At 39.9% G+C, this 288,358-nt stretch overlaps 3 protein-coding genes and 2 long non-coding RNA genes across 11 annotated transcripts; 2 read left to right on the plus strand and 3 right to left on the minus strand.

Annotated features, from left to right (window-relative positions):
* Positions 1 to 30,266: 30,266 nt before the first annotated feature.
* On the minus strand, positions 30,267 to 36,047 carry etaa1b (ETAA1 activator of ATR kinase b). The gene is made up of 6 exons (XM_085182480.1): positions 35,915 to 36,047; positions 34,981 to 35,109; positions 34,714 to 34,772; positions 34,192 to 34,301; positions 32,639 to 34,071; positions 30,267 to 31,461 (listed from the first exon to the last, which is right to left on the minus strand). Exons 1-6 carry the CDS (start codon positions 36,045 to 36,047, stop codon positions 31,349 to 31,351), a joined length of 1,977 nt encoding a protein of 658 aa, XP_085038606.1. The 3' UTR covers positions 30,267 to 31,348.
* A 146-nt stretch (positions 36,048 to 36,193) lies between these two features.
* Positions 36,194 to 133,421, plus strand: LOC146505699 (uncharacterized). Of its 2 annotated transcripts, XR_014877553.1 has the most exons (5): positions 36,194 to 36,310; positions 36,932 to 37,120; positions 70,030 to 70,090; positions 72,622 to 72,697; positions 113,507 to 133,421. It is a non-coding gene; the product is annotated as an uncharacterized LOC146505699 (long non-coding RNA). The 2 variants fall into 2 exon arrangements; XR_014877552.1 differs by lacking the exon at positions 36,194 to 36,310 and having other exon boundaries at positions 36,319 to 37,120.
* A 2,883-nt stretch (positions 133,422 to 136,304) lies between these two features.
* LOC146505700 (uncharacterized) lies at positions 136,305 to 149,862 on the minus strand. 5 transcript variants are annotated; one of them, XM_085182485.1, is made up of 4 exons: positions 147,871 to 149,862; positions 139,792 to 147,368; positions 138,131 to 138,247; positions 137,981 to 138,014 (listed from the first exon to the last, which is right to left on the minus strand). In XM_085182485.1, exons 2-3 carry the CDS (start codon positions 146,554 to 146,556, stop codon positions 138,242 to 138,244), a joined length of 6,771 nt encoding a protein of 2,256 aa, XP_085038611.1. In that variant the 5' UTR covers positions 146,557 to 147,368; positions 147,871 to 149,862; the 3' UTR covers positions 137,981 to 138,014; positions 138,131 to 138,241. The 5 variants fall into 5 exon arrangements, 4 of the variants coding, with proteins under 4 accessions (XP_085038611.1, XP_085038610.1, XP_085038607.1 ...); XM_085182484.1 differs by having other exon boundaries at positions 139,492 to 147,368; XM_085182481.1 differs by having other exon boundaries at positions 138,418 to 147,368; positions 147,871 to 149,861.
* A 27,068-nt stretch (positions 149,863 to 176,930) lies between these two features.
* Positions 176,931 to 255,054, minus strand: meis1b (Meis homeobox 1 b). 2 transcript variants are annotated; one of them, XM_085182318.1, is made up of 13 exons: positions 254,375 to 255,053; positions 252,431 to 252,651; positions 251,204 to 251,345; positions 250,839 to 250,889; positions 250,222 to 250,272; positions 248,933 to 249,076; positions 239,951 to 240,062; positions 219,469 to 219,614; positions 201,551 to 201,627; positions 186,372 to 186,430; positions 184,496 to 184,585; positions 183,762 to 183,859; positions 176,931 to 178,883 (listed from the first exon to the last, which is right to left on the minus strand). In XM_085182318.1, the coding sequence occupies exons 1-12, from the start codon at positions 254,384 to 254,386 to the stop codon at positions 183,801 to 183,803; spliced, it is 1,164 nt and encodes a 387-aa protein (XP_085038444.1). In that variant the 5' UTR covers positions 254,387 to 255,053; the 3' UTR covers positions 176,931 to 178,883; positions 183,762 to 183,800. The 2 variants fall into 2 exon arrangements, with proteins under 2 accessions (XP_085038444.1, XP_085038445.1); XM_085182319.1 differs by lacking the exon at positions 183,762 to 183,859 and having other exon boundaries at positions 254,375 to 255,054.
* Positions 255,055 to 255,095: 41 nt separating this feature from the next.
* Positions 255,096 to 269,023, plus strand: LOC146505702 (uncharacterized). The gene is made up of 3 exons (XR_014877513.1): positions 255,096 to 255,404; positions 256,962 to 257,255; positions 260,007 to 269,023. It is a non-coding gene; the product is annotated as an uncharacterized LOC146505702 (long non-coding RNA).
* Positions 269,024 to 288,358: the final 19,335 nt, after the last annotated feature.

Here is a 288,358-nt window from a genome sequence, read left to right on the forward strand (position 1 = left end):
CTTTTGTGCACCGAATGGCGATTATTGTAAAATAGGCCTCATCGCTGAAAGCCTACACATGGCGCTCTCACTCTTTGCATTCCCTTATCCCTGTTCACCCAGGGCACATAAAGCACAATCAGAAATTTTCATTCCTGTTTAGGTGATGCTTCTATTCGAGGTGATTTGCTGTAACAGTCACAGTGGATTAAAGCCTATCTACAAGCAGAAAATTTTACGACCACCGCCTGCTGTGGTTTACTATTCCTGTCGTTCTGCTGCCGAACAGATAAAATGTCCTAATTCAGTAAATTCAGCCTCAGTCCACACATACTAAACCTTACAGATCCTGATTAACTTTCTATATCTGCGGCTGTCTCGCTCTCCTTTTACTCTTTTTTATACCCTCTTCATCTTCTTTCGTCTAATTCTACTTTTCCCTGCTTATAGCCCTCCTCTCCTCTCTTTTATCCTCCTCTTTCTCCTCCTCATCCTCTCCTTCTTCTCCGGATATAAGTACAGCCAGATCTATTACCAAGCCCTGCGGATATACTGAGACAAAATGAGAGACTTTGATTTTCTAATACCATTAGACTATATATAAGTGAGTGTGCGTGTGTGTGTGTGTGTGTGTGTGTTTGGGTGGGGGAGTGTGGAGAGCCGATGGAGGACTCAATAAGAGAAGAAGAGCTGAGATTTATTAGTGGGACACAAGTCCAAAATCAATCAGGTGATTGAATCAGGATATTATTGGTCGTAAATTAGAGTTGTTTATGTCAGAAAGGGGAAGGAGGAGAGTGGAGGAAGAGGCTGAGTGCGGAACAAGCAACAGCAAGGTAAGCTAGTTGGTGAGCTTATCTGATTCTTTATGTCATGACCAATACATGGCCTCAGTCGTTAGCCTCGCTGGAATGCCTTTTTCAGCAATACGGTCTTTTATAGTCTATGAGAAGTATAGTGCGTACTTTCTTATCCTGGTTCATTTTATTTTCAATGTTAACATTAATCCTTGTCTAAATACGTAATGAAAAAATTAAATAAAAAAATAAATAAATGTGAACTAAACTCAGTATATGGAAATGATACAGAGACTAAATGAGCAAAATATAATTGAAAAAACAACATTTCAAGTACAACAGCTGGTTTTACCTTTTTTTTTAGAACACAAACACCATTCTTGGAAATTAATAGCATCTCTGGCTAATAATACAATCAATATTAAAACATATCAATATTCTTATTATGCTATAAACCATGTTTCACCCAGCTTAAAGATTTACAGATCAATAAAACACATTTTCAGCTATCTAAATTATACAATCATAGCATTTCAAGACTACAGATAGTTAAAAAGATATATCTGGTTTGTTCAACTCAGATCACTTAAAGCCTCTATGCAAGTCAAAATTCTATTGGAAGGTATTTTGTGATATGGTACAATGTCAACATGGCTAAAACACAGAGTGCAATGAGTTGAGAGCGTTGGTTCTGGTGAACACAAATTGAAGCACGTGAAGTGTACACATAATATACTCTATAAGGAGCTTGCCTATAGCTTTGAAGTTTTGTTAGTCAAGTGAGACTATGTTCCCATGAAAAAGAGAAATGCCCAGGACTCCCAACACAGTTCACAGTTGAAACAACATCTAATAAAAAAGAAGAGGGGTGATATAAAGATAAGGCCTCGTAAATATAAACGGGCCAAGAGGCTGATAAAGACAGAGAGAGAGAGAGAGAGAGAGAGATGGAGGCTGAACCTGAGAGGAGCACATAATAACATGGGGACCCTGCAGAAGAGATGAATGTCCAAACAGGAAAGCTGGATCAACATGAATCCAGATTGTGTCTGGATCTGATGTACTTTAGGTAGAATATATTTAAACCTGGCTTTTTAACATATACACTAACACATGATTTTGTTTCCCTCACCAAAACACATATTATACGATCACTTCCCCACACAATATTAAAACTACATGCTTTCTGACTGAATAATTGTGATACATAATCATGTAAACATGTTTCCCCACAGCTGGAACAAACTGATCCACATGTACACAAATTGTATTCGTTTTAAGCGAGCATATCTGTTTGGATTATCGTTTGTGTATTTGTATCTACTCATGATCACAATTCAGTGATCTTTTACTCATTTGACTCTGTAAAAGACACACAACAACAAAAAATCACATGGTCGTTTTGTACTCAAGGGAGCCTAAACACATCGGTTTAGAATAAGCCTAAATTTATCCAGTTTATTTACTTTTTCCAAATGTTTGCTTCAGTGTGCGGTGATGTTAAGTCTAACTTGTTACCGCTATTAGCACTATTATAAAACAAAGCACAAACAAGTAGAGCTGTGTTAATAAGTGAAGGTGTCAGCTTGAGTGGGAACTCACCTCAAAAACAGATATGCTTGTTCAAATAAGAGTTGGTCGCACTGCGGTCGTATTACAGAAATCCAAACCAGTAAAAATCTGGCTGTCATTATTTTACCTGTTCATATCCAAAGTTGCCTTCTGTGCTTCATATACATTTTTAATCTCTAAACTTTCTGACACTTTTTTAGTGAATTTACTTGCAAACCCTGCCATCTGGTACTCACATATAACATCCACAGTGTTTGCAAATAGTCCTTGAACCAGCTCTGGGTCTCATTTAGAAATTCCCATGTCAGCATCTCCCAGATGTTGGGAAAAAAATCATCTTTCTCTTCATCATTACAGAAAAACATTTCTTCAATAGCTTTTCAACCCTTGTATGCTTTTCCATTTTTCCTAATCCACTTTCTCTGTCCTTTCCCGGACTTCCTGTTAAGTCTTTACTTTTTCTAATGTTTCCTTGTTTTCCTCTACCACATCATCATGTTTTTCAGCATTGAAATCCACCATTTCTACTCCCCCGCAGTTCCTGTTTTTGTAAGCACGCCTGGTCATTTGATGGCCAGATGTTTCAATAAAAATATCATGTCAGATTTTCAAAAACAAGCAGGTTAGAAATGAAAGTAGATTTTTGGTCTCTGGGATGTTATATGTGCTAGGACTTAACTTCACATTTTACAGATCAACACTTCACATACATTTTAGGACAGAATAGAATAGAATAGAATAGAATAGAATGACACTTAACTGTCACTGTATACGCATAATGAAATTATGCACACAAACTGTGTAGGAATAAAATATAAATAATAAGACAGCCACATATATCAGCCACAACATTAAATGCACTGACAGGTGAAATGATTTACACTAATTATACAGTCACACTGCACCTGTGAGGAGGTGGGATATATTAATCAGCAAATCAAATGTTTTGGAAGTATGAAAAGAAGTAAACATAATGATCAAAGCAATTTTGGAAATGATAAAACTGGGATAGCTTTAACTCTTAATTAGAACAACTCCAAGTTCAACATTTAATCTCAAAGTTCAGTCAGGTTTAAATCCATATTTGATGGCTAACAGTTATTCCACCTGTTACTGAATTTCACTGAATTTCAGTAGTCTTTCTAATGTGGACCTCACAGAGCAGCTTCTGTAGCACAAGGTCCTTAACACCTTAGTGTGGGCAGTTAATGTGTCTTATTGCACGTGGGGATGAAAAGCTATCAAGCAGTCTGAGTATCTGTGCCAACCACAGACCATTGTTTAAAAAAAATGAAGAGAAATGAAGGACAATGGAGTTTTCTGTGTGTCTTTTACCTCGTGTGGTCAGCCAAGGTGCGTGTGTGTGTGTGTGTGTGTGTGTGTGTGTGTGTGTGTTGTTACCTGGGGAATAGATAGCGGGATGCACTTTGAAAGAAGACAAGCTGACAGAGGCAGCGTGATGCTCTGAGTGATGTTCTGCTAGAAGACATAAGGTCATTACTCTCTTGTCATTCTTACTTTATTGTTCCTAATGACACACACTGCTTCATTGTAATCATATTAATTGAATCCTTCAAAAAAAAGGAAAGACTGCACACTACAGCACTCCAAAAGTTTTTCTGAAATAGTTTGAGAAGCATGAAAACAAAGTTTACAGTGTTTAACTGTCTTCCAGATCCTCCAGATCTCAATCTAATTGAACATTTGTGTAAATATTCATGATAAGCAGCCAATTTTCATCCTCAAGGCATGAACTGTATTTTAGTGTGTAAGCCTTTATAAGTATGTTTTGGTGTCTAAACTTACTCAGCAAGTGAAAGCTAGACAAATCAGTCAATGAAACCAAAGAATAGTACCAAACACTGAGCTTTGTACATGAACCACAGTCTCTTGGCTGACAAATTCATGTGTTATTTATAAGAAATGATCTGACATTTTTTTTAAGTTTTAGATGGCTTAATAATATGTTACTGAAAAGTTCTGACATTCCTTTTTTTCCCTCTTTCTTCTTCCTTCTCCATAGCCTCATCTCACCCCGGGTCCTTAGTGCCTTCCATTCTCCCACAGTCTCTCCTCCCCCCTCATATCCCCCTCTGTCTCTTCTTTACTCTTTTCTTTCCTTGTCTGTTTTTGTGATCCACTTCTTTTCCCCTCCCTTCTTCATTTCCCTGCTCCCTTTTTTTTACCCTCCCTCTTTCTCCATCTGTAACCAGGCTTTATCAGTCACAGTAGGGTTATTTGTCTATCAGTTACAAGAGTGAGTCTTTGCCAAGAATGAGATAACAGTGGATGAAACCATGTGGCGGTCCTCTTTCCCTCTGACTCTCTCATCTTCCACTCTGCTTTGTCTGTTCTCTCTCCTTTAGCCTTCCTTATCTGGCCCCATTTCCTCTGTCTTCATCTTTGCTCCCTTTCCCCCTGTTTGCAACATTACACGCACATGCACACACACACACACACACACACACACACACACACACATATTCTCTTCCCTCCTTCTCCCCTCTGTCTTCTGTTTGTGTTCATTAGCCCAGTGCAGCAGGCATGGATCTGGTTGAGGCCTGAACAGGAGAACACTGCTCTGGCATAGAGCCTGGCATTGACTGTGATCCTCTGTTACGCACATACAAGCGCACAAAAAAATGTGCACATATACTTGAGACATGCACGTGCACGTTTTGAAGCTACAGACACGGAAAAGAAACTCAGCCAGAAACACAAACATGCATGTAAGTACAGACACGTATGTGCAGACTTAAAACCTCCTTCGAAACCCACATGCACACACACATACACACTTACACACATGCAGGCCTCTCATCCATCCATCTTAGCCCCTTGATTAGATTAGGCATTATTAATGGAGGGCCTGTGAGCCGAGCAGACAGCGGGGTCACACTGAGTTTAATTCCATTCTCAGATAACTTCATTTGGCCTGATGCGATTGTTATTGCCCCGGTGCTAGATGTTTATAGGAAACAATAGCCCCCATAACACATCCAGACATCCTATTTAAAAAGGGTCAGCCAGGGGCACTGGATACAGCAGCTCTTCTTCCTGCCACGCTGAGTCCGGTGTTGTGGCTGATTTAAGGGGTTGGCCATTTCCCATGCCAAGGAAAAAGAGGATTAAAAGGCATATTGAAATATATTACCTTTGCCGCGTAAGCATGAGCACCATAAATGCGCGCTTCTATGGCGTATGGATAGGCAAGCGAAAGAAAGGGAAGCGGTGCTGGAATTTTGCGATAATCCTCGGTATGGCTTTCAGCAGGCAGTAAATCTAGTTTTTATTGGTTTGTCACGGGGAGTTCTCTTACAAAGAATAAACATTAAGCATAGATGGCACAAATTTATTATGTGCGGTCGTCGACAGGGCGAATAAAGCTGTCGAAGGGGAGGCGACAGAGAGAAAAAGGGGAGATTGATACGCATGCTGCATCAGAGCAGAGAATGCAATTAAACTGGAAGTGTCGGATTTTCGTTCTGAACAGCACATACGTGGATAGAAGCATGCTCATCCAAGTGTGGGAAAAGATGATAGAACATACTCACTCTTTAGAAATCTAGTATTAGCAACCACACCGCTTGACCGCGGTTTTGAAGGGAGACGTACGGTGCCCTCAAAAACATCCAAAGGCAAAACCGACTTGTCTAGCTTACTGCTGGAAATTCACTTCCCCCCATTTAAGGCGAATGAGGGAAAGAGGTGGACATCAAATGAGCAGCTCTCTTTATTTCAAAACACAGACCACATTAATGGGAGCCGGGTTTCATGTTGAAACATTACAGCCTGCGGAGCGCCATTCGTTGGTTTTCATTTAGAAATTTTTACACCACGTCACGTTAATGTTACGGCCACTGACTTTTCAGTCATCACCTCATCGCGGCTGAGGTAATGCCTTTTAGTATGAAACCAGGGGGTTGCAGAAAAAGAGCGAAAACAATGAAAAAAGACTGGAAGCTATCCAGGAGCTGTTTGAACAAAGCTTATCGTGTATCATATTGCTGCTCCATATTCCTGTTAGTGTTAGCATGCTGCTGATGGACTGTCCTGTGCGGGTAGGTTGGTCAGTGCTGCAGCCAGAATGGAGGCCCCCGCAGATCCAGTTTCCCTGTGATGGATGGCTTTGGCTGGGAACTCGGTGGAGCTATGACCCTGTTGATTGCATGCATGTTTCATGGGGTGATGCCGTGGATTGTGGCTACAGCTCCCCTCTCACCCAAACCTACAGTGTCTACACTGGGCTTCCTCTTATTCCTTGATACTATCACGACTGCCTTAGCGGCCAAGTGTGAGAAATCTGCAGCAATTCCTACTAACCTTCACAGCACAAACTGACATAATACCTTAATTATCATAATTTTGTTAAATTGTTTGCTTGATTAAGAAGGACTAAACAAGATGAGGTTCTATTGTTTGATATGTAAGTATATGTAAGGTTTTGCACTTTTAGATTAGACTTGGATAATTAGCATGTTTTTGTACAAACTAACGGAAAAGAAAAACCTGTTTTCCTTTCTCTGATATCAAGACTGCATTACAAGTCACCAAGGAATGCAATTATCAAAACCACAGATCCCTTCAGAGGATCACATTTCCTTTATTTCATTAATGGCCATGTTTGACTGACTTTTTAAATAGACTTAAATTGCACAATAAGAAGGCTACGAGGGTAGAGGCTAGAATGGTGTGTTGTTCTTCAATATCCTGAACAGGTGCAAGTAAATAAGCCCACTTTAGCTCGTTCTGCATTTGTACATGATTAAAATAAACTGATTCTGGCTCTGAGATCCATGTGGTGGTACAGAAGGGAGAAAGGGAGTTCTAGTTTCTCCTCACACCTGGTGCTAGCTAGCAGCAGTGCCCAACCCTTCAAGCACTGCAGGAAAGCCGACTCACCGTGGACCGTACAAGCTGTTGGAAAACCCTAGGTGGCTATAATGAGAACGCAGTGTAATGTATCACACTGCTGGTGCTATTGGAACTGGAGGCGTGCTGGGCTTGCGGCAGACGGGAAGAAAGTTAATCACTGACTTAAGGGCTATTCTCAAAAGTTTTTTGTCCAATTTAAAAATGGAGGAAAACTTAACGGGGCAAAACATTCTTTCCACTGTGGCTTGAAAGGTTTTCCGTTCAATTATTATCAGAATCAAAATTTAAATGAGCAGATGAATCTTTAAAATTCAACTATTTTGTGCACTGAAGGTTCATCCTTTAGCTTGATGTAAAACAAATATTTCCTATGTACTTTTATGTCACTTAATGTGCATTTTAACATTATATCAGTATAGTAAGTCCAGTAGTAGTCAACTTACAATTTTATTTTCAAGAGAAAAACAAAACTAGGTCTGTCCATCAATTCATTTTCCCAGTTCAGGGTCATTGGCAGGCTGGAGCCTATACTGGAGCACGCCCCTTGACAGGTCTATCACTCGACTAAGCGCATAAACAAAAGTTAGATTGTTTGCATACTTTATAACATTAGAGTTCGTGTGGTGTAAGATCACTCACAGGCTAGTCTGCATTGTTGTTTGATACTGTCTACTTTCTACGTGCAGTGTGCCGTAATTGATGGTTGTATTCCAATCACGGGCCGTAAAGCTGTCATCATCAGTCTGGGCTGCCAGAGGTCGCTTCCTCACTTCTCCCTCTGTACTGCCTGTGGTTTGTGTGCAAAACAAACAGCCGATAACAACTAACCTTTGATAAAGGAGTGGTATTTTAAACTGAGAGGGAAGTCGATAATGACTCTTTCTAGGTTTATGGAATGATAGGTTACAGTGTGTGTACACTGTGGGGAGTGGGAGATGATCTCAACATGGCACTGATTATCAGTAGAGAAAGAGGACCCTGTTTGATTAGTGTGTGTGTGAGAACAGAGAGAGAAATGTCTTCATGTTCAAGGTAAGGCTTTTATTCAGTGACTACACAGCACTGTGGAGACAGGTCTGGCTGTGTAAGGCTATTCAGCCTCTAAATCACTTGGCAAGCGTGCATGTCTTGTGAGTGTGCATGCCTGTGTTGTATTTATATTCCATATTTGTATTTATGTGCTATATAAATGTGAATAAAGTTTATAATGTGCATGCTGTAGTGCATGCCTGTGTCTGTGTGCATGAACTGTATATAGCTGTGCATGTTTGTGTGTATACGTGTTAGAGTGAGAAGCCTAATGCCTCTGTATTCATGGAGCTGAGGAGGAGCATCAGCCTAAGTGGCAGGAATGGTACATAATGGAGTGGCCATGCTGAGGTGAATAATTCATACCTGGATGGGAGCTAAGACGAGGATATCAAACATATTTATATATTCACATATTGCATGGCAGATGAAGGCTAAAATATGCTAGAGTGCTTTATTAGCTGCAAATCTATGTCACTAAAAGGCCTTTGTTTGAGTGAGATTAAAGGAGAGTTTGGTAGGATACTAAATACTTCTTTTCATCTTTTTTTTTAAATCTTATACAGCTATGCACGACCACTTGACCATATAACATATGATGCTTCTCAATTAGAAATAGGATTTAGACATTTTTTAAACTTAAAATAATTACTTTTGCCATTCCAGAAATATGACCTCGGTCTGTTGCTGAATGGCAGCTTTGGTCAGCATGTTATGTTATGCAGTTTTACAGATAGGTTTCCAAAATCTCCATGTGTTCATGCAACGCTTTAGTCATTAGTTATTATTAATCTCTGGCTCTCTTCCACAGCTTGCCTTTTGTCCCGTTTCCCTCCTCTCATGCTGAACCAGTCTCCGTAGATGACTGCCCCTCTCTGATCATGGTTCTACTGCAGGTTTCGTCCCGTTAAAAGGGTGCTGTTTCCTCCCCCTGTCGCCTAGTGCTTGTTTCCAGGCTGTAATCTGGTTGTTGGCATTTTCTGTTAAAGTAGGGTCTTTACCTCAAAATATAAAGTGGCTTCAGGCGACGTTGTGATAAATAAAACTGAATAGTCACACAAATGTACAAATTTATACAAAACTTATTGGATTAAAAAGGTTCCTGTTTGTTATATGAAATTCTACAATTTAAAATCTAAAAATGTTGCTGCTATTCGTATTGATTTGAGTGGTACGGAAACTTGTTAGCAAATATACATTTTGAGATAATGACCTTAAATTTTGTTTTGTTTTTTGGTGGCAGAAACAATTTTTTTATTATAGACAAACTGCTGAGGCAGACATAATGACATTACAGTGAAAAACACAGAAGACCCTTGCTGTCCACAGTTTGTGGACTTTCAATGCCTTTCTGATTCTGCCATTATCGTACTCTAGTAGTTTTTATTGCTTAACTTAAACTGACCAGCGAGCACTTAGAAAGGACGTTTTTAAAGTTGATTTTCAGATTGTCCATCTCTGTGCTTTGTCCTTGGATAAGACATCTAAACACTTAACTTGCTCTTTGCAGCTCTGACCCCTCCAATTTAATGTGTTTATGTCTATCTGATGGGTATGTGGACAAACAAATTCCTAATTACCCACTGTGGAATAAGGTGATCAAGTGCTCTAAGAAAATCTTCACGTACACTTTAAGAATCTTTATAGGGACATGTAATGTGCAAATCCATTGCTTTGGAATGGAGGAAAAACAGCATTAGCCCAGAATGAGAAGGCATGAATATTGCATCAGAGCTTTGTTATGCTCAGCCTCTCGACTCGCTTAATGGTGCACTTTACCAACTAGCTTATATCCATTAAATGAGTGCGCTTAATGTGAGCGTGTGTGTATGTGTGTGCTCAGGGAAAATGTGTGTGTATGTGCATGTGTGTTGGGACCCTTTACTTATAAGTAATGTGGCATTTGCTTTCGCACTGCTTCAGTTTTATGAACACATTTGTGTACTTGGCTTGTGTGAAACCGATGCAATCTGTCCAAAAATGATGTAATAGCAAATTTTTAAACCTTAAACAAATTATCTTAAAACTTTATGGTTTCTATTGAATTCAGCAAAACTGCAAATGCACCAAAAAAAAACAAAAAAAAACAGAGAACCTGAGAAGGAAATGTTACATTTCAAGTCACCTGTGTGAAACGACACACAGTGAGCATCGACTGGACCTGCGAACGATCAATAAGATAATTCCCACCGCTTATCTTCTGAGATAACGGTGATGGCTGTTTGTTTAACTTCTACAGTGACCTCTCCGATGTTGCTTCTCCTTTTTTTTCCCCTTAAACTCTTTCCGTGTGATCAAGGTTGGGAAACTCAATACCCCCGGTGCACTCTGTTTTCACCTGGTCGTCACGGTAACCCAAAAACACAAGGCGGCCATGAATGAAATTCCTGTGTGTCATCAATCACTGGCCAACAAAGACAGGATTGTTGTGGTCTTTGAGTGACGCGGGGGGAATGTGCTGGCTGAGGTGAGGCTGGAGGCTTTGTGCAGTCTGGACCGGCGGGCTCTGAGCTGAGACCTGGATGTTTACACTGCTCCCCTGATCTTGGCATCGATTCAGGTTCACTTGAGAACGAGAGAGACTGTAGACGAGAAAGACCCCAAGCTTTTGACATGAAATGACCGATGTTAATAATGCTGGGCATTAAGTAGTGATAAACCTTCAAGGAAACTGTGTGTTTTATGTTTAACATTGTCAGAACAAAGTTCCTTTGGTCTGCAGAAACCTCTGGCTTCCACTGCAACATTCTGGCCTGTCTTCATGTTCTGCCACACCTATGAACGGCTCTTTGAAGCTAAAGACTTGGTTTTTGGGTTTGGATTCAGAGTGGGTGGCCAAAGTTTACCTCTAATGTCTAAGTTTAGAACAATGTCCTGGGGATTTCATTTAAAGTAAATGTCCTCATGAATGTGGATATACCAGAAAGTCTACTCTATGTGTGTGTACTTAAACACCTGCAAATCCATAGGAACTGGAATGCGGTACGATAACATGCTTCAACATTATGACATGCAGGTAACGTAACACCCAAAAGCAACTGTGTATGTAGACATTTCCACAACATTTCTGTTTTTTTCTTTCTTTCTTTGTTTTCTTTAAGGTCTGTTTACCAGCAGGCAACCAAAGCCTATTCAACAGTTCAACAATGACTGACCCATAGGACTCGGGTAACACACGTTCTGCACGTTCAGCTGCAGATATCTGCTAATAAAGATTGTAAAACATCGAATCTTCTTTGTCGCAGACTGATAGCTGCTGTAAATGCAATGCAAATGTTTGTGTTTTGAATGGAAATCTTTTCATTCATCCCACCACAGAAAGATGCTACACAGCAGGTGAAAAGTGACCCCAAAGGTGTACCCAGTGTGTTTAAATGTGACTTAACCAAACCTCAGTACATTCTAAGGTGAGAATGTGGTGTATCGGCAGGTGTGATCGTTTGCCTAAAATAAAACTGTAAGCCCATAAGCTTCATCTTTACTTCAGACAACTTCCAATCTCTAAATCTCCTCCCTCAGTCTCATTACAGTGTCAACACTCAGGCTGCCCGTCTTTGCCTAATCGTGCATCCATCCTAAACCCAGTCATTAGCATGTATGAATGATAAAAAGGCTATCAGGAAGAACGACCATGCGCCATAATCCCCCTCAGCATCCTTGCTCTGTAACACTGGGAATCTGGTTGACATTTCTGCTGCTCATTGATCCATCTTGGCACATTTGGGTTCTGGCATGTCTTTTATCAAAAGAACAGTTTTTCTGGTTTAACAGTGACAACAGCAAAGAGTTTCTACTTTTATTATGTCAGTTTGTCCATTCACTACACATAACATGGTGGTAAAGATGAAGTGACGCCTCACAACAAGAAGGTTCCTCGTTTGAGTCCCGACTGTGTGTGGAGTTTGGATGTTCTCCTTATGCCTCCACGGGTTTCCTCTTGGTACTCCTGCTTCTTCCCACAATCCAAAGATATTTATGTTTGGTTAATTGGTGATTCTAAATTAGCCATTAATGTTAGGTAGATAAAGTGCTTTATGAGTGTATGGTTAAAATGTGACTTGTAGTCTAAAGCACTTTGAGTAGTCAGTAAGACTAGAAAAGTGCTATGTAAATTACATTACATCATCTGCCATGCTGATCAATACATTTATCTATTATATCTTTCACCTGCCTGTAACTTGGATATTGCTTTTTATCTACTTACCTCCGGTACTACCTGATATTTATTGTCTTTTTATTGATTATACACTATTTTGTCTGTTTGTAATTTAGTTTAAAGTTTACCAGGAAACTCTTACAGCTGAGTTTGAGGATTAAACAAAAATGCTTTCATTAGTGAGCTTTAGATGAGCTTAAGGGTGGATTTTGGAAGTTTGGTCAGCGCCGGTTGGCTCAGACTTAATCCTAAGCTAAGCTAATCATCCCCTTGATCTAACTCCAAAATTAACATACAGACTTCAAAATCAAATTTAACTTCTTATATAACTTATATAACAAGAAAAACGAACACCACCCAGTGCACATTTCTTCAAATGTTGAAATGTTGCTTTAACTGAAAATTGGGTAACAATGACAAGGAATCTGACGGTGTCAACAACCCACATGTGGATCATTTTCAACCTGCTCTGTCACTCAGAGCTAATTACAAATACAACACAGAACCAGCTATCCCTGCTATTTACAGTACAATGTAAAACACACATTCACAGGGGCAGTATTAACATCACTGCAGTGTTGTCTTACAATAACAGTGACCTTTCCCCTTACAGTGGGTTGTTTTTCTAAAGCTTGTGGTCAATTTAAAGGCCCCATTTCCTCCATTTCCTTCATAATATCATGGCAAAGAATAGGGGTCAACGCCTCCACTGTTTTTCTGCAATACCTGCTTAGCTGAACTTTGACACAAATGCCACACAATGCAGACGCAGATTCCCACACTGATACATAAACACAGAGACTTTTCCCCTATACTAAAACTTCGTATAGTCAGGAGGAGCAGTGGCAAAATCCAGGAGCTCTTCTCCTTTCCTTCTGATTTACAGGAGCCAATATGTTCAAGTTTCCTTGTTTTCTCCACCGGGACGTCTAGCCCTGACAGTAAATCTCTCTCACCAATACTCCTCCATATGGCTGCATGAAAATTTCATTGTGGAGAGTCTGAGGCTAAAGGGCCTCACTGGTGGAGAACAAGCATGTGTGTGAGAAAGAGAGAGGGGTTTCTGAGATGTGGTGATTCGGTCTTGGGTGGCATTTGTACTGGTGGGAGTTTGTTGTCATGTGGCTGCTGTCAGTATGTCTGAGTACTGTGATTGTGTTTACACCTGAACACAAGGTTTATAATTTATTGCAGTGCAATTTGTTGCCTTAAGGAACATTCGGTTTGCAAGATTTACTCTGAATTCTGCCCATCAAACATGAAGTGATTTTTAGGGGATCACACATCACTTTTTATATTACACACTACAGGGTTAGGCTGTGTGATTGTGTGCGTGTGTGTGTGTGTGTGTGTACTGCTTGACATTTTAATTTTCCAGATTTTTGGGGAACACTTCGTCATCTGTTTTGAGTTAAAAGAGAACATAAGATTGCAATCTACGTAGCATTCAGTCGCTAAGTAATTGCTGCGTTGTAGTTTGCGGGAGTAATTAGCCCTCATGCAGTAACAAATTCAATTTACTGCGCAAAAGCTCTTCAGATGATGGCGGATAAAGTTTCAGCCACACAAAATTCAGCTGTATTTTTTTTATTATGCTCCAAAAATTATCTAAACTTCCCGGTATTTGTTGCAAGTGTTGAACTCCATCCATCTGGTTTTGCAAGCTGAGTAAAACAAACATTATTTGGAAATTCTACTCAGACTGTTGGGCTGCAACAGAATCACCTGGAGCTACTGCAAAAGGCAACGAGTTTAAACACGCTGCTAAACCGTGGCTCAAACGATGCAATGTGGGCTAAAATCAAGAGTAAAATTTCATACATGGACGTACACGTTACTTGTGCAATCATCTCTGCCGCTGCAGACTTACTCTCAGGTCTTCAGGGAAACAACCACACTAGAGGTCACTGTTGTAATTCCAAAGGAAAAGAGGATCAATAGCAAAAAATCAAAAGAGAAAAAAAAAAATGGAATAAAAATGACATTATTCCTAATGAGGTTTTAATTCTTGAGTTGCTTACTTATTTAAATTAGTTGAATGTTACTGAATACACTATATGAGACTATATGAGTCACAGTACATGTGACTGTTATTTTTCTTTTGATTTTATAACTATTACTCCCACAAAGAGAATTTTACTGTTGAGTAAACTTGTTAGCAGAACTTGTTTTGTGTGTTCATATTTTTTTAATCTGTTTGAAAAAATATATATAAATTATTATTAAATTCATTTAAAATAGGTGCTATCTTCACTCTAAAAAACTTGTGCTCTTGTTTTGAGTCAGCTGAGTTAGTTTAAGTCAGTCAGAGAGGGGAGAGAAAGCTCTTCAATATTTTAATGAATGTGGGCTAAATGTGATGCCACATGGCCTCATAAATATGCAATGCACTTTTTCGTCACACTGTGTGCTGATATGAGAGTGTGCCCATATGTCTGTGTCTATGGATGTTTTGTGTTTTTATTCAACAGTACTGTTCCACTTTGTTTGGATAGCCATGCTGGCAAAAAAATGCCCTAATTTTGCTTCCAAAATTTTTTTACACTTTAAGAAACCACTGACAAGAAGTATTACACATCTTGAAATTGCAACTGGTTGTCTTTGAACTTTAAAGACATCAACTGTGACTATTTAAGCACTCATTTAACAGCATATCTAAGTCTCATAATAAATTGGAAAACATGCACTTTGTCTTAAATCCCATATTTCTATACTTAAAGGGGATCATCACTTCACAACACTTTGTAGGTAGCAGACGTTGTAGACTCCAGTTGTTAGTTCGCCAGTAGGAATGTCACCAGAATAATAAGTATGGTACGTTTGGATTATAAAATTCTGAAAACACTACATTGCTCATTTTTCTCAGTACTGTAAGTATTGTAGGCAGTGTATATACCAAGTATGATTGTCAAAAAATGTATACATGATTACTAATTGATACTAAAAATTACTATCAGACTGGAAACTTATTTGCAATAGTATTGATGCCAACAGTGCCACAGAGTTTCCCCACAGTGTAGCATTGCATAATTGATTTGGCTATTATGCTATTTTTTGCTTCCTGGCACAACCACAAATGGGATTTGTATCTTCAGCTGGAACTGAACCAGCGATCTTTCCCACTTTGCATCACTACTGGTTCTTTTGTCTGTCGTCACTTGAAGTCACTGAGTGTCATTTGGGGCTGTCTTTTCACCAAGTGTGGATGCCCCTGTACCCTCTATTATGTTAATAACTGTGGAACAGTGTATACTTAATGCCTTATAATCATACCAACAATATCTAACTACTTAAACCTTATTTTTTAAGCATTTTAGGTAAATCCACACATAAATTTTTTGTTAATATATATGCTAAATTATCTGTGTGGACAGAAGCATGGCTAGTTGAAAATGTCCAGAAAAGACAGAAGCTAGCATGACAACACAGCCAAACACTGAGAAACATCATTCTCAGTAAGTGCACAAATCATGTGCAGGTTGTGCAGATTGAGACACCACTACACTGTCAAAATTTATGTACTACACAAGTAAGTATGTAGTGTAGGAGTCTACTGCATGAAAGCATACTAGCCAAGCATCTGAACCAAGGCATGCTGAGGGGCTTAAGCAAGCACAGTTTACATAAGGATCTTACAGGATGAAATTAGTGCATTTTAGTGGCAAATAAAAAAACAGAAAAGGGCACAATTGAGATTCAGTTAATAATCTCACTAAGTGCACCTGATCTTCCCAACTTTCTCTACAGTTGAGCAGCATCCCTTCATACTGAATGCACTACATAAACTTTAAAATATTTTTGAATGTAGAGTGTACTAATGTAGCACAGAGTGAAACATTGTGGGTTAACATTACATTAGCAAATGCTATGAGCCCAGTTTTTGAGAAACACAACAGGATGAGAGAAAATGTCCCATTCGCAAGTATATTGTTTAGCTGTGCAATATATGTATGAGGTTGGACTTGTAAAAGCGAAATATTAGACACTTTCTTTCTTCAGTGTTATTTCATTGTCATCAGTACCTGCTGCCATTACTTAAGTTTGTTTGACTGGCAAAGTTCACGCAGGGGGCATCTCCAAGTAAACAGTGTCAGGTTACGTTACTGTTACGTCTCGACAGAACTGTCTGCTACCTCTAGCTAGTACTAGGTGTAGTTTGAGCGATGATCTGTTATATTTATGTGTGGTAACACGGTAATGTGGTAACATGTAGTTAGCCTCACTTAAGGTAAAATATGTTCCATCTACTTTCATTGCAAGAATCTCGGCACATGTATATGGCTATATATTGCTGACCACACTCAGGGTATACACCTTATGGGTAAATATAAGCAAAGCATTCTTTGAAACACTTTTAAAAATGACGGAAAATTGTGGAATAATGTTAAATGGAAGGAAAAGGTGAGGATTGTCATGCATTTATCTACAACTACAGGTATGAAAAATATACAGTACAACTACAGCAAAGCGGCTTTCTACTTCCAGTAGGGGGGCCTTTGCGCCAAATGAGTTGCTGCTTCTAGATAAATGACAATTCAGTTATTGTGAAAAAAGAAACGTCAATGGGATCAAATACTTTAGTTTATTGCACTTGATTGGATGTAATGGTTAAGGCGATTTATGTTAATGCTACAAAATTGCTCTTTTCTGTTTTTTATACTGTTCAGTACACGTACATTTAAGGCAGACTGTTGTATCTTGTGTCTTTACAGCTTTGGTTTCCTGAGGACAATCCCTCAGTAATGGACCACCAATGCTTCCAAGATATTTTTCATGACAACCATGGTCAGGATTGGTTTTGCTCTTAGTATCATATGCCTCTTATTGTTGTGGTCTGATTTTGGTTTAAGAGGAAATGTTGGCAAACAGCTAAAGAAGTAAAAAATGATGTGGTGGTATCCCCGAGGATCATTTTGAAACTTAATAGATAAGAGTAATAATTTTAAGCAATGGAAATCTGTCATTATGTTTTAGCAAAAAAAGGAAAAAAAATCTATTGCTTTTGGCTGCTATGTTCAATTATTTCTTTAACAATGGTGACAATTTCCTTGCTGACCCAACAATGTTGAATGAAAGAATATGAGAAAAATCAGAGTGCAGATCTCATGGAAACACACATGCCTTCATGCACACATAAAAGTGCACAAAGAAGCATGCACGGGCAAGCTTGCACACATTCAAATGTAGCTGCTGTGTGCACGCGCACATACACACTGAGCTCAAGTTCTGTGCTTGATTGTCTTACCATCAGTCATTCTACCAAGTGGTAATTGAAAACATCTCCCCCAGCCCCTGGCACCCATTACAAATAAGACACACTGGGGCTTTCTCCACACAACACAAAGCATAATAACAAATAGAGGGAGAGCGACTAACAGAGAAAGAGAAGCATGCTGTAGTTTTTGGCACAACATGAAGAGAACACACTCCCAGTGATTGGTGGTGGGCCAAATCCATTTTTCCAAAAAGGGAAAAGAAGAAATATATGTTTCCCTGACAAACAGACGAAGCACTTGTCCCTGGCCGATTCATAAATCGTTATATTCTGAGCTCAAGTCTTTGGAAAGTCTATTAGTTCCGGATGTCTTCTTATCCTCCGGTTTCTCTGAAATTTGAACATGAAGCGCACAGAAAAGTCAACCAACAAAGAGATGGACAAATGAAAAGAAACAGCCATAAAGCAAATAACTGATCTATAAATGCCTTCATAATCAGGCTCCTCATATGCCCAGTAACCTTGTTGTTATAGTTAGAATTTGGGTTTTTTTAACACATGTAGGATCCAAAAGGAAATTAAGGTGTCCTTACATTATTCTTCATTTGGACCAACAGCTTTTTTGTTTGTTTAGTTTTAGCTTTCAACATGCAGAATTCCTAACCTGCAGAATTCACACTGAATAATAGCTAGGATCATTTTATCCTCAAAAATAAAAGAACTTTAAATTAACAAATTATATTTTGTACCGTCTTTTGGTAATTTTTTATTCAGGTTTATGTTTTTTATAAGCCCATGAATGCTGTGGTGTCTTCATGCAACATATTTGTTCCTCTACAAATAAACTAAAAAAAAATATATTGTACAGTTCTTATATATGCTTCAATACAAGGCCATTCCAAGCACAGAAAAAAAGCATAGTTTCTGTCATTTACCTTTAAATATCTTTTTAATCAAGCTGAATCAGGGCTTTTTTTTCATAATGTGTCTTGTGAAAAGAGATGATAAGTCAGAGACCCATGATTGACAGTTTTAGATTAAAATCAGTGCAGTAGAACAGACATATCTGATTCTACGGCTTACATCAGCTGTCCTTATTGTGCTGCACACAGCTCTTTCTTGTCAAAACCTGCATCTCGACCGTTTGCAGCACAGTCAGAGAAGAAAAGGAAAAAATAAATTACGGTATTCTTCCATATAAAATAATATCAAATCAAGAATGCATGGTTTACAACAAATGGCATGTGTATGTGGAAATGTACCTCCTGGAAAGATGTAATAAATACAGAATTATTAAATCACCCCCACGCTGGGAATAAAATTCCTCTTAGGGAATTTAAAGACTGTATCACTCATGTGATTTATAAGTTATCATGTCCCTGTGGCCTACTCTACATTGGGCAAAGCAAGCAACCTCTCAAACAGCAGATATGTGAGTATAAAATAAAATCTGCAAAGACATATCCTGCAAAGATCAGTTCAGTTTCAGTTTTATTTGTCATATGCAAGTTACCACAGGGTCAACATTGCAATGAAATGTGTTTGACGAGCAGCAGTCACTCAGCAGCATGATACAGTAGGAGAAAATATAATAAAATATAATAAAATAAAATAAAATATAAAAATAGTAAGGAGCTAAATATTAGAGAGACATGGTGAAAGAGAAAAAATGACTAAATATATATGTATCTATAAATATAAATATATGTACACTAGTGATTAAATAAGAAAATCTTGAAAAGAAATATGACAGGAGGGCAGATGGGATATTGCACAGGAATGAGCAGCAGAAAATTACAGTATTGCACTTTAAATATAAATATCAATGACAATAAAGTGAAGTGACCAGTGCAGATTAAACAGAGTACTTGTGAAGCTGCAGGGTAGCTTCTGAGTGCTGTGTTGTGTGTGTTTAAGTGTTGTGGTTGAGGTGTCGTATGGCTTGGTGGTAAAAACTGTTTTTAAGATTGAAAGCTGGTGGTGTTTGTTAAGTTACAGCAAAGAGAGAAACGCTTTGGATGCGCACACTTCACACCACATGGAGACAGTGATGATTTCAGTGGGAAATTCTTTTGGAATTCTTCAATGGATGAATGCGTCTGGAGATAATGTTTGTGATCGTTGTGCAGTAAAGAGGAACCAGGTTTTAATATGTCCCTTTTTAGACAGCTGAGTGCAATCTTAATGGTGCATTGATGGGAACCAATAAAAAAAGTCAAATGTGATTAAGTTTGTAACATGCCACCTTTTTGCAATTTGTTAAAATTTAAATAAAATTCTTTCTGAAGACCGGATTTCATAACAGACCTCTAATGACTTTCATATTTGCTTGAAATTCTTGCGTTCACAAACACAGTGCAAATGAACTCAACACAGAGGAACAGAAATGCATAGATGCGCGACTCCTACGCATACACGTAAACTTTAATGGACTCACAATGCTAATGTCTATCACATGTCAGACATATTAAAATGCATGGTGTTTGTCATGACCCGGAGGTACAAAAGTAGACGACACAAGATTTAATTGGCATCTGAGAATAATAACACCTGGAAGCTGCCCACGTCTTGTCCGTGTGGCCAGACTGCATTCCCCACATACACACCAGCACCACCATTCAAAACAAAGGCTGATCAGTGAAGCAGAAAAAAAGCGAGAGGAGGTGGGGGCAGAGTGGGGTGAAGAAAAAAGGCGAGGCTGACAAGCAATGATTGATGTTCGCCCATCACGCGAGGCCTGACACTCATCCCTCTCCCTCCCTCCATCTTGCAACAAAGTCACCAGTATGTGTGTACGTGGATGGATGGATGTTTTCCAGTGTGTGTGTTCCAAACTAAAACCCATTCAATCAATAAAGCAAGGCTCTCTGAGTCGCGGGGCAATAGCCAGATTGCTGACTAGACAGAAGAAGAGGCGTAGGAGAGCACATTTCACATGTAGATTAAAATCCCAGCATGGTAACCTTTAGCGTGGGTTGCATGTGGGCGGTTGAGTGGCGGTGTAGTGAGGGGGGTTTGCAGCATGTAAACAGGCCTTATATGTCAAGGTGGCATGTGTGACACAGAACAGGCTTGTTTTGATAGTATTGATGGAGAAAACCGCGGTTGAGGTGATTCGTTGGGGGTACTCTGCTCGGTGTAGATGCAAGTAAACTGGCACGTATAACCAAATAAAAACTACACTTAATTTAACTCAAAGAATGAAAAACTACAAATCAGTTATGGCTGTACGAGTGATTCTTATATTTCAGATGATGCAAGCTGTTCTGAGATTTCCCACATCCACCAAAGCAAGTCCTCGTTTGCTTTGACTGCATTTGTTTCCTGCAAACAGAAGCTGAAAATGTGAATCAAAGAGCTGGTTTTGTTATCCATGCACAGCTACAGCACACACAGCACAGAAGATCCAGGTCATGAAAGCCTTTGCGTGTGTTTCACCAAACATTCAGTTTGAGGTCTGTTGTGGAAAAATGTGTCGGGCACACATGGAACGTGGCCTCCTGTAGCGGGAATAGCAGTTTGTTTGGGGTAAACAAAGGTGGAAGGTTGGTATTTGCAACAGTTCTCAGTGTTGAATCAGCATTTAATTCGCCAGCCTAATGTCCTGGGCAGAAACACCATAGGTCTGATGATTACCAGCAGGGATGCAGCCAAAATAAAAATACACAAAAACCTGATGGATCATTTTGAAAACACACAAAAAAAGTGGCATTTCTTGTATGTTTGTAGTCTTTTAGGGCCTCATAATTTTTCTTTCTGCACACTTTTTCCATAAACATGACCAAACCATGACTTTTGTTTTTCCAAACGTAACCTGCTAATTTTAGTGTCTAAACCTAACAAAGAAATATAAGACTAGTCTAGTGTGGGATTCAAACTCTAGTCTCTCATGTGAACCTCCTGTGATTGCACCTGCATTATCTCTTGCTTCCCAATGGGTATTTTCCAGTTTGTGTCCATGAGCACAAATCAAAAATGTCATGACTATTTCACAGACTGCCATCAGGCTGTAGTGCAGCTGTTTTCTGTGTCCATATTGACTAAAAATGTGGAATTTGTGTCATTGAACAAGATTTAATAGATTATGTTTTGTATTTCAGCAAGTGTAGTGAAACTGAACCTTTACGTAGCATGTTGGGGAGTAACGGAATACATGTACCGCCGTTACGTATTTAAAATACAAAATATGAGTAACTGTATTCCGTTACAGTTACCGTTTAAAAAAGTGGTATTTAGAATACAGTTACTTTGTTGAAATAAATGGATCACTCGGCGGTACTTCCCTGTTTCATATTGTCACGGGTCAGGCCTGTTTGGGTTTTGTTTGACAGCTACGTTCTGTTGTTCCAGGCGGCAGCGTTACGGTTGCCATGGTTACAGGGTGACGCTGTCTCTCTGCGTGTTTCCTGGGTGAGAGAGCGGCTTTTTGTTGTTGTGCTAAGCTAATAGGCAGAATGCTACAGGCATAGCTCTAAAGGATGTAGCATCATAGGCAGTGTAGTCCGTGCTGCAGGGAGAATGAACTGCCATACCCGTTATGTGTCTGTGAGCGCGAGGAGGGAGAAAAAGGAAAAGTACAAGTTGTCATCGAGCAAAAACAGGAGCTGGAAGCATGTAAATGTAATAATAACCACTGCAGCCAAGAAGAGTGCCTGACGAGCCCAGTTGTAAGTAAGCTATTAAGACTCGACTGTACACTGTGTTCGTGTTTTCCTCCGAAACAATAAGTTCCGTTGGAGCAGCCTTTCAACGCCTCTCTGTCTCTTGCTAGCAAAGTTGACCCAGACAACAAAGTAAAGCTAGTTTTTGGCTACGAGCCCGACACAGAACCCACCGTATTAGCCAGAGTAGGGCTGGGCGATATATCGAGTTTTTTAAAAATATCGATTTATTTTTATACGAGATATAAGATGTGACAATATCTTTTATATCGATATAGTCTATGTTACGTTATAATTATAGTTGTGGAGCCACAAGTTTGCCTCTCTTTTGTCCACTTTTGTCTTTACCCAACGTTACTCGGCCTCGCCTCTCCTTCACTGAACACAACTCCCCCTCCTCCCCCATCACTTCACCTGCAGGAAGCGACAAGATGGACACGGCAAATCTCCGTTAACGAGTTACTGCGCATCGCCCCGTGCGTGGGGCTGGACGGCGTCAACGTGCTAACGAGCTAACCACGCTAACGAGCTAACCGCGCTAACGAGCTAACGAGCTAACCACGCTAACGAGCTAACCACGCTAACGAGCTAACCGCGCTAACGAGCTAACCACGCTAACGCCATACACGGCCTGAAGTCCTTTCATTTTCTCAAAAACCGACAGCGCGCCTTATGTATGAATTCTGGTTGTGCTTGATGACCGCGAACCGATTTAATGTGGTACACCACGCTCAGCAATCTGTCAAAAATGTTTTAGTACAGTTTGCTAAGCTACGGAGCTGCACCGCTTGATGGATTGTCGGAGCATTACGGCTACCGAGGAGCCTCGCGGAGTGATACGTACTGTGCTTCAACATAATATTACCGTATTGTGTGTGTATAAGGACCATAAATGGCACCTGTAAGACACACGGTTATGAAGCGGATTTCAAACTCCAGGCTGTCAGTCACGAACTTGGAAAGAGAGCAGCTGTAAAATCTGTCTTTGTTATTAAGCTCAGCGTCTTTTAGTTTACATTTTGACTGCACAATTGTGAGCTCTTTGTTATGCACAAAAACAACATAGTTTTCTTTTATTTATGGAGCAATATTATTTAATAAATGCTCATAATTTATTTTTGAGTAGTTTTTTTCATGTACATCTGCGCTGTATGTTAATAAAAGTGCCCATGTGACATCTGGGACACAGCTTTAAATAAGAACTCTCTTTTTGTTCTTACCTTATGGCTTTATAAAAAAATATCGAGATATATATCTTATATCGCCATTCAGCTAAAAAATATCGAGATATGAATTTTGGGTCATATCGCCCAGCCCTAAGCCAGAGGTCCCTTTACTACGTAACAGTAATAAATCACAGCAATAGTACATTCACGTAGTTGTAAACAGCATGATAATATATTAAGTAATCCAAAGTATTCAGAATACGTTACTCTCATTGAGTAACGTAACGGAATACGTTACAGAATACATTTTGGGGCATGTATTCTGTAATGGAATACATTTTAAAAGTAACCTTCCCAACACTGTACGTAGCCCATTGAAAATGTGAGAACAGACCAAACCTCGAGATCTGTGCCTAATCTATCTTTTATGTGTCTCTCTTTGTAAGTGTACAAGACTAGAACACACACAAATACAAATCCCAGTATAGAGCAGAAAGTTGTCCAAATCCAGAGCCTACTGTTTTCTTTCTTCTCTCTGATAAAGTATAACACATAGAAGAGGCTCATATGTATCGCAGATCGAGGCTCTCGCCCAGTTGTAAGACTTAGGTTATGTTTAGTAATGTACTCACTTTTTCTAGCTCACACTCCCAAACACACTAAAAACCAAACAGCAAGGAAAAGAAAGAAATGCCAACATGCAGCAATGTTTGTAGAACAGACTTCTCCTCAAAGGCAAATTGGGGGTCCCCAGTCAAATTACTCAAGCTGTTTCCAAATGCAAATATGTGTTACCAAATCAACAAAGCAACTAAAGATGCAAATCGAGAGAGTGCTGTGCTGCTCGTTTAGCATCTGTTGGGAGGCAAAAGAAATGAAACATTTCCATCAAGACTTTGCCCTGTGTTTTCTCCGTTGAGAGCAAGACGCAGATTTGTATGTTTTTGTTTGAGGATTCAGTTTTGCGTGTCTTCACAAGGAGTCGGGGCCTTGCTTGGCAGCGTACACCAATCGGGTAGTAACTGAAACTACCTTGTTTTTGTAGGGCTAGTTAGCTGCCAAGTTTGCAGTATGTAAAGAGGGTTGGGAAACAGGGGAGACATCTGAGCCGAGATGAGGAGTACGCCCCTGCAGCTAATATGCTCTACCCCAGAAGGGAGGTTGGAGTTAAATGTCCAGGGCGAGTAAGCCTGAGACTTGGTGTTTGGCATTTGTTCAAGGAATTTATCATTTCATGTTCTGTTTCCTTTTCTACATACAAAAAGAGGTTATCTATTTTGATATTTTTAATTTGTTTAATTCAAATGAGAAACAAGGGTAAATAATCTGCCCGCTCAAAATACAAATGATCATTGTGAGTGATAGTGTTATGTTGGAAGGTCAGTTGCCACTTTAAGGGTTGAGATTAGAGTTAGTTTCAGGAGTGGAGTTGAGTAAAGGCTACTGTTGCAGTACAGTCAGCAGCAGTACTTCAGTTTAAAAGTAGTTTGGGATTTTTTTTAAGGCAAAATATAAGAAAAATACAGTGAAGACAGCATGTAGGAAGAACAGAATGTTTTTGAATCATTTACATTTGTTTTGGCTTTTTTACAATACAAGAAACACATCCATACTCTGAGTACACTATAATGAACTTCTTTCCCTCCTTTGAAACAAGTCTTAAATGAGAGCCAGATGATATAGCAGTGCAGAGACGAATATCATTAGCTAGTCACCATCAGCTTGCAGGCACAGGCAGGGCCCAGCATGACCCTGAAAAGGTCACAACAACAGCTCGTGTGCGTGCGTGGGTGCAGTGGGTGGGAGGCTCTGGAGCAGTGGGGAAGCCTGGGACCTCTATCCCACAGGAGAGGTCAGCTGGCAGGTGCTTGTGCACTCCCGTGTGTGTGTGTGTGTGTGGTTGATCTGCTTTGCACATTGCATAGGGAACCCCTTGGCCCCAGCAGTCTTGCTTTCCGTTGCATTTTCCATGGTGTGTTTCTGCATTGCATTTGTGTGCATGTGTGTATTAGTTTGGCAGCTGGAGTTCCACTCAGCTGGCCTCTCTTTATGCAGTCCTGCTTCAAATAATGAACTGTGTCTCTGCACAGTGGGGGCCATTTTTACTCAGGAGCACACAACTCACAGAAGCTAGCGCCACTTAACATTTTAGCACCCAGCTTATATATTGGGTCACTTACTGAACAACAAAGCAAAAACTAAGCCTCCAATTACCTCCAGATCCTTAAGGCCCCAATGTAGAAAGGATCTGCTGCCTCATTCTCTCCAGACTTTTTAATATCAATCTGCCTATAACTAAGTGGTCGAAAGCTAATAGCTAGCTTCAATGCTTCTGCTGCTCTTTTTTGTCCTCGGGGGAAGATTTGGCACCTCACTGTAAAGCCCAGCAACAAAATTACCTCAGCCTAAACCTGTCAACAGACCATTACAGCCCACGTTGACTATTATGGGCTGGGGAGAAAAGGGCCAAAGCCATTGTAGCGCAAAGGTGTTGGCAGATATAGGCTTGAGGAATGTGGCAGCGGGGATATTTGTTGGCTGTGTGCAAGAAAGTCTCGCTTCTCAAAACACAGTAAAGTCTGCAGCCCCTTATGAGCATGCTTAATAGAGCATGAGATCTATTTGGATGAAGATTAAAAAAACAAAAAACAAAACAAACAACAACAACCAAAAAAAAAACAACAGTGATAATCCACCTTGAAAAGTTTAGGGTTTAGGAATCTAAGAAAGTTGAGTTGACTGCAGAGCTTTCAGTGAGATAATAAATCCTTCACAAATAGTGTTTTTTCTATTCCTCTGTTCCATTCCAAAGCAATGATTTAGATTATAATAACAAGACGGTTCGGTAGACAGCTTCATCCTCCTTATCGCTCTTAAGTTTGAGTGCCATTGACCTTTACATGACTTTTAAGCCAACAAAATATATCATAGTGATTAACTACTTGCAAATTAGTCAGACAGCAGAGTTAAATAAACAACATACTGTATAAGTTCTGCCTGAGGAGGTCGAAAAGTGGTGAACAGTAATATCACTGCAAGGGATGTATGTTTGTCTTCACGCCAAAGCTTCCAATATCTTAACAAGACGCAAATACACTGTTAAAATGCTTTTACGCAAATGTGACTCCATCTTTAATGCCGTACAATCCATCTTCTTTCAGTGAATTTCCAAAGAAATGCAGTTACCAGGTAAAATACCGAGCAATGATTAAAATAAGTGTCCCAGCAAAACGGCACAAATAAGTCTAAACAAGTTTTGAAAAACATGACACCTCTTTCTCAAAGCATGTTCGACACTTAAATACTGCCCCATGATGCTCACTGGCTTTCCATCACTGTCCGGTGTGGATGGAGTACTGGAATTTGGCAACTACCCTTTGAATCCCCCTGTGGGGAGGGCAGTCATACCTGGGGGCCCATGAATGGAGCCTTCAGGTAAAGCACTGTTGAAACAAATCTTAAGCTGCCTAATGACACGCACCGTGAAACTCTTCACAGGTCATTTACGCTGCTGACAGGCTGCTGCCAGAGAACTGCACTACACCTCCTCCTCCATCTGTGTGTGTGTGTGTGTGATAGAAACAGACATGACACAGATATACAGACTGATAAGAGAGAAACAGCCAGAGATAGAGTGTAAGAAAAGGTGAAAAAAAACCTGATGTATGTGTGATATGTATTAGTCATACTCTGGGAGGTAATCTGGGAGCTATGAAAACACTGTTTAGCCTTTCTGCAGCATGGCCTCACAGCATGGGAAAATGATTAGAGATGCTATCTCCACTGGCCGCTCAGCACTTGGTTGAGGGAGGCAATAGCTACCTCAGGTCATATTTCTAAAGATGTTTAATTTATGTTTGCTGTTCTTGGAGTCTGTTTTGCGGCACAGTGAATGCACTTAGAAAACCTGGCTTCATATTAATCTGCTGCAAGTGTATTGGTAATCCAGCACACTAGTATGCCCCCAGGTCTCATTACTCACTTCCGCAATATGAACCCCCTGCTGGGAGAAGTGCAGCAATAAGAAGAAAAGAAAGGAAGGGATGAAGCTAGTGTTCGAGCTTGAGTTTCCTTAAGCAGTAATAGCAAACCAACTATTTAGACAGAGTCTTCTGTACAAGCCATAAGTGAGATGAGTGTGTTGCATCAGTCGGTAGTGGAAAATCACCAGTTATCCCAGCTGTGAGTGGGTTTTTTCTGGGTCATTTTTGCTTGGTTCTAATTAGATAGTCATTAAAATTAATCTAATAACAATAGAATGTTTCTGTTTTGCATTGGGGTCAGCCCACATCAATGCAGTATGAGTCATGTGAGCTAATGCGAGAAGGGCTTTAACAAGGTTAAAATAAAATAATAATAATTAAAAAAATAAATAATATATATATATATATATATATATATATATATATATATATATATATATATATATATAAATGCCTTACCAGAAATGTTAAAATGTGAAAGTTACCATAAAAGTTAAAAGTCGTGCTGACAAGAATGGGGAAACAAACAGATCAACAAGAACATCTGTGGTCTGAAACATCAGCCTGTCGACTAGTGTCTAAACTTGCAAACATCCCTTAGACATGTAAAAAGAGAGGAGTGGTCATTCAGATCAAATGGGGCAAAACCCCACCTGTTGAAACATAGTGTGGTTTTGCTTCATGTGAGTGTAGATCTACATTCAAAGGGCTGGAAAACTATAGTACAAATATAGAATATAGAAAATTTAGATAATCAGAGAGAAGCAGAGATATGAAAAACATGAAAAACCCTAAGGAAAGACACTTTTGATAATTAGGGTGTGCACACAGCAATTGTTGTAGTCTAAATAGTTTAAACTGTGGGGTCAACAGAAGACATCTGTATAAGGAAGTGACATCAAACCGAAAGCTGCAATACTTTCTGTTGCCGTCATCATTTATTTTCAAATAAAATGCCCGCAAAGATAAGGAATCTCTGTTTCACAGATCAAAAAGCCAGCACAGACACACAAACACACACAAAAGCTCCTTCACGGCAGTTTTTGAGGGCACAATCGTTGACTTTACCAGCACAGAGGAAATCCGAGATGATTCCTTTTTTTCATATCTTTCATCAGTGCAGAGCTCAGGAGTACTGTGATGAATGACAGTTTTGATCTACTTCATATAAATGCTCACACATCAGTGGCGTATGGTTGTATTGAGCCAAGAATAGCAGCCTTTCAGCTGTCATGCCATGAGCATTGCATTCCTAGTTATCGTTGCTGATTTTTTATCTCAAGAGTAAAGTAAAAGTATCAAAGCTTAAAGTAGTCCTTTACATTTTGTCTACCACTGTTTTTTTAGAGTGCTTAAACATGCAGCTGTGAATATCCAAACGATCTCAACTTGCCTTTTCAGTCGTTTTTAAAGTACAGTATATTTATTCTACTTGCTGAATAGACTTCTTTCTTCTTGCTTGTTTAAGAAACGACTGTTTTCCTAATAGATCAGATGACACAACACAAATCTGTCCGTCATGCACTCTCCCTTTCTCCTAAATTGCTACCACACCATCCTGCACCCTTCTCCATCTTTAATTAGCGTCTTCACACATCACTTTCAAGCTGCAAACTCTCTCCTCTTCCAAAAATGAAAACATTCACATAAGAATAGACAGTTTAAACAGGTGCTATGGTAACATAATCGTCACTGGGGCAATTACTGCCTTATGCCTGACTAACAGCCATAAATCATTTTCCCTCTACAAAGAGAACGTTGTGGCTCTCCACTCCCATCCAATAATCAGAAATTGCTCCATGTATGGCATGACGAGCGGGTGCTGAAACAGCCCATTCTTCTGCTTGGCGGACAATATTTTGCTCTCTATGGCGACATTACTGGGATCCTTCAGCGAGCTTGATATTGTACCTGCTCTACACCTGTTAGCTTTAGCCAAGGGTTTCATCAGATAGTTGAAATAAATACTAGTCATCATCATAACCATAATCATAGTCATAAAAACCAGAGGCCTTTATGCTGTTGCCAAATTGCCCTGCCATCTGATTTACAGTCAAACTGGGCGGGGAGGGGAAAGAGATAGGGCAGGGAGGTGGATGGCGCCTCTGAATGGAATAAATACTCAAATACACACACCTGCAGACCACCCGTCTCTCTCACACACATATACACACACACACACCTGGGAACTCTCACAGGCATGTAATGGGTGGGAATGGTCTTGAAGGAGGAACGCTGAGGAATTCTCTCGGGATTACAAAGGCGAACATTGTACTACCCTCACGCACAATATAGCAGCTGTGTAGAATGATAAGGAGTCAGAAGACGAATTAGCTTTCATATTAAAATAATCCCTCATGTCTAATAACAACAATATTCTTCATAGCGAGGCTACTGCATGCTCACAATGGTTCTTCTTTCTGGGCAGCAACTTGTTGAAAACAAATTTGAGTATTTGTGAAATGGGCCCATCATATCTGCTTGACCTGTCAACAGCCCTGAAATACATAGAGGTTACAGTAATGGACGCCAATAACTCCAGTGAGGAGGCCGTCTGTGTAAACTCAAAATCCTGAGCAGCTGTTCAATACTACAGGGGTGTCGTTGATGTTGCAAAAAAAAAAAAAAGCCTGAAAATGTGAACGAAATTAAATGAAACTGCTACAGACCATTAGCAGCCAACTGTATTCTGATTTATCACAAGACATGAACATAACGAAATTACTGGGGGAATGAATACAGCTACGTTTATCATGCTGTTTTTAAGCAACAGGTACTGGAGTCAAAAGTATTAGGATATATTGAAGCAATTAAGTAGAAACAAAGAAGTCTATTTGAAAGTTTTATTTGAATTTGTCACCTGTATGTCACAGGTCTGCCCTTTACAGCACAAATGATGAAAATATGATAGGAAAATGTAGTGTGAGTTTCTCATCTTTCTCATTTTCATCCTGTCTGGATATAAAAACAATTTCAAGCCTTGTTTATTTTTACTCCTGTTAAACTTTTTTGAAAGGTGCATAGCATAGCTATTACAGTACACTTTGCCAGCGGAGGCCACAACGCTGTCTTTACAGTACAACTGTTGATGCTGACCTGTGCAAAACTGAAAGGAGAAACACTGACGTGAGCAAAGAAAGCACAGAGGAAACACAAATAAGAATCATCTATTAAATGTTCAGCTTGGCCTCAAAGCAAAGATTTGGTGCTAGGTTGTGTTGATATCCTTTCATTTCTATTTCTAATAAAGTAAGGCTTTTTTCATTGCCGTTATGAAGACGAATGAATATTTCAAGTATGCTTTAAAAGAATTGTCAGGCACTTAAGCAGTCTTAGCAGACCCATAAAGCAGAGAACACAGCAGTTAATGCTAATGTTCGCTTTAAAGCGAAGGCATCCATTTCTTATGGATAGCTTCAAAAATACACTGTTTTATGCGTCAGCCTTTGATGCTACAATTGAAAAGTGACACAGAGATTAAGCTAATTACTTTTTAACAAAAGCAAAAAGCACCAGATAAAAATGTTCTATCCAAAACTGGCTTAAATATCAGAAAGCAACAAACAGAGCATTTGGATTTTTTTTTCCAAGCTCGGTGGATGTAAACTATATTTCAAAGTAGTGAAGAAGTTTTTCTTTACATTGTCACAGATATGAGATTCTGTAGCAAAATGTTCCTAAAAAATGCTTACCATGAAACACATTACATTAGCAGCAAAAACAGCCAGTAGTAGGTTCTATATGTGCGGAAAGTTAAGTACATATCCCGGGATCAGGTCATGCACTGAACTATCAACAATCCTTCATCTTGGATACAATGATCAAAAAACAAGAAATTCTGAAAAAGGGCTGAACCACTTGTATGAAATGTAGAGTGCATTAAGTTGCAAAAAATACTGGCAGGACGAAGTCGCTCTATGGCTTTGTGGCAGTCTGCATTCGCAGTCGCCTCCTGGCCAAAGCTTCCTGTTTTTTCCTCTCAATCTCTGCAGCAGAGCACTTTCCTGTCATCTGGCTTGTGACAAAAACTGGAAAGAGGGAAGAAAAGTGAGAAAACTGAATGAAAAAGACACAATTTCAGCTTGGTTGTTGCATGACCTCGAGCAAGTTTTCATTTCTAAACATTAAACATTTGGAAGAACAAAAGAACCCCAAAACATCCAAGTCCAAAGACAAATAAATAAATAAATAAAATCTGTCCACAAATTCATTGGCAATGATGCTTGCTGAGGTTTGGACCCTTGACAAGATCACAAATTAAAGCCACAGTGCGCAGTTTACTTGCTCGGGGGGAAATGGTTAATGTGCACATGCACCGAACTGTCAGTGATTATTAGAACAACATGTGGCATCTGTTTTACTTGTGAATTGTCAGTTAAATATCCATTCTTAAAGCAAATTTGATGGAATAGCCATGGCAGACAAATGCATAGAATTAAACAAAACAACTAATGGAGGTGTATTCAGTTACTGGACATTTGACTGAGTCTATCAAAGCAAAGCTATTCTATCTAGTTTTAGATTTATTTGTGTTGTTTTTAAGAAAAAGTATCTGTACATAACACTCTTGGTGGCTTTTTCATTGACAAACATAAAATCCTGTCTTGTTCAACCTATTGAAATTTTTATTCCTATTATCTTTGAATACACAGTTTAGCACAACAATTTTACACATTTCAGATGTTTAGATTATTATCATGACACAGTAATATCAGAGCCTGACTGGTGAAAAATTAATTCTTAAGCATAACAACAAGTCCAGCCATACAGCCAGAGTCATAAAGAACTGTCTTTTTGGCAGAAAGAAAACACATTTATTTAATATGTTTTTCAAGGGAGACCTGGACAGGACAAGGACTCCAGCAGCAGATGTTATGGCCCCCACACAGCACTGATCTCAGCAATAAAGAAGTCAATGTAGGATTGCTTGAAGAGACATGAGACACTGAGACAACTTAAATCCATAGAGGAATTGTGGCAAGGTCTCCAAGATCTTTGGAACAGCCGATCTGTCAACTACCTTGGAAAAACTGCATGCAAGTGTGAGAACTGATGCTGTTCTGGTTCAGTTTAAAAAAATTATTATTATTTATGAATTATTTTGGAAAGCATGCCCACTATAAATACCCTAGCCTTTTATAAAGTCGCATACATAATATACTTTGATACAATTCGGTGGTAATTATCAAAACTTAGACATCATACCTTTGGTACTTATGGCTGCTGAGTCAGATAGATTTCTTTTGAAAGCTGTGTGATGGCTCTTGGCGTTGTGTACTGCTCTGGCCATCACTGGATGTTGCTTCATATCCACATTAGCATTTCCAGCCTGGAAAGTTCCAGATGAATCCCCGCACTGACTTAATGTACCCAAATTTGTGTGGCTCCCTGGGAAGCTTTGAGACATCTGTGATTTTTTGTTGGCACCCTTCATGGGAACGTTCCATCCTTGGAAGTTCACAGTTTCATAACTAGCCCTTGGTAATGAGTTAGAACGAACAAAAGCACAAGGTGATTGTCTGTTAGTGCTGGCATCGACGTTCCCAGACCGAGTCATGTTGATGGGCTGCGGCCCTGTGGTTTTCCGTTGTCTGTCTACATCAATATCTTGTTTTTCTTGGCAGTTACCGGAGCTCGCTTGGAGCGACTGACTGTTGGCGATCTTCTCCACGCTGTCACATACCTGGTAGAGCAGTGCGTCATCATCCCTATCATCCCACAAGCTGTCTGAAATATCTTTAACAGAGTGTTTTCCTAAAGAAGCCCCTCTGTGATCATTAGTGACCCTGTCAGGTTGAGGTGTAGTGGATGTCTTTGCAGTTGCAGATTTCTGGTCAAACATCTGTGGCTTAGGTTGTATAACGGTGAAGTTGGACTTAGTGGAAACCTCTTTGGCCATCTGTGACCGCAAGTTGGGGTTTGGCTCTAATTTGAAAGTGTTTCGGTTGGTAGTCTTCAGTTTGGGACAGAGTTCCTGGAGTGTCAGTTTTGTTTCAGAACTTTTCACACTGCACCTAGGCTTGCAGTTTAGGTTTGAAGGCTTCTGTGCAGGGATTGCAATGGGTTTACGAACAGGGGTAGAGTGAGTAGTGTTTGTCTTAGTCTCAGACTGAAAGGTGGTGTTAGGATTGGTGTCATGTTGCTCATTGGGCTTATGGGTCATCGCCAGCAAAAAAGGGTCATTAAGTAATTCATCATTCTCCCAGTCATCATCAAAGTCATCACAGTTATTTGCACTACAGCTATTAGTTCCCTTTTCTTCAGCAGGATGTGCAGCTGTGCCAGACTTTTCAGCTGATTTGAGCTCTGATTGTTGGTCTTCGGATAAAGCTGCATTCACAGGTTGGCCTCTTATTTCCTGTGAACAGGTGGATACTGCAGAGCCACGGCTTAGCCATGCACTCTGAGTGGAGCAGTCAAACAGAGCATGCAGCTCTGCCTCTATCTGGTCTGGTGCCGATGGGTACTTTAGGTCCTTCAAGCTATCATGGAGTGACGATGGTTTCAGTTTTGTTTCGGAAGTGTTCAGACATTCATTAAGATTGTTGATCACAAGGCTTTCTGAAGTTTCCTTATCTTGCTGCATGCTCTCATCAAACTGCCTGGCGAGTTTCATGAGGTCCTCCACACTGCTTTGCCTATGTAGACAAAAGGAAAAAGGAAGACAGACACTTATGAGGACCCATACAGGCTGCATATGGTGGTACATAATAACAATCTATAGGGACAGTATTTTGGTCAATATATTGATTATTCACCTAGAGGATTTCTTCCTGAGTCTTGGCTTTTGAATCTCTGGTGTGGCGGGCATGGCACTGTCACCGATCCACTGCAGCAAAGAGGAGTCAGTCCTTTCTGGTTTTACATCCTACAAAAGAAACAAGCATAAGGTTGAAGTGTGTTTACAGATATGTGCTAGAAAAGACTGAAAGTCTACCTGTAACAAATACAAATAAATAATAATTTTTAAAAAATACTTTAATCTTAATAACTGTACAGTACTCTGTTTTTGTAACTATTGTCCATGATGTAAATATTTTTTTTCTGTAAAAATTGTGTGTGTTTCTGTTCTGTTTGTATATGTGCTTTTCTTCTGCTGCTGTTACAACCACATTTCCCCTTGTGGGACAATTAAAGGATTATTCTATTTTATTCTAAATGAAAATTATTATTTTTTCTTATTTAGTTTGTGATTAATTATATTTACCATGGCATTTAGAAATAACCTTTTTTGCCAAATATCAATATGAAAATAATAAAAAGCTGAAAAAACAACAGACCTTTGGAGCAATGCGGTTCACAATATCAGATATTTCCACAGCTCTAGTGTTCCTGAGTCCTGAACCCAAAAAACGTGACAATAACACACATGATAGAAATTAGCAAAGTGGTAGAGTCATGATGACTGAAATGAAAAGCACAAGCTTACAATTGCAATTAATTTACTATAAAAAAAAACGATTCAGAAATCGTTTATGTTGCCATTCATTTAGAACCTGCTGATGAGATGTGCCAGCAAGTGTGAGCTGAGTGTCGGTGTTGTTTACCAGTATGAATCTGAGTGGGAGATGTGGAATCCCAGATGATATCTTGTGAAGGTTCCACATCTCCTGGAGAATCTCCATTAGCCAAGCCGGGGTATCTGCTGCAACCTCGATGCTGGGGACTTTGAAAATCTGTGCACAGAGATATCAAGTGCCACATCAAATGAGCTAAAAATAAATCATATTCAACTTGGTAACGTTACATTTACTTACATGTATTTATTTAGCACCGAGTCTTTTGTTTCTTTAAACTTCATGTTAGACATATCAGTAAAGACAAACAGGAGAACAATAAAAGATGTATCGTGATGACAGTTCACACATGAACGGATTCTCTTAGTGTAGTCACAGTTAAAGCCATAATAATATTTATATGATAATTTCCTGAAAAAAATACTTGCTGAACACAATATAAAAGCTGGGAAAATGTCTGGTCAAAAACTTGTGTTTTGAATCTTTCTATTTTAGCAGCTTGAGGAGGATACATAATGGTCATTTAAAGCCTTGTCTGATTTGAGTCACTGCAATATAGCATTACAAGAGGGCTGGCTGCATTAAAAGGATATATACCAGAATGCACACAACATGTGTTTGTCTAATTAAAACAATCAAGCTATGAGAAAACAATTATTTCGATGAGATAATGCATCATATCTTAAAAGATACTCGAACATGTGGCAACACTTTCTGTATATTCCGAATGCAGTTTTTCCTCCCTAGACAGTCTCAGTACTTTACAACTGGTTAGAGTGGAATTAGTGGTGTGTCCATGGTGAGATAACACAGCCAGCTGGCATGTTGTCACTGTCAGTCGCTCGTTTTGATCACCTCATGGCCGCCTTTACTCTTCAGTGTATACAAACACTTGTTATGGTCTGTAGTTAAGCTCGCGTTGAGCCGCAGATCGTCGCCTATATTAACAGACACACAGCCTCACCTTTAGAGACGGGCGTCGTTGTCGTGTCAGGCATCTGTTTTGCTGCTTTCGTGTCTTGTGTTTTTTTGTAGCTGAATTTGGAGACAGTCCTCCACAGTTCAGTGAACTCAGCATGCGTCCTCGCCTCTGACATGGCTGCACAAAACAGCGGCGGCAGCAGCAGCAAAGCCAACTCTGCTTTACATCGTTTTTTCAGCACTTTCCTTTGTGGCTTTAAACATTGCGGCTAACAATTTGCCTTCGAGAGATTCAATGTTTCTTTGCAGAGTCTTGTTGTGTTTGCTCGCTCACTCAAAGCTAGCCGCCATGTTTGCTTGTGACGTCACCAAACCTACGGCTGCCGGGTAGTTTTGTCGCAGCTCGTTTGACTTCTGGCAAAGCTAAAGCCTGTAACAGGTATGTACGAAATTATTTCTCTTTGTCCTGAAATATTCCTAATAAGTTATATCTCAGCTCTGTAGATATATATATATATATATATATATATTTAAAAATCTACTGTATAAATATGAGTAGGTTTACTGGCTAAAGTTCACCACTTCATTCTCCAATTTTAAATTCAAAATCTAGGCGAAGGCCTTCTCTTAATTCCACTATATTTAAGTGTCATATTCAGTTTACTATTTTAGCATATAAAATACAATTAAGACTACATTAAAAGAGTATAATTGTGTGTCGCAAAGCGCAGATGGGCAAAATTAGTTCATCTTCTCACAGTGAAAAAGATTATTGAAATACACTGAGATGCTACAACATTAAAACCACCATTGACAGAAAAAACTACCCCTGAAAGCACACTAAACAATTCACAGCAGCCATTTTTATATGAATTTCAAGGCAAACGTGAGTGGTACTAATCACATTAATAATTACATTGAAAACATTGCTGTCTTTTCCACAAAATCAAGTTTAGAAAAAAACATTTGCCCTGTAGCAAAACCTTCTAACCTTCTACCATCTCTACTGTAAAATAATTCATGCCATTTATGTCATAATGTCTCTGTCCAAACTCCCCAGATCATGTTCTACTGAACTCCCTCAGGATGCATGGGAACAAGCCAAATCCACAGAGGCTTCACTCTGCAACCTGCAGGATCGCCAGGATTTGCTTCTCATTTTTCTGGTGCCAGAAACCGCAGGGCACCATCACAGGTCCATGCCCTGACAGGTCAAAGCTGTTTTGGTGGCAAACACGATACTGGATAGGTAGGTGGATTAATGTAGTTATTGTTGTTAATTGGTGTATTCCTTGTGGTAATGCACCAGAAATAATAATTCAATACTTTTGCCTCCTTGGGATGTACTTTTACAAAAATGTAATTTGTACTCTGTCTTGTATACTATAAAATGGTATGCCCCAATGAACAAACAAAAGGGGAAAAAAAGTCATGTTTTACTTCCTGGCAACATTATTCAAGGCATTGTGTTCACTTTTAGAGAGTCTTGAATAATGTTGCTCAATGTTACCATTGGTCAGAAACAGTTATTACAAACAACTTGTTTATTTCAAAGGTAGTGATAGCCCAGAAAGGGATCCTTAAATCTAAGTTTGGAAAGGCTGGTTTAAAGCAGTACAGTAAATAAATCAGACAGCTGATTAGTTGTAATCCAAATGTTTTTTCCAGAAATGTAATTAAGCTTTTTTGGGCGTGTTTGGAACACTTTTACACTTTACACCTGTCTTTAGTCAAAAAAGACCATATTACATGGAGTTTGAATTGAAAATAATACACATAGTTATATTTCTAGACCTTAAGATCGAGAGTCAGGGAAACTATTAAATACAGTTTTTATTCTGGGCACAGGGCCATGCTTCTTTTGAGCCAAGGTGGCTGGTGGGTCAGGGGCTTATCTTTTGTTTTAGTTTGTTAGGGAGTCAAAATCTGAGTCCAAGATTTATTCTCAGATGAATTTGAACTTCTAATTAAAACACATTAGTCAAATGTGACATGAACACTTGAGCTATCCAAACATGGACACTGCCTTCACACAGCTTTTCTGACCTTTTAGCGTTGTCCCAGGCTGTTTTTAATTCAACTTTTTCTTGATTTTGGCTGCTTTTAAGGGGTAGCTTAAAAATTCCAAACACACATTTTGCCTTGATTATCATGTATTTGTTATTAGTGAGGGATTTCTGGACTTGGAGGACTTGTTAAATATTCAAGACTTTCATTCAGGGCGGTTCTACATAGTTTTTACAGTTATTGTTACCTATTACGGTATTCAATCCGAATGAAATGAGTCAGGTCTTGGAATTTGTTTGGGACTCAGCTAGGCCTTAGTCATATCCTTTCTAACTATATTTGGCTTTTTACTGAGTGAACATCAGAAATGTTGGCTTTTTGTATGCATACGTCATGGTTGAATGAATAATTACTTCAGTGGTAGCAGGTTACTGACGTACAAGTTGATGACTCCTGATTATTCATTATGTTTCTGAAACTGCTCCATGTTTCCACCATCATCATCTTCTTATCTCTGAAAGCTGAGAAAAGGAACTACGTGATGAATGGTGCTGTGTTTATTTAACCATGTCATGCGTGACAGAGTTTCCACTGAAAATGCTGCATGACTCCATTGATGAAAAATTAAATGTGTGGTTTAAAACAAACACACACACACAAAAACTGGAAACTCCCCTGTTCTTATTTCTGAAAGGAAATTAAACTTCTGACTATAGACTGGTGGAAATTTTATTTTTTAGTCAATCACAGTTGATGCTTCTTCTTGTGAAAAACATCTATTTCACCAAAGTTGTCAGAGGTTCTGCTAGTGAGGATATGAACTGTCATCAATCAGTTTGTTTAACTCTTTTCTATATACTTGCAGGTTTGCAGAATGTGATTAGTTCAATCTTGATTTGATCTTATTCCTATTCTGTAATCCAAAAGCTGTCTTTCTGCTCCTAATTTTAAAATGTTCATGCAACTGAACAAATATTTTACATAGAAAATAAATGTGGATTTTTTTTTTTACACATTTTGTAAAATTCTGCATAGCAATTTCCAAAATAAAGCACTAGATGGTGCTTGTATACCTCCTTGGTATTTCGTGTGTGTGCGTGTGTGTGTGTCTGTGAGGAGTAGAGGGTTGTGAGGGGATACAGTAACTAAAGTCAATATAAACTGAATGCAGATTTTGTAGAAAATATACACTGAGTTGCTGTGGTGCTGGAATATTATTTAGTTAAAACACACACACACACACACACACACACACGCTGCAGTGAATCACAATGCTTGATTATGCTTGATTCTGCTTTGATTGTTTTCATTTGGAAGCAGTTCATCAGCATAGGGAAGCCAATCAACTGTGTTTCTTTGATTTAAAGCCAGAAACTGTTATGAACAGACGACCTGTAGTCCTGTCTTCGACTTTCCCTGTTAAAACATAATTCTTGTTCCATCAAAACATCAGCAGATATTCAGCCACCGCTAACGATAAGATGCATGTTAGATGAGAGCAGCTGCAGCATATGTCATCTTTGGGGCTCGCTCATTTTATTTAGCGATTTTAAAGTGCCAAGTATTTGTTGTCAACAAATGTGAAAGTTTAAAACATTCTTGTGGCCCAGATTGGTCAGCTTTGTAAAAATGTTTTTTTACTCATTATTAAAAAGGCAAAGCCTACAGTATGCTGCACAGGCAGTCAAAACGTGGATTGCAAGTGGATTTCTTCAATGCAGCTGTATTTAAAATATTACACATTGTTAAAGCTGTGTAAGAAGTCTGATTTTTTTGTGTGTGTTTGGTCAAAAAACACCTAAAAGAAATTTTAGAAAACCTTTGATTATAAATTTCTGTTGTGTAAATTGTGAAAAATAGTACTTTCTCAAATCTAGAGAGCAGAATGTAAGTAATATTTGCATTTCCTCAATGAATGTCTGAAATAACATTTTCTTCTGTTACCTAATCCATTTGAGCACCCTTATCTAAAAAGAAAAAAACTGTCTGTTGCGATGCCACACACTGCACACAGCATACAGCACATTTCTGCCTGTAGGCCATTGTCATGTTAGTGGCGTAGCTGCTGTCAGTGTTAAAGAGGTTAACTGGAACCGCCAGTATGGATGTAACAGTGATTTAATCAACAGTTAGCTACGTTTCATGCCTCTCTTTAATGCATTCAGCTAATCTTGGGGGTATCCCCATTGCTCTGTGAAGCGAGCTGTGTCATATCACGCTGCCACGAAAATCCACACCCGGGGGGCGCCGTCTCCTGCCCATCTAAAAGTCACTGTAACACCCTCTGTCACACTGAATACTAGCATTTCTCAGAAGTGATAGTTAGACTGGGGAATAAAGGGCATGGACGTGTCAGCTTGAATTTGAATATGAGGCATCAGCTTGCCTTGTGTTCTTTACCCATTCTGTCATCTCTCCTCCCCCTGCAAGCGTTTTCAAGTCGTGTAACAGCAAGAAAAAAATAATTGCCAAAGCCCGCTAAAGGAGACGAGAGGAAGAACATTTTAGTGTGGATTCTATAAGCCTTGTCTCATTCTTTCCCAGAAGTCTGTCTCCTCAGCTAACTACCTACCGCCTTCTATTTATTGGTTACGCCTGGGTTGTTTAGAAGCAATTAAGGAGCTAATTGTTGAGATTTCTGAGCACTGGGTATTATAGTAAAAAGTAAAGAGCTAATGGCTAATTGCCCAAGCAGCTGCTAGTGTTTATGAAGGAGGAGCAAACATGCCAGGGGATCTACCAGGCGTAGACAGCAATGAGGACAAGGAAGGGCTTGTGTGTGTGTGCGCATGTGTGTGTGTGTGGGGAGGGGGGTGATCATCATTGCTGTGGATCCCAGGGATGGCTCACACTGGGCAGCTGCCAGTTGAGTGAGAGACGGAGGAGAATAAAAAGCTCAACTTAGAAAAGTGTCTGCATAAATAATAATCACCTCTTATGGCCTCTGGTTCTGCATCTCCAAGGAGTCCATTGTGTCTTCTGTGTTTGTATGTAAAGGGTATATCACAATGTTTATGCCACCCCCTTCATCCACCCACACCCTCCAACTTTTCTGCCAGACCCCCCTCCCTGTGGGCTAGCAGTGCCTCATGGATGACAGTTAGCATGTGGCAGGGCTCTCTGAAGTGGAAGGGATCCAGGATGCTGGCTTTCTGTGCCAGCTTCACCAAGCTGGGATTTCACCCATTTCACAGTGTCTGCCAATGGCAGGGACTGTGAATGAAAGCATTTGAAACAATGCCTGGTTCTGCAGCGTCAGATCAGTGGGCTTCAGCAATGGTTAGATGCAGCCTAAGGTGGCTTGGCTTCTAACTGAAAGAATCCCAGCAGCCCTTTTGGTCACATGAGGCGAAAAGGAAGTGCTAAAGGGCATCCAACTGCACTCTACTCCAGCGGTAGATTGTTGAGATGAAGAGGAGGAAGAGTCGAAATGATCATCAAAGCGGGGCAGGCATGGTTGCATTTTGATTTGGCTTTCTTGCTCTGTTTATTTCAGAGACTGGTATTATTTCAGGACTCGGAATAAGTTAAACATTTACTTAGCAGGCTTCCAGTTCCTGTCGGGAGCAGGAAAAGCAACAAGGTTAAAAAAAAAAAAAAAAAGGCTCATTGCTAAAACTATAAAGTGAGGTCTTCAGGATGGCCTGCTCTTTGAAAAAACATTTCAACAGTCAGTCCAATGACAAAGACATCATCAGTATCACCCAACTATCTGATTGACAGGCAATCTTTAGAGTGGCATGGAGAAGGCAGGGTTATCTCAGCAATACATTTATTTAAAAATTTATTATTTCTTTCTTCCTTTTTATTAGGCTAACCTCCAAAACTTAATATCTGTAATGAAATAACATAATTTTAGTATATCCAATTAACCTCTGTCTCGACCCCCTTAGGGCTTCACTTAACATAGATTCAGCTAAGGTTGTCTCGACTGCAGCTTTGCTCTAGGTGTTACAGTTTAGGTGCAAGACCTTTCTATCCTCATCTCTGTATTCACCATTTATAGGAAATATATTGCATTGTGGTAAACTTATCCATATGTGCTCGGTCATGTAACATATCAAGGCAACATCAAAGCGGCACCCATTAAGACAGAGCAGCAGTTGTGGAGGAAGGCTAAAGCGAGAGAGTACAGAGGGGCGGTGTGTCTGCGTACAGCACGCTGTAGCCTACTTTGACTGCTCATTTATTCTGTTTATAATAGCAAAGGCGATGATAAATGTCCCGCAGAGTGCACATGTGCTAAAATATTCATCAATTGGAGCCCCCCTAATTTGTGGAGGAGGAAAACCAATAAATTCAAATGTGAGCGGCAGTCATATTATATTTATATGAATATGCAAGACCACGGGTAGGACATTAAGATTGATCTGATATGTATGTGCTTTTTAACCAATTCTAATATAATGCCTTGTGTGAGATGGACATGTGTGAGAGGAAGGTGGGAAACAAAGTGGGCTATGCTTTCATGAACTGCTGTGATGGAAATTCAACCACATCCTTAATGATGTTTCTGAAATTTCAGGGTTAAATCTTGAACAATTGTCACTGATTAAAGGAAAAGTGGGAGACTCTTTTCTTTTCATTTTGATTTTCAAACATATATAACAGCAGAAAAGCTGCCCCACTGGTAAAACTTAATTTGTCATTATTATGGCATCAGACATTAAACCACATGGCTTTGAAATGCTACTTGATTAGTCACTTTTCTCCAGAGCTGCACAGAATTTTTCTGACCATGCAGCCTGCGTAGGTTTTTGAATTTTTTGTTTCTCCTGCTGTATCTGCTGATATTGTTCTTTTTTGCCTTGTTCTTTGTCTTGTCTGCTCTCTTTTCTTCTCCCTCTGTTTTTCTCCCTGTGTGTGTGTGTTTTTTTTCTCACCCTTTCTGCTCAGGTGTGTGTGGGCCTGGAGGAGGATGAGGGGGAGGAGGGAAGGGGGGGGTTCTCTATGCTTGTACCCTGCAGAGCCACTCTCTCCTGGGGTAAGGATGACAGGAAGTCAGCCAGATGGCGCGGAGCAGGTCTGCAGCATGTGACCTCCTCTCTGGAGAGGCAGGAAACGAGGAGGAGAATAGGGCGGAGTGAAGAGGAGGTGGAGGAGGCAGCATAAGATTAAGAAAAGGAGGTGAGGAGATGTAACAAAGATGCTGTGCCAAATCATCCTCTCATATATATCAGTGTTAGCATTTGAGCATAGTAGCATCAGGAGCTTGTGAGTTGCACAATATATAATATTGTAATATAGAAATCAATAATATTTTAATAGATTTAGGCTGTTTTTTTATTACTGAATGATGCTGCAGTTTTATTCAGCACAGAGCCAGTTCTCTTAAGCATAAAATAAACAAGTTCATACTAGTTGTAAATGCTTTGTAGCCAAAGCCTTGCATCACCTATTCTTCTGTACACTATGGCAAAATGTATAAGTTAAGTTTGATTCTCCAGAATCAACATTACAAAGTCATTTTTCATTTTGACTTTTATTATTGTTATAAGTATCTATGAGGACATTTTGACAAGTCAAAATTACAGTTAACAATTATATGTAATTCAGTTTTGACCAGTCACAATTATAGCTACAGATATCTCAATCTTCATTCATGAGTAACCAAAATTCTTGTGCTTGAGGCTGCTCCTGCAATGCTTCCCATTGGAAACGGTGGCGGTTGCTGCTCCAGATAAGATAGCTGTTAATAAGATAGTTAGAAAATGCCATGAGATAGACAAAGCCTTATCATCTAGGAATTTGTGGGAAGTGAGAACTTCATCCATTAGATAGTTGTGGTAGACGTTTGCAGCATAGTGCACATACTTTATCTCCAGAAACACTTGAGAACTTAATATGAAGTCTGGATGATTTCCAAACTGATCACTCATTCTGGAGTAAAGAAACATGTGCCAGCAGCAACAGAAATGCTCAAACTTTTGAGAATGTTGAATGTTTAAACAGATTCTCCTCAGTTTGTGTCTCCCATCTCTCATTTTCTGCAGCTTACAATGTTACAATGTTACCCTGAAATGGTCGTTACCATTTTTGAGTCATGTTGCGTTGCTGTTGTACGCTTCACAGACCAAATTGTGTGCAAGTTACATAAAGGCTTAAGCTAATTAATTGTAACTAATATTATACCGAGTAGAGACCGTTTGTAAGGTCATGCTATTGTTACTACTGAATTTGTGGTATTTTGAAATCCCTAGTGGTCATTGTTATTTTAAACTGTCATTCTTATCTTCATACCCAAAATTAAACATATTCAGTTTTAATATTTAACAGCACAGTTTGACTTATAGAACTCTATAAAGGTCCCAGAACTATTTTAAAACAATTGTTGCAGTAGATTCTATATGTGCTAATAAGTCCCATGAAAATGGGCACTGTGTCTGTGAAGGTTCTCAGTCATCCAGGTCATTGTAGTCAAAGGAGCTTGCAAAGAAAAGCGTCTGGACTTCTTTAAGTCAACTCTGGTTTATTACAGCTAACGTACCATCTGCTTCCCAGGGTGGCTCCTCCTTACAGTGGGCACTGTAATTATTTTAGTCAGTTGTTCATCTTTCATCATTATCTTGGTATCATAAACAGTCATTAACGCAGTAAATATTTATTAATATACATAATCAAATGGTCTCAAAATGCACAAGTAAATAACTAAGAATTGATTAAAACTATAGATGTTTGCAGAAAGTATATAAAATATGTGAATCTCTGTGTATGTAAGCTGAAATAGTACTTTTATAAGTACTCTAAACTTTTCATTTGAAAACACAGTGTATCGCCTTGAGGTAACTATTGTTGTGATATTTATTTTAAGTGTTGCACAGGAATTTAGAATCTGTGAGCTCAAAATCTATGAATTTGATTGCAAATTGTATATGTGACTGCACATACAGATAACAGAAACAATACTGGAACTTTTATTATTGCTTTTTTAAAAAAAAAAAAAGGGAAATAATGCTGTTTTTGCTACATCAACTTACACAGAAATGTAAAAATCCTCGGTGCTGTTCGCACAGGGGAAAAATTTAGGAAACAAATATACTATAACTCAAACATCAAAAGCTAATTTGCATCTGCTGTGCAGTTTTCTAAATTCAATCCTTTCCAGAGTCTGTACGGCAAAAACTGCCAGTTTGGTGACCTGAAAAAGACACAACTTAATTTCACCCAGCTGGAAGTCACATCACAAGTTAACAGCTCCAATTTGGTATTGATATCCGGAGTGTAAAAGGAAAAATAAATTGACAAATTTCTCCACTTATTATTATTAACATTCCCATGCACTCACAGATTTGCTCATCACATTGCACAAACTTCCATTTCATGCACAACTCCCAGTCTGCCCCAAACCAACCCCGCCCCCCTCCCTGTGTTCCCCTCCTGCTTGGGGTTGCCTTTGATCTAAATTTGGCCTCAGCAGAAGATGTACACAGTCATTTTCATATGGAGGCTTTGAACACACTGATGGAGGGCCCGTTGCCGCTGCGTTCACTTTTATCCTCCGAGCCTTTTTCCCTCGGAACCCTGTGAGCATATGGCGAACACCCCTCACCGGAGTTTCTTACAACAGGAGGGGCCGCCCACTCTTAGCATCTCCTATTCCCCGGGTCCTTCCATCACCCTGGGTTTAGAGATGTTGGGAATTAGTTACACTAGTAGAGCTTTAGCAGACGACGCTTACGAGGCAAAGTTAACAGACACAAGAGGCTTTTAAAAATCCAAATGTCAGTGAACCTGAGAAATGAGCAACATAAAGATAAATGTGGTAAATTGATATCTTGATCTCACCCACCTGCTCCTCTTTCCTCTGAATGAGTTTCTGTGTAGGCGGCCATCCAAGCGAACCAACAGATGATGCATAAGTTACAATATTAAATATCTTCAATATAAGATTGGAAAACTAGATTTGCCTATCACATTTTTCATTTCTGTAAATGTGTTCTGGGACATGAAGATCACCTTTCTCACTCTGTTCTTTCACTTTGCTGAAACAGAAACCTGCCCATTGTTTGCTGACACAGAGCTCCAGTCTTTTGGTCTACTCGTCTCGAACCGAGTAGCCGTCATTTGCTGCCAAAATGTCCGTCAAGAGACAACGACCAAAGCAGATCTGCTGTATCACAGGCTTGTCGTCAAAAGCTCGGGCTGAATGAATAGCTTTTGAAAAACGATGTTCCCTTGATGCTCTCGGAGAGCTCAGTCAAAGATTTGTTTCTCCGACGAGGGCATGTGTGGTAGGACAAAGATTTTATTGTCACCACAAAGCACTAATGAAAATTTGGGGTTTAATTGGGAGAAAGAAAGAGAGCAGCGCATTCCTACGAAAATAGTCAGAGAAATTAAATGATTACTTTATAGCTCTTTAAGGGTTTCTTGGTGAGATTTTTATCAATGCTGCAGGCACTTTATGGTGTTTTTGGACTGAAATTCACAAATATTAACAGATTAAACAATAAAATAGCAATTGCATTTGTAATTACAATTAAAATGTAATTAGCACTGCCTAGACAGTCATTTTATATACTTGGTTTCTGGGGACAATGATTTTCATCTTTCAATTGTTGCATCCAGTCCTTGCGAGAGCTGTTACACTCAAAGTCTGCGAATAAAAATACATGTGTTCTCCGGAAGGGATACTGCATTTATCTCATTACCATTTCTTAAATGTTTACAGCCATTGTCTTCCTTTACAGTGCAAACACCATGCTGCCGGGGTTGTTTTCCTGCTTTTATCTTAAATACATTCTTTCCAGATTGTTCAGCCCTAGAAACCGGTAATTACCATATATTATCACCTCCACAAGCTCCACCACTAGGGTTGCCATGTTTGAGGTAATTATATCACTCCCAAGTTGTCTGTATAATCACTTAACAGAAGAAGCAGCCCTGTATTTGTGAGAGCTTTGACACAAACATGGAAATGTTTAAAAAATGTTCCTTAAGCCTTAGGGGGTGCACAGAATATCTGAATATTTGAAATTCGTCCGGGCATCATTGCACTGATTCCTGTTCTCAGTTTGTCCTGAGGACATTAACAACGTGCTCAGTGGAGAAAAAAAGTCCTTGACCAGAACAAAAGGATTGTATTGAGGAGATATACAGACACGGGCAATAATATGAGCAACTGAGATTAGCTGGGAGGATAGGTTTATTTACTTTAACACAATTTAGTTTCAATTTAGAACTTATGTTTAGTTACAAATTCTAAATAGAAAATTTTGCCTTATTACAAAATCTTTGGGGCAAATGAGCTGTCAAATGTAATGACACTAGAATTGGAAGATAAATTGCTTAATCAACTAAAGAGCAGCTTGGGAGTTTAAAGGTTTAGTTCACCTACATGAATTATGTCTGTTCTTTTGAACAGTTTGTACCCACTGACACCACTGTTTCATTGAGGTGGAAGTAGAATTTTGGGAGGCAGATACTTCACAATGTGACCAAATAAAAAACAAAAGTCTTGTGGGTCAGGACATGTTTTATACTTAGATGGTTCTTAGTTTAAAAGAATGACTTTTAATTTGACTTGAAATTCTGATGCATTTTCTTGGTTATCTTTTTTCATTTGCATCACTGGAAGGCTTCTATACTTTTACATGCAAGATGTGATGTTCAGCAGCAAATGTTTTTCAAACACAGTCTTGGACTGAAGCTCTAGCGTCTCTCTATATATCTATACTTATAACTTAACCTCACTCCTACCCCAGGCCCATTTGAGGGTTGGAGATTGTAAACAGCACACCCATGTTGAGACACATCAGACGTTTTCTGTGCACCACAGACATCATTATCATTCCGGCGCTTATTTCAGCTGACTGTGATATTGTGCTGCGTTTCCGTGTTTGGTGTTGTCTGTTTCCATCGCGCCAGCTGTTGGGTTATTTATAACTGTGGTTGCTGATCTAAATGAGATAGTAATTAGGTAGCAATGCTTTTGAGGAGACATCCATGCCTTCTCATCCATCCCTCCTTCCCTCCCTCCTTTCCTTCCACCCACCCTCCTCTCCATTCCTCTGTTTTGCCCTCACTCTTACTCTCTCCCTGCTGTCCCCAAGCATTCCAGGAGACAAGCGGGAGATAAAGGGGAGACTTGACTTCACTGAATAATTGAAGGGGTTTTTACAAGTGTAACAGCTCACTGTCTGACCCCATAAAGGCACCGCACAGGGCCTTATCAGAGCTTAACAGAAATGCTCACATGCACATCCACACAAATACACATTTGATGTCACAAGGCCACAGGCAGAGCCAAAAAAAAGAACCATTTTTGACTGGCTGTAGCAAGCAGCATCATACTGTTAACATGCCACTGACATGCTAAAACATCACCTTATACCTCTCCAAAGAGAAGAATAGACATGAGCTACTCTTGTGGTTTCAACAGACATCAGACCATCCCATCCCCCAATCTCCCTGTCATTACAAAAGAAGGCAGAAACATGCCTGTAAGCTGCATTCCCCCTACCCTTCCCAAGTGAGCGCCCCTTTACCTCATGCTAATTTACAACTTTCAAAGCTTGTAAACTTTATCTAATTATACACAAGTCGATAGACTCCCTCACCCAGCTTTTTGGCAGGTTGCAGTGTTAATTTATGAAAAACAAATCTGAAATATGCAGATGTCTTTTGTTTGAAGCAGCTGTTTGGTCCTGTTGCCAGGTTTCAATCAGGTCGTCTCTAGGGATCCCTGCGTTGTGCGATCTGTGGCCAAGGCCCCCGTTTGATGTCTGACAGGGACGGAGAGATGAGGCATAAGTGCGTGTGCTCACCCGCATCTACAATAACTGTACATGGTGTCCACACACTTAAACAGCATGCCATAATAAAATATTATAGCATATTTCTGGTCTTTTATGAAATAAAGTGTGGGACTAAATCAAAAATACGTCTTTCTTGAAACAGTTTTGTGATGAAAGGAAACTGCTACAAACATCAAGTGGCTGCAATGAAACACGTCTTTGTAAGTGTTTTTTTTATAATTCACGTTCAAACTGCTATCATGCAAGTTGAGGTGTCTTTTTTGACTCTCGCCTGTATCTTCAGCGGACCCAGCAAAGTAGAATGTTTTCATTTTTACTTCAAAGTATGAAAAGTCCCGTTTGTTTTCTAATCTGAATTAGAGGATGTGTTTCAAAGCTGAAGAAACAGAGAGATGCAAAAGATGCTAAATTTTAACCATCGGGATGCCATGGGACATTTACATCGACCGTGTTCTGACAAACGCTGTCAGACGAATTCATTGCTAATTTATGGCGCTCATTAAGTGACGCGGAACACACACAAAAAAAAAAATCGGCGCAATTATCATTTATCTTGATATATTATTTACTAGGGATCATTTTCCTGCTTGGTTGGGGACTCGGGTGAGAGAGATAGAGGGGAGGAGGAATGAGAGGAAGGGGGCGAGGGAGGGAGGACCACAGGGGTTTGGAGACAGCTGGCATGAGACAGGCAGAGAGAAATATGGAAGACAAGAAAGACAGTGTGATGAGGGTGTTTGATGTGATTAAATGTTATTCAAGGTTTTTTATATAAAAATTTTATAAAAAACCTGAATTTGATGTGTGCCTCACTCTCTTACCACTGAGTCCATACGTGCAAATAAAATGCTTTGTTAGCACACAATCTGATGCCTAAATATGGGCTTGTGTTGCATATGATCATCATTCACTTGTTTTAGGTGCATTGTCCAATGCAGCTCATACAGCAGCGATCACACAATGCAACAAAATGTCCTGAATATGAATTAGGCCGATATGATTGGTACTATGTTTAATAGTTTAATCTGAATTATTTATTACTGCATTCATTTTGACACAGTTTTAATTACTAGGTACAGCCAATATTGGCAGCCTAATGGGAGTTTGATGTGGAAGCACATCAGCTGACTTGCTTTACAACTAGCCCTTTCTACTAAACAGAGCTAAAGGTTTTGGTGTCTCATTTAAGTATAATCCGACAAACAGTTAGAACCACATTTTGGATATCATAGGTAATAACAACTGTGTGGCTTACATCTTTCTGTAGATGTAGATATTTTCATTTGTAAAGATGCATGCCACAAACAAGTAAAAATTGTGAACTGAGATAAAAACGTAGATTTTTTTTCCCATGTCAGCACTCATTCGAAACAATGCTTTCTGTTAAACTCTTGTCAATTCTTTGTTTACTTTTTTTGGTTTCTCTTAATTTCAGTGAAGATATTTTAAAGACAAAGATAATGTAAAAGATCCCCCACAAATGATAAATGGTCCGCACTCATGTGGCATCTTATAAATTTTGCAGTACTATAAACTGCTTCATGCTGTTGCCATTTACTTATTTACCCAGATTTTAGTAATAGAATACAGTAAACAGTCACAGTAAATGGTAACATGTACATCAGTTAATTGCCTCTGAAAATGACCAGTGCAGATGAGAAAGTGGCTGTCTTTTAAAGTTTAAGTTGTGTTTCACAGGACTGTGAAAACCTAACTACACCCTGTGATTCAATAGGTTTTATAACCACTTGTAGCAGATTAACTGGATTATATGTATGACTATCAGTTTCTGACATTACTTCAGTCCTCTGAGGTTTACGGTTTATATTTTGTTGCTTAGTTGCTGGTGTGCTTGGGAACATTGACGTCTGGCATGACCCAATTTCAGCCACTTTAGCTGTTGGACGAACATCGTCACATTTGCCTGTTGAATATTTGTATACTGTGGAGTTCACGGTTGACTCAATGACTGCAAGTTGTCCAGGACCCGTGAAAGAAAAGCAAGCCCAAATCACCATTGCACCACCATTGTGCTTGGTATGAGGTGTCTGTGTTAAGATGTTAAGATGTGTTTGTTTTTCATGCTGAGCATTATGGCCAAATATCTCCATGTTTCTGGGAGATGTCCACTACTGGGAAGACTGGTATTTTGTTAACACACAACGTTATGCTCCAGACCAGCAAAACTGCTAAAACGTATGCTTTTATATAGGTGGGCACCAATGACAGTCATCGGTGGTCATGCCTGTTATTGATTAGGTAACCAAGTGAATTTGAGCAGTGTGTAATTTCTGCAGTGTGTAATAGCTGTAGATTGTGATGGGCATCACTGTCATATACTACAATTTAGTGTAATCTGCTATTGGAGTAGCATGTAGTTTCATACTTTAGTGCAAATGAGAATGATCAAATCTTCATACAACAGTTGAGAAATTGTCCCAATTTTTCTTTGATGCAACGACGTCAGAGCTGGTTGTTAGTCATATAAATGCCGCTCAATTCTCACTATAATTAAGTTAATGAATGTTGTGCATCCCCGCCTTGTTTTCTTTCTCCACCATTTTACATTCTTCGCTTCCTCTCTAATGCCATGTTTTTTTCCATCTGTGTTTCTGCATATTATCCAGCTTGCCTCCTCTAAGTCAGTCTTGACTGCTGTTCTTTTCCATCCCTTTTTTCTGGAGGTCTGTTCAGTTATTGTCTGCAACTTTTTTCTATACTTCCTTTTGATTTCTGTTCCACCCTTTTCCTCTTTCTGCATCTCCCAAGTTTTTACCCCCTTTGTGTCTTGGTGACAGATGCCTAATTGAATGATGAATGTCCTTTTATTATGCTCTAATTGAACTGCTGTGTTTTTTTTTCGTTGTTGTTTTTTGGATTGGCTAGTACTCATGCAGCTGGGCTTGTCTGATTGGACAAGCACATCGTTGCGAGGGTTCGGGGGCATGGTGTTGGTTGGGTTTCCACTACTGCCGGTGAGTGGTGGCTGGTGGGAGGGGCAGTGTTACTCTCCATCTGTCTCCTCACACACACTTACACAAACACACACTAATAATAGTGATGAGCAACCTACACACACCCTCACTTCATCCTGCATTCTCACCTCTCACACAAGGGAATGATGTGGGTGTGACAGACTGCACACACTCCTTTGAATCTTAATAAATTATGCAAATGCCCACTGTTCAAGGGCCAAATATTAATTATGAGCATTTTTCTGTATTTTACTGTCTCCACTATGCCCTTGTGATCTTGTCTTTGTACTTTTGTTTAGGTTGATGTTACTCAGCACAACCCCCAATTCAAACAGCACCCCCTAATGCTTCACCTCTTCTACCCAGGCAATGTCACACATGCACTCAAACACAGACATGTATCTGATGTCACACACCAGCAAGGACACATACGTAGATTTACGCACATGTGACCAATGTCCAAACACGCATAGACATGCATTAAAAAGCACCAACATGCATACACACTGGTGGGTGTCCTGGACTGGCCCTGACCTGACAAGCAGGCGATGAAGATTAATGCGTCCTCTCTGAGTGACAGGCTGGGGAATTGAAGGGCAGAGGGCCTCGTTAATCAAAAGCCTGTCAGGTGCCATTCAGACCCTCTGAACAACCGCAGCTCCTCTAACACACATGCACACACACACCTAAAAGCCCCCACAAACATAAAGCTTCACAGAAGCAAACCTACACACATTCCTTGCCATTACAAACTTAGCTCTCTTACCTCCTTTCCCTACCGCATCCACTTTTCCACTCGACCAAGCCTGCGTTAAGCACAAGCAGACTTAATCATGCATTGCCAGAATTAAAACTCATTCCTCAGAGCCAAGCTGCCAGCATGAAAATAAGAAAATCAATCGGGCGCTTGGCAGGCCTGCCATGCTCAAAGACTACAGGTCTTTTCCGTATTCATTTGCAGAGGCCTCCAAGCTTAAGGGACTTGAGCAAGGCCGGGCTTTATGATCATTCATTATAAATTACCAATAACGCCAAGGACCAGAATCATTACTGACCAACCATTAATGATTAATATCTTAATTCTCCCAGAATTTCTTGTATTTAGAGCTGAGAAAAAATTCTTGGGAGGGGAGGACGTATCTGTATTATCTTTGGTTAAATGAGCCGACTTAATACAGATATTGTTTAAGTAGAAAATGGGAAACGTTGCAATGGTTTTTCAGTGTGGTTAAAAGCTTACGTCTAAATACTATGGTTTCTCTTACATTTCACCTATTAAATCCAACTCGGTAAATAAGGATAAGCTTCGAGACGGAATTTCACAGTAAATACAAATAGGAAAAAAACAATAGAAAATGAGCCTAAACAGAGACATAGTAACTGATGCATCTCCCTGGGACCATGTTTGCATAGTGAGGATGCAAGCTTGAAAAGTATTCCTCACGAAATCCAGGAGTTCAGAGAGGAAACAGTAGACTGGATGAAGCGAAGGGGAAAATTTATGAAACGGAAGCTGTATTCCAGGTAACATCAGAGATAGTCAAGCGGCTAATGTCTGTGAAGGTTCTCAGTCATCCAGGTCATCGTAGTCCAAGGAGCTTGGACAGAAAAGCGTCTGAACTTCTTTAAGTCAACTCTGGTTTATTACAGCTAACGTACCATCTGCTTCCCAGGGTGGCTCCTCATTAAATATGGAGGAAATAAATAACATATCTTAATAAAGTATCTCACTTCTGAAGTGCTGAACCTTAATGTGACCAGTCCTAGTAGAGGGGAGGACTAACACAAGTTTGACAGCTCTTTTTTAAGTTGCTTGAAGACGTTTCACCTCTCATCCGAGAAGCTTCTTCAGTTCTAAGGTCAAAAGGTGGAGAGTCCCAGATTTAAACCCAGTGGGAGTTTCCCCCCAAAGAGGGACAAAGGACCCCCTGATGATCCTCTACCTAATCACACGAGCCAAGGTGTGAAAATGGGTGTGGGTCACAATCAGCCAGGGTTTCAGGGAAGCTCATTGTGAAACCTGGCCCCACCCAATCATGTGATTTCCTGAGGTCAGATGGCCCAGGATGTGAGTGGGCGTTAAGGCGTCTGGGAAGGGATCTCAAAACTGGATTATAGATGGCAGAGAGTTGGTGTCGTAAACCACCACCTCTGTTCAAAGATGGTCGCTCACAGTGGACATAAATGGCTTATTTTACTCCTCTTTCAAACCATTGTCCTCTCTGTCCAAAATGTGAACATTGGCATCCTCGAAAGAGTGACCTTTGTTCTTTAGACCAGCGGTCCCCAACCTTTTTTGCGCCACGGACCGGTTTATGCCTGACAATATTTTCACGGACCGGCCTTTAAGGTGTTGCGGATAAATACAACAAAATAAAACTAGTACCAGTACCGAAAAAAGAAGACTTATTCATAACACACGCGAAAAGACCCAGGAAAACCGAGTTAACGATAAAAACGATAACAAAATAATGCTGAAAATGGATAAAAACCCTGAAAACCTCACGCCTGAGCCTCAACTCTCACGGCCCGGTACCAAACGACTCGCGGCCCGGTACCGGTCCGAGGCCCAGGGGTTGGGGGCCGCTGCTTTAGACCTTTGTCAAGCGGCTAATGCAGCATCAAGCTAATCTGGAGGTCATGCTGACTGATTAAGAAAGTTGATCATAAAGCGATAACTTGAGAGTCTATGGAATACCCAAATACAGACATTACGTTTACTTTTTTGGGGGTTGAGGGGACACAACTTGTTGAAAAACGCACTTGACCCTTCCCATGATAAAAAAAAAACCTGGAATTAAGTGGGCACTTGACCACTTGATTGTGGTCAAGTTCAGGAGCTACCAGGTGAAAGAGGAAGTGTTCTGGAGAGATGGCAGAAAAAAGTGCTTTGTAATGACGTTTGGTTCTATGTTGGCCATAAACCCGTTCTGAGGAAATGCAGTGAGCACTGATAGAAAAACAACAAAAGTTCCACAGCTCGTATCCTGCAAAGAATTGGGTCTTCTAGAAGTGCAAGTCTTCTATAGTCAGCTAGCTATGACAGAACCAAAATACTGCAGAGGCGACAACGGTCATGGCTTCTTAAGGGTCTTAAGTTGATGTGGTGAGGATGCTCTCTGCCTCAAAATATGAGGAGATCCAGCTCCTGCCCATTTGGCAGGTGACAGGGAGAAAGCGCAAGTGGCAGACCAAGAATCTGATGCAGCAGGCAATTCCAAAGTCTAAGAATCGTTACTGCTCACAATAAGCTTCAGGGATTCAAAAGGCAATCTTCCATTGCTGATGGGTTACAGTTGAATCCCAAATGCAGATAAGTTTTGTTTGATTACTGAGTGGCACACATCATCTTAGGTATCTCTCCACAAGGGTACCGTGAAGCTTTATAATTGTGTGTGGAAACTGCTGACTGGCAAGGTTCCCCAGGCACATTTTAAACCAGCCATGGGAATAAATCTGAACACTGAAAATGAATCTTTTACACCGAGATGTTCTGTCCAAAATTGTACCCTTTTCTATGTTTGAAATCCTTCCATTGAACACTGAAGCTTTAGTGGTAACCAATTTAGGAATCTATGAACAACAACTTAATACTGATCTACTCTTCCAATTTTCCATTTTATTCTAAGGAAATGTTGAGGGCAATATACTTTGATGAATACATGTTCAGTGGCCCTGATATCTGCTTGTAATATCCCACTGATTGGACATGTTGCTTCCTGAACACCGCCACAATTTCCGAGTGAATAGATGTAGCAAATAGTATCAATACTATGGAAAGGTTTTGTGGAGATGCGAAGTGAATGACAGTGGGATTTTATTTCTTTCTTTTTACTTTTCCCCTTTCTTCTCTTTAAACACCCACTCATGAACTTATTACCCTTTCTGTACATTTTATCTCTTCCAAAATGTACAAAGTTCCCATGTTTTGAACTGTCTATGGAGGACAGAGAATATGACACTATACTTGGTTCTGTTAATTTTCCTTGTAAACATAAACTGCTGTGTTAAAGTAAAGAACTAAGAAGAAAGTATAATGCGGCAGCAGTATGTAATTGTGCTCCAACAAATGTACCTATGCAGTCCTTACGATAAAACATTATATTCCTCAACATATTTATCTTTTTGTAAAAACCAAGCATTACATCCGTTCGTTCTTAGTCTTGACAAATGTTAAACAGTAATAAAGAAGAGGACTTTTCATCATTTTTCTTCCAGCAGTAAAACTAGGACCTTATTCTGTATCTCTTTACCTATTTCTGAATCATTCAGTGAGACTGCATTCGTTTTTGTAGCCTGCTTTTATTAGCTAATGGAACTTAATATTTCATTAGCTATAAATGGAAATCCAGCTTGTAATTAGTACTGTGTCAAAGATATATGGGCATTTATTTTCATTAGCCATCAGAGCAAGTCTTTTCATCTTCATTACAACCTCTTTGCATCGTTTTTCACTCTCTTATTATGCCTTTGTGTTTGTCATTCACTTGCTTGTTATGCATTGTGATGGGGATCCACAGTTTTGGGGCAGACAAACAAGCATGGCCACCTTCTACAGATCTTGACTGGTCCTAGAATAACACACTGGATTTATTCGAATCTCTGAAAGCACTGTTTCTAAAGGGCTCCTCCTTTTCAGCTTGTTTGATTCAGGGAAGGCAGTTGGTGGCTTCTCAGATTATTAGTGTTTCATAAGGACTGATGAAACCTATTGCCTTTTCCATTCTCAGAGATGAGCGAGGCGTTAAGCAAATTGTGTTCTGATCCCTCAGCATATAAGCTCTCCATCTAAATGACAGTCGTTAACGACAGACCAAGATCATTGACCTTTGGACACTCTGCTTACTGTAATATTATTCCAAATGTCATGCCCCCTTGTAACATAGTAGTTATGCCTGTAGATGGTGTTTTGACAAGAAAAATTACTAGACTGAATATTGGAAGTTTGAAGGCTTTTATATATGTATTTAAACTGATGCATGGTAACTGTTCTAATCTTTGTTACAAATATTCCATCAGTATAGTAGGTCTGTACAAGGTAAGCTTGTGCTATAACTTGTCCAGACAGTCTTCCATATTTTCAAAATGTCCTTTTTTACTTTCAAACTGTCGTGTGATTGTCAGGAGTTTATTGCCACTCATATCTGGAGGAACAGCGATGACAGTTTCCAGCCAAAGGCCTCAAGAGCGGGCATCATTGTAAGGCAGCCATTGCTCTTTACCATGGCAATTCATGGGGCCGCTATTTCCAGTTGTATTATCTTAATTGTCCTGGCAAGTATGTTCAGTGGTTATATTATCAATTTATGGCCCCTCTTGCCACCCCATTAATCCAGCCGTTAAAACACTGTAACCAGTGGTTCAAACTCTGTGAGAGGAACATAAACCTGTCCCAGGATTGCCTGTGGCACTGGAAGCGAGATAGTGATCCGACAGGAGGGAGGGGTACGATTTTTCTTAAACATTTTTCTTTAGATATCTTGTCATAGCTGGAGAAATTGGTCGGCATTAAATGATTGTATGTTGAAGTAGTGGCAATATAGGGAAGAATAATTTCTACATTTCAGTGTTGTCATTGCACTGGATAAGTTATCATTATTCATCATTCCTAATTAAGCAATGAGAATATATCTTTATGAGTTGTGAGACAAGGTTATGTAAGCACATTTTCTCTCTGAGCAAGTGATTTGCTCTAAAGCAAGTATGTCACAAACAGATTATTTGTCTTACTTTTGAGTGGCTCAAACAACAAAGCATTTTACCAGACAAAACAAATTATCTCTTGACTTATAACTTTGTATTTTCAGGACAGTAGTTTATTTACTTGCTTTATCAAACATTTAACTGTATATAAAGGAAGTTATTCCCATAAAACACCAGCAGTCATCCATTGAAATAAATAAAGTGTACTGTCTCTTTAGATAGCCACCTGTCTTGTCATGGTGAAAGTAATAGCTAAAGGCAAGGTGCATATTAGGCAACAATTAGAAGCTCCTAAAAAGACTGGTAAATTAAGGTTTAACCATTAAGATTTTACTGTTGTGATGGTAGAAGTAGATTCAGTTATATTACATTGACTGAATTTATATTATTTTATTTATTTTATATTCTTTACATATAGTACATCATTTTTTTTTCCATTTTCATACTTATCATTTATGCAGCCAATTTTGGGGCTCTTACTAAGAAATTTGACATTCAGCAGCATTGAACCATCGATCATTGATTCGTGAACAACCCACTCTACCTTCTGACCCCAAGAGTCTTGTGTATATTGAGATCATTGCTGATAGAAGTCATGGCTGCTGATGGTTAGAACTGTGAAAGAGACATACACTCTGCCTCTTGGTAATGTCATATGCCACGGGTTAAAGGTCCAATGCCTGATCCAATTATAGGCTTGTCATATACTGCACATGATCCAGACAGTTGTTCTCGCTCATACACTGCAAGTGAACTACAAGAAAAAAAACGATGCTTTAAAAAAACGGCAAGATAAGCGATTGCAGCACTCATTTTAGGCAGGGATTTTAATGTTCATATGCATTTATCTATTAGCATACGGGGCATTGTTGTGTTTAAGGTTATTTTTATGCTCTATTTTGTTATTTTTAATTTTTTGAAAGCTGTCTACCATGTGGTTAAAGAAATTGTTTTAATAAACTTTGGAGATACAAAGTTTTAGTGAAATGCACAAATTCTGAACATGTAGCCTTTATGGGAGCTGTTTGTGTGGGGGTGTGTGTGTCTGCATGTACTATCTATTTTGCTTCCATCTCGCTCCAACCTCTTCGCGTCTCCAGGCTGAAAACTGCACCAGCAGTAATTGCCTGACCTTTACGGCAGTGAGATAGTCTCATTAAGCCTGATGGATAATGATGGCGCCTCTCCATGCTACGTGAACTTCTGTGATAATGAAACAACAGAACAGCCCTGCTGCTCCACCCAGGGGGTCACGGGAGAAGGCTGATAACCCAGAGAGAGCAGCCCGTTGCTGGCTAACGACAAGACCCAGAACTCCCTGTAGTGTCACCCTTCTCCCGTGCGTCCACATGGGAGATGGTGGTGTCATGGTAATGTGCTGTTACTGTCTCTATTTTCACATTCCTTCCCTTTGATTTGAGACCTTGATATTCCTTGGTTGGTAAATCTTCCCAATGAGGAAGATAAGTCAGGGGGCAGTTAGGAACTAGGAGTTTATATGCAAATTAAAGAAGAAAACTGACATCACTTTGAACTGTAACATTTACCTGTGTCTAAGTATAGATGCAGTTTTACCAAATGGTGAGGTTAGCTTGTTGCCCTGGCCAGTCAAAATAATCCCAATTAAAAATATAAACTTGTTAAAGTAAGGTTTAAAAGGCCATCAAGGTATTTAGATGGCTTGAATAATTACATATAGGATTTAATTCATTGACGGGAAACAAAATATCACAGACATTGCTGTGTGATCGCTATGTGATGAAGAAGTAAGTCAGTGAGATGTCAAACACGGTGTGGCGGTGTATACAGTGGGACTCTTGAGAAGAGGTTTAGTATAAAGTGTAACTGAAAACATGGTGGTGTAAAAAGCTTTCGCTGTGATAGATGATCATCTATATTTGAAGTGTGTGAAGCTTGTTTTTCAATATTGGGCCTGTTGCACTCCACCGTCTGTACAAATCAGGGTTAAACTCTTGTTTGAGATTCATAATAAATTAGATAATTGTTTGTTCAAAAAATTATATGTAGTTTATTTGAATCAAGACTAATTTGAGTGATTTTAAACAACATAGCAGAGTTTTTGACCTTTAGTAAAGGAAATGGAAAAGAAACAGAAAACATGATTTGAAGTGGTTACTGCTGACACTAAATAACTATATCCTATTTCTCAAAAGCCATAAAGTATGTGTATGTCTTTTTTTGTCAGATGTCAGCAGGTGTCTTAGTGGAGACTTGAGTGTATAGTTCACTTTGGGGAAGGTTGATAGACTTTTTCTTTTTTTAGGCTTTGGTTTTGCAGTTGTGTCTGAAATGCATTATTGAAATATCAGAGCAAAACTATAATTGGCTTAATACTGCACATCAATCCTAACATATTTTTATATAAACCCAGCCCGGGGTGGCTGATTTTCATCAAATTAAAAACCGAGTCACAAATAGATCTGAAATAATACAATAATAGTTGTTTAGTATTCCAGTTTCATTCATTACTCCAGGCATGATATTTTTCATAAATTCATTCCTAAACTAATATCTCATTTATGAGTAACTCTAAAATGAAAGCTAGGATGTTACACTTTTATCTTGATAATGGTGTATAAAAACTCCATATCACAACTACCGCTCATTTTTATACTCTTAATTACCTTCACTACATTCTGTCCACCAATACACCAAAAGGCACCTCTGTAAATTTAATCTGAAGCTGCATTAATAGATAACTTATCTTAAGCATGACCTTAGCCAACTCATCAACTTGTTTTCTACTGCAAGGTCTTGCATTAGCACTTTTGTTATGGAAGCAGACACACAAACACTTGTTAAATATAGAGAAGCATAAATATTTTGTAAACTACTGTGCCCTGGTATTGATAAATACGATTTCGTCATCGAACAGGAGACCTTGGAAATGTAAAGTAAAATAAAATGGCAAAAAGGTGAAATTAAGAGAGAAACATGACTCTGTCATTCTGTTTGTACATAAATGGAGTCTAGTAAAAAGAATAGGCTTTTTTTAGACCGCACTGAGTGTTTTCAACAATTAATTTTCCCGGGAAAGTCTTAAGTTGCAATAAGGTGATGTTGTATCATATGGTAGGACAGGTCTTGAGAGATTTGGGTGACTGGGCTGGGGGTCGACCAGAGGGCAGAAGTCCCAGTCATGCAGCCAAAACCAGCAGGGGGTGCTGACACCCTGATAACCATGTGCTAACTCCTCTCCTTCTCTTCTCCTCTGAATGTGGTTGTTGTGCACAGTTTTTATCCAGAATGTGTGGATTTTGAAGCTTGGTGAACTTGGTGAGCATAAACTGCCTGCACTGTGTTTAGAAAGGACATGGGGCTCATTAATAAGTAGTTGGGGGCGGGGGGTGATAACTCAAAACATCAAGATGTGGAAAATATTAAAACAACACTTTACTTTACTACTTACTGGCAGATTCTCATTTTATTAGCTCACTGTGATTTTGATTCTTATTGATTTTCTTTTTCATTTTGTCTTATTGTGCGACAAAAAAGATACATTTATCTGTATCTGCTAAATGTTATGTGATACACATCTCTCAATAGTTGATTAATGAGATTAAAATAGAAATCAAGATATTCTGTACAAAATAATTATGTTAATAGGTTGAACAACCACATCGCATATCCACTTTTGAAATGTTTAATTACAAAATGATAATTATGAATCTGAAATGCCCTAATTATTAAAACGGTGTTGCCGTTCAACCAATAATCTTTTTAATTAATGTTGGAATTATTATACAGTTGAGGGTTCAGATAAGAAAACATGTCTGCAGTCTGAAGTATTTGAATCGAAGAGTTTTTTATAAATTTTAATAATGTATATTTTAATGATATATATATATAATTCAGCTCATCAAATGTATTACAGAAATAACTTGTACTGCTACATTTTTCTATCAAATTAAAATGACAAAAATACTGATAAGTTTGAATCTTTCTTGTGGTTTTGCCCTAAACTTTCTGCATTAAATATGTTGATTGAGTTGCACAGTAATGAATATTAAAACTCTTGGAAGTTTGCATTGACAAATAATAAAGCAAATTTATATTGTGCCATTATTCAAAATCAGACTTCCACGATAGTATAAATAAAAATGTGAAAATTACATTTTCAATCTCACTTTGTAATATTGAGCTTTGTCTAAACTCTTTTGAATTTGTAAAAAATAAATAAATGGTGCAATGTGGCAATATTCCATATGTAAGTAAACCCCTGAGTGAGGGCTCATTTAAACTGGAGATGATTTGTATTTATTATGCTAAATTCAATATTCTTAGTTAAATGTTAAGCTGTATGCATGTATGTAAACTCAACTGAGGCCTGTGAACCATGGCAGCTTCTGCATTAAGAGCTGTATTGAAAGACAAGTTGTGTTCATATTTAGCATAAAAAACCACATGAGCAATACAAATTAAGCTTACTAGCATTAAAATGAATAATAATCTATAGCAGATGAATAAAAAGATAGTTATCTTATATTTATTCTGCCAGTACTGCTTGCAAGAGATGCACTTGATTTCATTTTTGAGTTTTGTTCTCTACATTTTGTGATTGAATATATAAAACTATAAATCAAATTGATTGTGATAAACACCTCTGTTGTTGAAAGCACTTTCTCTACAATATTATCTAAAAAAAACAGTTTGACCTTTTTATTACATCAGATTTTTGTTTACACTACTATATTATGTTTTACTTTATTTAATCTGAAAATTAACAAATAATCTCAGTGAGATCCTCTCATGCCATTCACCCCGTTCTGTTCAAAAATATACTTTCATGTACTTACTAATTTTGAGGATCATATTAAATTTTCAGACGGAGATTTTCACAGCGGTGCTTTAACGCTGCATCATAGCATGAGCTCATGTAGTGCTGCTGTGAGGCACTGAGCTGTACAGTGAGTGCTGTGTGTTATGTGCCAGCTGTGGGAGTGGGTGGGCAGGCGGTGCTCGAGCCAAGCCAGGCAGGCTGGAGTGGATCAGCTTTGTGATACTGCAACCCCCCGGGCCTCACGCCCAAGGGAGGGGTCACAAGTTCAACTCCCCCGTCTGCTAGGAACACAGGAACCCTAGCCTCCCATTCATGTGTGTATGTGTTGGTAGTGTGTGTGTGTGACTAGGTAGCAATAAAGCCAAAATTAGTCTGACATATACAGTACCTGTGTATGGTATATTTGAATTCCACAACATTTTTTAACACATGATAAAAGGCAAAGACCTGTGATATACACTACTTTAATTATTTATTAAATACATTTCTGGCCTCGAGTCTCCAAGTCACTCGTCCTGTTTGTGTTTCACATCATCTCCAATCTGTTTCAACATGACCAGGGTGTGTACATCATCGCTCTGGTGAAATAGCTGTGTTACAAATGCCCCCTAGTTTCCCTCAGAGGACAGCATGTAAAACATTTCAGGACCTCTGTATATGTGTTCAGTCTCTCCTGAGGTGAAAGAAGTGGTGGAAATACTGTGAGACAGACTCTTTTCAAACTGTTGGATTTGACTCCCCGATGTGCGCTTATGGGTTCAAGGTTGTCATCTGTCATCTACGAACTGCCGCCATTTTGACTTTCACATGAGGTGCTAAAAGGAGATTTAGAGTGGGTAAGCCCTCTTTTGGACACATCCATTTGGGTAATCGTGATATTGTAACTTGAGAGAAACTCAAAGGGGAGTTGCATTACATGAGATACTGTGACAATGGAACAATGAAAGAGGTTATAAGCTAATCCATGTTGATCAACTGATAATGATTGCCTCCAACTTGTATGACTGCATCTTAGAATAATGGCAAGCCTGTGAAATTCACTGCTGGACAGAGTAGTTCAATGTGTCTCTTATGAAAAATTAGTTGGTTTTGTTTTTTTTTATCAGTGGTCTGGTTCATTTGTTCATTTGTTAGTTGAAGCAAGCTAATTTTTGTGGTTTCTGGCTTCATGGTCTGCCTGAGAACCTTTGATAAACTGCTCAGGTTCTCAACCCACAGCCTTTAAGTGAATGTATTTATAAGAAAATCATTATTACGTGCCGCTGTCACATGTGATTGGTAACTTGGTGTGATAAAAAATGTTGTCAATTTAATCATAGTCTAAAAACTTTACTGTTTGACCCACATTCGCCTTAGTATAGACATCTAGCATTAGTCAAATGTTGGGGTTTTTTTACCCTTGTGTCAGAATATGGATCTGACAGCTTCAACTATCCATTGCACACAACTCCTCCTCCTTTCAAAGGAAGCACCACGCTTAGCAGAGGCACCTCTGCAGTGATAGATATGCACAATACTTCACCAACCAGACCTTTGCAAATAGAATACCCTGCTGTGCTAAAGAAAACAATGTGTTTCTGAGGAGTAAAATACTATCCATCACCAAGTCCGTTAGGACTGCGAAAAGGGAGTGAAGGAGGAAAGACAGGAGGCTGGAGAGTGCTGTGGAGGGGTAAAGGGCTACCTGGTTTTCACATCAGAGGAGTTTAGGGGAAGGGGGATTGCGAGGCCTCAAAGGCTCACAAGCCATGAGTCTGGCATTAAAAGGACCTCACCATTCACACTGCTTCTCCTGTTGGTGAAACTCTAGCCTGGTTCAGGCACTGCCACAACAGAGCCAGCTTTAATCAATCATCAGCTGTGGCAGAGGTGACAGGAGGCATTCTAGGAGATTAATTGTAGTCTTTAATTCAAAGCCTGATGTAACCAAGGAATGGCTCTAGCGAGTGTGATTAGTATGTGGCACATGGGGGGTAGTAGTTTAAGGGTTAGAGAGCAGATAAGCTAATGGCCTGGAAACTTCTAATAAAATACAATTGCTTATTCAAGGGCTACATCAGTGGGTGATTTTTAAACCACGGCGTGTTTGGAATTAACATCTAGGTGATGTCGCTTTAACATCTCACCCTTCTTTATTCATTTGCAATTTATTAGATAAAAAGTTAATATATTAACTTGTTTCTGGATATGTATTCACATTGCAAATGATTTTTCATTTTGGTGCGCAGTGTGTCCAGGCTAAAGGCCAGCATTTGGGCAGAAGCCTCTATCTCTAATTCAGCTTAAATTCAGTATTGCCACACTTTGGTAAGCAAAGGGCTAAAGACATAGTAGAATAATTGCCAACTGGTTTGAATATCACGTTTGCAACTATTTTATCATAGCAGGTATGAGGCTGGGCTATTTGTACACTTGGACAAAACTATTGACTGACTTTTTTTTCTTTTTTATTAAACTTTCTTTAGCCTACTGTGCAGTCTTCTTCGTTCATTATTACCCACATCTAAAGACCTCTGTATGAATGACAGTACCTAGCCTTGTCTTCCTACGTTTGCCCTTAACGACCTCCCGTCTCATTTCCTGATGGACCGAACCACCCCCAAACCAAAAACATTACACTGAGGTGTTTTTTTTACACCGACCTGTGGGGACGGGCAAAGACACCTCAGTCATTACCCATGATAACTAATCTATTAATGTTGAATGATAGCCTCATTAAAAGGTTCAAATATAAGTCTAAGCTTATGTGTTAATGACATGTTAATGCTTCTGTCAATTATAAGCTGGGGTAATGACACCTGCAATGAGAAGATATCAGTGGTTGAAGTCAAACTTGTAATTCTATCCCTCGAGAGGTTAAGTGGAGCGTTGATCCCTCGGTGGCAAATGGAAGATGAATGTTTCACTATGGTTAAGAGTATTACACTCATCTAATAGTTGGGCAAAGTTAGAAGAAAATGAGAGTGAAGTTTCATGTAGTTGTTGGAATAGTTTCAAGAAAGAGAGCAGATTGGAGGTTTATGGAAATTAGGAATATGTCCTGATTTCATTGTTAAAAGATACAAAAGAGGCACTACTGAATTTGTTAAATTAGTTTTATAATGGTTCCTGTGTCGAGGGCAGCTTTGACAAATCACGAACCAGAGATGCTGGTTTAAAAGTTGTGGGCATTTAGCCTTTAAAAAAAGGGCAAAAGACTTTCTTGAGTTGCATTAAGGGAGATGTGGTCTTAGGGTGCAGTTCTTTTAGAGACTGCATACATTTTCTACTTTTTGTAGTTGCATATACATGCCCTGTGTAAAACAGTTGCCTAATTGACTCAGTTAAAGTAGAATAAAAATAGGGTGGCGACCTCCTTGTGAGTAGGCGAAACTGCTGGTTGCTCGGTGATTGCATTGTGATGAGCGTCTAACACCCTGAACCTCTGGGCGACCACTTTCAGTTGCAAACCTGTCTCCAAACAATTGAAGGCCAACTTGGACTGACCTCAGTCCTTTTCAGTCAGTTTGGTGAAAGTTTGACATCTAATTTAGACAGGCAGGCAGACGGCCAACCTGTTTCAGTCAGTCCAGTCTCATGAATGCAACTTTTCTGTAACAAGTCCCTTTGATTCGCAAGTGGCAAGTGGTGTATTTTTGTTAAATTCAACCAAATTCAGTTATATTATATTGAATTTCTGTATTTATTGTTGGTAACACATTTGCAATTTTCACCAGAATATCACAGTTAATCGCCATACTATCATAAAGAGATTGATGCAGTTGCCAGCTGGACCCCTTTCAGCCTCCAAGTGATTCAGAGAGATTTCATCTTATTGTAATTTTATCACCATCCTGATGCACCAGCTACTTTGAAGATGCCAGCTGACTGTGCGTGGTCGAAGACCTGATCCCGATCTTTGAGACGACCATTTTAAATGCATCAAATTCACTGCACATGTTTAAAATAATTTTAGTCACACTGCAGTCTTTAACCACTGTTTCCCTAGTTTGACAAACCAGATAACCTTACACTTTTTCTGTGTTTGTGCAGGTACAAAGCCAGTTCTGCCTAGGTGGCTTTTGAGAACCACTTAACATTTTGGCAGGTTAAAGAACTGATTGTTATGTAGTGGAAGTTGCAAGGAAATTATTCCAAACAGAATCTGGAATATGCATCTTTGAAATCATATTTTGGAGACCACATATTTGGTCTCCAATTTTGTGCCTAGTATTTTTCCGGCAAAGTGCTGTATCTAGCTTTTTGGCAACAACATCAGTCTTCTCTCAGTGGAAATTTATTGGACTCATTCTAGATTAAGCAACAGCAAGGTATCAGTAGAACAAAAAAAAAAGATACACGATTCAGCTACAGGTAAACTAGACATCCTAAGGGCAAAGCAAGCGAGTAAAGAAAAACTTTAGTCCACTGAACTTTCTGGGTGATATGCAAATTTTAATCACAAGATAATTGGATTTGGATTCAGATTTATGTAGGATGTTTAATCCTATCTGTAAAGGTATGACACCATCCTGGGCCTCCCTGATGCAGGCCTGTCTCCATGTCATATGGCGTTCATATCATCAGCCTGTGCCAGCTGTGCGATCAGTGGGATTGATCTGCTGGCAGCAGGACCATATTCATCAGTCTTCTCTCTTTCCTTCACTCTTTCTCTCTGACAGTCTTGCTCTTCTCTTATCCCTGTATCATTTAAGCCCCACCTCTCTGTCTCTATCCCTCTATCTTTCTCTCTACGTCTCTCATTGCTTTCTTTCTGGCCTGCAGACCATTTCAATGTGAAATCATGGTTAATGCTCCATGACAATCTGACACAACGCACAGTCCAGGCCCTACTCCATCTGGTTTCAATTTAATTTGGTCAGAGAAGTGGGGGTGTGTGGTGGTAGCGAAGGGATGGAGGGGTGAGATGAAGGGATGGAGTGCTGGGTACTGGTTGGAAGGGGGGGAGATGAAAGCTTGGCATGTTATTCTCCGCCGAATCGTCTCACCATCCTTCATTCTTCCCAAATTGCCCTCTCCCCTCCTCACATATAGTATTAACTCCCTCCCAAAAAGTTTAAAATGATAGCTGTTCGATCAAAGGTCTCCAAAAATATGTTAAAGATCTGTAAGGGGAAAGGGCCATGAGGTGGCTCATTAAAACCATTAGAAGAAGAGTGTATGTGTGTGTGTGTGTGAGATGGGGGTGTAGGGGTGGGTGGTGATGGATCAAACAGTGTTGAATGGACACAGAAGGGCTTTAGCCTTGGTGCAAAGAGTTAATGGGGACATCTTCTTGCAGTTTGGAAGATGGAAGAAATGAGACCATTACTAAACAGCGGACCTGTTAAGAGCAATTTTCCTAATTATAGGGAAGGATCCATGTGTCAGTTGCGACAGCAGACATGTCAACCTATCAGGTTGTGGAGACGGAAAGTGTTAACTCTTTAATGTGACTAACTAACAGCCTTTGCTTAGGCCAAGGCTTAATGACTTAATGGAAGTAATGATCTAAGGAAAGCCATATGCGTTAATGCTGAAGGGGCCACAGTAGTGGTGGCAGAGTTCAGTAGAACAGTGGATGATGGGTTCATTGTCTTTACAGAGCATGGCTGTGAAATCTAAATATTTTACCTTACTATAATTTGCTTAAACAGTTTATAGAACCCATGAAATTCTTCAACATAATTCCTGTTCAAGCAGGTTGTTGGACTGCAACATTAACAATGAAGGATAATAAAGTTTATACCAGTGTCTCAGTTGCACTATAAGGCAGTTTGACTTCACAGGCAGAAAAGCAGAATTGGACCAAAATTGTAACAACTTTCACGGCTGGTGGTTTAAATTTGTACCTTCAGTGGTAATGTTGCATAACCTTATGATTTTCACAGATTTGTTCTGATACTGAATTATTTTACATTTACAATGTGTGTACAATTTGGAGGTTCCATCTGAAGTTATGCTCACTAGTTAGTTTAGGTGATGGAAAACTAATTATTTATGTTTTGATACAAATGTGTGCTGTTGATTCATTTGTCATTTGGCAAACTCTAATTAATAATTCTCCAAAATAAATTGAATAAATATAAAGTACCTTTCTTTTGCACTTTCATTAATTCAAAGCAGCAGCAGTCTCCAGTATGGTCTGAGCTTAATATCAGAAACACCGTACCTACATTTTCTTTCTTAACCTACTGCATCTTTAATCAGGTTGCTAACCCCTATTTAATGAAACCTGTCAGTTAAAAACAGTGACAATATCATACAACATTATATAACTTTGCCACAGAGTAGTACATGTGATGATGTTGCATGTAGGCAAACTTCACACTAGACTTGATTTCTTTTTTCAAGATTTTTTGGCTTTTGACTTTCAAGTTAGTTTAAAATCTCTGTTTATATTTTCTTAACTATGATTGTGTAACTGAAACAAGGCTGTTTCAGTATTTAAAAATCTGAAAGTCTTTTGGTTTGTATCCTGTCATCGTGTTTGAGTGAACTTCAAACTCTTTTCTTTCTTTTCATTTTCTAATTTGAGTATTGCATGTGCTGAAATATGCCCTGTCCTTCAGTTCTTCATGTATACAGTCCATGAAAGGAAGCTGTTGCTCATTGGATTTGTTGGCCAAGACACAAACTCCCTAAACCTGCTACAGAGCAACGGCTGCTTCTGAAAGGCAAGCATGCAGCTGTGGCAACAGCACCTTGTTTCCTTATAGAGGTCAAGAATGCATGCATGTCTCTCCTTATCCCAGTGGAAAGAGATGGAATAGACCTCAGAGATCGAGGGTAACAGAGAAAGAAAGGGCAGGATTCCCACCTCATCCATCACTCTTCATGCAGGGTCTGCCTCTTCACCTCAGCCCAGATTTACACACCGCCTCTCATATATTGCTTTCTTTATGGACTGCTTTTCACAATAGTGAAGGGATCAGAGAACGCACCAGAAGAAATTAGTTCACGTCATCTCTCGTTTATGATGTGTTTAACTAGTAAGAGCTACTGAGAGGAGTCTGATTTGTGCAGCTCTATATTTCTACCCTGCCCATTTCTTCCACTTCAAGTCAAATACTCTCTGCCATTTTAATCTTAGGTTATCAGGTCAATAAAACACGGTGACCTCGGCTAATCATAAAGGAGTCGATGCAGGAGAGTAAGGATTGATTAAGTTTATAACTCGATTTGAACTGCATAGAGTCTCGACGATAAAAATTGGAATGAACACAAATCTAAAGCGAGGACTTAATCCAAAGAAAATCAAAATGTAAAGTAGACATTTTTAATAGCATCTGTTTTCATCATGAGAATGCGGTCTTTTGACTGGATGACTATTGATGTCTTTGATCCACAGCCTTGCATTTTCATGAGTTGTATGGTTGAAAGCACAAGTTGAAACTGGTGTTCAGCATCCTGTTAGGGCACATGACATTACCTCATCTTCTCCCCAGTTCTTATCAGATCCTTTTGGTATTGCTCTCCACTACAGTTAAATTAAACAAAGTTATCAGCTAGCTGATGTTCAGATAGAGTCCACCAAATTGAAGCCATACCTTGGCAGTGGATCCCCACTGTTAAAAGTAGTGTTGTGTTCCCTTTAAATTCGGAATTTCCAAGTTATCAGTAGTAATTTTCAACTGGAAAGCCGCTACGGGTCAGACATTCAACTCAGAAAGTTAGAGCACCACCATGAACCCTGACTTTACAATCCAAGATGGCGGCAGTGCATGCAAATAGTAGCAAAACTGTAACACTTGTAATCTGCGCAGCCACTGTTGTGTATTTGTGCAGTCTAAATAACCATACAGAGAACAAGCAGCAGTGTTGTTTTTAAGCATATGAAAGCAAGGATTGTGCTGTATTGCTGGTGACACATGAATAGCTCTGCCTTGCTAACAAGCAAAACAAATCCTGTTTTTCCTTGTTTTTCCGACTTTAGCACTGGAATGCGCTCAACTTGGAGGTGACATCACTCCCTGCTCTGACATCCAGCTTCTGAAGTAAGCTGCTTACAGATACTTGTGAAAAAATACACTGGTTAACATTAAAGTAGTGTTTCAACTTCACTAAAGTCAAAGTGAAAAGTATAAGCTCTGAAATGCCCTCAACATATTAAAAATAAAGTAGCTCTTTGGAGGACATTTCTATTAACCATTTTTGTGCAAAGCTAACTGGACTTCATGTTATATTAATATTATTTAATAACAGGGTCCTGTTCTTTCTTTCTTACTTCTTTCTCCATCTCTGAGGATAAACTTGGTGCACTTTAACTTTCTTTTCTCTCACTAAGAACTGTATCTTCATCTTGCAGACACATTTTGTGTGTTTTCTGAAATTTGCTTACTTATTGTTTTGTCTCTTTCTTAGTCATCACCAATGATGAATACACCAGTGGGTTGGCTTTTATATGTTATTGTCATCCCGATTTAGGTTCAATTGGGATTGATATTGGCAAGGCACACACAGTAACAAAAATAATAAATGATTTCCCTCAATTGCATCAAACAAGCGTTAAACAAGCAATATGAAAAGGTAGAGATATTAAAATGTAGGGAATAAAAGTGAAATATTCTCAGAAAAATAAATACTCAAGTAAAAGACAGATGCATAAATATTCTACTTAAGTATAATAACAAAGTATTTGTACTTAATTAGAACTTTTTTACTTTTCATCTCTCTTTTTTAATCATTATGAAGTCCCAAAGAGCCTGCCAAACACTTACTATATTCTGTGTTCAAAGATTCACTTTGTTTGATAAGCAACAGTACATTCAGATCAGTAATCACATTTACTCAATAAATCGACTATTTTAGTCTCTTTACAATCATCCACTTTACTTTCTTCCGTCACTTCTTCTCTTTTCCAAAACAAAAAACTAAAAATAAAATTAGCTTTTTTTTCCGTTGTTTTTAACAAATTATTTGCAAAAATGCAGGACACTGAAGCTAAATCCAGCTGACCTTATTATAGCACATTTGATGGGGCACCATGGTGGCCTTGTACCCATATACCCACACTGATGCTGCCCATCATCCAACCTGGCAGATGGCTGGTAGCTTGAACAGCTTTCTGGTGTTTAATTATGATCGTAATCAAGGGAAATAAAGATCAATTAAAGCACAAGTGAAACTAATGAAACGCGAGCGCCATGAGCGGGCGGACAGTTGTCCAAAATGTTTCTCATAATAAATGCCAACTGAGTCCTAAGAAAGGATTAGTGTGAAGTGCTGCCTCAAACATAAAACACTGGTGATGATGGCCTTTGTAGAGGAGTCCTGTTTGATATAAATGCCATTGTGTTCATATTATAGTCATAATCTCAAACATTTGCCCGTAAGTAATGTCCATTTTAGTCCTCTCCAAAGCTGATATAATCAAGCATTACTTTCATAAATGACTTTAGAGCTCAAGCAGTTACTTGTAGAATGAGACAGAACTGTGAAGGATGAACAGTAATGGTACTGGAGAGAAAAACAATACTGTCTTGTGTTTAAAAAGTGCAAAAAAAAAATGCCGATGAGTTTTAAGATTCTCATTTGCCCTGACTTTGAAGGAAGTTAGCACATATTTTGCAATTTCAGTTCATTTACTTTTCAAAGATAGAAATAGCCAGAACAGCATGGGGCTTCTGGCAACGGTTCAACTGCTTTTCACCAAGCTGTGCGTCATACTACGAGGCTGCACAGTCCATCTGAGCAAGATGGAGAGGGAGGAAAAGAAAGGACAGGAGTGGGGGATGAGACGAGAGGGAGAGGTAGAGGAAAGGGGGAGGCCTAAGTCGGCAGATGCCACCACTGTGGTCGTGGCATTGTGTGATATTAATAGTCCAGAGCCACATTGTGCCAACTTTATTGGAAATGTGAGGGATGCCTTGCTGTGCCACCATCACACGCTAGCATCAAAATGAAATGAGAGGGGTGTGAAAAATCTCCCAGAAACAGTGGAGATTTCAGGGAGAGTAAATGCTGCAAGGTACTGCAATAATTTAAAGCCATTTTAAAAACCAATACGAAAAAAAAAGTACTTGATGTATTATTTAAGTGTGTCTCCCCTGTCAAACTGACTTTCCTTTGTTGTCAGATGTTGTCTGGAATTTATATTTTGCAACTCCATTTTAAAAGAATAGTTATCTTAGGTCTGCCAAGAAAATGTTATGTAATGTTGAAATAGTTGGCTCCATGTTTAAACAGCTGACAGTACATTTTCTGATATATTGATATGCTCTTTTTTTTTTTCAGGATTGTTGTGTTTTATACTACTGATTGTTGAATAAAGCGTCAGTGTAAGGAATATGACAGGAGCCAAAATATCATGTATATGAAGTATATTGCCAGGAGGCGAAAGACATGCCTATTCATAATTCTTCAGCTGGAGCAGAACCCCTTGCAATGATGAATGACTTAACAATATTATCCTAAACAAAAGCGGGGTAATTAGTGACATTTCCTTTAAAGCTCAGTGTGGCTCTACAGTTTTTCAAGAGCACAGTGCTGCAGTTCAGAACAGTAATGGCATAATTTATCTTTTCAGAGACGGCAGACATGTTGCAGCTGATTGAATCATGCTGGAGTGAAACCAAGTCTTCTGTGATACAAGATCAGAGGAGGTATGTATAATTGTTATAGCCATTAAGCTCTAAGGCTGTATAGGCTGAGCATACAAAATGCGCTCACATATGGCAGACACTGTAGGTTTTGTACCATGACCAAAGCCATATGCTGCCACCCCAGCTAACCTACCTCAAAGTACCTTTTGTCTCCTAGTCATAACAAAGAGCTAACAAAGGTTAGCTTAAACAATAACACAATAATAATAATAATAAGAAAAACTAATTATATCTAGTCATAAAATATGCCAAGAAACTAGTTTGCAGGTGCTATTTTTGTCACTTAGCAAGCAGATTCATCAGGGCAAGCATTTGTTTTTGGATTTTAACTTTCCCAAGAGAATTTATGTGATTAATAGCATGCATGACTGTTATGTTATGAGAAAACTTGTGTAGAAAAGTTACACTTTGGCCTGAAGATAAAGAGAGAGGCAAGTGTTTGAAATGTATTGGGTTTGTCCTCATGAGAGCACAAATGCACACACTAAACTTTATGACTCTTTGGCTATTTAAATAGTTCTGTGTGTACGTGTGGAAATGTATGTCATTTGAGAACCTTGAAGCTTCATTTGCAATCACGCCAATAAATATTTAACCCCGCTGTCTAAGGATTCAGCAAATTGTGAAAAAGTATCAGCAATTGTGTTACCTTTTGAACATTCATTAACCTCTTATATATTTCAAAAACTTAACCTGGTTCAGTTAGGAATAAAGAAGTCCAGTTCCAGCTTTTGGGTAAATAGAGACGTAGTTAGCCATGGAGTCCAGTTCAGCTGCATTTGCCAGCTGATGCCCTACTATGCATTTCATATATTTAAGTTGCTTTAAGTTGCTTACAGCTCCTGCAAGCCACTTTGAAACTCACTTTTATCCATCTTTTCTGGTGTCTAACTTTATCAGTCGCTGATCTGATGTGTTCCTGCTGTTTTTCCCACTTTATTCATTCTGTGTATGCCTGTAGAAGAACAAGGAGTTCCCAGAACAGAGCCATAGTATCAAATATAAATTACTGCACACGGATATAACAATTTTCTTTGGACTATATTAGTCGCCACTAAAGTCATATTCATTAAAGATCAGTCACTAGAAGCTAAGTCTCCCAAACTAGCTTAATCCTGCAAGTAAAACTTTTTGGGTTGTTTTTTTTTTCAGTGAAGATAAAGTCCTTTAGTTTTGTACTGACAAAATCAGTTTACATGAACAACAGTCCTCTGATGTCTCTCACAGGATCCCCTTACATCTGTGCAGTATAAGACATCAGCCCTACAACCATTATCCCTGAATACTATCCCTGAATAATTCAGCCATGCACTACTGCCCCTTGCACTCTGTTTGGAAAATGCAGTAATGAGAAAAGCTATATAATGCCTCGGTGATCTTTGGTGCTGAAAAAACAAAAGATCTATTCTTAAGTAAGAGACACCATAGACGACAGCTTACTGGGTGTGTTTTCCCACACATTTGATGTTAATAGCTGAGAGCCCTAAAACCAAAAAATGGGGTTAAAAAAAGAATTCAAAAGAATGACTTACATATTTTTAGTCAATTAGATATTTCTAATGTTACTTTTGACGTACAATTCTCAGCCGAGCGTCCTCTGTCAGAACAAAGGAAGGGAATGCATCAGAGTCTCTTCCCTCTTGATCATGCAGCGATTTTCAAGGTGTAAACACAAAGCTGCTCTGGGAGAACATTTCTAGACGGGGGAAACGTTGGCAGGAGTTCAGAGGAGGCTTTGTAAAGTAAACCAGATTTGTTCAGGGGTCTGTGATCAGTTTATTTTCCCAGTCCCCCAGCCTTTATGCTAGGCCTTCTTGTAATTGTCCTCATGTTTCAGCTAATTTCACATTTCCAGAGAGAATAAGGGAGGGATAATGGGAAAGAGGAAAGAAATCTGGCAGCTTGAAGGAGTAACACCCTTAGATTTTTTTTGTTGATGTCACTTGAAATGGATTTGGGAGTGTTTAGAGTCCATTGCACCACAAAACCTCTGGAGCTTTAAATACTTTCTAGCATTTCTTTCTGTTATTGTGGAAATTACTCCCAGGTCTACATCCAGAAATGTAAAACAGTCATCACTTTTAAGGAAGTTTTCTCAGATATGAAATGCTTCTCGTTGCTAGCCCATACAGCTCCTCTGAAAAAACAAACAACCAACAACAACCACCAAGCAGCAAAGTTATCAACACCTTCTCTCAGAAATGTGTCTGTCTGCACTTTGAAACCATTTCAAGAGAACCAGCTCATAAAAAAGTCGCAAAACTTTTCAAGGTCTTCCGTCTAAGGTTTCCTTTGTAGTTCTCTGGACAGATTAGAGTACATAATGTGAAATTCAATGAGGCATGCATACACATCCCATGCACATACAGGCCAACCTAAAACAGCCACTTAGTCCACAGAGATGATGTCACCGCTGTTTATGCTTAACTCTTCCTGAGTGTAGATGACGTGTAGTCTTTCATGTTTAAAAATCATTGCTATCTGTTTGTTTTTTACTTTTATATATTAGGCTTCTAATAACTTTTCACAAGTACAGTATAGTCTTTATAAAATATGTATATGTATTATTTTGCTGCCTGCCAGAAAACATATATGCCCACAGCACAAACACAAAAAAAAGTCAGGATCAAAGTGTAGATAGGATGTTCTTATCCAGGTAGTAATAAAGTATTTTTATTTTTAATAAATGGAAATCCATATTGTTAAGGCGTGGTTATAATGCTGAAACACATGGTTAAGGTTTGGGAAGAGTTTTAATTATAGTTTATGGAAACCCAAATGTTAACTGCCTGTTTGTGACAGAATGGTAACCCATTCTTCAGGAGAAAATTGTGAGGTTGGGTAATTGTCAAATGTGTTTGTAATTTGTAGGACATTGGGCTGTTTCAAGAGGGCTGGTGCTGAATAATATGACAGTGGGTTATCTTGAAACAGTGACCCTCATCTTGATCCTGACAGTTCTAACAGTGGGTGTTTTTTTATAAACATCACAGACTGCTGGTGGGTGTTGCCCTTGAGATGCTTATAAACAGAAACCTTTGACTTCTTTGAGATACGGTACTGTGCAAAATTCTTGAGCTATCTCATGTCTTTATATATGTTGCTAGGAAAATGACAAATAGGTGCAGTAATTTATCAAAATGTGCATGCATAAATAGAAATGCAGGGTATAAGTCAAAAACTGAATTTGTACTTTTTTAACAAGCTGGTATTGCACGGTGGATCAAAATATGACGGCCCTGTTCTGTGTTCATAATTCTGTTAATTTTCAAAAGATCTCCAACACCACTGGCTAACATGCAGCACTGTGTGTTACAGATGGCTGTGGACACTAGCTTTTGTACCTTTCTCCTTTCCTGCTCTGCATGTATTGATGACCATTCAAACTAACTTGCTCAGATTTCAATTCGACCTACTGCTGCTGACTTTCAGTCAGTTTTGCCTGTTTCTCTTCCTAGCCAGTCAGTTTTGGCACTATAACCTATAAACACAGAGTTAATGAAACAGAAACTGGTCTGTGGCCTAACACAAAATGCAAAGCTCCTAGAGAGAACACCAACCGTAGTCCTGAGAATTGAATCTTGTGTGTATTTTGTGACACCAGTGGCTCAAAGAAAGCAGTCTTTAAATTATTTTATTGTTAAATCATCATCCAATAAACTGGCAAATTGATACAGTTAGTTGATCAGGGCTTTAAATCAACAACCTTGTCAGTCCCATAAAAACTATATTGTGCTGCAGGGTTTTTCAATGCTAGCATTTCACCCATGTGTAATAAAGATATTTCACAGACTTTTCCATATATAGGTTTACCAAATAGGAATCACATTTAGGTCCTACTAAGGTAATGTCTACGTAACCTGCTTAATTTAATTAGAAGCATTTAATTGACTATATTTTTCACAAATCAAAGCACTTCCTTTAGGGCTTGGATCAATATGAATAAATGCCATATAAATGCCAACGCTCGTCCATATCAGTTAAATCGTCGACGGTGGTGATCTCAGCTCATACACCATGGTTGTAGGGGAAGGAGGCAGGAGGGAGAATGCCTTGAAACAGAGGGGAGCTTCTCTGAACCATTACCCATCAGCCCCTCCTCTCTCACAGGGCAAATCCCACGGGGAGAGAGGGTGTCCGCGGAGGATACGTTGTCTTGTGTGCGTTAATAGGGGATTACACATGTTAACATCTATCTCACAGTACACTTGGCCAAAGGGGTTCTGCTATAGGGGTTAGCATATGAATAAGGAATAAGGGGTTGATTGAATAGCGGCTAGGGTGAGTGAGAGCTGCCACTCGAGGTGGAGCGACGGGGTAGACTGACTAGGATGAGACACAAAGACCTAAATCACTTTTAGAGATGGAAGAGGAAAGATCACACTCCACGGAAGGATTTGTCTCTGCCGCCATTACAGGAGTGGATTTTTAAATTGTTCATTAAAAGGTGAATTTTAAACTAGACAATTTGGTATTTTGGTGCATGTTCACTGTCAGGATGTTCTCTTTAACTTCTTGGTTTGAATTAAAATGACAAAAAAGGTCATTTTTGACTGGGAGACCGTTTTTGTTTCCAGTTTGCTTCTCATCAGTTCAGGTCAGAAGTGCTCCTATACTTCTAAAAATGATTTGTAGTGGTTTGTAATAGAAGGTGCTTGTAAATCATGTCAACGAGAATATTATTGTGGGATTTAAATGGGAGGACTTGGTGGTGAAAATATTACACTAGACCTTGTCAAAACAGTCCACAGGTTTAACATGCGCTCTCTAAAGCATTGGAATAGTTGTAGTTCTAACAGAGTAGTTTAGATGGAAGAGTTTGTTTTCCCCAAATTGTATTCATCTTAGTGCTGTCCTGAGACCTAGTGATGAAATTGACATGCAGCACAGACATCAGCAGAGCTCTCTGGGGGAGCAAGGTGTTTATTTCCTGAAGGTCAGGCCTTTTGTGTGGAGAAACTTCTTGCCAGATGAGATAGGGAGTAAATTGCAGATCTATCATTCACTCCCTCCCTCCTTCTCTCCCTCCTCTTCCTTGTATTCTCTACCTTCCACCCAGTTTCTCATTCTTGGCATTCTCTTCTCATTTTGCTTTCTAATGTGGTCTCTCTCTACTTTTCCTCATATTTTCATCTTCATCCTTGGCCATCTATCACCAAAGATTATTTGGAATCACCTTCTCCATACTCTTTGCACTTGATTCTTCTCCTTTCTTTGCCTCTCACACATTCTGTCTCTGCTTCTGTGAAATCAGTGGAGGAACCCTTGGCACGATCTGTGATTTATAGCTCACTCTGAGCACACCCTTATCAGGTGCAGGCAAGGCTCGCTGTGCTGCTGCCTGCATCTGAATGACAGCGGAGAACCAGTCGCATTATGCTTTGCAGCCTCGCCTCTTGCATTCTGGACACTGCAGATTACATCTAGCTCCTTGATTTATGGACGCCATTTTGGCTCCTGAGAGGGACATGAAGGGGAGTTTAGAGGTTGGGGGTAGAGGATGGTGGATGTGGTTTCCAAGGCCAGCGTCTTGGCCAAAGATAATTTTGAAGGGAACCTCCTGGAGGTGTATTTCATATGCATATGTGTGGATAAAAAAAACACGATGTGTGTTTGTGCATTGTATTCATGTGCATGAATCTGTAGGAAGGTGTGATTTATCATTTTGTCAGGAGGTTTTCTGCTCAGGTATTGACAGTGCCTATTGTTAGAAGCAGAATGGAGGCACACTGACATTAAAAGTTCAGCATAAGATCAAATAAATATACCTTTTATTGACCGTTGATGGTATAAAAGGTTTATCGCAGACACTAAATCCTTTTTTTTCTCCATCTTTCTGTGTAATTGAATCATTGCCATGTGCATCTCTGGAGATAAGATGTTATTTGAGAGAATTATTTAAATTTAAAAAAAAGTGTTAGCTAATGTAATTAACAAGGAATTATCACAGCTGCAGTTCTTTGTAGGAAAGAAGTAATTATGTAATCTAACACATTAAATGAGGAAAATGAGCATCACATCTAAGACTTAAACACAGCAGGCATTTTGCATCGACTCTGCTTAGTGAGCTGTTTTCTTTTTTTCTTTTCCTTTTTTTGGTTACTGTTGTATGTTAAGAAAATTCAGTGAAATGACACTTAAGAGCAGAAGCTTCAGTGATTAAAAAAACAACAACCCACAAAATAAAACCAATCTCTCTGTCCATCTGAGGCTGCTTCATCCCATCATTTCTTTATTTATGTCCTATATGAAATGACACATTAAAGTTAAGTGAAATAATTACTTGGGTCATAAAAATTCTACTTTTGGTTTAGTTGACAGTTAGATTTCAGAACTGGTTATGTCTCTTTTCCTCTTATTGTGGCAAAGCACCACTTTATTGTTTGCTTTGAAAAACATTGTGCACATGACCAAATTCCTCAGCCTATGACTAAGTTTAGAATTCAGAAAATGAGACTCGCCAAGCAATTCCACTCAAATAACTTACTTGTCTTTGCTACCGCCATTATCTTTATAATATACACAAATAAATATAATTCAATTATGTGAAGGATTACATTAGAAGATGCCAAATATAAAAGATAAAACATTTGTGAATTGTAGGCGATGGTAATGCGCAGAACTAATAAAGGCTTAATGCATACACCAGGCTGTGACCTTTCTAGTCTTCCCGCTCTCTCGCTTGGGGCTGCTTCCATTCTGCAACAGCTGTGAATAAATGTAAATATACATGTAAATGTCATTCTCTTGCAGTGAAGTTCCCCTTTCCTGTGTTCCCTGACCAGACCTGTAAAATGGCCGCCAATGCAGTCTCCAGTGGCACGCAGCTTACTGATAAATGTCTTTGAATACATTTCTACAGCAATGAAAACCGAAGGCTTTTAGAGGAGGATGTCTTGGTACAACCAAAATAGAAGGAAGGTCTAGAAACCCATAGGAATGTTGCCTCGTGTTCCAAAGGCAGCAAAAAAGCTATGGCTTAAAGTGGGTTTCATAAGGACTTGTTGTTATGGTTCTTGCAATTGCCAAGTGGCGAGACCTAAGTGGAGATAATGTCCTTGTAGCTCATCAGACTGTAGAAAAGCAATGTGGGCAGCAATCTTAGTGGACAGATGGCTAAGATGACTAAAAGTCACGCCACAAAGCACAGATCCACATCCTTGTGTTTTTATGAACATATTGCCTCATGTAAATAGAGATGTAGATAATAAAATATATATGTGTATATGTACAAACGGATACCTGGCCAAGAGGCCAATAGAAATTACAAAGTATAACAAATAATAATATATCAAGTAAAGAACAAGAGTTTCTGCTCTAAGGTGTCATTTATAAGATCATATTGTGTTGACACTCTACAGTCTGTTTATATCTCTCTCTCTGTATGAAAGAAACATACAAAAACTAAAAAAAGGTCATGGACAACAGCCCAGTAAGTGTATTGTATCATGTTCACAATCATTCAAATTCATGAGCGTCAAATGTGAAGTATCAGACCTGAAAATAATGATTGTTTTAAACATTTGATTAAATGTGCTGTGGAAATGTCAGTGTGTGCCAAAACCTCAAACCCCTGATAGCTAACCATAGTTAATATTTTTTTCATATACATGAAAAAAATATTAACTAGGCCTGCATTTACCACTGATACTTGCCCCATGTGGCATATTCTGTACTTTGCTTTCAAATACACATAGCCACACACATCTTGATAATACGTAGACACAAGACACCTTGAAATAGATAGACAGCATGAGACCAGTCACAAACTATACTACTCACTACTCTCTCTCTCTCTCTTACACATTCACATGCACAAATACACACACAAAGTGGTACCAGGCAAGACTTGGAAGGGGTCCTGGACACTGTCATGGGTCCACACGTCAAATGAGCCAGGGAGCTGAACAACAACAATAACAACAGGAGTTAGAGCATATGGGGCTTGGTACCAGCTGAGAAAGGCCACAGAGGTCTGTTGTGTGTGTGTATATATATGTGGGTGTGTGTAAGAGAGAGGAACAAAGAGTGAATTAGCGATAATAACTGAATTCAAGTGCCTAGAAAGTAGTATAAAATATATTTGGGAGAGTGGGGGCAAACAAGACAAGACTACTTGTTTTCTCTAAGGTGTTTGCCGAGGAGGCAATAGTAATATAAACGTGTGTATTTTGTGTCAGTATAAAAGCATCTAAGAATAGGAAATGTTTGGGTTCCCTGAATCATTTGCTAACATTTTCACACAATTCATTTTATGTGAAAAGGTTGGTTAAATAATCAATTGGTGGACTGACAAGTAGCATTTTATAAACTGACTTGATCAAAGATGTCAATTGGCACATTATTATGGTGGAGGGTTACATGGCTTACATAGCTCCTGAGTGATCCCAGGAGCTATGTCATTTGGGGTAATGGTGGAGTCCTAAAAAATACTGGCTTAAGGGGCCAGAGCGAGTGCAATTCAAAGCAGTCTGAAGAAAACATCTACAGCCACCAACCTCACCTGAAACAGTGTTCCCAGGGCCCTGCCCTGAAGCAAGGCTTGCAGGAGAGCCTTGCTGGGATATGCCTGTGGCCAGGCGCTACTTCATGGGCAGCAAACAAGCCACATGGGTCAACCCATCACCTGCAGATTCAGAGCTTTGTGGATTAGGTGGTCCAGTCCCAGGGTGCCTGAACTGGCCCTAGGAGAACATGAATCCTCAGTTGTGAGGATACCTACTTTAAATCTTAGAGATTTAAAGGAGGTATAGTCAAGCTTCCCTCAATGTACAGGATGGGTCTCAAACAAATCTCCTGTGTAGGGGCTGGACTTTAAGCTGGGGGTGGATATACTCCTGGAGACGAGGTCTATAGAGGAGGAGAGGAGAAGGTTGTCTCTTTAGAGGGGAGAACAGCCTCTGTCATTACCATACCTAAGTTCCCAGCCTTCCACAGGACTGGTGCTGGAAGGTCCCCCATCTGATGACTGCATTTTCCTACTAGGGATTTCAACATATAATGTTCTTGGACTTGCGGTCTACTTACACTAACACCATGTTCCAGCATAAGGATGTAAAAAAAAAAGACTCAACACCACTCTGAAAGATTTTGGGTAAATTAAGCTCAGATACGCCTTGGGCCATAGTTCCAATGCTGAGTACTGAGAACTTAGGCCTAGAGCACAGCTCCAGGCCTAAGTTTATTGCACCTATCTGGGAACCCCTGAACCAGATGGTGGACACCAGACGTAAAAAGAGCCATCAAGCTGAAATCTAATGTGGTTAAGTTCTGAGACTTTGGAAACAGTCCCAGTAACTGCTTTGGCAGTAGCTGAAGCAACAGTTTGTGTTTGCAGGAGTTTGCATGGGTAAGAGGAGGACAACTTGCCCATCAGCAGAACGAAGGTTACTGGGTTAATCAATACAGTCTTTGATGGCTGTGCCCTAGGATTGGATGAGTTTCACTCCGAGTTCTGCAAGCCGGTCGTGTTGTCAGAACATGCTGGACAGAGCTGACATTCACTGGCACCGGTGTCTCTTGAGCTAGTTTGAAGATCTAATGCATTTTTATCATGTACATCTTCAAATTGAAGCTTTAGTTTTTCAAAATGGTGGATAATATAATTTAATAGTTAATCAGAATACCCAATCAAGAAATCAACCTCTAAAAATAAGTTCTTGATCTCAAATAGTAGCTTGGTGATATTTGCAATGAAAGTGCAGATCTCGATTCATTATTTAGACCAGAATGCATATTTTTAATGAAACTATTTCTGTGATTTTTTTTTTTTTGTACTTTCTCCCTTGAAGAACTTTGAAATAATGTGTATTAGTCTATGTATATATCATTTTAAACATGCAGTACAGTTTACAATGGCATATACCACCACAGAATGACCAAATGAGAGCAATGGGTATATTCTGAGTGTTTTAATATAAGTCTCATAAGAAGGAACTGACTTTCATCAGTCATGAAGATTTTGTTCCATGACATTCTGCCTACAAGCAGAAATACATTTCAGCTACAAGCCATCAGATATTTGTTAGACTGGAGAGTAGAAATCAAAACTGGACTTCAAGTACATAGCCTGAGCAATAAAGTAAAAGTCAGAGAAATTGTGAACTGCAGAGGGCAAACACTTTAAGGCAGCAGATTAAGGAGCTGCAGAGCAGAGATTACCCACCATGAATAAAATAGCACCTGCTGGGCTGGTGTTTATCTGCCTCCCTGCTCTGTATACACACTCTACCACATAGCACTCACAATAAATACATGTCTATGGCAAAGTCAGGCAGACTGAAGCAGCGTACATGTACACAAAGAATTACACCGAGAATGGAAACACGTATTCAGATAGACTGAGTAAGTTCAGGTGGACATTGAGTACTTTGTTCTGTAATTTTGTGCTGGAATTATGATTGCATGCACACTGTTCTCCTTTCTTGTAATTTGAATCTTTTGGATGGTTTCCAAACGATTTGTGAGATTCTCTTTATGTTTTCTATAAAACGTGATATCATTGCAAGTGGATCCGTTGTCACTAAGTGAAAGGTTTTCTATTTCTTTCATTCTGTCATCATGTCATTAATGCACATTTATAAAATGTTGCTTTAATTAATATATTTTCAACACTACACCTGCAGAAAGTAGTAGTGCTTAAAGTGGGCATACATTCACCCAGAGTTAAGTAGGGTTAACCAAACATGAGCCAAAACACTAGTATACTGTACACACTTGGCCTGTGATTTCATCTGAAAGGCCCACTTGTAATGCTATCACGCTCAAAGTCAATTTTTGCACTTTTGCTCTTATAATCCCAATTACAGAGCTCATTCAAAGTGATGGATAATGCTTCTCGTAGTGCCTAGCGAAAACAATTTGGCCGCTGTACTTGGGGAAACCTAAGAGGCTAGTCACGCCGCACACATCATTTTTCAGCTTACATTTACAGGGCTCGTAAGAGCACGGGTTGTAAAGTGACTTCTCAGTGAGTTGATTTTGGCCAAAATGGGCACTATGGTCAACACATACACACATACACAAGCAGAGAGTGAAAAGAAAAAAGTGGAGAGAGAAGGGAAATAAATAAATTATTGAAGAGAGAATACAAGACACTCAGAACATTTAGGGGTGGAAAAAAAAGGCAAGATCATGAAACGTAGAGTAAGGATACAGAAAATAAGAAAGGAAAACCAAACAACAGACCAATGAGAGAAAGTAAAGGTTGATGTACCACAATTGCAGGCTCCAGGCATCGTAGCTTAGATTGAACCTTTCAGCAAGAGGCTGGTGTGGTATAAGGTAAAAAATGGGCTAGTTACACCAGGTTCCTGATGACATGAGTCCTGGGAGTGTGTGAAGTAATTCCTGGAGCTATGGTTAGCTACCAGGGGTTTGAGGTTTGGCACACATTGACGTTTCCACAGCACAAGCATGTTTTCATGTGATATACTTCTGCTCACTATGTGAGTTTGTCCGACATCTAAAAATTCCCATCTAATTGTCAAATTAATATTTTCTAACTTTTCAAATCGTTCAGTTAGTAAAATTCTGTCAGCTGAGTTGGAATAAATACATTTAATTAAATTAGACTACACCCAGAGGAAAGAAATGATTTTAAAAAAGAAAATTAAATCAAATTAGACAGAAACACATCAACAAGAAAAGTGGGAAAAAATTGTCTAAATGTTGCTTATTACTGAAAAGAATATTACTGGTCATTTAGGACTCGTTTGCACTGAGACAGAGGAAAAGTGGTTCCATAAGAGTAGGGCACAACATGCATGACATAAATTATAAGTACGATTGATTTAATTATACGACTAACAAATGACCCCTCTGGATCAAATAATTATAGATAAACAATTAAAGGAATTTTCTTGATTGAACAGTTTTGTATCAATCACTGCAAAAATCCTACATGTCAGGCCACTATGACACTGAAAGGATAATGCAGCTCTTCAGTAATAAGATACCACAGCATGTGGATCATCCAGGTTCAGCGTTCATTGCCAAAGTACTTTTTGCCTAACCACAACTTACCACAACCTCCCACAGATTATGCAGATCTTGTTAATAGAGTCTCACTCGGGTGGTGGTGTTGAAACTACAGAATATCTATTGTTATTGACAACACAATTAGCTGATAATGTGGTTATCAGGAGTTAATAGCAAGAGTTAATGTGCTACACCTAGCCTAATGGTGTGAAATATTATAATTATTATTTTTTTCTTTTATTTCTTCTATCGATAATCTTTTTTTTTTATCAGTCTCTTACTTCTGCCATCATTTACAGATTCTTGCTCTCTCATGAAATTGAATCGTTTTCTTTCCCCTTACATCTCATTGTGTATCATTGTGGCAGTTCTCTCGAGCCTTGAGTTCCGTTTTTTTTCCACCGCTGCCTTTCTTTAAGCCTCTCTTCCTATTGTCTTCAATTGACTTGAGTTGTTTGTCTCCCTATCTGTCCCATTTTTAGCCCTTCACCAAATCACCCTCCGCTCCTTATCTCGTCTCCTAATTTCCCTTCACCTATAATTTTATGTTTTAACACTCTCTACTTGTTTCCTCTTCCTCCATGTTCCGTCCCCTTTAAAATCGCCATGACCTTATTTTGACTGATACAAGTCTTTTATTAAGCCCCTTATCGTTCCCCTTTTATTGTCACTGTTATTTTTAATTATAATGATTACTTAACCAGGTAGGCCTGATTGAGATCAGAATTTTCGTCTTTTGCAGTGACCTGAACAAGAGAGCAGCAAAACATACTCCCACAAACTGTACTCCCTTATCTCCTCTTGGTTCTTCATCTTACTGTATTTCCCACATCCCTTCTACTCGTCTTTTTACTCTTTCCTTCCAACTCTCCCAGATTTCAAACCCCTCCTCCTCTCCACGTCCCTGTGGCCGTTCCCCAGGCTGTTGGGTGTGGAGGGCGCTGGCTGGCGGCGTGATGGATGACCATTAAGGCAGCTTATTGGAAACAGTCTGATTTATGGGCAAGTGCTGCCTCGGCCTAATGGCTTCATTTCTTTCTGCCGCCACATGATGTCACAGCCAAGGTCACCGCGGCAACGGCCCCCCTTTGTTGTGGCTTCTCTCGCTGATGACCTGAGAGGGATAGAGGGATGGAGAGGAGAGAGAGCGAGAGATGAAGGAGGGGAGAGAAAAGGGGGTTTGAGGTTTGTTTGCGAAAGCAGGGATGTGATGTATGAGTGTGTGTAGGTGAAACGGGTTGCGTTTGCAGAAATGCTTTAGAATGAATTCTGTTTGGTATGGAAAATGAGTTTTTACTGCTTATCCTTCACCCTCTTCTCTAAATTGTCCCTTTTTCTTGCTTTACCTTGGTTGCACTTCCTCTCCATTTTCCTCATGCTCTCTTGTGCTCAGTAAATTGAAAACTCTTTCTCCCCCCTCTCTTCCTTCGTCGCTTTCTCTTTCTTCTTTTCCCTTTCTTCCATACCCCAATGACAGAATACGATAAAACACAGACACACACACACACACACACACACACATACACTCTCACACAGCTTTACGGCCTTCCCTCAGACAGCTATTACTCACTTCTACTTTAAATGAGTGCCGTCAAATATATGGGCCCGCCATTAAGAAGCCGATCAATAAAAATGCCATTAGGGGTGGAGTAAAAATGCTGATATTAGTGAAGCTCAAAACAAAATATTTGATTTTCTGTCTGATAGTTAGTGAGATGGGGCTCTTTGAAGAAGCTTTGAGCAGAGATTGGGTCAAGGGGATGTGGGTTTGCATGGTTTTGGAGGTGTACCGTGTCTTGCAGTCAGTTCTTTACCTAGGGATGTTTACTTGAATGTCTATATCATATTCCCATCTTCTAGCCAAAATCTCTCACCAGGTTAGTCTGAGCAGGTGGCACTCTCCACTCTGCTTGAAAGTTGTGGACCATTTTACCAGCCCATTATGTTTTTATTGATAGATCTAATTAGCTTATACAGTACAAGTCTAGGATATAACTTATTGGATATGACTTAATGTATCAAAAATACTGTAAGAAATGATCTTTGGTTATGTTTAAGTTTATACTCTATGTAATTTCATATTTACCAGTGATCTGTAGTCTAGTAGTCTAATAGCTGTTTTATCTTAGAACTTTTATATTTAGATGTTAAAGTTGTAACAAACCCGATGTTTTCTTCACTATAACTGTGACGAAAAAGGAAATTTGTGGTTTTTAAAGGGTTCTATTTGATTAGTTTCTTTTTGTGAGTGTTTATACTCTGTAGCTTGCTCTAAATGCCTGCGCATGTGTGTGTTTTCTAAAATTAGATCAGCGTTTGTCATGTATAGCATATAAGAACATATATGTGTGTGGGTGTGTGTGTGTGGGGACGACTTTGTACTCATTTGTTTTGTTTAGGTTCGTTTTATGCGCTCCGGCTCGTGAGTTTTAATCACTGTGTAAATACAGAAGTCTGACTTCATTGGTGATTTATTTATTGACTGCAGACGTGGAGGGTAGACCACTGAGTTCTGGGAACCAGTGATTCTCGACCTCTACAGGGCTCATGCACAATGTGTGTCACTGTGTTTTACTTTAAATGGCTGTTGAGACACAGATTATGCCACACAAACTATTTTGTGTTGCTTATTAATTGCAGAAGAGTTCAACAGTGTGCAAAACTTCAGTATGTAAGTTTTGTGTGGTCATAATGGTCGTAACATTGTAATTCTGTATTTATATCGTTAACTTTTTTGTCTCAAAACATTTTGTCAAACCTGGTCAACATGCACATGTGCAATAAACTACGTAAGATGTTAATCATTTAAATATTGAACACCACACCTTGACAGAGATATTTTCTTTGATTTTATATTCCAATCTTTCCCACGACAGTTGCAGAGAGCACACAGAGAGACATATACAGCCTGAAGTGCTCATTTTAGCCCAGTATTCACCTGATTTTACATGTGGGCAACACACACACATTACATCACATTAGTAATCCCTGTTTTTGCCCATGTGCTGTTAATTTAACCTGCTGCTGTTTGTTTAGCTGTCATGACTGATGTGGTCTTCCTCTCCTGATGTTTTTGGTCACTTGTCTGTTAGCTTTACTTTTTTTATTTGGAAAGGTGTGTCTGGTCTACAAAGCAGCTTCTAGACATGAAAAACTGTTCAGAATTGCTCTAGTATGGCAAAAAAACACAAGTATGTAACACAGATGTGAAAAGGATGTGACTGTATTTGAATTTGAACACGATTCTGTGGCGTACGCTCAAATATGGTTTCTTAGACTTTAGAAAACAATGTTATATATAAATGCTATTATTACATTCGTACCAAACTTAGAGCTGATATAGAACTTGTTGTGTGGACAGTTATAACAACATGAAATAGTATTTAAGTTGGCATTTGGTGAATCAGACACACACATACTCACACAGAAATAAAAAAAAACGGTCCATGCTCATGTTTAAAATTCATTTACCATTCTGTCTGACACATTAGCAAAATTTTTTCAGAGATGACAAATTATTAAAATAATATTTTCAAGAATATCTATGTAAACCGCTGTGTTTAGAAAAGAGCACCACGGAAAACAAAGGTAAGAATAAAGAGTTGCAGGCTAGTATATGTTGAAAATAACATGTGAGTAGGTGGTAAAGGTGTGACTGCAGACGGGAGCAACAACACTCCTAAATCTCAGGCTGCTGCCCACCACGCAATTCTCTTGATAGGCAGCACAGTATTCTTGTGATTTATGATGAAACCTTCTCTCAATTTATCACGGGTGGCAGGAATGTATAATTCAAAACATTTTCTGTTTTGCTGCATGTGTTGGTTCCCTCCCTCTCACCACACCTAACACCTTTCCATCATCACTACACACCAAACGTGCTCTTCCCTTTTTTTTTCTTTTCTTTATTTTTTTAATTTGCTGAATGAACACACAGGTATTTTAAATCACGTGTGGCACATGAGTCATTGTATGTTTCCGACTGAAGACACCTGGTGCGGGAAGATGGCACTAAAACACGATCAAATGTTCCAAAAACATGACAACACTTCCCTCCCTCTGTGTTTGATGTTCATTTGACTGTTGCTCTAATGTTTCTGTGTAGGTGAGTATGTGTGAATGATCCGCGTGGATGAGCATCTGTGTTTTTCTTGTTTCATACATTCACTTCATGTTTTTCCATCAATTGCTAGCCTTTTGTGGTAGAGATGTTTGTGTGCTTCAGTGGTTCCAGGAGCTATTTTATCAAGGGCAAAATAATGCAGAGCAAAATAATCCTGGTTGAAAAGAACAGACAAAGTGCAATTAAAACACTCCTGTGAAGACAGCATCCAGGCACCCAGCAACCTCACCTGCACAATACTTGGAGCCCACCTTAAAGCTGGGTTTTGTGGATGACCGAACAGAACACCCCCCCAGCTGGCTTTTAGGGGTGTTGATGTCATTTATCTGGTGAAGAAGGTGACTGAATTTGCGTTTGCTTTATATCAACCCCTCCAATACCAAAGTCTGCTGATAGCAGCAGCCAGGCCTTATCTCAGGCAAAGTAAAGATTGATGCTGCTCATCTGTGGGAATGGGGGTTTAAAAGAAATCTACCCTCCGCTCCTTCCCTACTCTTTCACTGCTGATTCCTTCTGCCTTCTTCAACCATGATATTCACACAGATCCAGCCAGCGAGCCACTCCAATAGCTCTAAAAGCTCTAGTAAAACAGGACTCAATACCTGACTTACATTAGACAGCTCATAAAGATAATTCCCTATAAATAGCTTTACATACCTTGAGACAGTAAAGGAAAATATTTACTGTAATTTTCAAATTTTCTGTTGTTACATTAATAACAGATAGTACCTTAAATGTTTAACTATCTGGAATGTCCTCTGAAAAACAATGACATAAACTATATGAACAGCTTTCTTTTCTGTTCTGTCCGGTTTTATAAACATTTGACCGAGTATTTTGGTGATAAACACTTCTGAGCTGACCTGGACTCACCCTCAAGAACTTGAATATCTCTTGCAGTATTCGTTCACATTCTTCCTGCGAGGATTTTCTTTGGAATTCATAACTGCCATTCCAAGAATATCTGGAATTTTATACAAGAAAGTATTCCTGTAGCTGCTAATTTAGAGAGGGAAACAATTATGGAAGCATGGCTGATCAGAACAAATGCTGACTCAAGAAGCTTGTGTATGCCCAGCAGATATTTGCTGACGTTATACTTCAGAAGTGTGTCACAGTGTGGTCATCAGTGCTTATTGAATTGCTAATTAGTGCCCAATTCCAAATCCCTGTGTAGATTATTAGTTCACCGCACTGAAAGAATGGCCATTTATTGTAAAATACAAACCCAAACCCAAAGTTTTATGAGATTGTTGAATGTAAATGATTGCCATTAAACATATTCAATATAGCCAACATCCCCTCTGGTTGTATGGCAGCACCATGTGGATGGCTTACGGTCTACTATGAAAACTATGTTGTGGAGCATGTGATGGATATCCAGTGATATGTGTTTCAATTGCATGCCCCATCCACTTATTTCCCATGGTGCCCTTGGAAGGTCAGTCAGCAATGGTGCTCCAAGCACATTCACACTCACAGACTAATTTTGCATCCTTTAATATTGCATGGAGCTCATTTAGAGGATGTGGGGATGGGGTACAATACACACGCAGACATGTATGCTAGCATGCAAACACATCTATTGCTTTGTAATTTTCTTTCTCGGCAGCTCTCGGGGGTACGTTTTAGGATGCTGCAAAGGGTTTTGGATTTATCTGATTACACATGGCAATTGGTGTCTTTGCATTTATTTGTGTGTGTTTATAAATAATTGTTTTTGTGTCATCTCCATGTATATACATGTGCAAATTATGTATGTATGTTTGTGTATATGCATATCCCCTTGTTCTGCAAAAAAGTAATGCAAAAACCTCTTCTGCTGTTCTCTTAGTCATCAATCAACCTGCCACTTTAATTTATGTGGCACTTCTGGCTGCATCATCGTTTATTTTGGGGGAGAAGAATATCACTGTTGCACAGCTCTGGGGAGAAGTGGCTTTGGTTTTGCAGCATACATATTGCTTTTTAACCCTTTATGGGCTCAAAGAGATTTCCTGTATTTTCTCAAAAGTAAAGCCACATTATTCTGTAGATATGCTTATGAGTTCACACTTATTTTTGATAAATGTCAAAAGTTAGTGCCTAAAGCTAGGCGCCTTCTCAGAAAAAGTTTTAAAAAGTAAATAAATAAAAATAAAGGTTTTCTTGCTGGCTCAAGTATAGATCTGGTATAAAGTAAAATATCTAGTGTAGAATCAAGTAATTTGGTTGTATGTGATACCTAAGGTTGGCAACTTAGCAGCTTAACATGAAAAATTTGATCCGGCCAACCTGAAGATAAATACAGCAAGAATATTTGACCCACTTCTGTTTATGTATTGTGGAATCAGTCAACAAAGGTCACAGGTTATAAGTTGAGGGGTCAAGGAAGTCATGGCTAGATGAGGTCAGCATGAGGTTACTTCCGTTTGGGGATTCCAGACTATTCCTGTCCATCATATAAGGCAATCCAGAAGACCTCTTCCACCCGGAGCCTCTGCTCAAGTCCCTCCTGTCAGAGTGATGTACAGCAGAAGGCAATAGATGCTGAGAGTGCAAGAGATTGAAGGCAGTCTGTTGGGAGAAAATGTGCACACACACAAAAACGCACATACTCAGTCTCTCACTCGCACACAGACACACACACATACCAGACATTGAGTGCAAGGTTATTTGCAAAATGTATGTCAGTAGCTGCAAAATTATATTATTCATATGTGATAAAGCACTAGAAAAGTTGATTCAAGCAATTTTCTTCAAAAAGCATTTTTTATTTATCCGCTCATGATAATGTAGCTGGTATTTAAAAGTTAGTAATAGACTGTTGCAAAACTTGGTAGCACTTTATAATCATGTCACACTATTAACAATTATTAATGTATAAGTAATTCATCATTAATATAGGATTATTCCTCCTTTGTATGCCATTTATATGATTATGATTATTACTAGCAGTGATGTAGTGGTAGTGATAGCTATATGCACTTACACGTACATGGTGTTATAGTAACAGATGGATAAATATATCTGTATATATAAATGACATATCAAGGAGCGGTAATGATATATAAATGATGAATTAAGCACTCGGTAATACCTTAATAATACCTGCCTGATGCCTAATAAAGTGACATTATTATAAAGTGCTACCTAAAATGTAAAATTATTGGTAGTTATTAAAAAAAATGATGCTAGGGACCTTCAGCTTTACTACTTTTTCTATCAGCCAATTGTTTTTTTGTTGTTGTTGTTTTTATCCTTGGGATGGGGGCTTTTTTGTTGTTGTTGTTCTTTGAAATATTCAAATAATATAAATCTGTCAGATTTCATCACACATGCACTTAGCTGTTATAGCCTGGAAGGCAATCTTCACTTGTGTTATGCTGTAACAGCTTAATGTATGTGAAGAAGGTGATGCAGCGAGCCTCCCCGTTTTATTGACTGCGTGAATCACAGTGTTCACTGTTGCTACCAGCTAAATGCTACATGCTACGTGCTAATCTCCAGAGTATAACTTGATACAGGCAGAGCAGATCTCTCCACCCTGCTCCAGGGATCTTTATCTTTGCAACGGGATTGAATTATTTCTTCTTGCTTAGCTGGAGGAATCGAGTTACAGTGACCATAATGCACAACAACATACTGCTTTTGTCATAGACATGTGTTAGATTAGCAGGGCACACAGCAAGATGCTAATTTAGCAACAAGTCACATGCTACACTTACTATTGGAGCTATTAGAGGGAAATCACAGTGGCACAGAAAACCAAGCTCAGAAGAAGAAAAATATTTCCCATATTCTTTCGACAAAGACATTTTCACAATGGCTTCTAAACTTAAGAGTACTGTGTGCAGCTTTATTGATTTTTTTTTCCTTTTTTTTTTTTTTTTTTTAGCAGTGTCCGGGAGATGGCGCCGAGAAAATGAGGTCTGGCTTGAAGGTTTATGTCCTGCCACAGTTAGAAGGAAATGTGAGCTGAGGATTCAGCTGGCCTTTTATTGTAAATGCGCTCCCTCTAGATGGGCTTAAAGTGTCTGTTTTCCTGGCTATAGGAGGGGAATTAAATATGAAGGGTATCAGTAAATGAGCAGGAAGACTCCAAACGAGTGCTTAGGGACAGTTTTCCATTATTGTCATCTATTATCCTGGACAGATAGCGATATCGGCCTTTGAGTCGTCGATTTGCAATCCACTGCACGTTGGTGGCAGGCTGACACGTTATGGGTTATGTGAAAACAAAATAGCACAGTTAACTCTAGGGATAATTTGGGCTATTTTAATCCAGTCAAATACAAAGCATTTACAACTAATGCACATCGTGAAACAGTACTCCAAAGCGGCACAACAAGGCTTCCAGTTCATGATTAAATAACCATCTGGTGTTGAACTGTTGAATGTGTACTGCTATACAGTTCTCCATATTCTCAGCTATTCTAATCTCTCTCTATGGCAGAACATGCTGGGCATATTTGGTAATATTCAAGCAAGTCGAAAACATAAAATGGTGTGAAATCTGATAGATTAACCTATGTTTAATGGCATTAGATTAGATATTCGTAAGATTAAGTAAAGCTTTGACCAGATAATCTTGCCAAGCATTCACCACCTTAACGTCACGTTACTCTAAGTATTCTCACTTTCCTGTGTCAGATACTAGCTTCGTTTTGAGCTCACCGCTGCGTGGCCGCTGTAAAGCATTGGTCTGTACACAGACAGTCACTCTGAATAATAGGCCTGCAAGCCATAAATGTCAGCCCTTTAAATCACACATGGGCCAGCACTGTGTCTCAGAGAGAGAATCCTTCATCACTGCTTAAACTACAGCTGCCCATTTATTTATTATGTGTATGTTTATAAATCACTAAGGAGACCCCGCATTCCTGAAGCCTGTAAAAGTGAGTGAAAGAAAGAATAAGGTGTACATTGGAAAGAGAGGTTTAAAAAAATAAGCAGGGTAAAATGAAAATGTGTGAAGAGTGGTACAAATCAACATAATATTTTATTGTTTATATTTTCAGAAATGACGAGAAATATTTTCTAAAAACTTGTTGTTTCTTTACACGTCGCATGGAATTCTTATTTTAATGTTTTTGATTTTTATTTAATAAATTTTAATTCAGTTCATAAGAATCTGCTGTCTACCTGAGGAGTTTGTTGATGAGGAAAATGTTTTCACTTTCCAACCACATTTGGGGATTTTTTTTTTTAAAGGGATTTCTTTTTCTAGATGTTTTTTGTAACAACCTGAGAATTCTACTTTAAACTTTTCAGTCTATTTTCAGTGTTGTTTAGACATCTGGAAGGGAGATCAGTTTCTTACTCAGGTATATTAACAGTAAGTTTTTATAGTAAAACTATGTTGGATACTATTAAGATGTAAGAGGATAATAAAAAATGTTTTTAAAAATGATATTTTCCATACATTTGCTGTATGTGTTTAAGGTAAATTCTAATCTCAAATAGGTTTTTTTTGTATGATTTTAATTTCTCTTCATCTGCCCAGATGTTCCAGTTAGGTAAAGCCAAGAAAATAAACTGACCCGTGGGGCTTTGCTGTGAAACCGTTATTCCACTGTTTCATCAACGTCTTAGTAAATACATGCCATTTGCAGTTACTTTTACCTATTCATTATGCTTTTTGAGTAACATAATCTGTAATATAGAGAACTAAAAATCACTTAGTTTCTCAGTGGTTGCAGTCAGGTATTTATCTAAAGCATTATGGTCCACTGATCATTGAGGGGGCTTGATGGTCCTCGTTTACAGTGTTCCATGAAGTGCCTTTAATCATAGTAGTACAATAGAAAAATGTTGAAGTGCACAGTATTATGAAGTTTGTTTTTGCACAGCTGCGTCAGTGCCAAAAATCCATTCAATCCATGTAAGTATAAATGAACTCAAAAGTTATGCACATAACCTACATAGTCTAAGTGAAAGACATAACACATATCTTACTGTGAAAGCTATAATCATAGACTCCATACACTGCTTCACCAGTGATATCATACCGGTGTCTATGAAGTGTTTAGCTACACCACCATTCCCCTGAGACTAGCACACTTTTTATGGACAATTAATATTAACACAGAAATGACAGTGAATTCCCCGGCTTCACCCAGGAGTGTCTCTCCACAGGCAAAAAAAAAAAAAAAAACTCCACTAAGACTACTCATCTGAAGATCAGTCAAAATAAGCCAAATGGATCTTTCATCCTTTGCTTTTACAGTCTTGGAGATTTATGATGTACAGCAGTGAGATGTACAATTGCCCAGTATATGTATATGCATGCTTTTAGTCTTTCATTCCCCCTCATAAAAGACGACACATTCCAAGATCTTACTCAACCGTTGGTTCCTTTACGTTTTCCTTGAGGGTTTGAGACGGCATTTCGTGTCTTTGTTCCTTTTAAGCAAATACTTACTTCTGTCTCTAAGTAAGACACAAAAAATCACAGCCATTTAAGATGCAGGGATTTGCGATGTTTTGACCAAATGTTTGAACTACATAAAGGAAATGATCCTTGTGCTACAGGGAACAAATATGGCAATGCATTTAGAAACAAAGACAAAAAAAATCTTTAAAACATATCTGTACACTCTCTCTCTCTCTCTCACTCACACTCACACATGCACACACACACACACACATGCAGACAGAACAGCATTCATTCTCACTGGGAAGTGTATACTTCCATTAAATACACAATCCCTAGTCCACTTTCTCTTTTCCCAGGCTGCTTTATTTTCCCTCAGGTCCTGCAGGGAGTTTGATTTTAGACTCAAGAAACCACATCTCATCAGCTCCTTAGAACCTGTGAGCTTTTAGTTGTGAACCCCCTCAAATTTCAGATTTGGCATTAGTGTATTTTTGTCTGGAAGTTGTGGCCTTAACCCTTGAACTCTTTACCACTGGGTACCACTGGGACTGTTCCCTCAAGTGCAAATAGAAAGTAAAGTAGAAATAGTATTAAAATTGTATGTTTGGTTATAGCCACAAACCCTCAACTTCAGTTTAGCTTGAAGTTAGGTTTTGAGCACATGTGTTTCTATCATAGTTGCTGATGCTGATAAAGCAATGCATCAGTCACTTTGATTAGAAGTCATTTAGAGTTGGAGCACAACTGCAATTCATTGGCTTAGTCACACTAGAGTAAAAGATCAGGTTATCACCCTCCTTGTTCTTTGGTAGCCATCAAAAACATTGGTGGCTTCCAAGTGATTGCATTGCGCTTTTGTTTTTTTGCATTCGGTAAAACCCTTAACCACTAATAGCAAGGTGATTACGCAGGTCATCTTGGTGTGAGTCTACCTGTCTGCAAACAATCAGTCTCAGAGAGATTGGTGAAGGTTTCAAAACAATTGTCATCTAATTTATTAACGCTGACTGATTGATTGTGACGTGTTGACATCCTGAGTCAGTCTGCAGTGTGTCTTTTTGCAATAGGTGATTTGATTCAGCTGGTTGCCAACTGGTTGTATTCTGGCTATATTCCTATATAAAAGCAAGGTTGCTGTTCTAAATCACCATCCTGCAACAACTATGTCACTATTTGTGGATGAATTTCTGAATTTCTCTTTTAAATCTATGTTGGGACTCTGAATATAAGTAGTTAATGTAAATCACTGAGTTTAGATATAACAGATTTGCACAGCAAAGCAAAGTTGCTTTGAAGATGGCAAATCACAGCAAGTGGTCGCAGACCTGGTCCCGTCTTTGAAGCAACTATTTCAAGAGCAGTTCATTGCACACAGTTTTCTCTAGTATGACTATTGCATGAACTTGCAAAGTGTTCAAGTGTAAGGAATTCAGCATATGTAGAAATCTGCCTTCTGCATTAAAACTTCATTCTTGAACTACTTAGTACTTGAACTGTTTTCCTCAAGGCTACTTGACCAGTACATATGTATGTCAATACATACCCTGGCCTTTTCTTAATTGAGACATATCTGTATTGAGCAGACAAATCTACAAGTCACTCACTGAATATGAAAAATGGAGCATGGGAAGGAGGGGAGAGGGTGGGAAAAGAGATCAATGATATGGATCTGCATGTACAGACTAAACCTAAGCCTCCATCCTGTGTGTGTATGTGCTTGTGTCTGCATGTGTGTATGTTGCAGGTTCTGCAGCCTTATTGGACATCGGAATGAGTAATGGCGTCGTCTCAGACTGGGCAATTACCACCAGTGCTCGTTTATTAAAAAGGGGTTGGAGAGATGGAGAAAGGAGGATGGTGCTCTGGTGCTGAGGGAATGTGGGATGAATAGATAAAAAAACTGGAAATTTTAAAATTATTTTATATATAATTCATTTTAATGTCCATCAAATCTACATTTAAGCCCTTTCAGTACAAAGATTTAATGCTTCATTTAGGTCCTCTGTTTGGGGCTTTAGTGGTTATGCATAACTAAAGATTACCTTTCTATATTGCCCTTGTTAAAGAACAGTTTATCTTAACTACCACCACCTTACATGTTATTGATTTTAAGTTCATATTATTTCATCTTGCTAAAGAAAAACTATCCATCACTAGGGTTGGGACTTGATACGAATTTAGAAATACCAATTCCATTATCGATATCATTTATTGATTCAATTCCTTATCCGTTTTCTTGTCTATTGTCATTGGGTTCTCGTTGGCTCCGTTTTGAGAGTGACCACCATTGCTAAGCACCAATAAAGAAATGACATTTATGCTAATGAATTGCATACCGTGGTTCAAATGTTTGTGCATGTTCGTTAAGGTTTTTCACCTCTTTGTTGTGGTCAGTTGTTCGTTATACTAGTTACATTTCTACTAGTACTGTAACTACTCGTTACATTACTTTTATGTTACTCTGTGAAACAGCTTTAACAAACTGTCTCATAATCACAATTTAACAATATAAATCTAAGGCTACAACCCCTCCGAACAACACAAATCCCTAATGAGGACACATCTCTCTAAGGTTGCCACAGTGATTCTGTTTTAGAAATGTGAACAGGTAAAAATAGAGACTGCAGCCTGACTGCTCGTCTGCTTGTTACCTGTTGAAGTTCAGGGTTTGCCTACTGGGGTCAGCATTCACTCAGCTTTCATTTTGGGTTCTTGGCTAGCTTAGCGTTAGCATGCTATCTTGGCAGATGCTTGCAAAGAACCAAAGTTGTTCAGCAGCATAATGCAGTTGTTTCTGTCCTGGATGCAGTTTTCCACTTTACCATTTATCTTGTTGTTTTGTGTAATAAAAATAAATATCCATATCCGTGCCATGTTTTCTACAAGAACCAGTTCTCGATTATCATCCCTATCCACCGCTTCCTCACCGACAGCTGATTTGCACAGAAGCTAACAGTGCTCACCAAACTAATTTTATGATTTTAGGAGTCTCATTATCAGCAAAGTTATTTAAATTAAGCTCCCAGCTTGTTAACCAGAAAGTGGAGTTGACTAGCTGGAGTTTGAAAATAACAGTTTTCAAGAGAATGTTTAGTTTGGAAACGTCCATGTTCTTAAAGAGTATCATTTTTATGTACTGTGCTTTTATGGGCTGTTTAGTACTGAGACCGAATGTGAAAGCTTACAACATGGACTAGCAACAAACTGAATGTGAGACTGACCCAAAGAGAGACACAATCAAAGCTCAACACTGAGTAATGTGAAAATTTACATTTAAAGATTCTGAGTGTTGAGTGTGATGCCACTTTCCATAATTTCTATTTCTATTTCTGAGGTTGTGAACTCTGGATCAAGTACCGAATCATAAAACACTATCTAGCTTAATTCTGAATTTAACTAACTACAGAAACAAATAATATTCCTCCTGCACGCTATTTCTCTGCTTTTTCCTTTCCGTTTGGCATTCTTCTTCCCATTTCTCCCTACCTCTCTTTTCTCACCCTGTCTGTCTGCATGTCTAAAATGCTAAGAAAACATTGTGGCTATGTAGGCTATGCTGAGAATCAGTCAGCAGCTGCTTGGTGATCAATGGGAAAGAAAACAAGTCCTAGCTAAAGGAATTTGGGTTTTGAACTCTGTTCTAACTTAGAAACCATGCCAGGGAAGAAAACCATCTGACAAATGATTGAGATGGCTGTGCTCCTATCTATGCACCCATCAGTCCAACTATATAGTACTATATGTAAAAATGCAGATTTCTATTCATACATTTAGAGAGTGTTTATATTAGATAGAGAAAGAAATGGTAAAGAAGGCCTCGTTTGCCCTTGTCTATTTCAACATCCTGCCTCAAAATAACCCCCTACCCCACACTTCCATCACATGAGTAATCATACAGTAGCACATCCCTTCTCTTATGTATACACACATTCATAGTTTGGCAAGACATGCTTGACTCATGACTCAACCCCAGACGCCTGCCAATGCCACTGTGTTGGTCTAGTGGTGCCACAGCACTCAGAGAGTCCTCGCTCTGTCCCTGCCGTGTCACGAATCCACACAAAAGGCATATTGTTAATCATACTTGGGAAAGACCAGAGTTCAAGGACATTAATAGCTACGATGTGTAATTTCCCTCCCCTCCACATCCTACTCATTCAGCTTTTTGGGAAATTTGGGTTTAAGAAACAAGGATAATTCATCTGGGAAAGTACCATTGACAAAACCTGACTGTACTACTGGAAAGCAATTGTTAACTAGTGAATTATTAGAATGCCGTTGGTTTGTTTCTTTTTAACATCACCAGTTTAAAACCCATTACTAAAATGTGAAATGAATTGGGCCACAAGACTTAAAGTGAACACTTAGGATGAGTCTGAGGTGGGCGCCTTAAAATAGTGCATGTTTAAGTTTAGAGTAACAGATTAAATCTGTAAATAAGCCAGACTGGCGTGAAGCTAGCCTCGAATCAGATGTTTATCCTTTTTTTTGTTTGCTGAAATGTTCCCTTCCAAATTTCATAGACACCGGGAAAGTCAAATTTCCTATTTTGTTTGCCAAAAAGAAGAACTAGTTTGCTTGACTTTGCAGAGGCATATACATTTCATGTGAAGTAAACTCTTAAAGAATTAAGAGAATAGGTTCTTGCCCACAAAGAAGCATGCCTACACTAACATACATACTGCTATAAATATAAACACTCCATCGTCTCTGGTCTCTGATCACCTCACAACTGTTTAACCCTCCTTTTCCTTCAACACAAAGGGTACGCCACTGTGTGCCAGCATCTCATCTTACGTGCCACAGAGGAGCTTGAGACTATTAGCCTGAGCTTGTCTCTTTTGTGCTAATTGGCAAATCCAGCATCAACTTCGCTATTGTTTAATTAGTCTTAATTCGTCTTAACAACATAACTGAACACCATTAAACAACATTCAAGTGACCCCATCAAGGATTTAATAATTAAAGCAAAAAGAAAATCTTGTTCAAGACTTTTTTAAAGACTTTTCTCTAGTAGGAAAATGAGGTAACTTTTTAATGTTGTCGCCTGTGCACAGATCTCTGTTTTCAACTGTTGCAAAGTAACATAAAAGCAGAATTATGATAATTGCTTTGTTGTAAAAAAGTATGTTAGCTTAATGTCGATAATACTTTAAATCATATAGTGGGTGTAAAGAATAGAAAATATTAAACAGCCAGTAAAAAATATACTGTTTAGCATAAGCTTTTATATGGTACACAATACATAATGTAATGTTATCACTAAGTTTTATCTTCTAAAATGTACATTTGCCTTTATTTTCGCTTTGTATTTAAACAGTTCATCTTAAAATTGCAACACTATTGTCAAACACATCTTTTTATTTAATTTATAAGAGAGCAAGTTATTCACAGATACCAACTCAAGGTAAGGGGAGAAATGCACGTATCTACATGCATAAAAGTGCTTAACTCTCACATATAAAGACATATAAAGACAAGGCCATTATTTCATCAGAGGTGTCACACATCTGAATTGAAATCAGCATCCTTCTCCACTTCAGTCTTCAGGCCTTTACCGCCCCCTTCTTCTTTTATTTTTATGTAAAACACATTGTGAAAGGTCAGTGAAGAGAAGCAGCAGAGAAGAAACGAGAGCATGAGAGAGTCGAGTGTGCGTGCATGTGTGCATGCATGTATGTATATATATTTGTGCATGTGATTATGAGTGTAATTCCTTGCTGTGTGTATGTGTGTGTGTGTGCATGTGTGTTTTCAGAGGGGGTAAAACTCTGTCTCCTATGCATGCTGTGCTCATTGAGAAGTGGTGTCTTGTGCCTAGGGGGGCTGCCAGGGAGAGGGCAGGCGGGCGGCCAGGCGCCAAAGAAAGAGGTCACATCCATATTCATCGCATTGGACATGCACATGTAAACCACTTTTAATATGCCGTGACAGGGCAAAGTTGTGGTGAGGCGGAAGGACAGAGAGAAAGAGGGTGAGGGAAAAGCAGAAATGATGACAAATATGGAAGGAATAATTGTGAGAAAAGTCCACATGTGCATCTTCATCGCGGTCTAAGTGACTTCCTGGTGAATCTCAGTGACCTGCAAAATCCAATTATAGGCAGGCAGTGTAAAATAAGTCTTATTAGAAAGAAAGGAGAACCGTACGCTTGCACACACACGGTATAAGATATATGTAGCATTCAAAAATTTTAACACATTTAAATTGGCTTATGTACATAAATCTGATAGAAAGGATGAAAAAACTCTTTACTGGCTTGAAACACATATAACGATTGCTGAAGTGCTACACTGATATTTCCAGCTAATTAAAAAACTCAATCTGTATCAAAAGACTGGAAAACACAAAAGGAATGCCTGTTTTAATAGGGCACTTTGAGGTCAGTGGGGGCATATCATCTTCACATCATAACAGGAGGCCCAGGTAGGTAGTTATGACAATGTGGCATTATATGGCAGCTTTTGAAGTCTACCAGTGACAGCCCCTCAATGTAACCGTCTGTCACAAGTCACTGCTTTGAAGTTGGCAATGATGAAAAAGAACAAAAACCAGGCAAAAAAACAACAAAAAACAATCCATTAAGATTATGGAGTCATGTCAAAGCAGCATTTTAGAGATTTGGAGGAGTGTAGATGCTCTGTGTGGTGTATACAGTGGTATTTGGACTCTGAGACGGTATACTGTAGTGTTCTATATATAGACAGAAAGGAGCTGAGGATCTCTTTTGCGTTGGGAAGGCAGTTTAGATAGAAGTGGAATAATAGGACCTTTCTCCAGGACACTTAACCCCTGATATCCTGCTGGATTGCCCTTTTGATAATGGCACCACTTACTGTCTCTCTGTCATGAAGCACTCTCTTCAATCCTTACCTGTAGGGCCTACATTGGACCATCCCTGGGGTGGAAAATAGTCACAGTGGGGGTTTTACTCTAGGGATGGGGTTTTCTAGTAACCCTACTCTTAACTTTTCAGACAACGCCAGGGTCCCCTGGGCATCCCCCACCCTCTATGGGCTTTAATTCCAACCAAAGTTAAAGTTGCGACAGGAGCTTCCCTAAGCGGACAAATTATGCTATCGGTTTCCCTGCTGTTGTTGGTGTATAAAAGCACCTTGCTTCTGTTAAAAAAAAAAGAAGTGAAGTTCTCCATCTGGAAATCTGTTTGAAGTCAGTTAAAACAAAGCTGACCTAAATTTGTGCGCACATTTATTCTGTCAAGAGTTAAATTAGCATTGTTTAATGGAAGATAGTGAGTTTAATCCCGGTGCATAACGCAGCACTGCCATTGTTAATGGGGCAATCAAGGTGACAGGTTTATCCTGTCCAGCAGAGCACTGGGTAGTGAATCTTTCTGGGCCCTAACCTCCAGCTTGCCTCAAACAGTGGGGAATCCTCCTCAATCACTATGAGAGGGTCTTCTCAGCTTCACTCATATTTTAACCACCAGCCCCACACCATGGGGTGCTGTGTAACGGCTCGTCAGTGGCTGTAACCTAAGCACCAAAATGGCTTTTTGACAATGTATCTTGTGTTGTTTTAAGAACCCCCGTCTGTCTTGACCAGACCCCACCTCCACAAAATATGATTTAATCATTTCTCTCACTTACTTTTCTCAGCATGAGAGCAAAAAGGAAGACAGAAAAAGAAACTGAGAGGGGCTGGGGGGAGGCATTCCAAAGTGGTGAAGAAGGAGAGACATTACAGCAGTTATTTCCGCAGCAAAGAGAAGAAAACCTCTTACAAGGCACTTCTTAATAGGAGCTGGTTGCCAAGGCTAAAGCCAAGCTACTCCTCTTAAGAAATCCTCTGGGTGAAAATATGAGCAGGCTTTTAATCAAGAGGCAGTGGACGTTATACAAACAACAGTCTATGCTGATGTCATTCTGAAAAATCTCCCCTTTTAAAACTCAGACCTCTAGTCCATTATTTACATTCTTTTTTTTTCTTTTTTAAGTGTGTTTTGGGAAAAAAATTAAGATTGTATCTCATACAGATTGTAGCTTACAAAACTGTTGTGTCACTTGGTATTTTTCAAAACGTCCACATAACAACTAAAAAAAACAACTTGTAATGTCAGTCTTCTAAAATGCATTGAAATTGCCAACGTTGCACAAGAGATGATCTCATGTTTCTAGTCACATCTTGCTTGTTGCAAATTTCTGGGAGCAGGCCCTGATTCCTGTCTCTGCTCATCTCTTCTGATCCCACTTTGCTCCTCAGGAGTATATTGTTCCCCACCCTGCCTGCATCAGTGGTTGACACCCACTTAAGAGCTCTGAAGCACAGTGTACACATTACCAGAAGTGTTGTTACTGTTACCAGGGACTGTCTTACCCTCTGTAATGAGTTGCAAATCTGACAGAAGCCCAGTTTGTAATAATGTGTGGATGCTGTGGTACATCATCCTTATGACTGTCTGCCAATGTTGATATAAACTACTGTGTCGAAGGCGTGAACCCCTGATTTCTTTCTATTTTGTTTCCCAAATAAGACTTTGTTATCTTTTTAAAGTGGCTGTGAGCAACAATTCTCCAGGCTTTCTAAAGGTCTTCCAAAGATTTTCTTTCAACATTGGCTGCCTTTTCAATCATTAGTCCAGTCCATGACCATTTTCAGACGAATGCTTTGATTTGTTTGTTTTTTTTGGTTAAGCCACTAAACACTGATCAATGAATCCATAGAACAGCGTCATGTTTTCACATAACATTGAGCAAGGAACACATTTTAAATGTATTTGTTGGCACAAATAGAGCAGGTGGTAGATCACCTACCAATCGGAAGGTTGGTGGTTCGATGCCTGTCCGCACCAGTCTGCATGCCAAATATCCTTGGGCAAGATATTAACCCCAAGATGCTCTCTGATGGATCCATCGGAGTATGAATGTGTGTGAATGTATGATAGCAAGAACTTACATAGGAAGAGCCTAGAAAAAAGTGGTTATGTTAATGACTGAATGAGGCAAGATGTGTAAAGTGCTTTGACTGCTCAGATAAAGTAGAAACGTTCTATATAAAGAATCAGTCCATTTACCATGGACAGGCTGCTAGCAACAAAGTATTGTTGGTAGCAGCGTGTCGCAAAAACACATAATTTGTTTCCATCTGTTCTTTAGTTGAATGTATGAATGTGGAGTCCCAAAGATGACGCACTTTGAGAAGCATAGAATAGTGTTTTTGCACCAAGCAAAGTGATTCCCTGTTAGTTGACAACGTGCCCAACAAGTGTGCAGTGTGTCTTTTAAAAAACTGAGGAAACTGGACAAATAGAAGATGAAAGAAAAAGTGATAGTCCTCATAACTATCTAGAACATATGAACTGCATCTGAAGGTTACGTCCTCAAGAGGACGTAACCTTAGCCAGTAAATCACACAGAACCCGAGAGATGTATTTGGTCACAGTTGCTCTACAGTACTGTTCAATATAGCCTGATCACAAATGGTCCCACTGGAAGGGCGACTGTCAAAAAAGAAAGAAAGGAAATGGGGAGAAAACCTTTCCTCCGTTCCACCAATACTGTTTCTCTGTCCGGGCAGTCCGACTTGGATAGCACTAAGTAGCACAGACACTGAAACCTAGCATCAGTATAGCCTACTGTGGCTTGAGCAACGTCCTGCTGCTATCTATGCATTGTTCGTATCTGTTTAATACTGTTTGCATGTACTTAAAATGCATGTAATGTGAGGTCCTCCACAAGTGGTTCAATCTAAACTCATTTACCAGAAGATTGTATAAGCAGGGCTCGTAAAATTGTCCCGAGGCTAACGATTTTTCCAGTCGGGCTACCAAAATCTAACTCAGTCCTGGCCGTTGGGCTATCATAGGAAGGAAAAATATGTGTCAATGCTTTTGCATTCCTTCGCAAATGTCGCAAAGGGTAATTTTGTCATTGGCATCGATGAGGCACTGTCAATATGTGACATATTGAAATCGTGTTTGAATTTGCATTTGTGTTTTGCTTTCACTTTCGCTTTGCAATTGCGCTAACTGTGTATAGAGAGCCGCTGTAGTGATTGGTGAGTGACAGATTAATTGCACACCAATTCCTCTGACATCGTCTTATCACTCATTAGCTTACTATTCAAATGTGACAAGTGAAATCTCCCGCAGCAAGCTTAAACATGTGATAGAGGTTGATTGCGCAGAGAATCGCTGACCGTTATGTGTGTAAAAACAGATGGATTTACGCAGGTATTTTAGTTCTGCAGAACCAAATAAGACAGGTCAAGGTGAAGAAGGGGCAGCCAAAGAAAAGCCTACCACAAAATTTAAAAGTTATGACAAATCAGACTATGAGGCAAAAAAGAGTAGCTGTTTTGGTTTCATGGACAAAAGAATTTCTGTGGCTGGAATATGACAAGCTAAATAACATAATGTTCTGACGGGTGTGTCGTGAGTTTCCCTTGATTTCTGTGTCGACAAGCGCCTTTGTTACTGGGACCAGTCTTTTTAAGAAAGACCCCATCAGAATGCATGATTCAATCTGCAGTATCTTTCCCAGGACAAACACCAATTGCACAAAACATACTAAAAATAAACCAAGCACAACAAAAAGTCTTGAAAAATCAGTTTAGAACAGCGTACTATGTTGCAAAGAGTGAACTACCATTGGCAAAATTTAGCAGTCTTTGCAAACTTCGAAAAGTAAATGGCCTAGATCTTGGTTCCACTTACCTCTTACCTGTAACTTCAGTGGAAATTTCACATTCAGGATCTGACACAGACTGATTCATGTTCTACACAGTTCTGACAAGTTCATAGAAATTTCTGTTCAATTAGAACCAAATATTTGAGTTGATGATTGTAATTTGATGTTTTGTTTCCTTCACAATATTATACTTTAATGTATAATATTGTAAAGAAAAAAAAACATAAATCAAAAAATCCTTCTCTTTTTTATTCGGGCTACTTAAATTTATTTTGATCTACCAAAAACTGAAGCGTGCCTGCCCGAAGGGCTACCAGGGATTTTGAAATTTTGCCAGCCCTGATAAGATACAGTGTTGGGATCGTTACTCAAGAAAAGTGATGTATTACACATTACTCGTTATGGTTCTTCACGTGCCAATAACTGAAGGAACTATGTAACGTATGTAAAGACATAATTGTGACTGCAATGTAATGATTGAATTTAGTGATTGGTTACATTACTAAATTACTGAAAAATGTAACGTGAGTACAGTAACACGTTTCTGCCCACTTGATGAATGTAAGTTCACAACTCTCACTTTAGTACTGTATTGGACTTTGCCAAAAAATACTGAGCCACTCTTTTCCAATGCTTTAATGATGCCAAGCTTTTTTCCAACAGTGCAGCTTTGTCTGTCTGTGTATTCCCCCCACACTCATTCCCCACTGGAACTGCTTCCTGCAGGATTAATAGATGAGGTTAAAACACACAGTAAAATTGCAGACTGTAACACTAAATTAATAAGCTAAAAGAGTCTAAAAGTCTTCGTAGAGTTGCAGAGATGTGTGGTATTTCCTGCTAATTTGGCATGCAATCAAGCTTTTCATATCGGAGTTAAAAAGGTACAGGTTAATGCTGCTTCAGATTTTGCAGCATTAACTCTTTAATAAACAGTGTGTAGCGTCTATCGAGCCACCCAGTCTTTTGCTATGATTAATGAACAGCTAGTAAAGGTCAACACATAATAAACTGAACTGCCTTTACATTAGATTTTCCTGACATCAAATTTAGATAAATTTATTTTTCATTGATCTTAAACAATAGGTCACAGAGAGACAGTTTGCCTCAGCAGGTTCAGCTTTGTCCGAGGAACACAGTTTCACCATATTGTTTGGTTGTTCAAGGGCTGACACTTGATAATGCCAGTGCTCACTTCTTGGAAACCTACCACTCAAATTCTCATGGCACAGAAGAGACTTGTATCCTCAGCACTTTTGTGGGTCATCACAAGAAAAAACTGTCATCGATGCCAGTTTCCTTTCAGTGCGTCCTTGCCCCTTCACACTGCACAGCTCCTTTTTTCACCCCTCTAGTGCCTAACCAACCTGCGGTAATAATGACGAACATCATTTATGCAAATGTAATTAGTGCGAGAAACATGAGAGTGAAGCACAGGGCGCCAATGGAAATTTATCACTGAACACCCAGGCTCTAAACATTCAATTAAAATATTGAATTTCAGTGGATTTAATCTAAACGTAATAAATTAAGAAGTGGAAGAAGAGTTTGCAGCAGAGCAGGCTGACATTTGGCTGTCACTATCACACTTGGAGATGGTCACTGATTCCACGTCCTTACCTTAACCCTTCAAAATGCAGATGGTGGGCAGAAAGACAAGGAGAGAAGGTGATGTCTGGCTCTTATCTCTGTATTTGGGTCAGTGTTTTGTCGAAGCATGGAAGGGTGAGATTGGGCTACAGTGCTGAGACAAACTAGTGCTGCACACCACAGGCTTTAATGTTTGATCATTTGATATCAACCATGTATATGACGTGTTTAACTGCTGTTAAACATATCGTTGTAAGCCTTCGTGGCTTTGAAACTACAGTCTTTACCAGGGAGCGCAACAGGAGATTGGTAAAACAGGAAAGAGGGGAAGACACAGACACCGTCGTTGGAAGAGAAAGTCTGGATTTCAGGAAAGCATCCATCACCAGTCAGGAGCAGCGTCAGCTTGGATGACACAGAATCACATATGGAGTCCTTCTTCAGGGACAGACAAAAGTAATTAGCTGGGCTCAGATACTGACATTTTCTGTCCTCTAGAGCTGTTTTTCATATTCTTTATATTCTCAGCTCTATTAGATTTGCACCGATGATCTGCAGATGCAGTAAGTTCATCAGAACAAATTGTTTATACCAATGAGTTAAAAGGCCAGTTAGTTGGTAACATTTTATGCAACCAGAGAGTTTGTTGAGGTTAGAATTTATTTCATCCACAGTCCGTGTAACACTATGATATGAAAGCACAGAGATGAAATCACAGAAGCGTTTCTCTTCCATTTCAACTAATCTTTTTTCTCATCATCTCAGACGAAACCGTTCCAACACTGACAAATACATCTGGTGTTCGGTAGTGTCACCACACCTAACAATTTTGTGGAGTTCTTCTAAACATTTGACCATCGCTTAAATTAGGATAATGATTAGCTCTACTTCAATAAATATCACGATGATAATAGATGTTTGGTGAATTAAGTGCTTGCACTATAAGAGCTTGATAAAGTGGATATATTGAAAGTTGTGTGACCCTGTAATGCAAAACTGTATTTCTTTTTATCCTATTCGACTTTTTTAAGAGTTGAGACGCAGGCTAGGTGATAGACATGTTACATGTAGATGTGTTTTGAGGTAAAAGTAGTTATGCAAATCTCTTTGGAATTTTTATGCATAATTAGATACAAAATTTTAAATTAGCCCTAAATGAGAATTTTTTTTAAAAGACTAAATGCTAGTTGAGTAGTTTCAGGTGTATAAAAACAAAAATAGTCTATGTGCAGTTTTTATTTCTGGAGCTGACATTATACATGTTAACCAGATGGATGCCCTTGCCTCACTGTCTCTGCTTAATGTACCATGAGGCCTTCTTGAGAGTTGATCCTCACTCAAGACTAAAGCTGCAATTACAACCCCCGTTTGTACACACTTGCAAGCTGTGTCAATACTGATCCAAAACACTGCTGCACTCCTGAGAGCTGTACTCTCAGCGCTTGCTGTGACAAAGTCCAACTTAATGTTTTCTCCTCTGTTCATGTTTACATACAGAGGACATGGCAGCCTGCCTCCTTCAGCTTCATGGTAATAAGCTGCTGTCGCCCCAGTTTTCTTAATATCACATTAGAATTTCATCTCAAGGGGAGGATGCACTGAGAGTGTGAGAACGTTGTATGTTTAATGAATAAGACTGGGGAAAAGTGTCTTAATGGTTGCATTAATGCTCTTTTTCTGTCACCGTCCCTCTGTACATATTGTGCATAATATCAAACACGACCTGATTCTTGCTCTATTTCCATAACGCCCCTCTGGATCTTGGTGGTATTTTGTCTCATTTTGTGCTGCATCTGAAAGTAGAGGGCAAAATGAGGCCTGCCTATGAATCAGTGCTACAGATAACTGGTGATATTATACACTGACATCCTTTAAAGAAGACTTTAATGCAGGCACTCAATGCATGCCAATTTAAAAGGCATAAATAATGTAAATACATTTTAGATCTTTTGAAAATCTAAAGCTTCCATCCAAAAGCAATTTGCTATATTAACCCAGTCTAAATGATCTTTTTTTTCCTATCCTGAGCTATTTAAAATAATGTTAATAACAGTGGCAATATTCATGTTATCTATGCCAGCTTTTATAGTGTCTAACTTTAAATAGGCTACATGGCCAAACGTTAATGGCTCCCACTGTTAGAATCTGCCTGCAGTGATTTTCTTCCATTTAGCCATTATAGCACTACTGAGGTCATTGCTGTTGGATGATGAGGCCTGGCTCAGATGGCATATCAGTCACTCCCAGAGCTGTCATATGGCACCAATATCATGCCAATGAGTTTTTTGCACACCCTAATCAAGATATTTCTTTTTGTATCTTTGTTTACTTTGGTTTTTGGATTTAGTAGTGCACAAACAAAGTGTCACATAATTGCATTGCATTCAGTTTCACCTAACTGGAAGTAATGGGCCTTACTATAATCATGATCAAGTCAGTGTCAGCAAACTTTTTTTTAAACAGTCTGAACAGGGTACATGTAACTTTGACATGCTAACAAGCATTAACAAAGGCTAGACATGTAGCAGGATATCTATGACCACTAGAAGCAATGCTTTTAAAGTTTAATCCATTATTTACTTCAATCTGGACCTTACTGTGTCTTTGATCTACCATTCGACACCAAACACGAGCTCTACAGCCACAGATAGCTTGCCATGTTTTATTTATCTCTAATTAGCTCCTCATTCAAAATCATGAAACAATAGACCAGAATAGACATAACTGACTCCTGCATCTAGGCCAATGTTTAGTCTGGGATACCAAGGTTGATCTACCTCTCTGTATTTGATAGTGCCACGATCCATTATTCACTAAAGATCAAATTTTAAAGCAGGGATGCTGTTCAGTATTAGAGAACTAGGGAAGAAAAGATATCTTTCTTAGTTCTCACCTTCTTTTTGTCAGTGCTTTTAGTGCTCTTTCAGTTTCAGTCCAGGATGGGAAAGGATTTAAGGGAGTTTGGCATTTACATCTGTGAATGAACTTTCTTTTTTTAAATCTGTTTGATAATTGTCCCCCAACATTAATCCAACCCAATAATCTTAGGTGTAACATGTCCTCATATAGTCTTTGTAATGTGATTTATCCACTGCCTCCAGTGCACAGTATTGCTTATTCTCTCTTGTCTGCTCAGGTGACATCAAATCACTTACTTAAACAAACAAAAATGATGTGTTGGGAAAAATTGTTGGTAATTATTATTTACACTGTTCATGCTAAAAACATACAGATACAAATGTACAAAAATAGTATAATAATAATAGACAGTATAGTTTAGATGTTGAGTTAAGCCCTTTTTTAAAAAATAGTTACAGCATACCATCTATAATAGCATATCCTGCAACAGCAGTATTTTAATTGCCAAAATTTTACAGTGTCTAATACCCATGCAGCTGTTTTCCAGAACTAGACTTTATGAGTCACTATATAAATATTTTATCTGCACCATAAATATCGCCCTAGTCTATGATGTTAGCTTTGGTCAAGTGCTTATTTTGGACCATCAAGAGAGAGCTACAGAGACTGAATTGAGTTTTGGCTCATCTATCTTTTTCACTTTTCACGTCTCAGTCTGTGCTACTTTTCCTCAGCTAAATGAGACTGATGATACAACTGAACGGAAAAGGAAGCACTAACAGCAATGAGCAAAATTGTGAAACATATTATTAAATGCATTAAGATGTGTCCACAGCGCAAGAAATCATTAAATGTGTAATTCTGGGCAAGTCTTCGCTGTCTAGATTTGCTCTTTTTACCGCTAAAGCCAAATTAAATTGTGCAAACCTTGGACCCGTACTAACTTCTCTGACCCTGATGAATGATTTGTAAAATTCTAGATTCTCCACAGTGTTTACTTTGGATGACTGCAACTTACAAAGGTTTGATAGATGATAGTTAATTTTTCTTTTTTTTTTTTCACATTTTTGCTATTTTGGATCCCTCTCTGTGACTGAACTCAGACCTTCCTCATTGTGCACTTCTCTTTACAGTAATCCTTTGCAGCTATTTTTTACTGTGCATTCCTGTACAGACATGCACTAATTACAGTGGTATCTCATAATGGATGTCCTAATGTTTTATTTACCTTATGAGACTTTAATCAGCTCCCTGATTTCCTCTGTTGTTACACACCTTACCTTGAAACGTAGCCTGTCTATATCCTCTTATCTGGCAGTGCCCACTGTGCTCACCAGCCTGCTGCCAACAGGAGAGCTGGAGGTGGCAGACAGTGTTTGAGAGGATGTGTTACGTGTGTGTCTGTTTGTGTGTGTGTTTTGAATGTTGCCTTTGTACATTTACACATGCATGTCTTTGTGTGTTTGTACTGCATGTGTGAGTGTCAATGTGTGTGACAGGTGCCAACTCCTATGTCAGGGGTGAGGTCGCACCCTCCCTTCTCAGCCTAGGTGTCTGCAGAGGTTCGTATCCACTCAGCAAATAAAGGGTGAACACCTTTTACCCCTCCACACACACACTGATGTCTAGAGGCGAACACACCCAACCTGCTAGATGTCATTAGCCTTTACACTAACAGCGGTCCACAAGACAACTTGGGAAAATAGGCAGGCACATATTTTTAGCAGTGAATGCCAAAGTAAGTGTTGTGCATTTGCTGCTGGGATAGCTGTAGATGCCAACTGAGACGGCACCTATTGGCAAAGATTTTTTTACCGAGTGATATATTTAGGTGATGCGTATCAGCTGTTTAGAAAGAAATTTGTTGACACTTTAATTAATCTGCTCTGATAGCATCCAGAGGTGACATCACAACTTAAGTGTGTTTTTTGGGGTCTACTTGAGTGTTTGTGTAGTGTAGTAGAAAACTTTTGTTTTTTCACTCTTGCCTGTTTTAGAAATGCACTCCTTTCCATTCATCTGATGACATTTGAACATATCCTAGCACAAGTCTGAATGCATTTATTAACAGATAAGCACAAAATCATCACTGTACTTTTTAAACTGTTTTGCAGAGAAGTTAACTTGTACTGTTCCAGATTACAAAAGGCTTGTATTTTACTTTGTGCCTTTTTAGGGAATCATTATCTTACATCCTTTGTGGTTTTTTTCTGCCTCCTCAAACATGCAAGAGAATGGCCAAAAAAGGAAACTTCCCAAGCACATTTCACTTTTTGGCTCAGCTCTTAACATATTTAAGATCTAACCCAAAAATCTAAAGTATTTTCTTGTCAATAATATATCACCGTATTGCCTATTTGTTATTCTTTTCCTTTAATTTACATTTGCTTGATTGTATTTCTTTGTGCATCCACTCATTCTTAATTTTTCTACCACTTATCCTGTCTTGGGTTATGGAGGCTGGTCGTTGACAGAGATGCCTAGACCTTTCTTTCCCTTGCCTCTCTTGAGTTCTGGGCATTCACCAGGGTCTCCTCCAATTTAGTGCATGTCCAAAATAACAGCAACCTCCACAACTGACCAATACAGCATTTTCACACTTTTATACTTTATACTTTTATATTGTCATTGTGGAAATACAGACCCATGCCGTGTGGTATTTACTTGTGTAAACTTATACAGGGTTCCTTTTATCACTTTTAGCAGATTAAGCTGTAAACAATTTTCCTGAATGTCATTAAGTGTTCAAAGAAAACATGCAAAAATAATAATTCAGGCTGAAGAGCTTGTTGTTTGCTATGTATTCCAGTTATTTCCGGAAATGCGCTGAAGTAGGAACCTGGAAAAAAGTTGCTAATTTTGAAATGTGTGTTCTTTTTTGCATGCTGAGACTGGCTTAAAAACTATTTTATAAAAACATGCATATATGTGCAGATTTCTAGCATACTTAACATTTAACTGCATGTAAAATTGTGTGATCAATTGATGTCTTGACCTGATATGACTTGACAGTATGTGTTAATGAATGGCAGGAGTAGATTGAATTTGTTTCAAATATTTATATCTGGCACAAATTATGTGTAAAATCCATCATACAAATGTAACAGGTGTCTAAAATCATCAGCTTTCTCTCCAGCTGCCAAGATATATTCTTTTTATTCTCTTTATAACACCAGGGTCTCCTCTGAGAGTGGTGTCACTGTTAGACCCCATATATTTACATTATATTTCTCTCACACATTCCTTTTCAGTGAGCCAGGCCTTGAGCTGCCAATGGAGGATGTGAAGTCAAGCCAGGAAGCCAAGGCCACTGTCAGCTCTCTCAGTGGTTAGAATAACCCAATAAATTCTGCAGGGAACTGGGCTGGGACTGGACCAGTGCTGGCAAAGAGTGTCAGTGAGAGGTAAGAGGATAGATAAGGGAGTTTTTTTTTCTCAAGTGAAGATAAATATATCAAGAAAAGCAGATAAAGTGAAACCAGAGATGTTTTAATATTATGTAGTTAAAAAAGGTCATTGTTTTGTAGATTACCTACTTTATTTCCTGTGTACAAAACTGTTACCTAAGAATTAACTTTTTAACTTTATTATGAGTCTGTAATATGTAAGAAATACTCAATCAGCATTTTACTCTTTTCTTCTTTTGACAGTGTCCTTAAGGTTCATGCTTTATTTTTAGGCTCTCAGGCTTCTGAAAATAGAATCTGCGGCATTTCAAATTATATTGCATCCACAAGGCCACCACTGTTGCTGATGAAAAAATTAGTTTCATGATTCTAAGCCCTTGTGTTTGTATATATGTACAAACAAACACTTATACTGGAAGTGGCTCATTCATCCCATTTAAATTTTACAGGCACATTTTACAGATAACAATTAAAACCTTTTCATTTAGTTTTGTTCCAAAGCACCAGTCTTTTTTTTTAATGATATTGTGTGTAGTCATACATATCGGTTGGTTCTGCAGGACCGATCATAATTGACACCAATATGCCTTGCAGTGTTGGCTGGATCCAAGGTATTGCCATCTAAAGTAAATATTTTGTTAGACACTATATTGGTGAGATTTCTAGGACCAAGTACAGCTTTCGTCTGAATTTAGAAATTGGAAGTTAGAGGTCATCCAGGCCTTTAAGTCTTTAGACATGCCTGTAGTTTAACTAGATGATTTGTATCGTCTGGCTCAATGGACAAATGCAGCAGGATGTTTTTTGGATACTGATGAAAATATATACAGTTTTTCAACTAGTATTACCCAAGGGAAGCATGTATACTGTAAAAACTATTGGTCCCAGCACAGAACCCTGTGGAACTCCATGACTAACATAAGTGTGTGAGGAAGACTCCCTATTTACACGCACAGATTGGAATCTATGAGATAGATGTGGTTCAAACCACCGAAGCACATTTCCTTGAATAGCAACATGGTATTCTAATTACTGTAGTAAATATTGTGGTCAGTGGTACTGATAACGATACGTCCTGTTAAAATTCAATTGCACAGAGGTCTAACAGGACAAGCACAGCCAGAGGCTATAACACAGTGTACTTCCACTGAAACAGAAACAAACACTGAACAGAAGCTACATTTTAAAAGGAATAAGATGGCTACCAATACACTTCATCTTAAAATCTATCCATTTCTATTCATTATTCTTAGTCGCGCCTCCTCAGTGTGTGCCTTTGACACGTGTGGAAGAAGGACACAATATCAGCTTTTCTAATTACTTATTGGTCATGATCAATTAGTAACATTTTAAGGCACTAAGGTACCCTTGTATAAATACACTGGTGAAGTTCAACAGCCATCACGGTTGACAGTTAAATTGGCCTGTCACTGCCAGGCCCTTCATTAATCTCAACTTGTCATTCTTGTTTATGCTGGTTATAATGGCTCTGTTGGTGTGTGATAGAAGTCTGCGTGTGTGTGTGTGTGTGCGTGCGTGTGTGTGTGTGTGCGTGCGTGTGTGTGTGTGTGTGTGTGTGTGTGTGCAGCCACAGGGCAGCCAAATCAGATGTGTGATGTGTGAGAAGTTCGAAGATGTGTGTATATACATATGTGTCATATGCACATGTGTGTTTATTTGCATGAATTCATATATGTACATGTGCAGGAAGTGTATATTTTCTGAGTGCATAAGTGTGTTGTGTGGAAATCTTTTTAATCGCAACTGTCATGTTGAAGCCAGTTGGCACCCTCCAATGATTACCTCATGTGTCCTTGAGTATTTTCTAAATTGTTCCGAGTTGTTTAGAGCCGCTCCAAATGACTTTCATAATCATGTGGTAACGTGGCCATTTACACCATGTGAGAAAATTCCTACTCACTTAAACCTACCTTTACACTGATTGACTTAGACAGAAAGGCTATTGTATGTTGCATTTAGTCTGTAATCTGCAATCCTCTCGCCATTTCCCCTCAGATTTCCTTAAGTGTTTGCCTCAGTAAAACTTTAAGTTGGGGAATAACTATTTAATTTGCTTTTGATTATTAGTGATTTTATTGGTTAACTAAGCACAAATGGGTTCACTTAGTGAGTAATGTAAGCCCTAGGAAATAAAACGCACACACATATACACACACAATGAACAATAGTTAGAACGGCGTACACACAAACACGCTCTTGTACTGCTGACCTTTCACCTTCTTCACTGTCTTCTGACCACCGCCTACTGCGACCCCCTCCACCTTCTCTTGGCAAAAGGGTACTTTGGCACTGCCCCCTTTTCTCTTTCCCCTCAGCCTCTTTGTTTTTCAAAGGGTGTATCTGACTGCAGATGAACAAAGGATCATGTGGGTGCTTGCAGGCACAGGCTTGCCCTGGTTTGTATTTACATATAAATGTCAGCACCTATTTTGTAACTTGTCTCCTATGCGGAACTTTCATCACTGATATGATGAGTGTGTAGATTTATAAATGTCTGTGCAGTTATAGTGTGTGTGTGTGTGTTGCATGCTCATAAGTGCATAATGAACATTTGTGAGCTTTCTGTTATCATAAATATGCAGGGAAGTTATTAATTTTTTTCTTTTTCAGCCAATAGCGCTGATTAATATGTTATTGTAAAAATTTTGGATTCAGTAAATGCAAATTATTGGTGATTAAGAAGCTCATTTTTCCTCATTTACTGTGTTTTCTTTCTGTCATCTGGACACTCTGATGCCTTTAAAAGAGAATAGATGTGGCTATTGAGGTAATCAAGATGATAAGTTTATGATATCTTTGGTGTAGAGATCTGATTTCTCCAGGTTATTGCAGCAATCAGTAGTATTTACTAATCAAATATTGTTTTCATTTTGATTCTTCATTTGGAGCGCAGCAGGAAAGATTCAAAGAAATTCACTAAAATGTCTCTGAATGCATGTTTTAAAGTTTGACATATACAATTAATTGAATCAACTAATACAGACATTAGGCCCAAACACAATTCCATGTATAATACATTTCAATTCAGTCACCACATGATCATTGAGTTGTACATGCAATAATGGATGCATACCTAAATAGAGGCAACTGTTTGATAATATGTAAAAAACAAAAAAACATATTCACTTAAATGAATATGTAACATAATAGACAGTCTTTTTGATCCTGTTGTTCTTTGTTCAGAAAAGGATAATCAACTGAGAATATTTGCACATGGCCGTATTTTTTTTACTGTACTTGGCAGACTGTTGGTGTTAGCTATTAGGTCATTTACCTTGATTGGCGTGCACTCAAACACAAGCACACATGCACATTAATCCATCATTAGTAAGATGTCCATGCTTGAGTGATCGTTTGTTGAGCAGTTGAGTGGACAGTTAGGAGGAGGGCCATGTTAATGCAGACAGACTTGTCACAACTATGGGTGACTGCAATGGGGACGCAAAGGATGAAGGGACTTCTTACCAATTAAGAATCCCTAATATCAAGTGCTATATCTGAGTTTATACTTATGTCTGCGTCTGTGCTCTCTGTCTGTGAAATATATCTGTCATTGGTGCATTCTGAAATCATCTGTTATTTGTTTTTGTTTTGTTTTTAATTCTTAATAATGGCACAAAGCTATGAAAATATAAAAATGTCAGGCATATCTGACAACACGCAGGGACATCAGAGTCTGTTGATGGAAAGGTGATGTTCCTGACAATATTAACAGAAGAGTTTCTTTTTTATTCAGTCGATGAAAAAATTTGTGTCAGTGGAAGTCTGTTTTTATTCCTTCATTTATGTATTTATTTATTTATTTTTGACTGGATGCATTTATCCTTCTATAGCTTTGAAGCTGGAAATGTAATACTTTTCTTCCAAGTTTTTGTAAATCGTAAGAGGCTAACAGCAAAAGCCAATGCTTGACACATCTGAAAATCGACTCTTTTGTAGCTTCCGAAAATATTTCAACAGTATATTAAATGTGTGAATTTAGCGAGCTATCCAAAGGGGTACAGAAAATACCCTCAAATACCAAATTCAATAAATATTTTAATTTTGACTGAATTAAAATTCCTATGACTGAGAATATCATCAAAAAATGTGCACTTCACTGCAAATCACTGTCCTCAAATACAGAAACTATGTTACAGTTGCATTTTTGGAAAAAATACATATACATGTGTTTTTTAATTCAGGAAAATTCTCTTCAGGTTCACTGACTGGTAACTGGAAAGAGGTGTTTGTAATTAAAATCTACATTTAGCAACCCCCAACCCATCACGTAGCCCCATAACAGGCCAGCCGCTCTCTGTGCGTCTGGGAACGAGCTGGTGGTGTCCTGCATTGGTAAAGGGAGGGATTCATGAATGGTACTCACACATCAGTATGAACGCGCCGTAACATGTGCATATATACACACTAACCTTGCATATATCTTCACCCTGTGTCTTACTCCTCTCTCTTGTTCCAGCTGAGTAAGAGCAGGCCCGTGTCATTTCACCTCAAGGTGCCTGCTGGGGTCAGGGGTCATGTGTAATGGCCCAGTGCATCTCCTAGCACAGTAAGCCTACACCAGCAGCCGACACACTCCGCTATTCCCTTCTCCACCTCCCGGGCCTTTTATCAAAGCCAATACGAAAACAAGGAGTGTGTGTGTGTGTATGAGAGAGAGAGAGAGGGTTTGTCAAAGATCACATTCAGAGTTTCAAGTTGCTGAACCATAAAGTGAGAAAGAGCTAACTTTCAGCCTACAGCAGTATCTGCACTGTGATGGAAAACAGCCAACATTCAATTAGTCCTAATCGTTTAAAGTTTGCCTCAGTGCACGTCTTAAAGTAATAACATAGAAATGAACTTACACGGTATGGCAAAAAGAATTTTATTTCAAAAATCTACTTTTTGCCCATTTGAGTCTGTTGCATTGGGTCGAGAAGTCTTTTTAGTAGAATATTTCTCTGTAAAAATAACATCAATAATAACAAGATAGTACTGATTTCTGAGTTTAATCTTTTAGCTCTTTTAGCTTTAGATCATGACTGAAATAAACAGAAGTTTTAAAGCTTTTCAGTCTTTATAAGTTCAAAAAACATTGTAAAAAGTAAGGTCATATAGGTCTGTCATAAAGTTAAAGTTGTTTGTCAAAAAAAAAAATCTGGGCTGCTATTTTGTTTTTGTTTTTTAAGGCAGTTCATGCTGATTTCTATCCACCGGGCAGACCGTGAGATTTAGAGCAAGCTTAGTCGGAAACAAGTGATGGTTTGTATATTCTCTGTAGTATCTCTGCTTCTCCAGCAGTGACAAGACACATTTTCAGTGATAGTGGTGTAAAGTTCCCTGCTGCATTGTTTGATGGGATATTTGCATGTGCTTAGTAATTTATTACACTGTGTGCTTTTTATGAATGTGCATGTTATTACACTGTGGTTGATGGTGGCAGTTAAAGAGTAGGGAAAGTGTCAGTGTTAAGATGGAGAGGGGATGAATAATGACCTCTGTAAAAATTTGAATTATGGTTTGATACAACATTGGTTTAGCTTCCTCTTTATTTTTACACAAGGTCATGTCAGTATTATTTTAAATATATTGCAGTCCTAGAAATTTAACACTGTGGTCCTGATGGAGATTAAAAAAATATATATATAAATGCAGCATTTATTACGATCATGTTAACAAGTGTCCAGGGTCCATATTATCTTGCTGCTGCATCACACATTGTGCATCAAATTTTATTATTTTTATACTTATTATTATTAGCAATTATTTTTCAGTTATTACCATGGTACAAATCTGTTGCAAAGAAAAAGAGTACACGAGCAAAACAGCACTTAACTGTTTCAACAAATGAACACTAATTATTCATTTAATTAAGTATTGTCAGCTCATTTCAAATAACACAGCAATCATTAATCTTTTACACTTACTGTCAGGTTTGTTCCTGATAGAATGACTTAACTTGAACTTCCTGCCTCATTCTGCCTCCTCTCCTGTTCTCACCTGTCCTCACTTTATGAAAAGATGTTTTGCTAATTGCATCAGTAGTGTGGAAACCTATAAATGTACCTGGTACTTTTAACCAATAGGCGAAAGAATACTGAACTCCTGCTTAGTGATTATCACAAAGCCATTGTTATTTTATTAAATTATCGATACATTTTTTAAATATTTATTTATTTATGGGGTCGGCAGAGTGAAAGAAATGTTAAAAAACTATAATGTCCTTTGTCCGGGGCTGAGGGGGTTATACGCTGTTACTTTCAGTTCACTTGCTGTATAGCTTTTTGATATTTAATGTGTAGCTGCTCTGTGTAGCTTTGGTTTTGATTGAAAATTAAATTCTTTTGAGATTTAGGATAATTAAGGCAGGATAAAGCTTAAAATTGTTATATGGAGCATTATTTGAGTATTTGAATTCTTTCTATTTAAATTCAGTTAATAGTTGACAAAAAAGCTGGTTTAATAAGCCCAGTTTTAGTGATGCCAACAGAAATGTTATAGTTGTACAAAGTTTGTCTTTGTTGGGACAATACAAAAATAAATTTTCAAAGTAATAAACATGTATTCACGTACCGAAGAATAAAACTTTAACTTTCTTAATCTAATCTGTTACTGTGAGTATTTTACTACTTACTACTTACTTTACTTTTCTTAAAAGATGCTTTTAACAGCTGCTTTCTCTTTGTCTCAGCTGGCAAGTTTTTTTTAAACTATGAGTATGCAAATGTCACATTCCAGCTAAAATCAGCAGTTATCTACCCTCTTTTATAGAGTTTACCACAAGTTAATTGAGGGATTTTATAGAGTATATACAGACTTTCCATACATGAAATGTCTTTTTGATCTAATAGATTTTGGCATGTTGCGTATTATATTGTTTTTTTTTATTTTTTATGAAATTCGCTCAGAGAAAAGAAAGCTTACCTCTGGTTTCTTTAATGTATATCAAATGTTTTCCTCTTAAAAACCTCCAAAATAGTTTAAAGACATGTTCAGATTGCCATAACACCAATATGGTGACAAGGGTATTCCCTTTACCATACTTCCCTTGCTTTGTTCAATAATGGAAGTCAGTGGAGAAACAGTCAGCCAAATGGTCTTTGTAGGTCAAATGCTTAAGACTAGGGATTAGTGTGTGCGTGTGAGTTGTGTGTGTGTGAGGTAGCTATAGCTAGCTAAGTGACTCAGTGATGTCATGTTCTTGTGTTTTCACATGGGAACCCGATAGCTCTGAACAATCCAAGGCAAGCAATTTTTGGCTCAAGCATACTTGACATAACAGAGAGATAATTGTAGACTTTGTGTCCACGGACCCTCCAGAGATCCGGAGGATTCAAACCCCCTAGGATTTCAGACACTTTGATGATGTGTTAATGCCTGGACAAACATTTACCGCCTCAGAGATCACAGACAGAATGATGTAAATGTAGCACAGTTCAAGTTAACTGCCCCCTGATATCATGCGATGATGTAAAGTTTAGATTTTTGACATATTTTGTCCTAACTGTTGCCAGGGTGTTGAACAAAAAATGCGTTCATTTCATACTCTACTTTTACACCTTTGACCTACAGCATCACCATTATAGATGACATAATGAATGATTTTATTTTGTTTAATATAGTAATGGGAACTCCATGTAGTGACTGATCCTGATGAGGTCAAGTAGAACTCACTCGTTCTCATTAACGTCTGGATGACTGAGTCGATGATTTTCTGGATAGGAGTTGACACTAATTTAACTGTAATAGCAGATAATATCAGCTATGCTAGATCCTTAGATTTACTTAACTTTTATTTATTGGTTTAAAACGAAGTGGGAGAACACATGTTATTTTTCTGTAGTTGCATATATTGCTGGCTGGTTTCATTGAGGGATCAAAAGTTCTGCTCTGCTAAAACCAGCTACATTCAACTTTGTACCTTCAGATTAACTAGGAATTTAAAACCCAAGTCTTTTCCAAATTTACTCAGTAATAGTAGATCACAGTGAACAACGGTAGTTGTATTTATGGGGAAATATATCTTTAAAGTATTTGTTTCTTTTTTTTTATAAAGCATTCGCTGTTTTTCATGCTTCCTGTGCAGAGAAGAAACCTCAGTAGCTTCATATTGTTTTGCACATTGTGAATGTTCTGCTCTTAATTACAATGAAAACCACCAAACAGGTTTTAGAGTTTATTCAGTAAACTTTTATTGTCGATAATTATGACAAAGAATGCCTACCGTCTTAATGTTTCTAGCCTTTGAGAGAGGAAAAGGTGTTGGCTCAGTTTTTTTACAAGAAGTATGTTTTAAGAGGCCAGTTGCCTCGAAGCGGAGCTTGAATACCTTCTTGGTCATAAAACCTCTCTGAAATTTGGTAGACTGAAAGAAGTGCAATTTTAAAGCTCTGTTTAAAACTTAACAGTTATCTCACTTGACACCTGGCATTAATGACAAGCTTTGGCAAGTAACTTTTGCTTTACGACTTTGCATACACACGATCATCAGTATTCAGTTACTGTGGCTACCGCGCGTATTAATGTCATTGTAGACACCGAGTGTGTTTCGTATCTTTTGGGGTGAATATCCTCTCAATTTATTTGACCCCCCTTTAATGACCAGGAAAATATATTGACTCCAGGTCCAATATACAGGCAGTCTATCTTGGCACCAGTAAAGGCAGTTTTACTTTATTCTAACGACTTCAAAATACTCTCAACATACGTCTTGATGCATTCTCAATCATCCAGGAAAGGAAATCTCCAAAAGTTGATTCTGTTCATCTGGATGTAGCGTTTTGTGGGAGAAACGTTTCATCACTCATTCAAGTGACTTCTTCAGTCTCAGCTGACTGCAAGTTTCCCCAATCTTATAAACAGTACATTTGCATAATGACTGAAACCAGCCTGCTGAAGGAACAATGGGCTGGGAGGTCAGTTCTTTAATCTTAATTATGCAAATTCTCATGACCATTGATCATCAACCACTGTCCATGGAATGGCTGCAATCACAGCATTGTAAGATGGTGAAAGATGTACCACAGGCTATACCCAGGGGAGTCTACACCAAGTCTGTATGGTTTACCGAAAATACATAAACAGGGTGCACGTTTAAGACCGATTGTCTGCATGATCAACTCTGTCACCTGTAACATCTCCAAGTTTCTGGCTTCGATCCTCAACCCGCTGGTGGGCAGCTCTGAACACCACATCCACAACACCCTGGATTTTGTTGAGAAGGTGAGAGATGTCATTATGGAGGCAGATGAAACCATGGTCTCGTACAACGTCGGTGAAAATCAAATCTCAGGATGTACCACAATTCACGGATCACATTAATTCGGTGGACCGACACATCAAATTCACCAGGGAGGATATGAAAAGTGGCAGGTTAGCCTTCTTAGACTGTGAGATTTTCATCAGTAATGGGGGACATCTAAAAGCTGACGTGTACCGTAAACCTACACATACGGATCAGTATTTAAGTTTTGACTCTCATCATCCACTGGAGCACAAACTGGGTGTCATTAGGACGCTACAACACAGAGCCAACACCATCCCCACTGACACAGCGGCCAGGGAGGCAGAAGAACAGCACATCAAGAAGGCCCTGAGTAAATGTGGTTTTTCCAGCTGGACTTTTGTCAAAGCTGGAAAGGCACCTAAAGAAAGCTCCAGCCGATCCAGGAGAGAAGGATAACCTCTGCCCAAGCAAAAACCTGTGATCCCATATGTGTCGGAGCAGTTGAGACGCATTTTTTCTAAACACCGTGTTTCTGTGGCTTTTAAACCCCAAAACACACTGCGCCAAAAATTGGTCCACCCCAAGGATCGGGTCCCCCGACACAAACAGAGTAACATAGTGTACGCTGTTAAGTGCCAGGAGGATTGCCAGGATTAATACATTGGGGAAACCAAACAACCTCTGGCTAAGGGGATTGGCACAACACAGAAGAGCTACCTCGTCAGGCCAGGACTCTGCAGTCTATTTACACCTACAGGCCAGTGGACACTCTTTGAAGGATGAGGATGTACACATCCTGGACAGGGAGGAACGCTGATTTGAGCGTAAAGTCAAGGAGACCATTTACGTGAAAAGGGAAAGACCATCTCTGAATCGAGGAGGGGGCCTAAGGGTACATCTTTCGCCATCTTACAATGCTGTGATTGCAGGCATACCCCAACTCTCTGTGAATGGTACTCATGGCCATTGATCAGTGGTCTTTGATCAGTGAAACTTGCAGTCAGCTGAGACTGAAGAAGTCACTTGGATGAGTGACGAAACGTTTCTTCCACAAAACGCTACGTCCAGATGAACAGAATCACCTTTTGGAGACTCTCAACATACATTGCCATAGCATAAGTCAATATGCATTAGCCTATGGGTAATGATAATTATAAACAAAGCAGTAATTAAAATGAGCAAGTTCAGTCACAGAGCTGTCTTTCTGCATGAAAAGTAACTTTATAGAAAGATTCAACTTATTTCCTCCTCCACTGTGCTAATGAGTTTTGGCATGTGTGACTGCTATGCTGCATGATCTATAGTGATGCACTGTAGGTCAAGCAGCTTAGTCTGGAAATTATTTTAATTCATTGTTGGAGCCTTGACAAGTTCAAAACACAAGCAACAATGCCAGTAATCGTGTTATAAATAGAAGACACAATATCATTTTAATTAATAGACTCTGTAGCACAGTAGTGCAGGTGATGTATAAGCATTGGCACCAGTAAAACCTCTACCTTCATAGATTTTCCAATTTTGAATTTAGGAATATTTATTTTATGGTTTTGTTCTGATGTCTACAAAGCAGTCCATGGGTTGGTGTATTGTCCTGCATGAGAAAAGAAAAGAAAACTTCTTTACCAAGGGACAAAATGGCTACTCAGTGGTCACTTTTTCACCTGCAAGTATCCTTAAAAATCTGTCATCTTATCACTTTACAATATTCCAGATCATCACTCCACCAAATTCTTGTTGTTGTTGAAATCTGGTTGAAAATAGTGACCATGTAAGTAACTAAAACTCCATCCATTCGGACACATCCAGCGTAGGAGTGTATATCCATATGTGTCAAAAACACTTATATGGATGCAGTCCTTGGGATTACAGTGATATTAACAGTTCCAGATTTTCGTTCTTTATCTGTTTTGTGGACTTAAATGTGTATCTAGAATCCAGTTTATTTAAGTCCAATTAATTTATAAAAATATATATTTTTATAAAAACAAGCAAATTGTAGTTAATTAAATATATAAAAGTTTGCTTAATCACTATATAAATGGTATAGTTTGTAGCATTTACTGTATGGTAATATATAGTAATATTTGGTTTTAAAGATGGTGAATAGTTGCAGTTAAAATAGTACTATTGTACATTATATTACACTGTGTGATGATGTGTGTGGGTGTGATAGTAGTCAGTTTAATTGATATACTCTTTACTCCTATCTTACTGTAAGATGTGAATATGTGCTATTATTATTTATTAAAGCAGGCAGATCACGTCTGGCTCATGTTATCTGTCCGTGTAGGAGTTCAGGCTGTTCACTCTGATTTATGGCTGTGGGGTCTAACTATGTATATTTACAGTCTCATGACCTGAAAATGACACCCGCTGGGCTGAACAAGTAGGGGAGGAAAGGGCTTTGGAGGGTCACAGACCGTAGTGCACACAAATATATACAGACACACATTATGTGTTTTCATCCAATATGGTCACATAGGGGCATGCCTGCACTTTTTGGATCCCGTGTCTGCAGCACAGATTATTTATTTTAAAGTGTAGTTAACTTTTTGTTGCATTCTGACTAAAATCAAATGTTAATAATTCTATATGCTTTGACGTGCATGTAAAGTGAATGTATTTAGTGGTCAAGTTAGACAAAAAATTCGGTGAAATGGCTGTTGCTAATTAAAGTAACAAATAGGAGTGATCCTGGGAAAAGTGGCAACTAAGAAATGCAAATTACCGCACTTCAACACATCAACAGAATGACTCCTGGAGTCAGACTAGTGCAGATTGAGTGAAGTGGAGGGTAAGAAATTGCAGAGCGTTAAATAAGGTGACAGCTGCATGTTTACAGAACCCAAAGCCCAGGGGTGTGGGTGGCGTGGATTGACACTTCAGCTTCAGATTGTCACGGGCCCATTTCCAAAGAGGCAAATGGTCCTTGGCAATAAGTGGAGTTCACATGGGTTGGATTAAACTGCTGCTGATAGTTTGTACCTTTGCAGTGTGGTGATAAAAAGGTTGTGGCCATGCGTTTGTGTGATTTGCATGAGCTTGACAAAGTAAATGCCTTCAATTTCTCTCTTTTTTACATTTCATTTCTGCATTGTCAGAGCATTCTGTTGATAAATGTCTTTCTTTTACCTATAAATTTGCTCTTTCTGCTTCTTTCTCAACTACCTTTCCTGTGCCTCTCATCTGAGTCCATGTTTTTTTTGGAAAGTGCTGTCTTTTCGCATTCTCCCTCAGAGTAATATTAGAAGAATGCTGTCAATCTCCTGCATATGGTTTAGTTATGCAGCTCCAGCTCCATATAACAATCACAAAGTAATGAAGACTTAAAGTACACCGAATCAACTAGCCTGGCTCTGTTCTAGCTGTTCAAAAGCATGGCAGTCCAACACCTCTGAAGTTCACTAATTTAAGCCTCGTACCTTATTTGTTTAGCCACAACACAGTCTTTAATTTACTGTCCAAGCACCAAGTCTAACATTACGCTCTTTGACTCTTTTTGGCAACCCACCCTGTATCCCGATTTGCAGTCTCAAAATGTGTTTTGTTCTCTTCGGTAAATGTACAGGACAAGTGACATTTGTCTTAATTAGTCATGACTCTCGCTCGGAGAATTTAAACTGAAGTTTCAGAACTATTTATTTAACTCTACTCTTGTTTTCCTCTCTCGCCCTTTTTTGTGTTTGGAGATTCACAGATTCTGATTGGTTGTTCCAGGAGGAATAAACGATGTGAAGCTGGGCTCAGAGAAGGGGTCGCTGTGTTTTATGAGCCATTAAAGTTTTATTCATCCCTGTACCGAGGCAGCCTTCGGCCATGGGGTCACCATGCTTTAAATAAACTCCCATCATTCCTCTCCCCCCACCTCCCCAATATCTGCCTTCCCACCCCCTGCTCCCCCAACCCTTTCACCCACAGACTTAATGGACTGTTTATTGTTTGATGTTCAAGTCCGACTTCATCATTTTTTCCCTCTCTCGCGCTCTTTCTCTGTTTTCCGCTCTCCACTAGTGTTTAGCGGTATGGAGGTTTGACTGATGCGGTTTGTCCGTGTATTTGTGTTATATGTGTGGTTCATTTTGCGTGTGAGTGCGAGTCCTTGCATGTATGGGCTCCGCATACATGCAGAATGTCTATAAATTCCTTTGGTGTGCCATGGTTTCCTCTTCATCACATCTTCCCTCCACTCGTCTGTTTCATGAGTGGATGCAAGCTTTTACGGCGTATGACCGAATGTTTAGTTTTTAAAAACAAGGAAAGGAAAGCACATCAGTGAACCACACTGTTGCACTAGTGATGTGCAATGTCTTCGTTACTTGATCGTGAGCATGGCTACCAATAACCATTTTTAAGCAAAGGTAAATTAATCCATGCTCTACATTTTTAACATATATAATACTTGAGAAAAAGTTTGCTAGAAATCTGTATACATTCTGAAGTTGCACCCTCATAAATGTGGTTGGAGTTACATGGATAGGAAAGGAAAAAAGTACTGAAACAACAAATGTTTAAACTTGTGTGACCACTCTATTGATGCATTTTTGGTGTCAAAGCCCAGGTGTCCTGCGGGGGGGGGGGGGGGGGGGGGGGGGGATACATAGTTGTCTGGTGAGGAAATTAATCTCGAGTAGCACACATTCCTGCAAGATTCCTATTTAATGTGTGCACTGAATTTCTGCTTACCTCACGCTCATTTAAAAAATTGTCACTGCTATAATTTCCTACAGTTGTAAAATCTGTCCTCGTGGAGTTATAAACCAGAGTGCAGTTTTTTGGCATCTAATAAGCAACTTCTCTATTAGTCAAACTGGACATCTTGGATCTCACCTGCAGTGATATACCCCGCTCCTCCAGCTCCTTCCTGTTGTTTAGTCTTTTGAAAAAACGGAACAAATTCTAAATGCTCATCTTTTCATGGGCTTTCTTCACCATATGCTTATCGTTTTTACTTTAAAGATGCGGTAGTTCATCAACCTGGAGCTTGCAAAGCACTTTTTGGCCCGAGGGGGACAGAGTGATAGAAGAGATATTTGTGAGGGGGGGAGAGATGAAGAGTTTGCAGAGTTCCCTTACAAGCTGTGTTACAACTGACCCTATCCTCAACTTTGGCCCATGACCCTACCAGAGATCTGTCATGAGAGAGGGAGCTGCTTAACACAAAATGGAGCCTGGTGCAAGAGTCAGAAAGAGAGAGAGAAACACAGAGAGAGAGGGGAAGAGAGAGAGACAGAGAGAGAGAGGGGGTGAGAGAGCATTAGTGCACACAGAGGACTCATTTATCCGCTCTCTCACTTGACTTCAGTTTTTTCTTCCTCTCCTTTGCTTTCTCTTTTGTTTTCACTCCACAGACACTGTTGCCCTTTCTCCCAATACATCCCGTCTTTTTTCCCCCACCCCCCTCCCCTTCCCTCCCAATCTTCTCACCCTCATCTGGTTGATTTTGGACAACAGCATGCCATCATCAGCAGCCACCACCACCACAGGTACGGATTCATGGCGGCAAGGACCAGCAGGATTCTGGGAGGGAATTTGTGAGATGAAGCTTTAATGAGAGCGAGGCCTCGTCAGCCAGGAAGAAATGTATGCTAATGATATGCACACACCAAAAGGACCCTGGGTAGGCAAGGCAAGTGCTGGCCGAGCTCCCGCTGAGCTCTGAGGAAGATGAGCAGCTCAGGTCAGAAGAATAGCAACAAAAACGCCTCCTCCTCCTTTTCTTCTTTCCTTTTCTTCAATCCGCATCCACAAGGGCACAGAAAAACTGGTTAACTTAAACCCTTAGAAATGAGGTTGTGTTGCCACATGATGCTGCTGTTGATGTATTTTAGTTTCTGGATTTCTCATTTTTTCCTTTTCTTCATCTTTGCAAGCCCATTGACATTGTGGGTTGAATTAGCTGGAGATTAAACACATCTGTGGTTTACATCCAGACTTTCCAGAATTTTAACTGTCATAAATAATGACAGTTAAAAATGAAATTGTGCTCCAGAGAGATGCAATGTGTGTCCTCTAATTGTGCTCAAAGTTGTCTTTAATAATAGAAAATTTGATATTAATTTGTTTTGATACTTCATTTAGAAATTTAAACTCACCACACCCCGAGTTAATAATGGTGTATGTAATTGGGCAGTATTTAAATGAAATGACCTGTTTTCATTCAGGAATAAAGTGTATTTGTTATTAATTAAGGGAAGATGCTTGTTAATGGAAATAATGTTGCTAAATGCAATTTATATTTATTTCAGTGTTATCAAGTATGTTTCAGTTACTGATTCACATGCATTTTGTTTTTATTATATATTTTAGTGCCAAACTTTTAATTTATCCTGAAATTATGATTGAATTAATAAATAAGCCATGCATTTTGTAGTAGCCTTTATTAAATAAATTAATATTTTGGAATGCAATCAAATAATTTCTGATATTTCTGTTTATCTAATGATCAGATCTGTTTTCTGGGGAGACTTTTCAGTAACGTTATTTCCTTTTATCATAGATTTTATTTACAATTGTGCATTCATTTTATTATTATTATTATTATGTTAACGGAAAAATAAATTTAAAAAAATCACTCCGTTTAAAGCGTCATTTAGCGCTATATAAAATTATCTAATTTTCTTGTTACCAAACTAAATGAACATTTAAGTGTTGATTTAAAAAGAACTATGCAGAATTCACATCAGCATTAACGTTACGGTGCAGTCTCTGCTCTCCTCTCCTCTGTTTCTTTGCTCGGAGTATCGCTCCTGCAGGAATTACTGGCCTGTCTGATCTGATTGCCGCTTGAAAAAAAAAAGGAAGGAAGGAAAGAAAAACGAATAAAGGACGAAGCGAGACATCAGCGCGACGATCTCGACGGCGTTAACTAGTGATCGTAAAAAGCGCCAGAGTCCAGCCGCATCAGAAATGGAAACCTCTTTTTCCACCGTCGCCTTCGGGGATGAATAAACAAGAGGAAACGGGATGAGAAGTGGGGAAAAATCCATTGAGTCTTGGGAAGAAAATGAGAGTGGCACCTGATGATGTCGACTTTGACACGTGTTAATTGCTGCTCAGCTCTCCTCATCAGGGAGTCTCAAATTATTTTAGCGCTCCGGGCCACAGCGCCTTGTTTGCTTTGCTGAGGAAAGGAAGCAAGCTGGCCCAAACTTCAAATGGTAAGGCTCGAATCGCTTGGGTAGAATAATCTGATGCAATATATATATATGTGTGTGGAAAACAAGAGAGCATGCATAGAGGGAAAAAGGATATCTTAAAAAAACATTAATAAAAATTTTAAAGAGAATTTGCAACTGTATTAAATAAAGCTGGAAATATACTTTTTTGATAGAAGTATACTTTTTAAATTATCAAAACACAGCATCACTTATTTCTTAAATCAAATTGAGCTCATTAAAAATAAATTATAATGCCTCTGTTTGGGATTTGTTTGCTTGGTTGTCAATATGTAAGATGAGAAGATATTTTATTTGATGAATTAGATTTTCTTCTTTTCGCTCTGATAATCTGAGATTTACAGTGAAATATTGCCTCTATTGCTAAATCAATAATAAAGTCAATGCTATTCTCAGATAAAATGGCTTCATCGATAGGAAAATCAGACAAAACTGCTTCACTGCACTTCTGGCTACATTTAAACGTGTAAGTAAATAAATAAATCTGACTTGCACCTAATAAAATATATTCAAAATCTAAAATCCCTTTTCCTCGTGTGATTATATTTACATCTGTCTGCAGCTTTGATTTCAGTTTGTATCCTCAGTTTTTACCAGCAACGCTCCTCTCAACCAGCATACTCAAATACACAGTTTTACTTCAGTGCCTGAGAGCACCAATACTCATCTTCTCTACTTACCTGTTGACATGTATTTATAAGGCCTTGCATGGTGAATTATAAAGCCTTTGTTATTGCCTGGCTTGGGGTTGGCCACTTGTTTATGACACCAGCAATGGTGGTAATTGTTATTGTTGAGATTACCTGTCAAGAGGACCTGGACAGTGAGCTTGGAGAAAGCGTTGCTCTCTTGACAAGGGGTGACAGGGGTGTGGGGAAGAGGATGTGGGGGGAATGGGGGTTGGAGGCGAGGCTGGGATGCCCTGATGACTTCTCCGCTGATAATCAGCCACCGTGGCCTGTGGGATAATTCAGCTGTCAGTGCCACCTAACAGGGCCCAGCATCAGCCGGCCGACCCCAGCTGGCGTCATTCATTTGGACTGAAGATGGGGATGAAGGCCTGAGGAGGGGTGAAGGGATGCAGGAGCAGAGAAATAAGGACAGCGTCTACATATCTGATTGCCAGAGTTGGCCTTTGAATGCAGTAATTTAATTATCATCAAACATTTTTTTTATAGTTTTTGAAAAAAATATATTTTAAATTTTGCTCCTAAAAGTGCCTTTTTCAAATTAACAGCTGATTGAATGTTTAAACCTCGCTTTGGTGAAAAACTGAGGTATTAAATATGTTTTAAATTGTATTTTACACAAGGTCTTATTTTCTTTGTATAAAAAAACGGTTTCAGTTTTTTTGCAAAGGCACATTGTAAGTCCTCACAACACTGCACCCCGATTGGCTAACAACATATCATATGCTTTGTGAAGAATTTCTGCAACCAGGACTGAACAGGCAAATGCAGTAATTCTTGAGATGCTCACGTGCATCTTAAATCAACATGACGCTATAATAAGTGTATTTTCTTGAAAATGAAATTACTTTTAAATTGAGCCACTACAACAAATTCAAAGCTTAATAATATAAAGGTTAATTGCATGCAATATGTCATGTATAGAAATTGTTGAAAATGTGACTACCTATTTGCAACCTTTTAAGGTCCTTCCTAATTCCTTCTGTAAAAGCAGACTCGTTGTCTTCCTGGACACGTGTGCATCATAAAGAGGGCAGCAGCAGCTAAAATGGCAGGCAAATCACTTTTCGAATGGTTTTGGAGCAGCTATCAGTGTCATCCCTGAAAGGCTGTCTTTATCAATGATACTGGCTGATATGGTGGGGGTGTGGAGGTTGGTGGAGGGCGTGGGGCGGGGGTTCTATCTGTCTTTGGAATCTTTCACAGTTTAGGGCCGAGAGCTGCTAAGAAACTGTCAAAGATTTGGACAGCTAAAATCCCCCGGTAGCAAACGCTGAGCTGTTCTCTATCTGTATTCCACTGTGGCAGCACGCGGGGTTGTAACACTACGCCACTGCTATTCCAGTGGGATAATGTCACTGAGGAAATAGTGCCAGAAAAACATCTGCACAGTATTTTTGCTATAATACAGTATTCTTTTATTTTTTAATTTTATCATGCAAACATTTATGAAAATGAACACATTTTGTGAATTTGTGTCACTTTTTCAAATTGATTTTTTTTTGTGTGTGAACATTGTACTGTTTCTGATTCAGTTACAGTATATAACTCCTGTCTGCACCTAATTTAATCTCTATTCATGTTTGTAATTTTAATAAATGATACAGTATATTATATGATTTTGTCAAACTCTTTGCAGCGTGACTTTTGTGGTGATTTAAATGAGTTTGGATTGAGTGATGCTGAACTTTCGCCGTCCATTTACCCATCAGCACGTGTGATATTTCATCCAAACCGTTATTGTCATAACACCTCGTATGTAATTTTGACGACGTTTGAGGTAGGTTTGCTTTCCTTCGACCACTTTACAAGTGTGAAATGCACAGTGTATCCAAAGTTACGCAGAAATTTTGCTATGTGTCAGAGTGAAAAAATAAACACAACAAAAACTTTTGCACAAACATTAGTGCCCATGTGATGGAAGCTTTTTTTTAGTGGATTTACAGAATCCTGTTTTTCCACTTTGAGTAATGCTCATAGAGCATTTTACATGTTCGTTTTTTTGTAAATGTCTGGCTATTTTTCACTTCAGTGGATTTTTTTCTCTGCTTCTAACCCTTCCTGTTTATCTATCCTGTTGTCACAGGCCATAAATCAAAAGCAATTGCTTCATATCTTCATTTTGGATCTTTGCAGTTTTATTGCCATAGCTTAATCCTTTGGCTGGTTGACAATGGAACATCATGATCAACACCATCATCACAACTTTACCAAGAAATTTATATTAACGCAATCTCTCCTCGATATTGAAATAAAGCACAATCTCATTTCTTATTCAAATGATAGCATTAGGCGTGTATGCATTTATCACCAGATACAGGAGTGAGGTTATAAACAATGCCATTCATTATCTGGCCCAGATGCAGCGATTGTTGATTAAAGGGCTTTGAATATAACACGCACACACTTGTTCACTTACACACTTATGCACACACACACACACACACAGATGGGTGGACATTAGGAAAAGAGAGAGGCCATCTGAATAGGCTGGAGGGACATTAACGGCAACAATGATTGATATTTGCCGCACAGGCTTTTTAATGGTATTGTTATTCCTCAGAGTTATACCCCGTCCTCCCCACGTCTCGTCTCGCAGATAAATGGAGGTGTAATAATGAATAGAAATTATCCTGATTATTTTGGTGGAGGTGGTTTGAGAGCAAGTGGGGTGGGGGTGTGTTGGGGGGTGAGTCATAATCTAACATGAAGCTTAAAGCTTAGTCAAGAGTGTCTAGTGGATTTCCTTTAATGTTTGCTGAGTTACTTGTAGAGGAAAACAAGGTGCTGTGTAAAAAAAAAAGCTAAAAAGCATGATATCTGTCATACTGACATTGTGTAATTAAAGGTAAATAAAGACTAATAATACCCTAAAATAAAGAAATTATTGAGATGTGTGGTATAAACATTCATAATATAATTAATGAGAAAACTTCATGTACCCTCAACCTGGAACCTACTGTCTTTACAGACGTGTGGATATTAGTGGATACTTCCTAAAAATGTATAAACATACAATATATCCAGTATTTGTGTAATTTTCTTAAGTCTAAACAATATTGAATTACAGAATTGACACATTAGTTAGCAGGCGCTTTACTTTCCAGAACCCCAGATTCATAAATGAGCCATAACTAAACCAATACTAGTCCTTTATGCTTGGGTGAAAAACTGTAATATTAACTAGAAAGTGCATTTTCTGAAGAAACTGCAGTGTGAATGCTTGAATCTGAATGTATGCACTGAAATAAATTAATTGCTGAATTTTAAGTTAAAAATGTTGAATGAGATGAAAAATACAGAAATTTTCGCCTGAAAACAAAAGTGCTGAACTGCTAAAAGCTGACATCCACACAGAAGTAGTTGGAAAATAGCTGAAAATGTTTTAAATGTAAATTAGAAAAACCTAAGTAATGAGAAAAAAAATTTAGAGTCAGAAAACATCTGAATGAATATTAAAAGTTCATATTCTTTGAATCACTGAATGACTTAAATGTGATCCCTCCACTTGGATCCACACAGTTTAAAAAGTTTACATCTCTGAGCTTTCAAAGACACGGTGTTGGAAAGAGAAGAATGATGGCTACGTTTTGAGGGTAAAATGATGGCTGTAGAGCAAACACTGTGGACACAGAAGTCGTTCAAAGAGAAGTGTTTAAGATGAATCTTGGCAGAGTGAGACAGAGCTCGTTAGGCAGGCAGGTGTGAGCCTAGTTGCTGTAGTGACTTCACCCAATGGCTCCATACACAGGCATACAGACATGCACCTCACTTTTGATGCTTAAAATGAACAGAAAAGTCAGCCCCAAACAAATTCTTCCCAAATGAAAAGTACACGTTGTATCGACAAAATTCTTTCACCGTAAGCACCAGCAATGTCTAGTCTACATAATTCTCAGTTTTCATGGCTGTGGAGTTTATTATATGGACATGGTGACAGTGTAAAGACAGCCTGTACTTCTGATTTTCAAAAGAACTTTCTTAGCCATTTTAACATTAGAGTCTATGGAAGAGTTGGAGGGAGGAGGCTGTGCATCGGTGACATTTATGAAAGAACCATAACACCTATTACTATAATAAACACATTGGATGAAAGAGGACAGCGATGGCTACATTTTGAGGGTAAAATCATACCTGTAGAGCAAACGCTGTGGACACAGCAGCAGTTGAAAGAGAAGTGTTTAAGATGAATCTTGGCAGTGTGGCAGGCAGAGCTCGTTAGGCAGGCAGGTGTGACACGCACACAGACATGCCCCTCACTTCTGCTGCTTAAAATGAACAGAAAAGTCAGGCCGAAACAAATCGTTCCCGAATGAAAAGTACAGGTCGTATTGACAAAATTCTTTCACCGTGAGCACCAGCAATGTCTAGGTCTACCTGAATTCTCAGTTTTCATGCCTGTGGAGTTTATTATATGGACGTGGTGACAGTGGAAAGACACCATGCTCTTCTGATTTTCAAACGAACCTTCTGAGCCATTTTAACATTAGAGTCTATGGAAGAGTTGGAGGGAGGAGGCTGTGCATTGGTGACATTTATGAAAGAACCATAACACCTAGTACAATAGTAAACACATTGGATGAAAGAGGACAGCGATGGCTACGTTTTGAGGGTAAAATCATACCTGTAGAGCAAACGCTGCGGACACAGCAGCAGTTTTTAAAAAAGATTTTAAGATTAATTTTTTCGCTCCTCTCACTCTAGCAGTTGAGCTGTCTCACTCTAGCCCCAACATTCCGTCCCATACACACCCATTATAAACTCTGAAACGGGTGAAAAAACATCATGAAACTTAAACTGGAACTGAAGAAAAAGTATAATAGATATTGAAAACATAAATACAAGTTGAATAGTTGAATGTCTTGTCTTCGTTTTGAAGTTTGAATGGTGGCTCTATGTTAACGTATGTGGAAGTAGTAAGAGTTTAAAAATGAGTAATTTGAATGTGGATTTGAAGGGTCTCCCCATTGAAATACATGGGAAATTTTTGTTGAAAAAAGTTGAATAATTTTAAAAATATAAATGTTAAAAATAAGAAAAATACAAGCACACTTGTCCAAAAGAAGAGGAATCTAATGGTGTTTGAATGGTTTTTCTAAGTTGAACGGTTTTGAAGGAGTTAGATGCCAAAAAACGTACGGAACATGAAATAATAACTAGAAAGTGCATTTTCTGAAGAAACTGCAGTGTGAATGCTTGAATCTGAATGTATGCACTGAAATGAATTAATTGCTGAATTTTAAGTTAAAATAAAAAATTTTCATGAGCTGGAAAATACAGAATTTTTCACCTGAAAACAAAAGTGCTGAACTTTTGAAAGCTGATTTTCACACAGAAGAAGTTGGAAAATAGCTGAAAATGTTTAAAATGTAAATTAGAAAAAGATGAGTAATGACAAAAGAAACCCTCTGAATGAATAGCAAAAGTTCATATTATTCTAATCACTTAAAGAGTGGAATTATGTATTATAAATCTCTAATTCATAAAAAATATAATAATAAAAATAAATATAAAAACAAATTTGTTGAATTGAACTGAAAAGATGAACAAACATTCTGGAGAAAATACAAGCTTTAATATACAGCATAATGTTTTTCAGACATATACACATGTGTATATCATGTTTAATGATATTACATACATCAATTTGTTTTGCATGTCATAGAAAATAACATAAAAATCTTAAGTCATATTTTACAGCTTCTTTCTGAAAAGGACTTAAACTAATTCAACAAATGTTTTTTTTTTTTCAAAATAGAATAAAAATCATTTTAAAAAGAGACGTTTGCAATGTTCTAAGGTGTTAATAATCTGATCCTGTCATGTGTCTGTTCAACTTTAGTTTTTGGCGCAGACTCCATTCTTAAAGAACAAATTACAAAATAATAAACAAATACAATTGAAATTAAAGTAGCTTTTTTTGTTAAACACTAAATAAAAATAACTAAATTAAATAAGTAAATAACAATAATAAGCAACATATGAAATACATGAAAACAATCCTGAACCTTTAAACTGTGTTGGTTTCTTAGAACATGGCTGAACAGCTGTTTCTATCAGTCTACTTAATCTACTGATCTGTCTACACATCTTTTTATTACTCATTCTTTTTTATGTTTTAATGTAAACAGAGTCCACACAGTGGTAAAAGAGAACTGTATAGAGATTTTTGAGTAAACTCAAATGAAAGCCTAAGGTGGTGACACAGTTTAACACATGCAAATAATCAAATAAACACATTAGTCCTTTTTGTGAACATGGATAAATAAGTATCAATAGTTTACAGTATTGTTCAGCCATGCCACTAAATGCTTTTTTACACAGTGTTTTAACCTGGGCTTAGACACACAGTCCCAAATTTAGTTATCTCAGTAAGTCCTTGACTTTGAGTTGTGGTTATGACTAATTATTATACACAAGGCTTTATCTATCTGAACTCTAAGGACACAAATATGAAAAACCTATACTTACCAGCTGATACCCCACACTACACACTAGGTGTGCCATGTGACCTGAAACTTTGGTACAAACTCATCATAATCATTCTGTTAACACTGTTTTTTAACACTGTTTGTGTTGCTGTTCAGCAGTTCAAAATGTTTTAGATTGGATTACGTGGAATGAATTTGAGTTCTCTTGGGGTTTTTGTGTGTGTTTTGGTCTTAGCAGATTTTTTCTTCCATACTGTTAAATTCCAGTTACCACATTTCTGGTCATATGACATCCCAAGTCCCCAGTTAAAAAAATCCCCACAGTTAATTCAACATTAAAACAAAATAAAAATATGTTAAATAAATAAATAAAGGTTTGCTCTGTGTTGAAATAGTAAATAAGCATACACTGTACAGAGCACTAACAATGAAAACAATCCTTTAGCCTGTTGATCAGAGAGAGGCAGTCATTATGTCCATATAAAACCTGTAATCAAAGAGCACAACGTTTCTGTGAAACTATAAAGTCCCTTATGATCCTCATCATGTCCAGTGACTTCAGAGTGGATCCTCCCTGTCATCCAGCCAGTGTTTGATGTGTTGCAAGCAGCACAGAAGCAGGATAGCTGAGGACTTTAAACGAAGAGCAGAAAACAGGAACATATGTAGTTGTAAATGTAAATATCAGTGATAAAATAATAAAATAATGAAAATGTTAACTTACACACTCATTTAGGGAGGCTCTTGACACTGCACAGAGGAGGCACAGTCAGTCTGACAATGATGGTGATCTCCAGGGATGTTTTCCTGCAGCAACATTCCTGCCAACTGGCCATATGATCCAGAGTAGTTGGTTTGTAATGAACAGAAAGGTGTATATGTTAGGTAGTGTGCACTTAGAGCTGGTCTTAAGAAACAAACACATCCTGTAATAAACTGAATACCTGTAGTAGTGCTGCTGCAAATATGAAGCCCTTCTATCATGTGTGGTTTCAAAGAAGGTGTTTTGGAGGCTCAGTCACAGAAACTGTGCAGTCTGTTCAGTCCTGAGTGTCTCAGCTCTGAAAGGGATGGATCACAGAGGGAAACACCTGAGTACAGACATTACAATACACTCAAAATAACACTCCTAAGGTCAAGTGAAAACACAATTTAAACACTTTACAAATAATTAATACATGTTTTCATGGAAATAATGTCATTAACCCTTTTTGTTGTGAGTAAATCTCACCGACTGCTTGTGGGACAAGCTAGAAGGAAGACAGAATGTCTCCTGTGCTCCAGATGTGAAGTCTCACACTCTGGTCGTACGGCAATGAAGATGGTGATGATGAAGCCTCTCTGATCTGTGGCATTACAGTTTCTGGCTGCTATGTGCTTCACACTGTTGGATCTTACATGTGAAGCTTGGAGAAGACACAGGAGGACTGTGTCTCTCTTAACAAAAAAGAAAAAAGAAAAAAAAGAAACCTAACAACCTCCCACCGCACCCCATCCCCCCACTCAACTCCCACCTACCCACTCCACTCAACTCCCCAGCCTCACACCAACCAATGTCTATACAAATGTAGGGTATCAGCTGGTAACAAAAAGCAAGTGTTACATATGTAACACTGCTAAAACATTTCTGGCCAGAAATGTGCAGTTATGAACCCAGACCCACCCTGATAAATGCACTGGCTGAAACATGATAAAAGCTCATAAAAATGTATGTTTCATCGAAAGATTTGTCCAAAAATATAATTGTATACTTTTGAAAAAGTTTAAAGATTATAACCAACCGAAATCAATAACATTTTTGTAAATATTATTTCAAAATAGAGGCACACATAAACTGGCTTAACTGTCATTATTGCTGTAATTAGGTTTTTCTTTTTTCTTTTTCTTTTTCTTTTTTAAAAGCAACCGTTAGTCTGTGTTGTTCTCCAAGAAACAACGAAGAAGCTGTTGAACATTTATTTGTTGTGTGGGCAATCCTCTGGTCCACCCTCCCTCCCTCCCAGCCACAGTGAGACTGGGGCAGCCTGGCAGGATTTTGAAGCCTGGCTGCAGAGAGGATATGCCTACACTATTCGTTTTAAACTGGTATATTTGATTTTTCTGACATTCATAGATTACTGATTTTTAGATTTTCTGTAATAAATAAAATTGTTATATTTTACTGATATCGTTACTTAATTCATTTAATTGTATTTTATGTAAACAATTCAAACATTATACTGCAATGCAGGGCGTTTTTTCTTAAGTCAACCTTTAAATATCGCTCTACTTTCTTATGTCATTCAAAAATATAGAAATTACTTACTGTATTCAAAGATCTAGATCATGAATCATCACAGGACAATACACAGTATACAGGGTCATGGTAACTATGGTAGGTCTTCATGACTCCAGAATGGAGACATCGCTCTGGCTGAGAAATGAAAATTAGGTCAAGCAGTGTGTTCTTCTCTGTGGTAGGGGCAGTGATGACCTGTGCGTATCCCCTAGACTCAAACAGCTCCATGATTGGTTTATTTGCACTGGATAAAACATTCTCATTAAAATCACCACAAACTATGATGGGATGACAGTCCATGATCTCCAATGAGTCTAATAGGCTTACCAGGTTTTTCAGGAATGGCCTCAGAGTGTAGTCTGGAGGTCTGTACACAACTGCAATCAGTGCACTGACTGGTGCTTCAACCTTTAAAGCCAGAAATTCAAGGTCAGTTACATTATGGATGTACTGTTTTTCATGCACTTGAATGTCACTTTTCACATAAACAGCAACTCCACCACCACTTCTGTTTGCCATCTGGGGAAAGTTTGTGTAGGACAGGTGTCTGTTGCGTTTGAACAAATTGTAATTTTCCAAGTGGAGACACTCTGCGACAAAAGAGCCCCGCAGGTGTGTTTCTGTTAGGCACAAAACATCTGCTAGACACAATTCATGGTGACTCTTGATGTCATTAATGTGAGCTGGCAGTCCCTCTGTATTATGATGAACAATGGTGAAAACGTCTGACCTGCTCAGTGTTTGCCTCACGTGTAGAAGAGGCATCATGTCATCAAGGTTGGCTTGTCTCATGTTCTCAAGCGCTGCAGTGATTTCTGGGTTGGTGAATATTTTTTTCTCCTCCATATCAAGAAGATACAGTCCACTGAGAGACGTCACTCTACTGACAGCTACGTAGGCCATGCCGGGCTCAAAAATGCTCTTAAGAGAGACAACAGCTGATGTGGTTGTCATACCCTGTACCTTATGTATTGTACATGCAAAGGCCAGCTTCACTGGGAACTGTCTTCGTACCACTCCTTTCTGCTTCAGATTCTCTTCAGCTCTCTCAATGTACACCATGTCGTCTGCTGGTGTGCGGTTATTCTTTCCAGATGTCTCATTATCCATTTTAAGTCCAAGCTTGATGATGTGTTGGTCATTTTCAGAGTAAACTACTCTAAGTAGTATTCCAAATGCGCCATTAACCAAACCATTTTGTATGTCAATGTTTCTGGTGAGCATGACACGAGCTCCTTCTGCAACCTTCAGTGTGTCTGGTAACTCGTTTTTACCTCCTTTGAATGGTCTGTCTTGAAGTGCCATTCTGCCAGTTCTAGGATCTTTTCTATAATCATCTGCATGGATATCAATGACATGAGTATGGAGCAGAGCCAGTGTTGAAGAGTTGTGTGCATCCACTTCTTTATTAGTTGCAAAAATGTGCAACGCATCAGTCGGACAAAGGGCTGGTTCAGTTATGGCCTCTGACAACAAATCTCTATCTGCTTCGCAAAGCTCATCCAACTTTCCTTTCACACGAATTCTGTTCAACATCTCAGCAAAGACAACATCATCTTTCTGACGCATAATCTCAGTCAGAGTGATCATCTGAAAATGCTCCCGCCACAGGTCGATCTCGGCCGGGTCGTGCACACAGAGAGGTTTAGACTGTCGCACTGGGGGTAGCTGATAGAAGTCTCCAACAGCAATGACTGACATGCCTCCAAAGGGTCTCCGAGTCCCTTTGATCTGTTTGAGTCTTGCATCTACGTATGCAAAGAGATGTCTTGACACCATGGACACTTCGTCAATGACGATTATTTCAGCATTCAAAAGTTCTGATCTGACTTCATCCAGCTGATTGCCAAGTCCCTGAATGGGAGGTTTTAAGCTTCTAGGCAGCTTGAGTAGAGAATGCAGTGTTGTTCCAGAAATGTTAAATGCTGCAGTCCCAGTGAAAGCAGTTAACAGGACAGTGGGTTTTGATATGTCAACGTCGTCTGCATATCTGGGTACTTTGCTCAGTATCTTAGATGCTTCTGAGTAGATGCATTTGATAAGATGTGATTTTCCTGTTCCAGCACCACCATTAATATAAAAGAAGAACTGCTCTGGATTTAGAGCACAGACTCTTTTAATGCACCAGTCTCTAACTGCATAAAATATGCAGGCTTGCTTCTTGTTCAGATTCTGAAACATCTGACGTAACAATGTGGGATCAATAGCAGGGGGTTCCCTGATGGCTCTGACTTCTGTTGAAGCATCAGCCTGACGGCTGTAGTCGGGCACATCTTCCTGTTCATTTTCATTGTCTCGCTCTCTTTCTTGTTCAACAAGTGGCAACCTTACGAGATCTGATTCAGGTGCCAGATTACACCATTCGTCAGTCACACCTCTGTTCTGCTCATATTCCTCAACAGCGCTCTCGATCTCCTCACTGTTTTTCTCATATTTTTCTCTGTTTCTTTTGACAATGTGTTGCACGTACTCAAGATGGTCAGTACCTGGTAGCTGTACACAGCCAGCACCATAGAAAGCCTGATAGGTTGGCAAAGATGGCGTTTTCAGTTCGTGGTCTGAACGATGAGGAAGATACAGTTTAAGCAGTCTTCCGTAATATTGCTCTGGATGTTTTTCTTGTGAGCAGCGGTGAAATCTGATGATAGCAGGCTTATCGTTTTTGCGCCTTTGCACAAACCCCATCTCATTGAGAAGGGGCAAAACATCTTTACCTTTTGTCTGTTGGCCATAGACAATCCTGCAATTAGCAGCAAAGTCTGCCATGCACATCTCCTCAAACTCGGGTGTTTCAGGTCTGGCTTTGTATTTGTCATTCAAAGATGTCATCCAAACATTGGAAGACTCAGGTGTTGTGTTGTCCAGAACTGACAGGGGACGACTCATTTTCACAGGATTATCATCAGTTGGTATGAAGATTACAGCACGTGAACATTGCTTCATGTGAAGACCACATGCACGAGCAACACACTCCTGTGCACTGATCTCTCGCTTCTTTGAATATGCCTGCATGACGGCTCTCATTTCATCGCACTCATTTACACTGTCCTTATGGGAGTTCTCAATGACAGTTTTCAGGTACTCAGATAGCCCGCCCTCTTTTTTTGATATATATTTCATTAAATAATTTGCAGCGCCGAAAGCATCTAAAACAAAGCTTATGTCGATATTACTGTTCCAGGCTTCAAGCAGATGTGGATTATAGCCATTTATCCAAGAGTCTTTTGGATCACGCTTTAGTATGATCGTACTCCTTGTGTTCATTTTATTCAGGTATCTCTCATATTCTGCATGCGTCAACTTGCATCTTGCCAAGAGCTGCTCTAAACTCATGGAAGCAGTTTCAGGCTCATTCAGCAGCTGGTTCAGTGGTCTGAGCTTGTTCTTTGCTGTTTCTACTTCCAGTGCATCATCCTCACTGGGTCTTGTGATCATTGTCTCATTGCAGGGTGGTTTAGGAAAACCAAAACGGCACCCGGAGTTTAAACTCCTAAAGCACGTCTTTGTGTGGTTCTTACTATGTTTTTGCACTTCTGTTACTTTCTTGTACAATTCAGGTTGTTTATGTGGATCAGGCAGCTGAGCTGTGATGTATTTGTTTATAAAATCAACAACAGTTTGCTCATCATCCTCCTCAAACACAGGAGCACCTTCTACCCACAGGAGACAGTGTATGTGTGGGCTTCCTCTGTGCTGAAACTCAACTCTGTAAAAGTAGTCAATGACTTTGCCAAGTGGCTGTGCAGGAGATAAGAGTAAATCTCTGAATAAGGCTTCAACTCTCTTGTCAAACATGCGCATTGTTGTGACAGGATTGCTTCTCAGGATGTCACACTTTGCCGACCAGTCGAGTCCTTCAAAATTCACTTGTTCACCTTGCTGCCTTGTTATTGCCTCAATCACTTCAGGCCAGCGCATTTCAGCAGCTGAAAATGTGCAAAAGAACGTGGGAGTTCCCAACTGTCTGATCATGGCAAAAAGATCTCTTGTTGTTTTCTCCCAATAGGCTGGGGTTCCTCTCAGAGGCTGCATGAATCTCACTGCATCTTTATTTCGCACCAGTTTCTCCACCTCATGTTTATCTTGTAACATGCCTGAGGTTATTTTTCTCCCATCTCTGGTCAGAGGCTTTGCCTTCCTTAACTGTATTGTCATGCTGGAAGTAGCCAGGTGTATTTCAGTCACAAACTGTGCAAAGAACAAATAGTTTGTGTCTTTGGCAAAACGATCATCAATGCAGAAAAGTCTTGATTTGAAATACCCACTGGGGGATACTTTGATCAGCCTTCTTTCATCAAGTGTGTTTTGGCCTGTAGGAAACTGCACAGGGAAGGCCATGGCCTCAAGTTTAGGTGTTTTGAAAAAGCTTATTGGATTGTTTCTCTCTGCTGGAGCAACAGAGTAGATTCCTTCACTGAAACATAATATCTCCTCAGCCACATCAGGGGGCTGCAAACAAGACTCGAGTGCAAAACCACCATTAGTCAGTCCATCTGCTTGCTCTGAATCATCTCTCATCTGTTCACGTGGTTGTTCACCTTCACAGGGTAACATGTCAATATCCTGTTCATTTTTATTTTGTGCTTCACTCAGTGCATTTTTCTCACAGCTGTCAATTTCCATTAAATCAGCCTCATCATAATCGTCCTCATTCATGTTTTCATCATCATCATCATCCTCATCTTCATTAGGAAGTGTTGGATCACACAGCTCAGCATCATCTCTGATGCTCACATCCTTATACTGTGGATGAATCTGCTTGAGTTTATGCAGTGCTTGCACAAGTTTAGACCAGCTTACAGTCTGAAACAGCTGATGACCTTTGTAAGACAAGCGTCTCTTCAGTTTTACTCTCATCACCTGAGAATTAATTCTCAATCGAGGTAGTGCTTCAACAGTTTCCTGTACCTCTGATGGGACACAGACCACATTCCCTCTAATTGCTCTCTGTCTGCCTTTGGGAAGAGGAATGATCTTGGCAAATGGTATGCACTTGGCTATGAGATGTCTCTCCAGTATGTTGAGATCAGACAGTTCAGGTGGAATATCAGCAAGATCCAGTTTATTGGCAACAGCAAGTGCTGGCATAGATCCATTTTTAAGATGATTGTGGCAGGTGTGACAAATCCACTCTCTCTTTCTCTCATCAGGCACATTGCACTGCTCATTTCTGCAGTTTTCATCACAAACATGAACAAACCTTCCTGTCAAACATGTTGCAACCACATGTGGGTTTTTGACATACTTTGACCTTGTGCAGGGTCGCACTTGGTTTGGAAATGAAGCCTTGAAACACACAGTACATGGGTATGATGGTCCAACTTTGATTTGTGATTTGAACACAGATATGGCCTCTTTGATCACACTGTTGTCACTCTCTTGGGTTTGTCTGTTCACCCATCTGTATTTCCTTTTTATTTTCATTGCACATCTCATTTTGTGTATAATCCTGAATGCTTGATCACTTTGATACCTGTCTCGCATTAGTTGTTTCATTAGTTGTCTGTGTCTCACTCTGAATGCGTTATCACGTGCATAACGCTGAGTCACTCGAGATCTCTGTCTCTCTCTGAATTCTGGGCTCTCTTGATACCTTTTAGTGATGTAGTTTTTTTGTTTTTGTCTAAATTCAGCATCAGCACAATAGCGTCTTTTAATATATTGTTGACGTTTCTTTCTGAATTCGGCATTCTCACAATAACGTCTTTTCAGATATTGTTGATGTTTCTGTCTAACTTCAGGATCGATTTTATATGCCTTGCTTGTGCAAGATTTTTTCTTTTCTTTGTAATCTTTATTTGAAGCATATTTTTGTCGTTCTTTCCTTTTTTGGTTTTTCTTTCGCTGATTTCTGGATTTCTCTGATACCATCAATCTTCTTTTCATTTTTCTCCTTCGCTGTTTATTAATTTTTGTCAGTTTACAGATGTTTTGTAAAACTGTATCAGAAAGATCAAAGGCAGCACCATTTTTTATTGCAGCATTTGCAGAGGAATTTGCTTCATGTACAGTTGCATCAGAGTCAGTAGGTGCCACAGCAGTGGTAGCTGTTGGTCTGCAGACTGTGTCTGGGATAGTATCACTCAGGTTGACTGTGCTCATACTGTAGAACTGCACAGGCTTCAGTTCATAGGTACAAGAGGGTGATATCTCCATCTCTTCATAAGAATCTTGGAGCCTCTTAATCATGTCACTCAGGAGTGTAAATTTCAGCATCACAGCCGTACCACGATCACGTGACCATAGTGGTAGAGGAAGACCACTGGCTGTTCTGGAGTGTGGATCAAAGAAACCATATTTGCCTGATGTGGATCTGAACACTGCGATGCACAGTCCACTCATAATCAGTAAGGCATACTGCACATCTGACAGCAGGCAGCTCAGTCCTGCTTCTAAGCTGAGAAAGGTATCTACTGCCTCCTCTGGAGGTTCTTCAAATGTCCCATACCGGGAAGGCTGTGTCATGTCGACATGATACATAGACCTGCGAGCATAAACTTTGTCTGGCAACTCATCGGTTGCCAAATGAATACTCTTGGGGAATCTTTTCTTGGCCTCTTTGTACATCACATCACCTTTATCCAAGACCAGATTAAGGTCAGCTGTAGTCATGTTTTCATTCTCATGAAGGAAAGCAAGAAATGTGAGTGAGTTACATGTGCACTGACTGTTTCTGGAGTCTCCATATTTAGGATGTGTTTGGCTGTGAGATGCACAGACATGTATTACAGAGGGCTGGTTTTCAAAGTTTACTCTTTCTACATGAGATGGTCCTGCCACATCACTGTGACGGCCTCTTTTCACAATATCAGCATAACCCACCTGTGGGGCACTTGACACATGTTGTTCATTAAATTCATGCTGCAGTCCACTCTTTACAGCATCAGCATAAGATACCTTTTGTACATGTGCAGGAACATGTTGACCTGCTTGTTTAACATTATCAGTATTGGTCTTTGTAGACACACCGTCTTCTGCAGAGCTCTTAGGAAAATCACACTCAGCTTGTTCACATAGTGGTACACTATGAATCTCATGGAACTTCTTCCAGCGTTGTTTTGCAGCTTGTGACTTTTTCTGCTTCCTTGGCATTTTTACACAAGTGTTTCTCTTAGTCTTTAGAAAATATGTTCATAAAATAAGAGTGGCACACACCAGGAGATGTTTTTGTCTTTATATTTCACTTTTTATTTTTCTGAAACAGTTGTCTTTGTTTGACAGTTTGTTCTTCAGTCGAGAGAATAATATGCACTCTCTTTATTGGCTTGGCACAACTTAGCAGCAAGCCCAGAATGAAAAACAGGTAGAGAGAAAATTTAGAAGAGAGAACAGACAGAGCAGGAGAGACGCGGCTTGGAAATCACAATCTAACCGTGAATTCGAGTTTTCTTTGTTTGTTCAGTTTGTTCTCAGGGTAGAGGCAAAATATGCACTCTTTATTGTTTTATTGGCTTGGCGTTTTTCAGCAGCAAGCCAAGAGTGAAAAACAAGTAGAGAGAAAATTTAGAAGAGAGAACAGGCAGAGCAGGAGAGAGACGGCTTGGAAATCACACTCAAACCGTGAATTAGAGTTTTCTTTGTTTGTTCAGTTTGTTCTCAGGTTGAGGCAAAATATGCACTCTTTATTGCTTCAATGGCTTGGCGTTTTTCAGCAGCAAGCCAAGAGTGAAAAAAGGTAGAGAGAAAAATTAGCAGAGAGAACAGACAGAGCAGGAGAGACACGGCTTTAAATCAAACCGCAATAAGATTCTTGGTTTGGCACAATTCCGCACAAACCACAGAGTGAAATACAGATGGAAAGAAGGAAGAGACAACAGGTGGAGCAGGACAGAGGATAGAGGGGATGGGGGGTTGGGATGTGAGAGAGAAGACTGGAGGTCTGGTCCTTGTTCTTCTTCTGCACACTGTGAAAAAAATATGAAGAAAATACATTAATTGGACTAAAATAATATCACATGCCAATTGTATAAACCAAATATGTTTACAGCAACTGTGACTACTGAAACAAATATTCAAGCTAAAATTTTCTTGGATACCATGTGCAAAACGTTGGAAAATTGTGTATTTTTTAAAAGAATACATTATGAGATTGTCAGCACAAACTTAGAATTCAGCAGTTTGAATATAAATTTAATTAGATTCAACAATAACATTTTTTAAATTAGATTTAAATAATTTCTTCATTTTAATTACTCATTGTGCATGATTAAATTAATCATTAAATAACCACATACAGTGAGACTACAAACATGTAAAAAAATATTTTTTTAGCCCAAGTGTTAAACTGCACAATTGTGTATTTATTATAAAATTGTGTTTAAGGGGCCTAACACAGTTTGAACCCTTACTTTAGTCAGATTATGCTTTTATTTTGGTTGACTTCTCTTAAAGTGTGTGCACACCTACCAGGCAAAGCACTGATGTCAGTCAGGTTCCTGAAAGTGTAAGAGAAATAATATGTTAGTTTTCTGTACAATATTAGCAGACTAACAGAAATACAAAGCTCACTCGCCATGATACACTGAACTTACAGTCAGCAGGTTAATCATAGAGTAATATAGCACACCAACTGACACAGCAGCCATTTTATCATTCCAAAAATTAACTGAAGGATTTTCCGTTAGACTTCTGCTAGCCTTAGCATTGCTACTAGAGTTAATACTGCAGCTAGCGTTAGCATTGGTACTAGCATTAGCATTGCTGCTAGTGCTAGCCATCTTACTGTTAAAACTAAGCCACACTGGCAATAACAAAGCTCATTTGTTACTTTTGTCTTACTGACTGCCAATAACTATCATACGAATAGCACAGAAATACTTTTCTAGACAGTTAACAACTGCTAAGGCTAGCGTTAGCATTGTTGCTAGCATTAGCATTCGTAGTAGCATTAGAATTGCTGCTAGCGCTAGCCCTCTTACTGTTAAAACTGAGCTACACTGGCAATAACAAAGCTCATTTGTTACTTTTGTCTCACTGACTGCCAATGACTATCACATGAATAGCACAGAAATACTCTTCTAGACAGTTAACAACTGCTAAGGCTACCGTTAGCATTGTTGTTAGCGTTAGCATTGTTGCTAGCGTTAGCATTGTTGCTAGCGTTAGCATTGTTGCTAATAGTAAAACTTCATAAATCTTTATAAATAATAGCAAAGGTAGTTCTTTTCTTCTTCTTTTTTTTTTTTTTTTATCTCCGTTGAACTTTAAAAGCACTTGCCATGTCAGTTTAAATGTCAAAAATGTATTTTTACCATCACAAAAAAAAAAATACAGTGTAGCACTCAGTGTATTGTACTTACCACAGCAGAGAGCAAAGCAGAATGAGAAAGTTGGCTAGTGATGGGTTAAAAAAAGATGAGGCATTCAGGGGTTGCTTGGAAATTTGACTGTCACTTTCAACAGCAAGCTAAAATGACATCTGTGAGCATGAACGTGTCTATGTGATGGTCTGTGTGTTTGAGATAGAGAGAGAAAAATACACTAGACTCATCACCGTACAAGTAGGTACTTTTTTGTGTGTCAGTGAGTATCAGCAAATGATGACATACACAGAAAGAGGTGAACTGGCATCTGACCTATGGGCACAAATTGTGGTCATAAATATTTTGTACTTGTAAATCGGTTTTGTACTTGTAAATCAGGATTTGTATGTGTAAAAAGAATTTGTGTGTGTAAAAAAGATTTGTATGTGTAAAAAGAATTTGTGTGTGTGTAAAAAAGATTTGTATGTGTGAAAAGAATTTGTGTGTGCGTAAAAAAGATTTGTGTGTGGACTTACCCAAAAAAATAAAAAGTATGAAATTCTGCAAGTTACAAGTACGAATTTACGATGACCCTATTTTTCTTCCTTTCATCTGATTGGTCAATGTCATGTCAATCACAAATGTAACAATCCAGTCAGAGAACAGATGGGTTTGGCTGTCGGAGGGGCGCTTTTTTGAACTTGAGCTTGTTAGTGGGGAGATAAACTATACAGACTATAAAAAGAGACATTAAATGAGGTTAGATTAGTTGAACTGTGGGAAAATCCACTACAGGTAAATCGTTTCAGCTCTGATAATCCAGTGAAAAACAATTATTCCTAATGTCTGCCTCCAGCTACCCAGATCTGAACCACCAATCTGATAACGACAAAATCTAGAATATCTACTGTGTGAGTGTCTTTCTATCTGTGTGTGTCTGGCTCTCTTTTAGTACGTGTGTGTGTGTTATTTTGTCTGTCTGCATGTGTGTAAAATATTTGATGAAAAAATGTTGAATGAGCTGAAATATACCAAATCATTCACCTGAAAACAAAAGTGGAGAACTGTTGAAGTTCACACAGAAGAAGTTGGAAAATAGCTGAAATTTTTTAAAATGTAAATTAGAAAAACCTAAGAAATTAAAAAAGAAAATTTAGAGTCAGAAAACATCTGAATGAATATTAAAAGTTAATACTCTTTGAATCACTGAATGACTAAAATGTGATCCCTCCAATTGGATCCACACAGTTTAAAATTTTTAAATGTTTGAGCTTTGAAAGACACAGTGTTGGAAAGAGAACAACGATGGCGACGTTTTGAGGGTAAAATGATGGCTGTAGAGCAAACACTGTGGACACAGAAGTCGTTCAAAGAGAAGTGTTTAAGATGAATCTTGGCAGAGTGAGACAGAGCTCGTTAGGCAGGCAGGTGTGACAAGCACACAGACATGCGCCTCACTTTTGCTGCTTAAAATGAACAGAAAAGTCAGCCCCAAACAAATTCTTCCCAAATGAAAAGTACACGTTGTATCGACAAAATTCTTTCACCGTAAGCACCAGCAATGTCTAGTCTACATAATTCTCAGTTTTCATGCCTGTGGAGTTTATTATATGGACGTGGTGACAGTGTAAAGACAGCCTGTACTTCTGATTTTCAGACAAACTTTCTTAGCCATTTTAACATTAGAGTCTATGGAAGAGTTGGAGGGAGGAGGCTGTGCATTGGTGACATTTATGAAAGAACCATAACACCTATTACTATAATAAACACATTGGATGAAAGAGGACAGCGATGGCTACGTTTTGAGGGTAAAATCATACCTGTAGAGCAAACGCTGTGGACACAGCAGCAGTTGAAAGAGAAGTGTTTAAGATGAATCTTGGCATAGTGGCAGGCAGAGCTCGTTAGGCAGGCAGGTGTGACAAGTACACAGACATGCGCCTCACTTTTGATGCTTAAAATGAACAGAAAAGTCAGGCCGAAACAAATCGTTCCCAAATGAAAAGTACAGGTCGTATTGACAAAATTCTTTCACCGTGAGTGCCAGAAATGTCTGGTCTACTGAATTCTCAGTTTTCATGCCTGTGGAGTTTATTATATGGACGTGGTGACAGTGTAAAGACACCATGCTCTTCTGATTTTCAAATGAACCTTCTGAGCCATTTTAACATTAGAGTCTATGGAAGAGTTGGAGGGAGGAGGCTGTGCATTGGTGACATTTATGAAAGAACCATAACACCTATTACAATAATAAACACATTGGATGAAAGAGGACAGCGATGGCTACGTTTTGAGGGTAAAATCATACCTGTAGAGCAAATGCTGCGGACACAGCAGCAGTTTTTAAAAAAGATTTTAAGATTAATTTTTTCGCTCCTCTCACTCTAGCAGTTGAGCTGTCTCACTCTAGCGCCAACATTCCGTCCCATACACACCCATTATAAACTCTGAAACGTTTGAAAAAACATCATGAAACTTAAACTGGAACTGAAGAAAAAGTATAATAGATATTGAAAACATAAATACAAGTTGAATAGTTGAAAGTCTTGTCTTCGTTTTAACGTTTGAATGGTGGCTCTATGTCAATGTATGTGGAAGTAGTAAGAGTTTAAAAATGAGTAATTTGAATGTGGATTTGAAGGGTCTCCCCATTGAAATACATGGGAAATTTTTGTTGAAAAAAGTTGAATAAAATTAAAAATATAAATGTTAAAAATAAGAAAAATACAAGCACACTTGTCCAAAAGAAGAGGAATCTAATGGTGTTTGAATGGTTTTTCTAAGTTGAACGGTTTTGAAGGAGATAGATGCCAAAAAACGTACGGAACATGAAATAATAATAAATATGTAGAAGAACAATACTGTGAATGCTTTTACAAGCATTCACACTAATAAAGAAACAGAAGAACAATACTGTGAATGCTTTTACAAGCATTCACACTAATTACTTGTGTTGTCTTAAGAGCCTGCTGAGTGTTGATTGTGTGAACAGCTGAGGTGGACATCGCCAAAACACATTATTTGATGTGAGAGGCCAGCTTGTCCAAAGCAGTTGTGTTTATTACACACTCCTCTGGCACCTGCTGCATTGAGTCAGCCTGCCAGGACACACACACACACACACACACACACACACAGAGACAGTCTTCCAAAATCTCCTCTCCATTTAGCCTCTTTCCAACCAAATGACGGTCATTATCACTTTTCAATTACATTTGCAGGACTCAACTGCTCTATCAGTGGTGTTCTCTGGTATTTTAGGAAACTTAAAAATATTCAACCTGCCACTGTGAACACAATATTTAAACTCAAAGGATCACAAGTTCAATCTAAATGCATTTTACTACATAACAGCACTCTTTGTGTGTTTTTAACAGTCTTTGATGTGAGATTTTACAACTTTAGGTTTAAAGCATTCATGCAGGTAAAGCACCAAATTTCAACACAGTATAATATTCTTTATTGTATCTCCTCGGGGGCTGTATGTTGTGTATTCAATATTTACAATGAACACTTAGGGTGTTTGTTCTGCTTGGAGATTTCACTAAATTTTTCCTGACACTTGTTGACTGTGACTCTTACCTGTTGTTCTTTGTTCTCTGCAGTTTTCTCCTAATCTTTATTTCCATTACTTTGCTTTGTGCGTCTCCTTCTCACATTCATCTAAATGTGTCTTTTGACTGTGCTGATTTCTTTCTAGCTTTATAGTAACACTAAGAGCATGACATTATTTTGCATACATTGTTACTCCCTTAACAGCTTCCCTACCCCACAGTGTCACATTTTGTTATTTGGAGAGTGTGTATTTTTCCCCTCCCTCTTTAAATTTAGCTGCTTGCAACACAATGATATATATCTCATCTTTTGCACTTGATTTTTCTTGAACCTGAAAATTTTTTTTTTTTTTTTTTTTAAATTTAAAGCAACAATAAAATGTAATCATTCCTTCGGAAATTCTCTATTGCTCTTTTCCGTTTTCCTCTTCATCTACACACTACAAAGACCTCTCGTGTCGTTCTCGTTTTCCTCCTTCATACCAACGTGTTGTGCATCATCCGCTCACAACATACCTCCTTCCTCTCTTTCTTTCCTCATCCTAGGGTGCAATGTTGTGATGCCTTCCTCCAGTCTCTCCCCCGCTCCGCCTCGCCACCATTCCACTCTTTCGGTAATCAGGGCCAGATGGAGGCAGAGATGGAGTGATGCGGGGAGGGAGGATTGGGTTTGGTCCTAGCAGTGTCTTAGAACGTGGGGAGCTGTCAGCCCTGCAGGGAGAGAGGAATTCTCGAGCAATAAAATAGGGATTTATCACCACTCTACCACAGAGAGAGAGAGAGGAGAGATGTGGAGGGAAAGGGTGTGAGGCAGAGAAAGGGACGAAGAGATCAAGAAAGTCAGATAGAGAAGGGTGACGTGGGAGACAAATGAATAGACAGAGGGATGGAAGACTCTTCATCATTGTAAGGCTTCAGATGGATGAAGGAACAAGCATGTAGAATGATAGACTGTGTTTGCCACTGGAAAAGATCTGTAAGAAGGACGAAGCCAGAAGACAAGAGGGAAACAGAAATTGAGAAAGACAGTTGTGTGATAACACCCGCAGCTCATCTGCTCACTTACTTGCATCCTGACTTCTTCTCGGTTGCCATGTGTAGCAGTTAGACAGAGGCGTGTCTGTGCAGAAAGTAATGCCCAGTTGCGTTCGGCGGATGGTGCGTTAAGCAAAAAGAGTCGACCTCCCCTACTGGGCCAAATGAACCTGCTAAAATAACCTCTCTCCACAATCGGCTGTGTAATTGAAACCAGAATGTGCAGCATTTGATAAATTGCTTGACCCTGCAGGAATGTTAAGGTCATAAATTTTTAGTGCATTTTGGCGGTGCTGAGATGTGCAGAGGTGTATGTAGCATGTCCATTGGTGTGCCTGTGTGCCAGAGAAAGGATCTGTGTGTGTTATTATTTCAAAGCATAATAGTCTTCCAGAGGTTTTCTCAAGGAGGCAAGACCCAAATACTAGTGTACTTACATATATATGCATTCCCCCACAGCTGCACACATGTAGACAGGTGTACACAGACAAATGTACATCAGCTTTCAAGGACATTATGCTACATATTTTCTCCTCAACTACCAGACAGCCTATAAAGTCTGCTTCTCTGCGATATCTTTAATGCTTTACATCAAAAGAGTAAAACTAAAGACAAATGCAGAGCTGCTCAGTGAAAATCTAAAACGGGAGCACGTGCATACCTTTCATGAATTAAATATTCTGTTTAAAATGTCCAGTTTCAAATGTGAAGACACTCAAGACACATATGAGAACCCAGTGTCCACATGTGCCATCCTGTTCACAGTTGGGAATTAATTCAATGATGCAGTATTTTTTATAGAAGCTATATCATTTTCCTAGTGAGCTGTCTGCTATATGTAAATCAGGTATTTGTTTATGGAAATACTGGGTTCTTAACGACTATAGAGTGAAAGAGACTGAAGATTGAAGATTTTTTTCTTTCACTGGGGCAAGAAGTAGCCCATTACCACAGTGCTGCACAATAAAACGGTTCCTAGTTTCAGTTCAAAACATTGTCCTTGTGTCTCAAGCAAATGGTATTGAGCTTCTTTCACACGATTCTGTCTTTATGGTTGCTTACATGTAACGCCAACACATCTAAATGTGGTTGGCAGAAGTTTTTATACACTCAGTGTTCTTCTGTTCTCAAAGCTGTTTGGAATTACTTCTCAAAATGTATGTCAGACTAGGTAACTGACCCTGAAACACTGAAAATAATGACGTAACAGTCTGTAACTGTTCCTCAGATTTAGTTCTTGAACATCTGGCATAGGTGTAAATGAGGTAAAATTTAAAGGGCCCATGTTGTGCTTTTTGGGTTTTGCCTTTTTGTAAGTATGTTGTACTTACAAAACCCACAACAAAGAGTTTTTGTCTCCCACAACAAATGCTGCTCCTAAACTGTCTGCTTCTTTTGTCCTGGCTATTCAGACTCTTCTACATTACTATCAGCATTATCAGATTTAAAATGCTCAAGTGTTCATACAGAGGTTTAAAATGATCATAATTTGAACATAATAACTGTACACAAGTCATAACTAAAAGACAAATAGTAATAAATATGTAATTTTTAAAAACAACTTTGTTACACAAATCTGAAAGAGTGGAGCAGCCACCGATGTCCACTCCTAATTTACAGCAAGATTTTCAGGAGCTGGTGCAGGTTGTTATTTGAAGATTTGATGTAATACCTTTATTATCACAACAAGATATACAGCTTGAAAGACATGTGGCACGGGGTGCATAAACCCATACTTTGAATATTTTACTATCTTAAAATGAGTTGGCCTGGATAAGTACAACTCAAATTGGCCAGTGGGCCAAAATAGTATACTGACTACAACGGTGTATCACAAATTTTTCAATTTATTGTTCATTATAGCAGTTTTAGCTTTATTTGTTGTACATCGTAGAGGGGAAGATTGTTATACAAATACAATAATAACCACAGACTTTGCAACCTTGGTTACAATGTAAAGGATCTGCAATTACATGGCAGTCTGTCATTGTAAAATGAATGGCTTCATCACATTTTCATTTAAAAAGACACTTATAAGTATTGCCTGATGCTGTTTAACAATCCAACAATATTTTATCAAATATGTTTGAGTTATACAAGCTATTCAGTCTTCCTTCTCTGATCTCTTGAATTAATGGGGAAAGACAATCTGATCCTAAGACAATAACCGCCACACCCGACCAATTCCATCATCATCACCATATCAAAACATGCAACATTAAACTCAAGAGATGCTTAAACTCCTCCACTTGGGGCAGTAACTCGTCCATGAACTGGAGTGGGCACTCCACCCTTTTCCCACTGAGGACCATGGCCTCATTCCCGCCACTTCACACTCAGCTGCAAACCTGCTCTAGTGTGAGCTGGAGGCCATCGCCTGATGAAGCCGACAGAACCAAATCATTTGTGAAAAACAGAGATGAGATTCTGAGACCAACTAAGTGGAAGCCTTCCACCACTTGGTTAGAAATTCTGTCCTAGGCTAACAAAGCCTGATAGGACTTCTTTTTCAGCATGATGGTTCCCTTCACCTCTGATGTCCATCATCTGGTTCAGGAGTTACCACTACAACAGGCACCAACCACCTTGCAGCAGCAGCTCAGTGTTCAGCAGGTGCTGAACATGTCCAAATGGACTCAAAAGTGGAAGTTGAAGATCCTGCAGACAGGGGCCTCTGCCAGGCCTTCCCAGCACACCCTCGTTATACGTTTACGCGTCCTAGGTCTTCCCAGCATCATCCCCTACCACCTGATCTAATTCAACACCAGGTGGTGATCAGTTGACAGCTTGGCACCTCTCTTCACAGGAGTGTCCAGAACATACGGCTGCAGATCTGATGATACAATTACGAAATCAATCATCAACCTGCAGCCCAGGGTGTCCTGGTGTCACGTGGTTCTTATGGACACCCTTATGTCTGAACATAGGGTTTGTTATGAAAAAACTGTGGTTTGTACAGAAGTCCAGTAACAGAATACTAATCAGGTTCATATTGGCAGGCCATTCCTCCCAGTCACACTTCTCCAAGTCTCACTGTCATTGCCCACATGAGCATTGAAGTCTCCAGAAATATGACAGAGTCTGGAGGTGGTGCACCTACAAGCACTCCACCCAGGGACTTCAGGAAGACCAGGTACTCTAAACTGTCATTCAGCCCATAAGCAGAGATGACAGTCAGGACCTGTTCCCTGATCGGAAGGTGCATGGAACAAACCCTTTTGTCCACTGGGAACAATGCCAAAATAAAGGCAGCAAGTAAAGAGGATACTAAATGTTTGGTTATTGACCGAGAACAAGATAGAGATCACGGATACAGAAATGACATTTCTGGCAGAAATGAGATTTCTCCAAAGGGTGGCTGGCCTGTCACTTAGAGATAGGGTGAGGAGTTTGGCCATTCGCGAGGGACTCAGAGTAGAGCCACTACTCCTCCACATTGAAAGGAGCCAATTCGGATGGTTTGGACAACTGACAATGATGCCTCCTGAGGCAGGCCCAGGACACTCTGGAAAGAATATATCCCTCGGCTGGCCTGGGAACCCTTTGGTGTTCCCCTGGATAAGCTGGAGGAAGTGGCTGGGGAGAGGGATGCCTGGGATGTCTTCTCTGCTTAGGCTGCTGCCCCTTTGACCCGGCCCCGGATAAGTGGAAGAACGTGGATGGATGGCAACATTAAAAGAAACAAAAATGTCCAATGTCCTCAGATCTAGGAAAGTACCCTGGACAGCCTAGATCAGATCAAAACAAGACCACAAATGTAAAGAGGCCTCTATAGCTCTTATCACCATTAGTTAAGTTACTCAGTGCTGCAAGTGGGGCTAAATTTTGTACTAAACACAAGAATACCCCCACGTTTCTACTTTACTTATAACATTTTAATGACAAACCTCATGCATACACGTGTGTATACATTGGGTGAGAACAAGAGACTGATTGATTTATGTTTATTTTTTTCTTGTTGCACAAACCATACTGATATAACAGACTGTAGACCTTTGATTAGCATACAAGGCAGAAGCCAACAGCCAGCTAAACATCTGAATGTCATAACATCATAACATTTATATTCAATGCAGCTCACAGAAACATGTCGTAAAAGTCAGCATTGAGTAAGATTTCCTTCCCAGCGTCTTCCTTAGTTGGGCTCAAATACTATATATACTGTAGATATATATATATATATATTCCCTTGGTCAAAGTCTACTCTGCCCACTCAGTACTGTCAGTCATCATATTTTAGAGATGCGTATTCACATGTCATAAAATGCTGAAGGAGTGCTTGTGCCAGTTTTCCTGATCCCTATCATAAAACTAGTAGCATTAACTTTTGAGGACACTGCTTGGATTAGTTTTCTTTGCCTCTAATCAGTTATTATTCATCTCTACCTTTCTTCCACGTCTTTTTTTTTTAAAACCTGTTTCCCTCCCCTCACCCCAAACTTATCATGGCATGTCTGCCCCTCTGAGCCTGGTTCTGCTGAAGGCTTCTTCCTGTTGAAAGGGAGTTTTTCCTTCCCACAGTCCCCAAATATGCCGTATGAGTAATGACACGGTCTGATTATTGGGATTTATTCCATTTTATTGTATGGCGTTTACCTTAAATTATAAAGCTCTTTGAGTTGGGTGTTTTGATTTTGCGCTATATAAATTCAATTTAATCAATTTTAATTGAAAATGCAGTAATAATAATTATAATGATAATAATAATAATAATAAAAATTCTCTTTATTTGCTCTTAAAAGTTTATCCTGGAAAAATATTTCATAAAAGGTCATTTGGAAACAAAAAAAAAAACGAAGAGATTAATGTGAACTATTTTTTTTTTTTGCTTCTCTTAACTTAATTCAAAATTTCCTGATCTATTTTATTTGAATCTGTGTCAACTGAAGTTGCACAACATTTAAATAACCCATATGCAGACAGGTCATGAAAATAATAATAATAAAAAAGAACCTTTACATTTGCTGTATAAACTGTATGAACTAGGCACCATGTGTATGTATGTCAACAGAGTTGAGGACACGGAGAGCCCAGCCAGAACTAGAGGGCATGGAGAGGTCAGCACAATGTAAACAGAGGCTGCCACACGATTTACGATGTTTGCTGGCTGCTAAGATGAGGGGTCTGCACATTCTCACAATCATAATTGCTTTTTGCAGCTTTTCAATCAACCTGACTTGGTGGACATTGTTTTTGTATTTTTTTCACCTCTCATTTTTCCCTCTTGTCATCAGGGAGACTGCTCTGTGTGTCAGTAGCTTCCCCTGCATAGCTGTGACACAAGCTTAAACATAAGCAAAAGTCTAAAACTTCAAGATTCTTTAGTTTTTTCTTCTTCTTTTATAATTAGGAGCAGACTTTGTTTCTTTCTCTCCCTCCATTTTTCTTGCTCCCTTGAAATCTTGACACTGGCCACTCTGGCCCACTGAAAAGGGGAAGCCCAGTCACACATGTGGACATCTGGTTGGACATGGAGAGCATGCAGCCCCACTGAATTTTGACCCTCCCATGCCTGTTGACAGTCGTTACCTGTGCCCCGGCAGGCCCTCGCTGCCCCATGACAAAACGACTGCAGTCCAGAGCCAAGCGCATAAATATTTCTTTTTCTATTTTCCAAAATAGCTTTTAATTTTACAAGTTTTACGACCTTAATATTAAGTGCATATGTTTTACAAGACATCATGTCCTCTCCCTCACCCCTCGGGTTCACAGTTGAAAGGTTTTTTTCTTTTGTAGTCTTTTAAAAGAAGAAAGGAAGAAAAGTAAAAAGTATAAATGAGGGAGAAAGGTAAGCCAGGGAAGGCTTTCCTCCAAGGATCCACTTATTTCATCTGAATCCTATATAAATTATGTGTTTAAATAACATATCATTTATCATATCATCATGTCCAGATGCAGACATATTAGTAGGTGACATGCTCTTTTTTATGACAATGAAGTGTAATAAAAATAAGTTAAAATATACATTTATATTTATCTATTATCAAAAAAATGCAATCTGTTGGATCATAATTTGTGGCTGTTATTATTATGAGCCTGCTCAATAACATTTTGCATGTGTGTGTGTGTGTGTGTGTGTGTGTGTGTGTGTGTACTCTTAGCCTCCACATGACCTTTTTCTCTCTTTCTTCCTTTCCCCACCATCTCCTCAACATCATCCACATGTGCTTCACTGACCACTTACAGCATAAAACTCTGATTCATCTTTCATGCAAGAGATTTTTAGATTTCATCAGCATATGTGGCCAAACGGCACACACTCGAGCTTGCTTTACTTGAAAAGAGATCTGAGAAAATAACAAAATCGAAATGCACTGTTTAATGAAAGGCTTATTTATTGGTGTTATATAATGTAACCAAAACCTCCAAGTATAACATAAAGAAAACAATTTTCTGTCTCGCAGAAACAGTTGCAGAGAGCAAGTTATATGGAAGATAACCTCTAAAACATGTGCAGAGGGTATCCACTCAATTTAAAAAATAAACAACTGTTTCAGTTCATTTTGTTTTCATTTAACACTGTTTTTCATCTTTTATTCTTCTCTTATAAAATGTCCTCGTGAAGTATTCTCATCCCAAACTATCATATCCACTGTTCTTGCCTACTGCCTAAAACAATCTAGACAAACCTCCCTGGAATAATGGAGGAATTTTGGTTTTTAAGGAAGCTTGGAGACTGGAGTTCAAGTAAGTTTTGCTTTCAACCACTGGCCCCAAAAATATCACGTCACTTCACAATAATGACAGTTTGGCACAGTTTGTCTATAGTCAGGCATGGAAACTGCTTGGTTGAGGTTATAAAACGATCCTGGTCAGATCAAAGATTAGAATTCACTTTTAATATATTAAACCAAAGTTTAGAGTGTGTCCGAGTCTATCTTGTGGTGGATAACTAGCTAACTTTTACATGCATATAATAGAGGCTGTTCATCTTTAAAGCAAAGCTGTACTAGTAACAGATGACCTATAGCTACTTTTCTGCGGAGCAGTCTCTTTTTAATAAAGAGTCAATTTAGGTTATTAATTTAACCAAGACTTTTGATTTGGATGATAATTATCTTCTTTATAATAAACTGTATGTTATTGGTGTTTTTCAAAAGGCACCATTCTTTATTAATTTCCCCCAAATCTGTTTAACCTTTTTCAATCAGCGATCTTCTATTTCAGTTTTTCTTTTCAATGATTGTTGCATAGTCATATAACCTGATACACATATATCATTGTGATATACCTAAAGTTCATAGCGCTCCATCCATTTCTATTTATTCTGCTCATCCTAGTCAGCGTTGTAGTTTGACTGGAGCCTATCCCATCTGTCATGAGGCAAAAAGTGAGTTATGTCCTGGACATGTCTTCAGAGCTAAAAGACAGACAACCATTCACACCTACAGCCATTTTACAATCACCAGTTAATGTAATATGCTTGCCTTTGCACCATAGGAGGAAACCAGAGAACCTGGAAAGAGGCCACACAGGGACAGGTAGAACATGCACATTCCACAGGACCCTCAAATTTCACTTCAATTTTGTTTATATGGTGTGAATTTGCCAACGCCTCAAGGGTAAATACCCTTCAACATTAGAAAGCAAATCTCAACAGTTAGACTGTCCTAAATGACCAAGCACTTGGTGATGGTGGGAAGGAAGAACTCCCTTTTAACAGGAAGACACCTCTGGAGGGACAGGCTTGGGGACTGCCATTTGCCATGACCAGTTTGGTGCTGAGGGGAAATTGAGTGAAAATACGACTGCAAGTTCATTAAGTATAATCCAGAAATGTAGCATTTTACTATAATAAACTTTATTTATAAAGCACACTTAAAAACCAAGGGTATGCCAAGGTGCTTAACAAGTAAGATAGAGAATCGGAGGAGGATAATAGAAATAGGACCAAAGCAAGTACTAAGTATGCAAGCAGGTAGCTGTCACTGATACATAGGAAAGCAACAGGTACAGAGCAAACAAGAATTTAAATGAGCATAAAAGTGCATGATATAAAATCATAAAAGAAATATTAACTAGAGGGAAAGGCACGATTGAATAAGTGGGTTTTTAGTCGTGATTTGAACAGTGCAATGGAATCAGATGCGTGGAGGTCCAGAGGAAGGGTATTCCACAGTACCGGGGCAGCCAGAGCAAACGCACGGTCACCCCGGGACTTCAGCCGAGATCTGGGTTGGGTCAGAAGTAGTTGAGTGGCAGATCTGAGTGTTCTAGCAGGAGTATGTGATTTGAGAAGTTCACTAAGATAACTCGGTGCTAATTTATTAATAGTTTTGAATGTAAGGAGTAATATTTTAAATTGAATACGGTACTTTATGGGCAGCCAATGCAAGCTAGCTAGAACAGGAGTAATAAGGCAAAATGTCCTGGTACCAGTCAAGAGGCGGGCTGCTGCATTTTGGACTGTTTGCAGTCTAAGAAGAAGAGAAGAGGGAAGACCGTAGTACAAGGAGTTACAATAATCCAACCTGGAGGTCACAAAAGCGTGAATAAGCTTCTCCAGGTCCTCATGCGGAACATTGCCTAGCCTTAGAGATAAGGCGCAGTTGGTGGAAGCTAGATCTCACTACAGCAGACACTTGCTTATCGAGTTTGAGCGAGCTATCCAGCAGTACACCCAAGTTACTGACATAGTCACAAGAAAAGCTAGCAAAGGAAGCCAGGGCAGCACAGAGTTTGGCACGAGGGATTTTACTGTTGAACACCACAATCTCAGACTTCTTATCGTTTAAAACGGGGGAATTACTCATTACTCTATACTCTATACCTTGCCCTTACTGATTGTGATTGCAAGGCGCTATCCTTGACAGTGCTGTACACATGCCCCCCCTGCAAGACATCCCAGTTCAACAGGGCTTGCATTGCCTCAGATGAAATATATCACAATAAATCCCTTTGAGTACATCTCCAGCATGCTTGCATCCTGCTTTTCCCCTGTGCTCAGATTTAGCTCCTGTGGTGACATGAGTTATAGCGTTCTGTCTAAAAGCACCTTGTGAGAATTTATTACTTTGGCATACAAGTATGAATGGAAGAATATTTGGATGGAGGGAGAGAATTGAGGAGAAAAGGGGAAAGCAGGAAAACTGATCCAATTTGGTTTGGGTTAAGATGGAAGCATTTCAGTGAAGGACAGAGACGCGATCGTGGTGAAGAAATTGAAACATCCACAATTTGATGAAGCTGACACATATTACCAAACGATTGATACAAAAATGAAAACAAATCAATGGTATTATCTCACAAGATGAAAAATAACTGACTGACTCTGAGTGACAAAATGCTGAAAGCATCAAACCCCCATCTTTCTGAATTATATTGACCGATGAACTTTGGGATTTTTTCCGAAACAGATGTCTTTAAATGTTTTTTATAAATGGGAGCGTTTTAGGAGGGAAAAATGGAAAACCCATTGCTTTTGTCATTTCCATTTTATAGATAGTGGAGACAAAGAATGATAAAAGAAATGAGTCCGACAGAAAAAGTCCCGTCATCCTTTATATCTGTCTACTTTGCTACTTTCTACCACCAGCTAATACAAAACAACAGCAATTCAGCCAAATGGTTCATGTGGCTTTCTACATCTGTTGCTCCAACCACCAGATTCTTGGTATTTCTTTTCCAGGAAAGCATTTCTGGCAAACAGGAAGTGGAGCAATTTATATTTCTACAACCGTATATTATTTGGAATAAAATAAAAGAAGGCTGTGTATTTAGTTAGACCCACTAAGGCAAAAAACAAAACAAAACAAAATAAACACTACCTGAAGATAAATCATCAACTCAAAACTTTTGTGATGTTTCCAAAAGGCTTGATGCTCTGATTGTCAATTATGGGACAGGATTCTCCTACATGGTGTGTACAGAATTCATCCCCAGCAAGTTAGTTTCACCTAATCTTCACTGATGATAAAATAAAACACAAGAGCAACACAATAAATTCAAGAGCACAGACTGCATGTTTGCTGTATGGAAAATAGCTGTTGCTTCTTATTCTTTACCTAAGAAATCCTGATGTAATTCAAGAGTTTGACTCTTAGCCATATTAAAGCAATGATAGATACTTTTGCTATCCCCCCCCCCCCAACAGCAAAGGTTTGATTTATAACAAGTCTTATAAGTCTCAATCCTGTGACTTTTCATATTATGTTTATTTGATCTGTGCTTCATTGTAATACTATAAGGTAGTTAAAACCTTAAGAGGGACACTATTCATATAAACCAAGCTTAAAGTTTGGCTTTCTGTTTTTTCCACCCATATGGTAATTTTTAAGATGATGTTCACCTCTGGATATATTTGCAACTACCGTCACTGGACATACATGGCTATAGGCTATTTTTAAATGTAAAATGTGTTGTGTGCATTAAGTAAGCACAGTTGATGTCCAGACTACCTACAGCTGTGAGGTTCTCCTTCTTATTCAAATGTTTTGTCATTAATGAACTTCTTTATAACTGTATCTATTATCTCCTACCAGACTAGACAATTAAAAGAAGAAAAAAAAAAACAGTCTCATTTACAGCCACAGTGTGACAGATATGTTCCCAGAGGAGAGGGATACTGGCTCATTCAAAGCTGCTAAGTATAACCAAAGTCTTCTTCTTAGCACTCACAAGCAATTTGGGTTGTTAAGTAGTTCTGAAAGAAGAGAAAAAGTACAATTTTGGGTCTTACATCCAGATGTTCTGAGGGGGGGAATCGAGGGTAGAAGGACGTTTTGGCCAAGAGGCAGAGAGACATGAGGATTGGGAAACTTGGCCTGGGGCATCTCCCCTACAGGGACAAATTGATGTCAAGTCTCTGTATCCAGGAGGATTAAGTGTGTGTTTACTCTGCGTACACACGAGGTGCTTAGGCCAAAACAGCTTGAAGACTTCCTTGGGAGGAAATGGCAAATCATTTCAGCTAATCTGCATACACACACACAGTGTTCTTAAAGATATAAATAAACTAACGCCAGAGCTGCTGTTTACTACAATGCTGAGATCTGATAATCACTAGAGTCAAACTGGAAAAGATGAAGAATTGTAGAGTTATTTTTTCTCTCAGAGAGATGAGTTTCAAGGTTTCTGCTTTGTGTTTTTCTTGTTTGGAGTTTGTAAATTGTAGTAGAAATGAAATAAAAGTTCCAACTCGTTCTTCATCATTAGTGGAAAATGTGGGCAATTCAAGGGCTTTTCCTAGGTTTGAGCTTATTTCACAGAAAAAAGATCCTGACTCAACAGTTATTTGGTAAAAATAATTTAAGACAGCTGAGATATACACAATGAGCAGTATGGGTTAATCGTCAGCGACCCGTCTCAGGTTTCCCTTTATTTTCACCAGTTTTTGCTTCTTTTTGTCCAGCTTTAAATTTTGCCCACATTGTAAATCTAAATACAAAATCAAGCCAGATTTTCTGTTCGATTTTTATCCTTCAACTGATGCTTCATTTTTCTCTGATGCTTAATGGACCATAAACCCCGTGTCCTGGGCAGAACTCCTTCTTCTCTGTTTTAGAGAGTCTCCTTGTCCATAATGCCATATAACATAAACACATTGCATTTGATTGGTAGACATAAACATTGACTGTGGCTGGCGCGCAGTTTAACGCCAAGCCACAACTCACGGACGCTGTTAACGGCCTTGTTGCCACAACCGAGGCAAGCCAAGGCCGGCTACTGCCCTGCACAATCAAGGTCGCAGAGGAAGACAAAAAAGGAGGAGAATGGTGGGAAAGGTATGCAGAAGAAAATGCACATCCTTTCTTGAGGTGGAGTAACAGATTAATTGATTGATAGATTAGGAAAAAGATAAGGGAAAAATAAGCATAGAGGGCTTTCAGGTTAGGTCTCCTATTATTGCCTTGCCTGTGTATTTTGTGTGTAACTTGCAAATTAAACCAACTAAGAACTAAAGGGAGGGTCAGGGCTTTCACCTAATAGTGACACTATAACATTTTTCTTGAGTATGATTTGGTGCAACATTCTGAAAACCATAGGGAGTTCATTTCTGCTATAATCTTATAGCAGATCATTATAGGAAAAGTTCCATCAAAGCTGGTATTACAAACATTAGACATATACATCCAGACAGGAGCTACATTTTCGTTTCTGGAAATGTTTATAGAAGACTAAGTCTTCCTGTTTTTCCTTCACAATGTAAGTTAGTCTCTCCGGAACAATACAACATGAGACCTGTCATGTCCATGTTTCCAACAGTGGTGCACATATACTGTCCCAACACAGTCCAGTAACTCCTGGCTTGAAAGAGTCCAATAGTTTGGTCTGTTTTGATGTTACTGTGAAGTCATTTGAATATATTCCACATAAAGTGATTTTCATATGGACCATCTCTGACAAACATTTCATGTGCTTCCAAAATATTTTTATTTCTTTGGAAATTGCCACAGACAATTAAATAAAGTACCTTTTTCCACCCATGCACTTAGCAGACACATCTGGAATATTAGCACACATATGATGTAGTTTAACTCATCTGAAATCTTGTATTTACCATCTGTGTTTATACTTTAAAACAGGCACAATTCCAGTCTGTGTCAGTGATATCTTCTTCCATAGCCACCTTCCAAGTACTTAACTTATCATGTGATGATTAGTTAAAATATCTAACTAATATTCCATAATATGTAGACACATCCTCTCCTTTCTAAACTTTAAAGACTCATTTGTTGATAAAGGTGGCATGCACATTTTCTGTTTATTCTTTGAGGATATGCAGTTTTTTAAAACTGTGGAACAGTTTAAATCAATATTTCTGAGGCAACTGTTAAAAAAAGTTAAACTTCATCTGATAAAGGTCCATTATTTTCTGAATCCCCGTTGTTTTTCCTTAAATTCTCCCTCGTTTGTGCCACATATTACCCCAGATAAGTGTAACATGACATAGTGAAGGTGCATCGCTTATATTTTTCTGTCCAATCTGCCAAATTGTAATTTTATGAAAGGATTCCCAGTACATTTCTTTAGTGTCTTAACAAGAATAGAGTTATGAATGTAATGGTGCTATTGTATGAAAATAGTGTGATGCTGAAGCCTGACTCTCTTATAAAGCAAGTATAAGGTGGAGTCTGTCAATCTGTATAAACCAACTAAATGATCTGTCAAGCTTATCATAGAGCATTTTTGGCAGAGGCAGTGGGATTGTTTAAAAACATTGCAGGAATTAGAAAATGGAGCAAACCGCTGTAAGTATGCCCTTTAGTTTATCTGTCACATAGGTGACTTTTACAAGAGCCATCCTTGCACAGATGTAACGCCAGCGAACATGCTTTTGAAAGCATCAAATGTCTCATGCTGAAGAGTTCGGGCTTTGCATTCTTTGAAGGGCACTTCTACATTCTACATGTTCCCAAATGGCACGAGAAGACGTGTTATTGAATCATGGGAGTATGCAGCGTTTTTAACAAGTCTTCACTGCACTTGATTACCCATTCTGTGGAGATAAGAGCTGGAATGTCATGATTCATCACGTTTTAGTGCAAAAACTTGTTTACAAAATCACATGAGTTGGGATTTCATTTTTTTCCACACTGATTGCGCTGGCACTGATACATTCCTCCTTGTTTCTGAGCAAAGATGATAATGATAGTTTTCAGTTGTAGAAAGCTTGTAGCCTCTTTCGTTTAATGGTTTTCTAGCTTCAAATACAAAGTAAATATTAATTATTTCCTTTTTCTCTTTCATTTTGAATTTCCTAAAAGCCACATAATACAACTGAGGAGTTTAAATCTGTGCATTATATGCATAATAACTGTAAGGAATTAACCCCACCTTGCTTATTATTACTTAGTGCACTATGAGTGCTAAAGAGGCAGAGTTTAAACTGCTTTTCATGAAACTGTTGGGAGGTGGAACACAGGCAAAGTAAGACACCATTAACTTGAGATTCACATGTGACCACCCAGTATATTTAAAAAGATAATACATTGTTACAAAACAGGAAAATGGCCTTGCTGGCGGTGTATCGTTATGATATACATATGCTTTAAATTATTGTAAGACAGTATGTCACCCATATTAAAACTTTCCCCTACACACAGCTGTACAAACGGCATATTATTTTTTTAACTAATGTTCACATTTTGATATGCTTGAAAATAATATTGTTACCCTCTCGTATAATAACGTTACCTTCTCAAACAAGCATTTCATATCTGCCTTAAAAGTGTACATCACTGAATATCATTTGGAGCTGATGACGATCCTTATCCATACCCTAATAAATTCAGCTGTTTTAGTCCGTTACCGCTAACATGCCTCTGCTTCATCCATCATGGAGCTTAACAATAGCCATGTCTTCAGCTCCTTCTGCGCAGCTAAAAGCTTTTCATGTGAAGCCTGCAGACCTGCTGTGTGTGTGTGCTCTAGTGTGTATGTGTTCATGTGGTAAATCTTGAGTGTATGTTTGCTTTTGTGTCTGAGTGTGTGTGTGTGTGTGTGTGTATCATAGGGCCTGCAGCTCGCTTTTATACCTCTTATCAGATGGATGTGTTTGATATCTCCGCTGCCAAGAATTTCCTACATATACATAAACAGCCCTCAGCCACTAGCAGGTTGAACTGAAACACTTAAATGTTTAGGAGTTCTGTTTCAGTCCTCTTGCTTTTCTGTTCCATCTCACCCCTTAAACTTCTTTTAGGCAACATAAAACCAGTTGGTGAAAAATGGCCTAATATATAGATTTGTCTCTCTCACTGACACCAGTGCTGGTTTATTTAAAAGCCACACAATGGTTGAATGGAGGAGCGTGTGATCAGCGACTTCTTGATTGATGTCAAGATAGCTAGCAGTATGGCTGGTCAGTGTCTCAAGGGGCTGCATCAACCATTTGCATAACAAGCCAGCCTGCTGACACCAACGCCTCGACAGATGTCAGGCTTGAGAGCAAAGTTTCTCTTTCCATCATTTCGAAGCTTTTTGCCAATTTTGTTTCAGCTTTGTTTTTGCAACAACTGTTATTTTGAGGTGAACCTCGTCTCATCAAGGTCTTGTTGCAGTCGTCAGGGTTTGAGAGGTGACTTTACAGTCATGGATATCACATGACGGAATAATATGCAAGATGTTTTTTGTTTCATGTTTCACTGGAATAAAAGAAATGTTTTAATTTGAGTTCAGAAAACAACTCACGGGGATGAATATGTCATTATGATGATATGTGTAGGTAAAGCTGCATCTTGGAAAGTACAGATTGTTTTTTACTCCTTTTTCTGCACGAGATTCAAACATTTTCTTTTTACAAATCCAACTGATTTTGCATTAGAAAATCACATCCCCATTGCACTGTTTGTAAGTCAAATAAGACTTGCAGTGTTGTGGTAATAAATACCGTGTGGTAGAAAAAGTCTTTGATAGTGACAGCAGATACTGGTGGTGCCTGTGGGGTTTTTTAATGCTTGAATTGGGCTTGCACCTGTGTTCTCACACCGTAACTTTGCTGTATGATAAATAAACTACCCATGTCCTGATCTTTTCAGTTATTTAACTTTTCAGTTACTTTACTACTTGGTCTAAATGTTGCTGAAGATTTCATTTAGATACTAAACTGAGGGAACAGCCAAAATCTCCAGAGTCTGAAAATCTTAACATCTCATGTAAGGCTCAAAAGACTGGAAGGAAAAAAAATAACAAAAAAAACATGGCAGCTCACAGCTACTACTTTATATTTGGTTAGAAGAGTAAGTGGCCATTGGTGCTTCCTGCTGTTTTGCGTCACATCTTTATCATGAAGTATATTATTCCAAAACACAGCTTCCTGCATGGCAACGATCCCCCCCCTGTCCTCAGTTCGCCTGCCTCTCTGATAGACTGTATTGCTTCTTATAAACTGTCCATGGTCCATAAATTGTGCCGCGTCGAACATAACACTGCACTGTGTCGGGACATGCACGTTCAGGGCCCCTGCCTCTTCGTTCTCTCTATGCGCTGGCTGAGTGAGATTTGCTTTGTAAATTGTGCAATGAGATCTCAAGGTTTAGAGAAAAGGCAGGGAGAGCTTGGTGTGGAGAAATTTTGTAAACATGCCATTTCGCTGTGAGTGAGTGATAAATGAGTCTACAGTCTTACACTTCTGCAGACCTGACGTGTAGTTTTCAGTGAAAAATCTACTGTATATCTTTACTGTTGATAAATAGAGTCTAAGCTTTAGTTCACGATTAACAAACAGGGTTCGGTAGTCCTGTGATGCATTAGTAGTAGTTTGATTATTTTCCAAATTATAGTTTGTAGCCGCATTTCCATGAAAAGTATTTTTGCACAATACCACAACTTCTAAAGAGTCCTTTTTTTTCTTTATTTCGACTACATATGTATACTTTATTTTAATATATTTCTCTTAAGTATGCTCAGCCTCTCGTCAGAATCAAGTAAATATTTCTGTGAAGCGGTTTCCATTTTAAATAAACTCTGCTGCTTGACATGTTGAAAAACCTTATGCGATTGTTATAGTTGCTCATCTGCCAGTATGCAAGCGTTTACTTTGGTGGAATTGCATCCATCTATTTATTTATTTATTTTATCAGACTGTAAATGCATTTGTTGTGACCATGGAGTCTTGTACTTGTCCATGTCCACAGCTGTCCTTGTGGGTGTACACATGAAGTATAATCCTACACATAATCCCAATTTATCTGGAATTACAAGTTGAGAGGTGTAGTTGTACAGTCACAGGTGGGGGAGGACGCTGTGGTGGTTGGAGGAGTTGATAAAGCACTGCTGGCTTTTAGCCATTATTGTGCCGTAACATTAAGTGTGTCTTATTATTTTAAACATCAGCTGAACATGAACATTCTATGAAACTAGATGTTGCACTTTAACCCAAACCATGACTTTAAGTATTATTTGCACTTGTATTCAAAGTGTTAGAGGACCTGTTGCTACATTTCAACTTTGAGTAGGTGTGTGGCTTTTATTTTTCTCTTAGAACTGCATGGATTCAAACACACTTGAATGATACTGAAAGATGCAGTTCCAACATTTAAAACTCCATATTTTAAAAGTTTGCCATATGAATAATTTCTTTTCTCTTTTCTTTCTTTCTTTTTTGACAGAATATATTTAGAGAAGCTCTATAAAAGACTTCTTGTTGAAAATCAACATGCTTTTTTTTTCTGGAAGTGTGTAATCTGAACCAAATCAATGATTAACATCATGACTAAAGCTATGAAGAACCAAGGCCAAAGAAAAAAAGTGATGAATGTCTAAATTCGAGCACATGAGTTTGAGCTTGCTGAAACTATTACAGCAATTAAAGTTTTACTTAACAGAGAAAAGTTTAAAGAAAGCTGAATCACAAGGGACACAGAGAAAAAATGGCCTGCTGCAGAAGATTGAAGGTTTTTTGGTTTTTTTTTTAAATGGCAGTATAGATTAGTTATAGCAATGTGTCCATCTTGACATATAAAATCTAAATTGTTTAGGTTAAGGCAGTTTTCATTCTAAATGCTGCTCATATGTGCACACACACTCACACAGACTAATACACACACGTTTGAGGCTGCATTTCTGGCAGGCAGAGAAACAGACAAAATAACAGCAAAGATGAAGACGCACATTGTCACAGTTGGAGGGTGGAAATCGGTTGACAGGGTGAGAGCGTGCAGAGCTGGCATTTTTCTTTACCCATCACTGATGTGAGACTGATGAATATGTGAGACGGCTAGCACATTCACAGCTTTGCATCCATCAGCTACTACAGTGAGAATGGGGAGGAACAAGTTTTTTAACTATTTCACTTTAGAGCTTTGTTAGACCAGATATTACGTGCAGATGTCCTGGTTTATAGTATGACTCCAATCTCAACATAAGAGATGTTTTTTCTTTTAATGAAAAGCACCTCTTGTGCCTCTTTTGAAACGGTAGCATCTATGCCAACTATGTCTGGCAGCAATATTAAAAAAAATGTATCTTTTCTTATCAGTATGACAGTAAGAGAATCCACATCTCTACTCTACCCTGCGCTGCACTTTTAAGTAGCAGAAAACCTTAAAGACGAACTGAACATCCATTTTTGTACATAATCAAGTCTACTATTTTTCAAAAAGTATTTTATCTAGCCCCCAAAAGCCTTTAAAGAACACTTGCTACCACAACAACCGCCCAAAACACATCTTGAGATTAGAGCGCAGATTGGTTTGTGTGATGTATGCTGGAGCGGCCTCAATATATAAGTAAACTAATAAGAGAAGTGGCTTGGGGCCAGTACTTTATCAGTATTGTGTTGAAGCTGGAATTCAGCCCCACTGTCCTGTCTGGACTCGCTTCCTCACTGTTTACCTTTAGAGGCCAAGCAGTCAGCGCCTGCAGCCACTCACTCCTGTGCAGAGAGGCAGAGCAGCACGTTGAAAAACAACAGAATTAAAACTCATCCATGCAGTCATGCGCGGCCTTATTAATGAGGGCGACTTCGCAACAAAAATGCGACGGTGCACAGTTGTGCAATACTGCTAGCGCTATTGATAATAATATTAATAATAATTCGATAATAATTTTCTTTAGATTTTTCAAATTAGGCCAGTGGTGAGGTGCTTTTTGACACCCATCCAAAAACAGTGTTTTATCCTGACACCGCGTACCATTTACTTTCTCCACGTCTCTTCTTTCGGTGACTCGAACTTCCAGATGAAGGGCTCACGGTTTCGTGTTTCAGGGGATCGAAATTCTGGGAAAAATATTTAATTAACTATTGAATTGGTGGAAAAGATAAGAAGAAAGAAAGGAACATGTTGAGTTTAAATGCAGTACTTTGCAGGCAGTAAACGGATGGTTTTAAAGTATTTGCCCTGTTCTGTGCCAGAGACCGCATGGGCAATGGAGGGCGTGTGCTTGAGGAGCGGCAGGTCGCATTATTAGATCAGACCGCACCAGGTGAACTGTGAGGAGTCGACACCCCCCACCTGCCAACCCAGTGCTCCTCTGGCTCATCTGACCTGCCCTGCCTGATGCTGCTAAGGTGACCTTCCAAACAGAGATGGAGAGAGAGGGGGCGGGGGGAGGAGGTGAGTATCGAGAAAGGTGCTGACAGAAACATCTCTGGTTATGAACTAGTCGCGGTTTGCTTCCAGAGAAGCAAACCGCGACTAGTTCCGCTGGAAAGGTGTGCTGCCAGCGGCCTCCCCTTCCCCGCAGCCGGAGCACCTAGCGGGGAACACACGGAGGCCAAAAAACATGATATCCAAAGCACCGGATGTCTCTGGTAATAAGCTGCAGAGAAGAGAAACACACCACACAGCCACAAGAGATCCAGAACTTAAGATTCCTGGTCTGAATGAGCTGTGTAGTTTCTCCGCAAACCAGTAGCTTAAGTATTTACCTTGTATCTCTCTGCGCCAGGCTCTCTGTCACTGCCTGTGTCTAGCACACTCTAGCACGCATGTCTCTAATTCTTGGCTCACATATCCACACTCATACCTGCTGACAAGCCCTCCCTGTGCGCCATGACGCGCAGCGCGTTCACTACAAGATTGCAGAACTTCATCCAGCAGTCGCAGCTGTCACGTCTTCCACAGAAACCAAACTAGGACGTTTACAACGAGCCTGGAAAATGATATGTATATTTCTGTTGTAAGCCAGTGAAATATTCAAAAGAAGCGAAGCAAGCTTTACATTCATGCTTGAGTCATTTCCAATTTTCTCCAGATACTTTTAACGTGTGACTGTATATGTGCGACAGCTGAAGATATAGAAAACTTTTGACAACTTTCGTACTTCAGTGCGTCTTTTTTCATAACTTTTTTAGTTACTTTTCCCTCTGAACAGGTGATTTATTTTTCAGATGAAAACCTCTAAATGTTTTCTGTACAAATAAAATCAAAACATTTTTAAAAGTTGTCTTAAATCGGGTTTATTTGGAAAATCAAAATGAGCTTTTTAACAGAATTTACCTATGCTCTTTATTAACTACGATGCACGTAATAGCAAATTTGCTTGCCATGTGCGTGAAGGTGGGGGCCACGCCAGTTCTTTACGTCATAGTAATTATGTCGGTATTCCTTAAGGTTGTTTGGAAAAGGTTAGTATCGCATTTTGTTTGACGCAGGGGCCTCAGTCGGGCTCTGAAACCGGATCTCATGACTTCACCCCCCGACAAGAACCTCTGCTAAAGGCATCGTCTGAACCCAAGCTAGTGCGAGATCTCAAACTTTATAATACCAAAGTCATGATTTCTGACCACGGAGCAAACAGCACTTCATCATCAGCTACATTATGCAGCCTGAAATAACTTTCCATTTGTTTCTTGCACGTACTTAAGGTCGATTTGAACGCTCAAACCAAGAGAGCAGATTGTTATAGATAAGTTTAATCACCAAAACTTATATGACTATTAAAGACTGATGCCCAAAAGCCCAGAGCTATGCGCTTAAATTCAGAGTCTCGTTTGTCAGATGTAATGGAACTGATAACAAAAGGCTTAATCGCGTTATTTTCCCTCTCCTTTCTCTCCTTTGCATTTATATTTATTTATTTCTTTTTTTCTGCTGTGGCTTAGGGTTAAACAAATGAAACGCGCAGTTTCTCCCCTCCTCTTCTTCCTCGCTGCTATGTAAAACCTCAGAGGGGAGCAGACGAGAACGTTACTTATTCTGAAAGCAGAGAGGCTGCAGATAATGAGAGCCTGGTTGCATTAAATGGACAAACAGCAATCCGGCATCTCCTGACCCCTCGATGCTCCTCTCGGCTCCATTGATCATCCCCCCTTATGAGATAATGCAATTACAAACATCAATAAGGAGCTGCGAGGGGAATCATTATGTGGTGACAGTGATAAATGATGCTGCAGAAAATAGCGGGCTCCTCTCAAACAATCCGTGCGCCCAAGGGGCTTTTGAGGGCCGGGGCCCCGTCGCCAAGGAGACAGATGACATCCAAAATGGCCCCTGCTCAACAGTCATCCTCTCTTCTTTTTCCTGTCTCGCTCTCTTTCTCCCACCAACCAACAGATTTTTCTTTTCTCTCCCCCCTTTTTCTTCCTTCTTTTGTTTCCAAACCAGCTGCCACGCGACGTTTGCAAGTGGAGGAGTTTTTTTTTTTTTTTTTTGGTTTGGGGTTGTTTTTTTTCGGAGGGGGTGTTGGAAAGTTTGGAAACTGCGGTGCAATTTGTGTTCTTGTTCATATTGATTTCATTAAGTAGCTAGATATTGACACATCACCGCAGCTATATATATATTTCCTGTGCAATGATTTTCGCTTTGGAAACTATAGAAAATTGATTGATGCAGTATTGCATTGCTGGGAGCTCATGTCATATCTATTCTTTAAGCTTTTCCCTTCGAATTGGAACCTGCGCTTGTGAAAGACGACGGCAATAAAGGACACTTATATAATCAGCATTTAAAAACCTGGTTCGCGTAAAGAAAGAGAAAAATAAAATAACGTGCAGTGTTTTAATTTTAAGCAAGCACTTTTAGTCTTATGGCTTCAAGGCCTAAGTTGTTATTTTATTTGTTTTATTATTTTTAAAAAAATACATTTATTTAAAAAGAAAACCTCAAAACTTGTGTTATTTTTAGAACCAAATTTCCACAAACATTCCAGTAATTTCCATTTTGTGTACACGCTTTAAATGAAGACATTTAGAATGAAATAAAAATAAAATTAGTTCCATCTCATTAGGTATCGAGAAATGCAGTTTGACAAGGTCGTCGTTTAGGAATAAGTGACTAAAAGGTGTTTTAGGGTGAAAAACACACACACACTGCCGCCGAGATTTGTCATGGCTTGTATCGTAGCACAAAAACAAGAGGCACAGGGTTGCTTGTTCCCTGCTTCAAACATAAAGACACATAAATGTTTGCGTTGTGGGAGGAAGACAGGCCTGCCCGGACACCTCATGCTCTGGAACATATTTCTGCTCCATTCATTACTCTGACGATTCACTTCGCGGTCAGACTGTGTTTGTAAGACAGAGAGGAGTGGTTAGGCCTAAAATCATCATTAGCTACCATTTACGTTATTAACTCACAGTTTTTGAAATTAACACAGGCGAAACTTCGCGTGGTTTCATGAGTAAAAAAAGTGACAGCAGGTCAGTCAGAAGGCGTTTTGCATTAAAATCTCAGGAGTTTGATATATAGGTCAGCTGTGAAAAAATTATTCAGAGAGACCCTGAATCTCTTTAATGTAAAGGCGTTTTGCACTTCCTAAAAAAAGAGAACAAATTTAGGCTATTAGTGCGCACAGTGGAGAAACATATTTCTGGATACCTTTATGCAAACACGTTTATATCACGTCAAGCACCGAGTCTTCTAAATATTTACAAATGTTAAAATGTCAACAGGGTGTAAGAAAAGCTGAAAAATTATTTCAATAATTGGATCAAAAATATTTATGATTAATCAGACGTTACTTGTCTGTTTTTAAGACAACTGTATTCTTTATATATAAATACTGGTATTACATTCAGAGATGATTGTCAGCGACAGTTATTTCTGTCACCTGGTACTTATATATATATATATACATACATACATATAATAAGAAGGCACGGTATTGATTCATTCAAAACAAATTTATTTTGAATGCACTTTTGCTGTGCTCTCTTTTGATGCAGCCACGCGCTCCTTGTAACCTGTCTTTGATTTTCTACTTTTATCACGTGGCCAAAAAGTGTTTTGGTACGCTTTGCGTCCGTGCGTAAAAGGAGATGTGGTACTGTGCGCCATCTCCAAACGTCCCTGCCCCAGACAGTTACCAGGCCTCCCTAAAGAGGGCAGTCAAGCATGGGCTTTCTCCTCTTGTCTCCACAGCTCCCAGCGGCTACAGGCTTAGGAATTCACATTTCACAGCCTCGGATTTTCCAGCCATGGTGGAGAGGCGAAGCAATTAAAACGTCGCCCGGGTTTTTTAAGAGCGTGTCTTTTTTTCCCCTTTTCCCTTCTTTAGTGTAAATAGCGTTCACTTCGGCAAAGGCAGTAAAAACACAATAGTTGCTCGGAGGAGTGATAGAGAGAAAGAAGGGTAGAGTATTGATTTATACGCACATATTGTTATGGATAAAACAGACTCTCTCTTGTTCGCGGGTATTGGGGGGGGGGGGGGGGGGGGGGGGTAGAGACATTGACTTTGGGATGCAGGGCTGCTCTCTGAAATGTATCAATTAGAAAAAGAGCTCGCTCGGCTCTTACGCGCTCGCCCGCTCAATCGGCTCAGCCTTTTTCTCCTGAAGCGCGTAGTATCCCGGAGACAACCTCGGCTGCAGAGCGCCGGGCTTCATGCGGAGCCCTTTGACTGCGGGCAACAAGGCATGAGGGAGAACTAATCACCCCATTTACACGTTTGTAGCAATTTTACCTAAATGAATTTTAATGCTAAATGAAGGATAATTCGCTTTCTTATCGAGACCCTCTTTCCTCTCTTCTCTTCTGTGTGAGAAAATTACAGCATAACGCATGCATTAGCTGCACATTATCCGCAGCAATGGGAGGAGGGTTGACTTAAGTGCATGTTCTTTAAGTATAAATGATCCTCTACCTTTCTTTAGTGGGCATTTGACATGTTTGTGACTAATCTAGTTTAACAAAAATCAGTTGAGGTTATTTGCTTATTTATTTTTTTGTTAAAACTCCTAAACGACTAATAATGTGTTTTATATGTCATACCTGTATATCGGAAGATAATTTGAGACTATAGTTAGGAATTCTGTTATTTGACAAAAAGTATTTATTTACAACACAGATGTACATATACACCCTTCAAAGGAAAAGCATACGAAACATGTCTTCAAATGAATCTTAAAGATGTGCGTAATACATGTATGAAGCAATGGATAATGGAAGCATTGATAGCACACACACACACACACACACACACACTCATTCTCATACATGCACGGTACCCCTCACATGCATCCTGACACGCACAGTGACTTTTACATTCTCTCCTGTCTGTTGATCAGCATTACATCATCTGGTTAAATCAAAATGAATGGACTGTGGCATAAATGGTGTTTCCCCATAGCCTTTGCCTCTCCCTGTTATCAGGCTGCATCAAACGAAAAGGGGAAGAGAATCCATTGGCCATGCGAGTGTTCAACCATGTGACATAAACATCACTAAAACACTGCAAATAGACTTCCAGAAGCCCTCAATCACAGACACACATGGAGAAAAACAGGAAACAACATGTTTGTGGGACACACACTTTTAGTTTCCCATCCACAATGATTTTTTTAGATTGTTTGTGAGCATAAACAGGAGTTGTGTATCATGTCTGTTCCCCATCTTTACAATTACAGTTTCTTTATAAAACAAAACAAAAAAAAAAAACAGCATAGTGGCAACCAGATTAAAAATCTTGTTTGTCCAAAATGTTAGCTACTAGAAATTTTGTGTAGCTCGAGTTCACTGAGGTTGGATATTAAATGAGCTTGATTACCCCAAACATCATCAGATTTTTTTTTTATACCAATAGAAACCGTCCACCAGTAGAGGAGGATATAATAAATTGATATGAAAATAATAATAATAATTTTAAAAAAAGATGGAGTGACAAGGTGACAATGTAACATAAATACAATTAGCTGCACCAGCTTTTGCTGTGTGTTCCATGAAAGGGCTGTGTGTCCTATGCAGAGGAAAAAAGATCTCAATCGGTATTGTACTCCAAGCAATCCAAATAAAGGCCCTTCAAGAAATGACGGATTGATCGAATTGTTCATTTATTTACTTTTTGCTTTTAAAACTGCAGTGTGATTGAGTAGGGAGAGGGGACAGGAGGTCAAATTTGATGGAGAGACGGCGCTCACACACAGTGTGGAAAAGAAACAGAAAAAAAAACCAGAAAAAAAAGAGAAAAAAGTTCACATCCTTTTTTAAAAAAATCTATTAGAAACAACATAATATGCAGAACAATACAATAGCATTTACAATACTTAAATTCCCAGTTCTTGTGAGAGTCCAGCGTAATTTTACAACAGTATACAGTATATTTTCTTTCTCCACTTGCTTCCCATACTAGGGGTTGATATAGTTATACTTTTAATTTCATTACTCTTGCTTTCCCTCCTTCCAGGTTTCAATCCACTATATTATTTAAAGGGCACCTCTTTTGCTTTGTTAGTGTCTTATCAGATACAGACATTGGCTTCTCTTTGGTCCAATTCCATCGTCCCAAAGAGTGGAGTGCTCCTCACAGGAAGTCTCTTTTGTTTGCCAAAGAGTCAAGACTAAATCAACAGGTGCCACATTCACCAAGGGTACAGGCAAATAGCCCAGCATGTCTTGTGGGTCATGTACGTTTGCAATCACAATCACTTTAATGGAGGAATCCATGTTAACTGGATGGGCAGCAGCAGGGTGGGCGAGGTCTGGTGCCCTCCAGAGAAGAAGCAGGAGTCTGTCAGGACAGGGGTTCATCTGACTGGAGTGAAGTTTGGTTTTCTATGTATCACCTTTGCTAGATATATAGACGAGGATTGTTGGCAGTCATGGAAGTTCCCATGCTGCAGATACCAGCCAAATAAAATGTGTTGGATCTTGGAGGTGAACAGAGGGACTGCCATTTGTTGTCCCCATCAGGAAGTCCGGAAGTCCCCCTCCATAGCTCTATAGGCCTCTGTGAGACACAAGATCCCCTGGTTTGCCCTGCGCGTCTATGGAAAGAGAAGATGAAAATGGTTAATGGTTTTCCACTAAAAGATGTTTTCTGTGTAAAGTTTTTTTTAAAAAAAAAAAAACTCCACTATATTTGGAAATGTTAGTCAGGTCATAAAAATCTTAAAACTGGAGCGAGTTAGCATACTGCCTGCACCACATGGGCAGAAAATATTTAACTACAAAATATATGAAATTGACATTAACTGTTCATTTAATACAACACTGGATCACATCATACTTGCTCTCACGTTACACTTATAGTATGTGAACACTGAAACAGTATAGTATGTCGCAACTGCTGCAAACTCAAAGTAGTGTTAATCTGGGTCAAAAAAAGACCAAACTGTGGCCTTCACTGACACTGTGTGGCTGTATGAGTGAGCGGGAGCGCATTGGAAGGTTTAGTGAGTTAATCCTACACCAGCAGTAATGCTTCTTTAACAGTAGGAGAGGACTTAGAAACCAAACACTCATGATCGACTTGAAGTGATACCAAGGCCTGTGCTTAGCATTTCCAGGATAATCTCTTTAACTGGACTCTGAGAAAACTTAAAATTACCTTTTGATTGTTCGCCGGTCAACATTTGATTAACGATGACTACATAAGACTATTTCAGGTCAGTACTAACATAGCATGCAGTTTAATCTTGCTTTAAAGTGTAATATGCCTGGACAAGACTTGTTTGTGTCACATATTAACCAAAAACAACTTAAACTGGTGCAACCTGCTGCACACCATCAGACCTGCTCATACAATAGAAAAACTATGTAATGAAAACCATCTTTACTGGCACCTCTCACTGCATTCCTCTCTTTAAAGCCAACAAAAGCAGTAATCTATCTTTGCAAGTGGAAAGTCACCATTGAGGACCTGCGGCCATTGTAGTCAAAAACCAAAGGAGAGGTGAGGCTCGCAGTCGCCTGTCACCTGAGTATGCCCCGGGCCTGTCCACGTGTTCACCACACAAATGAGAGGACCACTACAGATGACACAAAGGAAGGCAGGGAAAAGGACAAGGAGGAGCAGCGGGAGTAGGACAATGGCGAAGTGAACGCAAGGGCCCTCGATTGTTATTCCCCTCATACATCATTTTTCACCTGAAGAGAAAAAGGCGCCACTTGCGTAAGGGAAGGGTGAGCTATTATGTTAGCTGTGTTAGATTCATTTACCTTGTTTTCAAGGGAGGGGGTGGTAGGAGTTATTCAGCCAGTGGCATCCAGCCTGTAACCTTTCTATTGTGAAACATAACCTGTGGCACTACCATAAATCATACTATTATGGATGCGACTTTAAAAGCAGTACAGGCCAGTGTTAAGGGAATGATCTGTGAAATTTCCATGACATTAAATACCTACGATGCAATTTTTGGAACATACTGTGTGTTTAATAACCACAGGACAACAATCCATTCATCTGTTGATTCTCGCCCTTAGTTTGTTTGGCCTTCTTACAGTTTCTCCCCCTGGTTAACAAGATTGTCCTCATTACTGCGGTAAATACATGTCAAGGGTCTAATAAATGGTATGCGTGCTTGAGAGAGAGCACACATCGCTAATAAGGTTTTTCAGTTAATAAGCCAATCAATACATTGAGCTGGAACCCTCATTTCTTAGCCTCTGAGAAGGATTCCAGAGGGGCCAAATCAACAGTGACACACATTCACATGGACAATACAAGGGGGCGCAAAATCCCCATTGGGACCTGGTTTTTTTTTTTTTCCCCCCAGTGTTCGTTTATAGTAAAAGTTCATCCAGCAGAAAAATAAGTTTAGGGTGGGGTGGAGGGGGTGACAGTGGGAAGGTTTGTGGTAGTTGATGGGATGAGGGAAGGGATCTTGACCTCTGCGTAGAAGGTTAACAAATTTGTGCTTAATGATTGGAGCAATGAATCCTGGGACAAAGGGTCTCCAGCCAAGACTGGCAGCAAAGGGGTTACAGACAGCGTTCACTCAAGCATTCTGCCCGACATTTTGGGAAAAGCTCCAAGTGGGCAGGCCCAGAAAAATTCCATACGCTCTGTGCTATAATTAATTGTCATGAAACTAAAAATTACAGTTTTCCGGGGCCACCCCTGGCTAATTTTGTGGAAGAGAAAAAGCAAGGGGGAGGAAGAAGGGAAAGGGGGTAAGGGTCATCTGAGAGTCACTCTTGTCACTATCAAAGGCTCAGTTCACTTCTGCTTCAGTTGCTGGGCTTCATCTCTGCTGACAGGTGTATTGTTTCGCAAGGGGATAGAAGCTCTGTAATCATCATTGGGTGGAAAGCATAATGCTCTTCACTAAGCAGGACTAATTGGCTTTAGTTTTAACTAATGTTGCAATGTGACTGCTAGGCACACCTTCTGTATCAACGCTCAGCACTCCTCAGCACAATAACCGCTCAATTTAGCCCCGCGGAAACAAAATCTCAACTCTGCTAATGAAAATTGCTTATAAAATATAATGAACCTGTGCTCTCTTAATCAAATAAGATAACCGTCCCCCACCCCCCCTCATGTAATAACCTATTAATTTAATTGGTCATGAAAGAATATAACACATCACTTACATTTAATTGACCTAGAAAGGAAAATAGCAATATTTGACAGAGACAAGCTAGAAGCTAGTAATGGCTAGCTGATGAAGCTGTAAAGAAACGTTCCGTTTGTGAAGAAAAGTAGAAATATTTCTGTCACCATCCCTCTCCCATCTACTCTCTTCTTCCCCTCCCTCCTTCCGTCCTTCCTCCCTTTCCTCCCTCTACCCCTCCCCTCTTTTCATTTACTCTTTTCTCTCTCGCCATCTCTTTATTCGCCCCTCCCTCTTTCTCCCTCTTTTTTCCCTTCCTCTGTCTACTCGTCTTCTATGTGCTTTGCCTGTCTCGCGGAGGATTCCTCTGGTGGCCCAATTACGAGATTCAGCAGGCAAATTGAGGCTGTTTAAAGCAAGGTCTGCTGGGAAGGCTAGCAGCTGCTTGAAAGAGGCTGCTTGGACACAGCGAACCAGCCCTGATGTTTACACACTTGCACATAAACAGACACACATGTCTCATTCTGAGGCATACTCTTTCTATTACAGTGTCTTCCAGCTTTCCAAACCTGGAATATGCCATTTGACGCAAGAATGTCTGCTATTGTTTCAGTTGTGGACATTTGTGACAGAAACAAGGGTGATATATTTTCACTATAGCACACACAAGCACACGCGTTGTGTGGCGGGTTAATGGTCTCTATTTTTGTAAACTGAATAAGTCAAATCCATTGGTCACACCTCTAGTGATGGCATATTTAATTTGGATCTAGTCAATTAGGCCCAGCTAAGCTCCATACCCTGCTGGCTACCTCCTCCATTTTTGCACTAGTTTGTGTCCCCTCCCTGTGCCAGGAGTAATCCTATTACCATACACACACATGCACATACATGCACACAGTTATAAACACCCACATTCAGCACATGTATGTATTTCACAATGTTTGTGTATAGTATCCATGTAGCCAGAAAGGCTGGCACACACAGGTACGCGCACATATGGCGTACAAAACGGGCTAATTCGTACACGTACACACATATAACAATGATGTTTACTACGATTGGACCCATAGCCACTTTATACACACTGTGCACTGTGACAACACCAAGCCTGTATACATCCAGAATTATGTGGGAGTCTGTTTGGCCCTGGGGCGAAAGAGAGAAGGAAGGAAAGAGAGGGAAGGAAAGAGAGGGAAGGAAAGAGAAGGGGGATTGGGGGGGGAGGGGGTGAGAGAAAGAGAAAGAAAGGGAGAGAGAGAGGGCAAGAGAATTAGAGAGAAACAGAGAAAAAGGTGTTGTGTGAAAGAGATGGAGGAGCAAAATTGACAGTGAGAAAAACCACAAAGAGGGAGTGAGACAGAGCAAGCATTAGAAAGACAGAGGGAATGGAAGGGTTGGGTTGGGGGTGGGGGTGGCACGGGGGTGGGGGGTGTGGGGGGCTCCTCTAGCTGGTTAGTGTGTGTATTAATGTGGCTCATGCATCAACAGCAACCCGGCAGATTTATGACACTTAAGGGGCGCTCACTTCTCGCTCTCTTTCTCTCTCCCTTCTCCTTGCACCACAACTGCTTACATTTTTGCCAATCAGTCTGTTGCCATAGCAACGTCGTACCTGCCCCCCCAATTTCCCCCACCCCATCGCACCACCAACTCCCTGTCCCAACCCATCCCTGCCTTCCTTCCTCCTCATCACCCCTCTCTCCTCCTCTCTGCCCCATGTTTAATTAAAAAAAATGTGGACAAAACAGTTCATATAGAATAGATTTTTTGTAATTATCATCAGTGAATATTGCATGACAGCTTTTCACCTGCCTTCCTTTCTCTCATTCTTTTTTTTCCACCCTTAAACCTTCTTCTCTTATCTCCCCTGCCTGACATATATATAAAAAAAAGGTCTTGTAGCTTTTGGATATGTGAGAAAGTGAAGCAGCTACACACACATGCACAGGCATTACATACACAAAGAGTTACAAGGTTGTGATCAAAGGCTCTTATCACCAGACCAAGGGGTGGGAGAGTTAGACAGAGAGTAACTGAGAAAAATCAGCCTGGGAAGAAAAGGAGTCTGTTTGTAACAAAAACCCATTTGCTTAAAAAAAAAAAGCCTAAATATATCAGTTTGGAAAATAGCCAGTTTCCAAACAGTGACCTTTGACATCTCACAGACACTCCCATTGTACTTATATTTTTGTAATTATCTTGTGGGAGAATATTTCTACAAGATGAACATCTTATTGTAAATTGCACCCTCCATACTTCCTCGTGGTGAACTGTATTTTAATAATATACTCCAAGTCCAAAAAAGTCTTGGGCAAGAAAGCCTGTGTGTTTGTGTGTGTGTGACAAAGTGAGCATATTACTTACATCCCCCTGTGTGTTGTGATTGGTCGCACTGGAGTAGGGCTACATGTAGTGCCACTGACCTTCCATGCCCATGTTCATGCCCATTCCACCCATTGGTCCTAAGAAACACAGAGATACGTTGTTAATTCTTTATTTATTTAATCCAAGTGTAACTAGGAAATGGTTTGCAGACACCGAGCGAAATAATATGATGGTTTAACTGTGACAGACAACATGCTGGATCTGCCGTGGTGAGGTGTGTGAAGGTGATGGGGCGGGGTGGTTAAGTAGCCTGGCAGTTTATCCAAACCTGCTGACTTTGAGTGGAGGGTGAGATAGGGTTAGGGACTTGGGAGAATCCCAGAAAACAGGGGATAGAGGAGGAGGAGAGGAGCTTAAGGACAAACTCTGGGATTAAACCTGATGGCGTGAGAGAGAGGGACTGTGTGAGAAGGAGTAGGAGTGAGGAAGGAGATGGTTGTGTAATGTGATTGACCACACCTGTTCTGGTGTATTCGGGGAGGGCTAGATAACAGTGTGTTTGTGTGTGTAGTGCGTGTATCCTCATTCTGGTGTAGGAGCATTGCACAGCATAAACTTAAAATACTAAACAGCAAACAGAGACAAAAAAAAGTCAAGAATGACGCTGGTAACATAAGAATCGAGAAGACAAAGGCAAGAAGATGAGCTGAGAAAGGAAAGATGGGAAGAGCAAGAGAGGAAAGAAAGGGACAGACACGCTGCGCAAGCCTTACCAGGTGGTCTGATTCCCATGTGCTGCTGGCCGTCCATGACGAAACCCCCCATCGGCTGGCCATCTGGATTGTAGGGAGCTCCTTGACTTACTGTGGATGGAAGAGAAGACAGGGAGGAAGGGAACAGAGTGGTCAATTAGTGCTTTTAATTAAGGCTCAGTGGCCGAGGCGGGATCATCTGTTGACTGGTGCACGCACGGGAAGCCGCTGTTGTCTTTCAACGTCATTCTACTCCATGTCTCTGCAACTGAGTCTCCACTGTAAGCCCCTGGTAGACTTTAATACGTCTAAATGTTCTAAAAGGGATTGGACTGGGTGTTTAGCGCACACATGCAAGGACTGTTGTTTCAAGACTAGATTTAGACCATCTGGAAGAGTTGAGGAGCTGCTTTTATAGACTGACTAATTACGAACCAATGTAACATATTAGCATGACTCAACTGGGCTAGTGCAAATAAAAATTACTCTTAAATTTTAGGCCATAACATACAGTTGTTTCGTCTTTTTACGGCACTTTGCTCTCTGCGGGTATCACAGGGATCGTCTAAAAGTTTGTGTTTGTGCATTAGATGTTTACATTCATAACACGGGAATAACTTTAATTTCTAGTATGTTATATTATATATTTATGGAAAATTCAGACTGATATATTTGGCGTGTTTGGAAACTGGTATCTTCACTGGAATTTTAGAAGTCAAAGTTTTGAGAGCTCAAACCAATGGCTAAGTTTTAAGGGGTAGAACATTTGTGGTTAAGAACTGTGGAATCCAGAAAAGACCTAAAAATACTGCCGGTGATTTTTAATACTAAAGTAAGAATAGTTTAGACTCAAAGGTCTCAAACTAATTTTATGCTTCTCTAAGTAATTTTGACACTTAACACTGCAATGTTTGCAGTGCATTGTTACTGTGCACATTTAAAGAACGAAAAAGCGCTCTAATCAGTTTTCCTTTGGAACAATAGAAAGTCATTCTTGCTGAATAATGCCCAAACATTGCCTCTGCCTAGGGAGGAATGACAAGTGAAACCTGATAGGGTTCCTACTTTTTGCTCACTTCTATTGTCCCAGTTTCATAGAAATCCACTTACCTTCGATTTAGCCTGTTAGGGGGTCAGTCAAGCAAAAGCAAGACCTCGGCCCTGCTGAATGTCTTTGAACTTTACTGCGCCCCTAATGCCACCCTGACCTTTGACCCCTATTACAGGTAATAAAGTTTACGGCAGCCCAAACCAAGCCATGCACCAGAGGAACCGCTCACTCACTCCCCTCGCTGCCTGGACCAGCCACAAATAGGGTAGAGGGAGGGTGTTGAGAGGAGCGAGAGGGGTGTGTGTGCGTGGGTAAAAACAGGTCTGGAGCCAAAAAGCCAAACAACGGTCACCCAAAAAAAGAAAGGGGTGTAGTTGTCTCTCGGTTTGAGCCAGGGAGGAAGGACAGAGTGTTTTTTTTTTCCCTTTCCTCAACTCCTTCGGCTCACTGGAAAAAAAACAAAAAGTTGGCGGTGGGATGGGTGGGGGGGGGGGGGACTGGTTAAGAGCAAGGCTTACCAAGAACACAGCTAGTTTTGTTTGGAGGATAAAAGGAAAAATAAATCCACTCGTCATTAACTTGCTTTCAGCCAAATTATATTTTATAATTAATAAATAGCTTTCACTCCAAATGCCATGTCATCATTAATTAATGATTGCTGTTAATGTTGTAACATTTTGGTTTTGATTTTAGTGCTCAGTCACAACAGGGGGGGGGCTGGATCTTTTGGACATTCCAGGGTCGGGGCATCAGTCCTGTATTTACCAGATGAGGGGCCTCCGGGTGCATGGAGTGTGGATGGCTTTCGCCTGCGCGACTTGAATACAGTAACTATAGAAGACTTGCCTGCACGGTTTGACTGGTCGATCATGGGCTGCACTATTCTCCTCCTCGCATTAATGAACCTGAAGTAGATGAAGAGCAGGGAGGAAAAGGGCAATAAAGGAAGAAGGGACAAAGACAGAAACAAAGTTAGTGTATTTTTCAAGACAAGATCAGGCAAAAATGCTGACTAATACCTAGAAATCATGGCACACAGCACGAAAACAAACATATTGCCAAATCAGCCTCTCTTTCTTAGCTAACCATAATAATGATATGGAGTAATTACTCTCCCATAAGCATCTGTGATCCCTGGTAAAGCCCCACTAGAGGCACAGCGAAAGTCACATCTTAACAACCTTAATAATCAAGGCAGCTGTCTTTGAAAATGCAGAACTCTACGACTTGTACAAACTTGCACAGCCTCGGCACATACGCAGACATCAGCCTGAACACTGGGGTCTTTGTGGGGCGAGGCTTAGCCACGATTTTTTTTCCCTGCCTCTGAAACATTTTAACCCATCTTGCCTTGTTGGAGATGTTCCACCTCACAACGAGCTGAGATTGCTGACTGTTTAACACACTTGGCTTCGCGTGTAGCAGTGTGGGAAGTATTGCTGACAGAAACATGTCATGTTGCCACCAGTGAGAAGCACTGTTTTGGGTGATACTGTGTTAAGACAGGTGACCATTTGTTACTCTGTGACAGCAGGAGGTGTGTGTGTGTGTGTGTGTGTGTGTGTGTGTGTGTGTGTGTGTGTGTGTGTGTGTGTGTGTGTGTATATATAGTCTTAGACTAAAATCTTTTATACTTCATTACATCCCACAAAAGCAAGTAGGCCATTTATTGTGTACACACAAACACTGTTACTTACTCACACACTCTTAATCCCTCTCTCACTCCTAACATTTATTCACATACATTCGCACCCACACACACACTTATAGGTGGCGCTCCGGCCTTGGTCAGCTTAAACTCTTGTGAAATGAACCTTTGACCCTCGGTGACCCAAAGGACAGAGGACTCTCGGGGCTTCTGACTTGATTTATGTGTTCCTGCTGTTACCCCACCGGACTCTTCTATTTCATCTCTGAAAGGGGAGCATTTGCTGAACTTTAAGGAAACAATAGTCCTGCTACACTTCTAAAGCTGGAACACAGTGCAGTTAAGAGCTTTGGGAAGGGACAGCAGGGGAACAGAAGCAAAACGACACTAGGATGCTGCGTCTGTTAATTAGTGAATGGAAGCCTCTCGCTTTATATGTATCCTGCATTATCTTGTAAGGACAGCGCTGTAGGGAAATAAACAAACAGAAGGTGGCAAAGGCAGATACCAAGAGAAAAATAAAATGATTAACAGCCTAATTGCTCCATTATATTTTGCAAGCTGCTTTAGAAAAACTGTTCGCTTTGGCAGGGATGCAGGCAGAGCTTCCTGTGAAGTGAAATTTTTTTTACATCGGAAAAAAAAAAGTTGCGGAGATTCTGTCAACCTTTGAACTTGAAGCTTTGGGGCATTTTTTCCTGTATTTGTTACAATAAAGTATACAACCTTGGAATTTCAAGGGGTAGAAAGAAATAGAAGGAGGTAGGGAAGAATGCAAGAATGCACTGACATGGCAGAGAACCATCAAATGAGGGAACGTCTGGAGTTTTATCACCACCACCACCCCCCCTCTCTCTTCCTCCCCCACTGCCCTGTTTTGTTGGGGGAGATATGAGAGGAGGAGCAAGGGAGAGGGCGAGGAGGGTTGAGGAGGCCTGAGCATTCCTTTAACTTTGCTCTCCTCTCCTCTGCTCTCCAAACCCTTTACAAGGTTAACTGGAGGCCAGTGCAAGCTCACTGTTGATCTCTCCCTCCTCTTGTCATCCATAGCTGTCTTATTGTCACCATTTTTATTCTTTGACTCTTTTCTGTCTCTTTGTTTTTCCAACATGGCTTCTACCTGTTTTAAACATACACTGATGCAACAAAGGAGGATTTTTCAGCAATAGGTGTACACTTCTTAGAAAGTCAGGTATTCATTCCTTGCGCAATAGGGCTTAAGGCAGATGTGGACTTCAAACTTGATGTGAAATATGGCAAAAAGAATTTATTTACTCTAAGGATTAAAAAGGCGTTAATGAAATAATAATCCTACTCCTACTGCTGCTACTAGACCTACAGGTGATGTTGTTATTGCGACTCCTAAAAAAACAACAGTGTCCATGCCTCTCTTTCTTGTATCTGTTTCCTTCTCCAGCTTGCTCCCTTCTTATCATTCCCTCCCTGTATGGTGGAAACTGGCAGCCCACCTCACAGCAACGAATCTACAGACTAACCCACCAAATCCCCTCCTCCTTTCAAAAACTCTTGCCGGTTTCCTGTCCCTGTCGTCCCTATATCTGAGGCCAGATGCACCATGGGGGCTGGAACAAAGGATAAAATGCTTCTCATAATAGCAGCCAGGGGAACGGAGCGATGGAGAGCGGGAGAATGGAAGGGAAGGAGGAGTGAGAGAATCAGAAAAAAAAAAAAAGCAAGGGGATCTGGTCTGCAAACCAGACACTCTTGCTGTGACCGTTAATAAGCTGACAGAGAGAAAGACTGGGGGGGTTGGTGGGGTTAGGGTGAGGGAGATGGAGAGAAAGGAGGGAAAGGAAGATGGATGAAATAAGAGGGAGAGACACAACTCGGAGAGAGATGGAATGATGGAGAGAGAGAGAAAAGAAAAAGAGAACCAGAGAAGAGAAAAAATGGAGCGGGGCTTCACCTTTTCACGACCCCTGGGTGCTATAGGGCCTGTGTGTTATGGCCTGTTCATTCCCCTGGCTCCCATCACAACACAATGAGCTGCACTATTCAGCTCCACTCAGTACAACAATAGCTGGGCTATTTTGGCGTGACACACCACTGGTGGTACGCCTAAAGTTGGGCAAAGGAAAGAACACGACTTGAAATAAAATTTGTTGGAATCCAACATGAACACCGTCAGGATGTGAGCTGGATTCACACCAAGAGCACACATGTTTGACACATGCATGCACCCATGACACAGTGGATCAAGACGCATGTCGGCCACGTGTTATGCCAGAGTTGAAGGCACTAAAGTCATTTAAGGAGACAGAGTTTTATTGTTTTTTTGGGGGGGGGGGTTTGTTTCTCTCTTTTGTCGGATCCATTTCTCCTTCTGAGATTGCTCATGTCTGGATTAATTCTCCTACCCCTCTCCCTCCTCCTCTAGAAAGAGTGGAACTGATTGCGACGGCGTCTGCCAAGCCCTTGCTAATGTCCTATTCTCATTACGTGCGACACACACACACACATACACAGACATACTGAGCCGAGTCAGCTGCACACAGGTGTACACGAAGCACACGTGAAATGCCCAATTAAAAGCAAGAAATTGTCTTTTTCATCAGCTGCCTTTGTTGCGTGACCAATTAGGGGATAATTTAATAACGAGCAGTGGAAAGATGCAGATTGGATATACAAAAGGTTACTCCACAAGCTCATTGATTTAAATTCATGTGGAGTTCTCAATATCTGTGGCGCACATACTCACACATGCATATCTCCTGAGCCAACTACCGATATTATATTAGTAATATGAGACGCGCAGAAACACACAAATACGCACATACAGCGCACACATCCACGCCACGTTCTCAACACTCACTTACGCTATTACATTAGTAATCTGAGAGAATTTTGCACACGCGGCCTGCACACATCTCATATTTTTTACACCGCTGGATATTTCAGCATCACATACATTCGTCAGGATCCAGCGGTGTACTTCTGCGCACGCCGACAGAGGTTTACATGCATATTCAAATCTGACAGCCACTTAAAATAACTCTGCAACCACACATTCCTCTTAGCTGCCAATCAATGTGATTTAGACGCAGTAAAAGAAAGCAAGCTTCGACGGGTAGAATCATGTAGCTTATCATCAGGCTGTCACTGCACGGATACCATTGATTGTCTCCTGCTCCACCACAATTAACGCATGGCCCATATTTCCTTCAGATACACACTGATGGTGTGCGCGCACGCTCTTTCTCTCTCTCATTCACCCATGTAATGTAAAAAAAAATCTATTTTTTAACTCTTTATTTGTTTGCTCAAAACTTGCTGTTTTTAAAAAAGTGACTTTAACACATTACTCTTGCTTAATATTATCCAAAATAATAATTGCACATTTTCACACACATAAATTCAGTAACAGTTATCCCAGCCTAAGCCACGCATTTATTTCCGCAGAACTTTATTATCCCATCCTATGTCCCAGAACATCACCATCTTCTTAAGTAATTAGTTATTTTATTATACAGCTCACATATTCTCTTATGCACAGCCGGGGGTGGCAGGGCATTCCCGTGCTTGTACCTGCACTGTATGTGTGTATGTGTGTGAGTATACTGCATGTGGGTGTGCAAGGGAATTACAGTTATGAGTTTTTCCTTTTGTTCTCCTCGGTTGATGACTTAACTCATAAATCACCTCCTTCTCATTTCCCCACACTCTATCTCCATCCCGCCTTCTCTTTCTCTCCTCCTCTGTGTCGTTTTCGGGTCAGATGCTTGGATTAGATGCTTCAGATTAGTTTAAATAAACTATCGGAGCTGCTTGCAAAATGCCTAGTTGCAACACAAACAGTTACAGCATGGGAACAGTTTTAAACAAGACTAATTCAAATATGACTCAGCTTTATTTGTTGTGTTTACGTGACTTTTATATGGACTAATGTCCCTAAATAAGCACAGATGGTACTTAATGAAGGGTGAATTTCATTAATCCTCAGATTAGTGGCACAGGTTAAGTTTGGGTAAATATTAAAGTTCATTGAGAAAAATTGTCTTATTAAAATTTTGCAGAAAAAAGGTAAAAAAAAAAACCCAACTATTTAATAATTACAATTGTATTATTTTTGTACTTGTGATGCCTTAAAATAATGTTTCCTTGTAGGAATACTGACATATTCACAAAGCAGTGATGCATTTAGGATCATCATGTTGTTTTCTCTCTTATCCCATCAGTCTTGCAGTCATCTCAGCTGCATCTGAGACCACTTGCAGGGAACCGGGACTGGTGCAGTTTATCTTGAGAAGTAAGGTTTTGAGCTAAGATCTAGACTGTGCCAAAAGGAAAAAAGGCTACTGCAACTATCTATGTGTAAGCCTTACATTGTGCAAAATGACTGGATTCGTCTTAATTGTCTGTGCAGCTTTCAGCAAGTACAAACACTCACATGAGTACAAACAGTTAATGCATAGCAATACTTGCCCTGCATGTGCCCACTTGCCACTTCAAAGCACCGTTGTCTTATTTGCACCATTTTTCCTAATGCTGCTCAGACAGATCAACCAGCAAAATATACCTATGGCAACCTGCAGCCAGATGACGACATGTGTATTTCATTTAAATGTCCAAACTGAAGAGGAAAACAACAGTGGCACATCACTGCTGGCGAGCAGAAATGTTAATGCAGACCCTTCAGAAAATACAGTCAAAGCACCTCCGTGTGGTGGCATGAACTACCAACAAGATGAGAGACCCACAAACAAAAATGCACAGGTGTCCAAACTGAATAATGCTGCTAAGACAATGTGGGCCAAGCAGAGGGGCGAAACTCTGGGATTGCTGTCACTCAGTATGCTACATGTGCAGCAAGCATTTTGTCACTGATTATTCAAATATCCATAGGTCACTATTAGGCTACTCCATTTCTTTAAGTTAAGCTAAAACAGCATGCATCTGGTATTGTAGTGGATTGTGCATCATTCAGAGAACTCTGAAAAGCTAAAACATTGCAACCACCTAACTACAGCAGTTTGCAAACAAATAGCTAATATTAGCTTTCTAATGTTCCTTACATTTGGAAAGCAAAAGGTGTTTTTTTAGTTTCGAGACCTGCTTTGCTTGTGGGGCCAATGTTTTCTTCTTTAGAGACAGTGTAATGATTATATTACACTGTCTCTAAAGGCCCTATGCACTGGGTCTGTAGAGAAGATGTGTTAACTTACACATAACCTTGGGGTTAGCTGTGACCAACATGGAGATATAAAAACAATATAGAAAACAGCTGACAAGTAGGGTTGAAGTAAGGTCACGCAGCAGTAATGTGATCAGATTGTTTGTCTGTAGCTTTCTTGTTATTAATTATGAGGCCTGTATTTCGATTTAGCTTAACATATAAGTATTCATCAGGAGGCAGTCTCCAAATGCATGCACAGCTATTTACAGACACACCCACAGAAAAACACACACATTAAGTAAATGCAGGTCTGCAAATACAGCCCCTAATAACACGAGGTGGATTAGCAGGATCCAGCGCCGCATATGGAGGAAAACTTAAGAAAACAGTGTGAAATTTAAAAGGAGCTTTAGACTGAGAACAACCACGGGGTCACTTAATCCCCATTACGGCACACACATAAAATACAAGCATGTAAGGATACACGCACACATACACACACGCTCCCTGTTGCTCTCCTCCCCAAGAGCCCAGTGTCCATTAAGAGAGCCATGAATCTAGCACTAAAGCTGGTTTTACAGAGTGGAGCAACAGGACGGGTAACCATTCACACACAAACTGGAGAGGAGCGCTGTGTGTGTTTAGTGTGTTATGTGTGTGTGTGTCCATGACAACCAGGTGCCTCTCAGACGTATATGGAGGAAATGTTGGCCACTTGAAAAACATACATGAACTCACTGGCTCTGACTTTGCTGGCTTTGCAATTCCTGTCGACTTCTATATAGGACTTGCCAAAAAGCAAAATCTAAACAGAGGGTGGGAGAAACAGGATTAAGAAAAAAGTGTTCACAATACCAGAAGACAAAAAAAACCAAGACAAAGACAGAGAAAAGAAATTAAAAGGGAGTCTGCAGCTGTCACATGTGACCCCAGTCCCTCTCTTTATCTCTGTTCCTGCTTCCCTTCACACACATTCAGACAGTCTTGGACTCAGTGAGCCAGTCATCCATCAATGCCAAAGAGAGGGTATGGCTTGAAGCCTGGCTTTACCCAGAAACAACATGGCTGTCCTGCACACTGCCCACTCCGCAAACACCAGCGGACAGAGCATGTGTCCTTTAGCCTTTGGGCTTAGATCGAAATGTGTTTATGTGTGTGTGTGAGTCTCTGCGTGTTGCTCTTTGTGAATGTGCAACGCTCTGTTTGCAGCACTCCACTTTTCTGTGTTTATGAAGGTTTCATGGGCAAGGTTGCATATGTATTTGCTTTAAAAAAAACCAAATACAGTGTGTGTTTTTCTTCCCCGTGTACACAAACGCACCAACTTAACATGCACACACACAAACACACAAAAATCTCAGTCAGAGAGAGATGACCACCGTGTCACACAGAGACAGTATTGCTGACAGGGCTTGCAGTGGGGACTGTTGCAAACACACAGTGGTTGACCTAAATCCCCCCATACTGCCCGTGTCATATCCTGTCTCTGCGCGTGTCACTTCCACCCGCTGGCTCACAGCGGCTATCGCTATGGGGATCCCTCTGAGTGCCCAGAAACTAGCAGAAGCAGCAGACATCTACAGTCAGCAAATACAAAAGAAGGAGTGAAAGTAAAGAAAAGGAGCAATATTCTGACATGACAGCTTCTAATGCATTTTTAAAATTTACATACTGACATTTAAATGTACCTTTTTAATGTCAGCTTACCTACTTTAGTAAATGCATATACAATTTCAGGATTTAATTAAAAAAAAATCCAGTTGCTAGAACATTTTACCACTACTGTAACAATCATCAAACACGGGTGTCCGATCCAGTTCATCTCACCAACACCGGCTGGCAACTGCCACGTGTGTCAGTGCCGGCAGAAACATTCTCATTTTATGCTTTGTCAACAAATCCCCTACATGGAACCGTCACATATTTTAATTGCATAAAATCACTGTCAGTCCTCTGCCTGTTAATTGTGGGAGAAGCTGTCCTATTTTCCTCGATATTTAACTTTGGCACGCAGCACTTGATCGCCGTCCTGCTGGTTCACTTCACAGTAGTGTTTGATCAACATGAGAAAACATTAGCGTGAGAACAACAACAACTGACTAATGGTGGCGAGTACGACAGCGACCATGTGTGCTTCAACACAGATCCTGGGCATTCACATTGCGCCGCCTTTCATGTTTTGGACTACCCCCTCCTCTACAACAAAAGGAGGTTTAAAAAGCAAGAGAGAGGAGTGGGGATAAAAAAAAGGAAGGGAGTAAAAAAAAGAAAGGGAGAGGGGCGAATGAAGGGAAATGCAGGTTTGGCCTAGGGCAGCGTGCTGTGATGTAAGAGAAATAGAGAAAGTGAGGGGAAGAAAGAGGGCAGTAGGGGTGAGGAGAAATGGTGTTTTTTGTAGTCAGTCATTGCACATGGACACCTATTTGAGTGTGCAGACACACACACACGCGCACGCGTGTCTACACACACTTTTGTTGACATAATACAGTAAAGACGGGGTTGTGTCTGCACAGGCTAAAGTTTCCTGTATGGAACTATTGTTAGCAACAGACTTCAAACCAAGGGAAGAAAATATTGTTCTTGAAATTATTTTCACATTTTTCCTCAGTGTTGAAATCTTAGGCTGAGGTCACATCTAGTGAAAAGTGTGCAAGTGCGTGTGTGTCTTTTGGTGGGGGCGGGGGGGGGGGGGGGGGGGGGTTCCTGTAATGTCAAGGAGTTTCAGGCTGAAGCAACTTGACACAGCTGCAGTGTACGAAACAAGCTTCGGGGCATAGACTGAAACTTGGCCTGCTAATTCCAAAACACACAAACACACACCTCAGAAGACTTTCTGTGAACAAGTTCCAGCATCTCTCTCTTTAGCCTGTCAGCTTGCAGAACACTGAAACTTGTTGTCATCTGCTCTCATTATTTCAACTGTTTAACACAGTTTATTATTCTTCCAATAGGTGGATCTTTTTTTTTTTTTTTGCATTAATGACATTTTTAACTACTTTAAGTAGTGACAAAACAGACTGGACACACAATATGAATGCCTTATTGAGCAGGAAATATGCATGGCAAATAGAGGAGGTAAGATTTCAACCTAGATTTGCCTTCATATGCTTCAGAGGGCTTCACACCACCTAACCTGACATTCTTGTTCTTCCAATAACGTTTTTAGTGGTCTAACAACATCTCAGTTCCAGAGCAACATTACTGTAACTCGAAAACAAAACAAAAACAAAATTAGATCTTCAACCCAAGTTGAATTAACCAGTTTATTAGGTAAAAATAATAAACAGCAAGTGCTTCTTGTCATTCTTCTTTGCGTGTTTTTCCTCTCACCTTGCTCCACTTATCTTTCCTCCCTTACTTGCTCCCCTTCCCTTCTTTCACCTCTTCCTCCATGTTCCCCCTGCCTGTGCTTTCAGAAACCCGATAAGCAGCATATGTATGTGCCATGCCCCCCTTTCCTAAGTAGCCCGAACGTCCGTCCACTCTGCCCTTTTAAATACTACCTCTCTTTCTCATTCTCTCTCCCTCACTCTCACTCTGTGCATGCTTTTAAGACGTTCGTAAAAGGAGGTCTTATTGACAAAACAATTGCTCGGCGGGGCTTAAACACTGCCTTTAAAGGGGTATTATTAAATTGCAGGCAGGAAGGGGAGGGGCAGCCAACAAGGGAAACCTGATGACCTCGCCATCGATTTTTACATCACTGGAGCGTTAGGAGAACTTAGCACAGAGATACTGACTGTATCCAGAGAAACAGAGTAGAGAGAGCGAGAGAGAGAGAAAAAAAGATATTTTATATGTTACGCATGGAGCTTTTAGCTCCTGGCTCAGTCCAGAATGATGTAATTGTTCGAGCAGGTAAAAGGTTGTATTGTGAAAGAACATGTCCATACTATGGTTGCCGACAGATATAAACACGGGTCTATCGGCAGATCTAAATCGAATTATTCCTCGACTTCTTTCTTTACCAATCAACTGATCCAGCTATCTTTATATCGCATGCTGAGGAGAGGTCAGTTACGAATTCGTCTCCTTGAGACATGAGAATTCTTTCCCCCTATGGCTCCATCCCAGGATTGCTTTTGTTTTGTTGACATGCCTCTGAAAAACATAACCAAACAGTTTGGACAGTGTAATCCAGCTCTCACTTAGTAGAACATATGCGCTTGTGTTCCTAAAGTACATGCACTCGAAGAAACAAAAGAACTTTGTCCTTTTGGAGATCCTTTTGAATTTCTTTTTCAGTATCATAATTGCAATGCAAATAAAAGCCTGAAAGATTTGTTTGATTTTGCACACAGATTTTATCTCTTTTCTGTCACGCTGTTTGCTTTTGTCGTGCAACACCAGGCATGTGAGGTGGCAGCAGTTTGTGTGCAAGTTTTACAGCTCAGTGAAATAAGATGAGATAAAAAAGCAAAAACTTTTTGTAGCCCAAAATTATTAGAAGACTAAAATAATACTGGAACAAAAAACAGATTAAATTTACTTTGTTTTTGTGTTTTTAAACAACACAACATAATGCATACTATAAACTACTAAAAACTATTAAAAAAAATACTTTCTTTGCGGTTGATTTATTCTTTAGAATTTACAGTACAGGTTTGTTAGGGAACTTTTAACGTCATAAACATTCACATGGGTGAGTGCTCTTTGTGACATACTATTAGGGATGGGTATCGAAAACCGGTTCTTGTTGAGAACCGGTTCCCAGTGTTTCAATTCCTTGGAATTGTTTGCCATTTTTGCAAACGATTCCCTTATCGATTCCAGTCGCCCCGAATGACGTCACCACGTTGCGGAGCGTCATTTACCTGGCAGGAAACACGGCGCATAAGCGGCTCAAACGCTCAAAAGTTTGGTTTTGCTTTACAAGAATGGATGACAACAGGGCAACTTGCAATACTTGCAAAGTAGATATTTCATTTAAGGGAGGAAACACTACGAATATACAAAAGCATTTGCTCACAAAACACACGATGACCTTAAATGAATGTCGTGTTTTTAATTCCGCTCCGGACTCGTGAATCTCAACCCAGCAGCAGCGGTAACGTTTGCACGTCCTCTCCCGTTAATGCGGCAAGTAAATAATCAACTAACAGTGCATATTATGTTAGCGCGATCTGCCTTATTACAAAACCTGCCATTACTGTGCGTTTAGGTGACCATGATGAGAGAGACAGACAGAGTCTGGCTCAGATGCTGGCAGTTCTCGCTGCAGTCTACCGTAGCGTCTCCTTTCAGGCCAGGATAGACGAATGTCACCGAGCAGTGACTAAGTTTGTGGTAAAAGGCTTGCACCCATTTGCCACAGCAGATGATTTTCGGTAAGTGAATGTGTTTAATTGTAGGCAGGGACATTACTGGATATTCTTGTGTAATTGCTACAGAATAATTGATGTTATACTTTGTTATTGCTACAGAAGAATATTTATTTTATTATTTTACATTTACAATTTTTTTTCCTGGGGACCCTGTGACACCCCATTGAAGAGCCGTAGGCTGTGGATCTCTTAAGATCTCACTGTTGGGTTTGTAAGGCCATGTTACTCCTAAATTTCTATCTTGTTCAAAGAGAAGATATAAGACAAAGTTCTAAGCTATTAGACCTTAGTGTTCTCCTTTTTTAAAAAGAATCGATAAGAGAATCGATAAAGAATCGAATCGTTAAACAGAATCGAAAATGGAATCGGAATCGTGAAAATCTTATCAATACCCATCCCTACATACTATACTGCTCTATAAAGTCTATGGGAGACTTTGTACTTATGTTTTAATGTACATCATTCTCTTACTCGTTTATGCCAGGGGGCGCGAGAAACTTCCGTTTGCTTTAGAATATTCTTAAATTCTCTGTATATGATTCTGCTTTGTAAATGTGAACATGTATTGCCACACACACGCGCACACTTTTGCCATTCAAATTGAGATTCCCTGGTGCAGCGTATTTCTGCCAATAATTCATGAGTGATCTGCGCCCCTTGCCGGCCTTTAGCATTTTTATTTAATCTGCTGAGCCCTACCGCGTGCTCGCTCATCAATAATGCACACCAACATGTGTGTTAACACATCTATGGTGCGGGAGACAGAGGGAGAGTATATGGTTGTATTGCAGTGTGCGATTATGCAATATATGTGAGGTAACACATATTTTACAGTACAATAAAGAGATTGTATGTGTCTATGTTGATGCAGGGGAAGAAAGGAAGGGTGTGTGTTCTTAATGTTCTGACAAGAGGTTTTCTTTGTCAGTTGTTAAGTCGTCCCCTGTTGGGACAATAAGCACGGATCATGGATGACCCCGGTTCATCCTGAGCTGTTTAACATGAATTCATTGCCCATGGCCTGCATGTGACTGTGAAACACACTCCCACTAGGCGTTTTATGCTTTCGGAAGTCTTCTTTTGCACCCATTTTGCAAGCGAACACACGAGATGTGAAGCGCGTTTTTGTACTCATTTGTATATATGTCTGTGAGTACGGTTCTCCAAAGCACTGACAAACAGAATCACATCTAGGAAAATTGACTTCACTAAATCAGTAGGTCAGGAGGTAACATCACTGGGGGTTGCTATGGAGACACCCAATGACGGGGCTTCCCAACCAGCACAACAACATGACTGTGAAATGGCAGTTCCCCTAACGTAACCCCTCGCTCTCTATTACTCGGTCATTGTCTTTCTTTCGTTTGTTTCTATCATCTTTTTCCCCCCTCTTCCATTTCTGCTTATCCTCCTTTTCTCTTCTCTCTTTTTTTTTGGTCAGTTTCTTTGTCTTTATCTCTTTGTCACTCCATGTTTTCACTTTATTGTTTTCCTTGATCGCCCTTCCATGCCACGCTGTACTGCTCGCTTGCTCAAACAACCGAACCATGCATGGAAATATGCCTGTGGACAAGCGTGTACACACATACACACGCACGTATACAACAAAATGTGAGGGGGCAGCGGGATCCCAGCATGGAGGGTTTAACAGCTAATACCCCTTAGATTAACCACCCCCGGTCCCTCTCTTTTAAACACACACACAGACACACACATCTTCTACAAACCAAGATTAACCTCCTACGATTTACACAGTGTGTGTTGGTATTGCACAAATATACATGCGTACACACCTTCGGGGTGTGTTGCTATTCCCCTACCAATAAATATAACAAACAGATTGAGAACACACAGTCAGTATTAAGTGACCAAGCTACTGTTCATGTGACTGTCTGTGACTCACACACAGACACAGGCGTGTGTGCACACAGAGTTTGGCTTTATCTCAGCTGTAAGGATTGATCCCCATGGATTTCAGAGGGGTCACGTGATCTGATAACCTCTAGGATTCCCCCTGGTCCGGAGACCTTTTTTCACCAGTATGTGTGTGTATTGTTTTTGGCCTGGTATAAAATGAATTCTCCAAAGACTGATACATCATACCCTAATCTAACGTCTGTCTGTCTCTGAGGTCTCAGATTAAACAATGGCTGGGAATAATGTTAACATCATTAGGCCACTGGTAATGGGGAGTTATCATGTCTCATCTCCTTTTCTTCCCTTCTCCCTTTCTCCTTCTCTTCATCTATTTTTCACTGTCTGCCTCTTCAACTTTCACTCCTCCTCTTTGCTTTTTCTGCAGTCTCCACTTTCATGCTCCTACCAAGCAAACTCACTGATACTTTCAAGGATTATTTTAAGGGCTGCTTAGATCAAACACCCTCTGCAAGGGCCTCGCCTTGGTTACCCAGACTTGAGCCCCTTTAATTAGACATGGCTAATAACACTAAGCATGTGCTGATAGCCATCTCTCTGATAAGACTAGCCGCAAAAGGACACAGGGCCTCCTTTTACCTTTTACAGTATTACCTAAGGTTAAAATGGATACTTAGCAACCTTATTTTATGGCTCAGTCCGTGCCCAATTAACAGGCCAGTTGGCACTTACAGAGCAGTAATTTGCAGAGGCTAGTTAGCAATCAGCCTGTCCGCTAATATGCTAGGCTCATTGCTAACAAGGACATCTTCAAATGCCTTGTTAAAAAATAAGTACTAAATAATAACAATAATATATGGTCATTTTGTTCTCTGACTGACTTTCGTTCTCTTTGTACTCTGACTGCAGGCTTTTGGTTCCCAGAGTTTGCAAAAGTAATTGGATGCAGTTCCTTTGGCTATCACGCTGTTCTCTCATAGAATCAGCTCCCAGTTTAAATTCAGAAGACAGGCCTTAAAATTTTTTAATCACAGGGCTGGAGCAGGTGACCCTGCCCATGCCTTAGTATGCTGATGCGGGTTTGAGCTGCTGGGGGACTTCCCATCTTCTCCACTCCCTTATTTTCACTCTTGATGCATTTATATGCCACTATTGGATCATTAACCTTTATCTACTCTCTTCCATAGTTTGTGCTTTATCCTCGTCTCTTTGGGCTCTTTTCCCCCTTTTCTTTTACTCCTCACCTTCATGTTAAAAGAGAGTTTGTCTGATCTCTCGTATTTTCTGTCTAATATTGTAGGATCCATACCTTAGTATATAAAGCACCTTAAGGTGACCATTGTTGGGATTTGGAGCTACACAGATACATTTGTATTGGACTGAACTGAGTTGTTAAGACAAAGGTAACTAAGCTTCTTAGAGGATTTTTTTTTTTTTTTATCCAAATCAGAATATACAGTGTTTCCTTTTCATATTTTACTTTTCAAATAATTTGCAGTACTACAGACTTCAGGATAATTTGCAAAAGAAAAAAAGAGAGGAAAATTCAGGATAACAGAGTGTATAAACTGAATAAATGTATGTTTTAAACATTTACAAAGAGCAGATGAATGTTAAATGATGTTCTCCAAGTGTTTAAAACAAATGCTAATCGCAGTTAAAGGTAAGCCTACAAAAAGCCGCAAACCCCAAAATAAGACAACCAAAGTAAAACCCTATAATTAGTCTCAGAGCAGTAATCATTCTTTTATAAGTTGTGCATCTTGGATGATTTTATTGGATGTTTTCAGATAGTAGTTTGATTCTTAATTAACATGGATTCTCATGTTTGGGCCGAGTTAGGCTGTTGGTTTGGAAAATCACTCCAGGCCATATCTCTTTAGATGGATTGATCTAGGTGAGGATGATTCAGTAAATGGTGTGTGCGTGTGCGTGATGAAAATAGAGGTGGAGTGGAGGCATTAATTCTAATCATCAAGAACTGGGATAGCCTGGGGGGTCAAACTCCTGAAATCGACTGCATGTAAACTCTGAAATGACTTACCAGTTGTTCACTTGTAGGATCGTGAGTCCTGTGTCCTGCGCCAGCTGTTTCTTCTGTTCTTCCGATGGGTAGGGATGCTGCAGGAGACAGAGACACTTTGAGAAAAGGCTGACCACAAATTGTTTAATGAAGCTTCTTGTTTTTTTTAAAAAGGCTTTGATGTGTCTTTTAGCAGGGAAAGAGATGTTGCAGGGCACAGGTTACACATACACAGTCGCACATACAAAACCATGCGCTGTAATGAGACCTAGAAAATGAGATGTGTGCTCATGCTCATTGGTGCATAGGTGTCAGTATGTGCCTGTGTGTATGTCTACGTATACTGTAAGTACATCTGAGTGTGTGCACATTAATGTGCCACCCCCTCCGATCATTAATGGAATATGAAATCTTGTAATTAATGGCAGCCAAAAAGGCAAGCCAATTAGAAAGTTAAGTGAAGTGGAGAACCAGCTCTAGTAATTAGGCAGCCTCTTACACAAATATATTCGCGTCAATGGCCCCCCTTTCACCCCGCTGCATATGTAATCAGAGAGTGGGGAATATGTAACATTAAGCCGATAGAATAGAGACAAGAGGATGTAAAACTCGCGTCTTTATTGCTGCTGGTTGCTTTTATCCTTATTACAGTGTGTACAACAACATGACTCTGTTAAGTTTGTCTTTTTGTTGCAATTATTTCTACAGCTTAACTGCACAATATGATCCCTATCCCCAAAATTAAAGAATGCCACCAAAACATATCATTCAATGCTGTGTCGAGTCTTTTATCGGGTGGAGGGCGAAAAAGTTATACGCATACACCCAATAACTTTCATTTTTCGTCACTCTTAATATGTTTTAATCAAACCGCATCACCTTGATTTTAGAAGACATCCCTTTTTCACTCATTTGTGCAACAATAATATTAACAGGTAAAAGATAAAAGATCCTTCCTCCTTATTCGAGGATCCAAATTGGAATCTGAATGATTTTTTTATTCATTTGAAGACTAACGAATGCATCATGGACACGAAAAGCCCGAAGTGACTTCTAAAGTCAATGTTTAAATATAAACCAGTGACTGTGACCCCTCCTATCAAGAAGCCAGCTGAGAACAGTTAAATTTGAGCCACCTGTTTAAATATATAGAATGAATAAATGGGATAAATGCGAACTTGGGGAGTGTGTTGATTTATATTGGAGTAGGGGGTATCACAGTTGCACGGAGGCTTGTTCATGGAGTACAATGTGCTGTTCATGACTCAGACAAGACATGGACTGTGCAGTACGGCATAGGCAGGCCGTAAAAGAAGAGAAGAGGAGGGAGGGGAAAGGGAGCGATGGAGAGAATAGATTGTTGAAAGGCTAGCACAAACTGGAGAGCTATCTATAATCCAAAAGGCTGTGTATACATTTACAGAAGGGATACATCAAAAACTAAACAGCATGAGGATAATCTGGCTTAATGATCCAGTCAGCGCTATTTTAGCACACTGCTTTTCAATGATTAAGTAGTAGTATTTAACAATGACTGTCTAAAAACTTAGAAAATCTTATGCTACTGACTTTAAAGAACAAATTCAGATATTTTTAGGTTAATTTGCTCTCTTAAAAAATAGGCCAAGTCGAGCTTAGAGTTACTCGCAGCGCTAACATGTGCTTCGCTAGAATCCCAAGTTATTGTGTTCAAAAACAGGCACCACACATATGGCTGCTGTATGATATTTGCAGTACATCTATCAAGGGTATGTCTCCTTGTTAGTCAATCAGATGTGCAAAATTAGTGCGGCGCCAGCTTTTTCATTTTTTCATTAAAGCTTTTTCAGTGCATAATGAACAGGATTGTGTTTAATGCTGGAACCACCCAGCACAGCGAGGGGAGACTGATTTTTTCCCAGTCTTCCCTTGTCCATGTGATTGGTTGCAGGGAATGGGAACACAAGGAGGCTAATTTCATGCACAAAGTTATAATTGCATGTCGCCTCTGGCCAAATTTGTGTCCAGTTCTTTTTTTACAACCATTTTTGTTCGCCTGTACGTGTGTGTGTTAGTGCGCATATATGCATGTGAACTGCCCATACATATGCACACACATATACACACAGTGCTGTTTCAGTGTGCGTGCAAGTTGCCTCCATATTTTTGCCCAATCAGATAAAAACCAAAGGAAAATAACTGCAGAAAATCTGAGGCAGCACTTGCCTTCCTCTGTGGGTGAAAGTGAGAAAACATTATTCTTACGGCTTGTGTCATCCGATGCCCTGATGCATTGCTTTATATATCATATCTACACATACACTTCTGACATTTCAATCTCAGCTAATCATGTGAAAAACATGTCTCTCTTTGCAACAAAAAAGATGATTGAACATGAAAAGATCAATGTGTCTATTCTGCTTGTCACAGATCTGTGGAGTGTCTGCCTCGTGATATCAGGGGGATGCAGCCATGCCAGAGGCCACAATACAGCACAAATACACCCTGTTTCAATGTTTCCCTTCCTTCTAGCTTATGAGCACAGATACGCACTTACACAGACAGATGCATAAATAAAATACACAAACAGACAGTGTGTGTGACTATCTCGGTCTCAGCCTACAGTACTGGAAGAAAAATGTTCTTACAGCATTTCATTTGACACAAATCCTGCTAGTGGTAGAATGTAATAAGTACATTTACTTAAGAATAAACATAAGCATAAGGTTGAGGTTCTTTTAATTGTTATACAATAATTAAATTAAATATATAAAGAAATGGTTGAAAGAAATCAGTCAGAAATAACGTCATTTATTCATTTATTCAGTGTCCATTTTTTAAAAAAAAATTATGAGTATTTTTATTGTTTACAGTTAAACGCATATTGTGCTGATAACACAACTTCCAGGACAATCACTCAATCAGTCAGTACTTGAGCATTGAGACTCCTACTTTACATAAGCAAACTCCTTTACAAGTTTTCACATACAAAAAAGTGCTCACTTAATTTAAGAGTTTAGAGGAAGAGATAGCCATGAAGCCAGAACATTAAAACTGTTTTTCTCCTCCTTTTTTCCCTAAACCTCCAAATTAGCTCCTATCTGTCAAAACACTGTGATTTAGTTTCTTGCTGAGCAACAAGTCGGCCAGTTTTAATATTGTCTGTGAGCGATTCTGGTGTCTTAACGGCCTTTGGCTGAGGTTCAGCGGGTTGAGAGAGAGAAAGAGAGAGAGAGGGAGAGAGGCCTTTAGTGAGAAAAGCAATAACATGTTCTTTAAAAGAGCAGATGGAAAGTTTCTGCGCATCCTTCCCTCCCTTCCCTCCCTTCCCTCTTTCCTCCGCCTATCTTAATGATATGTCTTCTCCAAATATACAGCTCCTTTCATGAGAATTTCCACCCTGCTCTCCACTGGGCTCTGAGCATGTGGGTGCCAGGAGGGGTGCGCGATTTTGCTTCCTTCTCTTCTTCGTGTCTTATCAATCTGAGTATGTAAGAGTATGGGTGTACATTTCCGTTGCACATTTTGTTTGTCCGATAGAGTCAAAGATTTTACTTTGCTTTGCCCTGCAAGTTAATATGTGCACAGAATTGAATACGTTTCCTTGTTCTTATTTGAGCCACTGAGCTTGCATGGTTTACAAGTAAGTTTAGCTGTGCATGGTCTGAATATGGTGTGTGTATGTATCTTTGCGTGCAGATCTGTGTGTGTGGGTGAGTAACAGAGCATCAGTAACATCCCCTCCCTGTCTGACCGTCTTCCTCTCTGACCTCCTCAGACAAGAACAAGAGCGGGATAGATAGAAGAAAGAAAGAGGAAGAGGGAAGGGGGAGGCAGGAGAGGAGACATGGAAATGGATATCTGGAGCCCCAGGGTTTAAAAAAGAGATAAGAGCATGAATATTCTGTAGGCCCCCTTTTTACTCCCCCATCCCAACCATAACCCAAGAGAAAACTATTCTAGGCATGACGGTAGAAAAGTGAACTGCTACAGTTAACAATTAAACATACAGCAAAATAGGAATTATATTACTTTTTCCAGATTTTTAAAAATATATTAAATAATTAAAAAAAAAACACTTGAAATAAAGTATCATCAGGTTGAGCTGGTAATAAGGCTCTGAACACATACCACTGACGTAAAATTTTAATTTCGTGAGGACTCGAATAGAAAAACTCCACAGATCTAAAAGTGACTTAAAGTAGCCATAATAAATTACTTAAGATATTATGAAAGGGATGAAAAGTTGTTCTGTTAAAGACTAACATTTTTAAAGTTACCCAACCTAAGCTTCACACTAGCTACCCTGGTAAAAGTCTGATTTCATGTCCCGCATGTTTATTTAGTTATGAGAAACATTAAGTTATGGTAGCTTAGCATATGGGAACAAGCATTTGCTTGGTGTCATTCCCTAGTTCCCTTCATGATGACTGAACTTTTGACCTTTACAGCACAAAGTGTTTCTTGATCTCATCTGCTGGAGTAAAAATTCTGATAAACTTTGACACAAAAAAAACAACAGAATTCCTAAAAGGTCACAGCTCCCCAATTCTTGTTTTGTGCCGTGCAAGTCTCACCTGAATGTGTTGGTAGTAATAAATGGGCAAAAGGAAAAAGTAGTCTGATTCACTCTTTTGTTGGGGAAGCACTACATGACCATGAAAGGCGGAACATTTTAAAAATGTCTTTATCGTGCTGTTGTTCTTCTCTCTTTGTCTCTCCTCCTCAACAAAAACAATTCTTTGTTATTATCTCTGTCTCGCTGCCTTTTCCTCTTCTGTATAAAAACATTTTCTTTCCTTGTTTTACTTTTGATGGAAATTTGATTTTAGCTGCCAAACGTCAGCTATTCCATTTTGGTTGTGAGTATTAGTGTCTACAATTGTTTCCATTTTCTATATATAGCTTAAAATCAGCATCTTTACTAAACATTTCTGATTACACCAGTTTCACTGTAGCCACACTTATCTGTGTTTCTTCTTTAGCCATTTGCATTAGGGTGTTATCATTGCATATATTTCTATTTAAAGCTACACTTCCCAAGCCTCTGCGCTTCCCATTAAAAAGGCTTGACACGCCACATTAGCTTTATAAAACTGCAACCATGAAACAGGATGGAGGGAGGAAGAGGAGAGAGGAAAATCATATGTTATCACAGCCATGTGACGTCCCTCAAAAAAAGAGGCCATGACACTGCACAATCTGTGGATAACAGACATGGGTCAGTGGTATTTTCAGTTAGCTTATTTTAACACCAGATGGTTGCAGAAGGCCACAAGGCACAAAGATGTTAGAAAATGCAATGATAACAGTAAACAAATTGGTAATATGCAACACTTCACCCTAGTGTACCACTGTAACCAACAAGATACCCTTGGAAATATTTGTAAGCAGCCTTGTGAAAGCAGCATAACTCTCCTGACCTGAAACCAAGCAGGTTAAACACCAACAAAATAATGGACGGTAACCGACTTGCATGTACCACTTAAGGTAAAAAGTAAACAGCCTTGACTTGGCCAGATCTCTTCCCCTCACTGTTCCCAGGTCAAATCTCTGTGGAAACCGAGCTGCCTATCAGGAATGCCTGACGGCTAATCCGGAGGCCTTTTTGGCTAGAAGGGCATCACTGTATCAAACCAAACTGTCTTCCACAAACATGCATGCACACATGCACACTCTAAAACATAGGGTTTACTGGAAGTGTGGCCTTGTTCCTGACAGACGAGCATGAGATTACCTTAAATATTTGGAGAGCCGAGCACATTGTTATGCTAACAACAAATACCCTGAACCCTGAGCACGAGCAGACTTTAAAACAAGCGTTCCAAACTGTAAGCCTGTTCTATCTCATACAGCAAGCTTCCAATTTCCCAGTTTTATTTTATTTTATAATTTTTTTTTTTGCTCATAGAGTCAAAGTTTCATCTACACTGCGTGTGTGTGTGTGTGTGTGTTCATGCTGTGCTGTGAGAGCTACGCCATTTCAAATTCCTTTCTGTGTAGGTGGCATCGACTGACATCCCTTTGACTTCATTAGGGAGCAGGGACCCAGCAACAAAGCTGGCTCTGGGAGAAAGGGGGGATTAAAGAAAAAAAGAAAAGGGAGTGAGAGTGAACAAAACAACAACAGAAGAAAAACAAAGCACCCCTAACCTAATTTCCTCTGATTCAGGCTGCTCCGACGCAAAATAACTAAACAGTGCAAAAACAGATCTTTTGAGAAACTCAAAATGAACCAACTACGAGATGAGAGATGCAGAGTCTCTTCTGTCTGAAAAGTCTGTGCAAAATTAAATGTCCCCTTCTTAGCGCTACCCAAAAAAAGCAGGAACAGCCTTTTTTATCGTACTGGTCTTCAGTAAACTAGCTCAAAGCTTGTATGAATAATTCATAAACCTTTTTTTTTCTGGTTTTTTTTTTGGGGGGGGGGCTCGATATATGCACCATAAATTGCAAAGAAACCCCCTTTCAAACTGTTTTTGTCATCAAATCTCTCCATCTCTTTTCGAGATGAAAAAAAATGTAGAAAAGCAGATGTTCTTGGGTTTTTTATTCATTAATGAGCATTGCCCTCTCAAAAAACAGCTTTTGTTGATTTAGGGAAATCTCACAGCGTTCTTGCCTATGGGAATGAGATAAATCTAGTTAGCTGGTGACGCAAAGGGTGAAAAGTATGTCATTAAAGCTCCGGTACAAAGTGGATTAGACAATGTACAGCATTACCAGCTTCCACAGAATGATAATTGATGATTAATATCATTCATCACTTTAGTTAAACTCTCAGGGCACAAGACAGGACAGCAGCCACTGTGTTGCAATATAACTGGGTGTTAAAAACAACAACAACTGTGTGCTGTGTACAGTAGGGTGTGTCTCTAATATATGTGTACACTTACGCTTATAGCATGTAGGTACATGACAAGTCTTTAGAACGTGCCATATATACGTGTAATATAAAGGGTGAGGTCTGTTGGTGCTGATGGAAAGAATCGTGTGTGTGTGTGTGTGTGTGTGTGTGTGTACACTTTCTGGTTGTTTTCACTATGAAGGCGTGCTTCATTAGTCCTCCCTATTCCAGCACAGGGAAGGCTAAATTTATTAAGGGGGCCGGATGTTGCACAACACCTGCTGCTGTGCTTCCCTCTGTGCAATAAAGAGAAGGGAGTGCAGCATGCTAGCTAATGCTAGTGGTAAGCACTGCTCGTTGGACTGAGGCTGATGAGCTGAGGCTAATTCAAGGGGTGATTATGTAGTTTGCTGGACCACTAAACCTCTTTAAGCCCGTAATTACCGCCTATTTGAGCGAGGGGAGGCACTCCAAAGCAATCGGCACTTGCACCAAGCAGTGCAGAGAACGGCAGCCACAGCTGGAGGTGGGCTGCCTCAGGGCTGCCTGGGAATGAGGGGGTGTGTAAATAGGGAGTAACAGGGATCCAAAAAAGCATCATCCTAGTAAGGTACCATAGAAAGCTGAGAAACCAGTGGGATGCCCCTTGGAGCACAAGCATGCTAGCTCCAAGCTACAGTGCTTGGAGCTACCATTCTAGCACTGATCTCTAAGCTTGCAAACAAATGTTCTCTTGTTATACGCAACTACAATACATGGAAGTTGTTACACAGGGCTGTAAGAAACTATGAGCTATTACTGGTGAGTTCAAAGAAAGAAAACAAAAACTACTGCACTAAAACGTAGACTTTCTAAACACATAAACCCTCAGTATAGACTAAGGATGAAGGTAAGAGGAGAACAGAGACATGTCATTGTGGTGAGAAACTGTAAAGCTTTTTTTAGACTCATGTCCATGACATACAAGAGGGAATCAGATTCTCAGATTGCACTTCGACCATGGGGGAATACATTTCATTTTACCTGACTTTCAAGGAAATTTGACTTTACGTAATGCAACTGAAATCTGATCTCTCAGAGGAAGCAATTTGGGGACCACGGCACATTCTAATAACCCCGGCGATATTATTATGTTATTATCATAATTACCCTTTTGCCCCCAACGTTTTAATTAGAAACTCACCACTGGCCCCTAGGGGGGTTAAAAGAACCTGGATTGGGGGGAATACTGAAACTAGGTAAAGGTATTTCACAATTGCTCCCTTATGCTCTTTAAAGCAGGTAGTAGATAGAGGAAGGTTACAGCCACTGTTATTATAAGATGAAGCTTTCACATTCACCTCCTCTTTCTCCCTCTGACATCTCTGTCATTCAGAGTGCACCTACACCCCCTCTCTCCTTCCTCTCCGAGTCCCTCTAGTTTCCTATCCTTTTCACCCGTCACCGCCCCCTCCATCCCTCTGTTCTATATTTAGCTTTTTCCTTAACTATCTGGGGCTGCCTCTGTTTCTAGTTTCTTTTCTCCCACCTTCATTTAACTTCTCCCTTTACAATTAGCTCCCATCTTTTCTGTCTTCTCTTTCTCCTTTGTGAAATGCCTCCTCCCCCCCTCCCCAATTTCCTCCTTCTGCTTCATTCATCTCTCTCTACCTCCACATCTTCAGCAGCAGAGGGCCTTCTCCATCAGTGCACCGCTTTTGCAAATCAATGACTTAATCTGTCGTAACAAACAAGTGAGCAGCATCCTCAGTCCTGTCCACGTCCTGCTAACAATATAGACAGCCTCGAAAAGAGTGAAAGGAGCAATTAGAGAAGAAAGCCGGTAAATATAGTGTGAAATATGCTGCGTATAAATAAAAGGATGACTTTAAAGACAAGAGTACAGAAATACACGAGGATCTTACTCTGTGTTACAAATATGTTTGGAGACGACGTAAAAGAAAGACAAGTTAGTGGAAAAGTGAGAAAAATGACAGGGTATGTGCATTGGTATAGGTTTTCCCAACACATCTTCTCTGCCAGCCCTCAGCTCTGCTCGACTCCTCTACCATGAGTTATTGCCTGTCTGCATTCACCACCTGGTTCACTAGCTATGATTTCCCTCACTCCAATGGACACACAAATATACACGCACCACAGAAAATACACATAAACGTACACATGCATGCTTGTTTGTGTGGGTGTGTGCGTCACAGATGAGCGTACAACACACACCTGACTGAGGCACCCTGGATCAGCTGGTCAATAGTACACTACCAACCTATAGCCATACTATCCATGCCACCTGCCGCTAATGGATCATAATCCTGCCAGGGGTTATTTTTCTCCCCAATGTAAAAATAAGAAAAAAAACCTTTATCACAGGATTATGAGACAAGTGATTAGGATATCACCAGATCTCATCTATAAATCATGGTTCTCTCCCCTGTGCTCTTGTGCCATTTCCCCTTTGAAACAGCACAAGAGCGCCGATATTTCCATGACATCGGGGTTCAAGACCATTAAAATGTAAGGAAACACAGCTGTACATTATAGAAAAAAAGGAAGTAAAAAGGGAGTGAAGAAAGGAGGAGAAGGAGGGAGAAGTCAGGGAGGCAGAAGGCATGCATAAAAGATAGGAAACCCTTATGGTTTTTCAGAAAGAAGTGTTTTGTCAGAAAGGGACACAGAGTGTGGGGGAAAGCGAGAGGGTTCACGCATGGGAGAGAATACAAGTGGGAGGAACTGAATTGATAAATTAGTTCAGCCAACGCGCAAACTGATTACCACAATGGCAAAGCCACAACGTCTATCGAGCACACGCATGGAATGAGACACAAAGGCATGCACACACTCACTCGGCATTTACAAAAGAGACATGAGGCTGACAGATACAAATAATTGCACAACTGCATATGCAATCACACACAGGCGTGCGCGCGCACACACACACACGCACATCCACACCAAATGTATCTAGGGCAAGCTGCAGCAGTTGCTGTAAGTAAAAGGTATTGAGCTGCTGACTCCAGCCAGAAAATATCCCACAATCCTCTGGATCACCAAACACAGCCTAATGGATAATGGCTAACAGCTAGCGCTAATGTGATTTCACACTTAGCAGAGTTAATATATCACTGGCTAGACAAAATCATGCTACACAGAGCCTATGCTAAACTCAGTTACTTGAAGGGCGGTGAACATTTTTCTGCCAAAAGTCTCATTTGAGGAGTTTTAAACAAAAAAGCCACTCGGAGGTTATGCATTTGCTTAGAGAGCACATGACAGGATAGCTTTGCTAATCTCTTGCAAAGCAACGGATAGAAGCATTTCATCAAGTTAACCACAGATTTATGACAATATTTTTCCCTGACTCTTCCATATGTCAACTTGCCACTCACTCTCCAATAAATACCACAGTGATGGTGGGGAACTCCACACCCTACCCAGCTACTGACGTCATGGATGTGGTCCTATGTAAAAGAGTGTGCAACTTGAGTGTGTCTGTGTGCGACTTCGAGCTGAGAGCGAACCTCTTCTCTGGATTTACAGATCACTGTAAACTGATTAGTGGGTACCAAACCAAGAATGGTTTCACATATCTGAGTTACTGGGCCTGTATCCACCCAGCACACACACAAACACTCTTCACATGCAGGTGATAATGAAAAAAAGAACTAGCGTGAAGCACAGGTTCAGTATGAAGCCATCAATCATCGTGACATGCAACAATGAAACCACACACTGAACTGTTTCATAGTTTCCCAACTATGAAATTATATGAGAGTTGGAGGGAGGAGAGAAAAAAAAGCAGAAGGTTTAACCAAAAGAAAAGAACAGATGGTAGATAGTAATAACAGTAATGATGTATAAAGGCTCAAATTAAATATTCAATTAAACTTGATATTTAATGTCATTGACATAAATATTGCATTTTAATACACTGAAAAACACCCACTGATATGTTGTTCGGTGAGAATGAGTTTCTATATATAGGATAAAAAGCTTTAATTGCAACTTGTAAACATTTTTGAATTTCCTCTCCAAAAAAATCGAATCTAATGCTAAACTAAAAAAAGAAGCTGGAACAGTTTAAGCAGATGATTCTGTGCGCGTTTGCGTGCATGTGTGTGCATTTAGTCCTGCAGCCACACTGGGGCTCTGAGGCTCGTGATCTCCTTCACTGCTACTGACCGACCTTGAGGGTCTGTAAAGTTCTCACGTTCTCAAGGAAACACACTGACCCGCCCCTTGACTGAAGCCAGATCAACACACGCACACACACATAAGCGTGGTTTTGGTCTAGATCTATGGCAGACATTTTAGAAAAGATCAAAGGTGACATGAATTAAAAGTTAACTGCCCTTGAGGGCTTTTAAATAGAGGGGTAAAACGATACAAGAAGCAGTTGGGAGAAAATGGGAGGAAAGGTACACCTAAAGTATTGTCAGAAATGTAAATGGACTTTGACCCAAGGCAGGTCCTAGATCATATACGTATTTCCAAAAAAATTCTTCAGCCTGCTTAGAGTATGGGAATAATGAGGATATCCTTAGATAACAATTTTTAAAAAGAAGGATTGTCTAACTGGATTCTTCCCTATATTCCTATATCACTTCTCAGTAAAAGGGTCACGCTTCTGTGATATAAATGCAAACTGTATTTTGATTTGTAACAGGTTTACGACATTATATGTGAGAAAACATGACCCACTCAAATGTAAAGAATGAAAGACATGCTGCCAAGATTGAACCTATGTGGAGATCTGATTTTCTGAACCTTCCAAGAATGCATCCCAGCATATGATTATTGCTATTAGTGATGGTAAAATCCATGTGAAAATGGATGATATTTTAGTATATATATGTTTCAAGCTGCCAAGATGAACCATGTGTCAGTCTTTTTGATAGATACTGTATCCATCTGTTCATCTGCTCATCCATCCATCAATCATGACACAGATGGCCTTTCAGGAGTCCATGTCAGGACTGATGCCTTTCCTTTGCCCTAGCCATACCACTACCCCCACCTCGCTCCCACACAACACCCTCCCTAGCCTCCCACATAACACACATACATATACACACACTCACACCTCCTGCCCCCCTGCACCTCCACCAGATGGACTGGTCTCGCTATTTCCAGCTCCCAAAACCCACTATCTACTTGGCAAAGATGGGTCATATCATTAGCCTATCACCTTTTAATAAAACAGATAAACAAACAAATAAATAAAAATCTGAAATTCTGACGTGTCCTTCCTGAAATGGTCGCAAAGTGTAAGTGTTGTGTGCAGCAAATCTATTTGTCTGTAAGGGTCAGTCCACAAAGAGAAGCCCCAAAAGAGAGCTGTCTGCCTTTGGTCCCTGGGGCCTGTCAAGAGGGATAATTGATGATGTTTTCATTACAAGGTGTGGGGTAATGTGGGGGTTGGGGCACAGTATGTGTGTGCATGTGTGTGTGAATGTGTAGTGGGGGTAGGCAGGTTGACTCAGCTGCCTCCCTCTTTGACACCAACCACTCTTGGATTGGTACGGACAAGTCATTGCTTCCAAATGCCCTCGTACAAACACACACCAGCGCAATCACACACCCACATTTACGCAAACATAGGTCCTCGCAGACAAATGCACACACAAACACACAGCCCAAAGCCAATTCCATTCCCAGAGATAGAGTATCTGAAACTGAATAAAAGCGCTGAGAATAAGCCTAACTTGTTCTCTTGTTTTCCTCTGCTACCCTGTCTCATCACAGTGTCACGCCAGGCCTTTGGCAGATCTGTCCATCTGTCTGTCGTCTCTTAGGACCTCTTTGAAATCCCAATGCAGTGGCGCCTAAGATTCTGACTGCTGCTAAGATTGAATTAAGACCTAATCGGAGACACCAGGCCACATAGGCCACTATATTACTTTATAGTATCAAGATGGACATCATGCCTTTGTTGTAGTTTATGAATAAATGAATGAAAACACATAAAAAGTCAGCTGATGTCTTCCTTTTTAGCTTGCTTCTTGATGTCTTTTCAAAACCATTAACAAGGCGTCTTGGTGGCTTCAATGGTTAATTGAAATTATTTTTCATGAGAAGCTTAAGTTGTGCAAGATATAACTAAGACAAACAAGTGTAACGATAATCATGAGACCCCCATAACCATAAATATGAAAAAGTCCATGTCAGTGTCGGTTTCCTGAATTTAATTCAAAGGTGTACCTTCGTCATACTGCATTTCTTTCTATTCTGCATTTTCTTATCACTATAACGGTATAAAAAGTATGAAGTATGACTGAACTAGAAGAAAGAAAATACCATCCCAGCAATGGGCTGCTGCGGTGGGTCAGGGCTGCAGCGGGTGACCAGGGTGCTGACATATTCAGGCTCCAGCAATAAACAGACGAAGAATAATGGCATTTGAGGCAAGGGCGAACTCTGACCTCAAACGCTTTTCCCTCCCTTGCCTTCTGTTGTTTAGATGAGGCTTTGAGTATCTGGTTTGTGTTCTCTTAGGTGAGAAGTTCAGGAACTGCAAAGTGTTTCGTTTACAGAGCGCTGTGAATTGAAATATTAATTCTAAATGTTGGTTATGCACAACTCCGCCCTGTTGTTTGATTCAATCGCAACCCGAACGAGGAGTTGCGATTGAGACGAGGAGGAAATTATCTTGCTTCTAATGAGTAGTGTAGCTAGCCATCCATGTATCCATCCACTCCTCTCACTCGCCTCCCATCCTGCACACCCAGTCTAGATTACTCCACCACCCAGGGCCCACGACAGCAAGGCTCCTGGCCTCCTCTGCCAGCACAGAAATGAATTATATCGCTTTTCACACCTGTTTCTGCTCAAACCCCCACTGCACGCTGCTGTGTTGAGGGTAAAAAAGCATTTCCAAGGAGGGGGGGGCAGCGCTCCCCAAGCTAAGCTACATCTGCGTACGCAAGTGGTTAAATTGGACTCTAATTGTATTAACGGCGGATTATGCCTTCAAGTTGGATTTTTTATACGCGCTCTCTCTCTGCATTTTACACATTTTAAGAGGAGAAAGGAGGAGGGGGAGAAAAGCAGCTCATTGAGGGTTTGCGGGTTTGCTTTTTTTATGAGCTGCGATCATGGCTGCCCCTCGTTACACTGCATCTGTGTACAAATAGGAGGGGAGGAGAGCCAGAATGAGAGGGTGTTAGCGATAATGTGTGTGAGAGTGTGTGTCCCACTCTGTGAATATACCAATATGAACACTAAAAATACCAAACCCCTCTGCCCTTTCTTTTTACACATACACACACACCTACTTCAGTTTAGCACAGCAGCAGTCTAAATGGGAATATGGGTAGTGTGTATAGTGGGGAGGCGGGGGTGAATTCCATCTAATTACTCTATCACATAATTTCACAAATTGCCTTTTCATAAGGGAGTGGAGAGCAGAGCACAGGGCGCGTTGGGGATTTGAGGCTTGAGCTTTCATTTACTACTCATTTCTTGTTAAATTAAACAAGAAAATACCATTTGTGTGGAGGGGAGGGTACGGGCGGGATGTGGGTGTATTCCAACCACACAATGGGAGGGTTGGAAGAAAGAGAGATTGGAGAGAAGCTCTTTCTTTATTTCAAGATTTGTCTCTTACATAAAGCAATCAGGCAGCTCTGCAATTATTTTCTTAAACACATTTTATAGTTATTTCCAGGGAAAAGTCATTAGCACACTTCAGAGTTATATCTACATCTTTAAACACATCCTTATTGATGTCAAACACATCTAGAAAGACAGAAAGCAGGTTATGCTTACAAATATCCTGTTTAGTTTAGTCAGTAAAACCAACAGAGAGCTAGTAGCCGCAACATATGTTTAATTAAGGATGTCAAATGCAAACAAACATCAAAATGACATGAGGACACAAGTGGAAAATCCCTCCCCTCTCCTTTATTTTGGTTCCCTACCAAGTTTACAGCTGCATGTCAAGCTGGCAGCGAGTTTGGTCATTGGTGACAGGCGGTAAACGCTAATGTTTTGTAGTCGCTCCAAGTCAGCACAGCCAAATTCTTCCGATGAACTTGTCTCACAAGTATCGTCAACAACATATGAGCTCATTGGGTGTGTTGGAGAGAACTCAGTGAGCTGCAACTGTTGTCATCGTCACAAATTCAATGCCCACTCTCTATCCCTTACTTTACACCTCACACTGTACATACCTCTTGTCACCATGCATATACCCAAAACACTGTGGCTTTGACCCATGTAACAACACCAGCAAACTTGGGAATTAGAAGTTTTCCGTATCCAAATGTTACCCTTTCCACATGGAACAAGACATAAGAAATTAGCATCCTTGATGGATAAGGAGGCAGAGATGCATAAAAGTCTTCAAAACAACCCTGTAAGAACAGCTGTATCAATGCCACCTACCAGCTACCCTGCTGGTGTACTCACAGCCTCACTGCGCCACCCACCTTCCTTTCCGCTTCAGTACAATGAGAACTCCCAAGGGTCTAAGTGTGAGGGCGAATAACAGAAGGGATTACAGAACACTAAGGTTGGGTGTCTAAACTTCTACTATAATCCATTCTTAATTCACCATAGTCAAATACTTTTAGATGTATTAGTCTTAAGAAACAGCAAGCCCTGATTGGCTTTTTAAAGACTGTGTAGCGCTACAGCAGCCCTTCATATATTGTGTATATGTCTATGTGTTCATCTCTGAGGGGGTCAGGCACATCTTTCATCCTCTTTCTTTGAAACAAAGAGTCAAGCCGTGATGAAATGCGGATCAGCTATCCGTGCTTATATTGCTATCAGCAGAGGCAGAGAAGCCTACTACCAGTGTGAGAAAAACTGTAAGTGTTTTTGCATTATAGGTGCTATGTGTAGCATTCGTAAACATTGACATATGGTGAATAAATTAATGGTGACACTGAAGAGTAAGCAAATGAAACCACAGCAAGCATTTATCTGACACCAGCGGTATTGTTAATGCCAGTGTTTCCCAAAATTAAGACCACATTTCCCATAAACAAAGAAAATGTTGGCTCCTCTCTGCCTGGGTTTCATTTCTGTTTGGCTTCATTGAAGAGAATAAACAAATTGGAAGTGATTTTTCCATCAACCTTTCAGTTTACTTCGGTTTCAGGCTGAACTGAAGGAGCTTCTTTTGTGTAATAAGGTAAAATGGCCACATGTCCCATTGTATGCCTGCATGTTTTTGCTCTTCTTTCCATTTTGTTCTGGAAAAGAAAAAGACTGAATCCTCCTTATCCCTGTCTTCACCTCCTCACCTTCTTCTCCTTTCCTTTGCTCCCATGGCACTCACTTATATCCTTCTCACTGTTTGAGATCTAACAGAGTAGGAGCTTCCCATAAGTCGTGCTCACAGTGTAATATGACACAGGAGGTGTGTTGCCGGGTGTGTGTTTTCACTAGGCATTTGTGTGTTGAACTGTATTTCCACAGACAGGATGTGTGTATGTTTCAAACACCTTTCCTCTTTGGCCCCGAAGGTTTTGGGAGTGTATGAGTTGAGGTCAGGGAGTTGGAGTATGTGTGTATGATGTGTGTTTGCAGGGTGATGGAGAACTGGTGGTATATGAAAGATGGTGATAGTCAGATGGGAAGCAGGGAGTACAAAGGAAAAAAGTCTTGAGAGTATATAGAGTCTGTGTACGCACACACAATGTTGCCTACATACCTGCAGACAATTGGACACGGTAAAAAAGTTCCTCTGATTTTCCGGTAACTGTTGAAAACCAACAAATGCACTGAGCGATGAATACCATCGACATCAAAGACAAGCTACAAATAAATAAAACGTTGAGCCCATGCAATAGCCATCATCCAACAACCAAATTGCTTTCGTTAACATCATCACTGTTGTGCAATTCAAACCAACACCCACAAAGCCAGAGCATATCAAGTTCCCCACAAACTCCTGACATAGGCAGAATGTGTGTGACGCAAGGTTTTTCCCTAGCGGAGCTGTGTATGCTGAAAGGAAAAATGTAACTAAAGACTTCATCTGTCACACAAAAAAGCAGTTTCACTTACTGTATTTTTATATTTTTAAAAGGTTAGCGGTACGGTGTAGGACTATCTTAATATTAATTCCGGGTGGCCATATTGTGCCCTGTTCATACTTTATCTGAATCGATACAAAAACAGATGTGGGAGGTGAGGTCTCAAACCAACATTAAGGAAAATGTATTAACTATTTGTTGACTGAAAACATATCAGATCTTTTTTTAAATACCATTTAAAACTATAATAAAAACAGCAAAGCTTCTCATTCTTGGTAATGATTATTGCAGATACTAGCTGTGTAATATGCACTCATAGGGTCTAAGGAGACTATAATCACTCTGAGTTAGTAAGCTGTACCAACACTGAAGCTCAAGCAGGGCATAAGTGACTCTTTATGGGGTAAAAAAACCCAAAAAAAAAACCACTGAAGAATTTCATTTCATGACAGACCATGTAAACTATGGTACACTGTTCTTTAACTAGACATCTTTAATAAGTCGAATGATTCGGCTTGAACGGAATCAAAATTGTGTTGGCCAAGGGAGCATTCAGCTCACTGTTGGTTCCATCCCAGCAGTCACATTGGCACCCTCCATTGCCTAAATACATTTTTCCCCACAAAGTATCTGTGGTGCAGTCAGATGGTGTTAACGGCATTTGTGTTCTCTGCTATAATTGAGGAAAAATGGAGCCAAACCACAGGCCTTTGCAGCATCCCCGGCATCTGTTAAATAATGACAGATTTGTTTTTAATAAGGTTCATCTATGTATCTGCAGTTATGGCCAGGGGCATCTCTCCTTGGCTTCAACCTTATTCAGTTTCAGCAGATGAGAAGTGAGAACGCAGGCTGCAGAGATCGCGAGCAGATTACACAGGCCTCTGTCTTTGAAGTGTGCACCGTACGAACAAGGATACACTATGAAGAAGAGGGGCTGTGGTGTGTGTGTGTGTGTGTGTGAGAGAGAAAGAGTGGCTCAGTGTGTTCTTTTGAGTAGTGCAGAAAGACACAGCGTATCTGTGTGTCTATGTGCAAGTATAACAGTACAGACAGCCCGTGGCTGTAAAATGAAGTTGAGTGTGCACTCGTGATATGAAACTGAGAGTGAACGAATGGCGTTTGGCTCAACTCACCGTTAGGTGCTGGAAGAGCCATGCTCTCATGATGTTGGTGGCCACCTTAGGGAAAATCCCTCTCTTCTTGTTGTGTTTCTTTTCTTTATCCGGGTCATCGTCATCCCCTGTGCTCGGCGAAGCCACACTGTTGTCCAGACCATCACCTGTCACATGACAAGAAACAGGAAGAGACAGTGGAGATCAGACACACAGTTTGTTTACTTCCTGCATTTGCTGCGCCTCTGTGTTCAAAGGGAATAAATACGATTTCGAGGGAATTCTGGAGGGCTTTGTATGCACAGAAGGATGGATATAGAGACACAACAATGGCAAGAAGGGAATGGCTGGAAAACAGCACCTCATAAATGCATTCATTTTTAATACATTTATAAATAACCCTCCCTTTCATTTTGCTCCCCCCGTCACTTGAAAACAGAGCAAGCGCTCGCATCTTCCTGGGAGAAAGACGGGGAGAAGGGGAGCACAAAGGACTTGTAAGGTCGCATTTCCCCACTCTCCCATCCAAGCCCACGCAGAATTGAAAATGACAGAGAGATTTAGTCTTTATTATCCTGAGGGGAAAATAGTTATTGAAGCGTTGCCCCAGCGCATTCTGCCATTTTACCTGAGGTGGAAAGAGTAACACGGCACTACAAAAGGCAAGGTTGCAAGGAGGGGGAAGGCAGAAAATAAAAGGAAAATAGGTAGAAAAAAGGAAGTCAGAGGCACATACAGAGCTAACAAAGCTAACTGCTTTTCATAACAATGGCGTCATGGCTGCTTACAGCAACCTGTAGGGCTTCGATAAGACTCTATTAAGGCCAGTTAACCTCACCTAAGGGGAACAGTGAGAAAGCTCAGCGTATTTGAGCACTGAGAGAAAGAGAGAAAGGAAGGCGCTCCACGGGCCTTTTCTCTGCATTCAGACTCAACAACATGAACCCATACTCACACCCACACACACGCAGCACATATTCAAAACCACCCAATTATGGTACGTTTTCTATACAGCTCCAGTGGAGAGAAAGGGCCTCTTCCCATCCGTGGCTGTGAAAAGCCTAATTGTTATTATCATTATTCAAAAATGTGAGCCACCCTCAATGAAGATGATAATCATAAAAGAAACATGAGGTGAGGTAAACAAGTGGCACCTTCACTGCTAAACATTTCAGAGGCAAATAACTGACTTTTGTCCTGTATCGCCTCTCTCGACTGGAAGTGAGGGGAAATAAAAATGTGAGAAAAAAACAAAACAAAAAAAAAAAAACCCCCACTAAAGCAGTGCACACAATTGGATCCAGTTATTTATTGATTACACACAAAGCACTTCTAAAGCTTCTAGGTCTATTCACTGTGGCAGGGATAGATAACTGCAATGAAATGGGCCTGCGTTCCACTAACTTGCAGAGGGCGACACCCAGCACCTAGCTAAACCCTAAGCCCCGATTCATCGATAATTAATAGGCATGTTGGCGCTAATCCGGTTGGAGATGACTTTTTTCCAGCCTGCCACATCAATGGAATAATCAAGGGCCTAAAACCCAGGCCTTTGCTCCCCATTACCTCAGGCAAAAGAATTCCTGAAAGCATGCCTGGAGGGCACCTGAATTATATACACCATTAGGAGAGAGAGAGAGCCTCAACGATCCATACGAAACAACGCTCTCAGCTAGCTCTCACTCTCTCGCTCTGTTCTAGCAGAAGGAGATACATATGCACACATATTGAAGGGTTTTTAATGAACCTCATGTGAAAGTGGAGGGGACGCTATCGAGGGTGAAGAAGGGATAAAACAAGAGACAGCTTATTATAGATGGCCTGACAGTGATGCAAACACCTGCCATTGTGAGGCAGGTAAACCAGCTGGTTGAACTGTACTGTCACATCACCAAAATGTAATGGTTGAGCTACTAGTCACTGGATGATGTTATGGACTGGATAAAAGGATGAAAATCTGCTATAAAGACAGAATTAGTAAAAATGCTCACAAATGTTCCAGAGCTTAAATAATATTACATTTGTGTGTTTCCACAGCACAAAATCCATATATATTTAATTTACAATGATGTAAAACAAACATGAAACTAAGCCACACATCAAACCAGAACTAAATAATCTTTACCCAATTAATCACTTATGGCCAATCCATTAATTGATTAACAGACTAACCACGCAAGCGCCATTAAACGTAGCTTCTCTTCCTCTCTGTCCTTAAAAATGTTTTGTTTTTTTTTAAATGTGGGCTTTGGTTACATCATTAGTCTGGGACAAATGCAGCCGGAGCTTAACAAGTGAGTTTTTTTCTTCCTACTGTTTCAGGGCTAAAATACACCCACCCTTCTGTCTACATCTCTCTGCCTGGTGGAAAAGAGGGGTGAGCCGAGCCGTGGCCCTGTAATCTAAGACCAGATTTTCATTGGAAGCAAATGCTTTCAATCCGTTGTAAAGACCGGCTCATGTTCAGCAAAGCCTACAATAACAAACCCAGGGGCTTGTCCCATGCGAGTTGGGAAAACAGAAGCAAACGGCCAGAGTACCAGCTCAGTGTGGGTGAGCGAGTGAGTGAGTATTCAGGCAGGTGAGCAAGTGGGAAAGAGTTGGTGTGCATGGCATCTCAGGGAAGAGGTGAGAATCATGAGAAGCATAGTGAAGAGGGAAAACAAGGGAGGATACAAAAAGGGGAGCAAATGAAGTACAAAAGTACTAAAAGTATGCTCAGAAAAACTGCAAGATTCTCTGTGTCTTCTTGCTGCAATTTTTTTTGTCACCCATCACCCTAAGCCAGGGAAACCTTAACACTTACCAATATTAATCCTCCCCCCCTTATTTCCCTTTGCTTATACCTCTGAGTCTGACCTATACACGCTTATTTTTACCTAGAAGGGGGAAAGGAAAGAGGGCTGGAGAAGGGCTGTCAATTTTATTGGCATTTCCATTTTCAGTGCAATTTGATACCAATCACCTCTACATGGTCTGGGGCTAATTTCTGCTTTTCTTTAACCCCAGCAAGTGAGGAAAGAGTGGGAGGTGGGGAGAGAGAAAAAGGGAGAAAGGCAGGGTGAAACTGGAAAGGTGCTGAAGCTGTGTCTGGCAGCCATGTTGGGGAAATGTCAACTGTGTTACCAGAGCCCGTCGGAGAAAGAGAGAGGCAAAAACAGGGAGAGACAGTGAGGGAGAGATAGTGAAGGACTATAAGAAAATAGAAGGAGACAGTGTTAGGGGAAATGGAGTGAGAGAGAAAGAGAGAATGAAAAAGTGGAAGACCAAACTCAAACCACTGACTGGAGCAGTACAGAGTGAGAAAATAATTGGTAAGAAAGGGAAAAGATGCTGTGGTGCCCTGGAGTTAATCAGCTGGAAAATAATAATAATGATAATAATACACAGGCAGAATTGTCAGCTTTCATAATGCAGATCTATATTTTTCGTTTATTGGGTCTTTGAGGTGACATTTTTTTAACACTTAAAACTGAAATTTTCAGAAAAAGGTCCTCCAGAGACATCCTGTACCATCCATTTCACTATAAAGTGATGTGTGATTTAAAATAGATAAAAATTTGGCTTACAGTGAAACAAACATCAGCAGAGTACAGTGTATCATTTGATGCCTGTCAACTGATGTTTGTAGCCCAAGCTGAACATACCACACAGATGCGGGGAGTGAATACTATAAAACTGCCATTTGTCTTGCTGGGAAATATGGTATTGCATTGCCGTATCCCGATACATGTCGAGATGTGGCTGGTGTGGAGGCTAACAAAAACATGGGTCTGTTGTTATGACATGTGGTTACACACTGGTGCATGTCGCCCTCAAAGCAGATGACTCAAGCATCTTGGGCATACTCAATAGACCAAATGTAAACATTTCTGTAGTCTTTTGTGGTGTCAGTATGGATCGCTGGTATGCTTGAATGGGCAGAAAACATGGGCTATGCAAGCCCTGATTTCAAATTCATCTTCATTAGTATAGAAGTGGCCACAGTGACATCATAATCCGTCCATCACTTAGCCAATAGCCCTTTTGGTGGTCAGTCAGATGGTTGTTCACACCGCTTTTCAGTCACCCACTAAACTATCCAGTCAACTAGTCAGCCTATAAAGCCAGTGAGCAAGTACAACAGTCAGTCATAAAGCAGCCCTGCTTGTCGTGCGCTTTGTCAGTCTGTCAATCAGTTATTTAGAATTCTAGCCATGCAACTAGCTAACCACTCAACCAATGAACAAGTCAGTCATTCTACATACATGGGCTGTGAGCCTTATTAAGAGCATCAGCAGGCTCTAACCCTGCGCTGCATGCATACAGCATGTGGATGCTAGGCTAGCAAGCTCCAGTCTCCCCACAGGCACAACTCAGGGCCTACTGATCGGCCATGACAACATCTTTGTAACTATTGGTGAGGTGGGGGTGCTGGGAAGATGGCGAAGGGTGAATCAATGCAGGACAGTGGGGGTGCATGTTTGTGTGTTACGAATGTTTGCATGCATGGATGTGCATTTGTCTGTATGTATGTGTGTCTATCTTTGCCTTTCTTTATTCATGTGCGTTTCCTGGTGTATGTGTGTGTGTGTGTGTGTGTGTGTGTGTGTGTGTGCGTGCGTGCGTGCGTGCGTGTATGTGTGTCTGTCTCTATGTGTGTGTGGCAATTAGGAGCAGGCCACTGACTGGAAGGAGCCAGGGGCAGTTGAAATGCCCCGGGGCCAACCGAGGGAAGGAATATTTTATCAGTCCCCTCACACGCTGTATACACAAATACACACTTGCACACGAGCATGCACAGACTCACACACACACACACTGCAAGCAAACAGATAATGACGTAAAAATTAGGTTAGCTTTCTTTGTGCATTTTCACTAGCTTTGTTAGCGCTAGCTAAACTGACTTAAAGTCTGTTTTATTCAGCTTCGATGGTTTTTATTTAAGTCTTTCTGCCACTCTGTGTTTCATTATTGCATTCCCTCCCCTCCTACTTCATTACCCTTCTTCTTCTTTCTCTCTGTCTGCTGGACTGTGGAGTTTGGATGGGGGATATCTGCACAGTATTTGCTCCATGCAAGACTGAGGCGTTGTTATTTTTCCTTCATTTTTTGCTTTTTTTTGTCTTCCTATGCAAATCAAAAGTGTACCGCTTCAAATTCTTGGTGGAAATTAAGCTTCCACTTCTCAGTTTCTTTACTTCCCTCTTTTGTGTCTTTATCGCTCGTCTACATCTGTCTCAAGGCATACCGTGACATTATCAAGCAGTATCTAGGCTAATCTGTTATGATCTGATTATAAACCATCTCTCAGCATAGGACAGACACTGGTACTAGCTGCCCCCTGTGCACGGGCACACGTGCCATTCAGAGGTGTCAGCCACTTTTCTGCTGCCCGGCAAATTAACAGCCACAGACTCACCAGTCATTCATCTGCGAATAGCAGTACTGTCAGACGTGTCGCTTCTAGCGCATTGCAAGATAATTATGACATTTAGCTTTCTAATAATTTATTTTTTCTTCGTAGAAGCACCGTTGAGATGAGAAGGGTTATGAATATTAGCTTTGTGCCAGATGTCATGAGTGGGATCCTGTGCGAGGAATGATTCACAGATGGCGAAACGTTTTTGGAACATACTGTGTGATGTTTTTGCTAGGTTTTATAGGCTGTGGATGGACTGAGAAGAAAAGGAGTGGAGACAGGTTTTTGAGTTTATGACACTGCATTTAGTCTAAGGGCTATTGCTTGCAGGAGAGAGTGTCTTTTGCTGAGAGTGTGAGTGACCTGAAGCTGATCTCTCATAGACCAGTCCTAGAGTTTCACACCCCAGAAAGCTCACATGACCCTGGGTTGGTTGCCCAGGCAAGGCCCAGGCCTCAGGGACCTGATATCCTGTTCCACATGGGATCCACACATTTCGTACCGGCAGATGAGAAATTCATACATACATACACAAACGCCATACATGAAACGCACACACACAAAGTGCAGACACTCTTGATGTACATTCACAATAGTGCCCTCACTCGTTTTCTCTCTAGCACTCACACACAAGACACTCACACAAATACACATACGTTACATTCCCAGAAATCCTCAGAGGGGTAAAGAAGGGCTTGCAAGAGGGAGGGAGAAAAAGAAAAAAAAGCAGCGTTTATTGTATTCAGGCCATTCATAAGCTCTAGACGTGAGGAAGGGGGAGTACAGGGGGGCTTGCAGGCAGTGGGGGGTTCCCTTTGCATGGCTCTGAAGGGCCCCTCCCACCTCCAGATATTCTGAACATGCAGGAATTCCTTGCGACGCAATTAGGGGCACATTTTCAAAAGCATCTCTCCCTTTACCGCACACATACTTGAACATACTCACATGCACCCATTTCCTATGATCTATCATGAGGCATCTTTCCAATAATGACCACTGAAGTATTCTAAACTAACACACACACACACACATACTTAAGTACAAAACACTCTCTGTGACCAATGCTGCTTCGCCTCCCTTTTATTCCCGAGGAGGAGGAGAGACGGAGAGAAATCCCCATGACTATTCTGCGGATAATGACATGCGCTGTCGACAAAACAATATGGCTAGTCTAGACTTCCCTTCTGCTTTCGCCAGAGAGACTACTGTTTTGGGGTCTTTGCTTTAAAGTCCAGTAATTGAATCTCGATCATAGCACTCTGAAGCATGCATTAATCTGTGCAGAACATTCACCACCTTAATATAAGGCCTTATTAGATTAGGCAGACAAAAGAAGTTGCCATTATTACAAACTTCAGGCAAAAATCAGGCTTTCCAGGTAAATAAACGGGAGGGGGGCCTAAGTAATTGCTTCCTGCAATTAAAGACATTTCCATTGAAGTAATTACAGTAAATAATGAGTGCTTTGCAATAACAAAGCCAGTTACTTTGAATGATGACAGTTTTGTGGATCAGCAATGACAGATTCAATAATGACAGTAACTAGTGATTCATTTACAAGGGTGATTTGTAATTAAAACACACTAGAGACTTATTGTTGTGAGATTCCGAGCCAAGTTTGCTGCAATTATTTCGACTGCGGTGATCCAATGAGGAGGGTATCAGTAAGTCAGAGACAGGGAATGTGTTTAACAACAACGGATAAAGCAGCACAGAGCAGTTATCAGAGTAATCAGTTAATTAAAACTGTTTAAACCTCAAGTCTGTGGAGGTTCATGTGGCTTTTTACTGGAGTGTTGCATTATTAGTACTCATACGGAATGTAAGTTTCCATTCATGCTCGCCTTCTCACGTGTTTCATGTTACCATGTCTACTGATGAAATTGAAAATGTAAAGTTAGACAGACCGACAAGGTTTGGTCGGTGCACAAAAACAATGTGGATTTCAAATTAGGCAACTGCGTTGGGTATTTCTCGCAGTTTTATGGCGTTTTATAGGCCAAATGACAAACCTTTTCTAATATACTGAATATTAGACCTTTGTTAATGGTCATACTCTCTGTGAAAGTGTTCCTGTGCTTCTGTGTGTTATGGCTGAGACCCACCCACTGTTGGCTATTGGGGGGGAAGGAGGGATCAGGCCTGTTGACATAGCCATAGGTGATGGCAAAAATGTCAGTGTAAATGTGACTGCTCTCTCTGTGCCATTTTCCCGTAAAGGGTCATCACCACAGGCTGCCCGACACGCTGGAAACTGCCTCAAGCACAGGGCAGCGACACGACATTAAACTGCAGTATGCCTCCACGCACAGGAACACACGTATACGCACACACCGACTGCTTTTTATTCCCACTTCCAGATCAGTTGAGGAAGAAAGAATGAGTGAGAAAGAGACAGACGGTACAAGCTAAAATGAAAGTGTAGGGCGATGAATTCACCCTTTCATGTCGAGCACTTTTGCTGTGTAACTATTGATTTTTCCCCTTCTTGCCTTTGTGCTGAAGTTTTCTCTTTTTTTCCCCCTAACCTAGAGATAGAAGGCCAGACTCGGTTCAAATGGGGGCACTTGTAAGGGGGGTCCGCATTCAAGTCGGGGAAGAGAAGTCCTCAAAAACCCACACACAAACGGGTAACATTCCTGAAATTTTGCCTCTTTTGCTTCTTTCTCACTCTTAACACTCGCTTCCAATTGTTTCACTGCCTCTCACGTGGCTTTTGACACCTTCGACTCACCGAGCTTCAGTCAAACTCAGCTCACAGTGAACAGCTAGAGAGAAAAGGGGAGAGTCAAATGGACTATGAGAGAGGAGGGGAAGGGGGGAAGGGATTGTAGAGAGGACAAGGACTATAACAAAAGCGAAGAGCACTTAACAGCACAATGGCACGGCAGTCCTTTCCAAAAGTCAGCTGATGTGCTGAAGGGCGTTCAAAAGTCCTTCAATGTATGTGCGGGACAAAGAGAAGGAACCTTTAGCTAATCTCAAGGAAAAACATCCCATTGGACTTTGTTGTGGACTTAAATTCAGTAAATGTATATATATTTAGCAGGAGAAAACCTGTACTCACTAAAGTCTGCTATTAAACCATCAAAATATACTTTCAGTAAACTCAAAGTGACAGTAACTGCATCTTTCTTTCAAGAGCTCTCTACTAAACTGTAGTATCAAGGTGTAATTTTTAGCCAACATGACTTTCCAGAAAATACATCCTTTCAAATTATATTTTATAAAAAAACTACATTTTGCAAAATTATATCTTACTGCAGAGCTAACTTGTTTAACTTCAAGTCATCAGTCAGGAAATATATCATTTCAGCACCAACAACTAGCGTGTTCTGTCTTTAATCTTGTCTTTATGAGCAGGGTACAGTTCTACTAACCAAACTGAAGCTTCTCAGTTTATTTATTCAGACTTCCGTGTTTAGCACTTGTTTGCGTCTGCATTTTTCCACATGGTAACTATCTGAATGACAACGCCTCTGATAAACGCTTTTAATACACATGGATTTTCCCACTCATGCTAACCTATCAGCACCAGCCAAACTGCATGTAGTTAGATAATACAGGCACGCTAACCCCGCGGTGGTAAGTGCTAATAATAGCGCATTAGCTTCCAGGGAGGGTTTTTTCTTTTTTTGGGGGGGAATAACAGACGGTTTCAGTATTATGAGGGAGTATAATATGCTCTTCGCCCACAAGCTCAGGTTACTGAAGGGGTGGTTTTGAAAACAGGATAACTTATTATCCGAGCTACAACCTACTCTATTTAAATTATTTAGGATCTATTTAGGATTTTAGCTTATTTTTTATGAGTAAACAGGGCAAAAGGAGTAGGAGAGATTGAGTGTATGAATTTTTTAATGATAGGATGCCCTCTTAATCACTCCTACATAAAAAAAAAAAATTAATTTAAAAAAAAAATGCATTGCAGATTCTCTCTATAAAGGAATGTTACATCCTCACTTCCTACTTCTTGTCATATCCTTGATAGGGAAAGGATGTGGTGCTATGGGGATGTGGGGGATTTGTAGTCCTATCAGCCGACCCATACACAGCCCTGATAAGACTTCTGGGACAGGGACAGAGGAAGAGGAAGTGAGTGGGTTTACAGCAGCCTACTTCCTGTGGAGCATGGGCCCATGTGGACAGGAGTGATATGCCCCCCGTGGATGCTGGCACTCTCGCCGCACAGTCCCACCAAGTCATTTCCTGAAAGAGGCAGCTCTCTCTGGGGGTGACTTCCTGTAAAAGTATGACCTCTTTGTTGCTTAAGAGTATCTCAGAGGAACAAAGACCTGGGAGAGCCCTTGGGAGCTAATGTGTACAATATATTGGCAGTTTGTGTGTTTAACACCACCATTCATGCTTTTGCTCTAAAGGTTATCACTACTAAGAATCTTTGCCCCAACTCCTGCTCATCTCTTTGAGTTTCACCAGTTTGGAGTAGGAAGGGACGATTGGGTTACGTCTAAATGTATGTGTTCACAAGTGTGTGTACCACAAGTGGGATGCTTTGTGTTGCTTTGCAAACACACTAAGTAAACCCCCAAGTTTCCCTTCAGCCCACCCTGCTGCTCTTGTGCTGCTCTACAAGTATTTGTTATCTAGCCTTCTCTTTCCTCCCTCTGTCTCTAAACTCTTAGAAAAGCTTGCTGAGGTCTTTATCTCTCACTCAAATCCCTATAGCAGGTATACATGTCAAAGGGACCAAGGGGAGGAGGTCTCTGGGGGCAGCATGTTTGGTCTAGGTCAGCCTTGGGTCAAGCTTTGGCCTAGCTCTCTCGTTCTATACTTCTAGCTTCCCACATGCCAGATTACCTGGACTCACAGCGTGCCACCTCAGCCATAGTATTTCACACCTTTATGCTCTTAAACACAATTATCGCTGCAGTAATCAAATCCGTGACCATACAATATGGTGATTTTAGTCACTTTTCCACTTTCAAATGAATGAATGTTTGTGTGGATACAGGTTTGATAGAAGCATTGCATGTGTCATATGAAGGTTACAAAATGAGCCTCAACAGAAATTAAAGTAGCATCGACCTATATCTAATAATAAAGAACCTCCACGGGGAAGCAGGTTGTGACCACAAATGGCGCTTCACTGGTGTTTCCCTGGCATGAAATTGGCTTTGTGTGGGTGTTGTTGGGAGAGCCGGCTGGTAAATTCTCCCCTTCTTTTGTTAGAAAAGGGGAGGGGGGGTGAGCTTCATGCATAATGGTCTTAGCCAGGGAGGTCTGGAACTGTCCATAAATTGAATTATTTCAATTTGAGGCAGAGAGCGAGGGAATAATAGAGAGTTGCATTTACATGTGAACATATGCATGTGTGTTGATGGAGAGAGGCTCATTTTTATTCTTCTACAGGCCTCATATTGGCAAGTGAGTATATAAGCCAAGTTGCAGAAGATTACAGTGGAGGCCACATGTTACCTTGCAGCAGGAAGCTATGCTAATGGGGGGGGGGGGGGGGGGGGGGGGAAAGAAAGCTGACTGATGCCAAAATAACCGTTTCCCTTGTGAACATTACAGTTTGTCATATATTTCTATTCTTACAAAGATATCAACTGTAATTAAAACAACTTGTCTATGTTAAAGTGTTTTGATGGTTTGTTAAGTCTTTTAAAAGCGAAGCTCCAAACTTCATAAATGCTGAAACATCGAATATGCACGTGTGTTTGTTTAGAAATGTGTTTTAGGGAAATGGTGTGTGGGTGTGGGGTGAAAATATTCCTGACACAATGTATTCGCCAGGGGAACATATGGCATACTGGCAACAAGCTAGTTATCCTTATCCTCTTTGGAGGCTAAAATTAGCACTTCACTGTTTGTAGCTTTAAGCTGGACTCTAACCACTGTGATGGGGCTAATAATAAAGGAAAACAAAATGCTCAGTTGGCACAAGTACTTCGCATCCTCTGCCTTCTTTTTCGCTCTCTAGCCAACCTCCTGTTCCCCTCTCTGCCTGTCTTTCGCCACTCCCTTTTAGCTCCTAATACTATTTCGACTAATCACTCCAAATTCAAAGACTAAATCATACTAAACATACCCACATGAAATGCATTGTTATCATATAAACGTTACTTGATCAAGATTCCCCCGTAAGCCTGTGTGTCAGGAAAGACAGGATTTCCTGAACATGGACCCCTTGGCTAGCTTAAGAGCATAGGATGATGGGGCTAATCTCTTTATCAAAAGCTTAAATAAATAATGTGCTCTGTTCATGTGAGTGTTGCCCATTACTGTGGTTTTTGTGTGTGCCAAGGAGTTAAACAATGATTCTCCTTTGAACAAAGTGTTAATAACCTTTTGCTTTGCGTTGCCTCTCCTTGCGTTTTTCCTTCTTTCCTTTTCTATAATTCTGCCCAAGTGAATGCTCAAACTATGTCTCTGACATACAAAAAAAATAACAAATAAAAAGGAGATGTTACTTGTAGCTTTTCCTCCAATACTTACAAAAATAAAATGCTCACAAAAACTCAGTTGGCCATTGACTCCTGGCATCTACTGGCAGAGAGGACTAAATTCTGTGGTCTTCCAGTCTGCTATCAGGGTTTTCCCTGAAAAGTTAACATCCATCTGATCAGAGGCCTCCTGGGCCCTGAGCTCAGCTCTTTTTCAAGTGAAGAGGAGGTGTGGGAGGAGTAGGAAGAGGAGGGAGAAAGAGTTAGCAGGGAGAGGAAGACTGAAGCAGAGAGAGTTTAAGGTCGTTTTCTGGGCCAGATATAATGTGTTGTGACACATAAGCGATGAGTTGCTGTGATTTTACTGTCAGACTCTCTGTGAACCACGATTAAGAACCGAGGCATGCTCTTGCTCCTAAGAGCTTGTTGGTGTGCGTTTGGCCTTGAATCTGCTGCGTTTGTGGGTCTCTGTATGATTTAATGCAATTTTGATCTGAACTGAAAACAGAAAACTGTAAGGAATGCACAACGTAACGAAATTTTGTCACCATTTAGATTCACTCGTTTCCCCTACACATGCACAGAAACACACAGACACACGTGCATGAGCGTGCTTTAACTTTTTCCCCATTCATTTGCATGACAAGTGCATTGCCACATTTCTACCGGTTTAGGTTTGCAAATCAAACATGAAAGGGGATATATATATACACATTTTCTATATATAGACAGATAGCGAGAGAAAAGAAAGAAAGATATCAATTTAACCAAAGTGGCATCTTTAAGGAACAGTGATACTACAATTGTGCAAATTATGGTGCTTTGCAAAAAATAAACCCAAAAGGAGTTCTCAATTGACACTTTTCAAACAAAATCTTGGATTTATGGGTGCTGATTCAAAACGATGTAAGTCTGAAAACTTGAGGCATGTGTGGAAAATCTCTCTCTTATATGAATTTAATTTCCTACCCACAGAAAAATATTCCACAGTCTTCCTCTTTTATATATTTAACTTTTCTTATCATAATCTTCCCACCCTGACACACAAGAGACACATACAAGGCAAAGAGGGGTGGGTAAATAGTATCTTTTAGCAAATACCAGTAATTAGATATAAGCATTTGGCATTCACGCCAGTCACAAATTAAAGAAGAGCCTTTCCTGTAAACAGACAGTGAGAATGTGTCTACATCATTAGTGTGCCACAATTATAACATGGGAGCTAAAGATACATTTCCCTCCCGCTTGCACTCCCTCTGTGGAACAAATGAAGTAGAACCCTTTTCTCTCTTGAAACGACAGCAAACTACATGATCTGACCTAAGTGCATTTGTCTGTGAAATGAGAGAGATAAAATGCAACACAGGCAACTTTAAAATAAATAAAAGCAACGCATTAAGTGAGCACTTTTTGTCTCATGTCGTTTTAAAGACTTAAGCGGAACACATCCTGAACTAGCACAAAGACTGAGTGAAGGCACATAACAGCCAATGGAGTGAAGGGAAAGAGAAGCTAGTTGGTGTGCATGCAAGTGCACTTATGAATATGTAGTTCATGTAAATTGTGAAAGACATATTGGGATGGTCTCTAGACTTTGCATTTCTTTGGTCATGCAAACATGGTCATATGTAACCAACAGACAGGCTGAGATTCAGACAAAGAGAAATGTTTCTTCTCTTCTGTTTCTTTAAGTTAAGTCTCCATTAAATAAGACCGAAGCAGTGGTAGAAAAAAAAATCAGTGTGTACAAATATGAAACCAACACTCAGCACACAATTCCCAGAGTCAAGGAGTCAAAAAGGTTCTGATATCTTATCAGAAAAGGTTTTATAACTATTACTTTATTACACACGACACACATTTGTGCCAATAAAACAAAGATAGCGAAGCTGACTGACAAAGTAGATGATCATTTCACGTGTGAAACGATGCAGAGGGGAGGAGACGACTTTGTTTACCTATACCTCAGACCCTTGCTTCCTCACAAACTCAGCGGCTGTGTGACACCAGCCCTAATCCTAAAAGCAAACTGGCCTCTCACTGTGGGAACCTGATACAATTTCCTCTTTTTGAGGGGGGGGGAACTCCGGCCACTCTGAGTTTTCTTATTGCCTATGAGGCAATAAAAAGCCATCAAGGGCTATCATTTTCTGCAAGGCGAGTCATAACATGTTGGCCGACGCATCAGCCACTGAGATATAGCGAGGCTGTAAAGATCTCCGTGAATCTGAGAGAGGAAGGTTGTGATTGAACACCAAGAGGCCAAACATCTCTTTTCCCAGGTAACCACAGATAATAATGTTTATAATGCAGTAATCCAGTTTAGACTGAATAAACATAGCAACCAGCAACACTCAGTTGTTGAAGGATGTTTCCCCGAGGTGTTCTGTGATGCAATTACCCTTTATATAAGTCTTCCATGCATTAATTTTATTAAACAGAAACTTTAAGCTCATGTGGCCCTGTAGATATGAAACTCTTTTTGACACGTTAGCACATGCTTACACACTTTCCTTTAACCCCCTAAGGGACAAAGACAAGCTTAAGGTGGCACGGCCAAAACTTTTTCACCTCTGGACTGACTGAAGATTTTATTTGCTAGCAGTGGCATATTTTCCTCAATAGACTCCCAAACAGCACTCTGCATCATTTAACACACTAATCAGGGGTAACTGTTCTGCCCCTCTTTTTCACACAACAAAGCATCGAGATGGTTTCCCAGCATTCACCCCGAGAATCTCTCCCTTCCTCCTGATCGCGCTCTCTCGTTTTGCTCCGTTTCTGTTCCTCGCTGTCCTTTTTCTTCCACTTTCATCTTCTCCTCTTTTCCCTGTGTTCACGCTCTGAAGATATCAAAGACTGAATCCTGTTTGTGTCTGCCAGCTACTGTACTTACACACCTCCAGTAATACGGACTACAGTCTAATCAAGGGAGCCACAAACCTTTTATCTGCCCACAGAGCCTCACATTTAAACAGATTACCGGTAAAGCTGGACACCAGTAAGACAATTACCGGACCTAGGATCTTCCTCAATAACGTCTAGACAATGTCTAGACAATATATGCATTCACAAAATGAAATACAGTTTTTTAAAGGTATGTCTATAAGTTCTTTAATACTTGGTTATGAAGAATCTACAAATTTTGCATGAATGAATAAAATCACTGACTATTAAAGTTTTCACTGTGGGCCTGTGTTGTAAATACACTGTAATTGCCTTCCGGGACTTATTTATTAAAGTGCATCTGATTCCCTCAGTTATTAGTCTTTAGCTCATTATTGCAACAAAAAAATGAAAAGAAAAGTGCATTTTTTAACTCCTGGAAGAGAAAAGAAAGTCGGGGAGGGGATTATTTCACACAGACACACAGAGTTCTCTCTTCCAGTCTACTGGACAATCGGACCAATTAATCAGTGACTCTGAGGGCACCACGTGAAGCTGAATGATTGGACGAGGAGAGCAGGCTGCTGATTGCCTGGCACCTCTGTCTATGTCCCTGTTTGCCCACCCCAGGACTGAAGACTGCCCAATGAGACAACAGAAAGCAGCAGCTCCTGTGTGACCTGACCTTGTTGGAGGGCACAGAGATTGGAGGGTGAATAAATGGATAAATGAATGGATCACAACAACAGGAATATTTCACATTGATCAATGGGAATTTGCGGCCACTGGAGGTTATACGCAGTGATTAACAGCGAATGCAAGGATGATCTATTCATTCAAATACATATCAAACCAGCGAAGTTGACTATCCAAATGGTTTTAGAGCCACATCCTCAAGAAGTGGTAGGCCAAATGCCACATCCTTCACCAGGCTAATCCCAGCTGGGACTGGGCAAACGTTGCCTTCGTCAGTACTCGCAGTCTTCACAAAGATGACATCTATCTAATCAGAATGTACAATAAACATACAGGAATTTTAAAGTGAAAACTAGAAACATTAGTTTAAACATCAGCATGTGCAAATAGATGAACTGGTTTATCGGACTATGAAAACATTTTAGACTTGGTTTTAAAGACTTTCGGTTAGCTACACAGAATAATATGAGCATAAATTAAATTATTCCAAATATACAAGCCAATTTTTTAAAAAAAAAAGAGCTAGGCATCACACAACATGCCGAAATCTCAGACCACTACTCAGACACATAAAATGCATGCAGACACCAACACATAGCCTTACAGGGAGCTATTTGTCTTGGCGCGGCACACTGTACTCTTTACAAACGGTCTGGGTAATTGGTGATACATATCTAATATCACCAGTCATCGCCTCACTCCCTGGATGTTTCTGACAAGCAGAGAAGGAAACCCTGTAGCTTTCAAAAACAGAGCAAACACTTTGCTCCGCTCCTCTGCTGAACTCGCATACCACATCGCTGCAGCTGCCCAATTCAGTGCCTGAATGTTATTCTGTTTCCTTTGCACGCCAGACCCTCGGAGAAGCCAAGGGGTGTCCTCACAAATTCACACAGGCAAAGAGGAGTATTTTATACTGGGAGAAAATGAGAAGGCCCGCTCATGTCCATGAGGGACACCCCTCCATCGCAGGCATATATGATCTGCTAGGTTTTCCTCTGCCCTTCGAGCATTATACTTTTCACAGAAAAGCAAGATCCAAGGCTGCAGAAAAGCTTCTCCAGAGGGCTTCTGGGTATTAAACAAAGGAGCCTGTTGGTAGGAACTAGCGAGCAAACAGCTGGGCTAATAGAGCGGGACTAATTAACTACAGGGTCGCTCTCCGACTCTACTTGTCGATGCTTGCTGGATGTTTACAAAGACATCCCAGAGAAAGGGAGGAGAAAAATAAGAAGCTTTCTTCTTTGTCTGCTCTTTAGGGAGAAAGGAGACACCCAGGACTGATTTTAATGACATATGTGAAGCAAATGTGATCCTCCCTCCATTTTTTTTTTGAAACTGCCAATGGAATTTAGTGCTAAAAAATACCATCGGCATTGTGGTCAAAGCACAAACACCATAACTAAGAACGCAGCATGTGAGCATTGTCACCACACGCAAAAATAAAAAAGGGTTGTTTTTTTCACATTGTCACTGTGGGACCGAGAGCACTGCAAAACATCTGCTGGTTTAAGAGTTATTATTAACTAGCTTATTATTAAAAGTACATTATATAATTATCATTTAATTTGCTTTGTGAAAAATATTTTTCCCACAAATGAATTCAACAAGATTCACATGGTGAACACCAACTTTATATAATGCAAATCCCTTCTCATGAGTCTTACACTGTTGAATCTGGGAACACGAATACACTTCCGGATAGAGAGAAATTTTTATACCAGTGGCCAGTGAACCCTTAAGAAAAGAGGAAAGAGTGAAGCATGTGTTTGTCACAGGAATAGCCTCAGAAAAAAAAGAGAGAGAGGAGAGTTCACTAGTTAAAGGCCCTCAAACAGACAGCGTCGCTCTTTTGCTCCACTATAGGTGGAGGATTAAGAAGAGATGAACGTGGGGTAGACGATAAGAAGACCTGATACAAGGAATTATACAAAGATTGAGTGCTAAAGGAGGTATAGAAAGTGTGAGGACATGGATTGATGTACTTGAAAGAACTGGAGTAGAGGAGGTGAGTTGAAGGATAGATGAAATGAAAATGGAGGGAATGAGCAAAGAAGAGAAAGATGGCCATTAGCTGTGCAGCTCTACAGGCAGTGGGGAAGAAAGAGACATGAGAGAGAAAGGTCAGTGAGAAAGCAATCTGTAAAAGGTAGAAAGGAGGAAAAGGTAAAGGAAAGGGATCAGAAATAACAGAGAAACAAAGAAGTGATCAAAGAGAAAAGGAAGAAAAAAAGGTTAAAGAAAGGTGCAAAAGGAAGAGGAAATAAAGTGAAAATTGAGAAATGGGGCAGATTGAATAAAGGTGTGTAAAAATCTGAAAAATTGTATTATTTGCGGAGAAAGAAATAGCAACGGAAGAAAAGATAAGCAAAAAGCATGGCAAAATGTACAACACAGAGGGAAAACAGAGCTGTGAAAAATGTAAGAGGGAATGATGGGGAAGAATTAGAGCGCAAAAGGAACAAAGAGAGGTGAGAGAACGGGGAAAGAAGAAGGATAAACAAAGGTGGTGTTTTAGAGCGAGTGGGAGGCAAGGAAGAAAAAAGAGGGAGGAGAGAGAGAAAAACACAAGGATACACAAGGAGGGAGAGAGAAACCGACTGACAGTAAAATGAAAGAGAGACAGGAGAGTAGGTGGGAGACAAGGGAAAACTGGAGAAGAGAGGGAGGATGTTGAGATGAAAGAGAGAGGGGGGGTGAAGCTGTTGGGGAGAGAGAGTGAGTAAAGTGCCAAACAGATAAATAACCAGCTTACTGGGATTACCAAGTGACTGACACAGAATTTGCCAGAGCCAATATGACGTGGCACTGATAGCTCCTAACCCATATAAACCTGAAACTGGTCCAAGATGTCCTCCAGTATTTACTGTTGTCACTGCATTCTAATGCTCACCACTGTGTGTGTGCTACATACATGTGGACTTACATATACGGGCACATAGCAGGAGAGTTGTCAGCTTTGAAAAGACATTATTAGAGCTGGTTAAACGTTACCTGGATAAAAAATACAAATTAAGTAAAAATGCACAACATGTCCAAACGAATGCGGACATGTTATCGTCCCCACGAGTTCTCCGACTAAACAGTAGAGCTTGATTGTGCCTCAAATCTCAAACAATCGATTATAAGTATTCCTGAAAGGACATATAGGAGTGCTTTCACTTCAAACAAGCAAAAACAAGACTGACAAGTTGTAACAAGGCAAAAAAAACAACAACAACTAAACACATTAAAAAGGCTGGCACAGTCAAATTGTGCAATTTTATATGTATTTATTCACATGGATGTGCGACATCACTCTGCTTTAAAAACGATATATCATAATAGCACTTTGCACCATCAACCTCTGGAGTTTTTGTCTGAGGGAAGAAGTTTCCATTTTTGAAATGCCAATGGGCTAAAACTAGAATCACATGCTGTAACAGCCTCCACTTTTTCCAAGAGCCTCTCCGCCAAACCTTGATGGAGTTTTATACAGTTTGATGTGTCTTATTGCACCTCCTGGTTAAATAGAATAAATAAAACGCTAGCAACCATGCTTGACGGCCTCATACACATATACATGCATGATGTTTAGCTGCCATCTTGCAACACTTGGACGAATCAAAGCACATCATTCATTTTGCTGAAGCACATACACATTCTCACACACACACAACTGCATTATACTCTGTAATTACTTTAATAACAAACAAAAATCTGCAACAGCCTGGAAAAGGAGTTGGAGAAACAGAGATATGAAGAGATAGAGGGTGATGCGAGCGAGTCGGAGGAGGTGGGCAGACATAAGGAGCGGGTCTATAATTGGAAAGATGTGAAAAATGAAGTGTCAGTTTGGTCAATAGAGGGCAAAGGTCACAGAAGCAGGAGCCCAAACTCTGCACAGAGCACACTCATTAGAGCGACCAATCAGATCTCGCCTGGTTGCCCCAGACCATTACTCATCGCAGGCAGAGGAGTGCAGATACATTTCCACAATATCTCTTTGTCTTCCCCCGTTTTACTGTAATTTCACTCTTATTTTATCTGTTTGGTCTCCTCCTCCATATTATTTCAATTTTGTCTCAACTCGTGTCTGACCTCTCGGGCCTGAGCATTACTGAAGAGGGAGAGTCAAGCGCATACATATACAAGACAGAAAATGTGTGCGAAATAAAAAAAAATTTAAAAAAAGGAGAGACAACACGACCAAGTGTGAGACCGACTGAGACAAAGAGAGACAGAGTATGTGTGTGTGTGTTGACTATATAAATGGCTGCTCGTTGGAGTGGAAGGCATGGCGGCGCTCTCTGCTCCCACCCAGGCTCTGCCTCCTGGCACTGGCAACCCTGCAAACTGCTCGCCCTGACATCGCCTTCAATAATATATGAAGTTGCTTTTTTGACTACAGTTTGTTTGCAGCGCCTTCCCACCGCCACCATTTTCCCACTGCTGCCTCTCTCTCACAGCCTCTTTAACACACTCAGAGGCACACACATATTTTCTGATTGCATGTAGACATCCAACTCTGGCAGATTTGTCCAGTGGAAGGGAGAGTATGTATTGGAAGTGTATGCACAATAACAATAAAAAAAATAGGATTAAATTATGATCAGACTGCATGTTTTACATGCAATATTCTTCCAGAATAGTTCAGAATAGAAGCGGCATGAATGCAAAGACTGTTGTAAACGTAAGTAACCTCTAATAAAGGTCTCAAGCTTCACAGCACAAGTTATTTTAACAAGTTATTAATGTGGGGGATTTTACACTCTCTAAACACTTTCAAGTGCATGAATTCCCAAAGAGAGGAGCATAAAACAAAAACAAAAAAGTTGCTGCACTCAGGTAAAGACTATCTACCAAAATATGTCTACACTGTTTATGTGTTCCTATGCAAAATGAAAAGTCCCTACTAGATCCCAGAGGAGCTTTCACATACTTGACCGTGACCTCTGACCCCTCTGTGAGTTCTGTTGCAAAAACCAATCCCCTTTCCAAATACTCTGAATCAGCCTCTCTCACTTCGTCCTCACACATAATAACGTTTTCTCTGACGGATGTCGTATAATATACTCTGCATCTTGGTCAACACATAAACGGTGCCCCCGTCCTCTGTCACATGATCTCTTACCTTGTTCGCTGCTGTTGTCACCACTGTGCGATGTGTGTCCCCCGCTGGATGGTCCCGGCGTGCCTCCAGAGCGCGTGGACGCCGTGTCATCGTGATCTCTGTTCCAGGACGTCTGAGAAAAAGAGACAAAATCGAAAGGTTAATCGGCTAATCGAATACTCAACTTTCCTGTGTCATTGTGATTTTTAACCAAATTTCATTATCATCTTTTGAAAGCTCTGGTCTACATGTAATGTCCATTACGTCCAAGAGAGCCAGTCAAACTCAAATGAAATCAATCTCTGCCAACTCTCAGCCCAGTCATCCAGTGTGTGTGAGGCCCTGCAACAGTCTTATGGAATAAGGATTATTGAGGCTTGATAAAGAGAAAAGCTCAGACAAATAGAAAGTGAACATGTTGTATTAGTTCCCAGCTTTCTGAGGCATGCAATCTGCGGCTGCCTCCATTTGGCTCAAACCACTAGCAGATGAAAATACAAAACAGCTACAACTTAAGATAGGCTTCAGCAAGCGCCAGGGAGTGATGTCATCCGAGCAGAGTGGAGAAGGAGGGAGAGAGAGAGTGCGAGGTAAATAACTTTAAGTATTGCTACATAAGTATAATTCCTCTCTTTTGTCCAAAAGGGAAAGGGGGGGAAAAATGGATGACCAGTCCCACTAATGTTGAATTAAACTTCATCTGAGGCAGCAGAGCCAAGACTGGGACATAATCAAATAAGCTAAAGTTTTCCCACAGTTGAGCAAAAAAAAAAGAAACAAAAGTATTGCATGACAAACTAAACTAAGGCTGATTTTAAAGAAATGAAAAAGTCTAAGCAACGCAAAAGTATAAAAACGCATTCCTTTTTCTATAAGGGTTTTTTTTAAAACAGATAAACTTGACTGACAGCAGACTAAGACTCATTTTACTCTTACTAGTTTGTGTCATCAAAACACAAGCAGCTGACTAGACAGAGAGACTCAGGAGACAGGCTTTTATTTATATATAGTTATTTGTGTGTGTGTGTTAGGCCAGATGGTGTCAGCTGCACACTGGATGGTAGAGAGCTAATGGCCCAGAAAGGAGTAAAAACCGAAGCACACACACACACACATGCACACACAAAATAGTGTCCACAGATGCAGGCAGACAAAAAAATAGAGGAGTCAAGTTTTCTCCCATATATACAGGTTCGATGCTTACAAACAGACATACACTGTGCATACAGCCTGCAAAGAAAACACATAGAAATCTCACCCTGCCCCATACAAAGCTGCTGCGTACTATTGAAACTAAACCAGATGTTACTTCTTATCTCTGAGTGCCTCTGAAAAGCAACATTAGCGCTGAGGACAGGAGAGAAAGAGACTTCAGAATAGAAGGAAATGGAATCTAATGTGTTATCACACACGGTTTGCTATCACAAAAAAACAACGCAACAAACAAAACACACGCAGACAAACACTTATCGAGCCTCCTCTACCGCCCGCGTGAGCCTATCTTTGCTCGGTGAAATCAAATGAAGGAGATATCAAGGGGCAATGTGGTGTTTGCATCACGCTTTTAGGGCTTTGCGACGAAATGACTAATAGAAACCCACACGGAGGAAACAAGGAAGGAGACGAGAGGAGCACACTGGGGAACAACTGGTTTCAATTGGGACACTACAATTGGCTCTGCCGCAGCAAGAGGGTTTCAAGTTGAGTTTAGCATTATAAAAAGGCAGACACTAATTCATGACTCAGGTTTGTTTTAAACAACATATAGAAGGAATAGAATAACAGAAAAGAAAAGAAAAGTCAGCAAATTCAACACATTTGGGGTCTGTTAGAGCTCTTTTGATGTTCCTGGGCTATGAAATTATATTCCAGTGCTTACATGGACAATATAATTGTTGTTTTCCAAATTAGGCTTTGAGGCTTTGCAAGAAAGAGGGGAGTCACTGCACAAAGGCATGACTAGGATGGCGACTGGTTAGATAAACGCTGATTTTAACAGGGATAAGATACCGAAAAGATCCCTTCTCCACCTCTTACAAATTCTTTTTTGCTGACCGTAGAACATTGAAAAATGAAACACCCGTGCATGACCAAGTTAACTCCAGAGAACATCAGATGTGAGGTAATCCAGACCACATGCTCAGCGAGCAAAAAGTTAACTCTGGCTTTTGCCGTGTTTTTCAAAACTGAAGCATTTAAAATATGAGCAGAACTTGTTTATTCAGAGCGCGATGAAAAAGAATAGTACAGTACCCCAGGGATGTCGAACAGCAAGCATTAAAAACCCAAGAGCCTCAGCTTGCAAAAAGGATATTTTTCCCCCCCCATGTTCTTTTTGTTTTAATTCTATAACAAATTCCATTTGAAAATATAATTAGAAAGTGGAGGGGGGAAATGGCAAACTACTGCATTAGCTGTAATTGAACAAAAGAGCGCTTTGCCTGCTGGGAGGTGGCCACTGAGGACCCACGGGAAACGGGGCGGGGCTGAGACAGGACCTGGTGGCATCTCCGCGGGGATGAGGAGTTTATTTATAATCGCAGGCCGCGCTTGGATGGAAAGGGCCTAGCACTGATCCAACACACAATTATTGCACACACGGCTGAAAACACACAACCGACAAACACTCGTAGCAGTGCGCACAGGTCATGCAGTGCATTTGCACACACACCCAGTCACAAGTAAATTTGTTTTGATCACTTGGTTTGTGTGCACACACACACACACACACACACACACACACTCACAAACACGCTTTTCATTTACCTTATACAAACACATCGCATCGCTGCCATACCCACGGCCTCTATTTAACAAAAGCACACACCTTGACCGCAAGACACAGGGAAACAAAACAATGCACACCCTGTGCCAGCAAGACTACGGCACACAATAAAGATCTTCACCTTCAAAATATGGGGTATGTAAATTTTCAAGATGAATAGATGCATAAATAGAAAGCTTGAGGTAGTGGAAAGAAGGAGAAACTTGTCCTTCTGCACACATAGCAGCACGCTTGATTTATTCTGTCCCTTAATGAGCCGCCATAGTCTCTCACCACCTCTCCGTTCCCCTCTCTTTAACTCTTCCCTTCACCTGCCGTCTCCTGTGCAGGATGCACATTAATTCAATGCTTAATTGTTTAGTAAATTCAATTTTCCACATTCTATTCTGCCTGTCTTTAGGTAAAGTTCTTAAATCGGTGCCGCCAAGCTGTGGGAACCCTGTTTTTGAGCCATGCATACCTTTTTTTTTTCATTACCATTTTTCTTCCCTACACCACCCTAATTCGCCATGAAAAGATTTTCCTTGCTGGAAATTCTGATTCCACTATGATCGGTGAGGCATTCCAATCCAATGCATTCTCATTGTGCCGCGTCTTAGATGCAAGAGGGGCTTCCCTTTCTGGCTGTGCCAGGCCCCATATCATACAAGCACTCATGCAAGAAATGTTGCCTTGCCAATTCATTTGCAATAATAAAGAAAATGGTTAAGGTTGTTGTGCTTTGCCCCCCCTGCCTACGCTTCTCCCTTTCTTCACTCTGAAATATCTTTTGTGATGATATGGATATTTACTTTTCACTCTGTGCCAGTGAGCGTGCGGAAATAATCATATGTGCATACTTACAGGCACAGACATAAATATCCAAATAACCCCCCACACATACACTCTTCACTGGTGGTACATCTGAATCAAAGATGACAGTTGAGCTACTCCATCCCCCAGAATTCTTTGGTGCATCTACTCTCTGTGGTAGTTTTCTTTAACACCATTTTTGACCTTTGCAACAGCACTGCTTTCTCAAGTTGAAACCGGCGAGAATGCCATGTGTTGCAGCAGCAAGATGGCATGCAATAACTCCAGACACATTCTGCCACTCAGCTGAATGCTGGTGGGAAAGCTGTAAGTGAAAGGGGCTGAAAGGCCAGCTATTGTAAACTCTTGTTTACTTTGCTTTTCACTGTAACTAGATAAAGCAGGATCTGCCTCTCTGATAACCTGCCAGGCAAGTGCTTGCCTGACTACTTCGGTTTTCTGTGCTCTCTCCACCCCTCTCCTCCCCTTGTTGCAATATTACTGCTTCCAAAATGAAAAGAGGGGCTGATAATGGTATGCGTGTGGAAAAAAAAAAAAAGGGGGGGGGGGGTGTAGAGAGAAAAGACCCCTCACTCCCTCCCATTCTGTTCAACACTCCCCCTTCCTCCCTAACTCTTCACAATAGACAAAGAAAGAAGAAATAACCTTATAATTGCTAAAGGGGGTGAGGGAGAAAACTGGATTTGGTCTCTTGAGTAAGTAAAGTATGCTACACTCAATAGCCGTCAGGTACTCTTCAAACGGCTTTTTAAAACCGGTGGGTTAACCTCATAGAGACAACCAAAGATAATTACATGTTTAAGATAATTACTAGAGCTTTCAAAGTCCATTTAGATGACACTCGTGGAAACTGACAAACTGATTTCCCTTCCTCTGTGGCCTCTTCTACTGCAGCTCTTACTATAGACTCCCTGGTTACCCTCTATGAGCTGAAATCCAAACAAAAACATTAGCTCAAGTGCTTTCCCCTCTCCACGCCATCGAACCCCAAACAAAGCAATGGAAAGGTGGGCATTATTAGTTGACGACACGTTTTGCTGTGGTTTCTTCGTTAGCCTAGCCTGACTTGGAGCCACTGCGCTGGGATGTTCTCGGCGGATTCCTTGGAGACGGGTTGTTTGTGATGGTGGCCATTGTCAGAGGCTTGCAGGGGGTTAAGGGGGAGAGGAACTTTCCATTAGCTAAGTACACATGTGTTAAGCCAGGTTATTGTTTACTTAGCCAAAGAAACCACAGCAGGCCTCAGGGACAGACATGGCCGCCCATCATAAGTAACAGCAGACACAAACCAAAAACTTTATTTGTAACTGGGAAATTCTGACTATCATAGTGTGTCTGTGACACAGTGAGGCCGCACTAAGCGCTAGTTTTAAAAACAACTCATAAATCAACTTTAACAAAAAAAGGCCATAACAGCAAAATAAAAAAACAAAACATACGCACTTTAGATGTGTGAAAAAAAAATTATGAAGGCACGAGAGAGGCTCCTGACATTCTAGTTCTTTGAAGTTACTTCAGTCTTGAGTTGCTCAATCATAATCACCCCTACTTGCTATTCCACCACAATTATAAAGAGGCTAAGAAACACACAAGTCACGTGGTCACCTCTTTGTATCACTTGTTGAATCCCCAACAGCCGCCCTGCATTCACTACCGAATGGAAGAAAAGGGGGAGTTTAGGCAAAGGGGGAGTAGAGGAGAGAAGGGGTGAGTGGGGGTCAAACCTCTCTTCTATTCAACTACAAAAGCTGCTATTACCAACAATCACTACAATGATTCAAAAGTTTGTATTAAGAACAGCAGTGTGCCACTGTAGGAGAGAGAGGGGGATGAAAAAAAAAACAGAGCGAGTGTGTGCGCCTGTTAAGTCGGGTGAAACTCGATCCATACTTCAACGAGAAGCGGATAGATTAGCGATAGCGGTGTACTGATTAGGAAAATAGTGGCTGACCCTGGCAGTCATGGTTTCCATTGAGCTAGGAGTGGGGAGGGAGCAGGGGTCACTCTTTGACCGCCAGAGTTACCTAAACCAACACTGCTGGGTCTCACTGACCTGGAAACCCGTACTTGTATGGCATAACAGTGCCAATTGTTGGGAAAAAGATACCGCGATAGCGCTATCAGGAGCAAATTCTTACACAGTGACCACAACACAAAGCTCAAACAAGCCGGGTTTGTTTAGAAAAGATTGTGCAGGTTAGAAGCACAACAGCAACTATAGATGTTATTTCAGATTGCGGCCAATTTCACCTTATTTTCACATTATTTCAACTTCTCAGGAAAAGACTCAGCATTCACAATCAAAGAAAAAGTCAGGCAGTAAATATTTTTAAAAGGAAATTTCAATTATTTCCAGTCCCACTTCAGCCTGCATAGCTCAATCAAGTAGAGGAGCTCTTGAGATTTGTAGTGAGTCCTCATCACGATTAGTACTGTTGTCCTCTACAGCAGAAAGCCTGGGCCCTCAGAGTTCATTAGTAAATTGCTACACCCCTCCCCATGTGCTCTGTGCAATTAAAGGCAAATGTGTAAATGACGTACAGCAGCGTGGAAATACCTCCCCACTTCTTTAGACTGAGGTGAACGTGTGCGCCAGGCAAATAGGGACACAATCAGCAGAGTAACTCTTGCCATATTTTCACAGCAAGAAGAAGATTGAGACAGACGCGGCAATATTCGCGGTCACGTTAAAGGCCTTCGCGAAATTAACTTCTTGTGTTTTTTATGTCTGCATACTGATTAGCTCAAAGTAGATCTAATGGGGCAAAAACATGCAGCTCAAAGGGAGGAAATCAACGTGAATGTGGTGGAAAGCTCTCCAGAGACCGGCAAGGAAAGAGTTAAGAAAGTCCAACTGGTGCTAACCAGTCACTCCACTCACATAGCACCTGAGGGGGGTGCTGCATTTATCAAGCCAGTCTGAACACACACACACACACCAGCACACGCACAAATACACACACACATATATGCATACACTTGCAGACAGATGCGTGCACAGAGCTTGTGCGCGCACACCCACCCACACCGAAAGACACACACAAACATAGGAGGGTATGCCCAAACTGGCTGGGCTGCATTCACAAGCCAGTGCAGAGCCTCTGACTTTTTCACCTCTCAGCTATGCTCTGCTTTCTTTTGAAAGAGGCGCTCAGTGTCCTTTCATATTTCCTCACATAGGCAGGCCGGAAAACCAAAAAAGGAAAAAAAAATGTAAAGACATGTAAAGAATATTCAGAAAAATCACTGTTATGACGCAAGGGTACATAATGCAGCAAGGAAGTCAGCGTTGTTGAATTGTTGAGTTTAATAAATTCAAAGTAGTTTTTTCCTCTGACATTTTTTTCCTCTGCTACAGTCGCCTCACTGGAATAAATTGGTTTATGAATAAATGAGCCTGCTTTCTCCATCTTGTTAACATTGTTCTTTTGTGCAAATTCTCAGCATTTTTTTCCAGTCCACTTCAACTTTATGCCCGAGGGCATATATTAAAAATACATATGGAAAGAGATAATGCACACACAATGCAAATCCGTTAAGGATGTCACCACCTAACAACTGCAGATAAGATGCCACACAAAAATAGCCCATAAAAATTTAAAATATATATATATATTCTGCCACAAGTAAGTCATGAAGTGCAGTGCCATTGGATTGACAATGTAAGTATTCAGCGGTGAGAGGCATGCACCCTCTGCCTGTTTGGATATGCTCATTTACACACAGACTGCTCTTGTGGACAGTCTCCACATTAGGCCATCCTACCAGAACATCAGCCCATCCCTCAGTATTACAAATCTGTCAAAAAAGTTTGCTCTGTGTTTTAATACAAACTGTGCCTGTAGGTCATTTTTTACGATTCTGTCAGCGTAAACATAAGCTTGTATGGGTTTTGGCCTGAATTGGCTATATGTAGGCAACCGTCATTATATTAAAATAGGCCACGTCTTCATCTTACAGTCAATTAAAGATCTGCATCAGTGCCGCAAGCACAACATCATTTTCTTCATATACCTAGAATCCCAAGGGTTTTAACACACTATTTCAATATCTATATACCATAAGGCTTCATTCCATGTTCTGACCTATCTATAAAAAATTTGACAACTGAATCCCTGAGAGAATACAACAGGCTGTTTAAAGAGACACTTAAAAGCACAAGTGGTGTCTGTGTTATTTAATTCTGTTCCTGGATTAAATGAAGTATTATCTTCTGGGTGATCTTTCTCATTTCCATAATCAGACATAAGGGCCAGGGATGGAGGAGTGCATGCGCAGCAGAGTGAGGCTCTTCCCAGTTGGGCCCCAATCGGCTCCCAGTCCTCCCATTCAGCACAGAACATAAAAGCCGCTGGCTGTCTCTCTCTCTTCTCAGACCAGCCACTCAACCATATGGAAGTCCGCGGATTTAAATTATTTAGCCTAATCGCTTCATTACTTTTTATGTCGGACTATCCAACTAATCCCTTTAATTTGGACACTTGATTCCCCCTCCCCCGCGCTGTCTATAGGTTATTGCCGCCACACTCCGAAGTAATTTCTTCAAACTCTGGTATAACTTAGCGAAACGTGCATGCAGCCCGCTTTCCTGCATACAGGGCGTGAGCTATTAATGGCCGCAAGTCCAGATTTGCATAGTTATAATGATCGGTTGCTGTTATCATTATTTAACGGCAGTGTAAGGACCATTAGGGTCATGCCTGTGCGCACACTACAATGTCCCCGGAGTGCAAACAGTCAGTGAAGCACATAATGAAGGCTGTGGTTATCTCTGATATCTGCACAAAAGGAAACACTTCTTAATCTACCTTTAATGCCCCCTGCTTCTATAGCTTTCGAAAATAAACCGTCTTATTGGCGCTGAATCTGTGCGCTCTGAGCGAAACAAAAGCGGGGGAGAGGAGGGGTCTCGATAAGCAGTGTGCACTCATGTCTAAGGAAAAATACTGACAAGACGCGAAATGAACCGTGAACTCTAGCTACAGTGGAGAAACCAAGGCATCTAAACCACAGTGTGCAGCCCATGCTGCTGCTGCTCTCTTCTGGGCTGCAAAACAGAGAGGAGCTGATAAGGCTTTAGATTCAAAAAGAGAAAGAGAGAAGAGCGGGAGAAATGGAGAGAGGAACTAAATTAAAATCGACATGGAACAGGTCAAGTTTATGGCGATGCTTTTTCAAGCTAATCTTCCCAGGTCGGTTCCGGGTTCAAGTCTTAATGGGCCAATAATAGCAACATTATTCCGATTTTTCTTTTCTTTTTTCATTCCGAAGGATGGAATGGAAACCGTCTTTAATCATATGCAAATAGCAGCGCAGCACAGTAGTGACCCAGAATAGCTAAATGGCCAGCAGGGAGAACACGCGCGCGCGCACACGCACACACACGCGCAGATGGAGAGATGTACCTGATCAAGGGCCACCGATCTCGTGATTTCCTCGCTGTCTGATTTGGAACCGCCCTCCCTGTCGTCTATGACCAAGTCGATGGGCATCTTGCCTTTCAAGCAGCTGATGTACCGGTGACAGAAATTATCACACAGCTCGTGCACCTAAAGGGAGAAAGAAGGCAGAGGTGTTACACACTCACCCAAACTACACGACAGTGCCATGCGCAACCACGACACCGATTCGACGCGCAAAAGTGCCCCGAAGACTTTTTGTGCATTTTGACACAGCTAAAAATTACATTTGTGAATCTGTATTTAAACGTTATATACGTATATATAAACTTTCTTTTAAACTTATGTTTACGGGTTTATATTAACTTCTTGTTAATTTTCTTTCGTCTGTAAAAACTGAAAGATCACTTTGGATTCAGGATGATGTTCCCGCGCCTTTTGTGGCAGTGGACTGTCCTGAATGGAATAGTCAACTTCATTTTTTTTCTCCTCTCAAAATAGAGATATCGTCGAAAATTGACAGTGACAAGAGGGCTCTGAGGCTACAACGCACTCAACACCCGTGTTAAATTCATCATCAGTGCCCTGGGTTGTGGCCATTAGAGGAGGGTGACCCGCTTGACTGACATTTAAGGTAAACTGTTTAATTTCATCAACTTATTATATTATCACTGCCAATGTGACGCATCCGACTACTTGAGAAACAAACAGAAAAAGGATAAACGCATGCGCAAAAAATACTACTTCAAACTTTATTTAGGCTACTGAGTTTATATGTACAGAATATATATAGCTTTCCGTAGAGAAGCAAGATCTGTAGGGAAAGAAGTGCATGCACGGAGATAAGTTTAAAAACGAAAACTTTTTAACAGTTTTGATTATGTTTGAGAATGTCAACGTTTAGGCTAAAGTTGGCTTTAGAGGCTATCGCAGTCCATCTGAAACGAAGACAAATCAGAGTTTTACACCCACTACTGCCTCTATCCACAGATGGTTGCCTGGGGCCTTTTGCCCTCCACAAAGAATCATTTTTTTAAACACGCAAAATTCGCCTATATGTTTCACCTTGCACGCAATTTCTGCCAGCATTAAACTTCATTAAAACATGGGAGAGACTGGGCACAGAGATATCTGTTCCAGTTGTAACAGCTTGCGTCGTGATTAAACGCGGAAGAGAAATGGCCCCATGATTGATTTTGACGCTAATTATAACCGACTAGCAAAAATACATTTATGCAAATACAGCCCATAGGTCTGAAGTGGCACAGTGGACAGAAATGGCGAGAGAATATTACCTTCTCCAGCTCCAGAAGATGAAATCGTAAAACTTGAATGGCTTGAATCATCTGAAAAATTAAAATAACAATAAAAAATGAGCTGTTCACATCTCTTGATATTAAACAGACGCGTTTTTCTCAATACAAGTAACTGTAGATGAGGAAAATATTCATGTGAATGGATTTTATGTGGAACTGATATTAAACTTGGATGTTATTGCAATATGGAGAGCAGGCGTACAGTACAGACTGAAGCTGCAATAAGCCTCAGAGTCAGAGATCTATTAGTCACCAACTAGTCGAGGGGAAGCGTTACTCTAACATTACATTTAAAGTATCAAACTGAACAAAGTGGAAAGACTGAATAGAATAAGTTTCCAGGCAGGGTTCAAAGGTGTGTGACAGCTGTCTGACAGCAGCCCTTCATCTGCAGATACAACCGGGGGCCATCATGATATCAAACAGCCCAAAAAAAGGGAATATCAGCTGCAATCCTGCTTTAACTTTTCAGCACCACGTGGCTGCCTGACACAGATGAAAAGCCCGCCACATCCAAACAACAGCTGGCATATTCAAAAATGCAGTACGAAAATGCAGAAAATGTCATTTGTGCAATAATAAAATATAGAGCTTACCAGATTATCCAATTCTGGATTCGATGAAAATAAAGGTTTTTCTGCCCGAATCTAAAACCCAAAACATTTCTTTATAAAATATATGAATATAAAACGTCACACTGATATTTTTAACATATAATGTAGTATTAAATTCACATACACGCATTAAACGGAACACTAGTTACTTCTTCGCAAAGACAGTGCACAATATGAAATTAGAACATTGTAAAAATCGCGTTAATTTGAATGGTAGATGTCTCTTTAATTCATTTCAGTGCAGAATTAAGTGTAAGCACAAAAGCCACAATTGCACATTTCGGACTGTCAGGTGAGAGCTCACGCTGCTCGAGCATGCAGATTAAGAAGAGTCAAAGTTTCCTGACCTGTTTTGCAAACACTGCTATGTCTTCATTGAAAGATTCCGATGAACAAACGTCTCCTCCCGCCACCCCGGGCTCTCTGGGGGTGCAAGTCGCTAATTCACATTTCTCAAAAATCAGTGCAAGCAAGGGGAACAGGGGGTGCCTGGGAACACACACAATAGCAAATGTCACCAGAGAGAACAGCGCCGGGGTCAAGACTACTCCAGGCTAGATTTAGCCAGCCATGGTACTCTTCAACAACTCACCCATGGGGACTGCTGCTGCTGCAGCCCATGCTATTATATTATGCAGAGGCTCGGAGAAAGGCTTCAAACAGCGGACAGACTTTTGTGATTAAATCTAGGCGCGCCTAATAGCATAAAAGCTTTAGAGTCTGTCAAACAATTTCTTGCACAGGTCTCCGTTTGCATCACAGGCGTGTGTTTGTTTGGCAAAGAAAAAGAAAGAAAAAAAACTCGACGGTTAAATGTGCAGACATTTATTATTTATTGTTCAAGTCCTTAGAATAAATATGTGCAGCCTGGTAATGCGGAGGTGAACGCGCTACCTGAAGTTGTGCCACTGTGGCAAAAGGTGGTAAAACTGCAACTGGCCTGAAAACGCTCTTCTTAGATTTTAATAAACTCACGTAAATTAATAAATGATTTTCTTTGAACAGTTTTTTAAATTTGCTGAAGCTTTGCAAATTAATACAATTAATTCAAAATGTTAAAAAGCAGAATCTATTTATATTTGTATTTTTTTTTTACTTATAATAAACGGCAAAGCTTTAAATGGAATATAAGCGGGAAAACTTGGGGGTGGAAAAAGCTCTGCGTATAGGTGAGCTTGTTTCAGAAATATTCAAGTCAAAAAATAATTGCAACAACGGGAGATTGGCGAGTCTTCCAAGTACAAAAAATATTGCTATATCTTTCACCCAATAGAAAAACGCAACAGACATGACTGGACTGAAAAGTACAACACTCCAAATTATGCCAAAAAATAAAAGAGCAGGAGAAGCCCGCTTAGCCTCTCTCCTCCCCAGCGCCTCTGCATCAGTTTGGGTTCCTGTGTGTCTTAAACTCTTCACCGGGACAGATTGCTGTCCCTGGCATCAAGCCTGTGTTTTCTTTTGTACGAGGCTGATTTTGCACCCACTTGCCCACCCCAGCTGGCCCCTCCAGGCCTGGATACACGCCTGCCCGAAAGAGTGAGTTTCCCCACGGAACGAAGGCGTGCACCTACCCGTATATAGCGTCTTTATCTCTCTTGAGAGCGTCGTTAACGGAGGAGCCCATACTAGGAGGCATGGTGTTGGTGTGGGCGGTGTGCGGGTACTGGTGAGTGTGCATCTGGGGACCGTGGTTGAGGTGAACCGCCTGCATGGACCGGGCGCCGTGCGGGTCTCCGTACATGGTGGTCGGGATGCCCACACCGTCCATCCCGTAGTGGGGCAAGTCTTCGTACTGCACACAACAAACACCCGGGTCAACAGTGAATATAGACGTACAAGACTATATTAGACTGATTAAAACTTTAGTGTAAAAACAGCGAAGTGTAAAAGTGAGTAGCAGGAGAAGTGACACTTGTAGTGTTGTTTTTTTTTCTTCTAAGAAAAAGTTCGGCCAAGCTGAAGAAATAATTTAATTAATTTTACAAAATTAAGAACGTGTTTTTAAATAAAAATCCAAAATTTTCAGGTACACATACGCTTAGCTGCTCTTTTAAAAATAAATGTTCATAAAAATTGAGGAGGGGAGAAATAAAAGAAATGTAAAGCAAAAGAGAGACAAATTCACGTCTGTGTTTTTGATTTTATAATCAGAGAAAGTTTTAAAGACTTGAGTCTAAAACTGAGTTGTCTCCAGTAAGAAAACTGCACTGATAATTCTGAAGTGCAAGCTAGTTTTTGTTCTCGACTCATTCCCAGTGACCCTTGAAGCCCGGAGGAAAAACACATATGAATTATTCAATATGTTCGAAATTACTGGGAGTACAAAAACTGTAGCAACACGGCTCGCTTATTATTATCGCCATTAACCAGGCGGTTGTTGGGCTTTAACACCATAAACCCGGAGTCCTGTGTTGTCACAGTGTACAACAACAAAAGTCTTAAAGTTGTTAATTGCGGCGTTTCTCATTTTAAAGGCTCGTAACTGTGCTGCATGTTCTTACTTATCGAGCACGCTATGATTAGTGCAAACAAAATTAAACAACACAAGTCGCGTGCTGTGTTTTTCATGTTGTTAACCGAAGGTGAATATTCAAACTTTTTTCATGCGTCGCTTTTGAGTGAATTACCACCCAGCCTTCACGTTTTTGGTTTGTAACTACTCAGAAATGTTGCTTCTGGTCTGAGAAAGGTCAAATTAAGCAACTTATTTGAGGTTTGCTTTTTTCATACACAAGAAAATATGCTTGAAATATTAATGACGTTCTTTTAGACGTGACAAACAAGTGCCGGTGGAAGAGTAAAATGCATTATCACTTAAGGCTGAGCATGTCGACCCTAAAGGCAAAGAGGTGCAAACCCCAGCGTGGTGTAGCCCCAGTGCCAAATTCTGCAGCTAAATGTGTCCAGTGTCCCTAACATCCCCGCTTTTACGCTGTTTATTATCCGTGTGAAGATTCAGCTGCTGCTCTAAAGAAGTCCCTGGATTGTGCGAATCAGAGCGTTTGTCATCACCTCGTTATTAGGGAAAAAGTGCCTTACTTGCTCGAGGCTTATTTTTTGCATATTTAAACGCATTCTACGACGTGCCGTCGATTGACGAACAACCGACGGAATTTTTATTTTGATCGTAAATACTCGATAAGTAAGCTTGATGGAGCAGCCAACAGAGAAAAGTAGAGATTTGTTTTGCCTCCATGCCCTCCCCCATTTTGCTTCCAGTAACTGGCCTGTCATAACTAATCTAAAAAACACAGCCGATGTGAGATATGATCACGGTCCCAGTGTCTCTCAGTAGGCCGGTTTGTGGGACAAACGAGAGCGACCGTGCGTAATACCGGGCCAAAAACACGCCAAACATGAAACCGTCCCTCCGTGTGTCAGGAAGACGACAGAAACTTTCGCCGCGAATGTGTGTCCGTGTGGGTATGTGTGTCATTAAGCCACGTTACAGCGCAGCATAGCATTCAAGCGCAGCAGACTTGGAGAAACTTTTTAGGGGGGATTGCCCTACGTACCCGTTGCGCCATAACCCTCCTCACTCCCTGGTCGTCCTTTCACTTTAGGTAAATCCCCTCTGCGGCCAGGGTGGAGACGAAATAAAGAAAGAAAATCCAAATAAATGAGAAGATGTTTCAGCCAAAATCCCGTTTGCCTTTTCTTTTTTTCCACGGAACGATGAAGCCAGCTCCCGCTTTCTGTGCAAGTTTAGCCCAGGCGCGGCAAATAGGTCCTCGGCTATCCTCGGGGCAGCAGCACCGGGCTCCTTTTCCAAAACCAGGATGAAAATAAAAAAGCCCCTCAAACAAAACTGGCGACTCTCATGGCTTTTTGCCACTCCGCCTGTCAGTCAAAACGCGAGGGCTTGTCAAAAGTACCGGATGAATGATGGTCCGACGTGCGTCTCCACGGGATCGGCACCACCTAAATGTTAATGGTCACAATCACAGTTAAAAAATGAAGCAGCTCTCCCCTCGTTTTCTTTGATCACTCTCGGCTCCCGGCTTGATTTTCTTATGCAAAAGCGTCTAGAGGAGATCAAGAGGAGGTGGGGTGATAATTCTGGCTTAGGCTTTCTTAAAGGAGCCACGATCGATGCTGTGCGCGTGTATGCGTCTGCATGTGTGTGAGTGCGTGTGTATGCGTGAGCCGCCTGCCCGTTTGTGTACAATGGATGTGTGTGTTGAGCTGAGGAGGAGCGGAGGATCTGGACCAGACTGCCGAAACCCGGAAGTAGTGGTGGCCATAACAGGTCGCGTCTCTTACACAACGCACCGGGCTGCAGCAAGTCGTGCGGAGAGGAGGGGGGGTGGGAGGACCCTGTGAGCCCAGCCAGCCAGCCAGCCGCACTGCGAGCTGGAACAACACTAAACACAGAATATTCATCTATGACTTCGACTTCATGTCTCATCCTCACAAACTGACTTTATTCTGCAGTCTGGAAAACACGTGAATTCGGAACTGACACGTCCAGCACCCACTTCTCTTCTTATAGTTTGTAAACGAGTTACTGAACCAACTTTCTACTCTGAAGTGAGCTGTTCTCAGGTACGTTATTAAGAGCCTGTAAGTTAATAATATGTTTATAATGAAAGAGCTGTAGAATAAAATAAGTCGAGCTCATCCCAGTAATGTTGCAGTCAACCGAAGCCTCTGAGAGGCTGTCATCATTCTTTATGCATGAAATCCACTGCAGCCAAACATCCAGTTTTGCGGGTTTTCGGCCTTGCAGCTCGACTTCTGTGCAGTCGATTTGCTTCCCGTGTTTGATTTTATAACTGAAAGACTAGAAGCAAACAACATATAAAAACCTTGGAGAAATTGTCCAGTCTAGATAGAAAGAACAATAAAGCAACTTTAAACACGTCACTTGGAACATTTATACTTATTTTAAAAGTTGGTTGCTTTTCAAACAAAAGCAGCTTAATTACTCCGGATGTTGATGAGAGTCGTCATGAGAAAAGTGGATACTGAAATAAGTATATAAAACATTAAAGTCGTCGTCAAAGCATCTTTTATGTCCAAATAACAGTAAACGTTATCCACTTATCTCCCCCACAGTAGTGCCGAATGGGTCGCTCCAGTCAGCCCGGGCTGTCCAATGGCAGGGAGGCAAAGAGATGGGAGCCCCCTATTGGCTCCCCACATGATCGATCCCGAGCTGATTGATCGGTTTTAGGCCACATTGGCGAGGAGGTGCAAAACAAAACGTCGGCCGCGGATACATAACACACACTTTACGCTTCTGTCAGCTTATACAGTGCGTAATTTAGCCAAAGCTGAAAATATCCGACCAAGACACCCCCTTTCCTCTCTACCTTTCCATTTACCCCCCTACCAAACACACACAAATTTTCACATCTCCAACTTAATTACGTCCCTCTAAACGCACTTACACTTTCACTTAACTTTCCCTAACCAAACAGAACTACTCCTAAGATATGATAATGTCTCTCCTCTCGGAGTCCTTATTAATTTAACTTTTGTCTTTTTTACAATGAAGCGTTCACTTGAGTTTCACGATTTGCCGTACAGAGATTATAAAAGTTTGGTCAAATATTTATGAGCTTTAATATATGAAAGGGAACTTGGATTCTTGAGGAATTTCAGAAAAGTAATGATACCACTGAATAATGTCTGGGTATAAATTAACCAAATTGTTTGAATTTTCTATTTTATCTTATTATATATGATTCCTCACCGGGAGGAGAAGAACTACAAATCTTATTTAATTTAGCTGATATTTTTTAATTAAAAATGAACTTTGATTACCTATTTCTACATAAATATTAATGAGATATTCCGTGGCATATGAAGAAATATAATAAAAACGGATTAAGGTGGACATGATTAGTTTTAAGAGATAAGCTATTAGTTTTTTCCCCCTGAAGTTACAAAAGGATATTTGCAGATTTTGTCACTCTTTGTCACATGACGATGACCGACACAACTTTTTCATTTATTTTTCAGCCCATCACACATGAATGGAGAGTGTCTAAAAGATCCATTTTATCTCCTGATTATGCTCATGAGGTGTTAAGGTGTTGCTGGTCTGTGACAGCCTGCTTTAAGTTTTTTCACCCCTCTTCTTTTTTCCCCGTGCAGTGCGTCCAGTCATCGATCATCTGCCCCGATGCCAGAAACGGTGTCATAACACGATAATGCGGCTTCACACATTCAGCGGTGATTCCTGTGGTAAAACCCGAGCGTTAGGATCCGATGGGACAGTTTTACAGGCATGAAATGACTATCAAAGGCTCCCGCAGTCCGGCCGCTGAGGCTTCGAGGCACGGACACAGGGAAGCCAGAAGGCACGGACTTTTACGCACAGAACACGGGATCAAATAATAAACTGTGCTGACTTGTTTTCGTCCACTTTGCTGATTTATTTATTTACTGGTGAGTAGAAGTTCTCATTTTCGCATTTTCTTCTTCATTTTACGGCAAAGCAAATAATTAGTGGTAAGAATACCACATAAATATTCACGTTCAGTTATTACTAATTAAAGAGGATGTTGCGGTTAAAATCAGCTTTCAGCTAAATTTATATTTATTGGAATACAAAAGATTATAATGCAGCTCACCTACACTGAATTTTCGCGAGTCATTGGGAAGAAGTAAGGTTAAATCAACATGAAAGGGGGTCACATTAGCACTTGTTCACTTAAAAAAAACTATAGCATTATAAAGCAATTAAGCTACGTCAATTAGCATCCATAAAAGCAAACTGGAGCTCCACTTTCTCTCTCGGAGCTGTTCCTTCGTTAGGGTCAGCGCATTTTGGTATCCTGAAAGAGAGCAGGGGGGCAAATACCGTCACTTCTGCTTAATCCGCTTTGCGATGACGATAATGCTTTGAGTCGTTTCAATAAAATCAGCAGGTATTACTTTCAAACCGCTGAATGCAAATTGACAGCATGTTTGACTGCGGAAACAAATGAAAGCGTTGTTAGACGGCCTCTGCGTCTTGACTCGTGCAGAGTGAACACAAAGAGAAACTGCACACCTTATGCACTACAAACACACGCTATACTCAATTCGGTTAAAACTCAAAATGCAGAGAAGAAGTATCCAAAGTGTTTATTCCAAACTATGTCAAGTTAATTGCGATTATTTTTTGCTTTTTATGTAAATATGTAAAGAGAGAAAAATGACTAATTTGAATCTTAGCCTAATAAATAACAAACTAAACCCCTACAGGTCAGAGATATGAATCATCGCTTGGCTCTTGGTGATCCCTTGTATCACTGCTTGTCTGTAGCTGTTTGAAAAAACAAGGAGCAACTGGCAGCCTGCGGAGTCAAACTGAGGTCAAACTTTTTTGCAGCTCCGCAGCTTTGCGCCTAAACATGTTGGGATCTGCAAAAAGGCCATTGAGCCTCTGCTTTGTGTCACTGCTTCAGAACACAGACGGACCTGCTGCAAAGTTTTCACAGTTTATCTAATTTTATGAAACTACTAGTTTATTAACGCCTGTCAGAGAACCCAACAGGACACATTAGGGCGCAATTAGGTTCTGTGAGCTCCAGTTAGAAACTATTCAGTCAGAAAAAGGCACTCATTTTTTTATACAAGTAAATCATTTATTTTGCTTATATCTGATTAAAACGTTAGTGCAACAAGAAATAATATGATGTAACATGCAGGTATGACTCATTATAAAAAGGCTAATTTATTATACACACATTATCCAGCATCGTTTATAAAAAAAAATACTGATCATATATGAAAGTGCAGCATTTGTTTTTATATGGTCTACAGTTCCGTTTTAATCATTGTAAGCGTGTTTGGGCTGTGATTTATGTGAAAGCTTGGTGCTTTTCTTTCTAGAGTGACACTAATATGTTTGCAGTATAATTAAGGTGCCCAAACATCTTGGTAAATACTTAGGTAATGATATAAGCTTGACTTTGGTATGATCACAGTATTTAAACGATTCGCAATATTAATTTCAAACCATGAAATCAGCTCAGGGAGTATTCACTCCTGCTGGATCCTGCGCTTTGGCCCAAATGTTAATCTGAGCTGCTCTCGCCTCTCACACACATTAATGCTTAATCATTTGCGCCTTCTACCGGAGTTGTTGGAAATTACATGTGATGCAGAAGGACGAGAAGATTCCTGACCAGATCATTCAAATAACATACTAAAGTCGCGCAGCGTAAAGGCTCTATTAAATTTCACGCGTTCTTCTGTTGCACTGTGAGCACTTTATGGTCCAAACGTTGGACCAAAGGCAGAATGAAATTGTTTGACTCTATAAAGAAGTTACTTGTCATATTTCTTGTCATTATTTATGTGAATAACTTAATATGTTAATAAAATATATAAAGGTGTGAGAAGGATTTTGGTGCGTTGTCACTGATTATAGAGTGGTTGTTTTATTTTTAGGTGGGTTAGAAATGTTGATATTACATGAACCAGATCTGCTCATTTATTGTCAAAGTGTCACAGGTAACATTTTAACATTTTAATAGAAACACTTTTCAAATAAAGTCTTAAACATAACAAATCAACACTTTCAGTATTCAAACCTTAGATAAAATGTGGTGCAGAAATCACTCAGCTGTGTTTTTTAATAAACCCTCTACATCAAGATGTTACTAGGTGTAAAATTCTAATTTTCAAAAGGTAGAAAGCTATTCAAAGCTTCATCAAATTTCAACACTAAGGGAACTGCTACTGCTTTCTCTATGAATTGCGTTGATGGCAATGCATAATTAATATTAGCATGTGGATTAATGATAAATAACTGCAAATGACTGATCAAGAACTGACACAAGAGCACCTTGGATCTCACACTCAAACTGCATAACACTTATGGATACATAATGTGATAAACAGCTGTTTTCCTATACAGTGAGAAGTGTGTGAAAATAGATGCACTCTTAAATATGGCATGTAAACCTCTAAACATGTGCGTTCAAGTGCGCAAACACAGAGAGAACAGATTCCTGTAATAATACCTGTGTCTAATGCTGCCCGTCAATTTTCACACTGTGCCATTGGTCACCAGGTCAGCAGCTCCACTTTTGCTCTGAAGGGCTGCAGAATCTGAATTAACACCACAGGCAGATAGAGAGCTCACCGCTCTATCACACACAGACACACCTCCTTAACTCTCTCCCTCTTTCTGTCTTTCCCTCTCAGCGTCTCTCTCAACCAGCCCTTCCAGCAGCATTTGTCACCAGCACTATTATTTCAGGTGTGCTAATGGTGTCGCAGACACTTTTGCAGAGAGAGGAAGAGACATGATGAAGTGAAAAAGGAGGACAGGGGAAACTGAAGAACAGGAGGAAAAGAGTATCATCGGCATCATCATCATCACTTGAACTCCCCACTCCCTGTAACCCAAAAAAAAAAAAAAAATCCAGGGATGAATGATCTGAAAGGTGATCCATTCAGGGTTGGAGGGGTAAGGGTGGCTGCGGGTGGATGGGTGAGGATGAGGGGGGGCTTTTCTCACACCTCCCAGGGAGACTGTGAATTGATCAGCACCTAAGAGAGGGAGAAAGAGAGGGAGGGGGGGGGGGGGAAAGTGAGAAGAAAGGAGAGCGGCAAAGCAGAGAAATGAAGGATGACGATGAGAAGAGGGCGAGTGGAAAAAGCTGGGTGTTGGAGCTAAGCTATAAAACCAGGAGGGGGGGAAACAGAGTGATAGGAAGGGAGGAGTGAGGCAAGGCTGCAGAAGAGGTGTGAAGACTCATCTTTTTCTGGATGGGTGTGAGTTTAGGCCGGAGCAGAGAGAGGCCTGGGAGCACAGCATAGCCTAGTGGTAATAAACCAGGAAACCCCAGTAGAGAAACAGCCAACATCAGCTATAAGGAAGCTATAAAGTGTTTTTAAAATCAAAATATAGTATTCAGTCTGAGCTTGATATCTTTAAAGTTGATTGCTAGCTAGTTTACTCTTCTATGGAAATCGGTTAAAAGGGACCGTTTCAGAAATTTTAGAAGTCATGTTTGTTTTTGTACATTTTATGAGATATTTAATTCATATAATAAACATATCAAGGGAAATTCCAGTCCCCTTGACATATTTTGTTTTAAATTGTATAAAACAGTATTGTGTCCATAGCATAAAATGCAGCGTATGGTAAAGGAAACAGTTGGGTAATCAATTTAATCTAAATAGGTTTCAGTATTGAACAGCATTACAGCAAATATACAGATGTTTTCCTCAGGCTTTCCAGCCAAAATTGTACTTTTTAAAAATCTTTTCTTGTACAGCCGTTCCTCCAGATGATAGCCAGTTTCTTGCCACAGTGGCTGCTAGAATAGAAAAACCCTAACCACAGCCAGTGTTGGCTTGTGGCTGTTCTTTATCTCCCAGGCAGCAGTAAACACATGGTCACTACAAAATGCAGCTGTAACATTCACCACAAAACCACTGTGAATTACTCATATGGTATGTCAATGAAGGTGATAAAAGCTGCAGCATTCCACTTACCTCTTTGACTTGGCCACCCAGTTAATAGCAAATCAATTCATTTCTTAACAAAGTGTTTTGCAAAGTGTTTCAGAATTAATTCTGAGAGATCCCTTTACTTTGTTTTATTGCAATTGCGAAATAAAAAATACGGCAATATAAAACGTTTCATATATAATGTAAAAATGTCAAATCAGAACAATACTTAAACCAACATCACATAAATATGAATAAATCTTGAATTTTATTTTGTCATCCTTTACATTTTAAAGCATTTGATGTTTTCCTTATCACAGTTTTAATTAAAATAAAACATGGAGAGACATATGCAACAACTAGATACAACATCAATTTACAGTAGGCTGTATATAAATATCAAGTGTGGATTTCATCAGACTGTGATGCCTTCAGGTTCTGGCATAACACCTTTCCAAAAAAGCAACATAATTGTTAACTTTAGTTAAATATAGATACATTGTAATTTCCTTACAAAAGTTCTATTCATTCAACTGTGTTTCACTCCATAACTCCCCCAGGTCATCAATAGCACCCTGCAGTGGCCCTTTGCCCCCAAAAGAGGGCCCACCCCACAGTTTGAGAGCCACTAGCTTACAAGACATATTGTCAATATGCCAATGATCGTTATGACTTGGACTTCAAAATAATTTCACATTTGTTAGGAAAATGTTGAGATGAAATGTAGAGCAAATATTTGGCATAACAGGTCAGACGTGTGCACTCCAGTTCAGCAGCAGGGCACTCGTTCATCCCTGCAGCAGCGAATCAGATTACTAAACATACTGATTGACTGCAGCGGTTTCTAGTGAACCTACTGCCATCCCTTCTAAACAAAGTTATCTCTACTGAAGTTCAAGAGGAGGTCATCAGTCAACTCTCATCTAAGATCCCTTGTATACTGTATGACCCTAAGGATCCTAATAAAGAAGCTTTCAAAGCATAAATTCATCTCATAACAACAAATGTCAGCGATATGGTGAAAGCTTGCTCTACTGGGCACTAACTGTGGCTTCACAGTAAATGGAGGCAATTTAAAAAGAGAAAATCCACCAAGGTTTTTCAAAGAATGAGACAAACTTGTTTTTCTAAACCCACACGAAAACTGTCAAAGAATCAAGGTAGCGTGATTTGTTGTAAATGCCTTCCACTAAGCTTTTGTTAATTATCACATGTGTCATAATCATCAAAAGACAACAACAGATGACTTGGCACACGCTAATGTTTGACATTTCTATCTTTGTACCCTTTGTTCCCTCACTCTCTTTTTCCTCATTTGTTTATGACACATTATACCACACCTGCCTCCAATAATTAGTCTTCCCTCTCACTTTTCTTGCTTTGTCCTTGAGTTTCTAAATGCAGACAGAACCTGTGAATTACGAAGTCTCCGTTCTAAAAAGCCTCATATAGCATCACCTCTCGGGTGAGAATTAATCATTAATCTTTACTGTGCAATGTTTGGTTTTCTTTAAAACTATTTTTTATGACAGTTAAACTGTTCCCATGAATGTAATGGGTCACAGTGATTTCTACTGAAACACTTATCTGCAAGTGTCCATTGACACTTGCAGATAAGCTAATATAAGAACTCATTTGCACTCACTGCAGCTCATTTTCCCATACTTTTATTTACTATTAGTGATCACATATGGATACAAAAGAAGACACATTAGACAAGATAAATATCTATAGCTGTGTACAGACATATTTTAGTGTGGTTTAAGTGTCAATCTCTGAACTCGAGTTTGCAAAAGCATCTTGGTTTTATAACTTCTATGGAAATGTACATGAGTACCGTGTGGATACATTGGTTAAACAAATGAAAAAAGAAATGTGGTTTCTCCTCAGCAAACTCAAATAAAAAAATCTTCTGAAGTTACGGCTGGGAATACATGTTTTAGTCACTGAAAATTTATGTCTGTTTTCTCTGACATGCATAATTTATTTTTAAATACTACAACTCCTACATTTTAAAATGTTTTGAAATCAGTTTGAGCCTAAAAAAACAAAACAAAAGAAAGCTGTGATCGAGTTTTCATTCAGCAGAAGAAATTTAATTTCGGATGATCCATTTTTAAATAAACATAACTCAAATGGAAAACAGATTCTAAATATTTCTGTCATTTAACAACAAAGACAGGAAAGAGGCAGCTGTGGCTGACCGCTTCTGCTCTCCGCACAGGGAAGAAAAAACTGTTTCCATCCAAAAGCAGTGACAGAACTGATCAGTCGGGATTGACATGTGAGCAATGATTACACTGTGCCTGGATTCCCTCCTCACCACCAAACCACCAGAACTTCCCCTGCAGCTGGCATTTGTGTTCCTTTTATTTTCACCAAATTCTGAAAAATAACCAACGTATGAACATAAATGTGGATTAAACTCCTAAATAGTCCAGAATCAATAGACTGACACAGCATTTGCAGGTAATGGTGCATACATCTGTCGCTTCCGTACAATATTGACAAAATGCTCTTGGCAGTTGATTGCAGCTCATTTTAAATATCAGATGAGCGTGCTCAAGTATCAGGAAGACGTGGCAAAACAAGTCGTCTACATAATTACTCCTTTGTTGTACTTTATACATTTTTCTTTACATTAATCAAGCAGCTTTGGATTCTTTCAAAGGGTTTATGTCATAGGTAACATATTTGATCAAAGTAGTGCACAAATTACTATTTAAGGTTAATTTTTAATAGCAATAATCCTTCAATACACAAGCAAATTTTACTAGATTACATTTTTATGAAATTATGCATTCATCACAAATAATATTTTCAATTAAGATTCGTCAGTATATTTAGATTTTTATTCCTAATGTTTAATGATAACAATTTTTGAATACAGAACTTTTACTTGCACTGTGGTATCTCTGCTTTCCATTAAATACCTCTACCGCTGGACATTTGTTACACAAACCTAATTAGCAAACATTAATATTAATTATTGATTTTATTTACTTTTTACTGTAATACTTTTATTTTTCTTAACTTTAGAAAAAAACTAAATACAATGGTGATTTAGGATCAGTGAGGGTTAAGCCGAGCCTCCCTTGGGAGTCAGCATTACAGGGCTGCAGACAAACAATTTAGAGATTGACCTTTCACCTATCAGACACTAGGAAAAAAAAGCCTGGTGGGGTCATATCCCCATAACCATTATGGATCACATGCAATTTCCTTCAGCCATTTAGACAGGTAAATTACATATGCGTGTGTCACATACTTATGAAGAAAGTCACATTGCCGGTAACCAAAACTGCTCCTCAAAGAAACACAGGTAACTGTTTCCTCTGATATAATATTACCTACATTTCAAAACATGCACATAAACCATGCCTGCATGCAAACACATACGCTCGGACTCACCTACAAACACACTCACGGGCTGTCTGAGAGCCTGTCTCCAGCTGACAACATCAGTGGAACCTGATCTGGCTTAATACAGGCCCTTACCTGCATTTACTGCTCCGTTAAAACGCCCTCTTGTTGTCCTACCAATTCACCACACTATAATTGCACTGAGGCTGCATATGGTCCTCATCTACTGCCCAGCACAAGATAAAAGCTAACAGACTGTGGGTGTACAGCACAGTAGAGAAGTAAGCGTGCGTGTGTGCGCACAACTTCATATATGTGACTGTGTGTACATACGTATGCAAGCATTTTAGGGCAAATTGGACTCACCATAACTCAGGGGATAGTTAGGAAAACTGCATGATGTCACTGTTATTATACTGTAAATGCAGTTGATTTGGCTTTGAGGAGGAGTTCTGACATGTGCGCCGAGGCTGCCTCGCTGATCCTACCTCCACATCCAGACTTTGAACTGAGAATCATTGTGACGTACTAACATATCAGGCCAAGTCTCTCTGCTAATTACTCACCAATTGTGTCCATTTTATTACTTTCCAGGAATATTTGGGACAGTTTTACTTTAAACGAGATAAGAAAAAGCTACTGCAGAGTAATTAAAAGTGCAAAATTAACCATCTTCACATTATTTTTAAATGCTAGTAGGTCACTTATATCCTGATAAAACTTTACCACGTGTTCAGATGGAGCTTTCTTTATTTTCTCACTGATGAAGTTGAGATGATGACTTTGGCAAGAAACTAAGGATACTAAATAAACAGCTGAGTAACAGGATTAGTAATGACAGAAGATTGGCTTGTACACAGCCTCACAGTGCTTCTTTCGTGCTAATGCCAATGCTTGTGGCTGCTCTGCCCAGTCAGGTTTATGAAAGTCAGTCGGATTAGAGCCCAGCTGGGGCTCAGTAAACCAACACTCAGCCTTCGCACTCATACCGCCATACATGACTTCCCAAACAGACCTTGACATCCACCCCGCCCTGCTTTATTCTGAGGTTCTTCATCATTCTCCCCTCATTGTTTTTTCCTTTTCGCAGACACTGCTAGCATGGCCTTGCACTGCATCCCACACAATACTTTTTCAAACACAACACACGCTCTGCTCCAAATTAAAATACCAAGGCTTATTGAGCAATACTCTTCTAATGGTTTCATCCACCAATGGGTTTATCTTTGCTCACATAAACTCTGCTCCGACCAAAAGAAGCTGCTCTCCTCTCTTCTTACGTAAGCTGGCAGAAAATCTCCTAAATCCCTCTCTTTTGCTGTTGTTGTGTTGCGTTTCGGCTGGCGCTCCCTCTAAAAGAGCATCTGAGACCGGGGCAATTAGAACCTGAGCAGGGTCTTGGCGCATCAGACCATTTAGCACTAATAAGGCTGACTATAGAAAAACCCAGACCCATTGACACTGTAGCACTGTTTGGTATTGACGGTGATTTGACGGCACTGAATCGTATCAAAGAGTTTCAAGATGTCTGATTTTCTCAGTGAGAGCTCAAATTCTTGGTCGTTTTTCTGGAGTGTGAAGAATTCTGTCTCCGAGGACTTAAAACAGAGTCATTTTCTGTTTGTATTATTATTATTTGTGAAAATAAAATGTTCAGACCTCAAACTAAAAGATACAGCAGATTGTTTTTTAAAAAAGTTACACATAGAAATGGAAGAATTTAGCATCACAATGAAAGTTATAATGATAGCCTGATATATCACATCATGAGCTTGAATGGTAAAGTCTGAAAATGTAAAACTTATGCGAACCTTTAATGTATAAGTTGAAGTTTATATAGATACAATACCGATAAACCCAAAAGGGTCAGACATCTGCTGACATCTAAACAATCATTTATGCTAAAATATAAAGACAAAGTGTCCCCAGTCTAAAGGGAAAGTTTATGCAATTTGAAACAATGGTTAGCATTTGTGTATTCTAAACGCACAAAGGTGCACGAGTGGATGCCCTTGTCTGGAAGCAGTTATGGAAAGCATCAGTGTGTTATAAGACATCCAGAGACAAAGACTATGCAAGAGACAATGAGAAAGGTCATAAAGACAGAAGAAGAGAGAAGGAGGGAACAAGGCAGGAGAAAAGCTAAAGAGAAAGAAAGAGCAATGCAAGGTTGCTGTTAATTCTTCCATATCTAAGCCTCTTTGCAGAAACTCCCTTTGTCTTCCAAGTCCCAGTCATTAGAGCCTAATCCTATCAACCAGGGGCTAATCTGAGGGCAGAGGGTTCAGCCCCCTCAGCTCCACAGGCCAACACACACGCGCACAAGTATACACATAAATGTTAAAGGCACACAAACACAGACATGCTCGGACAAGTACACACTCGGGTTCAAAACACTAACAGAAATGTAGATGTTTGGGCACGTACACATGCACGCTTGTGTAGATATATTTGTGAGGACATAATACTGTAACCTTAAGTGGCTAACCCCAACACTAATGCTAAGGCCAAGTATTCTTCATCAAACAGCCCTCTGACGGACTGTGAGAAAGAGATGGGAACTGCGTGACAGTGCTCTAAAACTTAAAGTAGTTCTCACAAAGATAGTTGTTTAAGTAAAATCACTCTCCCCATCTCTCTCTGCCTCTCTCTCTCTCACACACACACACACACACATATATATATATAACACAAAATCAATCATTTACCTCTAGAAAGTACACTTCCACCCATACTTTACATGGTTTGTGATGAACTACTTGGTGGAGAAGAGACCTGTGTGTGTGTGTGTGTGTGTGTACTGCGGGTGGGTGTGAGGGGTGGGGGTGGTGGGGCATCACATTCCCACACATTCCAGCAGAGCCTCTCCCCCTGCCATCATCATTCTCCTCTTTATTTCAGTGCTGACTATGCCCAAGATTAGTTATTGATCAGGAAGGATATAAATTATTCTAAAGTGAAAGCCCAACAACACAGTCATTATAGATCGACTATTGACCAACGCCAATATATCATTCCATTTCCACTGCACTGCACCCCTGCCACTAGCCAGAAAAATGCTCAAATAATGAGATGGGGAATTTTTATGACTTGGGCACACTTTACGTGACCTTTCGGGGAAGGTAGATGGATAATATTAGCGTTGGGTTCTCAAATGCGATAGCATTTAGAGAATTTGGCCACAATGACTTGATAATTTATGACAAAGACGGATTTTGATGGAGTCGAATAGCTCGTACTATGATGAAGGATGAAGTTTTCTAAGGTTACCTTTTGGTTTCAACTCTGTGTGAAAAGTTTGTAAAAGTTGCAGCTGCTTGTCTTTGGTTGTCAAAGTTAAGTGCGGTGTAAGATGATGGATTTAATGTAATATTTAAAGATTCTTTAGTCCAATCAGGTTCAGAACTCAAGACATCTAGCATCTTAGTAGCAAATACCAATAAATTCATTTAAATTCATAATAAGGATTCACAATAAGGACTTAATTCAAATTCTGCCACTGTATTTTAGATGGCATCAGCTTGTTCTTATTCATCATTTTTAAAAGCACAAAAGGCTTTTCTCATATTGCTTATTTGTGCTTCCTCGTCTCTTCCGTCCTCTTGGCTGTGACCTGGAAATCAATCTCAATATGCCATGCTGAAGTCTGTCTCGGCTCCTAAAATGCATCTGGAGGTCAAAAAGAGGTGGGGATGAAGTATAAGCAAGGATGCACGAGTATATTTTTTTGCAGAAGTGCTTTTTCCTTCAAGTCAGAAAAGAGACATGGCACACAGCTGGAATTAAATAACCAAGGTGAGAGGAGGACTCTAAATGACTCATCTTTTATATACATATGTTAGTTCTCTAATACGATCAAATGTTAAAAAAATGTATCTAATCACATGTTATAAATTTTATTGAAAGTGGCTGCGATAGAATGAGAGGCCATTAAAATGATATAAACTATTTTAAGTAACTAGTACGTGCATCTCAACAAATGTAGGCCCAGTAATCACAATTTGTTCCAAACTACCTTGAGAGTTTGACAATTTGCTTTCTAACATTAAACGAGAAGCCAATCATCTGCAAACCACCGCTTCGTGCCTGCACACTTCGACTTACCGTGCGCACGTGTGTTCACACCTGAGAAACATCATGCTGACATTCCGCCCTGGCAAGGAAAACAACCTAGCATTACAATAAACATAACCACAGTGCTAACAGCTTATTTTATTGGGCGTTCCTAACCTGAATCTGTTTAATGTACAACATTGTTCCTTTGCCTTCAAGCGATTCCTACTTTTCATTCCCAACCGTCACGCCAAGTTTCAGTATACAATAGAAAGATGAGCGTTGTCTGGGGTTGCAGAAGAGATGCATCTTGCTGTGGTGAGGTGACCATGCAAACTGCACAGTAATCAAACCATGTCTGATTAGCCTGTTGCTATTTTATGCTCTATGAACAGGTGTAAAACACTCATATAGCATTATCTAATAAATACAATCTATTATATCTATTATATTAAACTCAATTAAATAATTAACCTTCTTACTACTACATTGCATATTACGTAGAGTAAAAGTCTCTGGAATATTGATTTATTAACCTGTTCATCGGAGTGAACCCCTGTAGGAAACAACATGTCATAGCACTCAAACAGATTTTACTGCTAGCAGATTACCACGACAGCCCATAGTTTGTATGGGAGATCTTGACTGTCTGCAAAGACTCACCATTTACTTTCCAAATGTTAGTGAAACTTAAAAAATGTAGCGCAAACTGGAAACGGAGAACATTCAAGTTCAAAGAAAAATATACGTTTCTTTGCTGCAACCAACAAACTTCCAAAGGCAAAACTTTTCTTACTATTCTTTGTTTGTGTCGCACTTTTTAGTTTCACTACCTGTGCCTGCAGCGTCCACAGGCAAGTCAGTGTCATCCACGACTTCCAATCTACTGGCAACTGCTAGCAATCAAAGCAATCACAAATGTGATTTCTGTGCACCACTGTATACCTCTTTACAATCACTTTCACACTTGTGACTGCCAGCAGCCTTCAGCACTAACACTAGCACTAACATCACTAACTTTTTCCCCTATCAGCTAGTGTTTATCAGGTGGTTGTGGTCAGGTCTCTAGGCCTGTGTGACTGAAGCCTTAATTGTTCAGTTCCATTAAACTTTTTTGGCATGTTTATCAAGAAGTCTTTGGGCTGTCAATACTTTGTGCCATCTAACCCATTCAACTAGTCGATGCTGTGAATTTAACTCATTAGCATAAAAAACACGGGAAAAAAAGAAGAAAGCAATGCATGTTTACGGTACCATTGAGGACACTTTAGCCCTGGACACTGCTGCGATTAAGGTTTAGCTTGGACTTGGGTACAGTAAGTACTTCATCATTGCCCTCAACCAAACAAACAGCAGTCCTCTTGGTTTTCTGATGCTTTATTGATCCTCCTACCAGACCTCCTCCATATGAAGACTTGTCTCAATATTAAGATCAACTAAATTCTTCCGTTGCTGCTTGTGAATCAGAGTCATAATTAATGTGGCCACTAGAGGGCTTTGTCACTTGAACGTAAACAATGATCATCTTGGGCCCAAAGGCTGTAGACTCTTTCATCACATTATGCTCATTAGTTGTAGAACAGTGTTGTTGTTTTCTTATGTTAAGATATAATGGAGCAAATACATTATTATCTCCTCTGACTTGCGTTGCTATGACGAGGTTTGATCCCACTTTGTTTTGTTGTCGCTTAGTGCAGAGTTTCTTAGAGGCGGAGATGGGGCTGGTACAAATGGGGGATTTTATCCCTGGAGGTGTCAGAGAGTTTAGCAAAGTGTAAAATACTTAAAGCATCAGGGCAACACAATCCCCTGCTGGTCACAGTATAAATCACCATATATTCTTATTGGCCTAAGCCCTTGTTATGAGTAAATACATCCACAGGCAAGGGTGGCTGGCAAGGTTCACAGGAGATTCATCCAGCAATAGCAGAGGGAAAGTCACTGTCTGTGTGCCTGTCTGTGTGCATGCACCACATGCTGCTTAGGGAGGCTAAGGAGAGGATAAGGAGATCAGCAGAGGAGGGATATCACGCCTCTTAAGCATGTATACACTTTCTAACTTTTACTTTTTCCACCCAGAACCTAAATAAATCCCCACTCATCTAAGCATGATAGACTTCCTTCCCCCATGTATTTTTCTTCTAAATTATTAAAAACATTTTTTTTCTTGGGAATTTGGCATTGCAACAATACCCTTGAAGAAACACATTTCAAAGAAAGCCAAATATATTTAATGACTACAGTATATATCATTTCCAATCAGTGATACTTGTTTACACCATTTCCTACACGCTGTGTTGGAAAGTCTCGCTCCGTATTATCCAGAACCACACAAAATCAAGTCATTTTCCATCCCCGGCCCAAATTATTTGTTGCTTTCAGTTCCTTGTCTATTTAATGGATGAATTTGGTTAACGGATAGGGCGGGGGGGCTGAGGGGAGAGGAAAGGAAAGGGAAGGGAGTAAGGGACAGAGACTGAGGGAGAGAAAAAAACAGTTTCATATTTCTGTAAGCCTCAAACTTTTGGCCAACAGAAGAAAAGAGAACTTGGCCCTAATTCCATCTCACGCTGGCGTTTGTGCATTCTAAGTTCTCGGGGGCTGCTCTGGCGGAGGGCCTGAGCCCGTAAATTGGATATTAGGGGGCGATATAAAGGAGCCTGTGTGTGCTCCCGTCCCGGGGAATTATTGCCTCCAATATCCCTGCGTATGCGTCTACGGCTTCCGAAGCCAGGCCAGATAGATCCTCATCTCATAAGGGGGCCAAGACTATATCCATCGCTCCTTAACTTTTATGAAGCTCCCAAGCTCTACAATGGGATTTGCCAGGGTGTCTTTTCCCCTTATCCAAGCAAGGGGGATGTGACAATGCAGATATAGCTGCATTCTTTGGGCTCCAAAGCTCCGACCTCTTATTTGAATACAAGCATTCCAAATTGTAAAGTGACATTCTCCTTTTTTCTCTGTGAAGCCAAGATTTTCTCTCTGGTTTTAGAAATGCTTTTTTACCTCACTTTTCACTCCTGTCTTTATAACTCTTACTCTTTCCTCTGCGTATATGTAGCATTTTTCTCTTTTTCTCATATCTTTTTCTGTTCTTTGCCATCCCTTTCTTCCCTTACTTGAACAGCTCTTGAGTGCCTTTTCTCTCTCTCTCCTTCTGTCTTTCCTAAGTCTTGCTTTCTCTTACGAAGAGCTTCAGTGACTGCCCCCTCCTCTCTCGCTATGCCCCCGTGCCCCCACCCCCACCCCTTCCTCCCTTGGGTAATCCTAAGAAGGGGCAACACCATCAGAGGGTGTGAAATTAAATACATTACAGCATTGCGGATTAAAGTGTTTCATAGGCAGTTGCTCATCCACATCAAACTTTAGCTTTTTAAAGCCTAACATTTGATCTAGGTTAGAAACCGAGGCCAGAGGAAGGGATTGGGACACTTGTAGACCCCAGAGAGCAGAGCCATACTTACTACAGGAGAGGATGGTGTTTAGAGGCAGACAGCGGCAAAGTAGAAGGTGGTTTAAGTCTGATCCTGTTGCCGACACAGGGGGAAAAAAAGAGAAAAAAAAACGCACTTCCAAGTTGCAGTGAAAAGAAAAGTTGGACTAAAAATTTACTACAGTTACTGGAAATGTCAGCAAGCAGGAAAATAAAGAAGTCGTGTGTTCTGTTTCACAAGCCATATATATATGAGGATAGCGTAATCTGGGAATTAAAAGCGCCTGCACGCAGGGCTGTGCTCAACCAATGCAAGTGCAGGTAATCATACCTCTTTCAGAAGTAATAAATGTTAATGTGCCATTTCCCAGTTAATGAGAATTACTCACATCATCCATCACATCATCACAATCCGGGCCACACATTGCTGCCATCTCACGCTGGACCAGTGCACCAGGCTGGACTGAAAAAAAGTGAGACTTTATGGACTTTTGCAGTATGTACTCTCAGGTTGCTAAAAACAGTCCGTTGAAATTTAAATGTACAGGAAGCAAAGACTATTAAAGATGTCCAAGATCATACAGACCTTAAATCAAAGCAAACAGTGCAGCAGTTTGCTCGCATACTTTTACCTCAGCTGACAATATTTAAACCATATATACTGTCACGTTATGTAAGAGGAGATTTTTTTAAGTACAAATCGTAATTCATCTTATACAATGTGTAAAACTACTCATATATATCATAAATTATTAAACAATATTATACATATTTGCAACAATAAATGAGAAGCTAAGGCAACAATGTCTGTGAACAAGGCTTCCAAAGTCAGTGATAATTCTGAAAACGGGAAATTCTGGAAAAAAGTTTGTGAGTTTAACTCTATAAGAATGAATCAAATACTTTGAATTTTTAATAAAATAAAATAAAAATGAACGTGTTCAGTTCTAGCTTCCGCGTTGCTCTGTATTATAATATTGCAGATAAAATACCTTCAGTACTTGGTGATCATCAGATGGATAGAATGACACCACTGTCTAATTATGGAGTTGGAATTGTTCTTATACTTTCTAAGCAAACTAAAAATTTCCATCAACCGATAATATCTTGGACTCAATATTTGAATTGTCATTTTTCTGTATTTAAAAGGTACAACTGCCAAGTCAAGCCAATTAAATCACTTCAAATGTAAACATGCAGTAGAGTTTCTTTTTGTGATCAACATTTTATTGATTCAAAACGGGGTTGGGGGGGGTTGGGGGTACAGACATATACAGCACAACTGTAAACTGCAGTAGCAAAGCAAACATTAGTCACAAGGCATAGGGACAGCAAAGAAAAAACACAAAAACACAAAGTTAAAACCAATTATTGCCTCTTCCAGGAGATAACACTGGACGAGAAGATTTGCCAAGCTTCAACAGTCGTGGGTCGAGCTTTATTTAATTTTGCTGTGGTATGTTCAAAACCAATAACACGGATAAGACATCATCTCCAGAATGATTCCATACAAATGTCAGGACTGAACCATTGCTTTGTAATAGTCTTCTTTGCGGATGTGAATCCAGCGAACAACATTTTGCAACATGCAGTAGAGTTTCTTTTACACATAGGAGTTGCTGTACAGAGCACAGCTTCTTCTGGTGTCTTGCGTGTGTACCTGACCAGATGGCTGTCTTTTAAGTTTTTCCTGGTGATGAGGTCAGACATAAAGGGAAGTCAGCCCAGCTGGGATCGGTCCTGATTTCTCTCTCTGTCCTTATTCCTCTCCTATTCTAATGAGTCTCCGGGGATGTCAGCTCTCACTTAATCCAGTCATCTATTTTGACTTCCTTTGTAACCTCAGAACTCAAGTAAAGGTCGTGTTTTGTTAGGTTTGTTTAATGACACCTATTGATTCCACTCTCATGTAGGAAAACTGAGTTTGGGTTACGCTGCATCAAGAAATCTGCAGATCATCAAAGACATTCAAATATTTTGTCATTAAACAACCATCTGAGGCATTTATAAGTTGAGCCACAAAAAAAGTGTTAGGATACATTTGTGTCTATTTATCACAGTTAGTCCATTTGAATGAAAGGATGCAAGAGAGGCATGAGCACAGAAATGAACAGCAGCTGCCTGTAAGACTAAACACAATATCTACTTAAAGATCTAACAGACACAGCTGAAACATCTGTTGGTGCCTAGACATAGCAACTAATTGAGAAAACCCGAGACCACGACAAGGTCGCAGAGTCTACTCTAACAATAAGAGGTGAATTTTTGGGGGGAATTTACTAAAGAGGTGCTGGCAGCAATTTCAGGAAGTGTCACAGTACAGTATGAAAGATTTACTGCCAGTAAAATGTTTCTACTTAAGGCTTGTTGAAATAAATCTCCAGAGTGAGACCAACAGTAGTGATGCTTGTTGTCTACAACCAATTTTTTACACTTTCTATTTACACAAACATACCAGTTAACCAGCGTTTATTGAGATGTCTCTTAACCTTAAAGTCAGAGCTTGGGAACTAGATAAGGGTGAATTTAGGATTTAGTGCCATTTCATGAAATGCATATTTCTTGGTCTTTTAAATAGGGTCGGTTCATTGGTAAAGCACAGGTGGTAAAGCAGAGGGGCTCTTGTTATACAGCATATGTCATCTGACAAAAAAGACAAACCAGGGTAATGATCATCCAGCAATGGATAGCTGGTTTTATCCAGTACTATGTTCCTAAACAGGGTCAGCAGAGACTATATGAACTGGTCAGGTTACCAACTCTGACAAGGGGACATTCAGCTCAAGTCACTTTGCTATTTACTTTAAAAATAAAATGCGCTTGCACTCATATACACTATGCCTTATTTCTACCATACATGCACAGTACACTCACAGAGACCATGTAGCCACATTTATAAAAGTGCAAAAATATCTGTCTTACATTGCAGGAGACAAAGGTGAAATAATTTTTCTCTAAGTGCAAAGGTGGATCAATGAACTCTGCACTCAACAGGACAGCTGACCGTGAGCACACAATATCCTCAAAGCCTTTCCATTTGTTTTGCAATTTTCGAGTAGGATAACGCTTTAGCTCCACGAGCTGATGAGTTTGGTTTCAAAGAGACATGATGGGTACGTCCCAAAGCCTGACCTGTTGACCTGACCTGTTCTGCTCATTGCCCTCTGTCATACTGGTTACCATAGTTGCTGCAGAAGCACTAAACTACTGTAAACTGAATAATTACATTAAGCTTGCACTACAATAACTTATTGGTAAAATGGGTGTTTAAGTTTCTCATTGCCAAATTGTATGAATTAGTGTAACTTATAGTTCAAGTTTATCATTAGATTTTAGCTGAAGGGGCACAGTGACCTTATTAAGTGGACCCACGAGGCCTGTCCATAACGCCAATGCCCTTCATAGACAATATAAAAGAATCACATGTCTACTGTGATGTCATCCATTGGTTAGTGGAGTCCCATTATGAAGACTTAAGCAGTTTGCTGATTTCAAAAAAGGCGCAATGAGGCCCGGGTTGATCTGACTGTGAACTGAGGGACACCGCACATTCATTGGGTAATGACTTGTGACTGACAAGTCATTAGCCAATGATTTTTCTCTGTATAATCCGTCTTCTTCCATCAATCCATTTTCTTAACTACTTATCCAATTCAGAGAAGCTCAAGACTATCCAAGCGGTCACTGGGAAAAAGGCAGGACACTCTGCACTGGCCACCTGTTTATTGGAGGGCACACAGAGACCAACGACCACTGGAAACCCCAATGTGCCTAACATTCATGTTTTTAGACTGTAGGAGGAAGCAAGAATACTTAGAGAGAACTCAAGCAAGCTCAAAGAGAACATGCAAACTCCACACAGAGGCACCAGTCAACCAGCAGGTTCGAACCCTCTTGCTGTGAGGTGCCAGTGCCAATTACAGTAGCACCATATCAACCTAAGCCTTCTTTCTGACTCTTATAATGACCATAATTTACAAAATTAACTTCATTTCTTACAGCACCTGGTATTCACAGACAGTCTTCCACCAAAGCTCTAGCTAGGCCCAGCCTTGCTTAGTTTCGAAGACCAAATGAGGCTGGTTGGACTGGATGGATGTTACTTAATATAATGAAAAACTAGCAGCTGTACCAATAATGTGATCAAAGTATATCCAATATATCAATATATCTAATCTTTTTGCAGTGAGAGCAGTCACCCCCTGCTGGTCATTAAAAAGAATGCCTTTAAGGCACTTCCATGCTAACTTCAATTTGCAGACACAAAAGCTATGGCCATCCTCCAACTAGCAATAAGCATGGACTCAGAGTGCTGAACCAAAATAACAGCAAACAGGAAGCAAAAGTTGTACACCTTTCGCCTTTATTTATGCAAATGAATGTGGTTTCAAGCATAAGCTGGTGTTTTTTATGTAGCACTTTTACAAATTACATAAAGGAATTGCTATATACACCCAAGCTATTTCCACATTTTTTCATATATAGTCTTATTGTTTACCTTGCATTTTTAGTAAATATTCCAGGCTTTCTACCATACCTTTCTACCAATGATGGCAATAAATTTGACTGACAGATATAATTAAGTCCAAATCCTCTATCGGCATTTGAGTCACGGTGAGATTGTTGTTGATTGTGGTACTGGGAAAAGGTAGTAAATATGCACAAAAATGGAATCAATCCCATGAGAGCTTCTTCTTACCTGAGCATGAATGACCAAAATGACATATCATAAGTTCACACTGAAGCTAACCTGCCAAATGTATTTACATTGTTACCTAGTAGATGAAAGCTGGCTAGGCCTTTGTGTACAGGCTGACTGAAACATTTAGGCTGATGCTTCTGTCATCCTACATCCAATGTACAAAAAAGCTTTTGCCAGCGACAAGTCAATCATCCTCAATGTTCCTTGGGTAAACAAGCAGAGATAAAAGAGCTGCCACGTGCTAACCAGCCAACATGCCAGGACACTCGCTGACAATAACACTGAAGAAAAAACAGATTAATAAAGAGAGAAGGGGAGTAAAATAAAGATAAACACAAACAGAAAGGAGAGCAGTTGGAGGCGGTTGGAGGGAAAGGGGGTTAAGAATGGTGCCTGGCTGTGTCTCTTTGGTGAAATAAGAGTGTATAATATGGGCCCTTCATAGGATTGATCCAGAACATCCCCCCTTCACTGGGCTTTTCTTCCTGCTCAAATTGAGGGATTACCCCAGGAGGAAGTGCTTTGATTACGCACAATAGGCATCTATCCTCTGTTGATTTGTGGGATTGAGGAGGCAAATCCCCGACAAAAAGCTGATACAGAGAGCAAGGGCCACTGGATGATGCCTAGCTAAGGGGGGGTAGGAGGATAGGATAGTTCCATAGAGAAACAGCCAGGGATGGCCTCTTCACCAAAAAGTTGGCAAATAGTTAAAAAGGACAAATCAAGGTTGGGGTCAGAGGTCATGGGTGAGAGAGCGGGGAATGGGTGTCTTATGAAGTTGGTCACAAATGAAGAGTGGTAAGAGAAGCAGAGTTTATATTCTTTAACACACTTATCTAACTCTGTGGCTTCTTGAGATTATGTTCTTTAACTATATATAGTTGAGTTTCAGTTAGTTTTCATAAAAAACTTTAATTTTTATTTAATTAATAAATAAACATTAGCATGTTTTTGCCTTTTTTTTATTGCCTGCTTTTAACTTGTGTTTTCTTCACTTATTTTTACAATGGTCAGAATTATATAGAAGCACCTTGAAAACTTATTGGCAAAAACTTTCAGATGAAACTTGTGTTTTATTTCTTTATCTTTCTTATTGCAAAAAAAAAAAAAAAAAAGGTTAGTACACACAACTCTCCTTTAACTAACACTTTTACAAACTTAAATTGGTGTATGCACAGGCACTGACATTGACACAGTAGGCATAATCAAACACTACTGTCTTGTGTTTTCAACCAAAAGTGGTGGTTAGTTAAATGAGAGGATAAGAGAACTCTTTGGCAAAACAGTTACCTAAAGTCCTCATTGAAAGTCTCTAATCTGCACTCTTTCACCCGCCTCTCTCTGGTTACTGTTGCAAGAGTCCCTGGGCCTGTCAGGCAAGCTCTGTTATCCCAAATGAATCCCAAGCTTCTCTAAACATTGCTGTTATCCAGTTTCCGTGGGGACCTGGAGCTACAAGGCACAGACAAACAAGGGCTGGGTGGGAGTGTTGGATGGGGGATTTTTGTCGGATTTACACATATACGATTTCAGGGTTTTAAACTCCCCAAGGTCAGAGTCCAAGAAAAAAGGGCCATCAGTGTCAGCTCGAACAGCCGGTGTGATGCCCAAAGGTGTAGTAGAGGCAGCACGGGGAACTTAATGAAGAAGCACTGAGTACTGAGAAAGTGGGCGTGTTATACCTGTTAGAGGCTACAAGTGCAGCTCCAGCTACGGTGAGCTGAAAGGGGCAAAACTTCAAAGGAGGGGGGCAGGGGAGTTCTCATTTAAATTCTTCAGTCCAGTCCCTGGGATTTGGTTTAATGAGCTGAGAAGCAGGAGTAGACAGCTGACTCCTGACTATGTGTGTGCGCGCGCCTGTGTGTCTGTGTGTTTTTGCGTGCTCATGTGTTAGGAGTTTTCCCACCACTAAGCCTCTATGTGCACGTATGCAAGTTCTGTTTGCCAGAGTACTGTGGCAATGCTCTGACACACAAACACACACTTTCTCTTTTCTCTGAAGCCTCTCCAGCACTGGAGACTCTGTACACACACACACACACACTCGTGCTCAAACTGTAAAGGCGCAGAGGTTTGCCAAACTGAAGCAAACTGGGTTTCTACTTAGAAGCAATACTCACTCTCACTCTGTCACTGTTGCCACCGAAACTGGTCAAAGCTGGCTGTTTTAGTGGCTCTAGGACTGCTGGCAGTGAGTTTTGGCAGCCTTGCAACGCTGGATTTCTTTACTCCTACTCATTCCTGCTTCTGTGCATGTCTACATTTTTATTCACTAAAACTAGTGGCACCCAAAATATGGAAACGCAGGGCCTCACACATACTCTGGCTAATAGACATTTTGATTGTAATGCCAGCCAGTCCTGTTTATTTACTTTTACCTTGTGCCAATTTGACAAAGAATCAGCTGCCGTCATCCAGCACCTTTTCTTTCATTTGTTGCTCTTTTTTTTCCTACAGACATCATCAGCCTAAAGGAAATTATGTTGTAGGCCCTTTGTTCTCTGGCACAAAAAGCAGACTTGGAAAAATAAGTAAGACACAGGAGCAAAGCCCATACAGGGTTCTCATATGACATCATCCGCGCATTGTTCAAGACTGGTCCACAATATTGGATGTGATGCAACCACTGGTGGCAAGGAAAAAACATATATTTCCTGACTGGCTGAAAAGAGGTTCCTGGAGGTTTCTGGCAGTCTCTAGGTGAAATTGGTTACAAAGAGGGTGCTGCACCAACATCCTCCTTACGGTTGCCTTGGTCACTATAGCTAATTGCTGTAATCTCTTGTAGTTTGCATGGAAGACAGGAGACAGAGTAAAAGTTGTGCCTCAGTGCTGCAGCAACCACATTTCAAAAGGCTCAACCTTTACTTTAAAGGCAAAATTCTCCATTTCCTGCTTGTGTTGCACTTGTTGCCCCTAGTTGCTAAGTGGTTAATAAAACTCAGTGTCTTCCATGCAAACTACTGTGCAAATTACCAATTGGCAACCATGCCAATCTGTTAGTGGCCAAAGCAATTAAAAGAAGGTTTTCACTAACCGGTTGGGAATACATATTTCTCCCTTGTGACTTCCAGTGAAGACTGATAGGTCTCTAGGCCTTTGTTAGTGGGACTTTAACACTAAATTAAAGAAAAACAACGATTCACCAACTGGTCAGGGAATGGTCACATTTTCCGCTCACAACTGGTGGTTGCCAGATGGTCTTGAAGCAGTCTGTATGCCTTTGCGAGTGGTCTGGTCACTTCACAGCTACACTGTGACACATCCAAAATGACAGACAACTTAAAATCACATGGGATACTTCTCTGTGTATATGTGAGTTATCTGTGTAGGACAGTGACACTGGTACGTATATATATACTGTACAAATACAGATAATGTTCAAAACTCAATTTGATAGGTTTTACATTAAAGTAGCAAATATAAATTAAGAAATTTCTATGCTAAAAAATGTCCAGTCATATTAGCAGATATTTGTCTCAAACCTGTGAAATGTTCAGGTTTGTAAGAGAGTGTGATGAAGAGACGTAGCTGTGGCAGACAGAGCCGAATTTGACACTAGTGTTAATCTCTAACCCTGCAAGGAAAGCAGGCATACAGAGGGATCCCATTACATCTTTCATTTGGCCCCAGCGGGGCCCATCTCGAACAGAGGGATTATTAGGTGCTCTTGCAGTCACTTAGCTATAAGCTGCCCCCGACCAAAACCCACAATCAACCTCTGACATCATCAAGTAGACACAAGGCAAAGGAATTTTTGTGCAAGTGTATGTGTCAACAAGAAAGCAACATCACACATGTTTACAAGAGGCAAGCTATTTCGTGTCAAATTCTTTGCCTTGGTGTAGCAAATAGATTGCGGATCATTATTCGTTAATGAACAGCAATTGAGCGAAATTAAACTTATCATGAGCAGATGTGGTGGCTGGAACTGGGATGGTGGCACATTGCCCAGAGATGGGTGGAGGTGTGGCAGTGAAGTGTAAAAGAAAAAAGAAACAGAGGAAATAAAACAAGTGAATGAGTTCAACGAGAATGAGGATGTGGACTCATCTGAATGGAAGAGACTGCAAAAGAGAACGAGGGGAAGGGAGAAGAAGAAAGAAAAGAGAGTTAGCTGTTGGCAGTTAACAGCTGCTCGAGCCTCAATGCCCAACGTTTCAGACTGAACTAGAGGCTTGTACTGTATGACAGCGTGTTAGAGTGCCACCATATGCACCGTCGCCCGTGTTCTGTCGTGTGCAAGCTAGATCATGAAGATAAAGCGACAGCTCTATTGAGCAGCTCTGTTGTGCACCTGTCTAGCAGTACTTTTTTTTCCTGGCATCATTCTCCTGGATTCCTCTGTGATTACCCAGCAACATGCATCTCTGCAGTGACATCAGCCTGCAATTTACATCCAAATTAGAATCAGATGAATAAGAAATGGCTCTTTTCTTGTCTTCTGGCCGTCCCTCCCTCATGTGCTTCCTCTCTTCTCTCTTCATTCTCTCTCTTTTATTTTCCTGGGCGAATTGAGGGCAGGTTAGCACAAATGTGACATGACTTCCCCTGAAAGCGAGCTGGATGTCTCTATCAAAGTGTTCTCTAAAGTGGCCAGGAGCCTGGGTTTGGAAGAACTTCTGGGAAAAAAATGAGACTTATCTGATTCTAATCAGAGTTCCTATGGGGCCAGTAAACTCGAGTACAATAACTACACTGATTAAACACTTGAAAACTGGAAAATAAACTGACATAAACTGAGTCATACTCAAAAGAAAATAATCACTGGAGCTAAAGTTCAGGCTGTCCTTGAGGTTTCATTTTCTTTTTTAAGGTGGTTTATTTTTTTGACCACATTTCAGCAAGTCATGCTCAGCTGCAATGATCCTGACGGCCTCTTCTGGAAAAATATTCACAAAGGGTTGAAAATAAGTTTACCATTTAACTTTTGTCAAGTATTGCTGACTGAATTAAAAAATACTGGCATTTACTGTACATTTCCTGCGCTTTGTGTAACAGTAAATGTTAATCAGCAGTTGTTGTCCTGCTGTTGTTTTTACAGAGTAACATGAATCCAGGGGGGAGAAAAACTGAGCTTGATCTATCAAAAGATATTTTATGTAAAATCCCACTACTTATGATAATCAGCTTGTGGACTTTCAGTGGTGCAAGCACACAACCACAGCCCACATTTTTAGTATATAAATACAACTTCCTGAGGGGTTAGTTTTGCTGCTATTTATTGTTGTTGTTTCCCTCTTTTTTTTTTTTTTTACCATTTACTGAAGGTTGAACACCATTCACTCTAATTTAAGATGTTTTCTGGACAACATCTGAAGGATATATTGGGCTTTTTAGCAAATAAATGTTGCCATGTGTTCACAAAATAGTTAGTAAATATTTCCATGTGCTCTTTGATTCATTCAAGGTTTTCTTTTTCACTAAAATCATAAAGTTGTTAAGAGCAAAAAGTAAAGGTGTATAGATTAAAAGGAAAATCAGTGAGACTGAAATCACAACTCTGATTGTTTAACATATTTAACATATTGATTAGAGTAGCTGTAACTGAAATTGTTCAATTTTCCGAAAATATGCTGAACCTTTGAATTTTTACACTGCAGCAATGCTTGCATTACTTAAATTTATTATTTATGCTTAACGTGAGTGACACCTAACACTAAAACAGAACCTAAATTAATAACATTTTCATAACCCTTCTTGATTTTTCTGTGAGTAAAATAAAAAAGAAATAAGTCCAAACGCAGCCTGAACTTTTGCACAACGTAGATGCCAAAACCCAGCTGACTGTGGCAAAGACATGGTGCATGACAAAGACTGCACTATTTATGCCATGTGTCACAGTCAGGGTGTAGCTGTTATCTTATTCAGCAGACTCTTACACCATTAACCTCAGTTTAAAGTTTGAAATACAATTTTAAGTTAGTGTTTCTTCATGTTGCAATCAAAACACTTGGAAGAAGACAAAAGTTAGGTTTCTGTGATGAAACCAGTTTCCCTCTCTCTCTCTTTTCTTTTTTTGGGGGGATTTATATAATCCACTTGATCTATAATCAGATCTGGATCAAACAGAAACACAATAATATGAACCACAACTTTAAATCAGACCACCCTTGGTGAGTAGAAAGGGTGTTGTAAAACAACAGCAGACTAAAGGTTTAAGCCTCACTACATCAAGTAGATGCCACGGTTCCTTTTTTGATGCAGCTCCCTCATCTTTGCTCAGACTCCACATCAACATGTTTGCTCTCCTGGCACTAGCAGAGTCTGTGGGGACGCACACTGTGAGCATATATGGCTGGTGGGCTAAGAGATCACAGAGATAAACATATGTTCATTGGCAGTCTGGAACCCTGGAGGAAGGAGACTGGCAACCTTTTAACCCCTGCACACTTTTTCTCTCTAAACACGTACGAACACAATAAAACATAAGGATGTGCACAAAGTAAACTCACAGGTGCAAAAGCAGGGAAAGACTGCAATGCACGAAATACTTGCTTGCTTATGCACAGGTGCACATGTATGCACACTTTCATGCAAACACGGGGATAGAGAGTGAAAAAAAAGAAAGAGAGAGAGAGAGAGAGAGAGAGAGAGAGAGAGAGAGAGAGATCCCCGTCCAGCAAGCAATATTTTGTATTATTCATGAGGGAGAAAATATTCAAATAATCATGAGCTTCTGCTTCTGTGCCAAACACAGTTTCTGTGGTTCATACTGCACCACGAGAGCAAGCGAGACAGAGCGAGAGTGAGAAGCTCTAACTGAGTCTATCCTCCACTGCCTTTCCCTCCAGCTCGTCCAGATAAAGTTTTCTTAAAAAGTGAAGTTACAGTTGTGAGAAGGACATGTGTCTGATGGAAACAATCTAGAGTGGAATAATACTGGATAGAATGATTTGATTTGATGATTTAAACCACAAAAATAAACTACGGGACATCACTTCAGTAAAGCAGAGCGTGTCCAAGCACCAAGGTGTCACTCAACCTCCTTCGCCACCAAAGCGACTAAAACAAACCGGCTCAGTGGACCTCATCTTTGTTCCCACCGTGTTAGCTGTCCATCACTTTGATTGGCAGACAAGTGTCAGGGTGAGGGAATGTCGCGGGAAGCTGGGAAGAGCGCAAAATCCATTGCAGCAATCTCAATATTTCATCTCGACCCCTGAAGAAGGGCTCCACGGTTTCATAGTTTAAATTCTAATCGTGTTAGGCCACAGGGGCATGTCATTTAGAAACCCAGCCTCCAGCTCGCCATCCCTTTACTTTCCTCCCTGGCCCAAACAAATTATTAGACGATTCCATTATTTCTCCATTATGCATATGTGTTTGCGTGTGGCTGGCTGTTACAGACTGGGAAGAAAGTGCATGGATAAATAGGCTTGGTTAAGCTCATCATGGGGCAATACGTCTGGTCCTGGACACAGCTGAGGTCCTCAGGGGTCTTCAAATTGGTCATCATTAGGGCCATAATGCCACTGTTTTGCTTCTACTAATGCCTCAATGCAGCTAATCAGTGTGCAAAAAGGATACTTCTATGTCTGCTTTTCTGTCTCTCATTGCTTTTAGTCTGATCCACTTGTGATATGTGAGAACATCACATAATTAACAAATTACCCTCTAACCTCTGCACTGTGTAGGAAATAAATAAACAAAAAGAAAGATTACATCTGTCTTTTTGTTTTCTTTGTTTGCCTTTCCTGAACCAGGAAAAATAAATTAGATTTTTATACCATGCAGTAAACATGTCTTCTCAGTTGCTGTATTCAAGGCCAGGAACGAGCTTTCAAACCAAAATTATTAAGGAAACGTGCAAAAGGAGTACTCAAGGATAGGATAACATGAACATGTCACAAATCCTATTTTTGATGACTTACAGTAGTTTGAAGTGTTGTATAATGCAGTCTGGAACGATCCATCACTGATGGGGTGTGACCCTGCGTGCAAAAGACATCTATCCCGGTCAAACACTGTAGATGCAGTGAGGTGAAGTGCAATTTTACGATACTAAACAACCCCGAGACCTTAAAACTGACTTTGTAGCTCCGTTCGCTGGTTTCACATGGCAAAATGTAGAAAAATGCAGAATTTTCTCATTTTCACAGTGACTTTAACATATTAATATGGCCAAAGTCATGCAGGATTCATGTTTTTTTTGTCCAATTACCTGTGGACATATTAAATGAAATTATAGTAGCCCCTCTTGATAATAACTATTCTGCCTTAAATTTACTTCAGTCTTTATCTACCTATGATTCAACTGACACAAACTCTCACAGGCAGTAGGGACAAACACTCACCAACACACAAAAGCACACACAGCAGTAAAGCCACCCTCCATGGACATCATCAGCATAGCATAAAACACGCTGTACATAAGGTTTTTCCATTCATTATAAATGAGAGCAGAGGGAGTTTTACAGATCATGAAAGATATAAAGAGAATTGTATTGCATGAGGCGATAATCCATATTTCTGCCTTGGACAGTGTGTTAGGGTTATTTTTGGCAATGTCAGCTGGCTGTTTTTAATGGGTTGCATATTTACAATGTCATGGTTTTATATTTTACAGCCTCAAACGGATTTCCTGCAGTCTCTCGGCAATAATCATGGTCAGTTCATAACTCACCAGGGATTATTGATGCACTTTTACATCAGCATAACAGATCCCATTTGGTGCAGCAGATGCTATTAGCCAGTGCACCTTACAGGATCAGGGGGAAATGCATTCTCAGTGTGGGTGGCAGCAGACCAAAACCACTAAAGCGGGAAGTCTTGATGTTACCATTTTACCACTGTCAGGAACAGAGATGAAAGATTTTGGGCCCTACATGTTCAGTAAAAATTGTAGTTACAATAAATTATTGCTACAGCACAGTTTTCTTAATGTATATGCTAGAAATCCATATATTTTTAGAAATATGGATGAAATAATAATAATAATGAAAAAGTGATTCCTGAAACTAATTGACAAAATTACTAATGAAAACTAAATTAGGTAGCATGTCAATTATGTGTGCAGAAAAACAATTTTATTTCAAACTGACTGAAATAATTTGGCTCATATACAATAGGCCTCCACGGGCCTTTTAAGGCCTCTTTTGCTTTGCTTTAAATATTAATATTGCATATTTAGATTTACCAATTCACATTACTGGTGTTTACAAATAAAAATTACTTAAACTTGACAACTGATTCTTCTAAAATATTACTTTAAAATTGTGTTATTAGGTTATTGCTTAGGTTTTTTGTTTGTTTGCTTTTTAGTTACCATAATAAATCACTTGAGTTTTAGTTCGGCAACAAAAGCTTAGGTTACCAAACATAGAACTGATTTTAATGAAATACATTCAGCAGGGTGAACAAATTTTACTTGCTCTAAGGGGGTTGTTTGATTGTTGAGGTATTCTCTCCATTATTTTAGGGTTTTGACCTTACAATATATATTCTGGCCCCACTTTGACACTGTATACTATACCTATAGAGACTTAGTTGTTGTTTAAGATGTGTCTGACTGGCTGAAATTGGGCTAGTAAGGCTATATGTTGGCTTTAGGAAGCATAGAACCTGAGACACCAGCTCAAAGAGACACAGGAAAAAAACTACTCCACCCCCATTCTCTGCAGCCTGCTGGAGCAGGGGGGCTAGGAGGAGGAGTTGGCCGTCCGATTGGGGTCTGGAATGTGGGGCCTCCTTGCTGCTACCAAGTTGGGGCAGTCTGCTTCTCTCCACCCCAGGGAAAAGGGTAACACTACCTGGGTCTGGGTGCAGTTTCCCCCTCCAGGGGCAAGGGTACCTAGACCTGGGGTATAGAGTACGCTTGGGTATTGTGATTGTGTGTACAGTGTCTCTCTATGTCTGTCTCCACGTTGGGTGAGTGTTGAGTAATTGCATATGAGAGCATGAGGATGGGAATGGATGTTTGTATCTGTGTGTGCCTGTATGTCTGTGTCCATATGTCAGGTTGGGTATCAGATGCCACCTCTCTGGGGACATCTCAGGCCCTCCAAGGTATGGAGGCCTATCTCCCCCACCACTCCCCCTACCAGTGGCAGACGCCTTCAGACATCGGTGCGTTGGCGGTTCTTTGTGTCCGGGGATGGGCGTCCAGGTACACACCGGCTCACTCCTTGGTGGCTGCTTGTCGGGGCCTGGAGTCTGGGGCTCACTCGGGCCACTTCGGGGGTGGGGTGCCCTCGGCCTCTCGGCCTGGGGCTCGGTCACTCTGGCACAGCTGGCTGCCAGCGGAGCTCACGGCTCACTGGCTTCTGCTCCGCAGCTGCTGAGTGACCCCTCATCTGGGACTCTCCTCAGCTCTTTCTGGGATAGTGGCGCAGCTGCCCCTCTGTTGGTCTTCCTTGGACTCTTGTGTTCTGGGGGCCTCTGGATGTCTGGAGTTTTGATCTCCTGCATACCTGCTTCATGCCCTGGAGGACAGGGCTGTGGCCCCCCACACCCTCTAGCAGATCATTGCATGAAGGAACCTTTTAATACAAGCGCGCTCATGCTCACAGGTGTACACACGTGTGCTCACACACACAAACTACACCCTTTTTGGCTCCTACCTCAAAGCACACTGTGCGCTGTCGATCTTACGTGCTGCACAATAATGTTTAATATTTAGTATTTACTGTTATATTCCCATATATCATCGTGATGTTGTTTATTATGTTGCTCTTTTTTTTTTCTTCTGCTTGTTTTCTCTTTTTCTTTCTCAACAGGTGATCCAGGTGATTGATATATGTATTTTTTGTCTGCTTATTTTGTTGGTTTTTGTTTTTTGCCCTTTATCCTCGTCCCTCTTCCCTGCTGTTTTTCTTTCCCCTCTTTCTTTCTCCCCTTTCTTTTCCCCAGTCAAATCTGTCCCGTATTTAGCAAGTGAAAATAAAATAAAATAAACAATAAAAGGTGAATCAAATAGACCATTACGGCAAGGCTGGGATGGTCCATTGGGTAAAGTAAATCCGTTAGGCATCTTTCTTTGCCTTTAGACAATAATTCTGATGGCAAAAGAGCCAAACGGGACAGGCAAAAAAAAAAAAAAAAAAGGAAAAAAACTCCTAAACGTTACAATTTTGCAGAAAACTTCTTAAGTAAATATTTTTTTTTTAAATAGAATAGTTAGATTTTAAACTATGTTCTGCTAATCGTGCAATACTGCCGCTTTGATCACAAAAAAAGCAATTTTTTAAAAATAGAGGGAACCAAAAACGCTTAGAAATGTAGACATAACAGAACCTGTATCACATGATCAAGACAAGACTGAGATGCATTAAGTTTGAACACATTTGGTCCAAGCAACAACAGCACCACCATTCATGTCCCTCACCTTCCAGTGTGCTCTGTCCACACTACTTACAATGTGAAGACTCCCGTCAGTAAATCAAGTCAGAGGGGATCATTTAGCCCTAATGGCTCCTCTACAACTGGACCCCCTGTCTATCCAACAACAGTGCACCCTGAGCACTGCAGCCCAATGTGGTAAAATGTCACCTCTGAAAATTAGCCATCAAGCGGGGGCAATTTTCCCCCTAGCTAAATTGC

Source organism: Neolamprologus multifasciatus, chromosome 13 (assembly GCF_963576455.1).
Source record: "Neolamprologus multifasciatus chromosome 13, fNeoMul1.2, whole genome shotgun sequence".
Classification (NCBI taxonomy): domain Eukaryota; kingdom Metazoa; phylum Chordata; class Actinopteri; order Cichliformes; family Cichlidae; genus Neolamprologus; species Neolamprologus multifasciatus.

Coding starts and splice junctions, on each gene's coding strand:
- etaa1b (XM_085182480.1), bottom strand. CDS start 36,047: ATGTCAGAGGCGAGGACGCATGCTGAGTTCACTGAACTGTGGAGGACT. Junction 35,110..35,914: donor AACGACGCCCGTCTCTAAAG/GTGAGGCTGTGT, acceptor CTCTGTGCACAG/ATTTTCAAAGTCCCCAGCAT. Junction 34,773..34,980: donor TCCCACTCAGATTCATACTG/GTAAACAACACC, acceptor TTTTGGGTTCAG/GACTCAGGAACACTAGAGCT.
- LOC146505700 (XM_085182484.1), bottom strand. CDS start 146,556: ATGCCAAGGAAGCAGAAAAAGTCACAAGCTGCAAAACAACGCTGGAAG.
- meis1b (XM_085182318.1), bottom strand. Junction 250,890..251,203: donor TAGCAGTGTTTGCAAAACAG/GTCAGGAAACTT, acceptor TTTGGGTTTTAG/ATTCGGGCAGAAAAACCTTT. Junction 219,615..239,950: donor TGACAACAGCAGCGAACAAG/GTAAGAGATCAT, acceptor GTCATGTGACAG/GTGATGGTCTGGACAACAGT.